The 234,292-nt window shown below is 42.3% G+C and overlaps 2 protein-coding genes, 3 long non-coding RNA genes and 1 pseudogene across 24 annotated transcripts, besides 29 other annotated features; 1 reads left to right on the forward strand and 5 right to left on the reverse strand.

Moving 5' to 3' along the window:
• RPS15P2 (ribosomal protein S15 pseudogene 2) lies at positions 11,395–11,893 on the reverse strand (annotated as a pseudogene).
• Positions 11,420–11,539: an enhancer, noted in NCBI's record as "active region_2747". NCBI's record gives its function as "activates an Ori minimal core promoter by ATAC-STARR-seq in GM12878 lymphoblastoid cells {active_cell/tissue: GM12878}" and the evidence as "EXISTENCE:reporter gene assay evidence [ECO:0000049][PMID:35858748]".
• Positions 11,580–11,679: an enhancer, noted in NCBI's record as "active region_2748". NCBI's record gives its function as "activates an Ori minimal core promoter by ATAC-STARR-seq in GM12878 lymphoblastoid cells {active_cell/tissue: GM12878}" and the evidence as "EXISTENCE:reporter gene assay evidence [ECO:0000049][PMID:35858748]".
• Positions 11,730–11,839: an enhancer, noted in NCBI's record as "active region_2749". NCBI's record gives its function as "activates an Ori minimal core promoter by ATAC-STARR-seq in GM12878 lymphoblastoid cells {active_cell/tissue: GM12878}" and the evidence as "EXISTENCE:reporter gene assay evidence [ECO:0000049][PMID:35858748]".
• Positions 11,860–11,909: an enhancer, noted in NCBI's record as "active region_2750". NCBI's record gives its function as "activates an Ori minimal core promoter by ATAC-STARR-seq in GM12878 lymphoblastoid cells {active_cell/tissue: GM12878}" and the evidence as "EXISTENCE:reporter gene assay evidence [ECO:0000049][PMID:35858748]".
• Positions 27,367–28,191: an enhancer, noted in NCBI's record as "NANOG-H3K27ac-H3K4me1 hESC enhancer chr1:234508390-234509214 (GRCh37/hg19 assembly coordinates)". NCBI's record gives its function as "activates a minimal SCP1, AML or CMV promoter by ChIP-STARR-seq in naive H9 embryonic stem cells {active_cell/tissue: H9 hESC(naive)}" and the evidence as "EXISTENCE:reporter gene assay evidence [ECO:0000049][PMID:30033119]".
• Positions 27,367–28,562: a biological region, named in NCBI's record as "NANOG-H3K27ac-H3K4me1 hESC enhancer GRCh37_chr1:234508390-234509214".
• On the reverse strand, positions 27,530–28,316 carry COA6-AS1 (COA6 antisense RNA 1). 2 transcript variants are annotated; one of them, NR_125961.1, is made up of 2 exons: positions 28,146–28,316; positions 27,530–27,933 (listed from the first exon to the last, which is right to left on the reverse strand). It is a non-coding gene; the product is annotated as a COA6 antisense RNA 1 (long non-coding RNA). The 2 variants fall into 2 exon arrangements; NR_125962.1 differs by lacking the exon at positions 28,146–28,316 and having other exon boundaries at positions 27,530–28,126.
• Positions 28,013–28,562: an enhancer, noted in NCBI's record as "active region_2751". NCBI's record gives its function as "activates an Ori minimal core promoter by ATAC-STARR-seq in GM12878 lymphoblastoid cells {active_cell/tissue: GM12878}" and the evidence as "EXISTENCE:reporter gene assay evidence [ECO:0000049][PMID:35858748]".
• Positions 28,179–39,803, forward strand: COA6 (cytochrome c oxidase assembly factor 6). 3 transcript variants are annotated; one of them, NM_001206641.3, is made up of 3 exons: positions 28,179–28,401; positions 28,953–29,112; positions 38,446–39,803. In NM_001206641.3, exons 1-3 carry the CDS (start codon positions 28,190–28,192, stop codon positions 38,539–38,541), a joined length of 468 nt encoding a protein of 155 aa, NP_001193570.2. In that variant the 5' UTR covers positions 28,179–28,189; the 3' UTR covers positions 38,542–39,803. The 3 variants fall into 3 exon arrangements, with proteins under 3 accessions (NP_001193570.2, NP_001013003.1, NP_001288662.1); NM_001012985.2 differs by lacking the exon at positions 28,179–28,401 and adding an exon at positions 28,406–28,563 and having other exon boundaries at positions 38,446–38,772; NM_001301733.1 differs by lacking the exon at positions 28,179–28,401 and having other exon boundaries at positions 28,424–29,112; positions 38,446–38,772.
• Positions 46,036–133,902, reverse strand: TARBP1 (tRNA guanosine 2 -O-methyltransferase TARBP1). 17 transcript variants are annotated; one of them, XM_005273234.4, is made up of 30 exons: positions 132,896–133,902; positions 127,437–127,534; positions 125,911–125,980; positions 122,225–122,373; positions 120,379–120,431; positions 118,560–118,657; positions 114,984–115,119; positions 113,953–114,049; positions 112,390–112,479; positions 105,151–105,289; positions 103,203–103,299; positions 101,526–101,698; positions 91,998–92,095; positions 88,133–88,294; positions 84,810–85,024; positions 84,139–84,400; positions 83,859–84,047; positions 82,299–82,489; positions 82,040–82,111; positions 80,396–80,516; positions 75,425–75,535; positions 72,807–72,956; positions 65,168–65,254; positions 60,626–60,822; positions 55,904–55,985; positions 53,105–53,276; positions 48,369–48,560; positions 48,085–48,209; positions 47,139–47,275; positions 46,036–46,468 (listed from the first exon to the last, which is right to left on the reverse strand). In XM_005273234.4, exons 1-30 carry the CDS (start codon positions 133,824–133,826, stop codon positions 46,300–46,302), a joined length of 4,863 nt encoding a protein of 1,620 aa, XP_005273291.1. In that variant the 5' UTR covers positions 133,827–133,902; the 3' UTR covers positions 46,036–46,299. The 17 variants fall into 17 exon arrangements, 15 of the variants coding, with proteins under 15 accessions (XP_005273291.1, NP_005637.3, XP_047285016.1 ...); NM_005646.4 differs by having other exon boundaries at positions 103,203–103,302; XM_047429060.1 differs by lacking the exon at positions 82,040–82,111.
• Positions 88,399–88,468: a silencer, noted in NCBI's record as "silent region_1969". NCBI's record gives its function as "represses an Ori minimal core promoter by ATAC-STARR-seq in GM12878 lymphoblastoid cells {active_cell/tissue: GM12878}" and the evidence as "EXISTENCE:reporter gene assay evidence [ECO:0000049][PMID:35858748]".
• Positions 132,999–133,798: a silencer, noted in NCBI's record as "silent region_1970". NCBI's record gives its function as "represses an Ori minimal core promoter by ATAC-STARR-seq in GM12878 lymphoblastoid cells {active_cell/tissue: GM12878}" and the evidence as "EXISTENCE:reporter gene assay evidence [ECO:0000049][PMID:35858748]".
• Positions 133,829–134,018: a silencer, noted in NCBI's record as "silent region_1971". NCBI's record gives its function as "represses an Ori minimal core promoter by ATAC-STARR-seq in GM12878 lymphoblastoid cells {active_cell/tissue: GM12878}" and the evidence as "EXISTENCE:reporter gene assay evidence [ECO:0000049][PMID:35858748]".
• Positions 141,773–141,862: a silencer, noted in NCBI's record as "silent region_1972". NCBI's record gives its function as "represses an Ori minimal core promoter by ATAC-STARR-seq in GM12878 lymphoblastoid cells {active_cell/tissue: GM12878}" and the evidence as "EXISTENCE:reporter gene assay evidence [ECO:0000049][PMID:35858748]".
• Positions 143,286–143,345: an enhancer, noted in NCBI's record as "active region_2752". NCBI's record gives its function as "activates an Ori minimal core promoter by ATAC-STARR-seq in GM12878 lymphoblastoid cells {active_cell/tissue: GM12878}" and the evidence as "EXISTENCE:reporter gene assay evidence [ECO:0000049][PMID:35858748]".
• Positions 149,858–150,067: an enhancer, noted in NCBI's record as "active region_2753". NCBI's record gives its function as "activates an Ori minimal core promoter by ATAC-STARR-seq in GM12878 lymphoblastoid cells {active_cell/tissue: GM12878}" and the evidence as "EXISTENCE:reporter gene assay evidence [ECO:0000049][PMID:35858748]".
• Positions 153,846–154,140: an enhancer, noted in NCBI's record as "tiled region #12347; K562 Activating DNase matched - State 5:Enh". NCBI's record gives its function as "activates a minimal TATA promoter and a strong SV40 promoter by Sharpr-MPRA in K562 cells {active_cell/tissue: K562}" and the evidence as "EXISTENCE:reporter gene assay evidence [ECO:0000049][PMID:27701403]".
• Positions 154,135–154,184: an enhancer, noted in NCBI's record as "active region_2754". NCBI's record gives its function as "activates an Ori minimal core promoter by ATAC-STARR-seq in GM12878 lymphoblastoid cells {active_cell/tissue: GM12878}" and the evidence as "EXISTENCE:reporter gene assay evidence [ECO:0000049][PMID:35858748]".
• Positions 154,225–154,274: an enhancer, noted in NCBI's record as "active region_2755". NCBI's record gives its function as "activates an Ori minimal core promoter by ATAC-STARR-seq in GM12878 lymphoblastoid cells {active_cell/tissue: GM12878}" and the evidence as "EXISTENCE:reporter gene assay evidence [ECO:0000049][PMID:35858748]".
• Positions 154,685–154,774: an enhancer, noted in NCBI's record as "active region_2756". NCBI's record gives its function as "activates an Ori minimal core promoter by ATAC-STARR-seq in GM12878 lymphoblastoid cells {active_cell/tissue: GM12878}" and the evidence as "EXISTENCE:reporter gene assay evidence [ECO:0000049][PMID:35858748]".
• Positions 176,967–177,733: an enhancer, noted in NCBI's record as "H3K27ac-H3K4me1 hESC enhancer chr1:234657990-234658756 (GRCh37/hg19 assembly coordinates)". NCBI's record gives its function as "activates a minimal SCP1, AML or CMV promoter by ChIP-STARR-seq in primed H9 embryonic stem cells {active_cell/tissue: H9 hESC(primed)}" and the evidence as "EXISTENCE:reporter gene assay evidence [ECO:0000049][PMID:30033119]".
• Positions 177,289–177,488: an enhancer, noted in NCBI's record as "active region_2757". NCBI's record gives its function as "activates an Ori minimal core promoter by ATAC-STARR-seq in GM12878 lymphoblastoid cells {active_cell/tissue: GM12878}" and the evidence as "EXISTENCE:reporter gene assay evidence [ECO:0000049][PMID:35858748]".
• Positions 177,849–177,948: an enhancer, noted in NCBI's record as "active region_2758". NCBI's record gives its function as "activates an Ori minimal core promoter by ATAC-STARR-seq in GM12878 lymphoblastoid cells {active_cell/tissue: GM12878}" and the evidence as "EXISTENCE:reporter gene assay evidence [ECO:0000049][PMID:35858748]".
• Positions 177,849–178,200: a biological region, named in NCBI's record as "Sharpr-MPRA regulatory region 10256".
• Positions 177,906–178,200: an enhancer, noted in NCBI's record as "tiled region #10256; HepG2 Activating DNase matched - State 5:Enh, and K562 Activating non-DNase unmatched - State 5:Enh". NCBI's record gives its function as "activates a minimal TATA promoter and a strong SV40 promoter by Sharpr-MPRA in HepG2 and K562 cells {active_cell/tissue: HepG2 | K562}" and the evidence as "EXISTENCE:reporter gene assay evidence [ECO:0000049][PMID:27701403]".
• Positions 178,388–178,437: an enhancer, noted in NCBI's record as "active region_2759". NCBI's record gives its function as "activates an Ori minimal core promoter by ATAC-STARR-seq in GM12878 lymphoblastoid cells {active_cell/tissue: GM12878}" and the evidence as "EXISTENCE:reporter gene assay evidence [ECO:0000049][PMID:35858748]".
• LINC01354 (long intergenic non-protein coding RNA 1354) lies at positions 182,614–186,502 on the reverse strand. Its single transcript, NR_038426.1, has 3 exons — positions 186,251–186,502; positions 185,749–185,904; positions 182,614–185,065 (listed from the first exon to the last, which is right to left on the reverse strand). It is a non-coding gene; the product is annotated as a long intergenic non-protein coding RNA 1354 (long non-coding RNA).
• Positions 190,506–190,800: a silencer, noted in NCBI's record as "tiled region #14716; HepG2 Repressive non-DNase unmatched - State 23:Low". NCBI's record gives its function as "represses a minimal TATA promoter and a strong SV40 promoter by Sharpr-MPRA in HepG2 cells {active_cell/tissue: HepG2}" and the evidence as "EXISTENCE:reporter gene assay evidence [ECO:0000049][PMID:27701403]".
• Positions 194,790–195,293: an enhancer, noted in NCBI's record as "H3K27ac-H3K4me1 hESC enhancer chr1:234675813-234676316 (GRCh37/hg19 assembly coordinates)". NCBI's record gives its function as "activates a minimal SCP1, AML or CMV promoter by ChIP-STARR-seq in primed H9 embryonic stem cells {active_cell/tissue: H9 hESC(primed)}" and the evidence as "EXISTENCE:reporter gene assay evidence [ECO:0000049][PMID:30033119]".
• Positions 196,667–197,167: an enhancer, noted in NCBI's record as "H3K4me1 hESC enhancer chr1:234677690-234678190 (GRCh37/hg19 assembly coordinates)". NCBI's record gives its function as "activates a minimal SCP1, AML or CMV promoter by ChIP-STARR-seq in naive H9 embryonic stem cells {active_cell/tissue: H9 hESC(naive)}" and the evidence as "EXISTENCE:reporter gene assay evidence [ECO:0000049][PMID:30033119]".
• Positions 197,168–197,668: an enhancer, noted in NCBI's record as "H3K4me1 hESC enhancer chr1:234678191-234678691 (GRCh37/hg19 assembly coordinates)". NCBI's record gives its function as "activates a minimal SCP1, AML or CMV promoter by ChIP-STARR-seq in naive H9 embryonic stem cells {active_cell/tissue: H9 hESC(naive)}" and the evidence as "EXISTENCE:reporter gene assay evidence [ECO:0000049][PMID:30033119]".
• Positions 208,037–208,244: a silencer, noted in NCBI's record as "fragment chr1:234689060-234689267 (GRCh37/hg19 assembly coordinates)". NCBI's record gives its function as "represses an EF-1alpha promoter that drives an FKBP-Casp9 reporter gene in an ReSE screen in K562 erythroleukemia cells {active_cell/tissue: K562}" and the evidence as "EXISTENCE:reporter gene assay evidence [ECO:0000049][PMID:32094911]".
• Positions 209,626–209,920: a silencer, noted in NCBI's record as "tiled region #4208; K562 Repressive DNase matched - State 5:Enh". NCBI's record gives its function as "represses a minimal TATA promoter and a strong SV40 promoter by Sharpr-MPRA in K562 cells {active_cell/tissue: K562}" and the evidence as "EXISTENCE:reporter gene assay evidence [ECO:0000049][PMID:27701403]".
• On the reverse strand, positions 219,316–225,064 carry LOC107985465 (uncharacterized). Its single transcript, XR_001737831.2, has 3 exons — positions 224,984–225,064; positions 224,806–224,865; positions 219,316–221,050 (listed from the first exon to the last, which is right to left on the reverse strand). It is a non-coding gene; the product is annotated as an uncharacterized LOC107985465 (long non-coding RNA).
• Between the last annotated feature and the right edge of the window lie 9,228 nt (positions 225,065–234,292).

The following is a 234,292-nucleotide window of genomic DNA, read 5'->3' on the forward strand; positions in this document are numbered from 1 at the left end:
GCACTCCAGCCTAGGTGATAGAGTGAGAGCCTACCACAAAAAAAACAACAATTACAACCAAACCCACCTCCCATTTGGTGGCTTACAAGAAAAGGCAAATGTTTGCTCATTCTCACCAGTCTGCAGGCAATTGCACTTTGGCTGACTTAGGCTGGGCTCAGCTGAGTGGCTCTGCTGCAGATGAGGATCTGTCTGGGCTTGGCACCAGGCTAAGTGTTGGGCTCAGGTCTGTCCATGTATGTTTGTTCACGCAGCAGCTATAGGGGAACTTTAAACAACAGAGGAGAGAAAGTACCCATGGAGAGGATGCCCAGTGAGGAATGAGTCCTCTCAGGATTCCCCCTACCAGGGCAGCATCAGGCTCCAGAACCTGAGAGCATGTGTGGAGAATATGCCACCCTAAAATATGCTGCTCTGGCATATTGACTATTTTGAGTAAAAGGCACTTGAAACACAGTCGGTACAAAAAATTCACTCTGACCTTCCTTCCCGAACTTGAACTCCCGGCCTTACACAGTCCTCCCGCCTTGACCCCCAAAGTGCTGAGATTACAGGCAGGAGCCACCACTCCTGGCCTGATCTTCCTTCTGTTTCTTAAAAACAAGAGATGAAATTACCATGCACAAGATGCCTTCCCCATAGCAGAAGGAAAATATCATTCTTATCATCAAGGGCACAAAGTCAAGGCCAAGGGAATTCTGTACAGACCTTGTTAAAATAACTGTTAACTTCTTTTAGCCTCCCCACAGAATTTAGTTATTTTTCTACAACTTACTACTCTTTGTCCACCTCAGTATGTAAGTGTTCAACTCTAACCGCATCTTTGGGTCTTCATTTCCTTTTAAAGGCTCCCATGTCATGTAAACTTTGTCTCAAATAAATGTGTCTGCTTTTCTCCTGTTGATCTGTCTTGTCAATTTAAATATAAGGCCCAGCTGAAAAACCCTAAGAGGATAAAGGTATAATTTTGCCTCTCCTAAATGGGTGAGGGTGGTGGAGGCAGAAGCCCAGTGAAGGCTAAAAGAGTGTTTTGTCTTCAGAGTTTTAAACACACATATATATAATAACATACACATATATATACACACACACAATATAGATACACAATAGCTTATATATACATATATATGCTTCAAATCAGCACATTTATTACTTAGTCTTTTTTTTTGAGACAGAGTCTCGCTCTGTTGCCCAGGCTGGAGTGCAATGGCACTATCTGGGCTCACTGCCACCTCCACCTCCCGGATTCAAGCAATTCTCCTGCCTCAGCCTCCTGAGTAGCTGGGATCACAGGAGACCACCACCGTGCCTGGCTAATTTTTTGTATTTTTAGTAGAGACGGGGTTTCACCGTGTTGACCAGCCTGGTCTCGAACTCCTGACCTCAGGTGATCCACCCGCCTCGGCCTCCCAAAGTGCTGGGATTACAGGCAAGAGCCACCGTGCCTGGCCTCCTTAGTCTTTAATAAGCCTTGTATTCTATGCAGAGATGAATGCAGGGAACTCCCAGCTATCAAGCAGTCCCTGGCACACCCAGACACCACTGAGTCTTTTCTTTTTAGGTTGTATCAGAATCATTGCCACTGGCTTTCCACATACTTCCTGTCTTTCCAACACCTGTAGAACTGCATAGTGCTACATTTAAACAATATACTAGAGCTAAACAATGAAAGACAATGATAGCACAATGACAGTAAAGGCAAAGGAACAAAACTTGAGTTACTTCCATTCTTCTTTTGTTCTGTGTGACCAGTGGAGGCCTCTGTGTGTAAAATTAAACAGAGAGAAAACTACATGGTGTAATATTTTTCTTTGGTAAGTACAAACTTTGGTTTACACATGAAATAGTTTACTGATTACTGAATATGTAATAGTAAAATTTATTCTTTTGTTAATTGTCAAAATTAAAGAAGGAATCAAGAAAATAAAACAATATCAGAGATATAATTTATTGGATTTTTGATTTTGGATGTGAATTTTAGGTAGGATTAATTAAACACAAAAATATTTGCAAACAGCTAGATTTCAGGCTTAAACAATTTACAGCAAAACATCAAGCTTTAAAGTTGTACCTTAAAAATCTAGGCAAAAAATTTGTGCAGAAGGTTAGCAACTATGCAACATAAAGTGAGAACATTTACATGTACATGGAAAAAATAATTACATTTCAGAGAAGAGTGCGAAGAGAAGTTACGAAAGCAGCCACATTGCCAGAAAAAATCACAAGGGCAATGTCTCAAAACCTTGAGTATTTTCACCAAGAACTGAATATCCATTGTAACGCAATAAATTAAATAATGGTAATGTTCACTATGATTCAGTGATGTTTTCTGATTTTTTTTTTTTTATTGAGATGGAGTCTCACTGTGTAGCCCAGGCTGGAGTGCAATGGCGCAATCTCAGCTCACTGCAACCTCTGCCTCCTGGGTTCAAGTGATTATCCTGCCTCAGCCTCCCGAGTAGCTGGGACTACAGGCGCCCGCCACCACGCCCAGCTAATTTTTTGTATTTTTGGTAGAGATGGGGTTTCACTGTGTTAGCCAGGATGGTCTCAATCTCCTGACGTCGTGACCTGCCCGCCTTGGCCACCCAAAGTGCTGGGATTACAGGTGTGAGCCCCTGGGCCCGGCCCTTCTGATTTTTACAAAAGAAAACCTGTAGAAGTTTTTACAAATATAAGAAATTTATGATGAATTTTCAGATAGAAATAATTTAGTGAAATGATTTTTTGACTATAGAGATGTTTGAAAGTTGCTAGAATTGAGCCAAAAAGAAATGTGGACCATATTGCAGTTTCTGGAATTCATTGTGAAATGGGATTTTTGTGAATATCTGCCAAACTTATACTTACTGAAGTCAAATAAAATAGAGATGAATCTCTAAATTTAAAACATTTTATGTAGGAAGCAATAATTGCAATTTGGGGCAGATAGACCAGGTGGCCTTCAGTATATCTGAAGAACAAAGAGAAGGTTGTACGTTTTATAAAAAGGGGAAATGTTACTTATTGTTTTTCCAGAAAGTTCACTGGTACCAGTAAAGTGTTGGGGAGCTGGCAAGCTCTGATTGGTGAGTGATGGTTGTGGAGAAAACGTGTCTAAGGGTCTTAGCAAGTTATTTCAGCAGCTATTAGATAAAGCCAGTTTCAGGGTACAGCAGGCAGTTTCAGCAGCCAGACTTGCAGAGAATTACATTCTTGGATCAATTTCATGTGCCCTGAGTGCTTTTTCCCTTTAGCCTCGAGACTCTGATTTAGTTGGGTATGACAAGAATGACCCAATTTGTATGATCAACTTTCACATCCTTAAGCCTTCTTCTAAAGATTCATATATCTTTTCTTTTTAAAAGAATTTTTTTAAGTTTATACTAATAAGAAGTATTTTTATTAACTATGATTGAAGATAAAAGGATATATCTAGCTATAATATCTATAGATCATAAATATATATAGAAGAAAAATTTTTATAAGGTCACTGAAGAATTTGCAGAAGTTAAGGCTTGAGAACATAAACATAATTGTTAATTCATTATTTTGATAGCTCAATATGTAGGAATACATTTGTTTGTTTTAAAAAATATATCTACATAATTAAAAGTGCTATCCATTGAGGTTTTTCCCTTTTGTGTATTGTAATTATTTTACTTTCATTTTCTTGATTATATATACAAAATTCAATAAAGAAAATATTCACTGTGTTTTTCTCATCATTATCATTTATCTCTATTATTATTACTGCAAATAATTTTATTATACAGAGGAGGAGGGTTTTAAAAATGATCAACTCTGAGTGTCAAATATGTTAGGTACAGAATGAGGTGAGGCTGAGGGCTTGCAATGCAGCCAGGGAGAGTGGTGAAATTCTGTAAACAGAGTAACTGGAGGCCCCACTCCCCTCGTCAGTACACACAGTGCTGCCCTTGCACAGGCAGACGTTCTCACCTTCGGGTCTTGCATTTGTGTTTCCTGCATCTGGAACACACTTCCACTAAACACTTCCATGACTTGTTCCCTTACTTCCTTTAGGTCTCCCATCAGAGAGATTTCCTACGCCTACAAAAAGACCACCCCCTGTCACTCTCTATCCCTTGACCCTACTTTATTCCTCTTTAATTAGTTCCATGTGATACAGTATACATTAATTTGTTGATTTTGTTTTTGTTTGTCTCTCTCAAATGGAATCCAAGCCCATGAGATCAAAGATGTTGTTTTGCTCACTGCTCTATACCCAGCACCTTGGACATCACCGGACATATAGTAGTCAACTATTTTGGAGTGCATTAATGAATTCACTGGAGAAACAGAACCTGAGAAACTATATACTTGGGGGTATGCTGAAAGACCAGAACAAGGCATGAGTTTACACACGAGGAAATTCAATGAAATTCTCTCTGCTCAATTGTGTTACCTTCTGCGTCATTCTCCAGCCCTGACTCCATAAAGTCAGTGTCAGCCACCTATTCCCTCCTCTCTATTATACCCCGGGCAAGATGTTGAGAGATTCCATTTCAAAGAAACTGAGGGGCTAGGGAAGAGAAGTTTAGGTAGTGATATGTGAGGTCCCCAAAAAAAGCTAGTTTGCTTCTTGATCACTTTGTAATGAAGCCTACCAATGCACTGGCTCCGCTTAAACATCTGCAGAACTAGAAACCAACCACCCAGCACCAGACTCTTCGCAGCCAGCCAAGAATCACCCGATGTTTGAGTAAGACTGCTAGAAGAAAACAGAGATAAGAGTAAACAAACTAAAAATGGAAATAGACAACAGAAAGCAAAAGATAATGACAACAACAAAAACACACAATAATCAGTGTTCCCAGAGGGATAAGAGAAACTACATCCAAAAAAGCAAGATGAGATGTTATATTTAACAAGAAACAATCAGGGAATAAGAGCTTTCAGAGCAGAATAAATACATATCTTTTTAAAAATCAAAGAAGAAAGAAGAAAGAAGGCCGGGTGTGGTGTCTCACACATGTAATCCCAGCACTTTAGGAAGGAAAGGCGGGTGGATTGCTTGAGCTCAGGAGTTTGAGACCAGCCTGGGCAACATAGTGAAAAATATATTATATTATATTTGTGAATATCTGATACTATATTTGTGAATATATGCAAACTTATACTTACTGAAGTCAAATAAAATATAGAGATGAATCTCTAAATTTAAAACATTTTATTTGGGACGGAATAATTGCAATTTGGGGCACATAGACCGGGTGGCCTTAGTATGTCTGAAGAACAAAGAGAAGGTTGTACATTTTATAAAAAGGGAGCTTACCATCATTAGTCACCAGGAAAACATAAAAATTAAAACCATGGTAATATACTATTATCCTCCCAGAATGGCTGAATTAAAAAATACTGAGAATACCAAGTTTTGATAAGGATGTGAACTCTCCAATATCCACAGTATAAAATGATAAAACCATCTCATAAAACTGTTTGGCAGTTTCTAATAAAGTTAGATACACACTTATTTATGACCTGGAAATTCTACTCCTAGGTATATATCTAGAAGAAAATGAATGCATATGTCTACAAAAAGGCCTATAGAAAAATGTTCATAGTAGCTTATTTACAAATGCTAAAGACGGAAAACAGCCCACATATTCATTATCGATAAACAGATACACATACTAAGGTGGATTCATACAATGGGATATTACCAAACAATACAAAAGAATAAACTACTGATACATTTAACAACATAGATGACTTTCATAAGAATCATTATGAGCAAAAGAAGTCAGACGTAAAATAGCACATACTGTATAATTCCATTTACATGACCACTGATCAGGTCAAAGTAAGGTTGTAAGGTTCTTATACTATACATGAATTGATGTAGGATTAATTAAAGATAGAATGTGGTAAATTAAAAAGGTATGCTATAATTTCTAAAGCAACCACTGAAATGAAAAAAAACAAAGAGCCAGTAAATGAGCAATAAATTATAAAAATATTCAATAATCCAAAATAAGGCAAAAAGAGGTAAAAAAGAACAAATGAGACAAACAAAAACCAAATTTTAAGATCATAGATTTAAACCTAACCATACAGATAATCAACATAAAGTATAAGTAGTCAAAGTAAAAGAGGTTTACCTCAAGTAAAAGAGGTTTTCAAATTGGATTAAAGATAAGCCCAACTATACTTATCCTACAAGAAATGCATTTTAAATATAAACACATAAGTCAGTTAAAATAAAACAATATACTATGGTAATATTAATCAAAAGAAAGCTAGAGTGAGCCTTATTAATATCAAAAAAGTTGATTTCGAAGCAAAGAATATTATCACAGATAAAGAAGGTAATTTCATAATTATAAAGTTGTTAATTAATCAAAAGAATGTAACAATCCTAAACACGCTCCTAATGACAGTTTAAAAATACATGACGTAAAAAATAACAGACCTACAAATAAAAATAGACCAATACACAATTATAGTCAGAGATTTCAATACTACTCCATCAATAATTTAGAATAGAAAATCAACAAGGATATAGAAAATTTGGCAACACTATCAGCCAACTTGAATTGCTTGATATTTATAGAACACTTGACCCAACAACAGAAGAATAAACATTGCTTTTGAGTATACATTAAACATTTACCAGACCATATTCTGAGCTATAAAACAGAATGTAAGCATTCTACAATTGAATTTAATTAGAAATCAATAACATAATGATCTCTGGAAAATCCGCAAATATTTGGAACCTAAACAACACACTTTCAAGCAACCCATAAATCAAAGAAGAAATCAAAACAGAAATTAAAAAGCATTTTAACTGAATGAAAATAAAATACAGTATATCAAAATTTGAGAAATACAACCGAAACGTTACTTAGAAAATGTTGGCACTAAAGTACTAGATTAGAAAAAGAAGATAGATCATTGACCACAGCCTCAATTTTTTAAAAACTGGGAAACAAAAAATTAAACCCAAAGTAAGCAGAATAGGGAAATAATAAAGATCAAAGTGGAAATAAATAAAATAGAAAATCAGCTAAACCAAAAACTGGTCAGTGAGCAGGTCAATAAAATTGATAAACCTCTAGCCAGACTAACAAAAAAAAAGAGAGAAATTACAAGTTGCCAATATCAGAAATGAGAGATGTGATATCACTATAGATTCCACAGATATTAAAATGGTGATAAGGGAGTATTATGAACAAATTTATGTCAATAAATTTGACAAGTTAGATGAAATAGACAAATTCCTTGAAAGACACAAACTGCAAAGCTCACCTAGGAGGGAATACATAACCTGAATAGCACTATATCTATTAAAGAAATTAAATTTGTAATTAAAAGATTTCCCACAAAGAAAATTTCAGATTCAGAAGGCTTCACTGATAAATTCTACCAAATATTTAAGAAAGAAATAATACCAACTATACATAAACTGTTTCAGAAAACTGAAAAGGTGGAATAATTCTCAATTCATAAAGAGTCCAGCATTATCCTGATACCACACTAGGCAAAGATATCGCAAGAAAAGAAACTACGAAACAATGTATCTCATGAAAGTGAATGCAAACATACTAAATAATTGTTTAGCAAACTGAATTCAAGAATATCATCTAAAATGGATAATATACCCTGACCAAATGGGGTTTATCTCAGGAATGCAAGGCTGGTGTAACATTTAAAAATCAACCAGGCCAGGCGCGGTGGCTCACTCCTGTGATCCCAGCACTTTGGGAGGCCAAGGTGGGCAGATCACTTGAGGTCAAGAGTTCGAGACCAGCCTAGCCAACATAGTCAAAGACTGTCCCTACCAAAAATTAGCTAGGCAGGGTGGCACACACCTGTAGTCCCAGCTATTCGGGAGGCTGATGCAGGAGAATCACTTGAACCCAGAAGGCAGAGGTTGCAGTGAGCCAAGGTCGCACCACTGCACTTTAGCCTGAGTGACAGAGCAAGACTCTGTCTCAAAAAATAAAAAATAATAAAATAAATCAATGTAACTCACTATATTACCAAACTAAAAAGAAAACCATATGATCAATAGACACACACACAAAATCTTTTGACAAAAGCCCATATCCATGTATGAAATCTCTCAGAAAAGTAGGAATAAAAGGATCAACCTAATAAATGGCATCTACAAAAAGCCTATAATTAATATTACTTAATGGTGAAAGATTGAATGCTTTCCACCAACAATCAGAAACAAGAAAAGGATGACACTCAACACTCCTGTTAGACATTGTACTAGAGGTTTTAGCTGTTGCAATAAGCTAGGAAAAAGAAATAAAAAGTATCCACATTGAAAGGAAAAAGTAAACCTGTCTATATTCTCGGATAACATGATCATCACTGTAGAAAATATGACAGAATCAATGAGAAATGGCAGGTCTGAGATATGCTCTTACCTTTTTCCAAGTAATCCTCCTTGAACTTTTTGCTAACCTCCTAGCCACCCAAAATAAAGGCTACATTTTCCACTCTCCTTGCAGCAAGTTGTGGCTTTGTGACTACTTGTTGAAATGTGAGTAAAAGTACTTTGTGGCAACTTGTAGAGACTTTCTTAAAAAGATAACTGGTATACACCATGAGGTAAACTTGGGGATAAAAGGAGCCTGACTGAATCCCTTCATGGAGTAGAGTTGGCATAGCAACAATGGACAACCTACCTCTGAACTTTTACATAAGGGAGAGATACAAACTTCTATCTTGCTTAACGCATGACGTTCAGTCTTTGTTACTTGCAGCTGAAGAAATTTTAAAAATTTGTTTAAATCTCCTTGAAGACAAAATTAGAAGAGATGGAATACAAGAAAAAAATAGTGGATCAATCCAATAAATCCAACATCCTACTAATAGTTCAAGAAATACAGAACAGAGAAAAGAGAGAGGAAGAAATTTCTCAGAACCAAATGACATGAGACTCTAGATTAAAAATACTCACCAATACTCACACTAGCTAAAGATATGGAAGAGACTCATATTAGGGGATGTCACTGTGAAGTTTCAGAATACCAAAGAAGATCCTGAAAACTTCCAGAAAGATAAGTAGAGAATACTTACAAATTATTAGTCAGAATGGCTTCATATTTCTCAATAGCAGCATCAGAAGCCAGAGGACAAATAATCAAATGCCTTCAAAATTCTGGGGGAAAATTATTTTCAGCTTAGAATTCTAGAGCCAGCTAAACTCTCAATCAAGCACAAGGACAGGATAAAGATGTTTTCAGATATTCAAGGGCTCAAATACCCGCTATGTACCCTTCCAAAAGAAGACTGGAAAATATGTTCTACCAAAACAATGAATTAAAACAAGAAAGAAGATGACATGGGATCCAGGAAAGAGGATATCTGACACAAAGGGAAGTCTCCCAATGAAATTTTTACAAAGAGCAAGCATTACATACTGAAGCAGAAGGAAGAAGTTTCCAGGAAATAAAGACATACAATTGATATTTGACTGAATAGAAACATATTGTTAATATACACATGGGAGAAACAGTGAAATAATTGAAAAGCATTAACAATAGGTAGATAAAAATTCAGGCCCTCAAAAAGGCTAGTATCAATCACAGGAAAAAGGAAGGAGAAAAAAGAAAGAAAACATACAAGTAGTACATTACATGGCTCGGCAGTGCACTGCATTGGTATAACCATAATAATGTAAAGAATAACAATTAATTTAACCAAAAATCATACCAAAATTAAATTAGAGGAATGTAGGAAATGTAGTTAGGAAGAGAATGTAAACCGGAATGGAGGGCAGGTGCACAGAAAAATGGCTTAAAATTTGGACTTCCTAGCCAAATTGCCTTTTTTCACATCCCAGGACACCTACTAGCTGTATGATCTTAGGTAAGTTACTCAACTTCTTTGTACTTCAGTTTCTGCATCTGGAAAATGAAGATGATACTACTTACTTCAAAGAGTTATCATAAAGATAAAATGAGTTTATATCTATATATAATGTACTGATAAAAATACTTGGTATAAAGTAAATAATAAATGTGTATTTATCATATCATTAACATGGTAGGAAGTCAATATATGTTCTCTAAACTTGAAAAGTTAAGAAATATTCTATATAGAAATGTGGAGGTAAGGAAAATGGAAGAGTTGAAAATTGGGTGAAATAGGGGATAGACTATTGGCTTTCATAAAATCCTCGTAGACCTCTTCGATTTAAAATAAACTTTGTGGCCAGGCGTGGTGGCTCATGCCTGTAATCCCGACATTAGGGAGGCTGAGGCAGGCAGATCACTTGAGTCCAGGAGTTCGAGACCAGCCTGGCCAACATGGCAAAACCCCATCTCTATTAAAAATACAAACATTAGCTAGGCGTGGTGGTGCATGCCCATAGTCCCAGCTACTCAGGAGGCTGAGGCATGAGAATTGCTTGAACCCCAGATATGGAGGTTGCAGTGAGCCAAAATTGCACCACTGCACTCTAGCATGGGAGACAGAGCGAGACTCTGTCTCAAAAAATAAATAAAAATAAAATAATAAAGAAATAAAAAATGAAATAAACTTTATACATAGACTACTATGATAAAAATAAAACTTAATTCCAAACAAGGTGGCCTTCTTTCCAAAAGCCCTCTGCCTATTGAAAGATAGCTGAGTGAGACTTAATGAGCTCTTCCTTCATATAATGACATTTGCTATATTTGGCCAACTTTCTGCTCCACCATTAAGCCCGATTATCTTTGCTGACACTTAGAGCACATTTACTTTAGATAGGAAATCGAAGGCCAAACAGAAGAGACAAAGTCCCTACCAAGTAAACATGGCCTCTCCCCAGAGTACCACACAAGATAATATATCACATTTTCTATAATAGACCTTAGGGGTTCAAATCCTGGATCTGCCATTTAGTAGCAATGTAATTTTTGACAAGTAATTCACCTCTCTATGTTTATTTCCTGTGAATTGTACCAAGTCTGCGAGGAAATCTATAGGTCATGCCCTACCTTCTTAAGAATCAGCTCTTAAGGAACAGTCATTAGTGTAATGTTAGGCAACAATTTTAGTGAACAGAAATCCCCAGAGCAACCAGAGAAAGCAGAGCACACTCTGTTCTGAGAACTCTTCAGTAAAATAGAAAGCATGTCCTGAACCAGACCCCAGGCCCTTCATTACACTACCCATCTCTGGTACTTGGAAGATCATGAGATAATAGCCTAGGGGCTATAATAGCCCCTAGCCAGAGGCCCATTTACTAACCCCACTGGTATAAATGGAAAAAGTTTTATAATTTAACTCATTAAACTTAATGCAAAAGTATAACATAATTAGGAAACACACCTTTGATTTCTCTAAAGATGAAAATACATCTGGGGATTGAAAATCTATGAGGTGTGAAGGAAAGGAGACAGAATATTAGCTACCACACTTATTTGCATATCTTTTTTTTTTTTTTTTTGGAACCATGTGCGCCTTTATTAGCTGAGCCACTACTTGAGAGGGATGAAGCAGAAGGAGTGGGTGGCGCCGATGCCGGACCGGCATTGCTTTACGGGCTTGTAGGTGATGGAGAACTCGCCCAGGTAGTGGCCAATCATCTCGGGCTTGACCTCCACCTGGTTGAAGGTCTTGCCGTTGTGGACGCCCACCATGCTGCCCACCACCTCGGGCAGGATGATCACGTCCCTCAGGTGCGTCTTCACCACTTCCGGCTTCTCCATGGGCGGCGCCTCCTTCTTGGCCTTGCGCAGGCGCTTCAGCAGGTAGTGCCGCTTCCGCCGCAGGCCCCGGTTCAGCCGCCGCCGCTGGCGCGCACTGTACAGCTGCATCAGCTGTTCGTAGGACATGTCCAGCAGCTGGTCCAGGTCCACGCCGCGGTAGGTGAACTTGCGGAAGGTCCGCTTCTTCTTCTGCTCTACTTCTGCCATCTTGCCGGATCCTCAGAAAGAGCTATTTGCATATCTAAAGGTTGTTTTCCTGATGAAAGCAATCACCATTGTTAACAGATGTGAGCGTAAATGGCTAACCATCATGATCAAGAAAGTTTCAGCTGATAATAAGCTTCAGTATTACTTAGATAATGCTCTTTTATACTATTAATATTCAAGGTATTTATTTAAAACAGACCAATGGATTTCCATGAAAACCTTCTCTATTGCCTAAGTGACTAAGGTTCATGCTGGCACTACTAGATTATTTTAAAATTTTCAGGAAATTCAGGCCTACTTCGATTTTTAAAATCATGCATCCTGGTTAAGTTAAAACTCTATTTCACTCTTCTCCCAGGTCACATTTAAAACGTTTCATATAACCTCAAAAAACACAAGCAAAAAATGAAGTCTCTAATTGAGCTTGTGAATTCTACAACTCTTCCTACTAACCAAGTGGATATTAAAGGGGGTACAAATACCTGAAGGTTTTATGAAGGATTTATTTGATAAAATTCATAATGTATTTAGTTTTCAATCAAGCTTCAAAACATAGAATGATGATTCAAATGTCTGGGACAGGAAAGTCACTGCAATTTCAAGGAACTCACAGTAAGTGTCAAGAGCCTCATCCCTGAGGCTTGGTGAAAGGTTTAAATAAGATAATGAATGTAAATCATGTGTACTGACTACATAGTAAGTAATCAATAATATCTGCTACTATCATTGAAAACTATGGACTGGATGCCATTATACATGGGAGTTCTGTGGTTAGATAAGCATAGCCCAAAGATTCTTAATAATCACCAACCTGGAGGGAAGTCACTGTTAGGGATATGATGAGGGCTATGAATTTTGTATGCTTTGATAGTCTAGTTAGAAAAGCATAATTGAAGATGTCTATCAAACCTGCAGGGGGTGGCAGTGCTAGAAGAGATAATTCCATAGTTTGAATGACAGACTCAAGATCAAAAGGAGCTCAGACTGAGATGATGGGCTATAATAAACAAGATATTTAAGCATGTTATTCTCCTGCTTAATTACTTTCAGTGGCTTTCTGTTGCTGACCACTGAATGCCCTCATGTCTCAGCATGGCATTGAGTACCCTCTACATTAGAACCTTGTCTGGATTTTTTTGGTATCTCCCACCACTACCCTACAGATGCCCATCTCTTTATCTGAGCTTCTTCTTGTTCCCAGATCTTGCCCCTACCGTACTACCTGTTTCTTCTTGCTATAGACTGAATGTTTGTGTTCCCCAACCCCAAATTCATATGCCCAATGTAATCCCCAATGTGAGGGCATTTGGATTGGAGGTAAAGCCTTTGGGAGATAATTAGTTCATGAGGGTGGAGTCCTCATGTATGGAATTCGTGCCCTTATACAGGAGACCCCAGAGAGCTCCCTTGCCTCTTCCACCTTCTGAGGACACAGGAACCAGGAAGCAGGCTCTCAACAGACACCAAATCTGCCAGCTCCTTGACCTTGGACTTACCAGCCTCCAGAACTCTGAGAAATAATTTTTGATTTTTTATAAGCCACCCAGTTTGTATTAGTCTTTCCTACACTGCTATTAAGAACTACCTAAGACTGGGTAATTTATAAAGAAAGAAAGGTTTAATTGACTCACAGTTCCACAGGCTGTACAGGAGGCATGACTAGGGAGGCCTCAGGAAACTTACAGTCGTGGCAGAAGGCAAAAGGGAAGCAAGCGTGTTTTCAGGTGGTGGCAGGAGAGAGAGAAAGAGTAAAGGGGGAAGTGCTGCACACTTTTAAATAACCAGATCTTGTGAGAACTCTGCCACAAGATAGCACTAGGGAGATGGTGCTAAATCATAAGAAACCATCGATCCAATCATCTCCCACCAGGCCCCACCTCCAACGTTCAGATCACAATTCAACAGGAGATTTGGGTGGAGACACAGAGCCAAATCATATCACAGTTTATGGTATTGTTACTGCAGCCTGAACAGGCTAAGATGGTGCCGGCCTGTCTCCCACCTGTTTCTGAACATCCTATTCATCCTGTTTGGCTCAACTCAAAAGTTACTTCCTTCATGAAGAAGTTCCCAGTCCCCCAAAATCAAATAAGCACCAAGTCTGCCCTCGAGTGCCACCTATCTCACACCACTGCCTCATATTGGATGTCTTGGTGACCTTGGTCAGTCCTCTTATTAACTTCCAAGTCTCTTAAAGGCAGGAACTGTTTCCATTATGCAGACTGCATTCTTAAAAGTATTCATGAAACAAATAAATAAATGATATATGTGAAGTCCTCTGTTCGTGGCCAAACCAAAATCATTTCAGGGGAACAGGATGAATGAAAAATCACATCTTAGGGTTGTAGCTGCTGTAAGTAGAATAAGTGCAAATATCGTGGGCACTAAAAGCTAATAAAAACATAGGGTACACTATCCAGAGGACAGAATAACTCTCTGGTTACCAGATGTGAGGCAATTAACATTCTATGTGGGTTCTGATTATTGAATGCTTAAAGAATTGCTCTAGTGTGGGCTAATGGTGGGAAGGGGCTTCACCTGTAGTGTGTTGAAGTCTCATTTACTATGCCAATAACAGCACATTCCTCACCCTGGAACCTGAGTAATCTCTATACATCCTCAGGCCTAAAGAGACAAAAAAGCTCAAATCTTAGGTCTCTCATGGCTGGAAAGGGGACAAACTGGTCGAAAGTATGGCTTCATCTTATGTTATGGTGGGAAATAATAGAATATTGGCTGCTATGAGGGATAGGCTGGGAGTCAGGTGGGAGGTGAACATTAAGAAGGAGAGGGACTGACCTGAAGCCTACGGAGTGTTGCTATCACTCATCACAGGGTTAATTTTGAGAGGCATCTATGTTTGTGCAGTTGCGTTTTCTGTAAACATTATTGTTTTGCTCCACTATGGTATTTCTTAAAGTGTTTTGGAAAAGTAAGGAAAGAGGCCGGGCACAATGGCTCACGCCTATAATCCCAGCACTTTGGGAGGCTGAGGCAGGTGGATCACTTGAGGTCAGGAGTTCGAGACCACCTGGCCAACATAGTAAAACCTCATCTCTACTAAACATACTAAAATTAGCCAGGTGTGGTGGCACACGCCTGTAGTCCCAGCTACTCAGGAGGCTGAGGCAGGAGAATCCTTTGAACCCGGTGGGTGGAGGTTGCAGTGAGCCGAGATAGCACCATTGCACTCCAGCATGGGTGACAGAGTGAGACTCTATCTCAAAAAAAAAGAAAAGAAAAGGAAAGAGATTAGATTAAGATTAAGTACCTACTTCCTCTCCCACTTCAAGTCCTGGAAATAGAGGATCAGAAATGTTGAGGAATTCTTTAGGATAGAAAGGAGATGGGATTTTACTTATGGGAAGACAGCAAATAAAGACTGCAACTTAACACATACACAGGTGAAAGTGTTAGCAAGAGTAGGAACCATTTGCTCTACATAACTCCAGAAAAAACTCATACTAAAATGAAAACATAAAGCAGGCAGTTCTGAGCAATTCCCATCCTTTCTCTACAAAAAGAGAGACGGTACTAAATAAAACATAATTTAGCAATCACAAGCATGAACAGATAGACCACAAAATTTACCGAGCATTTAAGCAAGATCAACACTATGAATGAAGACATTAAACCAAAAAGTCAGAGGCACTACCATCTAAGGAAAAGGAATAAATTATAAATTAAAAGAACATAAGAGAACTAAAATAAGGTGTAATTAATGTTTTCAAAAGATAGCATAAAACAAGAGCAAGAACAAATTGCTTTATCATATGGGATCTAGCCTTCAGCTCTGAATGGGAGATCCTATTACTGACAAAGTCTGTCTTTCCAAAATGGGGTCTTTCTCTGTTCAGTTCAGAAGCCAATACACAAAAACAAAAGTGAGCATCAAGCAGTTCAGGTTTCGTTCGATGGCCATAGAATTGAGAAGTGGGAGCTTGGCTCACAAATCAATTTCATAGCTCTTGCAAGTGAGTATATCACAAATATAGGGCATCTTTAATGAAGGGGTTAAGCATTAAGAGCAAGAGGAGGAATATTCATGTCTTTTCTGGGAATGGGCAGAGAACCGCTCAAAACCAGAGTGCGCTTTCCTTTTTGTCCTTTCATGGTTTCCTCTGGCTGTTGTCAGGGTGATTGTCAACTGTCATGGCACTGGTGGGAGAGTCGTTTAGCATGGACATTAGACTATAATGAAGTTAGAGGTTCTTCAGAGGTCAAGTGAGCTGCCATCTTGGATCCAGTCTTAGTAAGTTAGATCACAAGGGGGAAATTCAGACCTCAGGCATCCTGTTTCCTAAAGATAAGCAGGGTTAAGACAGGATAGAAATTCACCTAGGTCATGTAGGCATTACAATGTGTAACAATCCTAAATATCAACTCTCATGACTGGCCTAGGACCTTGAAACAACAGGAACTATGTCCAAATACCATGAAACTTTCATGTAGTATCAGTGTTAATGTCAGTATGTAGATTCTTTGGCTTGCAGGGAGGACTTGCGTGGCAGAAGTGCTTTGGTAACAGAAAAGAAAATTTAACTTGTGAGCTCTTTCTTCTCAGGTAGCACGAATGTAACAGACTCCTGTATGACAAAATATATTTTCCCAGGAATGGCAAGCACCCATTTTTGTCCAATTCATGGTTCTGGAGGTACTTACAAATTAGTGTGATGTTCATAATAGTTGCTCTCAGAAATTGCAGAACAGTTTGCAATTTTTTTTTTTTAAAAGGGGTCTCGCTCTCTTGCCCAGGGTGGAGTGCAGTGGCGTGATCTCGGCTCACTGCAACCTCCGCCTCCCAGGTTCAAGAGATTCTCCCACTTCAGCCTCCTGATTTGCTGGGACAACAGACATGCACGACCATGCCCAGCTAATTTTTGTATTCTTTTGGTAGAGACAGGGCTTCACCATGTTGGTCAGGCTGGTCTCGAACTCCTGACCTCAAGTGACCTGCCCGCCTTGACCTCCCAAAGCACTGGGATTAGAGGCATGAGCCACAGTGCCCAACCACATTTTTATTATTAAACAATTCATAATACTCTTAAAGATGTATGCTTAAAGGTCTAGAGTGAGACATGATACCAATTTGTTATACTGACAGCCAAACTTTGTACACTAAACTTGTAAATATTTTTTACAAACACATTTAGTAAGTATGTAATTAAATGTTTAGAAAATTAAATAAAAACTCAACTCATTATAATAATAATGATTTATTGTTTCATAGACCTTGATTATCACTGGTTTTGCCTTATAGATTTTAATAGATAAGTTTGAATACTTGAGCATAACCACATCATGAAAATATGTAAAAATAACTTTTTAAAAATTCTTTACATTTACTTTAATTTACATTTTTTATAAATATATATTTGGTGTAATTTGAACACAATTATATTTACTTCTTAATTCTTTTAGATCTGTATACAAATTATGTGAAACTCCTTCTGTTTTTTATATTTTATTTTTTGCCTAAGTTCTACCTCAGGATCTAGAAACTCTTTCTTTTAACAACGTAGTTAACAATTTTGCTGAAACAAAGGCAAGAAAGATACATTTTACAGAATACATACTTTTGAATAGATTATTTTGTTGCTGAATCAAATATTGCTGATTCATCAACAGGACTGTAATAATAATTAAATTCAGCCATCTTTGACATTTTGGCAACTTTATAAAAACCATACCTTTATACATCTTTTTAAATGTTGCTGTTATGAAGGTACACTTGTCAAGGTACAGGAAAAATCATTTTATTTTCAGCTTGATTCATAACTTTTAAGTACCAAGCATACGAGGCATGGGTTCTCATTTATACTCTTTTCCCACCTACCAGAAACAGGCCTGGTCAGACTGGAATAATTTCGGATGCAACTGTAATCCTTGTAAATGAAAATAGGTTACAATCATCCATTAAGAACAGAGATTCTCAGCTGGGCGAGGTGGCTCACGCCTGTAATCTCAGCACTTTGGGAGGCCAAGGTGGGCGGATCACGAGGTCAGGAGATCGAGACCATTTTGGCCAACATGTTGAAACTCCGTGTCTACTAAAATACAAAATAAAAATTAGCCGGGCATGGTGGCGTGTGCCTGTAGGCCTAGCTACTTGGGAGACTGAGGCTGGGGAATCACCTGAACTCCGGAGGTGGAGGTTGCAGTGAGCCAAGATTGTGCCACTGCACTCCAGCCCGGCAAGAGAGTAAGACTCTGTCTCAAAAAAAAAAACAGAGATTCTCACCGAAGAATTTTCAGTGTCACCGTATGCTCTGTACAAGAGGTGAAACTAAAACTAAAACAAAATGACCCAAAAAAGGATGCAAATACATGATTTTTAAAAGATACGCTAAGGAAATGCTACAAAAATGAAAGGAAATGAGGTAATATTAATATCAGTTAATAAAATTCAAGGCCAGAAATGTTAAATGAGTAAATAAGAAATGTATGTTGATGGTATATGTAATCATATATACCTAACAAGATAGCTGTAAGCTATAACTGTTAGAAATATAAACAGAGACAAATATATAATAATTGTGACATATTTTAATATACTTCTTTCAGTGATTAAGAAAGCATTTAATAACAGCAACAGCAATAAAAATGTGTGGGTTTTGAGTGAATAGCACAATGCAAGCTTAGCTGTATAGATGGATGATGGATGGATGGGTGGATGAATACATACATACGGCTGGGCGCAGTGGCTCACGTCTGCAATCCTAGCACTTTGGGAGGCCGAGGCGGGTGGATCATCTGAAGTCGGGAGTTCGAGACCAGCCTGGCCAATATGGTGAAACCCCATCTCTACTGAAAATACAAAAAATTAGCCGGGTGTAGTGGCGCATGTCTGTAATCCCAGCTACTCGGGAGGCTGAGGCATGAGAATCGCTTGAACCCAGGAGGCAGAGATTGTGGTGAGCCGAGATCGCGCCACTGCACTCCAGCCTAGGCGACAGAGGAAGACTCCGTCTCAAAAAAAAAAAAAGAATATATACATACATACATATAGGTTGATAGCTAACTAGGTAGATATATAGATATACAGATACATATACAGTTGATAAATAGATTTGCTCAGCTATAATATTATAAACTATAAATATTACAAGCTCTCATGGATGAAATTGATATCTTAAATCAACGGGGAAAGAATGGAATATTCAAAACTGGTGTTGGCATATTGGACAATGGACGTGCGAGCAGGTTTTAATTTAAATAGGGAGAATTGCTTAGGACTTGATGAGCCAAGACTTGGAGGCGAAGAAGTGGTTGGAGAAACCACCCCAGGCAGAGGAACCCCAGGGGTCAGCCAATGCAAGGCTCTAAATTAGGAAGTACTCAGTGAGGCTGAGAACAATAAGGCACTAAGTTCTTTTAGGTTCTCAGGCCTTTGCACTTATCTCTGCTTCAAATGCCTCCTTTTCCCTTCCTATCTGGGAAACATTCACTCTTTCTTCAGTGTAGCCTCCAAGTTCACTTGCTCAGTGAAGGCCCCTCTGATTCTCCCAGAAAGGATGTGCTACCCCATCCTCCGTGCTCACAAGCCTCGGCCCACAGCTCAGGATTAGTTTTTATTACAGTGTGGCTTTAGGTTTTCATATCTGACTTCCCCACCAGACTATGAACAAATCAAAGGCAAAGATTGCGTTTCATTGAGCTGTGCTTCCCCGAACATCAGGCATAGTGCATAAGACACACTCACTCCATAAACCTTTGTATGTCAAATGAGAGATATTATGTATTAAGCAGTCCAATTCCTCTTTTCACTGTGCATTCTTCATGCAAATGGCAGCTGTGTCTTAGGTGTTTCCCATATGTAGCGACAAGGTATTATGTACTATAAGGAATAAATGGGAAATTACCAAACCCCTTCTCTAAGCAGAACTGAGGGCAGGGATTTCACATCAAACAGACCATGAAATAAATGGAGAGGGCTAATTTGTATTTATTTATGTATTTATTTATTTTTATTTATTTATTTATTGAGAGAAAGTCTCGCTCTGTCGCCCAGGCTGGAGTGCAGCGGTGCGATCTCAGCTCACTGCAACCTCCGCCTCCCGGGTTCAAACGATTCTCATGCCTCAGCCTCCCAAGTAGCTGAGATTACAGGTGTGCGCCACCACACCCAGTTAATTTTTTGTATTTTTTAGTAGAGACAGGGTTTCACCATGTTGGCCAGGCTTGTCTCGAACTCCTGACCTCAAATGATCTGCCTGCCTCAGCCTCCCAAATTGCTGGGATTACAGGCATGAGCCACCGTGCCTGGCTGCGGAGTGGGCTAATTACAGAACATGTTGTACTGGCTAGGAATACAAAAGCCATCAGGAAAAGGCCAAATGAGTGTGCTCTCCTGTCACTGAAGGCTTCTGAAAGGATATGGGCCAGTGCATCAGATTTTGTTGCTGAGCAGGTTGGAGAAGAGCATCAAAGGTGAGAGCAAAGGTAAGAACCAGCATAGATGTGGGAATGAGTGGGTGGGTGCACCGGCCAAGAAGGGGCCTGACTGAAGGACCAGGGAACAACCAATAGGTTATGGAAGGCTGGAGTCAGATTGCAGAGACTAGAGACTCCTAATATCAGGCTGAGAAATCAAATAGCTGTTCATCATTTGTGCCTGAGGATGGATCAGAGCAACGTGATGAAAGTGGCACTTGTGTAAGACTTGCCCAGCAAAGTAGGGCAAGGATGGATGCAAGGGAAAGAATCTGGAGCCTCAGGCCAAGAAGAATCAGGATCTGTTATACAAGGACCCAGGTATGGGGGCTTGAAAGCAACTTGGGGGCTAGGACTGTGTCTGGACCACCATGTGGCCCCATATTGGTGGTAGGGACTGAGTGTTGAATACGTGAATGTTGTGAATTAATTAAGAAGAAAAGAGTTGAGAGTTGTTTTTAATCAAGGAACAGTAGGCTCTAATGATAGAGAGACCTCCTCACCTCTTTCCCACAAACCCCCATCCTGCACCCTATGTTCCAGGGATAGTAAGCTGTTCACTGTTGTCAAGAGACTGGTTCTGCCCTATCTCTGGACATTCGTATTACTGCTTGCTTTGCCTGGAAGGGAAGGGAAGACATTTCTGACTGAATCAAAAAGTGATTTAGAGGAGTAAATATAAAGAAGTTTTAGGAATACCTTAATCAATTTCTGCTTTTATTTTCATTTTAATGTATTTAAAAGTATAATACAATGAAAATAATCCATGCCTAAATATGTCTAAATAGGTTTTAATGTTTAAGATAAAAATCTTAGGTAGGGCTGGGCTCACATCTGTAATCCCAGCATTTCGGGAAGCTGAGGCAGGTGGATCACTCGAGGTCAGGAATTCGAGACCAGTCTGGCCAACATGGAGAAACCCCACCTCTACTAAAAATACAAAAATTAGCTGGGTGTGGTAGTGGGCACCTGTAATCCCAGCTACCTGGGAGGCTGAGGCATGAGAATAGCTTGAATCCGGGAGGCGGAGGTTGCAGTGAGCTGAGATCATGCCACTGCACTCCAGCCTGGGCAACAAAGCAAGACTCTGTCTCAAAAACAAAAAGAAAAATCCTCGGTAATAAAAAGCATTGTGTTATACTCAATTTGGCAATGTTTTTTCTTTTCTTAGTCGTATATAAAATAATGGTGCAGGCCGGGTGCGGTGGCTCACGCCTGTAATCCCAGCACTTTGGGAGGCCGAGGCGGGCGAATCACAAGGTCAGGAGATCAAGACCATCCTGGCTAACACGGTGAAACCCCGTCTCTACTAAAAATTCAAAAAATTAGCCCGGCGTGGTGATACGCGCCTGTAGTCCCAGCTACTCGGGAGGCTGGGCAGGAGAATGACTTGAACCCGGGAGGAAGAGGTTGCAGTGAGCTGAGATCGGGCCACTGCACTCCAGCCTGGGGGACAGAGTGACACTCTGTCTCAAAAAGAAGAAGAAGGAGAAGGAGAAGGAGAAGAGTGCAACTTATGATGAATGCATCTTAGATGAGATGAAACATTTTTCTGTTTATAAGACTTCTCTTCCTTTAAGTCTAAGATAAAGTGACTTCTATAATACAGTAATATTAATAATTAACATTTTCTTTTTTCTTTTTCCTATAACACTTACCTAACATACTACATATACTTTATTTGTTATGTCTATTGCTTATTGTCTCCCTGCTAAAATGCACATTCCATGAGGGTAGGAATTTTTATCTATATGTTCTCTGATGTCTCCTAAGCCCCTAAAACAGCACATAGTAAGTGCTCTCTCTCTCTCTGTCTCTCTCTCTCTCTCTCTCTATATATATATATGTGTGTATGTTGAATGAATGAAATTTTTTAATGTGCTAGACACTCTTCTAAGTGCTTTGCATGGCTTGTTTCATTTAACTTTCACAAGAAACCTAAGGTCTATATTACCACCCACATTTTCAGTCGAGGGAACCAATGTATACAAAGATTCAGTAACCTGACCAAGGTTGCACAGCTTGACACTGGAGGAAATAGAATTCAAGTGTAGTCTGCCTCTGAACACAATACTCTTCTCCATTCCACTGTGCTGTTTCTAATACCACCTGTGTTCCCCTTTTTGAGGTCTCTTGGCAAACTCCTGTTCTGGACACCCATTGCATTGGATGCCTGCCTCTATCATAGCTCTTATTGCCCTTTATTAGAGGATAATATGGTCCATGTCCTCCACTAGACTGAGCTTCTCAAAGGCTGAGACCTACCTTATTTGTCTTTTTTGAGACGGAGTCTCGCTCTGTTGCCCAGGCTGGACTGCAGTGGCACGATCTCAGCTCACTGCAACCTCCGCCTCCCGGGTTCATGCCATTCTCCTGCCTTAACCTCCTGAGTAGCTGGGACTACAGGCACCCGCCACCACGCCTGGCTAATTTTTTGTATTTTTAGTAGAGACGGGGTTTCACCCTGTTAACCAGGATGGTCTCAATCTCCTGACCTCATGATCCACCCGCCTCGGCCTCCCAAAGTACTGGGATTACAGGCATGGGCCACTGGCCTCTTATTTGTCTTTATCCCCAAGGCCAACCATGGAGGCTGGCACTGCACAGATGCATAATGTCTGTGAAATGGATTGGCTATGTAAATACAGAGCAGGGAGCATAAAAGAGAACTGGAAGGCTTCTAACGGGAAGACAAAGGACTTGTGGAACTGATGAAAAAGAACAGCTTAAGAAGAGCAGCGCTTCTAGAGAGAAAATATCGAGTCCAGTTCTGAACGTCTTGGAATGATGGAAAGATAAACAAGTGAAGATATCCAATAGGGATGTGGAACAAGAAAACTGTCACAAAGGTTCTTTTAAGGACCAAAACATAGTCTTGCAAGTCTTTGTGACAGAAGTGCTAACTGAAACTATCAGAGTGAATTGACTCACCAACTAAAACAATGCAGAGAGAGAGAGAGGAGAGCAAGAGAGAGAGAGAAATGAAGGGACAGCATCTTGGCGTATACCTATAGTTAAGGGGGTTGAGGAAGGCAAGGAGACAGCACAGAGATCTAGAAGAAATTCAGAAGATCGCTGTAGCAACACTGAAGTCAAGGGAATCGTTCTCCGGTCTGTGCCCGTGAGTAGGTGTCTGTGATAACTGCTTTGTAACAGTACAGATTATAAATAAAAGTCTGTGGGCAGCAACAGAAAAACAACACATACATTTTCAGTGCGACTGGGTCTGTCTGGCCCTGCCCACCAGTGGTTTGGGGATCTACTTCGTTCCGACTAGAGAGCACCCACTCAAAATTTCCTCTGGATGGCAACCCAGCACAACACGTCTTCCACCTCTTCACACTGACTCCTCCTCGCCTCCTCTCTCCTCCAAACATAGGCTGGGTGATTACACCCTCTTTGTGTCAAAACAGCACACTTGAAATCATTTTATGGCACCCACATTGTTCCATTTTAATCTTTAAGATTTTGTAAGGTGAAATGGTCTTTGCAATTGTTATCCTGTGTTAATTTTCTTTTTCTTATTGACACCACAAAATTCCTCTCTTCTAGTTTGTTTTTGCTCTGTTAGTAAAACCAGCATTTCCCAACTGGCGAACTAGACTTCTTCAGGGGTAAGGTGGGGAATGTTATTGCAACTCACTACATCTCTCTGGTAATATCTTCCTTGTCTATCCCTTAAGCTTACCACAGACCACTAGGAATTGCTTAGGTGCACGGTGGCATTTAGCACTAGAGACCACTAACTTTTGACCTCGAAGAGCACTTAAGATACTAAATTCATTAAAAATTTAGTAATAACACTACAAATATTCTGTGTGACCACTATTTTTACCTTTCTGTAAATCAAATTTATTAAAGATGACCTTCCTCAGGTCAATTACTCATTTTATTTGTTTAGAAATTGTGAGATATACATTCCTATGGAAAAGTGAATAAAACATATATGTACAGTTTATTTAAAGAATAATTATAAAGCGAACACTCAGGTCCATAAATAAAACATTCTCCGCATCCCAGGAGCCCCACCATGTGCCCCTCCCTGATCATATCTCCTTTCTTACCCTAGAGAGGAACATTTGTGATAATCATTTCTTAGCTTTTCTGTATAGTTTTACTACTTATGACTGTTATTTTAAACAATATAGTAGAGTTCTGCCCGTTTTTGAACTTTATGTAAGTGGAAATATTCTGTATTCATTGGTTGTCTCAGTATGGCAATTCACCATGTTATTGTAAATAATCGTTTGTTTCTCTTTGTTGCTGTATTATATTTCACAGTATGACTATACCATAATTTATCCATTCTATTGTTGATACAAGTTTGAGTTGCATAATGGTTTCAGCTATTAAAAAAATGCATATGTACAGGAAATTCTGTAGAGTTGCTGAGTCACAGTGAATGTGTATCTTCAATCTTACTAGATAATTCAATCTTACTAGATAATGCCACACTGTTTTCCCTGATTGTATCAACTTATGCTACCACAGTGTATGAGGATATTCCTTGCTTCTTCCTTAAAACTTGTTTCTGTCAGACTTTTAAATTATTTTTTGATCTGCTGGGTGTCTAATAGTACTGCATTGTTATTTTCATGTTCCTTTCTATAGTTACTAATGGGAATGTTGGTCCTTTCATGTATTAGTCATTTGCATTTGGTGCTGTGCCTATTTAAGCTTTTTGCCCATTTTCAAAATGGGCAAGTCTATTTCTTATTGATTTGTGTTATTTGTATATTCTGGATACTAATCCTTTTTCACTTGCTTCATGGTATTGTTTGGTAAACAAAAGTCCATTACTTTTATGTAGCCCAATATTTTTATGTATGTAACACATCTTTTTTTTTTTTTTTTTTTTTTTTTTTTTGACGAAGTCTCTCCCTGTTACCCAGGCTGGAGTGCAATGGCATGATCTCAGCTCACTGCAACCTCCGCCTCCTGAGTTCAAGCAATTCTCCTGCATCAGCCTCCTGAGTAGCTGGGATTACAGGCACACACCACCATATCCGGCTAATTTTTTGTATCTTTATTAGAGACGGGGTTTCACCATGTTGGCCAGGCTGGTCTCGAACTCCTTACCTCATGATCCGTCTGCCTCAGCCTCCCAAAGTGCTGGGACTACAGGCGTGAGCCACCGCACCCGGCCACATCATTTGATAATTACTGAGACTTTCCTTTATGGCTAAAAATTCCTCTTAACCTAAGTCATAAAGATTTTTTCTTATATAGGTCCACATAACTCACCTGAAATCCCTGGAGCCAGATGTTTGAAATATAGACTATTTTAAATATTAGAAGGGTAGTATGAAACATACAACATATATTGTATAATATTCTCAACAAGAACTGGGACAGTACCCATAATGAAATACATTAATATTTCTACCGAAAAGCATATGCAGTCACCTAAGTGATAATAACAACTATAAAGAGCCTCATGTTACTTTAAGTCGTATTTTTCACCAAATGAGTTCCAAAGTGTGTGGTGTTTCAGAGGTTTGGGGATTTTATAATTAGTACAAAAGTTATGGTAGCCTTATTCAGTAAGAATGGAATGATTTCAAAGTTTGTAGGAACTTACTGGTGGAGCCACGTACCTGGGATTTGTGTGTATGAAGATTCTTCACTACTCATTCAAATTATGTAATAGTTTCTCTACTTTTGAGTTGTTTTTCTTGAAGTTTGTACAGTCATCTAAATCTTATTTGCACTAAATTGTTTACAAGATTATCTAACTTTTTTGATGTCTATAGTATTTCTAGTTTCCATTCTTGATAAAGATTGTTGACATCCCTCCTTTTATAGCTATTAGATGTTTGCCAATTTTAATTTTTCTTTTCCAAAAAAAATCAACTTTTGGCTTCTTTCAACCTATTCTATGCTGTGGTGTGCTAGTGAGTTAGCTCCAAACATAAAATCCTGGCTTGTTGATTTCCATAGTGTAAACAGTCCCATCATGGTTGACTTCAAGCTACTTATTTGAATTGGCTCCAAACATAAAACAAAATCCTGGCTTGTTTGTTGAGTTCCATAGTGTAAACAGTCCCATCGTGGGTGACTTCAAGCTACTTATTTGATGTTATTGATCATGGAGTTGCCAAGAGGTGTGCACAATTGGCTCTCCTATGCCAGTACAGGCTGGCTCTGGTACACCACTGCTTTTATTTTCCATTTCGTTAATTTCTGCTCTTAACATTATTTCTGTCCTTCTATTTTCTGTCTTATTTTGCTGTCCTTTTTCTAACTTCTTGAAAAGGGATTTTCAGCTCAAGACTTTTCAGACTCTTCTAATACACTTACTTATGGCTATAAATGTCCCTGTAAGTGCTGCTTCAGTTTCATCCCACAGGTGTTGCTATTGTTATTTTATGGTTCAGTTCAAAATATTTTCTCAATACCATTGACTCTGTCTCTGTGTTATTCAGGCTTGTTTTTACAGTTCTTTATTGATTTCTATCTTAAATGCACTGTAGTAAAAAATGACAATTATTTCAATTTTCAAAATTTCTTGAGTTGCTTTATAACTAAGTATGTGGTTGACTGTGGTGATGTGTCTGCTTTCAAAAAACTGTACATTCTGATTTTGGTCGTGTTGTTCTGTACATATTAATTGCGTCATTTTTACATCATGTTATTCACGTTTCCTATATCCTTAACTTTTCTCTTGCTAGTCTTAACGATTAGTGAGAAAGTCCTGTTAAAATTACCCAATATGACCAGGCATTTTTTTTCTTTGTAATTCTGTCACTTCACTTTGTTTCATATGTATTTTTCATTAGGTACTTATAAATTTTAAATTTAAAACACATTTCCTTTTTAGACTCAGAAGTCATCTAAGACTCTTTCCTTTCATTCCTTTTATATCCCATCAGTCATATTTAAAAGATATCTATATGTAAACTGACGTCAATAGACATGATGTAAAAGAAGGGGGTGGCTCTGGTAAAGCTAAAGTAACTCCACTATGAGAGTGCATTAACTATGGGGGAAATACTTTCTATATTGCAGAACACATATTTGGTGGTACGTAGCCTCACATCGCCACCCGGAAAAGTCTGCATATATTGAATTTGGAATGGATCAAACTGCACTGAGTGCAAAATTGTAAATTGCATCTTATATAAATGTTTTAGAACTAGATGATGGAGCAGATGGGATCTATTAAGAGAACGGGGTGCCAGATGACTGACCATAAACATGCTTTTTAATAAAGACTCTGCTGAGAGATTAACTCATATATTTTCTAAAATTTTTATTTCTTGTTCATTTTGTTTCTAAGATATTCACTCACATATTAAAAATAACAACGTCTCAAAACATTTGAAGCAACTCTCTTCATCCCTTTTAAAAATACCTTGCTGTTTCGGGGGTTAAAAAAAGCCACAAGGGAGATTAAAACAATACAAATATTTATTTTCCCAACTCCCCTGCCATGGGTTCTGGGACGTCACCGCCTCTTTCTGGGGCCCGTTTCATCCTTTTCTTTTAATCCAAGAAGCGATGGTGTTGTGCGCCTGTAGTCCCAGCTACCTGGGAGGCAGGCTGAGGTGGGAGGATCTTTTGGGTCCAGGATTTTGAGGCTGCAGTAAGCCGTGTTCTCACCACTGCACTCGAGACTGGGCGGAAGAGCGAGACACTGTATCAAAAACAAAACAAAACAAAACGAGAAGGCATCGCGGCTCTGTAACACTCCGTCCAGCTCTCGCACTCTCAGATGCAAACTTCCACACAAACTCCTCGGCTCGCCTTGTCCCGCGGGACTAGCATATCAAGCCTTCCGGGACACACCGTGCGATGATATATACGTATATACCCCTCTTGCCCTTGAAGGCCGGAAGTCGGTCTTACAGATAAAAGCGAAACAGGAAGTCCCGCCCCTCTATGGAAAGTAAATGGTAGCTCGGAAGGGTCAAAAGAGTCCGCGGTTTCGCCGCGTGAGTTGCTTTTTGCGGCTGGGGAGGTCTACGCTTCTAGAGCTTGAGCCAGCGGGGCGACCCTGCAGTGGCAGGACTCGGCACCGCGCCCTCCACCGCCGGTTGGTGGCCTGCGTGACAGTTTCCTCCCGTCGACATCGAAAGGAAGCCGGACGTGGGCGGGCAGAGAGGTCGGCTTGCTGATGGGTCCGGGTGGGGCGCGCGTGGACTATGGGCCCGGGAGGTCCCTTACTGTCCCCGAGCCGCGGGTTCCTCTTGTGCAAAACGGGGTGGCACTCCAATCGCCTGCTTGGTGATTGTGGCCCCCACACACCTGTTTCTACAGCGCTTAGGTTCGAACAGTAACCCTGTAAACTAGGCACTGCTGTCCCCGCTTTACTGGTGGGAAACGGGCTCGGAGAGAATAAATGAGCTGCCCTAAGCGACTGGGACAGAACCACAGTTCTCAGCCGGGCTTTCTGAGCCCACGCTGCCGCCCCAGCAGGGATCAAATCACACAGTGTGAGATAAGCCTCAAGAGCGGGTGGCCTTATGCTGCCACTGAGAACTGATTGGGTTCAGTTGCCTCATCAAAATCCCTAAGCATGGTTTTGTTTTGTTTTTGTTTTTTTTTTTTTTTTTAGTTTTAAAGGAAGAGGAGATTGACGGTTTTCCTCTTTCCTTATCTTCTCTTCAGATTACAAAGTTCATTGTTAATCTCAAATATTATTTTGGCCAACAGCTTCATCGCAGTAGGAATGGCAGCCCCATCTATGAAGGAAAGACAGGTCTGCTGGGGGGCCCGGGATGAGTACTGGAAGTGTTTAGATGAGAACTTAGAGGATGCTTCTCAATGCAAGAAGTTAAGAAGCTCTTTCGAATCAAGTTGTCCCCAACAGTGGGTAAGTCACACTTTGATGTGTTTCTCTTCCCTGTTAAGATACATCGAGCTTATACTGTGAGTGGTAGGCTGACATGAAGCGCTCTCTGAGGCATGTCAATTAACAGTTTCTTTGAGGCGCAGAGAAAACCTTGCCTGGTAATTCAGCCTTATTTGACGCACTTACATCAGCTAGATCTTTGGAGAATGTCAACTGACACATTAAAGAGCATCGAAAAACACAACAAACATATGAACAGTAACCAAAAAATTCCAGTTCATTTCACTGGTAGACTTTTCCAGGATCTTCTGAAGGGGTAGTATTTAATCTTGGGCAGGAGTTGGCAAAATTATTGACCTAGAGCTACTATCAGAAATAAAGCATTCCCAGTTGCTCACCCAAAAATCCTGTAAGTCATCATATACCCAAAATATAAAGAAAGGAGTTTGGTAAGCAGAAGAAAGAAAAGGTTCATATGGTGGATTCTGTCTCCCTGACAGGCATTCAAGCGCTGTATCCCCTGTCCTTAGTATAAGGGGGGATTGGAAAGAGGACTATTACTGAGGTTAGTAAGTGGCCATGTGTGCTAAGTGCTTGACATTTTCATCTTCACCAGTACCTGTTAAGATAGGTGTTGTTGGCTGGGTGCGGTGGCTCACGCCTGTAATCCCAGCACTTTGGGAGGCTGAGGCGGGCAGATCACGAGGTCAGGAGTTCAAGACCAGCCTGGCCAACATAGTGAAACCCCATCTCTACTAAAAATACAAAAAAAAAAAAAAAAAAATAGCTGGGCATGGTGGCACATGCCTCTAATCCCAGCTACTCAGGAGGCTGAGGCAGGAGAATTGCTTGAACCAGGACCTGGGAGGTGGAGGTTGTAGTGAGCCAAGATCACGCCACTGCATTCCAGCCTGGGCCACAGAGCGAGACGTTGTTATTCTCTATCTCCAGAGGAGGCAGCTGAAGCTCAGAGCATTGAAGTAACTCGCTTGTTATTACTCAGCAAGTGGCAAAACTGTAATTTTAAGGCAGGCCTAACTGGCTGGTGTGGGATTTGAACTTGGATTTGCCTGTGCTTTTTCACTGTCTTATGCTGCTGCAAAATATACCATGTAGTTGGAAAACAGATACTTTTAGAGTTGAAGTGGTTTTAGGGGTTTTGCCCTCTCATACCTCAAACCTTTAAAAGGCTCTGAAGGAGGCTACAAGAAGGCTGTGATGCAGGGAGGGGTCGTATTGGTGGCTGAGCTGGGGATGAACACAGTGAACAGAAATTACTTTATTTTTCTTTCTTTAATTTTTAGAGACAGGTTCTCAATCTGTCACCCTGGCTTGAGTGTAGTGGCGTGATCATAGCTCACTGCAGCCTTGACCTCCTGGCCTCAAGCAATCTTCCCGCCTAAACCTCCTGAGAAGCTGGCACTATGGGCATTTGCCACCATGCCTGGCTAATTTTTAAAATTATTTTGTAAAGACAGGATCTCACTATGTTGCCCAGGCTGGGCTCGAACTCCTGGGCTCAAGTGATCTTCCCACCTCGACCTCCCAAAGCACTGGGATTAACAGGCGTGAGTCACCACGTCTGGCCAGGCATTGCTTTAGATGAACTCTTCATCTGTAAAACCAGCCTGTTACAACCTATCTCGTGGGATTGTTATGACAACAAAATGCATAACTTGACATGTAAACTGAAAACTGATCAATGTGGGACTCTATGATTGAATTAGATAATGACTCCAGAAGAAAATATTATACATCTGTAGTTTTCCCATTAGACAGATGCATTGAGAGGAACTCCAGGTTTAAGGAGTTCCCCTTCGATCCCACTTTTATCCTCTCTCTCCTCCTGCAACCCACTGCTTTTTCTCCAGCCTGATGGCTCCCACTCCCACACTTCCGGGGCAGCTTCCAGTCTGTGTGCCAGAAAGGGTTTTTACAACCAGCCATTTGGTTCTTGATCGTATGTACATCTCTCTCACTCAAGCAGACTGGGTGCCATCCCCTGAGGCCCCAACCTCTCTCCAGGTCACTGCGTCCTAGTCACCGCTAACATGAATTGAGTACATCCTCTACACTCTACACTCTACACACTTGAAATGTGTCATCTATCTTATTTATCCCTCGTGGAACTCTCTTAGCGGTTTTATAGGTAAGGGCACATTGACATGAAGTCACCTGTAGTAACAGAGCCTGGATTTGAACTCAGTAGTCTGATTCCAGACCCCACATACTTCTTCCTATGCCTACCATGCAAGAAAAGGATCCATGAAAATAGCTTGCACAAGTCTCATGTAGTTCTAGAAACTGAGTTATCATTCAGGTCTACTTGAATACAAAAGCCCTGTCTCCTTGGGTCTCTTTACGGTTCTCTCACCCAGTTCCTTCATTCGCGTCTAGCAGCCGCTGCTCTTTGGAATGCCTTGCTGTGAGTCTTAAATGCCCGTGTTCATTAGAGCTCCCTTCTCTGCTACTCACTCGACCAAGGCAATCCTGTTTACAGCCATGGCTTGAAGTCCCAGCTTATGTGTTGATGCCTATCTTAGCCCAGGCTGTCATAACAAAATACCTTAGAGAAATTTATTTCTCATAGTGTTGGAGGCTGGAGGTCCGAGATCAGCATGCCAGCATGGTCAGTTTGTGATGAGGGCCCTCATCCTGGCTTGTAGACAGCTACCTTCTTGCTGTGTTGCCGAGAGAGAGAGAGAGAGAGAGAGAGAGAGAGAGAGAGAGAGATCCAGTCTCTGTCTCCTCTTTTTTTGTTTTTTTTGTTGTTGTTGAGACAGAGTCTCACTCTGTCACCCAGGCTGGAGTGCAGTGGTGTGATCTCAGCTCACTGCAACCTCTGCTGCCCAGGTTCAAGCAGTTCTCCTGCCTCAGCCTCCTGAGTAGCTGGGATTACAAGCGCCCGCCACCACACCCAGTTACTTTTTGTAGTTTTAGTAGAGATGGGGTTTCACCATCTTGGCCAGGCTGGTCTTGAACTCCTGACCTCTTGTTCCACCCGCCTCAGCCTCCCAAAGTGCTGGGATTACAGGCATGAGCCACTGCACCCGGCTCTTCCTCTTCTTATAAGGACATTAATCCCATCAGGTTAGCAGGGCCCACACTCATGACCTGCACCCAGTAGGCCTCTCCTCCCATGCTTCCAGCTTCAGTGAAAGACACCAGCATCAACTTAGGACCCGGGACCTGCGTGTCACCCTCGACTGAATTATTGGAGTGTTCTCAGGAGGGAGACTAGGTAAGTTAGGGCTGTGAGCTCAGCTGCTGTCCAGCTTCACTCTGATCCTTCTGGAAGCTCTGGAGTGTAAATTGCACCATATTTCATGGCTTTTGTGCCTGCCAGTCATTGGCATTGGCTGAGGGGCAGGTCTCTGGAGAAGGGGGCAGCCATCTGCTGTTAGCCACTGCCCAGCACAGCGGGGAGTGCGTGCATGGGTCTGCAGAGGGAATCTGGACAGAGGCCCAATAGTGGCCATTACCTCACCTGTCCAGATGCAGGCAGCATGAAGCTACCACAGCACCCCCACATGGGGTGTGTACCTATAAAACTCACCCGTAGAACCGCAGAGCTGAGTGCAAGCTCTCTGTAACCAGTCTTGCTGCCAGGGGGTGAAGGAGAGGAATGACCGTGTTCATCATCAGTTAAAGCACTTGTGTTGTCTGGGGAAGGAGTATGACAGTTAATGGATCTAGAGCGGAGACTCAGTGTTCCCCTTCTGACAAGAAAAGTACATTCACGTGTTTTGTAAAAAGCGTATTTATTAAAGTTCAAGAACACATAACCTGCCCATTTTAATGGAATGATAGAGAAAAAAAATCACCCAAATATAGATGATGGCCCTACTTCAGCTCCATGGTCATTTTTTTGGTGCATATCCTGTTCATTTAGTCATTCCACAAATATCTATTGAGCACCTCCTATGTGCCATAGGAAAATACAGCAAGGAAAAATAGACAAAGTGCTCAGCCCTCATGTAGCATACATTCTAGTATGGGGAGAGAGACAAGTAGTAGAATTAAAAGGATGTTATATGGTGATAAGTGATAGGATGAAAAATCAAACAAGGGTACAGGTTTAAGTAGGATGGTCAAGAAAGGTTTTATTTATACAGTAACTGTTTTCACAAAGTTATGAAAAAAGTTAGGGAACAGATAGGCAGATACCTGGTGAAGACGATTCCAGGCAGAGAGAATGAAACAGCCAGAAACCTGCACTGATGGGCCAGGCGCAGTTGCTCATGCCTGTAATCCCAGCACTTTGGGAGGCCGAGGTGGGCGGATCACCTGAGGTCAGGATTTGAGACCAGCCTGGCCAACATGGCAAAACCCAGTCTCTACTAAAAATACAAAAATTAGCTGGGTGTGATGGTGGGCACCTGTAATCCCAACTATTTGGGAGGCTGAGGCAGGAGAATTGCTTGAACCCGGGAGGTGGAGTTTCCAGTAAGCTGAGATTATGCCACTGCACTCCAGCCTGGGTGAGTACAAGACTCTGGTTTTTTTTTCTTTTTGAAAAAAACAAAACAAACAAAAAAAGCAACAAAAACCTGCACCGATGTGTTTAAGGGACAGTAAGAAGAAAATAGCATAAGTTAGAGCCAAGAGACGGGAGGCCAGGGAGGTACTTTTTTAATTTTTTTTTTTTTTTTTTTTTCCAGACAGTCTCACTCTGTTGCCCAGGCTGGAGTGCAGTGGTGTGATCTTTGCCATGTTGCCCAGGCTGGTCTTGAACTCCTGGACTCAAGCGATCTGCCCATCTCAGCCTCCCAAAGAGCTGGGATTATAGGTGTGAGCCACTGTGCCCGGCCATGGTTGGTGCTTTTACTCTTAGTAATACAGGAAGCTATTGGAGAGCTTTGGGTTTAGGAGTAAGGAGGGAAGTGAGGCCATGAGAGGGATGACAATCAGTAGAAAGGTGGTGGGACTGGTTGGCTGTTGGCATTAAGTCCAAGAGGGAATGTTCAGAGGTAGGGGTTGGAGAATGGGATTCTCACAATTGGAATTATGGAAGGGTTCTGTTTGTTATGAGGATAAGATATAAGCTTTGATCCTGGGAGTAAGGTAGGTTGGAGGATGAGATCATTGAAGAGGTCAAGGAACAGAGGCCATGGTATTGAAAAGATCAGTATGTGGACATTGAAATTACCCGCGAGTTTTGACCTGAGTACCCACGAGTTGTGACCTGATTATTGTTGGAAAAAATGATGGTGTATTAGTCCGTTTTCATACTGCTATAAAGAACTGCCTGAGACTGGTTAATTTACAAAGGAAAGAGGTTTAATTGACTCACAGTTCAGCATGGCTGGGGAGGCCTCAGGAAACTTACAATCATGGTGGAAGGCAAGGGGGAAGCAAGGCACCTTCTTCACAAGGCGGCAGGAAGGAGAAGTGCCAAACAAAGGGGGAAGAGCCCCTTATAAAACCATCTGATCTTATGAGAACTCACTTACTGTCACAAGAACAGCGTGGGAGAAACTACCCCGGTGATTCAGTTACCTTCACCTGGTCTCTCCCTTGACAAGTGGCGATTATGGGGATTACAATTCAAGATGAGATTTGGGTGGGGACACAAAGCCTAACCATATCAGATGGTGACCTGCAAAGTTGTAGATGACTGTAACAAAGAAGGGAAGCAGGTAGTATAGTAAATTATTCCCATTGACTTCTGCAGCATTTGACAGTGATAGCCCGTTTCCCATTTGCACCCATTTTCTTCTGCACCACTGTTCTTTCTTAGTTCATAACTGAGTTATTTCTCAGCCTGCCCTTCACTATCGGTTCTTTGCTCCCTGTTCACCTGTGCTCTCTTTTCAAGTATTACCTTGTCAAAGTCCTACTCAATTGCCACAGAATAAAAGCTGAAAAGTTTTTCCAGAGATATGTGTGCATAAGGGTGGGGAGGCACACGGGAGGGCAAGTAAATGGAAATCTCTTTTGAGTGCATTCTGAATGAGATGCTTTGTTTTTGTTGCCTTTAATTTTCATTCAGTCTTGTGAGGTACTTTGTATCTGCTTTATACAATAGGAACTAAGGTTCAGAAAGGTAAAATAATTTGTCTTAGACCAGCCAACCAGTAAAGTAGTAGAGAGAGGATTTGAATGTCTATGATTTCAAAATTTGGATCTTTTACTTAGCTGATGTGACAGCCACGAAATAAAGATAAAAAATAGCACCACCAAATTGGGATTTAGATTGAGTAATTCTATCCCAAAACACCAAAAATACATGCTTATTACAAAATAAATATGCCATACAACTAATATGGTAGCTGTTACCAAAACAAATTAGTTCTCTCTCGTACTCACATATCTGTTTTATAGCACTCATCAGTATGATGTGTATAATGGTCCTATTGAAAGTCTTCTGGGATTATAGGCGTGAGCCACCACTCCCAAGGCGGGTGGATCACCTGAGGTCAGGAGGTCGGGACCAGCCTGGCCAACATGGCGAAACCCCATCTCTACTAAAAATACGAAAATTAGCCAGGCGCGGTGGCACGCGCCTGTAGTCCCACCTACTCGGGAGGCTGAGTCAGGAGAATCACTGGAACCTGGTAAGCAGAGGTTGCAGTGAGCCAAGATCACGCCACTGCACTCCAGCTTGGGTGACAGAGTAAGACTGTCTCAAAAATAAAATAAAATAAAAGGCTCCTATTGTTCCTAACTTAGGAGCAGGGATCAGGCCTATCATTCTAGCATCATCTAACAAAGTTCCACAAACAGAGCAACCAGATATCCAAGATCTTTGATCTTAATATCAAATTCATATATTGTCTTTTTTCTATAAAACTTTGAAATGTCTCAGAAATCCCAGTATTTTGGCATTCACACTACTGTCCTGGGTCTTATTCAGTGGTTTAGAGACCACTCGCATATGTGTATACAGTATTTCTCAATGAATCCTTGTTGATTCATTAGCCTTTTAGAGAAAGGACCGTGTGTTGAGGGTTTAGGCTGTTGGTTGAAAGAGAAGGTGATGGCTAGGGAGGAGAGCTTTCCAGGCAGAATGTGGTAATATGCAAAGGCATGGAATCAAGACGCGCAGGAAATGAGCATGGGGTAGCTCTGTAGGACAAACAGTTCAGGGACTGCTGGTGAATTCAGAGAGGATGGACAGGGGCGCAGGGATGAAGCCATCAGTGGCCTCGTTTGTCTTAGAAACCTTAAAGGCAATATGGATACCTTGAAAGATCTTCAAACAAGCAAGTGACCTGATCAAATTTGGGTTTCAGAAAGATTATACTCTGGCAGCCTGGGACAGGTGAATTAAGGATGGTTGAGCCTAGAAATAGAGAAGCCAGTGAAAGAGCTGTTACAGCAACCCAAGTGAGAAATGATGAGGGTTTGTGCTGTGGCAGTGAAGAAGGGAAAAGAGATGTAAGTGTCTAGGTAGATGTGATGCGTTCATTGAAATAGGTATTAGAGGAGAAACATGTTTGGAGAGGAGCAAAGTTCTGGACAAGTTGGGACTGCAACATCAGTAGGACCTCTAAATGGAGTTGTCTTAGGCAGTTGGAGATGTGACAGGACATGCAAACATCTATTAATTTGTCACAAAAATGTTAAGGGCAATGTCCACTTCTTCCTTTGGTATCCTTATATAACATCCATCCTAGCCCAATCAGCCTGAGACCACCAGGGATGAATGTATAGTCTGATTTGTGAATGCTTATAACCAGGAAGACCACACACCAGAGAACTGTGGGCATCTTACCAACAAAGAAAAAGAGAGTTATTAGAAGTTTAGGGGAAGAATGGAGTTTAGGTAAAATTTAAATGAAATGGTGTTTTGACAACCTCAGTACAAAGCATAGGTGTCGTCGTCAGCTCTGGATCGAAAAGTGGACCAGGGTTTTCTTTCTTTGAAGTTAAAAGATTGAGTGTCATGTTCATGTTGAGAAATGTTATTTGACATCCTGGAGCTGGGTTGGAGATCAAGGCTGCTTCTGTGTCAGGGCGCCGTAGATCTTCTAGACAAAAGTGGGATGTTTCCTTCTTACAGATCAGACTTCAAACAGCAAATTTCTGGTAGTTAATGATTTTAGAGAACAAGATTTCCCAATGAATAAGAAAGCAGTAATCACTCAAATAACGGATCTATTAGCACACTCCGTGGCTGTCGTACACCCTCGGGAGACATGTTTCCTTTCAGCTGACTTTGTGTGTGTCTGTTATCCTAGCTTGATTGATACAGCACAGGGCAGATTTTTACATTTGCAGTCCAAGATAATTTTTACTTACGAGCACCACTGAAATATTTAAGAATTAAATCCAAAGAAAGGCTTTTAACAAAAGAACTAGTGTTTTCTGGTCTGACAATGAAGATGAATTTAGAGTTGATAAGAAAAATGGTCCAGGCTCAGTGTGGTGGCTCACGCCTGCCAGCGCTTTGGGAGGCCAAGGCAGGTGGATCACTTGAGGTCAGGAGTTCGAGACCAGCCTGGCCAAGATGGCAAAACCCCATCACTACTAAAAATACAAAAAAAGTAGCCGGGCATGGTAGCAGATGCCTGTAATTGCAGCTACTTGGGAGGCTGAGGCCAGAGAATAGCTTGAACCTGGGAGGCGGACGTTGCAGTGAGCCGAGATTGCTCCACTGCACTCCAGCCTGGGTGACAGAGCGAGACTCTCTGTCAAGAAAGAAAGAGAGAGAGAGAGAGAAGGAAGGGAGGGAGGGAGGGAGGGAGGGAGGGAGGGAAGGGAATGGAAGGAAGGGAAGGGAAGTAAGAAAAATGGTCCAATGTGTTCTCATTTGAAGCCTTCTGACCTACCTGAGAGCTCTGTGGACTCTGAACTCGCCAGCAAGCCTGACCTGTGTGCACATGGGTCCATTTCTTGAGAAGGTTCCTGAGTTATTCAAATTCTCAGTATGGTCTGTAATCCAAAAAGGATTAGGATTCACTGGTCTGTACTCTCCTCAGAGACTTTTTCATCAAATGCCTCAATTCAAAATGGTTCTAGACAATGAGAACACATCACAGGAAAGGGAACATCACACACTGGGGCCTGTTGTGGGGTGGGGGGAGGGGGGGACAGATAGCATTAGGAGGTATACCTAATGTTAAATGGCGAGTTACTGGGTGCAGCACACCAACATGGCACATGTATACATATGTAACTAACCTGCACGTTGTGCACGTGTACCCTAAAACTTAAAGTATAATAAAAAAAAAAAGAAAAACATCATTCATAGTTACAGCTGACACACACACACACACACACACACAAAATGGTTCTAGAATATAAATCACTTAAATTTATGTTGAATAATATGTTACATTTAAATCTGTGCTTTTGCTTATCTAAGCTGCATAACTTGCCCTTATTTCAAATCCTTTTTTTTTCCAACAGATAAAATATTTTGATAAAAGAAGAGACTACTTAAAATTCAAAGAAAAATTTGAAGCAGGACAATTTGAGCCTTCAGAAACAACTGCAAAATCCTAGGCTGTTCATAAAGATTGAAAGTATTCTTTCTGGACATTGAAAAAGCTCCACTGACTATGGAACAGTAATAGTTTGAATCATAGTGAACATCAATACTTGTTCCCTATATACGACACTTGATAATTAAGATGATCAAGAACCAGAAGATCTGTGAAGAAATGAAATAAAATGGTATTTAGTAAGAAATCTCTATTTTAAGAAAAAAAGTAAAACCTGTTATAAACACATGCACTTTTGTTTTGTTTTTGTTTTGTTTTTAATTAGAGGATGGGTAGTAGGCAGATGATAAAATTTATAATATACATAGAAGTGAAATAAATGGGAGTTAGCATTTTAATACAGGCAAGAGCTATTACAACAACCCAAGTGAGAAATGATGAGGGTTTGTGGAAGGTTTATAAGGAAGAAGGGTGAACTTAAAATATACAAGTAAAATAATAAAAGCCATCTATAAAAAAGCCCATAGCTAATATCAACACTTAATGTTGGGACAGGAACTGGATGTCTAGCTAGTCCAGTGAGACAAAAAAGAAAAAGCATACACACTGGGAAGGAAGAAAGAAAACTAGCTCTACTCACATATAATAAATACTATCTTATAGAATGTACCAATGGATGCACAAAAAGAGCTCCTAGAACTATAAGTCAATCATAGAAAGGTTGCAGGAAACAAGGTCAATATACACAAGGAAAATTATATTCCTATATATCAGCAATAAACAACTGGAATTTAAAACTTAAAAATACCATTTGTGAATAGCACCAAAAAAAATTAAAGGAATACTTAGGTATAAATCTAATATATGGAGGCCTCTATGCTGAGAACTAGAAAACACTTGGAAGCAGACTACATCAGATTAAATGGAGAGGTATACAGTTGGCCCTCTGTGGGTTCTGCATCCATGGATTCAACCCCGAAGAGAAAATTTTTGGGAAAAGGAAAAACGAGTAAAAATAATAAAAATTTAAAAATCCAGTATAACACCTATTTACATTGTATTAGGTATTGTAAGTCATTGAGATGATTTAAAGTATAGGCATACCTCAAAGATACTGCAGGTTTGGTTACAGACCACTGCATTAAAGTGAATATCACAATAGAGTGGGTTACACAAATGTTTTGGTTTTCCAGTACACATAGAAGTTATGTTTATACTGTTGTCTAGTAAGTGTGCAATAGCATTATGTCTGCTCAGTATATATGCCTTCATTTTAAAATACTTTTTATTACTAAAAAATGCTAAAGATTCTCTGAGTCTTCAGCGAGTTGTCATCCTTTTGCTGGTAGAGGGTCTTGCCTCGATGTTGATGGCTGCGGACTGATCAAGGTGGGGGGTGGTTGCTGAAGTTTGGGGTGGCTGTGGCAATTTCTTAAGACAATTAAGTTTGCTGTATTGATTGACTCTTCATTTCACAAAAGATTTCTCTGTAGTGTGCAATGCTGTTTGATAGTATTTTACCTATAGTAGAACTGCTTCCAAAATTGGAGTCAATCCTCTTAAACCCTGCTGCTGCTTTATCACCTGAGTTTATGTCATATTCTAAATGCTTTGTTATTCCAACAGTATTCACAGCATCTTCACCAGGAATAGGTTCCATCTCAAGAAATCATTTTCTTTGCTCATCCATAAAAAGCAACTTCTCATCCATTCAAGATCATGAGATTGCAGCAATTGTCACATCAGGCTTTTTTTTTTTTTTGAGACAGGGTCTCACTCTGTCACTCAGGCTGGAGTGCAATGGTGCGATCTTGGCTCACTGCAACCTCTGCTTCCCGGGTTCAAACGATTCTCCCACCACAGCCTCCCGAGTAGCTGGGACTATAGGGGCGTACCACACCTAGCTAATTTTTGTATTTTTTGGTAGAGATGGGGTTTCACCATGTTGGCCAGGCTGGTCTCAAACTCCTCACCTCAAGTGATCTTCCCACCTCGGCCTCCCAATGCTAGGATTACAGGCATGAGCCACCACGCCCGGCCAGGCTTCACTTCTAATTCTAGTTCTCTTGTTATTTCTACCACATCTGCAGTTCCTTCCTCCAACCTGAAGTCACCTGCTGCATTAATAGCCCCTAACAAGTTGCCTGTCCTTTAAAACTTTGAAGCCAGGCATTGACTTCTCTCTAGCTCTGAAAGTCCTAGATGGCATCCTCTGCCAAAAGAAGGCTGTTTCATCAACGTCGAAAATCTGTGTAGTGTGGCCACCTTCATCAGTGATCTTGGCTAGATCTGGATGATTTGCTGCAGCTTCTGCATGAGCACTTGCTTCTTCACCTTGCTCTTTTTTGGAGGTAGTTTCTTTCCTCACGCTTCATTAACCAATGTCTGCTAGCTTCACAGTTTTCTGCTGTAGCTTCCTCACCTCTCAGCCTTTATAAAATTGAAGACAACTAGGGCTTTGCTCTGGATAAGGCTTTGGTTTAAGGGAATATTGTGGCTGGTTTGATCGTCTATCCGGAAAACTCAAACTTTCTCCATATCAGCAATAAGACTTTCACTTTCTTATTGATGTGTTCACTGGAGTCGCACTTTTAATTTCAAGAACTTTTCCTTTGCATTCACAACTTGGCTAAGCATTTGGTGCAAGAGGCCTAGCTTTTGGCCTGTGTCAGCTTTTGACATTGGCTTCCTCACTAAGCTCTTTCATTTCTAGCTTTTGATTTAAAGCGAGAGACGTGCCACTTTTCCTTTCACTTGAACACTTTAGAGGCCATCAATAGTGTTATTAATTGGCCTAATTTCAATATTGTTGTCTCAGGGAATAGGGAGTCCTGAGGAGAAGAGAGAGATGGCAGCCAGTGAGAGGAGCAGTCAGAACACACAATTTTTTTTTTTTTTTTGAGATGAGTCTTGCTCTGTCACCAGGCTGCAGTGCAGTGGCATGATCTTGGCTCACTGCAACCTCTGCCTCCTGGATTCAAGCGATTCTCCTGCCTCAGCTTCCTGAGTAGCTGGGACTACGGTCGCGTGCCACCATGCCCAGTTAATTTTTGTATTTTTAGTAGAGACGGTGTTTCACCATGTTGGCCAGGCTGGTCTCAAACTCCTGACCTCAAGGAATCCGCCCGCCTCAGCCTCCCAAAGTGCTGGGATTACAGGAGTGAGCCACCACACCCAGCCAGAACACACACATTTATCAGTTAAGTTCACCATCTTACATGGGTACAGTTTGTGGCACCCCAAAGCAATTATAAAAGTAACATCAAAGATCACTGATCACAGATCACCATAATAGATGAAGCAATGAAAACATTTGAAATACTGTGAGAATTAGCAAAACTAACAGAGACACATGCTGTCGGGAAAATGGCACAGATAGATATGATTGACACAAGGTTGCCACAAACCTTCAATTTGTAAAAAATGCATTATCTGTGAAGCACAATAAATCAAGTGCAATAAAATGAGGTATGCCTGTATAAGGGAGGATATGTATAGATTATATGCAAATACTATACCATTTTATATAAGAAACTTGAGCATCTGCAGATTTTGGTATCTGCAGAGGGTCTTGGAGCCAATGCATCATGGATACTGAGGGACGACTATACTGTGTTCATGGATTAGAAGACTCGCTATTGTTAAGATATGGTTAAATTCTCTCCAATTTGATCTATAGGTTCAATACAACCCCAATCAAAATCTCAATAAGCTTTTTTGTAGATATTGACAAGCTGATTCTAAAATTTATATGGAAAAGTGAAGGAACTAAAATAGTCAATTCTAAAAGGAAGAACAAAGTTGGAGGATTCACATTACTTGATTTCAAGACATATTTGGAAGGTACAGTAATCAACACAGTATGGTATGGGCAAAACGAAAGATATAGTTTAATGGAACAATAGAGACCCATATAATAGTCAACTGTGTTTGGACAGAAGTACAAAGGCATTTCAACAGAGAAAGGATAATCTTTTCAACAAATAGTGCTAGAAAAATTGGATATCCAAACACACCAAAAAATAAACTTTAACATCCTTACGCTTGGTACAAAAATTAACTCAAAATGGATCATAGAGCTAAATGTAAAATGTAAAACTATAAAACTTGAAGAAAATATGAAGAAGTTCTGCATGATCTTGTGTCTGGAAATGAATTTTCAGATAAAGCATCAAAAGCACAATCCATACAAGTAAAAGCTAAATTGGACTTTATCAAAATTAAAAACTTTTGCTCTGCGAAAGATACTCTTAAAATAATGAAGGTAAATTACAGACTGAGAGACAATGTTTGCAAATCATATATTTTATGAGGAACTTGCATCCAGAATAAATCTTGTAATTCTCAAAATAAGAAAAACAATCCAGTTTAAAAAATAAGATTTTGTACATACTTCTTAGAAGGTATACTCTGAAAAATATATCAAAAGATGCTCCATGTTACGAAACATTAGAGTAATGCAAATTAATACCACAATGACATAATCACTACACACCTATTAGAGTGGCTTGAATTAAAAAGTTGACAACACCAAGTGCTGCCGACGATGCAGAGCAACAGTCATTCACTGCTGCTGGCTATGGAAAAAATAAAGCCCCGTTGGAAAACAGCTTTTTTACAGAGTTAAACATACACTTACCTTATGACCCGGTAATCACACTCCTAGGTATTTCACCGAATGAACTGAAAACAAAACCTGTATATGAATATTTACTCAAAGCAGCTTTATTCATAATCACCAAAACCTTGAAACAACCCAGATGCCTACAACAGAGGAATGGATAAACTGCGATACATCTATGAATGGGATACCACTCAGCACTAAGGAAAAATTAACTTCTGAGTCACACAACATAGATGAGCTTTAAATGCACTTTCCTATGTGAAGAAGCCAGATCCAAAAGGCTACATACTATATGCTGCCATTTATAAGATTCTGGAAAAGGTGAAACTGAAGAATAGAGAACAGATCAGTGGTTACCAATGGTTGGGATAAGGAGAGGGGTTGACTATGAAGGGGTCACCCAAGTAAACTTTGGGTGACAAAACTATGGCACTGTGGTGACAGATTCATGAGTTCACACTTGTCAAAATCCAGACTGTTCACTATAAAAAGTGACCTGAATGCACAAATAAAATCAACCAGGATATAGGGGGGATTACAAGATGGAATGCAGGTCGTGATGAGTCTAGTTGTATTATAAAATATATGACATAACCCTTTTCAAAGAGGTGGGTAAGAAAGGGACTGACCTAGGTAACTGGAAAATGGTGTTTTGACCAGATACTGTAAGGCTACGGACAAAAAGAACTGTACACAGTTGCTAAATTTGCAATTCTGAAACTACGTTTACATTAGGATTGAACAAATAAGTAAATATAGATAATGAGAACCAGGTCTAGGTCAGAAAAAGCAGTTAAAAGCAAGAGGTGAATGTTAGAATGAATCCTGTGGTGCTGGATTGTGTCAGAGATGTCAGTACGAAGTCACGTTTATGTTCACCTATCTAGACTGATAAAGGCAGAAACATCATAGATATGTACATACATGGGTTGGTAGACATACACAGATCCCCTAGTTCCATCCACTGACAGGGCTTGTAATTTGCATAGCATCCAAATACTCCCCCAAATATTAATTACTGTGGTAATTTTAACAGGTGCTCCTGAATTCTTTGATACTCCTCCCTCCCACAGAGTTTACACTCCCTACCCTTTAGTACAGACTGGGCTTAGTCATTCACTTTTTTTTTTTTTTTTTTTGAGACAGTCTCGCTCTGTCACCCAGGCTGGAGTGTGGTGGCACGATCTTGGCTCACTGCAAGCTCCGCCTCCCGGGTTCACACCATTCTCCTGCCTCAGCTTCCTGAGTAGCTGGGACTACAGGCAGCCACCACCATGCCCGGCTAATTTTTTGTATTTTTAGTAGAGACGGGGTTTCACCGTGTTAGCCAGGATGGTCTCGATCTCCTGACCTCGTGATCTGCCCGCCCCGGCCTCCCAAAGTGCTGGGATTACAGGCGTGAGCCACCGCGCCCACCCTAGTCACTCACTTTTAACAGACTAAGAGGACAGGTAGCAACTTCACAGAGAAGAATGTGGCAAGCGCAGCCTTCATCCATTGATGGGGGTAGTCCATCCTGCTGGTGCCATGAGCCGCCTAACACGATGTGATGGGAAGGCACCTGACCACTGGCATGTTCTTCCTTAAAACCCACAAACTCAGTCTAATGAGAAAACACCAGACAAGCCCAAATTATGGGACATTCACAGAATACTTGGCCAGTACTCTTCAAGTGTCCAGGTCATGGAAAGACAAGGAAAGACTGAAGATCTGTCAGAGATATGAGGAGACTAAGGGAACACACAATGTGGTATCCTGGGTTGGCTCCTGGGGCAGAAAACAGAGTGGAAAACAGAGTGGAAAATGGGAGATTTGAATAAAGCCTATAGTCTAGTGAAGAGAGCCATTATCAATGGTTACTTTCTCAGCTTTGATGAAGGTTACCATGGTTATTAAGATCACATTAGAGGCATGTGGGTGAAGGGTGTATGAAAACTTTGTGTACTCTCTTTGCAACCCTTCTACAAAACAGTCATTTCTAAAGAAAACTGCAGAAGAAAATATTTACAGGTAATGGGCTCAAATTTAAATATTATTTAAAAGGACCCAGATATAATTGAAATTCATTGCTGGGTAGTGATAAATAGTTACTCATAAATAATTAAGTAATAAATGCCAGAGGAAAAAAATTGAAAGAACAGAAACAATCAACACTTACAGGTTCCATTCTGTTGCGATAAAGATATACAGGAGTAATTCAACTCCTTTAGGTCCATGTTCATAGTTGTCAGAATATAGACTATTTCTAACCACTATTTGATCTCTGTGTGCAAAGGTGATATGAAAAACTTCATATAAACTTTTTTTTTTTTTTTTTTTTGAGATGGAGTCTCATTCTCTCATTCAGGCTGGAGTGCACTGGCGCAATCTCGGCTCACTGCAGCCTCTGCCTCCCAGGTTCAAGCAATTCTCCTGCCTCAGCCTCCCAGGTTCAAGCAATTCTCCTGCCTCAGCCTCCCAAGTAGCTGGGATTACAGGTGCATGTCACCACACCCAGCTAATTTTTGTATTTTTAGTAGAGACAGGGTTTCACCATGTTGGCCAGGCTGGTCTCAAATTCCTGAGCTCAGGTGATCCACCCGCCTTGGCCTCCCAAAGTGTGGGGGGCGTGAGCCATAGCACCTGGCCATAAACTTACTGTGAATGATTATGGCCTAGTTCATGGCTTTAAAAATAAATTAAAGCCTACTACCTGAGCATTCTGAGCCTCACAGGGATGCTGGCTCTGCATCCTGCCAAATGTGTTCCCGAGGGGAGTACAGAGACGGAAAGCGGCACAGAGGCTGATGACCCCTCTTCATTCGGAACCTTTGCCTCAACCTCCCTGGTCTCCATATGACTCAAGGGTATGAGTGTTCACAGATGATCGCTGCTTTAACTCTGCTTTATCATAGTCCACACTTCTGACAAAAGGCGTTTCTAGGAAATAAATTCTCTCTTAAAAAATCCATTGTTTTATTTCCACAATTGCTTAAAATATTTTATTAAAGGAAGAATACAATTTAACAAAAAGTGTTTATTAAAGGGGAAAATATATAGTAATATGTTTAAGGCACATGGCAAACTTTTGGCATTAAATTGCAAGAAAAAAGAAATACAAATTATCACAATAAATTTCAGAATCTGTTTCTTTAGTCCAAATAGTTTTTTTTAAAAAAGTCTGAACAGCAGCAGCAGTTCACTAAGGAAGGCACATCATGGCTTGGTATCTCCGTGCGAGAGCAGCTGCTGCCTGGTGTACTCCCAGATCAGCAGGGCTCCACTCACATGGACATTCAGGGAGCGGATAATGCCCTGTTGAGGAATTTCCACACAAACGTCCAACTGTTGGATCAGATTTGCTGGAATTCCCTCACGTTCATTTCTGAGGAAGAAAATGGAAGAAAGATTAGTTTTCCTGTAACAAACAATTTTTCTCTTTGATATTCTTTTTATTTTTTGTTTATTCACTTATTTTTCTCTTTGATATTCTGAATGTTACTAAAAGAAACATTAACAAATGAAGTTAAGTCTGTAGTACCGGGAAATAAATAAGAGTGTAAAAAAAAAGACTGATGGGTCAATTCCATGTTCAGCTGGCCATGCCAGAGAGATGAAATAAAAGGAAAGCCCAGGGAGCTTCTTATAAATGTTACAAATCAAAGAAAAGTGCAGGTATGAGCAGGAGTCAGGGTAAACTGTAAAACAGAAAAGTAACATCTTCTAGCCAGGCACGGTGGCTCACGCCTGTAATCCCACCATGGAGGCCAAGGCCAGAGGATCACTTGAGGTCAGGAGTTCGAGACCAGCCTAGCCAACATGGTGAAACCCTGGGTCTCGTGGAGCATGCCTGTAATCCCAGCTACTTGGGAAGCTGATGCCTGAAAATTGCTTGAGCCAATGAGGCAGAGGTTGTAGTGAGCCGAGATTGTGCCACTACACTCCAGCCTGGGCTACAGAGTGAGACTCCGTCTCAAAAACAAAAAAAAACAAGGTAACATCTTCCAGTAGTCTGGGGCTCAGAGAATATACTATGGACACAAGAAGCTTCTTACCCCAACAAGAGCAGAGATTTCTCAGGAAAGCAATATTGGGTTAGGTCTAAACTTTTGGCAGTTTGTTCCACTCCAATGATGGTATAACCTTCTGTTTTCTTCTGCTGCAGATAATCAATTAGCTGAGGTGGTTTTACCTGAATATTAGTTTAAAAAGAACAGAATATTCATTCAGTTATAGCCCTGCTTGGAGTAAATTAGAGTTAAAAAACGTATTAACCTAAACTTAACTCTTTAAAAGAAAAAGGAGAGAATTATACATTATAAAAAAGAACTCTCCCAACATGACATCAATTTCTTTTTTTTTTTTTTTGAGGTGGAGTCTTGCTGTGTCACCCAGGCTGGAGTGCAGTGGCGCGATCTTGGCTCACTGCAAGCTCCGCCTCCCGGGTTCACGCCATTCTCCTGCCTCAGCATCCCAAGTAGCTGGGACTACAGGCGCCCACCACCACGCCCGGCTAATTTTTTTTTATTTTTTATTTTTTAGTAGAGATGGGGTTTCACTGTGTTAGCCAGGATGGTCTCGATCTCCTGAGCTTGTGATCCGCCCGCCTCGGCCTCCCAAAGTGCTGGGATTACAGGCGTGAGCCACCGCGCCCAGCCACCATGATATAAATTTCTAAGAATTATTCCTACATCAAGAGTGGGCTGTAACAGGATATGTTTTACTGAACAGAATTCTACATTATTGATGATTTCTAAAACTGTGACCTATAAAAAAATAAGTAGAAAAACAGAAGTGAGCTGTATGTTATTTTTAAACACTGTTCTTAAATGATTAAAGACTGCACTATTATAAATTATGCAAAAGGACTAATACACAAAGATAGAGCACTATAAAATATTTTTACAAATACAAACTTTTTTTTAAACTTTTATTTTAGGTTCACGGGTACATGTGCGGGCTTGTTTTAAGAACTTTAATAATAAATTACTTTCCACCCACCTCCACTAGAGGAAGCCACTGTTCTGCAGAGACACTGAGGTGCTGAAACTGTTTGTCGCTGATACACTGAAGGCTGCCAACAACGAGCACTGAAGCCCCAAATACCTCACAGGTCCTGCACAGTCCTGCACAGAACACCTGGGATCATTAAGATTGTTCCCAGCACAATGCTAAGCTCATCATGTCGCATACATTCCTTTGAAGCTCCCGTGGCAGTGGATTAATTAAAAAATGTTGAAGACCAAAAGCTTTCAGGCAAAGCTCCCAGAAAACTCCAACTTTACCTCCTAAATTGGTCGGTTTGTCGATGAGCGAGGCCACAACGATGAGTCTACTAATTGACTTTCCAAGTCTGGCAGCACGATCCTGAAACAGGAGCTCCAGGTCTAAGTCGGAAACACGACTGTTCCACGGGATAATCTTCTTCTGAACGTCGGTCCACTCCGCTTGGTTATCTGCTTCGACCAAATTAGTACCTGGGAAGGAAAAAGAAAACAATCCCACATATAAATAAATCTGAATCTCTATATATTTATGTATACATGTATATGTATTTTTAAGAATGTGAAATAATTTAGAATGAGATAATTTAGAATGAGACTTAACAAAGCATTAAGTAAAAAACTTTAGTTGGATTCAGACACAATTCCCATTTGTAGTAGTAACTTTAAGTTTTCAAAATCAGCTTTATTAACCAACATATTATGATACTTCATGGAAACATGAGATACACGTTTTTTCACGTTTTAGCATATCTGAAATTGAGACACATCTTAGAATCCAGAGTATCATAGTTTGGTAACATTTTTTTCCTTGGAAGTACATAAAATAATGATGTATCTTACAAACAGCAGTATATTAGATTGGGATTTTCTATGGAAAGACTATTTCTGAAAACAATATAATAAAATATCTAAAATAATTTTAAAAGTGCTGGAGTAACTTTTCTAAAATGAAGGATGTTGTATAAAGCAGTTATCTCTTGACAAAAGTGATGAGGACACAGAACGTTACTAGCCTATCTGACTGCAGTGTTTTCATCTCTGTAGTACAGGACTGAGACTCTACCTCTCAGGCTCTTCCTCAACTCTGTCCTACTCCAAACTGCTTTCTGAGCAATCAAGTGGCACTTAGTTCACTTAGGATAGGACAGACATGCAAATAACTGTAACACAGTACAACAGTGAAGGTAATGCTTACACAGAAAGGGGTTACTAATGTCTAGGGGAGGGAGAAGCAAAGGGTAAGACCCCGGAAGGCTCGCGGGAAGGAAGGTAAAAGTTTGCAAAGCAGACAGTAGATACAGCATGTGCACATGCATGGGATGTAGAAGCAACATGGTTCAGACAGCAGCAAGTACCTTGGTTTAGTGCACAGCCTGCAATGGAGTGGAGGGAGATGGCTCAAACCAAAGGGCTTTGCATACAATGATAAAGAATTTATTCTGTTGGCCAGGCATGGTGGCTCATGCCTGTAATCCCAGAACTTTGGGAGGCTGAGGGAGGATCACCTGAGGTCAGGAGTTTGAGACCAGCCTGGCCAACATGGTGAAACCCCGACTCTACTAAAAATAACACATTAGCCAGGTGTGGTGGTGGACGCCTATAATCCCAGCACTTTAGGAGGCCAAGGCGGGAGGATCACCTGAGGTCAGGAGTTTGAGGCCGGCCTGGCCAACATAGCGAAACCCCATCTCTACTAAAAATACAAACATTAGCCAGGCATGGTGGTAGACGCCTATAATCCCAGCTACTAGGGAGGCTGAGGCACGAGAATCGCTTGAACCCGTGAGGCAGAGGTTGCAGTGAGCTGAGATCGTGCCACTTCACTCCAGCCTGCAGCCTGAGAGACAGAGCGAGACTCCGTCTCAAAGAAAAAAAAAAATTATTCCACAGTTAAAAACCATTAAAAAATTTTAAGAAGGAGAGTAACAGTACTGCTGTGTGTTTTAGAAAAATCTCTTTTAATAGCTATGTGGAGGCTAGAAAACCATTAAGGGGCTTTTGTAGTAGTCCAGGTAAAAACAATGCCAGTCTAAATGAAGACAAGGCAAGAGGGGCTAAAGAAGAGGAGGAGGAGGCAGCTTTGGGAAGTGAAATCGCCAAGACTGGGTAACGGATGTGGCAAGAGCAAAAACAGGACAAGAACGACTTCCACGATGATTGACCAATACCATTAATAGGGCATACAGAGCAGGCACTTTTGGGCAGAAAGGCAAACTGAATTTGGATATGGTGATATTTCAAGAGCTTAAGGAATATCCCGGTGCTAATGTCCAGTCTGTTCAGGACAGAGGCTGGGCAGCAGATAAGGATTTGAAAGTTATAGTTACACAGGCGGTGGTTTCAAGTTGGGGACATTAATAAATGTGTTCTGGGAGAGGATGAAGAGTGAGAAGAAGACTGGGCCCGTGAAAACCTTCAGTGGCAGGAGGAGAGGTTGGTCAGAAGGTACAAAGTTAGTCAGTCAGGAATAAGCTCTTGTGTTCTAGTACACAGTAAGATGACTATAGGTAACAATAATGTATGTATACTTCCAAATAGCTAGAAGAGAGGATTTTCCATGTTCTCATCACAAACGTGAGAGGTGACAGATATGCTAATTATCCTGATTTGACCATTACACAATGTATATATGCATGAAAACGCCACACTGTACCCCATAAATATGTACAATTATTATTTGTCAATTAAAAATGAAGTAAAACTTCTTTAAAAAAGAAAAAAAATTAGGGGGATACTAACATTTAAGCCTCAGCATGGAAAGTCTATTACAACATGCCCCTCTTTACCAAAAACAGGCAGAACAGACAGACCTCGTTAGCCATTCTGCCATTCCAGTAACACTGTATTTCCCTGCTCCGCTTTACGCAGAACTCGACAGCTGCCTACAATGCCATCTCTCTTCCCTCTCCTCCCAGGCTCTACCCAACCGCACTGGGAAGTGCCTCCTGTCACTGTCCTTTGCTCTAGAATCTTCACAGTTGCTCTTCCTTTTCCAGTAAAGCTCTCGCCGGGACAGACCTTGCCTTGCCTTGCCCATACTTCCTTGGGGTCTCTGCTCAATGTCAACTCCTTAGAAAGGTCTTTCTCACCCTCCGTCCCTCTCTTCACCCTGCTTTGTTTTTTCACGGTACTTCTACTACCAGACACTGTGTTAGGTACGTGCTCCCTGTTGTCTCCTCTGTAAGAATGTGGGCTCTATGAGGCAGGGACTCGGTCTCATGTCTAACACGCAGGAGACAATCAATCAATCTTTGTTGAATGAATAAATTTAGGATAGTATGTCTTAAAACACATTAGTGAACCATCCAGAGGCCTGACAAAAATTGCATTTTCCCAGAACTCTCCTCCAGAGATACTGAATTTAAACTAAGGGTGGTTCCAGACCCATAATTGGCCTTTAAAAAAAAAGAAAAAAAAAATCTAAGGGTGGGACATGGAATCTGAATTTTCAACAAGTCACATGTGAGTCCTGAAGACATGGAAAGTTTGGAGAAGCACCGATGTCAGGGGCATGTGGGGGACTCAGAATGAGAAGGGTCAGAGTAAGGAGGAAAGGCAGGATGGCCGGAGACTGGCAAACATGTGGCACAGAATGGGCAGGTGCAATCTGAGGGCAGCGTCCATTTTCCACTCGGACTGTGTAAAAGAAACCGAAAGAAAATTTCTAATTTCCTGAAAGAAGTTTCAAAGGTGGTAATCGGCTGGGGAGAGTCAGAATGAGGCTAAAATGTGAGTGACAGACTGATAGGAAGATAGCCTACAGTCATTAAGACGGTCATTTTTAAATTGAGTTAGGGAACCTGATTCTTGGGTTTTTAGGACAGCTTGACTGTGAAGGGGAAGAGGAGGAGGAGGGGGAGGAGGGGGGAAGGGGGAGGGGATGGGAAAGTGGAGAGGGAGGGAAGGGAGAAGGGAGTAGGGGAGGCAGAGGAGGGGGAAGGGGAGAAAGGGGAGTGGGAGGAGAGGGAGGAGGGGGAGGGGGAGGATGGGGAGGAGGGGTGAGGGGGAGGAGGCGGAGGGGGAGGACGGGGATGGGGAGGAGGGGGAAGAGGGGGGAGGAGGGGGAAGAGGGGGGAGGAGGGGGAAGATGGGGGAGGGGAAGGAGGGAGGATGGGGAAGAGGGGGAGGGGGGAAGGGGGAGGGGGAAGGGGGATGGGGAAGGATGGGGATGGGGAGGAGGGGAAAGAGGGAGGGGGGAAGGGGGATGGGGATGGGGAGGAGGAGGAAGAGGGGAGGAGGTGGGGGAAGAGGGGAGGAGGTGGGGGAAGAGGGGAGGGGGAGGGGGAAGAGGGGAGGAGGGGGGAAGAGGGGAGGAGGTGAGGGAAGAGGGGGAGGGGGAGAGGGGGAAGAGGGGGAAGAGAGGGAGGAGGGAGAAGAGGGGGGAGGGGGAAGAGGGGGAGGAGGGGGAGGAGGCGGGGGAGGAGGGGGAGGAGGCGGGGGAAGAGGGGGAGGGAGGGGGAGGGGAGGAGGGAGGGGAGGGGGAGGAGGGGGAGGAGAGGAATGTGGGTCCCAGAGGAAGCTGGTGGAAAGGAGTCATTGTACAGGGAAGGATGAGACAGAGGAGAAGGGATAACATGAAGCGGCGTCCAACCAACCAAGAGGGGACTAGAATCAAGAGCTCTGCTTTATTCCTATGAAGGACAAAAAAAGAGATTTCATCATTTGGTCCTTTTGGAAATGTTTATTTTTACAGAAATATATAGTAGAAAAGCAATGAGTGTTAACGAACAATACTACTTAAAAGGGAGGCCACTGGCCATCAGCTTTATATAAAGCAGATCAGGCTTCCTTTGGCTTTTTTTTTTTTTTTAAATAGCTTTAAAGCTAAGTTTCACTAAAAGTGTTAGTCAAAGTTATACCACACTTTTTCACTGTCTTTTCCCTAAGTGGAAAGGCAGAGGTCACCATGTCAATGAAAGTGATATTATTATTAACTACCTGTCCTTAGTAACTTAAATCAAAAAAATCTAACCAGATCAACAAGGGGAAAAAATAAAATGAAAATTATTTTTTACCTATGTCTTGCTGAGACCAGTCACCTGGTTTTAGTTTACTAAGTTGAGTTTGAGAAAGGTACCACTGAAATCCCGCAGCTAAAGGAACATCAGTGAATCTGGTAAATTTATCAATGGTGATCCATTCATCTTCAATAAGGCCTGAAAGGCGTGGAAGGATGTAAAATATGGTCTGAAAAGAGAATTATAAAATCTAAATTTCTTCCCTTAAGAATAACAAAGAAATATATAACATTTAAAATACAACTTAATTATTAATGATATATTCTCCAAACTATTACATCTGATCAAACTATATACTTTCATTTATATCTTATAGCAACTGTCTATATATATTTCTCATCTTCTCAGAAATTAGGGGATTAATTTAGGAAACCCCTGAGAGGAGGCAGAACTTGTACTCTGGTACTTCTAACTGTGTGTAATAAACCAGTATGTGCCTAATAAAAACAGTGTTTCAGAAGTAATCAGTTCTAATGATGGACAGTATTTGGATAAGTGCAATTTACTGACAACTAAATACCTCCAAAGGCAATCAAGTTCAAGCTCTTTTCATGACAAGTCTTTTACTCTCGTACCCATTAGATAAATTTAGAATCTGAATTCTGGTTTGACTAATATAATTAGTTATGTGACGTTAGGCAAGTGATTCAGCCTTTCTTGGCTTCAACTTCCTCATTTGTAAGACGAGGATAAAATCAGATTACAACAACATATTAAAGTGTTCGTGAACACGGCATAGTCTGACACCACTGTAAACAGTCATCGCATAAGCAATCCTCCTTTGCTTTTCTTACCTACTAAAAGAACTGCACCATAAAAATGACCAACAGTGAAACAAGTACATAGGAAGCAGAGGTCCAAGTAACAGGCAACTTAAAAACGAAACAATACTCTTAGCAGCAATGCACATGTCTTCATGAAAGGTTTTAGAATGAATATGGTTTTCTTCACACTAGCTATATCTGTGCAAACTTAAACTGGCACAATGATCACGACTACATGTTGATTAAGGGGGAACCAAGTAGGGGGCACCAAGTACAGCTCCAAATACATGAAGACTAAACTAGTTCAACCATTGTGGAAGTCAGTGTGGCGATTCCTCAGGGATCTAGAACTAGAAATACCATTTGACCCAGCCATCCCATTACTGGGTATATACACAAGGACTATAAATCATGCTGCTATAAAGACACATGCACACGTATGTTTATTGCGGCACTATTCACAATAGCAAAGACTTGGAACCAACCCAAATGTCCAACAATGATAGACTGGATTAAGAAAATGTGGCACATATACACCATGGAATACTATGAGGCCATAAAAAATGATGAGTTCATGTCCTTTGTAGGGACATGGATGAAATTGGAAATCATCATTCTCAGTAAACTATCGCAAGAACGAAAAACCAAACACCGCATATTCTCACTCATAGGTGGAAACTGAACAATGAGAACACACGGACACAGGAAGGGGAACATTACACTCTGGGGACTGTTGTGGGGTGGGGGGAGGGGGGGAGGGATAGCTTTAGGAGATATACCTAATGCTAGATGACGAGTTGGTGGGTGCAGCACACGACCATGGCACATTTATACATATGTAACTAACCTGCACATTGTGCACATGTAACCTAAAACTTAAAGTATAATAATAATAAAATAAAAACAAAAAAAAAACAAATACATGAAGAGATACAGTTCCTATGAACAATTAAGCCCCATTATTTTATTTACACATACACCTTTAATTCATTTCATGACTGGAGAATAAATCATAAAACATATGAGAGTGAGGTGGTCAAAGGTAAGGATGAGGGAGGGCAGGAGGGAGGCAAAGGACTTACTCCTGTTGGAAGACTGAATAGAAAAAGGTTGACTTAACACTAGAGTGACTAGAGGAGTCCTGCAGAAAGATGCCGGACAAAGCATTCTGGGCGCTAAAGAACACAGAGCAGAGCATATTAAAATCTTTGAAAAATCCTAAATGATATTTGCAGTGAAGCAGCAGAAAATACACATTAGTGTTCTAGGATGCATATCTTGCAATATATAGATCTATACTTTTTTACAGATCAGTTTATCAATAATCTTAGTAATCCACCAAAAAAATTGCTTATGCACAGCAGCTTAAGTTACCAATAACTTATAAGTTCTTCAGAGGAAAAGCCCTAGGTCAGTGATTTAAATTCAAGGGCAGCACATTATAATTACAGTTGAAAAAGGGAGAAGGTATCATAATTTATGCAATGTCTAATGATTTACATATTGAATTAATTTACATGTTAATCATAATAAGCATGTTTATGGTTCTTAAAATTATATAAGCACATTTTGTTACAGTCAGTGAGGTGATGTATCATCTCCTATACAATTCTCATTACCCAGAACCTAAAAATTGCCATTAACAAAAAAGTATATCTTTTTGTTCTTTCATTAACAATGGGCTTCAGTACAATGAAATCTCACCTGCACAAATGTTCTCACTCATTTCCTTTTAATGTCAGAACAGATTTCTGTTTAGAGTTAAATATTCCCTTCCATTGTTTACAAGCCAGACACTGCCTGAGAAATAGAAAGTGAAAATGACTAGCCAATTTTCACTGCTTAAGAGTGAAATGAAAGCAAGTCATCTGCATAAAGTGACAAAGTTAAACTTAGAACTTTAAAATGTTAAGGTGATGTTTGTAAGCAAGAAAAAAACTTTACCCTAATCACAACCCTTCAACAAAAGCAGAAAGGAAGCATCAGGATTAAAGATACAATAGAGAATTTACAAATGATATTCTCTACTCACCTCTAGACAATAATCCTTGAGTGGGTGAAATGTTGCAAAAAAGAAATGCTCCTGAATGCGTTGCCAATTCTTCTTGGCATTCCTAAGGATTAAAAATATGGTATGAGCCACAGACAAATGAAACAACTCTGGTGAGGGGAGAATCAATTCAGTATCTTAAAGGGTGGCTGCAGAGTTGAGAAGGAACAGAAAATTTTATGAACTTTATCCTAAGATTTATACACACCTCTCCAAGATCAATACATACTTTAAAAACTGACACTTAATAAATTTCACATTTTGAAATGGAACCTTAAACCTATGTCTGGCAGAAAACTCTTTTTTCCAGGAGAGAAAACCATTACATAAAAGTCACCTTTTCTACTCCAAAGACTCATACCATGCAGCCAAGTTGTACCTACTTTCACAAACCAAACAAATTTACTATGAGCAGCGTTTAAATTTTTAAAACATCTGTTGTCAAGTTTATGTTTTAAAAGGCAAAAAAGGTAGGGATAAAAGTTATACAATATGGCAGGCAGGTTTCAGATAAAATTCATGATCATCAACCCATAAACTAAGCAGCAATTTCAAGACATTTTTCTGGCAAGATCACGCTCCTGCCCTGACCAGTGTGTCTTCTTCACTCCCTGGAGTTCCTATGCCCTCCCCAACCCTCTCACTATCAGCAGACAGCCATGCCTCACACATCACAGGAGACAGGAGTGAGAGATCTTTCTTCTTCCTGCCACCTCCTTACCCACCTGTCCTCTTTTCTCCTTCACTGTCAAGAGTCTCTCTTCAAAGGGCAATACCCTGCCCCGCAACAGATCCCATTCCCCTGGGTTTTGCCCTATCTCCCCCAACTTCCGCATCTCCCCTCTTCTCTATTCTAGCCTTTCCTTCAGCCTTTTCAAAAGGGCTTTTGTATCTAGTCTTAAAAAACAAAACAAAACCTTATTAAAGTGTCCATCAGTAATGGACTCAAGCGATATCCTAAGGCAAATGGAATATTAGGTAGCTGTTAAAAGAAAAGCAAGTTTACTGGAGTTTCACCTTTGGTGGGAGAAGGAAGGAGACTGTCTCGTTTTCATTCGATGCCTTTCTGCACTGTTCAACTTCCTGACTATGAGTATCACTTAAAAACAACTAATGTTACCAAAAATGAAACAGAAGCCCTCTTTTGACAGCACCCCCACCACTAGCTGTTGAACTTTCTAATATACTATTTTTTGAGAGAATTTTCTAAATAAGTTGACTCTGTCTCACCTTCATCACCCATTTTTTGAAAAGTTAAAGACATGAAATATTTTAAATATTCCGAATATTCAGGTAAAGAAAATTATAGACACCAGTAAACCTACCACTCTGATGTAATATATGTTAATGTATCATCCTATCCACATTTGGACTTTGTTTGTTTGTTTTTTTTTTGAGACAGGGTCTCACTCGGTTGCCAGGCTGGAGTGCAGTGGTGCAATCTCCGCTCACTGCAGCCTCAACTTCTTGGGCTCAGGTGATTCTCTCACCTCAGCCTCCCGAGGTGCTGGGACTACAGGTGCATGCCACCATACCCCGCTAACTTTTTTTTATTATTATTATTTTTATAGAGAACGGGGTTTTGCCATGTTGCCCAGGCTGATCTTGAACTCCTGGGCTCAAGCAATCCACTCACCTCGGCCTCGCAAAGTGCTGGGATTACAGGCGAGAGCCACTGCAGCTGGCCCCCTCTTGTACCTATTTTAATTTGGTTTCAATCCCCTAATTATGCTATCGAATGGCTCTTGATAAATCCAGTCAGTACTTTAGGCCCTTGTTTACCTTACCTCAAAGCCTGTCCATTTCTCTGTCCCTCTACTAATCTCATACTAATCTAAATCACAATTTTCCTCCCACTCTCTCTTGCTCACCTCCGATCTGCTCTTCACACTTTAATGCAAAAGAAAACTGGATGACGTCATTCTCAAGTTTAACTTTTTGCTGGCTTCCCCATTCACTCAACATCAACCCAAGCCTGGCCCTGGCTCCCTCCATCTTGGGACTGCTCTGTTGCTTCCCTCAGCCAGACCAAGCTTGCTTTAGTTAAAGCTCTGGGCAAATCAAGTGGGGCTGGCCGTTCCCAAACACAGTGTCTTCTGCACAGAAATCTCTTTCCTTCAGTCTTCATTGACCTAGCTCCTATTCATGCTTTAGATTTTAATGTAAACATCATGTTACTTAGAAAGGCTTTCCCTAAACCACCCAGACTGAACAGTCTGTATTTCCTCATCACCACATTTACTTTTCTGTGATTTATTTTAAAACTTTCCTCATCACATTTACTTTTCTGTGATTTATTTTAAAACTTTAAAAAATTGCTCTGATTACTTGATGTCTATTCCCATTTGACTGTGAGTCACATGAAGAAAGAGGCTCATCTACCTGGCTAAGCCCCAGCACCTGGCCTTGTGCCTGTCACAAGCCGATCCCAAGGAGGTATGCAATCACAGAACAGAGGTGGCTTAATGCCCAGGGTGCCTTATTTATTTGTTTATTTATTTTTGAGACAGAGTCTTGCTCTGTTGCCGAGGCTGGAGTGCAGTGGCGCAATCTTGGCTCACTGCAACCTCCACCTCCCGGGTTCAAGAGATTCTCCTGCCTCAGCCTCCCGAGTAGCTGAGATTACAGGCGCCTGCCACCACACCCAGCTAATTTTTGTATTTTTAGTAGAGACAGACAGGGTTTCACCATGTTGGTCAGGCTGGTCTCGAACTCCTGACCTCAGGCGATCCACCTACCTTGGCCTCCCAAAGTGCTGGGATTATAGGCATGAGCCACTGCACCCAGCCGGATGCCTTATTTTGATTGGCTATTTATCTCCTACCTGGTACTGAGATTTTTAAAGTTATTTTTTAAAAGTGCGTTTTATTGCTTAATAAAAAATATGACTGGAGCCAATTGCTTTTAGAAATCAAAACACAGCTACCAACAAATTTAGAATAGGATCAACAACCAGGATCGAAATGTCTCAATACCAAATAATCACTCACCATCGAATCACAGAGACAGCTACAAGCTGACAAATGCCTATCTGCGTGTTAAATTATGGCAATTCCCTCAAACTCCCTTCCATTAAGGAAGGGCTGAAAGTCTATGGGGTAACTATACCCTCTGTCCCCTGGTTACCTATCTCTAACCATCAAACACAAACAGCACGTAAGTTCATTAAATTACATAATAAAATATGATTAGCAGCAACTTTGGTAGCTTGAGTTTGGATTACTGCATGATAATGCAAATGCGATCCTGAGAAATATTAATGTTCAAATCTACACATGTAAACTCAGCCATGTATTCACCAAATAATAGGAAATACACCATACACCAAGGAGAAATAAGACATTTAAGGTCCCTTGAAAAGATCAAGATTTTTAGTTTTCAGAGGACAGTTGGAATTGTAGGGGTCCCTGGCAATGCTACAGTGAATGACTAATTTTGATGACCAGCCTTTGCTGGGCCAGGCACAGGAAGGTCATTCTCCAGTATACAGAACTGTGCACGATGTACCAGGAATCCATTCCCGCCTCTGCTCTCTGTCCCTCCTCTGGAACCCATCTCCCCACAGCTAACTCTCTTTTTCTCCTGCTACTCCCCTGTTTTATTTCATGCTATTTACTTTTTTCTCCATTTTAGTATTTATTTGTATTTATCAAATATCTTTCTCCCAAGCCCCTAAAACCTCCCTTACCCACTTAATGCCCAAATGCCTCTTTTCAACAAATGCATCAAAAGTGAAGGGAGGTAGAAAGGTACATTGCGGGCCAGGGAGGTACCCTCGCCCCAGCCCCATATGAAGCTACACAATGACTCAGTCTTATTTGTACCATGTACAAATAACTTAATGGTCACGACCAAGACTTCTACATGTTACTGGTTTTCCAAATGCTATTTCATTTGCCTATTATGCTGCTTCCAACACTTAACCATTTGTGTATATAAATTAGTGGGTGCTTTTTCAGCTTTTAAGATGAAAAATCTTTTATGTTGGTTGATATTGCCTGTGTCTCTAAAATTTAAAAAAAAAATCCAGAATTCCTGGATGGCAATAATCTATGATAATAATAAAAAGGCAAAACAGCACCACCTCAGAGATAAGGAAACAAGCGCAGAGACCTGGAGATGCTTATGACACTGCAGCCTGCTTCTGCACCGTGACAGGTGCGGGGAAAGAGAGGCAGACATGGGAACCACCGTGGGGGCTTCACAGACACTGGGTCCTGCACCGCTCCCTCACCCCATCCACGTCACTTGCTTGATACTGAGCTTCCATGTATGATTTTGTCTGCGGAATAGGAGAGTTCTCTTAGAAAAGAAAAAAGCCTTTAGCTATAACTAGTATAGCTGAGAGATTAAAAGTATGTCTTTAAAGTCAGGTCGTGCCACTTCTAAGCAGTTCTCAAACAACAAAGGATGACATTTAGCTATACTGAAGAGAAACAGGTACAAGTATGTAGAAGATTATTTGTACAATAAAGGATTGAGGATAAAAGGGCAATAAGAGGTCAAGGTGGAGCTGACAATGAACTGTAATTAACTACACCCCAAAGTGAGCTGCTTAGGCCTGGCCCAGTCCAAGCCCTCGATGCTCCAGGACGGCAGCATGAGGATGTGGAAGGAGAAGCTGACACAGTATGGGCACTGCCCCCTCCCTGTGGGCCCTGCTGGAGGAGAGTGAGGGCGATGAGGTTGACGAGGGCTCCTTACCCTGCTCCGTGCATGCTTTCCACTTGATGGAGGCTGGATTCAATCACAGGAGTCAGGGCATCAAATTCTTCAACACTTAACACTTTACACACAGTCCAGAGTTTCTTAAGAGCAACTAAAGCATACAGTCGAACACTAAAATTGTGATTGAAACACCACTGCAGCACAACTATAAGGGCTTGCTTCAGAATTAGTTTCTGAAAAGAAAGGCAAAAAATTCCTCAAAACACAGACATGGACCATTTTACTCTCACTTGTATGACACAAAAAAAGTACACGAATGATACAACTGCTCCTAGTAAAACTTCTTCCACTGGCTTTGCTACCAGGGCCTCTCATTCTTCCCTCCTGGTCAAATGCGGTGCACAGGCATTTGCAATTTACTCAAGGAAAAACACATTCTCCCAGCTCTAGTTTTCATTAATGCTGCAGTACATTTCCCCCCGCCCCCCATACTCTAGTACCTGAGTTAACTTGAAAAAAGTATGTTTTATGCTAACCATTATACAACCAAAATGTTTTTCAAATGGAGCCTCCATCTCCTATTATCTTAATTTGTGCTGAGAAAGTCAGAAATAGTCTTCAAGAGTCCCACTTCTGATGGCTTGAAAATGCTCCTAGAGCAAGATACCACACAAAGTGCTGTCCTCCTCCTCACTACTGATTTCTGAGCTACTCTGTCTTCCCTAATGGTGATCCTGGACCCACACAGTACTGAGTAGTGGCAGGAAAATTAAGAAATGAGGGGGAAAATAATAAAACTGTTTAAATTTCCTTGTAGTCTTTTCCTGTGAACTTTAGTCTTCACAGCCTGGAGATGTCAAGCAATCCCTTGCTTTCTAAAATCACATGGTTCAACAGACACTGAAGGTCAAAGGAAGTGACATATACTAATGAAGGAACCAGACGGACCCAAACTTTTAATGAAATATCAGAAGCTATTTTGATGCTCCTACCAAATGCACTTCTCCCCTAAGGCTCACATGGAAATGCTTACCGGCTGCGCCTGGCAGCCCAGTTTCTACTGACCAATTCAAAACAACCATATTCACACAATAGTTTACCAAAGGCATCAGCATGGCTGATAACACACTTGTTACTCTAAGTTTCTCTGAGAAGGATAAAAACAGAGATAAACAATCCTCTTTCTCTCATTCCTTTACTCAACATGTCATCAACATTTATCAAAGGTCAGTGACTGTACTGCCAACATTACAAGGTGTGATGTTATGATATACACTGGTTTTTGTCCACAATTCCTGTCTTATAACTCCCATAGCCCTTGTTACAGTCTTTTGTTATAACGATCCCATATGGAAGGAAGTCACTTGTGCAGCCCACACTGAAGGAGTGAGAAGTCACGCTCCCCCTCCCTCAGGGCAGAGCTTCTATAAAAATTACTTGTAATTTTTTTTACAAGAGATTTGTCTTGTCCATCCTTTTTTTTTTTTTTGAGATGGAGTCTCACTCTGTCGCCTAGGCTGGAGTGCAGTCCTGCAATCTTGGCTCATTGCAATTTCTGCCTCCCGGGTTCAAGTGATTCTCCTGCCTCACCTCCTGAGTAGCTGGGATTATAGGCATGTACCACCATGCCTGGCTAATTTTTGTATTTTTAGTAGAGACGGGGTTTCACCATGTTGGCCAGGCTGGTCTCGAACTCCTGACCTCAAGTGATCCACCCGCCTTGGCCTCCCAAAGTGCAGGATTACAGGCATGAGCCACAGTGCCTGGACTCATTTATTGATTCAATCATTTATTTATATCGGTGTGGGCTCGAGGATATTTATTTTATTCTTTGGGTTGTGATCCAACACTGCTTTATTTTGTTGCTCACACTGTTTCAGCTTCAGCCACTGGGAACATCTTCCCTCTGCATGCCCATCTCACATCACTGTATGTATAAAGTTCTGCCTTGCTCTCTGACTCTACAAGATGCTCCAGGCTCATCTTGTATACTTTCTGCCCTAGTTTTAGAATCAGCTATTTCTCCAGCGATCCCTGGTTCGTTTTATTGGAGAATGGTGTTAGCAACCAAGATCTTGGAGCTAGGTATACATTACTCGTAAATGAAAAAAACCCACTATAATTCTCAATAGGGAAAACAGTGCTTCCTATGGAGCCCACACTCAAAAATGTTGGCACTGCCAGTGATCGCTCGGCTGGGGCTTTCAGGACGTAAATGATGCTTTCATACATATCAGTGTAAAAAGCTCTGCTCGTGAATTCTCATGTCCGCTCATTTTACACAATGAGCAAGCTGACAGGACAATACACAACTATGAGCATAATTAAGAAAGGTTTTTTTTTTTTTTCCTTTTATAGGAACACTTCGTGCTCTGATTCTGAAACCGCCTTTGCAAAATTGTAACTGAGGTGGGGAAAGAGATCTGACCTAACCAACTCCATCTTGCTTCTAACCTCCAAGCTGTCCTTGTTCATTCCTGGGTGTAGGCTCAACTAACTTTGGGAGAAACTTAGTTTAGTTTATAGTTTAAAACAAAGATGATAACAGCCCTTTCCCAAGACAAACCCCCTTCTTGTCTGGGGACTAGATTTCCTTTGTAGGACTAACAAATTAGCCTCAAGATTAGAAATTATGGTTCAGGAGTCATGTAGCTGGAAGCTACAAGATTCTGACCCTCCCTAAACTGCTCCTATGTCGGTGCTCGAGATATTTTGCAGACCTGCACTCGACGGATCAGCTGGCACCACCCAGATCGATTAACTGGCTCATCTGATCTCGTGGCCCCCACCCTGGAACTGACTTAGCACAAAAGGACACCTCAATTCCTTATGATTTCATCTCCGACCCAACCAATCAACACCCTTGACTCACTGGCCTTCCCCCTCCCACCAAATTATCCTTAAAAACTCTGATCCCCGAATGCTCAGGGAGATCGATTTGAGTACTAATAAGACTCCAGTCTCCTGCACAAGCAGCTCTGTGTACTCTTCCTCTATTGCAATTCCTGTCTTGATAAATCGGCTCTGTGTAGGCGGCGGAAGAGGTGAACCTGTTGGGCGGTTACCACCTCTGTCGTGTGTGACAGTTGTTTTGAATCTCTAATTGCTCAGTACAGATCCCACATGCAGGTTAAGTAAGATGCTTTGAAGAAAATGGAAAGTCTTAAGTGATTGCTTCCAAGAAATCAAACCTACATTTATCTAGGTAACAACGGACTTTACGTATCACAAATGAAGAGACTGACAAAGTAAATCAACTTGGCCTTTTCTTAGGTATGTCAAGTCAGTTTTTTTTTTCCTAAGGTGTTGAAATGGAAATTCTTCCATTTCACTAATTAGCATTCCTTTTTGGATGTTTCGAAAATAAAAAATAAATCTAAAATATGTAATAAACGGCAAGTACAAAAAGGGCTTGACAGAAAAATAACATGTTACTTTTACCAGATCTAACATGAACATCTTCTAAGGTAAATTCGTTTTCAGAATTTGTCTAAACTATTCTTAGGCTATTCATCTACCCCGCAACAGGACAATGTCTGCTCTGTTTTAGCTTTCTCAATAGATTGTAAGCAAATCTCTTTGCGGCACATATTTAAAACAGAAAGACAACATTTGATCTTATCTGATGCCAGAGCCTTCTTGATCTTACGGAAGATGTGAACGAGTTTTCCTGGAACTGTAACACACTGCCATCTGGCTGATACACACTGGAAGACACCATCAATTTAAAAGTGTTATCATGATTTTAGAGGAAAATGTGGTGTGGAGAAAGGCCTGTCTTTGAATGGATGAAATAGGTTAATAAAAAACATCACTGTTTAAAAACTAGAACACTGAAAAATTCTAGGAAAGCTTATTTTCCCTTATATTTTTATGGTACTTTCAACACTTAATAACACTATTTCAATTAAGTTTTCTCCTAGAGTTTATAGTATATCAGTACATTCTTTTCTGTGGATGCAATAATATAGAATCTTATTCCAAATCTTACTGGCAGGTTCTCTTAAATTCTTCAACGGCTGCCATAGTGATTAACCAAAATTAGTTATGATTTCTGCCTATCTGTGTGAGAACTTACAGGGGAAATTGTTCTAAACCTGAGGAACATGAAGTAACTGTACTGCACACTCCAAATGATGACAGTCATTTTATATCACCTTCAATTACCCAACAGCTTTTAATAGTCTGGCCATAAGTTTCTTTGCACGAGCATTTGTTAAATAACTACCATTCAGTCAAAGAAGGTAAGGGAAGTCCTGTTTAAAGAATCCTAAGTAATCCTAATCCTAAGAATTATAAATAATTATTAATTTTATACAAGTATCAACAAAAACTTACCCAGTAGTTTGTCTATAAATTTGGTATGTACTCAAGCACACCTCAGTGTGTATGCATGTAAATGGGTAATTCCCATTTACTGGGTATTTGTGTCTAATACATGTGCACATTAGCAGGGCAGTGGAAAGGAAAGGGAAAAATTGCAAACATTCACAGGAATGCTCTACATATAAAAAATTGGTACAAATACATACAATTCTTTTTTTACAGTCAAGTTTAAATTCTTACAAACAAACTTACCTTTTCTGGAATATTTTGAGTAATAATGTCTAAATGTGATAAAACTGCTAAAAACGTACAAATGCTTGTTTTAAGATTTTCTTCACCCTGAAAAAATAATCAGATAAACAAATATTGATTCAAAGCTTACTGTGAAACATGCACGTGAAAGCGCCGTGCTGGACTCTATGAGGGCCCAGGACAGGAGGCAGCCTCTTCCCTGGAACAGCCCGGGGTCTGGGTGGGAAGGGGGCTGCGGCAACAGGCACAGGACTGAAAGCAAAGGAAATATTTCCTAGAGCCAAATGCCAGTGCACACAAAAATCAGCAGGTCACATAAAGTACTGAATAACTCAACTCTAAGTACAGCGGGGCACAGTGGCTCACGCCTATAATCCCAACACTTTGGGAGGCTGAGGCGGGTGGATCATTTCAGGCCAGGGGTTTGAGATCAGCTTGGCCAACATGGTGAAACCATGTCTACCAAAAAATACAAAAATTCGCTGGGCATGGTAGCGCACACCTGTAGTCCCAGCTACTGGGGAGGCTGAGGTAGAAGAATTGCCTGAACCCAGGGCAGAGTTTGCAGTTAGCTGAGATCGTGCCACTGCACTCCAGCATGGGCAACAGAGCAAGACCCTGTCTCAAAAAAAAACATAAAATAAAGTACAGTGTGCCCTCTGTATGCACGAGTTCTGCATCTATGAGTTCAACCAACCGTGGATGAAAAATATTTAACAAAAAATTTTTAAAACATAATGCAATTAAAAAGTAATACAAAGTTTAAAACTGTATAACAGCGATTTACATAGCATGTACATTGTACTAGACATTATAAGTAATCTAAGATTATTAAAGTATATGGGAGGATACACATCAGTTATGTGCAACTACTATGCCATTCTAAACAAAAGACTTGAGCATCCTCAGGTTTTGGCATCCGTAGGGGGCCTGGAATCAATCCCCCATGGATACCAAGGGTTGATTATCTGTGGCAGAGCCAAGGGCATGCTCACTTCAGGAGAGGTGAGGCCTTCAGGATGGGAAGGACTGGCCTGGAGAAGGAGCAGGAAGGTTAGAGAACAGATAAGTGAACAAGAACAAAGACACAGAGGCAAACTTAAGGGAAAGGCAGCAAGAGGAGACAAAGCCAGTTTGGCAGAGAGTGATGGAGATAAGGCTCAAAAGTTAAATGGAATCATACTGTAGAGGCTTTAAAAAGCTATAGCGAAAAACCTATAGAAGACTTAATCAGCTATCTTAGGGAAAATTTTTTAAGAAGACTGTTCAACTGGAATCTGGAAACCTCTGATTCCAGTTGAAAAAGACTGTTCAACTGGAATCTGAAACTATTATTATTTCATAATCATAGTGGTTTTGGAATAATACATTATTTTAGTGATAATAAACTGATAAATGCCAGACAGATTGGAAAGAAAAGAGCATATAAGCAGGAAGACCAGTTTGGAAACCAATCCAAGAGGCAAATCATTTATTATTATTTAATTCCTTTATTTAATTAACAGTTACTGAATGTCTTCTACATGACAGTTACTATAGAAACAAGTTCCTGTAACTTAAAAATCTACTGGAGAAGATAAAAATCAAATCAGATTAAAATCCTAACTGTAAGCAGTACTATTTATGTGCTATGAAAACCTAAAATAAGGGGATCTAAATACTTGGGGAGGTAACTTCCTTTAAGAATGACAATATGGGCCTGGGCGCTGTGGCCCATGCCTGTAATCCCAGCACTTTGGGAGGCCGAGGCAGGTGGATCACAATGTCAGGAGTTCGATATCAGCCTGGCCAATATGGTAAAACCATGTCTCTACTAAAAATACAAAAATTAGCTGGGCATGGTGGTGGGCACCTGTAATTCCAGTTACCTGGGAGGCTGAGGCAGGAGAATCACTTGAACCCAGGAGATGGAGGTTGCAGTGAGCCGAGATCACACCACTGCACTCCAGCCTGGGGGACAGAGACAGACGCCGTCTCAAAAAAAAAAAAAAAGACAATATGGGCCAGGTGCAGTGGCTCATGACCAGCCCAGGCAACATAACAAGACCTCACCTCTATAAAAATTTAAAAATAAATTGGCCAGGTGTGGTGGCAGGTGCTTGTAGTCCCAGCTACTTAGAGGGCTGAGGCAGGAGGATCATTTGAGCCCAGTTGTTCAAAGCTGCAGTGATCTATAATTGCCGGGTGACAGAGCAAGACTCTGTCTCAAAAATAAATAAAGAAGACACATGAACTGAGATGTGAAGGGAGAGAGAGTTATCTAGATAAAGAGAAGAAAGAAGACCATTTTGTGTAAAGGGCACAACATGTGCAATAGCCTGAAACCAAAAGGACTGGTGATAAGCAGGAAAGACTGAAAAGGTCAGTGTGGTACTCAGTTATCTCGGGTGACCCCCGGTCAACCAACCCTCCCTACATATGCCCGATGCAGGCCCCTTCCACCCCAGCAGGGATGGTCATGTGATTTGCTTTGGCTGGTGAACATTAGCAAGCCTGATGCATCCAGAGGTTGGATGAGCACTTGCATGTCAGGACATGACCCGCCTGCGCCCCCTCGACCCCCGACCCGCCGGAAAGCTCATTCTTGGAGAACTGAATATAAAGAGGTCCAGCTACCCTGCTGGAGACACAGAGTGGGAGCGATGCCTAGCCACCAGAGCTGCTCCTGCCATTGCAGCTGAGGTGACAAATATGTGAGCGAAGGAGCCATTTGGAAGTCCCAGCCCCAGCAGACACCACAAGGAGCAAAACTGCCCAGCCAGGCCCAGACAACACACACATCACGAAAAAAAAGCAGTGGCTCACGCCTGTAATCCCAGCACTTTGGGAGGCCAAGGCGACATGGTGAAACCCCATCTGTACTAAAAATACAAAAATTATTTAGCTGGGTGTGGTGGCATGCACCTGTAATCCCAGCTACTCGGGAGGCTGAAGCAGGAGAATCGCTTGAACCCGGGAGGCAGAGGTTGCAGTGAGCCGAGATTGTGCCATTGCACTCTAGCTTGGGCGACAAGAACGAAACTCCATTGCAAAAACAAAACAAAACACATTGTTTACACCGCTAAGCTTTGGAGAGTTCTAGCAACGGAAAACAGACAATCAGTGTGCCTAGGTAGTGAATTGAGAATAGACCACACAGAGAGACTAGAGAGGAAAGAGGCCTAAGATCACGCAAGCCTTACGGGATACTCCGAGGAGCATAGTCTTCATCCTGAGACGACGTAAGACACTGTGTTCAGCAGGTGGGGTCACCTGTTGAAATTCTCACCATGGAAACCCTGCCTGGGCTTCAGGGTGGAAAGCAGATGGAAACAGAGCCAAGAGTGGATGTAGGCAGCCCAGTGAGGGAACCACTGCAAGGATGACAGTAGCGTCGACTGAGATACAATGGCAGGGACAGAAGAGAGAGAACTCAGAAATATTCAGGCAGAAAGATCAGGACCTGGTCACGAATCAGACACAGAGCATGGAAAGTGTCAAGGTTTCTGGTTTGTGCAACTGTATAGATGGTGGTGGTATTCACTAGAGTAGGAAGCAGATCAAGTTTGAGGGGAAAAATAAGGCACTCAGTGTTACACATCTACGTTTTAGGTTATTTAGTCTAAGGGAAAATCATCTACAAGGAAAACGTCTACAGCAAGGGTCAGAAAACTTGTTCTGTAAAGGGCCAAGCAATACACAAAAACATGGCTTTGTGGGCCACGCAGTCTCTGCTGCAACTGTTCAACTCTGCCACGTTAGCACAAACACAGCCACAGACAATATGAAAATGCATGGACATGGCTGTGTTCCAATATAACTCTGCCAGCCCAAATTTGGCTGTAGCTTGCCAACTCCTGATCTAGAGTCAGGGGAAGATGTGTGGCATACAAATACTAATGAGTAAGTCATTCACATTAGGTAATATGTGAATCCACAACACAGATAAGACTGACTATAAAAATAAGAAATTAATAATAATAAAAAAAGCCTAGCTCTAGAGAAGCACCACCATTTAAGAGGTAGGCAGGGAAAGAAAAGCCTGGAAAGGACACAGAAAAGAGGGCAGGAGGAACCAGAGAAGTGTGTGTCACTAGAAGCAAGAATAAGAAAATGGTCAGCAGCATGCATGTGGCTGACAGAAGAAGACAAAGGCTGACCACTGACTCGTCAGTCAGTCACTCTTGACTCCTGCAACAGTGTCTTCTGAGAAGTAACTGAACTGGAAGCTGGTCTACCATGGATTCAAGAGTGGGTTGGGAAGGATGTGAAAAAATAAGGCTGGGCGCGGTGGCTCATGCCTGTAATCCCAGCACTTAGGGAGGCCGAAGCGGGCAGATCACCTGAGGTCAGGAGTTCAAGACCAGCCTGGCCAACATGGTAAAACCCATCTCTACTAAAAATACAAAAATTAGCCGGGCATGGTGGTGCACACCTGTAGTCCCAGCTACTCAGGAGGCTGAGGCAGGAGAATTGCTTAAAGCTGGGAGGCGGAGGTTGCAGTGAGCCAATATCGCACCACTGCACTCCAGTCTGGGCGACAGAGCGAGACTCTGTCTCAAAAAAATTAATAAAATTAGTAAATTAAAAAAAAACTAAACCTCTGGAACACAGGCACCTCTTTCAGGAAGTCTGATGATGAAATAGTAGAGAGCCAGGGTGATTATAGGAGAGGGACGAGAAAACATCCAGTGTAAATATCCACAGAAAATGGATGCAACTCGAGCCTGTTGAAAAGCCAATGGGACCATTTGGCTAAGGAGAGACTGAGGATAGAAGACAGGCTGATAGCAACAAATGCCTGAGAAGACAGGAGGGAAGAGGGCCAAAGACTCAGTGGAAGAATTACTCTGGCACTGGAGAAGATTCTACTCCTTTATGGTAAAAGGAAGAAATCTCAGATGGATACTGACATAGGCAGATTTGTCTGATTGCTCTAGAGAAGATTTAGGTATTCCTAGGTGGCAACTGTTATTTTCTCTAAAAAAATAAAGGTTAAGGTAATTTGCTTTGAATAAAGGAGGAAAAGGGTGTAGTGGACAACTGCCCCTTTCTTTGATATCTATCCTGAATCCCCTTCCAAGTTTAGGGAATTCTTCCATCTTATGAGTGTTGGGGGACACTGAAAAATGCCAGGTATTCATCTTCCCAGCCTCCTTGCCACTAACAAGAAGGCACCTGACCCGGTTCCAAAGACTCCATTTCTGATTCCTAAATTGAGAACTTACAACTTAGAGAAGCAGAGCTCACAGAAAACCCTCCTCCACTGCAGGCAGCAGAGACAGTAGGTATACAGCTGGCTATAGCAAAGCCCTGCTGAAGGCACCGTGTGTCCAGTGGGGTAATGTCCCCAGTGAACTAGCTCTCTCTGGCCTGCCTGTGGTTGCATTTCTGGAAGCCACTGAGCCTCCCCTGTTCCTGCCAATTTTCCAGTTCTGATTCTGTAGCTTTCCCGGTGTTCTGTAAGCTACCTACTACTCCCCTCTTCCCCACTACCTTTTTTGAATCCCATTTTGATTCCATCAGCAAAAGCTTCCTTTGCCTACATCAAAAACTCTGTCTGATGTCCACAGGTAAAATCAGATTCGAAGAGAATATACAAGGTCTAATGACGAGTGAGAGGCTGAGCTAAGCAAATAAAAGTAACAACTGGCACTACTGTGGATGGGAGCACCAGGAAGTTTTGGGGGTACACCAGAACCAACCTGCCCTTTGTGAGAATTCCTGGGGCAGTGCTAACCCATTTGAGAGGTGACATAAACAAACTACATTAATAAAGCTATGGATCTAAAAGGCAACTCAAGGAAAAATAACAGAATCTGTTTCTTCATTATAGGAACACGAAGATGAAAAAGAAGAGCCAGAGGAGCCTGGAAAGAGATGAAAATTTTTGAGACGGAGTCTCACTTTGATGCCATCTGGAGTGCAGTGGCGTGATCCTGGCTCATTGCAACCTCCACCTCCCTGGGTTCAAGCTATTCTCCTGCCTCAGCCTCCCAAGTAGCTGGGACCACAGGTGTGCACCACCCCACCTGGCTAATTTCTGTATTTTTAGTAGAGACGGGGTTTCACCATGTTGGCCAGGCTGGTCTCAAACTCCTGACCTCAAGTAATTCTCCCGCCTCAGCCTCTAAAACTGTTGGGATTATAGGCATGAGCCGCCACTCCTGGCCAAAGCATTGTCATTTCTTAGTGGTGTGACGACTCACTTAATCGTTGTTTTCTTCATAAGGGTAAAAACTCCAACCTGTCTTTGAGGATTATGGTGAGGCTGCTGTTTCTGCTGCTTATGGTGACACCCAGGTTTTAAGCTAGGAGACTGGGAGAATGAAAGACATCAGAAAGGGGAGCCAATTTCAGGGCCAGATGCTGTTACCAGTTTAGTTTAACACAGGGTGAAGTTTGAAGTGATTATGGAAAGGCCCTGCAGGTGGCTGGAGAAGCAGGGACCGGCCGAGATGGGCTTTACTATGCTAAGGAAGTGCAGAAAGAGAAGCAGACAGGCTAACCAGCGACTCTTCAGATAAAACCAAGCATAAGGGTTGGGAGAGGGAAGCAAGTATGTGAAGGAAATAGAGAAGTTATCAGCACAATAGGAAGGGAATTATGAAGTTGACTGCAGTGTGAGGATCAGCTGTGGAGAAAGCCACTACCAATGCGAAGGCGTGAAATTAAAGTGGGGAGCATGGAGGAAAAGAGAAAGGCTGTCTGCAGCTCAGATAAAATCCTTGATGTATCACTGTTGAAAATGGAGTGGACCTCAGTGATTTGAGGAAGGCAAAGATCACACATTGAAGTTTAACAGTAAAGAAAGGAAGACACTGGATGATAGCTGGGTGGAGGAAAAGTCAACAGAACAAGCGTGAAGAATTCAGTGAGGTCCCAAAGGAGACACAAACAGGTCACAGGGGATAGATGTGAAAAAAAAGAATAAGGATATCTTTCCTGAAATAGGAAGAAATGGAGAAAGAGATATTTTGAGGAATGCACCTCCATTTTCACACAAAGAAGAAGACAAGATCATCTATTATGAAAGGGAAAGGTGCATTTGGAAACCAAAAGAAAGCATTCAAGATATAGAACTGATTCTTGGAAACAATTTGCTCTTTGTCAGGAAGCCAGCAATGATAAACTCTATCACTAATTTTAGTATCAATTCCTTAAAAATGATTTTCAATATATGAGAAAAGTTGGAAAGCGATTAGGGGAGTGTGTGAGGGTACAGATGAAACAAGAAAGGAAATGAACTGATATTACTTCTATTCTTTCTACGTTATGTTTGAAATCTCCCAAAACCTTTTTTTCAATTTTAAGGAACGCAATTAATTCCTCATCGTTCATATTTCTAAGATCAAACAAAGACATTGCTTGGTAAATAAGAATACGGAATGCACCTATTTCCCTTACTTCTTAATGACAAATGCCTTTTCCATCTTTATTTTGTTGAATAGAACAGCTCTCAAAAACTATGAAATATTCAAAATGAATGCCAGGGATTTCTGTCTTCTGAATTAATTCAGATCTTGCAAAACATAACTTATGATGTCAATACAATAGGGCAACTGAGAGTCAAAAACAACTATTTAAGTGAAACAAATCTCCCAGCATTGTCAAAATCATGTCTTAGTTTAAAAATATATAAAAAATATTCTTTACTTACATAAGAAAAACAATCCCAGAACTTTGGAAGAAATTGAGGGAATTTATGAAGAATCAATATAATAATCCATTCTATAAAATATTTTATGGATGCTTGATTGTTGGTGAAACCAGCCTGGAAAATCCTGTCAATAATTCCATTCAAGAAATTCTGAGAAAAAAAGTTCACAATTAACCAGTTACAGTTATTCATTTTAATTTAAAAATAGTCTCCATTTAAAATAAAATAGCTTAAAGTTTTTATCATAAGTAATTTATTGGATCTACAACTCTCCGAGCAAAGACTCTAAAAACTACTGATTAAAATATAATGATGAAGTACCTTCATTCAGTACTTTATAATTTACCTGGACATCAGTTCTATCTATAAGGAAGGTTATCCATCACCTGTATTTTTACAGGGAAAGGAAAAGACTCAGAAAAGCTGAATAACCCTCCCAAAGTCACATACCTAGTAAGTGGAAGAATTCAGGTTCAAATCAAGATCTGCCAAGATGCCAGGGCTTAAACCTTGTAACAAGGGATGGTACAGAGACTGAAGTCAGCAGGTGGGAAACAGCATCCCAGAGGGGCAGGTCTTGGGCCACTGAGCCCTCTGTTCAGGCTCGTCGTCCTCCTGCCCTCATGGTCTGTGTTGCCCCACAACTACCGCACTGTTCTCTGGCTAAGACCTTGAGCTCCAAAATCATCTTTCCCTCTTCCAACCTCTCCTCTTCAAAACTGTATTTCTATCGGGGGACGGAACCTATCTAAGCAGCAGGTGAAAAACAATATCTACTTATATAAGCATATAAAAGTAATATGTATTGGCCGGGCACAGTGGCTCATGCCTGTAATCCCAGCACTTTGGGAGGCCGAGGCGGGCGGATCACAAGGTCAGAAGATCGAGACCATCCTGGCTAACACGGTGAAACCCCGTCTCTACTAAAAATACAAAAAATTAGCCGGGTGAGGTGGTGGGCGCCTGTAGTCCCAGCTACGCGGGAGGCTGAGGCAGGAGAATGGCGTGAACCCTGGGGGGCGGAGCCTGCAGTGAGCCGAGATCGTGCCACTGCACTCCAGCCTGGGTGAAAGAGCAAGACTCCGTCTCAAAAAAAATAAAAATAAAAATAAAATAAAATAAAATAAAAGTAATATGTATTATGTACGTCTTTATTTTAAAGAAGAAAAATCTATCTTACACGAATTTCTACTTAGTAGAAAAAGAGCAGAAGGGCTCATTTTAAGCCCTGAGATAGTGTCATAAAGTGGAGCATACATTTTGTAGTTAGGCTTGATTTTGAATTCCACCTCTATCATTCACCACTAGCTGTGTAACCTCTCGGGAAGGACACCTAACCTCTCTCAACTGCAGTGCTCTTAGAGGCAAAATGAGAATATGTATGGCCTACCTTGGAAGACTATCATGAAGGTTAAACAAAACCATAAGATATAACAGTTTACAACTCTGAGCTCCATAACAGACTGCTAGCTTTCCTTTTTCTTGCAGGTGTGCCCGCTCGGACATTTCCCCACCCTCTCCAACATTACCCTTCTCTCTAGGAGACCCTCTCCATTCTAAGAAAAAAATGCTCTCGGTAATCTAGTTGAGCATTTCTAAAATGTTTCCTTTTTTAATGCATCCTTATGTTTAATGACATACTTTAAATCAAATAATACTAAAAGACCTATGATGAAAAATAGCAACCTCCCCCACCCCCCACATCCATCAAAACTACTCCCCAGAAGCAATTCTTTTAGCTATTTCCTCTTAAATTATTCCAAATTGTTTTATTTGAATATACTTATATACTTACACTGTTACTATTTCTCTCTCACAGATATAAGACTTCATAAGATTGTAAAGAAAGAGGCTAGTATATATATTTGTAATTCTCTCACACATTTAAAAGAAGGTAGGGAGGACAGTAGGAAATTTTCATGTCTGAAAGATGTTTTTTGCATTGAAAAATGTTTTTAAAAATTGCATGAGTTATATACCATCACTTTCTCATAATGATGATCTATTTTCTCAACAGGAATATTAGGCAAAGATGGTTAGAAAAATCAGATCGTCCATTCAACTGTTTCTTGCCTCCTCAGGGAAGAAAAGGTAACTTTGGATAAAGATACTTTGTTGTAAGATACCTGGCCTTTCCTTAGCTGGTTTGTATGGTCACACTATTCATGAAGTTAAGGGCAAGGAAATCCACCATGTGAAACAATATTCCCATCCCAAATGATACAATTTGCCTGGTTTCTACAGTACAGATAATCCAAAACAGTGTAACACTCCAAAATAACGTAGCTACAGAAAATTAGGAGTTAAGTATTTGCATTTTCTAATCAAATGGCAAATCAGACTTTAAACAGTTAAAATGTCACATTAAAACACCGAAGGGAAAAAAATATTAAATGGGGCCATGTAAACCCACTTCTAACTTATTTCTACAATACCTAATTGCCTTGGTATTCTCTCTGTTAATAAAAACTTTTGAATAACTTCAATTTTAAGAACTGCAGAATAAATTTTAAACATTATCTTTTTCAATTTTAAAATAGTATATGATAGTTTCTGCAAAATAGTTCAGTCATGAAATCATATGCTTCAAAGGTACAAATATAATAAAAATATGATACCTGGTCAAGTCTAGGGAAAAGTACCAGCAGAGTCTGCCACACTCGGTTTTTCACTCTGTGCTGTAGAGAATTCACATAGTAGCGTTTTTTGGACTTGGACACTAATTCATCCTGGAAAGGAGAAGGGAGGGAGTCAACATTAAATTATCTATTGAATTTGTGATTAATGAAAAAATCAATGACAACTTGAAATGTAAGTGGCTTAAATTAGGCACAGGGGCTTTTTCTTCCCCCAAAAAGCAGTTAGGAGGATGAGAAAAAGAATGGCACCTTAAAATATTTCAAACATTGACATTTTGGGCTGAGTGATTAAGAAAAATAAAAAAATTTTTAAATAAAACACTTCAAACACTGAACTTAGTTGCTTTTAACTTACATGTTTTTTGTTTGTTTGTTTTCTTTTTTGAGATGGAGTCTTACTCTGTTGCCCAGGCTGGAGTGCAATGGCGTGATCTCAGCTCACTGCAACCTCCGCCTCCCGGGTTCTAGCAATTCTCCTGCCTCAGCCTCCCGAGTAGCTGGGACTACAGGCGCCCGCCACCACACCCAGCTAACTTCTGTATTTTTAGTAGAGATGGGGTTTCACCATGTTGGCCAGGCTGGCCTCGAGCTCCTGACCTCAGGTGATCCACCCGCCTCAGCCTCCCAAAGTGCTAGGATTACAGGCATGAGCCATGGCGCCTGGCTAAGTGTTTTTAAAATTAGAAGAGGGCCAAAAAACTGGGAGCTATGGGTTCCAGGGGCGAAAAGAGATTGAGATACTGGACATATATTGCCACATACTACCATGTACCTCACAGGCACTTCTCACCTTGTGCCCCCGTGTCATATTCACATTTGGAATACTGGTATCTACAATCTGATGCAAACACCACTAAGAAGCCACCCCAGTACATGGACAGTGCAAGGCATCTCTACGCATGACGTGTCTCTCGACACAAGAAAATGGCAGCACTGAGCCTTTCCTAGTAACAGATAGCTCTCTCTGGCTTTTCATGGCTTGTGCCGCCTAAATTCAGCCAGCTGCAAGGTTTGCTTTTATCACCATAACTATTAGTGCTTTGGCCATAAAGCAAGATGGCACTGAAGAGTATGTCAACATTCTCAAATGTCTTAAAGGTGAAAAGTCATTCACCACCTCCAAAACCATTTTCACATAGTGTAGATGATCCTCATCTACTTCATAACTTCTCTGACCTTTCTTCTTCCATAATCTCGTTCTCTGCATTTTAGTGTATATAAAGTTTCATGACAATAGCTAAATTAATATAGATTTTAATGACTCCAGTGATGTTTAAAATCTCATAATCTCTATATAATTTCTGTTAAGAATTTTCTTCTGATATAGGTGTGTTTAGGTTTCACATACTGCTCAACCTCAATGCAATTAAAAATGGAATCAGTAGGGTGGATCATTCACGCATTCAGAAGAAGCATCTTCATGTCAAGAAAGCTGCCCTTAGGACCTCACCAAGTCACCACCCTCAACTGGAAGTTGAGAATTCTAAAATTCCCTTTCAGCTCAAAATCTTCTTCTGTCTTTCTACTTGTTCCACTCAGTGTGCTCCTTTACTCAGAATATCTTTTCTCTACTAGTCTGTTTAACTCATGGCCAGGTACTACTGAAGAAAATAAAAATCACCAGCCACAACTGACTTCATTAAAAATATGTATTCCACACAATGGAGTACTATTTGGCCATAAAAAAGAATGAGATCCTGTCATCTGCAACAACATGGATGGAACTGGAGGTCATTATGTTCAGTGAAATAAGCCAGGCACAAAAAGACAAACTTCTCATGTTTTCACTTATTTGTGGGAGCTAAAAAATAAAACAATTGAACTCATGGAGATAGAAAATAGAATGATGGTTGCCACAGAGGCTGGGAGGGGTAGTGGTGGTAGGGGGAGGGTGTGGGGATGGCTAATGAGTATAAAAATATACTTAGAATGAATAAGATCTAGTATTTCATAGTATAACAAGGTGGCTACAGTCTACAGTAAGTTATTGTACATTTTAAAATAACTAACAGTATAACTGGATTGTTTGTAACATAAAGCATAAATGCTTGAGGTGACAGATATCTCATTTACCTGATGTAATTATTACACATTGTATGCCTATATCAAAATATCTCATACACCCCATAAATATATACACCTACTATAGACCCACAAAAATTAAACATTTAAAAATATGTATTCCAGCTGTATCTGGGCCTTCATTATTGCTAGACCAATAGTTCTTAAACTGTATCAGCTCCAGAATCACAAGGGCTCATTAAAACAGAGTGCTGGGCACCACCCCCAGAGCTTCTGATTCTGTAGACTGGGGGCAGGGCCTAGGAATATGCATTTCTAACAAGTTCCCAGGGATGCTGACGCTGCTGATCCAGAGACCACACTTTAAGAATTACTGCTCTAGACAAGCATTTTGCTTTTTCTAGTCCGTTTTCCAAAGCAGCTGCACTGTTCTGTATTCCCATTAGTGATGCAGGAGGGCTCCAATTTTGCTACAACCTCACCAATGCTCATTATTTTTAGTTTGTTTTCTTGATAGCCATCCCAGTGGGTACAACTGGCTAGTATTTTGCCTATGTGATTATTGCTGGCCTCTCCCTGTCACTTTTCCCTCTCTACTGCACCACTTCCTTCAACATACAAACATGCTCCAATTATCTCCCATCTTTAAAAAGCCCCTTCTTTAACTCCAGGTTCCCCTCCAGGAACGACCCCTGTTATTCCCCCTTTTCTAGGGCAAACTCCTAAGAGACTCTATACTCACTGTCTCCACTCGCTAAACTCCCATTTTCTTCTGAACTGTTTCTACTTAGATTCTCATCCCACCATGAAACGCCTTTGTCGAGGTGACCAAGACAGCTGAATCCAACAGCCGGCCTGCAACCTCCTCGTCCTCCACGCAGCACTACCTTTCCTCGCTTGGTCTCCAGACAGCATCCTCTCCAGGTGTCCTCCTTAATTCATCCAGAGCTCAGCCCAAATGTCACCTGATTAGACCCTCCTGACCCCTCTCTCTTTTTTCTGAATTTTTTTTTTTTTTTTTTTTAGAGACGTAGTCTCACTCACTGTGTTGCCCAGGCTGGTTTCTAACTACTGACCTCAAGCAATCCTCCTGCCTTGGCCTCCCAAAGTGCTAGGATTACAGGCGTGAGCCACCATGTCTAGCCCTGACCCCTTATCTAAATAGCTAAATATATATTATAACATGTATTTTTGTTCTGATAGAATACCCATACCCAGCTCCTATCACTTTAAACTCTACTCATCTTTTAGAAAACCAATAACATACTATTTCCTCTGGGACATCTTCCTTGACTCCAACACTACAGAGAGGGAATTGTTGCATAAAAAATATTTCCAAGGTTTTATATAATAAAGCTGACCTGCTACCTTCAGAAAATAAAAGTATGATGAATACTCCTGTTTTAACAGAGGGACTTCCATGAGTTCTGTAGTCATTCATACATCCACACCAAGGTCAGAAAGCAGACCAGGCACTCCGCTGACCTCGGCTTTAAATGACAGGTAACTGTATCTGTCATTTAAACATTACATGGGGAACAGAGCACCATGCTCAACTCTACCCCTTCCTATCTAACTTGTCTCCAGATTTATTAAACCTGTTCTTCAGACACTAGAGTGTTCATTTAGAAATGATTTAGCAGGCTCAAAAACAACCTAACTGGATTGTTTTTATCTGAATAAATAACGAATTTTCATCAGTCTTAGACAAACATCACACACCCAGATCTAGAAATAACAATATATTACAATGGAAGCAAATCCTGGGGTAATCTTTCACGGGCTCTCAAATCACAGCAATCAATTCCTAACATTTGATGCCATTTTCTCAGTTTTTACTTTTTCATTCCATTTCTTACAGAAAGCAATATATGAATATAGTACTCTAAACATAACTGGGGCCAAGCACAGTAGCTCACACCTCTAATCCCAGCACTTTGGGAGGCCAAGGCAAGAGGATCACTTGAGGCCAGGAGTTCGAGACCATTCTGACCAACATGGTGAAACCCTGTCTCTGCTAAAAATACAAAAATTAGGCCAGGCACAGTGGCTCATGCCTGTAATCCCAGCACTCTGGGAGGCCAAGGAGGGTGGATTACCTGAGGTCGGGAGTTCGAGACCAGCCTGACCAACATGGAGAAACCCCGTCTCTACTAAAAATACAAAATTAGCCGGGCATGGTGGCGCATGTCTGTAGTCCCAGCTACTCGGGAGGCTGAGGCAGGAGAATCACTTGAATCCAGGAGGCAGAGGTTGCAATGAGCCAAGATCGCACCTTCGCACTCCAGCCTGGACAACAAGAGCGAAACTCCGTCTCAAAAAAAAAAAAAATTCGCTGGGCATAGTGGTGGATGCCTGTAATCCCAGCTACTCGGGTGGCTGAGGCAGGAGAATCACTTAAACCTGGGAGGCGGAGGTTGCAGTGAGCCGAGATCCCAGATCATGCCATCGCACTCCAGCCTGGGCGACAGAGCAAGACTCTGTCTCAGAAGAAGAAAAAACAAACAAACAAAAAACACAACCGGGTTTGACTGGCACTGGAAAATACAGAGTGAAGTACAGATGGTACACGAAAAACATTACCATTATTGTTCTCTAAAACCAAACTTGAGTTGGACAATTACTAACCAAGATTTTTTTTCTTTTTTTTCTTTTTGTAGAGACAAGGTCTCACTATGTTGCCCCAGCTGGTCGCAAACTCCTGGCCTCAAGCAATTCTGCTGCCTCAGCCTCCCAAAGTGCTAGGATTACAGGCGTGAGCCACAGTGTGACCAGCCCTAATCAAGACTGAATTAAAAATACAGAACATAAACTTTGTGTTTTCTCCTGACAAAAGATATTTAGAAGTACATATTCTAGCAACATAAAGAGCAAATGTTGACCTCTGACTGTTAAAAACAAAGATAATTTAAAGTAAAATACACTTACTTTATCTAATAGCTTGATTGCAAGATCCTCAATAAACAACTTGTGGGACATATTGGAGCCATCTAATAAACACAGGAATTTGACAGCACAAATTCTCACATAATGGTCTTCTCTCTTAGTACTAAAAAAATTAAATGATAAATTATGTTAATACATTTTGAAAACAGAAAATTAACATCAAATATTAGTTTCAAATATCATTACACGATCAAAACCTCTCAAAGTTTTCTAAAATTAAGTAGGTCCATACTTAATGACAATACTTTTTAATTTAGAATAGATAACAGAAGATAACAAATGAATATATTACAAGGAGGGTCTATACAGAAAGTATGAATGAGCACAAATTCATCCAGATTTCTGGAGAATCAATGCACACGCTGCTGAACCTAGTTCAATAATACCTTATTTGTGGACAAAACAGATCACAGCTCATGAGCCTATCCCTGAAAGAGGACCACAGATACCTCCATTCACTCAGGGGCATGATACACATCAAACACGTCAATGGCCTGTCTCTACCATGCACTATCGGTGCACATTCTCCAACTGAGGGGCAAACTCAGGAAGCACTGTGTGCTCTCAACACCCGGCATTTTTAGTAGCCAAATGTGGAAAGATAAATTAAGTGAAATCGTCACATTCCGTTATAATTGTTCACATTTCATTATAATTGTTATAATGTGAATAAATATTTTAATTTAACAACAAAGTAACTGCCTAGTAGAAATCAAAATCAAATTATTTGGCAACCACCAACTAGAAAAATTGACTTTTATTGCCACACTAAGCCAGCCAAGAAAAAATAACTAAAAACAATGAAAAAAATGTATATCTTTCATGAGAAGTGACAGATGATTTACAACACAGTTAGGACTTTCAGAATAATAAATACTTTATGATAACTAAATATTATAATCATTTGATGTCCTAAACTCTAAAATTAGAGTGAATGATACAATGCTATTTTAATCATCTCTATAAACACACGTACACATTTTTGAAAGCCATGTGAAAAAATAAAACTTGAAAAAAAGCTATTTGACAAGCTCCAAAAAAATTAATTCAGTGGTTAGATAAAAATAGTTTTATCGCAGAAATCAAAACTTAGGGCCTATCCCCACACTCATCAAGTTGTACACATTAACTATGTACAGCTTTTTACATGTCAATCATTACTTCAATAAAGAGTTTTAAAAAAACCAAAAACTTCAGAGTCTGTTCCAAGAGTAATTCTATTTTTGTGTGTAACATACCAACTTGTTAAATGGTGAATTTTAATTTCATATTAAACTTTACTGCCAAAAAAAGGACTGGAGAATAAAGTGTCTGTGCTGATAATCATCCCATCCCCGCAAAAGAAAGACAGGGGCTTTAAGCTCTCCATAGTCATTTCCTTGTTTACGCTGGAGTCGGCACTAAAAACTTTTAAAATTTTATCAAATTCTAGTGAATACTGAAAGATGTAAAGACAATGTATTAGCAAGGGACTATAATTTCTAACATACTTTTAAAGGCTCATCCCATCTTATTAATATATTAGATGTCACTTATTAAATTTAGCAAATACAGAATGTTTGTCATATGATGTTAAATTTTTAGTATCTCATTTATGTGAAGACAGAGAAAATCTACCATACTTACTTTTCCATAACAATATTTGCCGCACAGTCATGTCCAAGGTTTTCTATGAAGGTCTGTACATCCTGAACAAGTCTTTCCATAAAAAACATTTGATAAAGAACAACAGGTTTTAAATAGAAAAAAAATTAAATCCCCAAGGTTAAAGTTAACTAATAATTTATATTCTTTTAATTGAAAGCCTCAAAACAAAGACATAATTCTATACCCAAGTAGGCACTTAATACAAGTTATGACCAGTTGAAATAATAGCATCTTTTACCTTTGATCACGCCTAAACACAGTTCCAAATATACAAGCCTCAAGGATAAGTTCGCTATAATTTTTAGCACTTGATAAAGATCCTTGGGACACATTTGAAGCAGACACTATCCAAGACTGACAGCAGTAACTTATCAGTGTATTGAAGACTCCAGTCTTTATAGCAGACATTTCAATTATCTTGTACATAATCTGGAATAAAATACAACCGTCATTTTATCCTTGATTTAGTTTTTAAAAAATCAGTGCTGCTAAAAACTGTTACTTAGTTTCAACATAATCATGAACAGTCTAAAAACTGTTAAATTCATTACTGTTAGAATAACTTTGCGAGATGATCAATAATCAGAGAATGCTATTTCATCTCTTGATAATAAAAATAAATAAAATTTTACTGATAGTGATATTCATCCAGGACTCTTCAAGAGAAACAACTGCCAAAGCAGTAGAATCAAAGGGGAAAAACACCTCACCCCACACACATTCAGCTTCCTTTGTTTGCATTTTGCCAGTGGCCTTCCTTTGGCTGAGGCAGCAAAGACCAGCGTCTCTAACTATGTACTGTGGGGCAGAAAAGGACCAAGAAAGGCAGCACAGGGCTGCAGAGAAATAACGGAATCTGACTCTCCCTGTTCCCCTGGGGATCAGGAGGTACACTGGAACTCCACCTTGGTATGTTCCTATCTCAGTAGCTGCAAATGAAAATACCTCCAGAAACCAGCAAGACCTTTTGATAAGGGTTACAGTCAGAAAAATATTTCTCTACACACACAAAAAAAAACCTCAGCCAAAGTGCAATGACAAATGGCGCCTGACATTTGCCTTCAAGTATCCGGGTGAAATGAGACTGATTGTGGAAAGAGCATGCCAACTCCTACTCAACCGAGCGATCAATTACATTGTCATGGAAGAATGACCAGTGTTGCTAGATTACCTCATTTCCAAGAAATCCAGTTTTTCATACAGATTTCCCAACTTTTTTTTTTTTTGAGATGGAGTCTTGCTCTGTTGCCCAGGCTGGAGTGCAGTGGCGTGATGTCAGCTCACTGCAACCACCGCCTCCTGGGTTCAAGCAATTCTCCTGCCTCAGCCTCCTGAGTAGCTGGGATTACAGGCGTGCGCCACCACACCTGGCTAATTTTTGTATTTTTAGTAAAGACGGGGTTTTGCCACGTTGGCCAGGCTTGTCTCGAGCTCCTGACCTCACGTGATCCGCCCGCCTCAGCCTCTCAAAGTGGTGGGATCACAGGCATGAGCCACCCCGCCTGGCCAGATTTCCCAACAATTAAAAGTTGCCAGGTAATCAAAATTTTAAACACTGTATGAACCAAACAAACCGTTTCTGAGGCAGATGTGGCTCCAGGCTACCGTTTTGTACCTTCTCTTCTACATCTGTCAGATTTTCTCATTCTTACTCTTGATATTTAAGAAGGTTCAAAAATATTTTTGACTGAAGGAATAAAGAGCCAAAAATCTAATTGTGAATACAACTCTCATGTTCCTCATGTGCTGAAGCTCACACACATGAAAAGAAAAGCAAAAAGAAAAGAAAGTTAGTTACCTCTTTTATTTTGAAATATGCCTGGCCCTTGATTTTGGCAGCAATGGTAAGAACTTTGTTATCAAAAACAAACTGAACAAAAGCTTTTAAATTAGCCCAGAATATCAGCTGAGTGTTGCTTAAAGAAGATATAATTTTCCACGCCATGTCAAAAGACTCTATGCAGAGTGATTCAGAGGAAGTCAGAAGCTGGTAGGAAAAAAAAAAATACATACTTATTTCAAAAACTTGATCGCCACTCCTATAGTTACTGTTCAATTCATGTTTCACTCTATCTTACCTTGGGAACCAACACTTTCAAGCAATGGAACACTGGTAAAACTTGATCAGAAGAAAGAACTGTGAGGGCTTCTAGTGCAGACTGCAAAGTCCTTATTGGCATCTGAACGGCAGGTAGAAACGGTTCCAGAATTTCACTCCCTGTGGTTGGTATAAGGGTGTGATATTTTTTCAACAGGAAAGAGAGGCACACCCATTGATCATGAATATATTGTGCAACTATTTTTCCCCATCCTTGGGAAGATGACGATTCTTCCAAAACACTGAAATAAAAAATAAAGTTACTAGGCCATACTTCCCCAATTTGCCTCCACGTCTTTTGCACGTAGCACACTATCCTTTCTAAAGGTGGGGGGGGGGGGGCAGTGTACAGATATAAATGGTCATTATCAAACAGCCTATCTACCAAAAACTAAGGAAACCACATAAACCTTAATTTTCTAACTTCTCTGAAAGTAGGTACTTTTGCTCATCTGAAATGATTCAGTGAAAACTAGATGCAGAAAAGTCAGCAAGTCTCCAGTAACAGAGATGAATAATGTTATACCACACTTTCATCCTGAATGGAGCTTCAGCCCCAAAATTCTATAACTTTATAAGCAATGTTGGGCAATCATGAACTCACGGTGACAACAACAGAAATGGATTTTTAAGCCTTAACCTTCCCTGTACCTGCTGCACTCCAAGGGGTGAGCATAACTGCTCTGCTCCTCTGCGTGGGGCTTCTGCAGCGTCTGATTGAGCTGAAGAGAGGAAAGGAAGCTTTCCAGGGGCCCAGCATGGAGAGAGTCCAGCTGCAGCTCAGGCTTCTGGTCTATGGCCTCACACACCATGGCCAAGGCAGCCATGCTCACTACTCTCTGAATCTGACTTCCAACTGTTGGCTCCTGAAAAGGAAATGTGACAATGTTTTATTTAATATGCACAAGTCTTAATCAGTAATGACCTCAGTTGCCAGTCTATGGAAAGCTCAAGCTCTCCTTTTCCCTCTTCCTGCCTGCTCCTGAATATCAGGAGAAATAAAAGGAAATCCAGTACACATCATTCACTTCCACTACTTCTCTACAGATTGGCAGTGAACAATTTTAAAGTAGCAATAAGAACTCAGCAATTTAGATTAAGACAACAATGGGATCTTTTCATCTGGTAAACAGGTACCTGGAACTAGTACATGACAGATTCGCTACGTACAGAACCCAAAGCTGTGTGTAAGTCCTTCTTGACCTTTCTCCTACTCGCATACACATCTGCATGCAGCATTCCTATGGGTGAGCCTTATTTTAACTGTCTGCTGAAACATGTTAAAAAAAAAAATAAAAGGCTCCAGGTTACAAATAATTCCTTCTATCAGCTGCACGCTACTTTTGGAGAAGTCACGTAGTCCAGCAGTTAAGAGCTGGACTCAGGAACCACAAAGCCCAGGTCTGAATCCTAGCTCTGTGCTACTACCAGTATGAGTGTAGACATACTACACCTTAGTTTTCTCATCTGTAAAATGGGGACAGTAACAGAATCTACTTCACGGGGTTATTGTGAAGATTAAGCAAATGGGTTACTGCATGTAAAACACTTGGAACTCTACACGTAGGAAAGGAGGGTAGCCAAGACAACCTGGTCTATACTTAAAGAGAAAATCGACAATCTCTCACCAAGCTAGGAGTGCAGGCAAGAAGTCAGACACAGAAAACAACAGCACTGAGAGATTACAGCAGTTCCCTCAAATACTGCCAACCAGTAATGTCTGTATCAGAAAGGAAATTTCTACTTATTCCATACCCCTCTTTCACTCTCCAAAAATAAATCAACCATCTCTACAGAAAAATTTTACATATCAACACTGCCAACATATGAAATAGAATTTAGTGTTACCTTTGAGCCAACTATCGTCCCTGCTAACCTTAATGTAATTCAGTGAATTACTAAAGGAAGCCGATTTTTAAGAATAAGAGTTACTGTGGCATGGTTCATGGTTTGGTTGTATATTTAGAACTCACAATGTTCTTTCATAACACTAACAGACTAATAGGTACTAGACAGGATGCTGAAATATTAATCATCGTCTTTATCATTTCCTCCTAGAATTAAATTATTAAAGCAATCGAGTATCTTCTTTGTTTTTCTTAGTAGCCTGGATTAGTTACACTGATTGAGTTCAACTTATTAAACACTTACCACATGTTAAGTGAAAATGGCTAACTTTTATTGAGGACTGTCTATCTGCCAGGTACAGTTCTAAAGACTTAACATGAATGAGCTTTCTTTAATTCCCACATCAACTCTATAATCCCCATTTTGCAGGTGCAGTAAATGAGACACAGAGGGGTTAAATAATGTAGGTCACACAGCAAAAATAAAGCCAGAATTCAAACCCAGCAACTCTAACTCCAAAGCCTGTGCTCTTCATTACTAAGCCTTATTGTGCCATGTTTAAGAAATGCCTTGGCCAGGCGTGGTGGCTCACGCCTGTAATCCCAGCACTTTGGGAGGCCGAGGTGGGTGGATCACCTAGGTCAGGAGTTCGAAACCAGCCTGGCCAACATGGTGAAACTCCATCTCTACTAAACACACAAAAATTAGCCAGGCATGGTGGCGGGCACCTACAATCCCAGCTACTCAGGAGGCTGAGGCAGGAGAATCGCTTGAACCTGGGGGGCCAAGGTTGCAGTGAGCCAACTGCACAACTGCATTCCAGACTTGGCAAAAGAGCGAAACTCCGTCTCCAAAAAAAAAAAAAAAAAGCCTTGAGGCCAGGCACGGTGGCTCACACCTACAATCCCAGAACTTCAGGAGGCTGAGGCAGGCAAATTGCTTGAAGTCAAGAGTTCGAGACCACCCTGGCCAACATGGCAAAACCCCAACTCTACTAAAAATACAAAAATTAGCCGGGCATGGTGGCACACGCCTGTAGTCCCAGCTACTCGGGAGGTTGAGATAGGAGAACTGCTTGAACCCAGGAGGCTGAGACTGCAGTGAGCCAAGATCACGCCACTGCACTCGGTCTGGGTGACAGAGCGAGACTCTGTTCAAAAATATATATATATAGGAAAAGATATATATGCATACATTACTCCAAAAACAAGAAAGATGGAAATACACACTACAAGTGAGGCATAAAGAGCAACAGGAAGATGAAAGAGAGTGAGATACTAATCGAAGAAGACCTCTAAGAGAAAAGAGATTCCAGTTGGTCCATAAAAGGGGAGACCAGATGCTGCCAAGTGTATGCTGGAGGAGAGGGCACTCATTCTCCACGGAGGGACCAGACTGAATGACAGCCTCCATGAGGAAGATAGGACACATGCTTGTGATTTGTAAAACTCTAAGTAGCCTAGAGTGGCTGCAACGTCACGGCACTGTGGGAAGGAGGGGGAAAGGCATTAGACAGTGGACAGCTAGGCTGAAAAATGAGGTAGGAAGCCAAGCATGGAGGGCAATGATGTCAGACTATAAAATGTCCTTTACTGGACACGTTTGGGCAAAAGACCTAGTACAGGTGAAATGTCTATATCTAAATGATTTTAAGATGATGCCTCTTATATGTTTAATATTATATTAAGAGTATCACCTGTAATCCCAGCACTTTGGGAGGCCAAGGCAGGCGGATCACGAGGTCAGGAGTTCGAGACTAGCCTGGTTAACATGGTAAAACCCGTCTCCACTAAAAAATAGAAAAATTAGCCAGCCATGGTGGCACACACCTGTAATCCCAGCTACTCAGGAGGCTGAGGCAGGAGAATCACTTGAACCCAGGAGGTGGAGGTTGCAGTGAGCCAAGATGGTACCACTGCACCCCAGCCTGGGTGACAGAGCCAGACTCCATCTCCAAAAAACAAAAAGTATCAATCTTAACTACATCTTATCACTAGAGGGTATATTTTAAAACTGAATTTTAGTTAACGCTTTGTATGGTATCAAAATAGTGTATAAGAACTGAATATGTATTCCCTGTATGCCTTATTCAAGATAACTACAAACCTTGAATCAAAGAGGCTTACCTGTCCACTGTCCATCTCTTGAAGATGCTGAATGGATGCATTTTTCAAAAGAGAAATAACTCTCCAGATAGGGTTACCCCTTTTCCACCCAACCTTCAAATGCAGATTTATAAGCTCAGTTAACACCATCAGGTATAAATGGCAACGATCCAGATCTGAAACCTAAGACAAGGATTAAAACACTTAAGGGTACAAGCAAGGTCCATGATTTTCACAAAACTACAAGCCTTCAGGCAGGAGAAGTTTACTTAAAGGACCACAACAAGACACTGATGAGAAAATAAGTTCTTTTCTCCAAGCAGCCTTCCATAACCTCCCACGCAGAGCTAAGGACTTCCTTCTCTGTGCTTACACAGTGACTGTGCATTCAGCACAATTATGGTGCATTTCACAGTTGAGTCATCTGTCTCCCTACCTATGAGGGAGACCTTAGATGGCAGAAATTACCATCTACCAATTCTTATGTCCCTAGGGCTAGTACATCATAAATAATAATGATAATGGTTATAGCAATGACTACTTCCACTGTTTACAAAAATCACTTCTCACAAAAAAGATCACTGTCCCACTTTCATAAGACAACTAAGTTTCAGAGAGGTTAAACAACTTAAATGCACATTTTTTGACTCATAAACCCAGAAAAAAATGGGTTCAGCTCTACCATGCACCAGCCCTGTGACATAGGACAAGTTATTTAACTCTTCACTACTAAGCCTTATTGTGTTAAGATCTCATAATTCAGGTGGGGAGATGGATGACTCAATTGTGAAATGTGCCATAATTGTGCTGAATGCAGTCACTGCCTAACCTTGTCCTTGTCCATAATATAGAGATAGTAATATTTATCCATCACAGGGTTTCTGAAGGAATCAATGGGAGAAATTATTACTATATTAATATATCATTACTATACCAGAAGAGGCCTCCTATGGCACATAGAAAGCACACAGGAAGTAATTTAATCAGTTTTTACTGAGCAACCACTGGACGCCAAGCACTTTGCCAGGTGCTGGGATACAGTGCAGACAGAAGGTAACGATTACAAGACTGAACAAAAGGGCAAGAGTGAGGGATGAAGGTGCCAGGAAGGATTCCTAAGTTTTTGGCTTAAGAAACTGGCAGGATGGTGGGACATTCACTGCGACAGTAACCTGGAGAACCTCCTGTAGGAATTATAATGAGGGAGTCAGTTTTGAACAGTGTGAGAAATTCGACTGACACCATCATAGAGCAAGCAACTATGGGCGTTAAGCTCAGAAGGGTGGTCTGAGGTGGAGACAGAGATTTGAGGGTCCCTGGCAGAACTGAAGCTGGGGATGTAGATGAGATCATCAAGTGACAGGGGAGAGAATGAGAAAAGAAGGGGTCAGGGACAAGCTTTAAAGAGCTCTGGCTTCAAAGGTTAGGGAGCAGAGAATGGACATTCAAAGAAGAAATGGAAATAATGGCCAGAAAGATGCAGGGGCTGGGGCAGGAGAAGCATGAGAGAATGACATCATAGAAGTTAAGCAGTGTTTCAAGGGGGAGGTGGTCACCAGTGTTCGCTGGAACTAAAGAATAAAGAAAAATACAGTTTGGAAAGTATCCATTAAGTTTATGAAAAAGAGTCGCTGACATCTTTAGTGAGAGTCATTTCTGTGTTGTAACAAAGATAAAAGTCAAATTAGAATTAAATTGAGTCTGCTTAAAGAGAAGGACATAGGGCGCTAGAAGGGAACATGAAATTGAGAGACGGTTCTTTCAAAATGAGGGACCCTTGGCTGGGTGCAGTGGCTCACGCCTGTAATCCCAGCACTTTGGGAGGTCAAGGCAGGCAGATCACCTGAGGTCAGGGGTTCAAAACCAGCCTGACCAACATAGTGAAACTCCGTCTCTACTAAAAATACAAAAATACAAAAATCTACTAAAAATACAAAAATACAAAAATATTACAGGCGCGGTGGCGCACGCCTGTAATACCAGCTACTCGAGGCTGAGGCAGAAGATTGCTTGAACCCGGGAGGTGGAGGTTGCAGTGGGCCGACATCATGCCACTGCACCACAGCCTGGGTGACAAAGCTGCTTATTTATTTATTAAATAAATAAATAAAATGAAGGATGCTTAAACCTGTTAAAATGCTCATGAAAAGAATTCAGGAGAAAAGTAGTAGTTGAAAACACAAGAAAGAAGACAATCAATAGTGTAAAGTGCTTAAGAAAATAGAGACGGATGAAATCCCAATTTCCTTACTCTCTTGTAACAAAGGGAAGACAGGGAGGATGAATTCAGGTGTGGTTGAGCATATAGCGTAAGTCCATACATCTGGCAACTGGAAATTGAGAGCATTCCAGCCTGACAGCCACTATTTCCTCTGTGAACTAAGACAGGCAGCGGCGTAGCAGCAGACCCAGCCAGCATCGCAAAGACCGAAGATCATATCTCTTTCCAACTCAGTGGCCTCACATTGGTAGGCTGAAATCGGCCGTGGAAATTGGTAAATACTACAGAGGCAGGCTCTTTTTTCCCCTAGAGAGTCAGTCATTAAACACTGACCAGCACACTGCTGACAGGGGAAAGTGTGGGAAGAGAATTTTATTAAACTCTAAGCTACTAAACAAACGTAACTTAAGTGAGAATTCTAATTAATTTATTAAAGAATGGCTTTTTCAAAACAACTTAAAACTATCATATATGGAATTACTTTTTAAAATCTTTGCATCTAAAAGATAAAGTAACATCAAGCTCTCCCTCTGTTTTTAGCTTCAAAATCCAAACAAACAAAAACATGTTATATAATGGGTCATCATATAAGCATAAGGGAGGGTCATTAAACTTCTTTTGTATATGTTTGGAAATTTTCCATACAAACAGGTAAAAATAATACTGAGGATAAAAAGTGGTATTGGAGCAAAACTTAAATTTTAAAGTTACTTAGATATTTAAATGACTTCTTGGTTAAATACATACACTGATTCTGTACCCACAAAAATTAAAAATAAATAAATGCCTTCCTAAAAATGTAGGTGTACTAGAATTCATATTAATGATTGCTTGATAAAAATTAAGGAAGATATAGATAAATATTCCCCACTCCAAAGAGATTTTCATAATAGCTTCCTTGCCTTTCTATAATAAAATCTCAAGTCTTTCAGTTGAATACTTGTATTTTTATATTTTCATACCTGTGTAAGCTGTCAAACAAATGTATTAATATTTAATTGGGTATTTAAATAAAAGTTCTTAAAGTAAGAATGCTTTCTTATTTTATTGGCAATGTAAGCATTCAAATCATTTCAACATTTGTCCCTAGAGATTTTAAACAAACAAACAAAAAATTAAGACATTCATATAAGAACTGGTATTTTCAAGGTATTCTTTAAGGGGAAAAGCTTGTTTAGATGTCCCAAAAGAACAAATTATGTACAGTCTAGAGACAGAGAAGACAGCTACAGTCACAGAGCATCCTCTACACCTAAAACCTAATTGCATTTAAGAATCACTGATGGAGCTTTAACACACACGCACCCCCACTCAGGGTCCGGTCTCAAAGCTGCCACATCAGAATCTTGGGATTGGGCTCCAAAATGCATTGAATGTGTGTAGTACTTCAAATATGTTACATCATTTGAAACTCTCCAAATCCTTGGATGTAAATGGGGTGAGGCTCAGAAGATCTATGTAACTTGCCCAAGGTCACAGCTAACAATACAGATGGAATTGGAACTAGGAGACCCCAAAGTCTAAGGTTTTTTTTGCTGCTTCCTAAGACCGCTTCTTGAGAAAATTAATTTTTCTTTTCAATTTAATACAGTGTCAGTAATCACTCAAATATTGGTGAAAAGAATGAAAGAAATGAAAAAGAAAGTTATTCCACTGAATACTTACACTATTTAGCTCATTCATAGTAAGTCTTCTGAGAATAAATTCAGAAATGCTCTCTGTAGTAGACATGAAAAAGTTCTGAAGAACAGTAGACACCTCATCTGTATGGGGGCAAAAAGCATGCAACTAAAATGACAGCAGTTCTTTGGTACAAAACACACCAGATATTCTAGTAAATGTACAACTGGGCTAAGCACGTGAATCACTTGCCAAAAATAAATTGCAATAATATAATAATCATTCACCCCATGGGGAAAGCTATACTTAATCTTAAGTCACTTAGGAGTTCCAGTTGTGGGTAGGATGGATCAGGGACACTCTTCCCTCCACCACTGAACAGAGCTATAAAACCTAGACAGAATGCATGACGCAGCTATTTGAAAACTCTACAAGGAAAAAATAGCAGGTGGATTCAGAGAGAAGTAACACTGAACAGTGGTGAGTTTACTAATGTTTCTCCCTCTGGTCCTCCTCCCAATTGTAACCAGATGCAGAAGCAGTCAACAAGGTGGGCAGCAGAATGGGCGCCAGCTTTCTGGTCAGGCAACGAAACAGGAGAACTCCAGGAGAGCAGACAGTGAGTACTGGATTGCAGACAGGGAGGGATGCAGGAAAGTGGCCTCGGAAAGCTGTTTATGAACTCCTGGGCTCACCTCCAAGCTGCACATGCACGGATCTGATGCTAATCAGCACACCACAGACTTTCAGGACTGAATGAACAGAGTTGCCCACTGGCCAGTTCCCAGAGTGGCCAACAGATGGAATGCATGTGGCATGGGTCCAAAGAGCATGGCAAAGGAGGTGAAGACAAAACTGACAGCAGAAGCAGCACCCACAGAAGCTAAGTCAGAATGTGAGGCCTCAACCTAACCAGGTTGACTGTGTACTGGACAACAGTATCAACATTCTCCACAGGATTTAAATAAGATTCAGAGTTTCATATTATAATATTCAAAACAGCTAGGATATAATCCAAAATTACTAAACATATGAAGAACCAGGAAAACCCCAGCTGATATGGAAAAAAAAATCTAGAGATAACACCAATAAGATGACTTGGGTGTTAGAACCGTTTGACAAAAATCATTAAAGCAGCTCTAATAAAAATGCTTTAGCAAGCAATCAATGACAATCTTGAAGGAAATGGAAACTAGAAATCCTCAGCAAAGAAACAGAAGATATATAGAAAAACCAAATAGAAATTTTATAATTGAAAAGTACAATAACTGAAATAAATTCACTGAATGGGATGAATAACAAAGGAGGTGCGAGAGGAGTCAGAACTTGAAAACAGATCAACAAAAATATGACATCTGAACAACGGAGAGAAAACTGGTTGAAAAAATAAGAAGCAGAACTAGACATCTGTGGGATAATAACAACGATCTTATTTTTTCAAGCCATCACAGCCCCAGAAGGAAAAGAGAAAGACAGTGGGGCTGAAGAAGTATCTGAATAAAGACACGGCTGAAAACTTTCCAAATCTGATAAAGGGTATAAACCTACAGATTCAAGAAGTTTCAGGGAAATCTAAAAGGATACATCCAAAGAAATTTATGCCCAGACAAAGGGCAACCAAACTGCTAAAAACAAGCTTGATGAAAAAACAATCTTGAAAACAGAGAAAAATGACATTGCCAAAGAAAAACCTGACTACTATGGAGTTCTCACGAGAAACCAGAGGCAAATGGAACAGCATTTTTAAACTGATGAAAGATAAGATCTATCAAGCCAGGATTTTATATCCAGAAAAAATATCCTTCAGAAATGAAGGTGAAATAAAGATATTCTCAGATGAGGGAAACTAAGAGAACTCACTGCAACAAATGTGTTCCAAAAGAAATGCTAAAAGAAGTTTTTTTGAACAAAAAGGACATGATGCCATAGGGAAATTTGGAATATCAGGAACAAAGGAAGAGCAAAAGAGACCTGTAAACATCTAAGTAAATATAACAGGCCCTTTTCTCTTGAGTTCTTTAAAATTTGTTTGTTGGTTAAAAGCAAAAATTATAACATTGTCTTGTAGGCTTTTCAACAAATGTAAATATAAGACAACTACCATAGACAGGGGAAAGGGGGAAGGGCCCTATCAGAAGGGAAGTTTCTATATTCACTTCAAGTGGTAAATATTAATTCCAAAGAGACTGTACAAAGTATATGTACTGCAATCCTAAGGCAACCACACACACACAAAAAAAGGCTGAATTTAAATGGAATACTAAATAATGTTCAAACTGCCCAAAAGAGAGTAAAGAGAGAAATGAAAAACAAAGGCCCAGTGTGGTGGCTCATGCCTGTAATCTTAGCACTTTGGGAGGCCAAGGTGGTTGAATCACCTGAGGTCAAGAGTTCGAGACTAACATGGCCAACATGGTGAAACCTCATTTCTACTAAAAATACAAAAATTAGCCAGGCATGATGGTGGGCACCTGTAATCCCAGCTACTCGGTAAACTGAGGCAGGAGAATCGCTTGAACCCGGGAGGCAGAGGTTGCAGTGAGCCAAGATCACACCATTGCACTCCAGCCTGGGCAACAGAGATTTCAAAGTTCCTCTCTCAGTAATAGATACAAGGAATAAATAGAAAATCAGCAAGGATATGGAACTAAAAAACACCATGAAAACTCTTGGATATAACTGACATTTATTGAACACGTCAGCCACTAGTAAAATAATATTCTTTTCCAGAGTACATGAAACATTCACCAAGATAGGCCATATCCCACATAAACTTAAAACAATTTTAAAAACTGAAATCATATGATATATGCTCTGCGACCACAATGTAATTAAATTAGAAAGCAGTAACTAGGAAAGTCTCCAAAGATGTTCTAAATAATTCATGGGTCAAAGAGAAAGCTTCAAGGAAAGTTAGAAAATATTTTGAGATGAAAATGCAACATGCCAAAATTTGTGGGATATAGTTAAAGCAACACTTGGAGGAAAATTAATAGCACTGTCATTTCAGAAAACAAGAAACGTCTAAAATCAACAATCTATGTTTCTGCCTTAACACTAAAAGGAAAAAAAGGCAAAATAAACCAAACCCAAGCAGAAAGAACCAAACAACAGAAATCAATGAAATTGACCAAAAAAAAAAATCTATAAAAAAAAAATCAATGAAACCAAAAGCTGGTTCTTTGAAAAGGTCAATAAAATGATAAACCACTAGCAAGCCAGAGACAGAGACAGAGAGAGAGTGCACATGAGTAAGCACGCACACACACACACACAAATTATCACTATTAGGAATAAAAAGACAGAGCTTACACTACAGACCCGACAGGCATTAAAAGGGTAAGGGAATACTACAGACAATTCTACTGCCCCTATTCACAGATGACATGATTATCTACAAAGAAAATCCCAAGGAACCTTCAAACAAACCAACTCCTAGAATTACGTCCTTCAGCAAGGTTACAGGATACAAGGTCAGCATACCAAAATCAATCATATTTCTATATACTAGTAACACACAGTTAAAAATTGAAATTTTAAAACTATCATTTACAACAGCTTCCCCTCAAAAGAAATAGTTATAAATCTTACAAAACCTGTGTAAGATCTATACGCTGAAAACTGTAAAACTGATGAAAAAAATCACAGACAACCTAAGTAAATGCAGAGACAGGCCAGGCGTGGTGGCTCATACCTGTAATCCCAGCACTCTGGGAGGCTTAGGTGGGCAGATCGCCTGAGGTCAGGAGTTTGAGACCAGCCTGGACAACACGGCAAAACCCCATCTCTACTAAAAATACAAAGATTAACCAGGCATGGTGGTGAGCACCTGCAGTCCCAGCTACTTGGGGGGCTGAGGCAGCAGGATTGCTTGAACATGGGAGGTAGAGGCTGCAGTGAGCTGAGATTGCACCACTGTACTCCAGCCTGGGTGACAAAGTAAGATCCTGTCTCTAAATAAATAAATGTAAGGAAATACCATATTCATGCATTAAAAGTTTCAGCATAAGAAAGCAATTCTCCACAAACTGATCTATGCATTTAATGCAATTCCAGTCAAGATCCCAGCAGGACTTTTTTTTTGTAGGTACATATAAGTTGATGATATAATTTATATGGAAAGGTAAAGGAACTAGAATAGCTAAAAATATTTTTGGACAAAAACCACACTACCTATTTTAAGACTTATTATAAAACTACAGTAACCAAAACCTTGTGGTATTGGCAAAGGAATAAACACTTAGATCAAAAGAACAGAATAGAGTCCAGAATTACATCAACACAAATACAGCCAAATTAATTATTTGTCAACAATTTTTTGGGATAGAATTCACAGAGCATTCAATTCCCCCATTAAAGGTATCTAATTCAATAGTTTCTCGTACAGTCACAGATATGTGCAACTATCACCACAATCAATATTAGAACATTTCATCACCTCAAAGAGAAACCTCATACCCTTTAAATCATCGGGCCCTTAACCCCTATTTTCTCCCTGCCCTAAGCAACCCCAATCTATTTTCTGTCTCTAGAGATTTGCCTATTCCGGACATTTCATTTAAATGAGATCATATAATATGTGGTCTTTAGTGATCACCTTTCCCTTAAGATAATGTTTTCAAGGTTTATCCACGTTGTAACATGTATTACTACTTCATTCCTTTTTATGGCTGAGTATGTATAAACCACATATTATCCATTCATCTACCCATCTACTTTGGATTGTTTCCATCACAGCCAATTAATTTTTGACAAAAGTACAAAACAATTCAACAGAGAAAGGATACTCAGTCTCTCCAACAAATGGTGCTGGTGCAACTACACCAGCAAAGGCAAAAAAAACTAACCTTGACCTAAACCTTACACCTTAGAAATTAACCCTAAAAATATCATAAGTCTAAAAGTAAAATAATAAACGAAGGAGAAAAATCCTGTACGACCTGGGGCTAAGGCAGAGTTCTCAGTCGTAATACCTACTGCACGATCCATAAAACAAAACAAAAATAAACTGGATTTCATCAGAATAAAAACTTTGGCTCTGCAAAAGACACTGTTGAGAAAATGAAAAGATAAGCTGCAGACAAAAAGAAAATATGTGCAAACCACATATCTGACAAAGGACTAACTTGGCAGAAGATTTAATAGACACTTCATAAAATGCTGTATCTATCACTCTGAGAAGTGTTCATTAAGAGATTACATACATTAAAAATTAATTTTAAATTTTCATGTTACCCAGGGGCTATATTATATAGCCTCTGGAGTATCTCATGAGTCACTTGCCAGGTCAAGAAGCCACCAGCAAATGATTGGAAAGTAAAAGCCTTTATTAAAAAATTAAAAACTATAACCAATGAATATGGGAAAAACAGAATACTCTTGTCTTGCATATTCCATACTACTCTTTCTGCCTTTTCTTTCTCCTATATATATAGTCAACTCCTTAAATATCAAACTTACATTAATAGCATAAAATAGATTTACTTTCCTCATATATAATCAAACCCATTCAATTAAAATAAATTTGAGATTTCAAGGGAAAGCTTAGGCCTTGGAGAAGAGAGAACAAAAAGACTTGAAGAAAAGTAGCTGCCTTCAAGGTATCCAATATTATCATCCCTACCCCAGTGGCTCCTCTTAATTACCGCAATACAGAACAGCCTCTATCTCACCCTCAAGGCACATTCCCTGGTCACTGCCACATCTCTGAATTTAACACCCTGTCACAATATACAAACTGTGGGCAAAAGTTCAAGCCAGAATAAAAATTATGGTTTGGGGCTGGGCACAATGGCTCATGCCTGTAATCCTAGCACTTTGGGAGGTCGAGGCAGGCGGATCAGCTAAGGTTGGGAGTTTGAGACCAGCCTGACCAACATGCAGAAACCCTGTTTCTAATAAAAATACAAAATTAGCCAGGCATGGTGGTGCATGCCTGTAATCTCAGCTACTCGGGAGGCTGAGGCAGGACAATCACTTGAACCCGGGAGGCAAAGGTTGCGGTGAGCCAAGATCGCACCATTGCACTCCAGCCTGGGAAACAAGAGCGAAACTCCGTCTCAAAAAAAAAAAAAAAAAATTATGGTTTGGTTTCCTAGTCTATGCCTCATATAATGTATAGTAGTAAACTGAATCCCAACAGAAGTGGTACCAGAATTAGTCAAAAAGCAATCACAGTCAAAATCATGATGAAGTAGCACTTTATACCCATTAGGATGGCTATTATTTTTAAAAGCCCATTAACGAGTGTTGGAGAGGATGTGGAAAAACTGGAACCCTTGTGCACTACTGGTGAAAATGTAAAAAGGTACAGCCACTGTGGAAAAGTGTATGGCAGTTCCTCAAAAAATTAAACAGAATTACCATATGATGCAGAAATTCCACTTCCAAGAGAATTGAAAGCAGGGACTCAGACATTTGTACACCCATGTTCACAGCAGCATTATTCACAAAAGAGAAGGTGAAAAAAATCCAATTGTTCATCAACAGATGAATGGATAACCAATTATAATCTAGCCAAACAACAGAATATTATTTGGCCTTTAAAAGGAATCAAAGCATGATACATGCTACAACATGGATGGACCCAGAAGACATGGTGTTCAGTGAAATAAAAATAAGTCAGACACAAAAGGACAAATGCTGTATGATTCCACTTCTAGGAGGTACCCAGAGGAGTCAAACTCATAGAGACAGAAAGTAGAATGGTGATTGCCAGGGCCTGGGGAAAGAGGAAAATGGGGAATTAGTGTTTCACAGGTACAGAGTTCCAGTTCAGGAAGAGGAAAATTGGAGATGGATGATGGTGATGGCTGCACAACAGTGTGAACGTACTTTCTATGTCACAGAACTGTACACTTAAATATAGTGAAAATGTAAATTTTACTTTATGTATAAAACTATCTATGCATAAAACTAACTATGTATAAAAACCTACGTCAGGAAGAAAAGTTCCAATAGACAAGAGATTACTCCCACAAAAAAAGCGAGACTCAGCAAAGACCAGACCCACCAAAGTGACAAATTCAGCCAGTAGTGAGGACAGAAGCAGTATACTGAAGGCTCATATAACCCAGTGTAATGAAAGGGAAGCTATATTGTAACTAAAAGTATGTTTCCTCAAATTTAAAAGTAAACATTATACAGTTATTGCAGATTAAACATATAATCATGGAAACATCATTTTAGAAAAACTGTATCTGCAGAATGACAATCCCTGAATCTCATCTGATTAGGCACAGTAAAGTGGTATTGCACATCACAGGCTGGAGGAAAACACAGCCGTCTGGACTACCATCACTGTGAATTCACGATCGCAACCTCAAGGGCGTGCTCAGCAAGCCCAGCAATCCTACAGCACTGCCTCAGAGCACTCACAAAGCCTCTTTCCCAGACAGATGCTTATACCCTGTCCTCACACTGCCAACACTTCCATCCCCACCCTCACTCTATCTCCTCTTTCCTTAAAAAAAAAACAGAATAAATTAGAAAAGAACTTCTACGACCTCCTATATCCACCCACCTACCTGCACCTACCTCTCTCTATCAGTGCTCCTTCTAGAACCTTCTAGAACCACTTGTGCCCTGGATTCCATACACTCTCACCTATGCTTGGATGCCAGTCAGCAAACACCACCCCTTTATGTCTTCAAACCTTCCCTCAATGAAATCATTTCCATCAGCACATAAACATGGTTATATTCACCTCTTAAGGAAACAAAAACAACTTCTCGTTCCTCACCACCAACGGCCCCATTTCTCTGCTGCTCTACATAAAAAACTTGCTATTTTACTCACTATTTTCATTTCTCTCCGAGTGGCCCCCACTACTGCCCCAAATTGCTTCCGTTGAGGTCGCCGCTGATTTCCATGTTGCTAAATTGGATGGTCAATTCCCAGTCCTTCTGTTAGGGCATCAACAGCCTCTGGTGTGGGATCCCACCCTCCTCCCGGAAACACGTTCTTCGCTGGCTTCCTGGTTTTCCTCTTCTCTGGCTATAAATTCCCCTAGGTACCCTCTGCTGTTCCTCTTCACCTCACTAACCTCTGGACATTGAAGTCCCCAAGGTACTTGGACCCCTTCTCTGTCTACACTTGCTCCCCTAACATTCTCATTCAGACTCATGACTTTAAATACCACCTGTATGTTAATGGCTCCCAAATTTCTATCTCTAACTCATACTTGATAAGAGGGCAGATCTTAGGTTAAGTCTTCTTATTACAAATAGTAATAATAATAGGAGAGGGAGGAAACTTTGGGAGGTGAAGGATACGTCTATGGCCTTGATGGTGGTGATGGTTTCAGGGGTGTATACCTATCCCCAAACTCATCAAGTTGCATACATTAAATATGTAAAGCCTTTTAACATGTCAATTATACCTCAATAAAGTAGTTAAAAAAATATCTTCTTGAGGAATATCTATATATGCGCTAAAAATCCTTTTCTAAAATTCATGGACGTAATAAAATTCAAAATAGGAAGACAAAGAGTTAACAGGAGGGCACTAAACAGGTAAATTCGTTCTTAGGTTGCATGTGAGCACACAGGTGTTTAATTACTTTGCATCCTTTTATATATAGGATATATATAACTTTTATATAACTTACATATCACACATTCTTTTGTTTGTATCCAAAATTATGGCAATTTTTCAAGAGCACATGTGACCCAGTTCTACACTGAAAGCACTGAGCATAGGAGTAAATAGTCAGGACAGCGCCAATGAATTCAAATGTATGCCCTTAAGGAGTTGAAAGTCTTATAAAAAGTTACTGTATTTTCATAGCATTTGGTTCTGCTACTATCATTATAAAAAAATATTTTTTATATTTCATAAGCATATATGAAAATATAATCGTATCAATTTTATTCTCAGGTTCAACCTAATACTAATGCTCCTCTAGAATTTTTAAACAGGAAATTTCTAAAACTGCAAATGAGACTGGTCAGGAAGGACTGGGAGGTTCACCTGTCACTACTCTCATCTCTGATGTCTACGGGTTTTCAACTGCTGTTTTACATACCTTAGTTTAAGGAGAGAAGAAAGAGCTCAATGCTTCTACTATTATCACTAACTTTCTCTGTGAAGTATTTTCTACTTAAAAGGTACTCGGAGATGAACATATTTAAAAACAAGTAATTATAAAATTACTGCCATTCTCATGCTTTAGCAGAGTGGCAAACAGAAATGGATCCTGCTTAAACATATACAAGACAGTGATCATTTTAAATGGTCTAGAAATCAATAAGCATGCATAAATATTTTTAAAAAGCAAATGAAATTACATTATAGTAACCAACACACGGAAACCACTAGAATGTCAACTCACGAGAACAGATGGTTGCTCCTTCACCACTGTATCCCCAGCACCACTGGGAGATACTCAATAAATATTTTTCTTAAATTATATAATTTCTTAATATATAATTATATAATTTCTTAAATATATATAATTTCTAAATTATATAAAAAGTTTTCTCTTTGTTTTAAAAAGACGGAAGTTTCCTCTCTAGAACTCTAAATACCAATGCTATATCAAGCAAGATACCAAGAGAAACAACTTATCCTCACCATCTTGGGCACTGGAACCTTTCAACCTGCATGTGTTCAACAGCTTCAACAGCAGCTGGAGGCATCTGTCAGTCTTCAGCAAGGGCATGTAGGCATTGGTACTAAACTTCATAAGCACATCCAGAAGAGGGTCTAAGAATATCCGCAATACATTCTCTGTTCTCTGCTTTCCGCTAGACATTAAAAGACATGCCAAAATCAACCATTTCAAAAGCATAAGCAAATTGCTTCCCACCTATAATTGGGTGAAAACTGGTTAGCTAATGGATCCAATTAGACAAAGTTACTCTCATGAAAGACCCAGACAACCAGCAGCTATGAGGACTCATCTTCTGGTCCGTGCTTTCCCGTGAGGGTGGCGACTCACTAAAGAAGGCACAGGGAAGAACCACTGTCTTCAATGCCAGGCACCAGCAGGAAGGAAATCCTATACCCAATTAATGTGTAAATTAAATTAATGACACCCTGCTTCCATAATACAAAAATATAAAACCAAAACAAACATAAGCTAGTCAAGGAACTAGAACATGTTTTTAAAAATCCAAAAAAAAAAAAAAAAAACCTAAGGATTTATTAAAAACTGTTAACCAACTTTTTTTTTTTTTTTTTTGAGATGGGGTCTCACTCTGTCGCCCAGGCTGGAGTGCTGTGGTGTGATCATAGCTCACTGTGGGCTCAACCTCCCAGGCTCAAGCGATCTTCCCACATCAGCCTCCTAAGTAGCTGGGACCACAGGTGTGAGCCACCATGTGCAGGTAATTTTTTAATTTTTGTAGAGACAGGGTCTCGCTTATTTTCCCAGACTGGATAACCAACTTCGGTACAAAATCTTTGTCTAGAAAAGAGATTTGATGTAAATCAAATTAACTGTATGTCACGCAAATATCCTACCTGATCTACCTAATGATGCTGCTTATTGCAAAACAATAATCAAGTGAAAACTGACCTGCTTCCATTCTCACAAAATATAAATGAGTGTTTTATCTTTATTACCGTTTTTTTAATTATGTATTTTACAAAGGAGTCAAATCCAGTAAATCTCTTTACCTAAACTTATACTGGAATCTTGCAATCTATTTCTAATATTCTGATATAAAACCAGTGACTATTGTATATGGTTTTTTAATCTTCTCTAATTTAACATTAAATGTTTTTCAGATGAAGTCTCACTTTGTGGTCCAGGCTGGAGTGCAATGGTGCAATCGTGGCTCACTGCAACCTCCGCCACCCAGTTCAAGTGATCTTCCCGCCTTAGCCTCTCTAGTAGTTGAGACTACAGACGTGCACCACCACGCCCGGCTGATTTTTGTATTTTTAGTAGAGACAGGGTTTCACCATGTTGGCCAGTCTGGCCTCAAACTCCTGACCTCAGGTGATCTGCCTGCCTTGGCCTCCCAAAGTGCTGGGATTACAGGCATGAGCTACTGTGCCTGGCCATCTAATTAACATTAAATTGTTAAGTTTAACATTTAATTTACCAATTTAAAAGCACTAATATGCCCCTATTCCTATTTGTTATTAACTTTAAACATTTCTTCAGTATACTGTTAATGTTCTAGTACCTTCCTTGACACCTTGTGGTCAACTAAGTTCAATCATTCAAAAATCTGAATACACATCATAATTCTCATCAGGATTTTTCAAATAGGCTTTCTTTTCAATTACAGAAACAATTACCTATACTGAGTCTTCATTCCTTCCACATCCACAGCCAGCAAGACCATCAGAGAAACAAGCTTGGCTTCAAACCAATCAGGCATAAAGCAGTTTTCTCCTGCTTAAATAACAACAGTTAAGGTTTGCAAAGCATTAACAAAATCCTTCAAGGATGATGCTTCAAAAAAACCCACTAAATGATTATGCCTTATTAATATTAAATTATGAGAGAAATACAACCGAGATGAACTACAGCAGAACACCCTAGAGCATGGCTCATTATTATACATATCTATTTCAACAGGAACAAAAAAGAAATTTGTGTGCCTGCTACATGCCATGCAATTACCTGGGTGCTGCAGACCCAGTGTTTCCTGTGCTCATGGAATTTAGAGTACAGGAGAAAAGCATTATCAAAGAATACATAGAAAAATGCAATTATAGTGAGGGCTACGAATGAGAAGTACATGGTGCTAGTGGAGTCTACACTAGGAAGACATGCCCTCATCCAGAGAGTAAGAGGAAGTTTCCCTGAAGAAATGACAATTGGGCTGAGTGTGACGACTCAAGAGGAAAGATGAAGGGACACGAGAACTTTCTAGACAGAAGGAAGAGCACATCAAAGGTCTTCTAGCAGAAGAAGGCATACCATATTCCAGAAAATAGGAGGATGCTCATGTGTGCACTAAGTGACAGGGAGCAGCAAAAACTGAAGTGGCATAAACAGGCAGGGGAGAGACCAGGAAACCTTGCAGGCCATGCAGAGGACCTTTGTCTCTGCCCTAAAGGCAATAGGAAGCCACTGAAGGTTAAAGGGAATATATACAAAGAAGTGGAGGAAAAATGTCTAAAATCAAAATTTATATTTTGAAAAGATTTATCTAGGTACCATGTGGAAAAGATATTGTAGATGAAGCAAGAGTAGATGCAAGGTAACTCCGTAAGAGGCAATTCTAGTATTTCAGCTGAGATGAGTGTTCCCTAAAATGTGACCAGAAATGAGATTAAATGAATGAAGCCACAAAGGCCATGGTCTCTCAGACCTCTATCTGACCTCCCAGTTTATGTCTACTTTAATAGAGACTAACATATTTACTTCAAATAATCTTCCAATGTAACAGCATAAGACATTTACTAGACACAGACAGACCAAAAAAGACTAAAAATACAAAAGAGAAATGTTCCAAGAAGAATAAACTCATGCATTTTGGAAGGATAATTATCTGATCATTTAAGACCTATTCCATGGTCAGATTAAAGAAATCAGGAGATGAAAATGACTTTGTGTGAGACAAAGCTAGGAAATTTAAGACATGTTAAATTCGAAGATGCAATTTTCCTAAATTATCACCAATGACTTTAATGAAAAGGAAGCATTAGGAATGTAAAAAGAATCCTAATTAATGAATCTGTTAAGAGTGCTTCTCTAATGTTGTCTTATATATTTCCTCAAAGAAAGGATCTTTGTAAAATTGATGTTGCAAAGTATCTGCTGAAAAAGAAACTAACAAAACTATCCTTTTAAACACAGCCTTTGTTTAAAATTGTTTTTCATAATCAGTTCATACTAAACGTGCTTTAAAAATGAAAAAGATAAACACGTATTTCCAATGCATATATTTCCACTACAGAGGCTCCAAAACCATATCTGCAGTATCTAGTTCACAAGGACCCAGTAATTGCAGAATAAATAAATGACTTTGCATCCACTTCTTAACTCTGGCAACTTATTAGTTTCCTTAAACATAAAATAATTTAGAATCTCAAGTCTCAGAACAGATAAAGTATTAATACAAGTTAGGAGACAGTATCTTTACTTTTTTTTCACATTATTTTACTGAAATACAAGTTTGGCATCAATAAATCATCATATATTTCGTAAAGCCTAACTCTCAGTCTGAAAAACTAGTTAAAAGTTCTTTGAAAATATTTTGGTTATATCAATCCATAAAAATGATTGCAGACTTACTTTCCCAAGCAGATGACTTAACATACTCTTGAACAATGCTCTTTACATAAGCATTTAAAGATGTCTTGTGAAGTCCAATGGAGCTACACGTAGGGGATGGCTTAAAATAGCTTTCATTAACACGTAGCCAGTCACACAGCTGGAAAAGAAAACAGTTATTACTTTATTTTAAAAACCTAACCAAACAAAGGATTTCTAATCTCCTTAAGCCACGTTTCTTTCTTTCACGATAAACCAAATTTAAATAATCGAATACAAAGTAATAAACCATTTACTATCATACTTGAGTTCCACAGACAGTAAAAACAAAAAAACTATGTGTATATATATTTATGTATGCGTATATGTATGTGTGATATATATATGTGAGATATATATATATATACACATATGTGTGTGTGTGTGTTTTCTAATCTCCTTCAAAGAATGTATAAACTTCATTAACAGGCAAGAATTTCTAATGTACCTTATATAAAATGTACACTTTAATGAGGTAAAGATCTCTATAAAAAATAACGCATTACATAAAACAACTTACAACCTTCAACTAAAACTTCTTCCAGCTTCACATGCTAAAACAAGAAGTTTTATCTTTGAGAGAATGTAGAATTTGAAATTTAAGTTATAATCAAAGTTCCTACCCTCCTCACAAGTTTATTTTCTATCATACGTGCATATTAAAATACTGCATATTAATTTAAAAGAGAAACACTGTCCGAGGCCTTCTCCATTACATCTCTTAGAAGGTTTGCAAATAAAAGTCACATAATTTCACAACTCATCTTTGGTCACGTATAATGGTGAAACTTTTGTTTTAAAATCTAAATATGTTCTCAATTTCCTTTTTATAATATCTGTCTTAATAAGCAAATTCAATAACTGAGTTTAAATATGAAGAAAATAATTATGAAATGAGTCTTTCTAAAAAGTAAGCATTTTTGAAAAATTATTTTTTGTGTCCATTAGGGTTACCCAAAGTTTACTATAAGGAGGCAAAGGAAGAATACATCACCTGACCAAAGATAAAACTGATGAATGGGCCGGGCGCGGTGGCTCACGCCTGTAATCCCAGCACTTTGGGAGGCCGAGGCGGGCGGATCACGAGGTCAGGAGATCGAGACCATCCCGGCTAAAAACGGTGAAACCCCGTCTCTACTAAAAATACAAAAAAATTAGCCGGGCGTAGTGGCGGGCGCCTGTAGTCCCAGCTACTTGGGAGGCTGAGGCAGGAGAATGGCGTGAACCCGGGAGGCGGAGCTTGCAGTGAGCCGAGATCCCGCCACTGCACTCCAGCCTGGGCGACAGAGCGAGACTCCGTCTCAAAAAAAAAAAAAAAAAATGATGAATGACTGGATCATCGAAGTGGTCAGGACTAAAAGACACCACACAGGTACAATGAGTGAGCAAGTCAATGACGCTAAAGGAGGTTGTTCTGTGTAGGTCTTTATCAAGTCGGATAATCTTAAGATATTATTGTCTAACAGTGAGGTCAGCCGGTATTTATCTTTTAACAGTATACACTTTTCTTTGCATTCCTCTAAAACTGGCCAGACTGCGTTGCCTAATTATTGCTACAAAATACGTGAGGCTTTTCGAATCTTGTATTTCCACAGGCATGATTCTGCTGTATCAAAATTATTTTTGACAACTAAACTCTAATTCATATTTGATTTTTTTCTTTCCCTCTATCAAATCTGTCACAAAATTCAGAATATTTTCCCTTCAAAGACTTTTCATGTCAGACTTATGGTTTAAAATGACATCTAAATGGCAGTCTCTGGGTAGGCAGGTTCCCTTGATTCCCCATTACAATACAAGTCTCAAAAATCTATTTGGACACATAAAGAGAATGAGAGGACAAGCCACAGACTGGGAGAAAATATTTGCAAAACACATATCTGATAAAGGACTGGTATCCAAAGTATTCAAAGGACTTTTAAAACCTCACCGTAAGAAAACACATAACCTAATTCAAAAATGTGCAAAAGAACTGGATACCTCACCAAAGAAGACATACAGATGGTAAATAGCATATACAAAATGCTCAGTATCATCTATTTTCAGGGAATTTGGAATTACAACAATAAGACACCACTATATAGCTACTGGAGTGGCTAAAATCCAGAACGCTGACAAACCAAATGCTGAAGAGAATGTGGGGCAGTAAGAACTCTCATTCTTTGCTGGTAGGAATGCAAAATAGTATGGTTCGAAAGACAGCTTGGCAATTTCTCTAAAACTAAACATAATCTTACCACTCAATCTGGCAACTGTGCTCCTTGGTATTTACCCAAATGAGTTGAAAAGTTATGTCCACACAAAAACCTGCATAAAGATGTTTACAGTAGTCTTACAACTGCCAAAACCTGGAAGCAACCAAGATGTCCTTCAGTAGGTGAATGGATAAATAAACTGTGGTACATCCAGACAATGAAGTCTTAGTAAGCACTAAAAAAAAAAAAATGAGCTATCAAGCCATGAAAACACAGGAAGGAACCTTAAGTGCATATTACTAAGTGGAAGAGCCAATCTGAAAAGGCTGGGTCCTGTATGATTCCAACTATGTGGCATTATGGAAAAGACAAAACTATAGAGAGTAAAAAGATCAGCTGCCAAGGTCTGGGGGAAAGGAGGGATGAACAGGCAGAGCACAGAGAATTTTTGGGGGCAGTGAGACTATTCTGTACGACACGTCTGTCAAAGCCCATGGAATGTACAATGTGAAGAGTGAACCCTAATGTCAACTATGACCTTTAGTTCATAATAGTAATCAATATGGGGGTCATCAATTGTAACAAATGAACCACACTAATACAAAATGTTAACAACAGGGGAAACTGTGTGTAGGGACAGGAAGAGTGGTGTGGGAGTATGTGGAAACTCTCTGTACTTTTTTTGTGTGTTTTTTTTTTTTTTTACATTATTACTTTATTTTTAAAATATACTGAGACAGGGTCTCGCTATGTTACCGAGGCTGGTCTTGAACTCCTGAGCTCAAGTGATCTGCCCGCCTCTGCCTCCCAAAGTACTGGGATTACAGGCATGAGCCACCATGCCTGGCTGGAACTCTCTGCACTTTGTTTAATTTTTCTGGAAACCAAATACTGTTTCAAAAAATAAAATCTATTAATTAAAAAACTATTTAGGGTGAGCTACATGAAAATGCCATTTCTATAGGTTTAAAATTACTGAATATCAATGATTTTACATGACTTAACATAACTAGATAATTAGATAATAATGAGAACACTACATAACAAAAGTTATAGGATACAGTCAAATTTACACTAAAATATATATATACATACATGTAAGTGCTTTCAAACAAAAAAAGAATTGAAATCTGGATTCAGCTATAAACCACCAACTTTATAAGCCTCCTGAGGGTAGTCAACATGTTTCTCTCACTGACCACTGTATTACCAACACTCAGCACAGTGCCTGGCCTGTGGGAGATGTGCAATACATAGTTCTCAACAAATGACTCCAGGACATTAGGAGACAGGCAAAACAAACGAAAGGAGAGTCAGAGATGAAAACAGACACTGATGCATTACAGAACCGAAAAATTAAGGGGAACAGATGAAGAAATCTAAGAGCTGGCTCCTTAAAAACAAATAATACAACAGGCAAATGTCTCACTCCTTAAACCAGGGCGAAAAGACATTAGTAATATTAGATATTTACATTAAATATGGGCTAACCGTAGCCTAAAGCTTTTTTACATGAATTTTCTCTTTTAAACCTCACAACTCATACAACAAAATAAATTCCAGCTGGAATAGAGTCCACAATTTTAAAGCTATGCCTACTAGCTGCAGTGAATAGGCCTTATTTGAATACCTGAACAAACAAAATTGGACATCTGACCAAACAGAAAGAAAATAAATTTTAAAAACATTTCTTAGTTTTTTTAGGTGTGATAAAGGCTTATTTTTTAAGCCCTTTAAACTCCTTATCTTTTAGCAGTACATATTCAAAAATTTTTAGATGAAAAATAAGATTTGATAGGATTTGATTCAAAATAATTGGGACAGGAAGGGAGAGTAGGAGGTCCAGGTCAAAGAAGACCGGCCATGAGCAGCAATGGTAGATGATGGGTGATGGGTACATGAGAGTTCATTATACTCTTCTAAGAATTTTTAAAATTTTCATAAGTAAAAAGCTACCAGGAAAAAACTAAACAAAATCAAAAATCAAAATGAAACTGAAAAGATGCCTGAACTTACAAATTATAAGAGAATGATTAATTAAAATTATACTGAAATGCCCTTTCCCATCCTTCAGACTGGTAAAAAATCCTGCTTCACAACAGGCACTATCATACCCTGTGAAACTCCTGCAACCCTATGGTAGGCCCAAAGATACCGAGGTCCTAATCCCGGAACCTGTGAATGTTACCTTATGCAGCAAAAGGAGCTTTGCAGATTTAAGTATTCTCAGATGGGGACATTATGCTGGATTATTTGAGGGGGCCCAATGTAATCCTAAGTGTCCTCATAAAAGGAAGGCAGAGGCAGATTTGGCCACAGAAACAGAAGAGAAGAATGTGATATGAAGACGAAGCAGAGATCTCGAAATGCCAGGCTGCTGGTTTTGAAGATGGAGAAAGGACCATGAGCCGAGAAATGCAAGCAATACAGCTCCAGAAGATGAGGAAGTGGACTCGCCCCTACAAGGAAGCACAAGCCAGCCAGAATCTTAATTGCAGACGAGTGAAACGGATTCCAGACTTCTGGCCTCCAGAACTGTAAGGGAATAAATGTATGTTATTTTAAGCCACCAATCTGGTGGTAATTTATTACAGCAACCATAGGAAACTATGGAGGGAAACTGGGCAATCCCCAGAAAGATTACACAGGCACCCAACCTCTGACCAGCAATCCCAATTCTAGGACTCCATTCTGCAGATGTACCTGCAGACTATTCATTTATTGTGGCATTGTCTGTAAAAGCCACAAGACTGGACAACTCAACAGTTCGGCAATGGGGGAAATTGAATAAACAATGGTACAACCACCAGATGGAATACTATGCAAGCTTTACTTTACAAAATACTATGCAAGCTTTACTTTACAAAAAAAGACTAAGAAGGGTCTTTGCCTACTGAGATAAAGAAATCACTATGAATATACATTTTAATGAAAACTTGCAAGGTAGTAAGCAGAGTCTATATCAAAAACACCTTTGTTTGGGGATGGGGTGGAGTACGATAAGGATCAAGGCAAGATAGAAGAGCAAAACAGAAATAAGACACTTCTGACCAATAGTTTTAATCTTCAAATCACGTAAATTCATTACCCATTCAGCAAGCAAAGCTAAATTTTTTAAAAAGGAACTAAAAAAAAATTATTTGCAGTAGGTATAACAACTTGTCAATACCCTCAATATAAAAAGAGCACTTACAAATCAAGTAAAAAAGAAAAAAAAACCACTAAAATCCCAAAACAAAATGGGGAAAGGACAATAATAGACAATTCACAAAAGAAATACTACAAAGACATGAAAAAATGTTTTAAAAAACAGTGATCAGAGTAATGCAAATAAAGTCACCAAATGCTATGTTTTATCTACCAAAGTGGCAAAGAATTTAACATGCTGATACATTTGGTATTGTATCACTGTAGATAAAGTGGATGTCCACTGTCATACTTTGAAACCTCTCTCAATCTGTATCAGGAACCTTAAAATTATTGAAATACAGCAAATTCAATTTTATGAATTTATCCTAAAAAACAGGTATAAATAAAAACATATAGAAATAAGTTCCTCCCAATGTTATTTACTTTTTGAGACAGGGTCTCACTCTGTCGTGCACGCTGGAGTGCAGTGGCACGATCTCAGCTCACTGCAACCTCCGCCTCCCGGATTCAAGCAATTCTCCTGTCTCAGCCTCCCAAGTAGCTGAGACTACAGGCACACACCACCATGCCCCGATAATTTTTGTACTTTTAGTAGAGACGGGGTTTCGCCATGCTGGCCAGGCTGGTCTCGAACTCCTGGCCTCAAGTGATCTGCCCGCCTCAGCCTCCCAAAGTGCCACTGTGCCCAGCCCAGTGTTATTTATAAAAGCAAAAACTTTGAAACAAAGTCCAAGAAAAGGAACTAATACAATAAATTTTAAATGATACAATCAACTGCATTTTTACTACATCTTGAAAAATTACTTAGCAACATGCTAAAATGCTCATATATATGTGAATACAAAAAAATAAAATTTAAAACAGTTTAATCTATATTTAGAGAGATCATATGTATTATTTTAAATACACATATACTTATCTATAATGAGAAGGCAAGTAAGAGAATACGTATATTCATAGGGAAAAAGAACTAAAAACTAAACCAAAAAATATGAATTTAGTTTGACGGTAGGCATTACAGATTATTTTTATTTTCTTTATATGGTTCTATATTTTTCAAATTCCACAAAATTAGATGCATTGTGATCAAGAAAATAAAACAAAATTCTATTTTTTAAAGGCCACAATTTGCCCCTTCTTCATTTCTCAAAAACTATATAACCCAGAGGGGACAAAGATCAGAACTCAGCCACATAAATAACAAATAAGCACTGAAGTCAGTTGTATAAACTAAACCCCGTGGTTTACAAAAAGAGGGAGGAGGCTGGCCCTGAAGAGTCCTGAGGAAAAGGGTGGCACAGTAAGAGGTCTGGAGGCCAGGGACGTGACATCAACAAGACATCATCACAAGGGAAGAAGCTTCACATGAGGAGGGTCTGAGCTAGAGCCACAGAGCGGCATGGAGAAGAGGAAAGATGTTTATGAGACAGGAGGGTTTCATGATGAATTGGATGCAGAAAGTCAGGACAAACTCAGAATTACCAAAACATAAGGACTGGACAACTGGGTGGAGGAAGGGGCCATTCAATGACAGAAAAAAGAGAAAGAGGAGTTTGTGTCACTTACTGTGTTTGAGTCTAACATCGCCATTATTCCTAATGCATCTCATCCAGAGTTGAGATCTGCCCACTAGCAATATCTTTTCTTCTAAATAGGTCTATCTGTACTGCAAACATTTTCCTCTCTCCCACCTCTCCATAAGCATCTTAGCAGAATTAGTTAAGTCCACTCAAAGCAAATATACAATATTTCAAAGTCTCTGCTGACAGATAACAAAGCAATCATTATATTTTATATAAATGGCTACTAAGAAATTCATTAAGAAAACCATTTTTTATAGTTTTCAAAGACTTTATTAAATTATCTTTAATCTCACCTCTGTCCACAATGAAGTTCCTCGTCCTAAGGATTCCTCTTGTCTCAGAGACATGAGAAAAGTTGAGACATCAGAAAGTGACACTTTCTCCTGGGCAGGGCAGGAAAGGTTTTAAAAATTACTCGTATTAAAATGTTTAATTGAATAAACTAAAACCACTGTGAAGGCAATCAATTCTACTACTTAAAGTAGGTTATCATTAGCTAAATCAAAAGAAAGCAAATATCATTAGCTAAATCAAAAGAAAGCAAATAAAAAGAAAATATTATTCAACTTTTAACATAAAGATACCATGTTAACTTAAAATTGAGGTTACTATCTTAAAGACAGTCACAATCTTAAAAAAAAAAAAAACACCATTCTATAAGAAGAAATTACTTTCAATCAAAATGTGAGGACAGGCGCGGTGGCTCACGCCTGTAATCCCAGCACATTGGGAGCCCGAGGTGGGTGGATCACCTGAGGTCAGGAGTTCGAGACCAGCCTGGCTAATATGGCAAAACCCCATCTCTACTAAAAATACAAAAATTAGCCAGTTGTGGTGGCAGATGCCTGTAATCCCAGCTACTTGGGAGGCTGAGGCAGGAGAATCACTTGAACCTGGGAGGTGGAGGTTGCAGTGAGCCAAGATCGTGCCATTGCACTCTAGTCTGGGAGACAAGAGCAAAACTCTGTCTCAAAAAAAAAAAGTGATTATTTTCAATGCCATAAAAATGAGCCCCTGACTCAGAAAACCACCTAGGTCTTTCATTCCCTTAAGGTTGTACATCTTGAAATAAGATACCTTGGCTCTATCTAGGCCAGGCATTGGCAAAAACTATTCACAGCCTGTTTTGTAAATAGTTTTTTTGGAATATAGCCAACGCCTGTTTATTTAGTTCAGAAGTTGCAACACAGATCATAAAGCCAGCGGCAAAGCTTTAAAAAAGTTTGCTACCTGGCACTGCACAGAAAGAGTTTGCTGACCCCTGTAGTAAGCAATATTTACTGAGGCTTTGTAAAAAGCACAGGATACACACCATATATATTCCTTGAATGTCGATACAGGGGAAGATGAGGGGAAATGTAGAGAGGGAACAAGGCATACGCTCCAAGAGTCCTCTCCCAGTGGGCCACCCAGGACACACTTAGCTCCCCCAGCAACAAGCTGTGACAACACAGTGAAAGTCTGTCTACCAGGGAAGCTCAATGGAGACTCAGTGCCTCGGGCTTTTCCTGGGACGTGGTCATGCAGGCACCTTTTGCCTCATACATACTGAAATTCCAGACTCTCAGAAAGAAAGCAGGTTTTCAGCATAAACCACATTGAACAAACACTTTAGATACAATAAGCCACTCTTAGCAGTTAGGATAGTGTAAATCCTCCCAAAATCCAAGGTCCCAGTGCCAGCCAAGGACTATTTAGAGAGATCATATGTATTATTTTATTACAAGCACATTTATTATTTTATTACAAGCAGGCCTTTCTAATGGCAGTATCACAGGTCTGCTATGTTAACTCATTTCTGTACACCCACTCACTAAGAAAGACTTGTAAATGGAAGTAACAAAAGAAAAACTTACCACATCTAGCAAATTCATAGCTGTTTGAAGAAGGTAGCATTGGGCTGCCCCTCTCAGGAGAATCTGATGTGTGATCATAGTGCAATGAATAACATCCCTGACATCGAAACACAAAAAATGCAGTTCCGTATTCCCAAAGACAATTCTGATAATTTGTGATTATCAACAAGTTGATTTATAACAACTACACTTCCTAATGCAGAAAGTCTGCAGAATTTCAAAGCTGTTATTTCCCATTATGGCCTCTATTAAGAGCTCAATTTTACTATGAAACAAGTCTCTTTTAAAAATAAGACTATAGGCCGGGCGCAGTGGCTCACACCTCTAATCCCACAACTTTGAGAGATTGAGGCGGGTAGGTCACCTGAGGTCAGGAGTTTGAGACCAGCCTGGCCAACATGGTGCAATCCCGTCTCTACTAAAAATACAAAAATCAGTCGAGAGTAATGGCGCACACCTTTAATCCCAGCTACTTAGGAGGCTAAGACACGAGAATCGCTTGAATCCAGAAGGCAGAGGTTGCAGTGAGCCGAGATCGCACCACTGCACTCCAGCCTGGGTGACAGAGCGAGACTCCAGCTCAAAAAAAAAAAACTATAAATGAAGATGCTTTTAAAGAAGTTTATATTTACTGAAATACTTTTTCTTTTTTTCATCTCCTCAAAATTCCTTTTTACCAAATATTTTTTAAATACTTTCTGTTAAATATTATTGTTTGATATTTTATCTTTAGCTTTCTACTTACGAATGTAATTTTAAAAAAAACTTACTGGCCTTATTTAAAGAGGTCAAAATTCAACAGCACATACTTCAGTACACATTTAAACTAGTAATTTGTAAAACAAAATAAGTTCAACTATACGAATAATACATTTTTTAATTTTTTTCTTATGTAAAATTAAGAGCCCAAACATCCCAATCCCAATATTAACTATATCCATTTACTGTAGATTAAAGCAGAGGAGAAAATATATATATTGATGGAAAGTCATGGCAAATAACCATACAAGTACATATACAGAGTAAATTACCTGAGAGCAAGAAGCCCATCTATACCCAGGGCCTTATGTCTTGGGACATTTGCCAAAGCCTTAGATAGAAACAAAATGGGAACAGCACACCAATGCCTACTTGTCATCTTCCGAATAAACTTCAATAGGAAGCTACCTGAAAGAAAAAGTTTTAAATTATCATTGTTGCCAATTAGCACATGAAAAGAAGCTCAATACCATTAGGTATTAGGGAAATACAAGTCAAAACCATAGTAAGGCTCCACTTCCCACACACTATGATGGCTATAATCTAAAGGACAGACAATACTCAGAGTTGGGGAGGATGTGGAGAACCCAGAACCCTCACACAATGCTGGTGGGAATGTAAAACGGTGCAGCCGCTGTGGAAAAAAATATGGCAGTTCCTCCAAAACTTAGACGGACCACATGATCCGGTAATTCTACTTCCAGGTATATATCCAAGAGAATCAAAGATGTGTTCATACAGAAACTTGTACATGAACATTCATAACAGCATTACTCAAATAGTCAAAAGTGAAAACAATCCAAATGCCTACCAATGAATGAATGAACAAAATGTGAAATATCTATACAGTGAAATACTATTCAGCCACAAAAAGGAATGAAATGCTGATACGTGCCATAACAAGGATAAACCTTGAAAATACTATGCTAGTGAAAGAAGCCAGACACAAAAAGCCACGTATTGTATGATTCCACTGACATGAAATGTTGAGAATATGCAAATCTATAGAGACAAAGAGGATCAGTGGCTGCCAGGAGCTATGGGTAGAAGAGAATGAGAAGCGACTATTAACACACCTGAGGTTTCTTTTTGAGGGTGATCAAAATATTCAGGAATTAGACAGTGGTAACAGCTGTACAACTTTGTGAATACACTAAACACCACTAAACCAAATGGTTTAAAAGGGTGAATTCTATCTCAATAAAGCTGTTGTAAAAAAAAGTTAATTTAATTCCTAGTTTAGTAAGATAAGTATTCTACTGTACTATAGGGATTCTGATACCCATGAAGCTGTATTTTTTTAAAAGGTAATTTTTTGTTTGTTTGTTTGTTTTGAGACAGAGTCTCACTCTGTTGCCCAGGCTGAAGTGCAGTGGCTTGATCTTGGCTTACTACTACAACCTCCACCTCCTGGGTTCAAGTGATTCTCCTGCCTCAGCCTCCTGAGTAGCTGGGATTACAGGCATGTGCCACCACACCCGGCTAATTTTTGTATTTTTAGTAGAGACGGGGTTTGGCCATGTTGGCTGGCTGGTCTCAAACTCCCAACCTCAGGTGATCTGCCCACCTCAGCCTCCCAAAGTGCTGAGACTACAGGCGTCAGCCACCACACCCGGCCAGTAAAAGATAAAATTGTTTATGATTAGAAGCCATTCTTCTATTTGAGATGTGAAGGAAAAACAGGATAGGAAGTATTGATGGTTAGTGGCCTCTAGTATATGCAAACAGTAACATCTTTCTCATAGGCTGTTTCTTGACTACCTTGGATTTAATTACGATTATTTATATTTCTATTTTGAGATACAAAGGGATAGTGCTTCATTCTGTCCTCTCTGCTAATCTGTGATTTCTTAAGGACCCTCATCTCATGTAGTTAGTGAAAATGTCTGTTTTCTCACATAGTTGTAGAATGACTTTCAAGAAATCCTCAGAAGCTACTAAAAGGATATTACGCGGACTTTGTGTCTTTTGAAATACCTAGCACAAAAGACATTCAGAACACCCAGAAGATATTCACTGGAAACTGGTGACTGAAAAATGACTAAATAACTGTGAATGAATGTTTTAATTGCTCTTTTTGAACTCCTGGCCTCAATTTTTCTTTCTTCCATTTGCACTAACTAAATTCAGTAAATCCCATCTTTTGCCTAACGCTTCACTCATGACACTAGGAAGATGGCAATGGCCAAGTTTCTATTTCACATCGATTCAACATATTTACCAAGCATCTGTGATATGCCTGGTCCTGGATCACAAACACCTGGCTCTCAAATTCTAGGAAGCCCTGACCGACATCACTTCACTCACGTGTGCTACTGACATGTAAGGCAGCAATGCGGCTGACAAATTCATCCCCATATGGCTGCAGCCCAGATGCTTAATTAAACTCCTGAAATCTACCAAACTAAAGAATGACTCTAGGCTGTGTGTGGTGGCTCACGCCTGTAATCCCAGCATTTTGGGAGGCCGAGGTGGGCAGATCACGAGGTCAAAACATCGAGACCATACTGGCCAACACGGTGAAACCCTGTCTCTACTAAGAATACAAAAATTAGCTGGGCGTGGTGGCGCATGCCTGTAGTCCCAGCTACTCGGGAGGCTGAGGCAGGAGAATCACTTGAACCCGGGAGGCGGAGGTTGCAGTGAGCTGAGATCGCACCACTGCACTCCAGCCTAATGACAGAGCAAGACTTCATCTCAAAAAAAAAAAAAAAAAAAGAATGACTCTAACAGTTATCTTCCCCATCTTCCCCATTAACACATTTTTTTAAAGAAAAAGTAATCAAAACAATCAATTTTCTATAAATTTAAAGTCATGATATACAGACCATATTTTCCCTTTTTTCTGACGTTTGAATAGACATTACCATTGGCCATCTTGTCATCCTATTTGCCAGATTAAATACAAAAGAAAAAAATACGTATTTCATACCTAGGCTCACTTTACAAATCACAAAGGTGGGAGTAACACAAGGACTCACAAAGCAGAGTAGGTCCTGCTGCTGCTCAGCAAACAAAAATCACAGTGCTTTTGTGCTGTGCTTTCCAACCTACCTCATTAGAATGAACACTACATCTCCAACCTGAAGATGGGGGATGGTTCTAGGACAAGGTCTTACATAAAACAAGTGTTTTTTTGTTTTTTTTGTTTTTTTGAGACAGTCTTGCTCTGTCACCCAGGCTAGAGTATAGTGGCACAATCTTGGCTCACTGCAACCACTGCCTCTTGGGTTCAAGTGATTCTCCTGCCTCAGCCTCCCAAGTAGCTGGGACTACAGGTACACACCATCATGCCCGGATAATTTTTGTATTTTTAGTGGAGACAGAGTTTCGCTGTGTTGGCCAGGTTGGTCTCGAACTCCTGACCTCAGGTGATCTGTCTGCCTCGGCCTCCCAAAGTGCTGGGATTCCAGGCGGGAGCCATTGCACCTGGCTTATTTTTTCTTTCTTATCTTTCTAAGTTAATATCTATAAAGGGACAACTTGCCACAATGAGTATTCTGTTTACAACTTTTTCCTAAAACCAAGTTCCGTATTTCTCAAATATATTTTACCAATTCTTGAAACTGAATAGTAGACAATTAGAAACGATGGCTAAACTGCAGCACACCTTCTAAAATTACCTCCATGCTACTCATGCCAATACTGGTAGTATGTCATACACAATGACTAAAGTGTGTACTCAAAAAAGATACTGTATAATTCTGAGAAAATATGCATATCCTGGAAAAGGAAACCATTTTGAAAATATTTATTATAATAGTTGATGGTGCTTATAACCAATTTGCTAAAAAAAAAAGAAACTGTAAGCTAAAGCATTTTTAAAAAAACCCTTTACTGACACATACTCTTTATTTCTTCTGGAAGAAGAGAAATATAAGTGACTAAAAACTTCTGTAATTTCAGTCCCAATGGAGAACAGCTTCCTATTGGCTGGCCTGGGGACCTACAAACAGAGAGTGGGGAAAACAAATATTTAACATTTATTTACAAGTGATTACACTAAAACTAGCCTAAATGGACCATGGCCCAAAAGTCTTTCAACAATAAAACAATCAGACAGTTTTATTTTTCTGAACCTGCATTTCATTTTTCAGTAAAATTCTGAGAATTTTTCTGATTACAGAAACATCAGGAACTTGTAGGAAAATGGACATGAGTTAATAACCTACTTTACTAAGGATTTCCTTTTTGTGACTTTCCCTTCCACATATATGAATCTTGCTAAACAGTATCATAAAAAATAAGAGGCTGAAATGATAATTTTAAATTATATTTTATTGTTCCCAACATGTAATCCAATGACTTTAAATTTTTAGGTCTAAAACAAAAGAAGTAACATTCATAGCAAAGACATATATTAGTAATAAATTACTTTTGCAAGAGTATTTAATTGTTAACATCTACTAAAGTCACATTTTTTCTGCTATATGCTTCTTCCAGGAACATTATCTGCTAATTGAACACATTAGAGTGCTAGAAAACTGAAGGCATTTCATAATAAATGTGTTTGTCAACTCTTAGAAAACACCAAGATCTTTTCATTGGTTTTACTGCTCTCCAGCTGTCTAATTGCTTCAGAAAACTATTCAGTAGTAATGAGTTATTTGAAAACTAAAAATAATTGGCAAATCAAGTGTTGCTATGCTCTTTCAATATTATTAAACAGGACTAAATATTAATATAACGTGGCAGAGACTAATTAAAAATGTTTCAAGAAATTGGCTGGTGGGGGGAGGTAGTTCTGTTTAGAGGGCATACTGAACAGCAAGACACAACTATAAATTTAGTTAATATTAGAAAGATAACACAATTTCAAGAGCAAGGGAAATTTTTGAAGACAGAATTCAAGAGTCATAAATGATGCTCAAAAAAATGAGGCTAAGGTACAATCCTGACAAACTTCTCACTGTCAACCTTTTCAAAACTTTAACTGTGGCCTATAAGTAGAGACAGGATGAATAACAGCAGCCACTGTCAGATACGGAAAGGAAAAGGTTAGAATGAACCTTGCAGTACTGAACTAAAACTGGACGTCCTGGTGTGAATTCACGGTTCTTAATATGGATGGATGGATGAACGGATGGATGGATGGATGGATGGATGGATGGATGGCGGACAGACAGGCACTCAAACAGATATAAATGAGTAAGTCTGGTCAGTAGACAAAGCTAAGAAAGATGCGCACACAGGGAGAGGCAACGATCAAGCAAATGCAGTAAAACCTTAACATTCAGGGAATATGGGTGAAAGGGAAATGAGAATTCTTTGGATTATTCTCAAGACTTTTCTGTAAGTGTAAAACTAAGTTAAAAGAAAAAGGAAAATAAGTTTAAAGTGTTGGTTAGTCAAAATCATTACAACTTCCAAGAGAGCAGGAAGCAGCAGTAGGGAGAAGAAAGTGTGCTGTAGAAGACATAGTTTCCAACAGCCCAAGAATAGAGCAGCTCAAGGCAGAAAAAGGAAACAAGAAAAAACAAAGGAGAAACACTTGATGCAAATCAGAATGCAAGAAGAATAACAGATAGAAAAAGGACCACATGATAAGAAAAACTCAACTGTCTATTCAGCAACATACTGTATGTGCCAAATGCATGAAACAATCTGGTCATGTCTCTTAACATGAAATGTATGTATCAAATACTTCATAACATAATGTCTCTTTACCTGCTATACAGAGAGCTCTCTGAAAGCGCATCCATTAATGGTCCAATAATAAACTAAAAAAAAAAAAAAAAAAAGACACGTAATTGAAACTTAGTTGTAAATACAATTTTGAAGTCAGTTTCCCTGATTGAACATCCTACACAGGCTTACAGAAGACCTGCTATAAGCAAAGCTGATCTCTTACGCTGCAGGCTAAATTTAGTGCTGGTCCTGGAGGGGAAGCTTAATTCTACCAGAAAAACAAAGTAAGTACAGAATTTTCCCACCTGATTAAAATTTATGCCATACTAAAAAGAGAGTTCATGTGTTGGGTCAAGAAAGAAGGAAGGAAGCCAAAGAAGAAACATATGCTAGAAAATAAAGGTAATGACAGGAAAACCAAAAAGATACTCAAGAGAAAATTTAAGCCCCTATGCCTAGAGGATAAAGAGGAAAAAAATTATACTCAAAAATTACTATTAGATACTGGTCAGAAAAGCAAGCTTACATGAAGTGCAGAAATAATAGAATGTAGAAACATGATGCATATCAATATACCACAGCATATATTAAAATAATTAGAAAAAACTGACTTAGGCTGGTGCAGTGGCTCCCACCTATAATCCCAGCACTTTGGGAGGCTGAGGTGGGCAGATCCCTTGAGGCCAGGATTTTGAGACCAGCCTGGCCAACATGGCAAAACCCTGTCTCTACTAAAATTACAAAACTGAGCCAGGCATGGTGGCGTGCACCTGTAGTCCCAGCTACTTGGGAGGCTGAGGCATAAGAATCCCTTAAATCTGGGAGGCAGAGGTTGCAGTGAGCTGAGATCACGATACTGCACTCCAGCCTCGGCAACAGAGTGAGACTCTGTCTCAAAAACAAAAAAATTATATCACTATCTGAGAAATATATTCAATCATTCTTTTAAAAAAGAAGAAGAAGAAGCCAGGCACAGTGGTTCACACCTGTAATCCCAGCACTTTGGGAGGCCAAGGCAGGTGGATCACTTGAGGCCAGGAGTTCGAGACCAGCCCAGCCAAGATGGTGGAACCCCATCTCCACTAAAAATACAAAAATTAGCCAGGTGTGGTGGCACCCACCTGTAATCCCAGCTACTCAGGAGGCTGAGGCAGGGGGATCACTTGAACCTGGGAAGCGGAGGTTGCACTGAGCCGAGATCATGCCACTGCACTCCAGCCTGGGTGACAGGCATGAGACACCATCTCGAAAAAAAAACAGCTATTGAAAGAAAAAGAAGAAAAAAATTGACTTAGGTCACCTCTAAATGAGAGGTAGATTACTCTACCTAAGGAAGTCATCATGGGACTCACATGACACCATAATATAAAACTTAAAATCACAGCTATAACTCCCACTGTCTCTGCCTCACGTAGTTCCTGACAAATGGAAGTACAGATTCTAATAAATATTGCTTAGAAGGCAATCCCTATTTCATATAGTAGACAACAGCAATTCATTGAGTCAGAATTGAGGCAGTAGCATCACTAAACAAATAACAGTCATCAGTGGCTCAGAACGGTGACAACAGCATCACCTGATAGCTTCTATACCAGTTTTCATATAGTGAAAACTTGACTTATGCTTACGATTCTTGACTTAACGCTGTTCTGAATATCGATAATATACAACTACTTTTTCACAATGGTAATAATACAGGCAGTTCTACCGTTGGGCTTGTTGAGAAACAACATAAGCTTTTTCCAAATAGGAAAGCTGGGTTTAGAGAAATATGATTTGTTGGATGCAAATCTCCAAAATGTTACTTGCTGATACAGAATCCTAGTGTATTTTTACCTCTCGCCTTTCAACAATGGGAGCAAGGAAGGGGACAGGGTGTCATTACCTCAGAAAATTCTGGTGAAAATGGAAGAATCTTTGTTTCATACAGCTCCAAAAAATGGATAACACCTTCTTTGGACAGGATTTTGTTTTCACTTTCAAACATTCTTTTATAAATACACATATGCCAGGATGGGTGAAAGAGCCAACATCCTGTGGAAACAAACATCAAATGTTGACATCTGATTCTGTCTTCATTTCACCATCAAGACTACATACTCATAAATAATGTACAAACACACACAATAACTTCATTATAACACTACAAGAAGTTTTTGTTACTGTTTTTTGAGAGACAGGTTCTCACTGTGTCACCCAGACTGCAGTGCAATTGCAAAATTCTAGCTCACTGCAGCCTCAAACTCCAGGGCTCAAGCGATCCTCCTGCCTCAGCTTCCTGAGTAGTTTCCTAGCAGGACTACAGGTATGCAAACCACGCCTAGACAATTTTTAAAATATTTTTTAGAAACATGGTCTCAGAATGTTGCCTAGGTTGGTCTCAAACTCCTGAGTTCAAGTGATCCTCCATCCTCGGCCTGCCAAAGCACTGGGATTACAGGTATGAGCCACCGCACCCAGACTGTTTTTAGTCACATCTGAGTATGTCAACCAAAAAAATTTTGGTATTCAGTATTCCGTATTCAGGCAGCTTAATTTTGAAAGACTGTAAATGGGCCAGGCATGGTGGCTCATGCCTGTAATCCAAGCACTTTGGGAGGCCGAGGCAGATGGATCACATGAGGCCAGGAGTTTGAGACCAGCCTGGCCAACATGGCAAAACTCCATCTCTACTAAAAAACACAGAAATCAGCCAGGCATGGTGGTGTATGCCTGTAATCCCAGCTACTGGTGGGGGAGGGACTGAGACACGAGAATCGCTTGAACCCTTGAACTTGGGAGGCGGAGGTTAGAGTGAGCCCAGGCCCCGCCACTGCACTCCAGCTTGGGCAACAGAGTGAGACTCTGTCTTGAAAAAATAAGAAAGACTGTAAACGAATGCTGTAACTGCTACAGTGTACAAAAATTAAATATTACCCCATGCATGCAGGTTGGAACTTCAGATTTGGAATAGTTTCAACCAATTCTTCTCTTATCCCACTTCAATCCATTTTTCACACAGAAATATGAAATTGTCACGCCTCTGCTTAAAATCCTTCAACATCTCCTCATTGTTCTTAGAATAAAGTCCAAACAAGGCATGAACTGACCTTGACTGCCACTCCAACCTCATCCCCCACTCCACACACCAACTCTGCTGCAGCCCTGCTGGTCCTTCTGTTCTGCCTCCTACAGCTGCTCCCATCTCAGGGCTTGTGTCCCAGGTGGTGCCTTCTCAGCCTGGACTCTTAGCTTAGATGTCATCATAAGACAGGCCTTCCCTGACTACCCCACTCACCCTTGAGTCCATTTCATCAGCCCCTTGTCTGTTCCCCTCATATATCTTACAATCAAAACTATTTTTTCATGGAAAACACAAAAGTCAGGTGAAAAATACCACATCTCTCTCACCATTTTACCCCCAATAATTACTAGGTTGGTGCGAAAGTCGTTGCGGTTTTTGCCTTTTTTTTTTTTTTTTTAAAAAAAAAAAAAAGGCAAAAACCGCAACGACTTTCGCACCAACCTAATAGCATGTACTGGACACTAAGTAAATATTTATTCAGTAAATATATAAATGAGTGAGCAAATCAAAACCATGGAATAAATAAATATCTTAGAGATATTTTTCTAACTCTTTTGAAATATCTTTTACTTCTATTAGAGAAAAATACTCAGCATTTTTAACTCATGACATTCTATAAATAAATTAATCCATTATTTGTAATTTACACCAAGATGCTTGTTCAACTCTTTGGCAATGGTAATTTTTCAAAATCAGTCACTGCTATTTGATTTGGTTTCTCAAGAGCTGTGGGCAAAATGTGGTAATAAGAGCATCATTTTAATGGTAAATGAATAAGTGAAGTCACAACAAGATTCAATTAAATTCTAGCCCCAGGTGCAACTACAGATGCTTATGGTCTGTGAAAAATCCCAGTGTATCAGAAAACAACTACAGCAATCAGCTGAATAAAGCTCAATTCCTAAGGGGTCAAACTATTAAACTGTAATTATCTAGAGTAGGCACTAAAAACCATTTACCTAGGTTAATTCTCATGTGTAAACACAATAATGTGGCATTTTATCATTCATATGAACACAGGCCAAAACACTATTGGGCTGCATTTAGCTATTTCATTAAACTTAATTTTATAAAATACATTTAGGAAGCTCCAGCTTCATTGTGTATCTCCTAAAAAGCTCTCATAATATAGTGATCAAGGGCTTATAAACACATTTGAAATTATATCCCGGAATTTTCTCTTCCTAAGAAGTACAAGATACAGAACAATAACTGAAAACTTAAGAAACACTGGAAAAGATATACTAAGAGAATAAGAATGGAAACCAGTTAAAAAGATATATTCATACCAAAGAGTGATTATTGGCCAGGCACGGTGGCTCACACCTGTAATCCCAGCACTTTGGGAGGCTGAGGCAGGTGGATCACCTGAGGTTAGGAGTTTGAGACCAGCCTGGCCAACGTGGCAAAACCCCGTCTCTACTAAAAATACAAAAATTAGCCAGGTGTGGTGGCGCATGCCTGTAATCTCAGCTGCTTGGGAGGCCGAGGCAAAAAAATTGCCTGAACCCGGGAAGCAGAGGTTGCAGTGAGCCGAGATCATCCCACTGCACTCCAGCCTGGGCAACAGATTGCAAGACTCCACATCTCAAAAACAAAAAAAAAGAGCAATTATTAAAACCACAGACTATGTCATCATTGAAACCCTATCGACGAGTCCTTATCTTTTAAAGAAATGTGCTGAAATATTCACAGATAAAATGATAGGATATCTAGGGATGTGCTTCAAAACCATTTAGCAAGAAGGGAACAGGGAAGGCTACATAGGATACACTAAGCAAGGCTGGCCGTGAGACGATCGTTATTAAAGAGGGTGGTAGGTGCGTCACACACACTCTTCTCATTCTATAAATGTTTGAAATTCTCCATCATCAACGGTTTAAAAAATTAACCTTATCTCTTAATTGTAGAAAATTCTGTGGCTATTTTAAATTGTGTTCTTTTTTTTTTTTTTGAGACGGAGTCTTGCTCTGTCACCAGCCTGGAGTGCAGCAGTGTGATCTTGGCTCACTGCAACCTCCGCCTCCTGGATTCGAGTGATTCTCTTGCCTCAGCCTCTCGAGTAGCTGGGACTACAGGCACACACCACCATGCCTGGCTAATTTTTGTATTTTTAGTAGAGACGGAGTTTCACTATGTTGGCCAGGCTGGTCTTGAACTCCTGACCTCAGGTGATCCGCCCACCTCTGCCTCCCAAAGTGCTGGGATTACAGGCATAAGCCACCACGCCTGGCCCAAAATTGTGCTCTTAAAGACGATTTAAGGATATGAGTAGATGCATATAGTTATTATGCTAAGTGAGATAAACATGAACAACATGATCCAGAAGGTGTGTATCTGGAATGGTAACAACTGTTATCTCTTGGTGGCAGCATTACAAGATGATTATATTTTCTTCTGTACACTTTTATAGTTTTTCAAAATTCTCTACAATGAACAGGAATTAGTTACAAAATCAGGGGAAAACCATAAATGTTATTAAAAAATAAAATAAAAGTAATCGTTACCATTTTCCTCTGACACCGCATATTCAAACAGATTGTTTAGCTTTGGTAAAACTGGCTTTATAACATGTATCTAAAAATAAGAGCAAAAAAATCATATGAAATGAAAATGCATCTTGAAAAATGTCAGGCAATTTTCATCTCTTTATTTCACAGTAGCTCTTCTGTTTCTACAAAACATATGTAGAAAGAGCCTGATTTATCCAGTTTTTCAAACAATAGTATGATTCAGGTATGTAAGACTGAGTATGGCAAAGCTAATGAATATAACCACATTACAGCTACATTAAAGTCTACCATTTATACAGTGATTATCATAAATCATGTCATAGAATCCTCAACTGTCCTGGCAGGCAGGTAGGACTGCCAATACTAAGATATTACAAAGAGAAAAAAGACACTGAAATGTTTTCTCTAGTCACTCAAGTTGTTCATGGCTGCACACGCTTAGAACGGCCAGTTCGGAGTTCCATGTTCTTAATACCACATAGCCAAAGTTGCTGACACGTTTGCTTGAGATTAATTTACATATCCTTCAAAATATGGATAAATTTGGGTTTCTAAATAAATAATGGGGGTTTTATGGATCTACTGATTAAAGAAAACCATAAAAGTTAATTTGAATTTAGAAATGCTTTTTCTTTACTCCTCATCCTTGCATCTATATATATTTAGCACATATAAGTAATTATTTAAGTCCACAAACAAGGTTTGGTGCACATTTGGATTGACACCTCACAATGACTCCACAGATGGCTGGCACCTCTGTGGTCCCCAACTTGCAGAATGGAAACCATGGTTCTCAAAGTGTAGTTCCCAGAACAGCAGCATACATATCACCTGGGAACTTGTAAAAAACTCAAAAGTCCTGGACGGGTGCGGTGGCTCACGCCTGTAATCCCAGCACTTTGGGAGGCCAAGGCGGGTGGATTACTTGAGGTCAGGAGTGCAAGACCAGCCTGGCCAACATGGTGGAACCCCATCTCTACTAAAAATACAAAAATTAGCCAGTGTCGTGGCTGTAGTCCCAGCTACTTGGGAGGCTGAGGCAGGAGAATCACTTGAACCCAGGAGGCGGATGTTGCAGTGAGCTGAGATCGTGCCACTGAACCCCAGCCTGGGCGAGAGAGCAAGACTCTGTCTCCAAAAAAAAAAAAAAAAAAAAAAAAAAAACTCAAAAGTCCCAGGCCCCACCCCGACCTACTGAACCAGAAAGTCTGAGGACAGGGCATGGCAATTTATACTTTATAATAAGCCATTTGGGTGATACTGATACTGATAAACGTTAAAGTTTTAGAATGGCAAGGGAAGATCAAATTTTTGAATAATTTGTCAACTGAAAGTATTCTTTAACTTCCTGAAACAACTTACACTCTAAGTTGCATTTATGCCAGACAACAAAGTATACTTGGATTCTATCATCACCAGCTATATCTGAGTTAGTCTCTTTGTATCGCTTTTAATGAATGTTTTTAAAAAAGAAAAATTGTTATCTACTGTAGGATTTGCTAAAATAGAAAAACACTTACCTGATTTCCTTCTAAAGTCTCCATAATTAAAATATAATTTTCCCAAAACTTTAGAAGCTCATCTTTTTTCCTCTCAGACCACCAAAACAGACTTGGGCCTGATATGGTTTAAAAAAGAAAATTAGTTCTTCCTTTTGCAAATTTCATAAGTTTCTCAATGACAGCAGTTCTTAAAATAATGCCACTATTACCAAATGGATTCTCTAATAATGGAGGTGCCCCTGTATCAGAGCCTGGATAGGGGGCTTGGGAATCTCAGAGGGAGATTTTTTTTTGCACTAAGATTACTGTTTTGGAGTTCTGGGTAAAAATGGCAGATTTGCACATATAAACTCTACTTTCTCTCCCTAAGAATCTCACTATAACAGTAAAGGATTTTTCAAGGGCAAAACCCCAAAAGAATGGAGAACACTGGGGGCAGACAACAGCAATAAAATACAGAATCTGAAAATCAGATGAAAACCAAGTTGACTCAAGTCATGAGAATTTTAAGTTGACAAAGGGAAAGCCAGGAAACAATTTGATTTATGCTGCAAAATCCCCCGGAACCAAAGGAAGTGGCTGCAAAAGTTACTCTGGTAAGTGGAGTGAAAAGTGAGGCTAAACCAAAGAGGATGTGTTCAGTGTTTAAGAAACAGTCACATCCCCAGGCCACTTTCCTATGTCCTGAACAGGAAAAGACTAGAACTGCTTTTCTGGAGAAGGTAAAATAGTGCGTCTCTGAATTGGGAGGCACAGGACACAGCAGACATTAGTCCTACTGACAAAGGGGATTCAGCGAACATGTGTGCACCCTGGGTGCTGCGACTCCTCTCTACCTGCCCCCTCAGGTCCTAGAATGCTGGCCAGGCCCTCACTATGCATCAGACAACTGGAAGATGTTCTCTGCAGAATCTGGCCAGCCCAGGAGGAAAGATCTGAAAATATATCAGAGATTCCTTAATGAAATGGCTTGGCCAAATCACCTTATGGTGAAGTTCAGTCAACAGCACCACTCATGGGCTTAGAGCTTTAAACCCAATTTTGATTTCTTATCCTTAAACATAAATAGGGATCTAAGAATCATCAGACAGTTGGGGAAACCTCTACACTAAAGATCAAGACCAAAACAAATGGAGTGGGAGGAGGAAATTGGAGAAAACAAAATTACACAGGTAGAAGAAAACTTTTAAAAGAGTTTTCAGCAATATCTTAAGAAGATAGTAGTATTATAAGAACAGGATATTATTAAAAAGGGGACATTCTGACCAGGCTTGGTGGCTCATGCCTGTAATCCCAACACTTTGGGAGGCTGAGGCAGGAGGATTGCTTGAGGCCAGGAGCTTGAGACCAGCCTGGTACAACATAGCAAGACCCTGTCTCTACAAGGAAATTTAAAAAATTATCAGGGCATGGTGGTGCACACCTATCGTCCCAGCTTCTCTGGAGGCTGAGATGAGAGGATCACTTGAGCCCAGTATTTTGAAGTTATAGTGAGCTATAATCACGCCACTGCACCCTAGCCTGGGCAAGAGCGAGGATTTGTCTCTAAAACACACACACACACACACACACACACACACACACACACACACAAAGGGGACATTTAAAAAAAAAAACTCAATCCAAAATCATAGAAAATCCTTAGGAGAGAAAAGATGCTTTCAAGAAAGTCCAGGAAGTTCAATATCTAAAAAAAGAACAGAAAACAGAAAGGGACGAAATAATCCACAGAATATTCTAGAAAATTTCCCAGAACTGAAGAACATGATTTCCAGATTGCACAGGAGGTCCAGCAAGTGCCCAGCACAAGGATGAAAATAGACTCCTATCAAAACTGTGAAATTTCAGAATGCTAGAGCCACTGATCCTACACACTTCCATAGAGAGAAACAGTTCCTGTATAAATAAACAGGATTCAGAATGGTTTCAGATTTCTCAACAGCAATACTGGAAGCTCTAGCTTCTGGGACAATAGATAGATACCTTTAAAATTTTGAATGGAAATATCTTCCAGGCTCGAATTCTACCCTCAGTCAAACCATCAATGAAATATGAGGACAAAATAAAGGCATTTAGATATGTATCGTTTCAGTTGCTCATTAGGACATAGAAAACCATAGGAGATCGTTATTGTCATACAAAGAGGAAAGGCTGAAAAATCTACAAAATCCTAAACTGTTGTGCGGTGGGTGGGGGGAGCATCAGAACTGAGGTCACAATGCAACCTGAATTCTAAAAGGAAGGAAGGCGCTCCAAGAATGGAAAGGCCACTTATCTGTTCTACTTCTGGCACAGGAGCAAGACATGGTCACCCAAAAAGCAGTTTTAAAAATGGCATTTTGACAAGTTTTTAAAGACCAAGGTGGGCTAGCCTCACAGCTTGCTGAGGGAGTCCACATCCATTCACCAGCTCTTTTCTTCAAGCCTGCCCCGGTGCTCTCGAGAGAGACTGTGGCCAGGGCAGGAGATCTTCAGAGGCGCAGGCACCCAGGGCAGCAGGACTAACTAGAGAGGCCCAGCCATGCCCTGCAGGAGTACAAGATGGTGATCAACTGCCAAAACGTGCCTGTCCCCCTGGACCCTTCTCCGACAGGAAGCCAAAGCTGTCTGCCCCTCCCACACTCTCACCCTTGTCCCTGCCTTGATACAAGCAAAAGTTGCCTGCCTCTAGGGCAGGGATAGAACCTGCTCCCTTCACTCGGCACTGACACTAGGCGAATGCATCTTATTCTGTGGAAGGGGAAGCAAACCCCCTACTGCCAGATATCCTGCACTGATACAAAGCTGGTCTGCAGGTGCTGGAGGAGGGCAGGACGCTACACCCAAGACCTACCACAGACACTCACGCAGAATGCAGCTGCCACAGGTTAGGGCCAGGAACCTAAACGCACCCCTAAGTTGGAGGCAACGATTATTGCCACTGGAGAGGGAGCACAGACAGCGAAAGAGCAGGAATGCTGACGCTCAGACACATGGGGCCTAAATACAAGGCTGCAGTGGAAGAAATGAAAAGCCCCTGCCTCATCTCTTGCACCAGGGAACAAGCATCAGCAGTCTACCCCTGAGGGAGGGACGAAGCCTTGGCTGAAGACCTCCATCGGTGGCACAGGCCTCCCAGGCTGGAGAAAAACCTTTCGAGACTCCAGGCTTCAGCTAAGCAAGTAGCCACAAAATCTGGGAAAAGTTTGTAAAGTGCACTGAAAACAAATACAGCAACCAACGCCAAACCCAGCTCAACTACAAACTAGACTAACTCAATGCCACAAAGTAACGGTGCCTATCCCAGGCAGAAATATTTACTTCCATCTCTACTGTTATTATAGTAAGACATAAAAAAAAGCGACTCCATAGCCAAACACTACAACAGAAAACAAAGCCAAACTTAGATGGTCCAGGTATCGAACTTGCAGATAACTATAATTGATATGCTAAAGGATCTTGTGGAAAAGGTAAACAATATGCATAAACAGATGAGCAGATGGGGATTTTCAGGAGAGAAACTCCAAAAGCGTCAAATGGAAATGAGAGAAAAACATGATGGCAGACATAAAGGAGCATTTGATGGAATTATCAGACAAACAAGACCTTAAAAAAATCCTATTTCAGGAAACTGCTAGAGAATGCACTGCACTGACACAAGTGAGTAAAGCAAAAAAGAGGAAGATATGAACTACAGGAAATGAGACTCAACAGAACACCCAGGTGAAGGGAATCCCGGGGTAAGCGTGAGGTCTGTGCACCAGGCACAGGGAGAAACCTGCGACATCTGGGCATGTAAGGGGACTCTGGGAGAAACTTCTTCAGGAAAACCTCTGATGATCTGATTTTGTAGAGGAAAGATTTAGTCAACTGGTTAAGAATTTAAGGAGGAATTCGTGGTAAGTATAGAAAGAACCGAACACATTTTAAAACGTCAAAATCATATGAAAAACTTGCAGGAAGAGAAAAATGATCAGTTTCCTACATAGATCACCTGCAAGCAGCATTTACAGTCATAATTTTATAAATGCTGAACACACATTTAACCAAAATTTTAACTGTGACAATATATTTTATGATATAACTAAGATATACTATGTCAAGACATAGGGGTAAATCCCCTAATATTCCGTTAAGAGGCCACAGGATTTGCTTTCTGTAACAGAGGAAATGGGAGTTGCAGGAAGCATGGAAGCACCATTGCTTATCCCTAAAACTGCAAAATAACTGGCCGAGCGCGGTGGCTCACGCCTGTAATCCCAGCGCTTTGGGAGGCCAAGGCGGGCAGATCACCTGAGGTGAGGAGTTTGAGGCCAGCCTGACCAACACGGTGAAACCCCGTCTCTATTAAAAATACAAAATTAGTGGGGCATGGTGGCGCATGCCTGTAATCCCAGCTACTCTGGAGGCTGAGGCAGGAGAACCGCTTGAACCCGGGAAGTGCAGGTTGCGGTGAGCGGAGATTGTGCCATTGCATTCCAGCCTGGGCAACAAGACCGAAACTCCATAAAACAAACAAACAAACAAACAAAACTGCAAAATAACAGACTCATGTAAATAAATGAATGTTTTAATTTTTGATGATTTAAAAAATGTTTTCCAGTGAAAACTCTCAGGGATGATCACACCTATCTGTGGACTGTTCAAATATTTACTCTCTAATGTTTTAAAATTACTTGAAAATATAACCTCATAACTTCAGCCAAACAAAAATCCTTTACCTGTAATAAATGGTCAGCTACCGTTGAAAAAGTAGAAATATTCTATTGAGACAATTTTGAGTCAATCTACTTTGTACTTGACAGTTTAAACCCAAATTTAACATGAGTGAAGTCAAACCAATCAACAGTAACGTAACAACTTGAAGGGAGGCCTTGCTGTTTCATTACTCTTGCACATAGTAGGGAGCAAAGCTCAAACAGTTAAAAAATAAAATCTGATTCATTCTATTAAATCAATGGCAAAAATACACTCAAAAGGTCGACTTAAGAAACATGTTTAACAAATATTAGTAAATCCTGTTCCTAATTACCAGGGGAAATTTCAGAAGAGTGTGATGGCCTCTATGACGCTTAATTCTAACACTCAACACTCAATTCACTAATTCACTGGTCAGTACAGATAAATAACAAATAATTTTTCTTTCAACTTGATAGATATCAACCGTTTCTATTGGGTTGAATCTACCATGATATAGTGCAGATTTGGGTCTGTAAAATCTTGCACGGGCTCCATTATCTTCCTAAACTATTCCAGGGGTGCTGTATTCCACCGGCTCTGGGTTAGAACGTTCCCAACCGCAGTGATTTGTGACTTCAAAGAACACCCTCGAGAAGGGGTTCCAAAGGTTTTCAGGCTTTAGGGGAGCAACGCGGAATAACCAAATTCTGCATGGATCGGAGTGACGACCCCGATAAGCTAGTTTTTAGAAGCAGGAAGACTCCCCTCTGGGGCAGCCAAGTAGGTAGCACTAGGCTGGGGGGCAAAGAGGCAGGTACCGTTTCCTTCCTGGGGCCCGCAGGTGCAGTCGGCCCCCAGCTCCGCCGACACCTCCACCGCCCTCTGCAGCAGGTAGCGCGCTCGCTTGCGCGTCAGGGCGTCCGCCTGGCCCAGCCCCGCCTGCACCGTCCTCCAGAAGCGCCAGCAGCGCCGGGCGTCCGGGCCCGCCTCGCGCGCGCCGCGGGCGCGGTCGCCGCCGGGCTCGGGCAACAGCTTCTCGGCCAGGGCGCTCAGGACCAGCAGCTTCTCCTCTACGCGGCCGGACCCCAGGGACGCCCCAGGCGCGGCCAGCCCGCCCCACACGGCCCGCAGCGCCGCCCCGCCACATTGGACCAGCACTGGCAGCAGTCGCCCGGCCACCAGCGCCGCCGCGTCCTCGGCAGGCCCGGCCTCATCCCCGTCCCCGCCCCCGCCCAGCGCCAGGGCGACGGCGGTCCCCGCCACGCGCTCCAGTAGCGGCCCGTCCTCGCGGGGCCGCAAACATGGCCCGACGGCTGCTAGCACTTCCACGGCAGCCTCGGCGCCAGGCGCGCGCCACCCGGCGAGCAGATCGCGCAGCGCCTCCTCAGCCAGCGCGGCCGCCAGCTGCGGACGCCCGGCCAGGCGGACGCACGAGCGCAGGGCCGCGCCCGCCGCCCTCAGCACGCGCCGGCGGTGGCGAGGCTGCAGACTGGGGTCCGGGCCGCCCGCGGGGCGTCCGCGCAGGCTCCGCAGCAGTGGCACGAGGTACCCTGCAGCCACCTCGCGCGCCGCCTCCGGGAGCGCGCCTGCGCCCCCGCTGCCGCGCGCCTCCTCGTCCTCGAGCCGCTGCAGAAGGAAGCGCAGCGTCTCCACGCGCTCCGCGGATGCCTCCCCTTGGCACAGCGCCCCAAGCAGGGCCCGGGGGTCCCGGCTCTGCGAGAGCAGCGCTTCCGCGAGCACCCACTCCATTTGCCGAGCGCCCGCGCCACCGGCCCGGGCTCCCAAAGGAAGGCGCCGGCGTGTGCGATGCGTGCGCACAGGACCGGCCGGCCCCTACGTGCGCGTGCGCCGACGGAGCCGGGCGCGCGGCCGCAGAGAGGGGGATCCCAGCCCGGCTTGGTGCAGCTCAGCTTCCCTTGGGTTCCTGCCACCAACCCTGCCTAGATAGAACCCACCTGGTCTCTTATTTTTAGGAGAAACGAGGCCTTCGTTAAAAGTTAATGTAGTATCTACACCAGCTTCATCGATTCCTGATTGGAGGTTGGTCTGCCCAGGACCCTAAATCAGGCGTGCCTGTGAGCATAAACCAGTTCACAGAAGGTGCACAGCAGAATCACTTTAGATTATTTTCCAAACGTTGCATGATGGGCACCATCCACAAAGAGACTGACACAGTAGGTCTGAAATTGGTTCTGGACATCTGCATTAAAAATAAGTCATGAAAACACAAGAATGATTTAGACGTAAGGCCAGGAGTGAGAAGTGTTACCGGTGGAGGGTGTCCAGGTCCAAGAATTGGACAAAGCGCACAAACAAAGCAAAGACAGAATGAAGCCACAAAAGCAGAGATTTATTGCAAAAGTACACTCCACAGGGTGGGGGCAGACCCAAGCAAGCCGCTCAAGGGGGGCTGGTTACAGAATTTTCTGGGGTTTAAATACCTATAGAGGTTTCAATTGGTTACTTGGTGTACACACTATGTAACTGAAGAGGATAAAATGAAGTTACAAAGTTATTTACTTGGTGTACTCCCTATGTAAATGAAGAGGATATTTCCTGTCATAGCTGAAGTGTTTCTATCTGATTTGGTTCTAGGGAGTTTTTGGATTCCCTGCCTCCAGGCCCTATTCTCCTGCCTTAGAGGTACCTATAGCAATGTGCTAGGATTCAGCTAAAACCAAGATGCCCACGCCAGCCCTCACAGCCAAGTGCCCAAGATGACTCCAGGATGCAGAGCCTCCTGCACAATGCATGTGCTCCCATGTGCAAACTCAAAAATAGTCCCTGTGTCTGTCTTTTCTGTATTTCTGACAGCATCCATTGCTAAATAGAGAAACAGAAAACCTCACCTCGGCATGCATGGTGTGGATTTGGTTCCTGGCTCAATTTGAGACAAACTAGATCAGTGACATAGGGTTTTCTTCGCTACTAAACACAAAGATCTGCCTCTTAGTCAATAGAGAAAACAGGGTCCCAACTTCAAAGAGCTTGACATATAATAACATAATGGATAAGACAAAAATTAGTTATTTAAATTTACAGTTATTTTTATATAAAGTTATCTGACTTTAAGGTTATCTGACATTACACAGGCAAGACTTTTTTCATATTTCAGTCATTCCGTTTTTCATTGACAAAATGCATAAATGTTTCTATTTTAAGCCCTTTTAACATGTCAGTAAATATCAATTACCTTCAACATAAAATGTGCAGAAAACTATTGTTTCTGTCAACATATATCTAACAAATATAAATGGGTAAATGTCTTGAGCACTTAACAAACGAAGATACACAAATGATAAGCACTTGGAAAAGTGTTCAACATCATTAGTCATCAGAGAAATGCAAATTAAACCCACAATGAGGTACCACTTCATACTGATGAGAATGGCTAACATGTAAAAGCTCGAAAACACTAAACGGCAAAGACCAAGGGTGTGGAGCAACTGGAATTCTCATACATTACTGGTGGGCATGAAAACGGTACAGTCACTTTAGAAACTGTTTCTCGTAAAGTTATAATATAGCTGCTTTATGATTCAGCGATTTCACCCCCAGGTAATTACCTAAAATAAATGAAAACATGTTTCAAAAAAAAAAGCTTGCAGAAGAATGTTTTTGACAACATTATTCGTTATAGCCAAAAGCTTATAACAACCTAGTAGGTGTTAGGTAACAACCTACATGTGCATCAAATTGAAGAATGAATAAAAAATTGTGATCTATCTATATAATAATGCTCCCAGCAATAAGACAATGAATTGCTAATCCGCTTTACATGGATAAGTCTCAGAAACAATATGTTAAACAAAGGAAGCCAGTCACAACGTTTACATCCTCGTGATTTCATTTATATGAAATCCAAGAAGAGACAAAAGTAATCTGAAGGATAGAAATGAGAACAGTAGTTGCATATAGGGAGTAGAGATTTGACTAGAATTGGGCACAAGGGAACTTTCTGGGGTGATGAAAATATTTTATGTTGATCAGGGTGTTGTTACACATTTGTCAAGACTCCTTGAACTGAACCCTTAAGATCTATGCATTTCGCTCTGCAGAAAGTTTACCTCAATCAGCCGGGCGCAGTGGCTCACACCTGTAATCCCAGCACTTTGGGAGGCCGAGGCCGGTGGATCATGAGGTCAGGAGATTGAGACCATCCTGGCCAACATGGTGAAACCCCATCTCTACTGAAATACAAAAAAATTAGCTGGGCATGGTGGTGCACGCCTGTAATCCCAGCTACTCGGGAGGCTGAGGCAGGAGAATTGCTTGAACCCAGGAGGCAGAGGTTGCAGTGAGCCAAGATCACACCACTGCACTCCAGCCTGGAGACAGAGTGAGACTTGGTCTCAAAAAAAAAAAAAAGAAAGTTTACCTCAATCTTGAAAAATGACTTATACCAAAAAACAAAACAAAACAAAACAAAACAAAAAAACAAGTTGGCCTATGTGTTTTATTCTCTGTTGCCTTCAGAGTAAAGCCTAACTGCAGAGCACAGCATTGAAGGCTTATTGGGATTGGGGAAAAGCCAGCTGGCCTCACAGCCTGACTCCCCCTTCTCTGCCCCAGGTCAGGCATGTGGAACTCTCCTTCTTACCCACAACATGTTTGCACTGTCTTCTCTCCCGGAATATTTCCCGCAACACCACTTTTCTGATTCACCAATGTGGGCAGCGATTCCTAATTGCCAGAGCTGCCCTTTTTCGTTCTTACCTGAATGGACTCTGTGGAGTATTTCCTATTTCTTGAAACACTATCTCACTCTGGTTTTCATCGATGACTTTGTCCTGTTCTTTCTTTTCTCTGCTTCCTCAGCTGTTTCTTCTCCCTTTCTTTCAGCATCTTATTTTTCCTCCTGACCTGTCCATAGTGATATTTCCAGGGTTTTATCTTCAGGTCTCTCTTCTCCTCACTCTGTAAATTTTCTCTGAATAACTTCATTAACACTATAGATCTGATTACCATTTACATGCTAATGATGAAAAAGTCTGTATCTCCAGCCTAGGTCTCTCTCCTGAGACTTATCCTTAGGAGATAGCTCGAAACCTATTTCTCCAACTGCCTACCACACGTCTTCATTTGAATATTATTCAGGACATCATTCTCAGTCTCCACTTTTACAAATCTAACTTCATTCCCTTCATCCCTTCACCCAGCATCATTACTCCCCACCGATGTTCTTCTTCCCAGGAATTCCCTGTTTAGGGAAATGGCCATCATTCCCAAGTTGCCCAAGTCAAAAACCTGGGAACCAATACACTTCCTACTTGATTCTCACATGCAATCACTCCTCAAAGTTTCCATGCAACTTTCTAAATCTCTCGGTGATCCCTCCTCTCTGTGCCCCACTAATACCTTACTTAGTTTTAGACCCTCCTCATTTCTTGCCAAGATAATAGCAATCACCACCTACCCCACTCCCAGCTATATCACATTTAAGTAACGCTTATCGAGTGAATAGCCATCTCCTACTCCTTTATGAAGACCCAAATTTCAAGGCATCTCTCTAAGAAGCCATTCCTAGTGCCCCTGGTCGTGTAATACATACTCCGTATTGGTACTAGGATGATCTTCCTAAAATTACATCATTGGCTACCCAGAGCCCTCAGAATCATGGTTGAGTTTCTTAGCATATCATCCAAGATGCCTCAAGATGGAATGCCTGCCTAATTCTCCATCTTCACACTCCTGACAAGCCCCATTTACACCTTAATTTTGAAGTCCCTAAAACATGTGTGCTCTCACTTTTCTTTGTGTTTTTTCAAAAAAAGCCCTTCTCTCTTTTGGAAAGCACTTACCCCTTCTCCACCTGACTTTTTTTTTCTTTCAAGACAAAGTTCAAATGTTATCTCTCCAGAAAGTCATTTCTTAATACCTTTCTCCTGCTGCTAACACCCCAGTTAAATTAGGTGACCCTCTTTCAAATTCCCCAAACATCCTGGCATGTCACCAACACAGCAATGGTCACACTGTGTTGCAATTGCAGGTTATTTCTCTGCCCCCTACTCCTCCTCTCTAAGCAATTTGAGGGCTAGGCATGGGGTATGAGGTTTTGTCTGCTATTATACTCATGCCAGTACCTCATCTCAGACATAGCACACTTCAGTAAAGCTTTTTTTTTTTTGTAGATGGAGTCTCGCCCTGTCACCCAGGCTAGAGTGCAATGGCGCAATCTCAGCTCACTGCAACCTCTGCCTCCAGGGTTCAAGTGATTCTCCTGCCTCAGCCCCCAGTGCAGCTGGGATTACAGGCACCCACCACCACGCCCAGCTAATTTTTGTATTTTTAGTAGAGACGGAGTTTCTCCAGGTTTGCCAGGCTGGTCTCAAACTCCTGACCTCAGGAGATCCACCTGCCTCGCCCTCCCAAAGTGCTGGGATTACAGGCGTGAGCCACTGTGCCCAGCCCAGTAACACTGAGTGAATAGCCATCTCCTCCTCTATGAAGACCCAAATTTTAAGGCATCTCTCTAAGCAGCCATTCGTAATGCCCCTGGTCATAACTTACTTCTATTTCTGTATTCTCCAAACTTTTTTTTTTTTTTTTTGAGACGAAGTCTCACTCTGTTGCCCAAGCTACAGGACAGTGGCACGATCTCGGCTCACTGCAACCTCTGCCTCCCAGATTCAAGCAATTCTCCTGCCTCAGCCTCCTGAGTAGCTGGGATTACAGGTGTGCACAACCACACCCAGCTAATTTTTGTATTTTTAGTAGAGATGGGGTTTCACCATGTTGGCCAGGCTGGTCTTGAACTCCTGACTTCAAGTGATCCACCCACCTCAGCCTCCCAAAGTGTTATAGGTGTAAGCCACTGCGCCCAGCCTTCCTCAAACTTTTAATTGTAGTAATAATAATGGCTAATCGTTACCACACTTATTAAAGACCAGACATGGTAATATCTATCTGTATATATATTATTGCACTTCACCCTCAAAACAACTCATAAACGAAGTGTTTTTACTTTTCTTATTTTACAGATGAGGAAACTGAAAATAGGAGAGGTTGAGTTACTTGCCCTGATATTACAGGATGAAAAAAGCAGCAGAGCTGTCTGACTCAAAGGCTGTGGTATTTTCTGCAATACCTCCAAAACATCCAGAAAGAAAAATATACAATTGCCACGTCCAGTGTACTGCCTGTAGAAATTCTAGATCATAGATGTCTAGCACATAGTAGGTACTCAGTAAATTATGGTTGTATGAATGGATGGAGGTGTAGTTTCTGCAACTACTTATGTGCCCCTTAAGAACTGGGATTTTGGCTGGGCGCGGTGGCTCATGCTTGTAATCCCAGCACTTTGGGAAGCTGAGGTGGGTGGATCATTTGAGGTCAAGAGTTCGAGACCAGCCTGCCCAACATGGTGAAACCCCATCTCTACTAAAAGTACAAAAACTTAGCCAGGCATGGTGGCATGCGCCTGTAGTCCCAGCTACTCTGGAGGCTGAGGCAGGAGAATCCCTTGGACCTGGAGGCGGAGGTTGCAGTGAGCTGAGATTACCCCACTGCACTCCAGCCTGGGCGACAGAGTGAGACTCCATCTCAAAAAAAAAAAAAAAAAAAAAATACCCCCCCCCCGCAAAAAAATTGGGATTTGGTTTTAATTCATTTGTATACTAAATATCAACATTATTACCAGAAGCATGTTAGTTACTCAATAAGTACTTAACCTGGATGAATAAAAATTCAGCATTTTATAGTGATAGAATTCTAAGTTAATCAGCTGGAAAATTTCTAGTGACATAATTACCCTTGAAACATGAACATTTGCAAGCTGAAATCGTTGTGGCCTGGTTCAACATGAAACAATACGCAGCTTTGATACACAGAGGCGATCCAGCGTGTGAACAGCCAGCTACCCCTCCGCATCCTCATGGAGATGAATAGTTGCATTGGAAGCCATATGTGAATAGGATTTAGAATAGTTTTCTTTCCTCATTCCTTGCAATTTTCCTGCTTCATCCATAGATGAATTAGGGTCGTGACTGTTATTTTAACATCAAAAGCAGGTGTACTATGGATGAGTGTCTGAGTTTTCCTCCCTTTAAAGTAGTAGAGTTTAGTTACTTCAGTCTAGCTCACGTATCCCTTACACCAGGGGTCCCTAACCCCTGGGCCATGAACCGCTACCCCTCCGTGACCTGTTAGGAACCAGGCTGCACAGGAGAAGGTGAGCTGCAGGCGAGTGGGCATTATCACCTGAGCTCCGCCTCCTATCAAATCAGCAGCGGCCTTAGATTGTCTTACCACCTGAGCTCCGCCTCCTATCAAATCAGCAGCCACCCCCACCTTCCCGGCTCCATGGAAAAATTGTCTTCCACGAAACCTGGTCCCTGGTGCCAAAAAGGTTGAGGACTGCTGCCGTACACCCAAAGTCAGCCGCATCCTCTGTTTCCTCGGGCAACAAATATGTACAGTTTTTAAAAAGAGGCCTGTGCTCTGGGCACGGTGGCTCATGCCTGTAATCCCAGCACTTTGTGAGGCCGAGGCATGCGGATCACCTGAGGTCAGGAGTTCGAGATCAGCCTGACCAATATAATGAAACCCCGTCTCTACTAAAAATACAAAAATTAGCCGTTCATGGTGGCATGCACCTGTAATCCCAGCTACTCGGGAGGCTGAGACAGGAGACTCGCTTGAACCCAGGAGGCGGAGGTTGCAGGGAGCCAAGATCGCGCCATTGCACTTCAGCCTGGGCAACAAGAGCAAAACTCCGTCTCAAAAATAAAAATCAAATCAAATCAAATCAAATAAAAAAGAAGCCTGTGCTTTTGTCATCCTGGATGGGAACGTCCAGCAGGGGCCTCCGAGAAGTCATTTTCTGCCCTGAGATCCCTCCTCCACCTCTGCATCCCACAGCTCTGACTACACTGGTTCCAACAAACTTAGAATGTAGAGGTGTTATTGACTACACCTTATATTTTAAAACTCACCATAAGGTGTCTAAAAATGGCTTTTTATTTCCTTCTGATCTGAAATGGTGCACCTATAGATGTGATTGCTCTGCTGCATCTCTGACTTTAATTCTGACTCTTCTCACTTTCCCAACTTGAAATGGACACTGCTTCCTTCTTAGTAAGGGTAATGGAGAAAGGAGCAAGAGTAAAAGGGAAATAGAAAGCATAAGTCAGGGAAGCTGATCCAGATAAATGTTCTTTCAAATGTCTCCTTCCTTCACGAGTGTTTGCATGGGGCCAGCCATGGTGGCTCTTGCCTGTAATCCCAGCACTGTGAGGCAGAAGCAGGAAGATCCCTTGAGGCCAGGAATTTGAGGCCAGCCTGGGCAACATAGGGAGACCCTGTCTCTACCCCAAAAAAAGAAAGCTGGGTGTGGTGGTATGTGCCCGTAGTCCCAGCTACTTGGGAGCCTGAGGCAAAAGGATCACTTGAGCCCAGGAGATTGAGGCTGCAGTGAGCTGTGATTACACCACTGCATTCCAGCCTGGGTAACAGAGTGAGACCCTGTCTCTACAAAAAAGAAAAAGAGCATTTGCATGGACTCACTGTTTGGGATTTTCAAGGCACACACTGCAGGTGCTTAACAGTCTTTTGTAATACCATGAGGGAAGCACTGGGCAAGGGCGCCATGGCACTGTGAGGGCTATAGGACTACGTAATGAATGATAACAATGTTGACCTGAGAGAGGTACACAGAGCTCCAACCCCACTGAAAAGATGCTTCTTAAATGCACAAATCTTGCATGCGTTCATGGTCCAGAATGCACAGGCAGTTGCATAACCAAAAACTAGCATCTGTTCAGAAGCTGACATTTCTCTGGACATTAGATGGTGCTGTTGTCAGCGCAGTGTGCTTTTTCCATCCTTTCAACTAAATGTTCATAGTTGCAAAGTGGAAAACAAGTATAAAAAGAAAGGAAATAGCAATTACATAGCAAGACTTCAGCTATAGCTTTCAGCTGTTTACGTCTAAGGCTCTAAGAAAGGGAAGGAGATTCTTGATAGGCTCTGTCTGAAATTTTTGCCTTCTGATGTTCCCCCGAAAGCCCTCAGAGAACCTCCGTGGAAAAATGCAGCTGCAGAATCATTAACACGTTTATGTTAAGTGCGATATCTAGAAAACTCAAATTCCCAGTGAGGATCTGTGGCAGACACCATTCATTATTAACCCCACAACCATCCTCCCTTCTCCCTCGCTGTCAAACCCTCATTTTTCTCAGGATGGCAACATACTGGCCCTTGGCCAATGGCTTATGTTTAGGCAGCAAACAGGACAAGCCTGTTCCCTGCTTCTCCAACCATCATTACAAGTCGGGCAATGGGTGCTCTCTGTGTCCTAGTCTTGGACAATGAGACATAAGCAGCAGTCTGCTAGGGATGTGTCTGGGAAAGCTTTTGCTTCTGATAAAAGGAAAGAAACCATTGTTGCCACAGTTCTCCTCTGTTCCTTCCTGCCTGATCACAGAGTGCTCTCTGGACCTATAGCTGCCAACTTGAACCCATGAGAGAACAAGCACGAGATGACAAACACCACAAGAAAAGTCGCAGGGGAGAAAACGCAGAGGGAACCTGGGTTCCTTGAAGCCATTCAACCAATGCTAGCAAATATCTATTTCTTGATAGTCTATAATATGAGAAAAATAAGTCCCTGTTTGTTCAAGCTTCCCTTGTTGAGTTTTCTATATTTCTCTCTGGTACAGGACTCCCACCCAGTTGCTTATCATTTAGTCCTGCTAGCTCCATTAGTTTTGACCACCTCCCGCTTTCCAGGGTTAGGGGCCTCTTCCTAACGGATTGCCACCATCATTTCTGCCTTGAAACTGACATTCACTGTTGCCCAGACTTGATCGTTTAGACCTATAAAGAAACAGAAACCAACAAGTAGAATCACCAGAAATCTTTAATCACTGGGAGACACATGTTCATACTGAATGCCTGGGCCTCACCCCAGACCAATTCATCTAGAAACTCTGAGTACAGGGCACAATCATCTATACATTTTTTTAAGGTTCCACAAGTGGATTGAGAACTGCTGGTCTTACTCATACGTTCCCCACTCACATGGCAGATATGCATAATAAATTGCCAAGGAAAGGAGGGAAAATAGTTAAGTATTGGGATAAGCCATCCTTTCAACATTCAGCAAATCATTCCATTATATATAGATACTGTCTCACCTTGGCTTGGTCGGCCTTGCTCTTTGGCTGATGGACATAAAGAGAAGCACGGACTACTTAGAGGTTCACTGGACTAACCAAAGGGAGGAAAGGGTGGCCCGCCCAATCTCATGGTGTCTCCAAGACCATGTTCATATCATACTGACTGCTTCTGTGTGTGTCGCCTGAGACTCCAGTAAAACTGCTATGAACAATTGGAGTCACCAAATTTCCCATCAGTTTGTCTTTTAAACACAATCTAAAAGCATTTTAAAAAGAAAAAAAAAGTTCTTATTTCTGCTACTAGCTACTTTCATTTCCTTTTTTTTTTTTTGCTTTTCTGCAAACAAACCAAAAAAAAGCCTATGCTTAAGTGGGCTGCACCGTGTCAGTATCTGTAAGGTAATCCATGGAGGCTCCTTCTGGTCCTGGGTCTGGCTTCTTTAGTCTTCAGTCAAATCCATAAGGGTTTGGCAGGCAGAGAATGCAGGATTAAGCCTGCCCATCCAGCCTGCTTCTGAGGCAAAATCAGAATTCTCAGGCTCTCTGCCACTGTCAGAATCGCTCACTCTTCTGCTTCTGACAGAGGAAAGAGATGGCAATAGATTCAGTCACACAAGGATTCCTGTTAAATGATGAATTGTGATGCCATAGAAGGCCGCACATCACTGCGGGGAGAAGTCAAAGCCCAGGGAGTTCTCGCCAGTGTGAGCACGCCAGAGGGGCCTTTAATAGCTGCATTTGCAATAAAGAAGGAGGTGAAATCCATTACCGGCTGTCTTTATTTTGCTAGCCCACTGATAAGCGATTGAAGTCTAGAGAAAGCGCTTCCAAGCACGTTTTACCTGCTCCATTTAGCCAGAGACTTGGACATATCAGGCCAATCAAATCATCACCAATAGCAGGAGCTACGGAGGTACTAATAGCTTTTCCTGGAATACTGGGAATTCCCTTTCCCTACTTTGTAAGTAGGTATCCTTAGAGAGGGTCTGGCAGAGAGTTTTAAATTTTTGTACCAGGACTCAGAGCCAGAGGGCACTGACTGCCTATTAAGTAGACGTTACTGATTCCTCAGGAGGGTGTGACAGGCTCTTAAGGTGAGCTACTGAAACAGTTTTCAAGGTTTCCCACTTGAGGTAGTGTATGGGTTTTTTTTTTTTCTACTTAGGGCAAAAATGGCTTACACCTCACAAAACAGATGCCATTGGCATCAGTCCCCTCTGCAAGGCAGTTTGCAGGCTTTGTCCTAGTTCTCCTGCAGTGTGGCATCTATGTTTTCTTCCCACTTAAACATGTTGTCTGCTGGGTTCTTTCTTGGTAAATGAGGATGTTTTAGGATGACAGTAACACTATACTGGTGAACTCTTAAGTAAGACAGATTGCCCCCCATAGTGTGGGTGGGCCTCATGCAATCAGTTGAAAATGTGAATAGAACAGAAAGATCAGCCTCCCAAGCAAAGGGGAATTCCACCAACGGACAGCCTTCAAACTTCATCTGCACCATCAGCTCTCCTGGGTCTCCAGGCTGCCAGCCAATAGTGCACATTGGGACTTGCCAGCCTCTATAATCGCATGAGCCAATTCCTTGTAATAAATCTCTTTCTATATACGCATACATCTTATTGGTTCTGTTTCTCTGAAGAATTCTACTACACAAGAGTTCCCAAACTCTTACGTTCTTCTGAAGGCATTGTTTATCGAATGTCATAAAGTAAAAAGGAAAAGACATCTTTGCTGAAAGTGTTGAGATGTTCAGTTTAAAGATTGATGTGTTTTTATTTTTTCATTTTTATATATTATTGTTACTATTATTATTATTATTTTGAGACGGAGTTTTGCTCTTGTTGCCCAGGCTGGAGTGCAATGACACAATCTTGGCTCACCGCAACCTCTGCCTCCCGGATTCAAGCGATTCTCCTACCTCAGCCTCCTAAGTAGCTGGGATTATAGGCATGCGCCACCACACCCAGCTAATTTTTTTTTTTTTTTTTTGTATTTTTAGTAGAGATGGGGTTTCTCCATGTTGGTCAGCCTGGTCTCGAACTCCCAACCTCAGGTGACCCACCTGCCTCAGCCTCCCAAAGTGCTGGGATTACAGGCATAAGCCACCTCGCCTGGCTAGATTGGTGTGTTTTTAAGCTGGTTTTGAGATGGAGTCTCGCTCTGTTGACCAGGCTGGAGTGCAGTGACGCGATCTCGGCTCACCGCAACCTCTGGCTCCCGGGTTCAAGCGGGTAATCTCATATCTTACTAATGATGAGTGGTTTTATTTTTTAAGTTCAGTGTTGCTCCCATCAGCTAATAAATACTTCAATGTTTCTGAGTCTGTAGGAAATAGGTGCTATTTAACTATTTAACTTTTCTCGATCTAGCAGTCAATTAGTCAAGATGGATTTCCGCCTCTGTCTGCTATATACTCCCTGTGCATTTCACAAAAGCCCTGTGACAGGGCAGGTTTATCTTCCTCCCCCTTTCCCTGTGCCAGCACCTACCCAGGCTAAGGAAAATGAAGGGAGCTTGTCATGTGAGCCAGGCATGGGAAGGAGACAGCCAGGTGCGTAGCATAAGGCCGTAAAGGAGATATACCAGCAGGAGGTAGGTTTTTTCAGTGTGAAAGGATGAATTGTTTTTTAGATACTTTACCCAGAGACCAAACCTTGGAAGAAACCTCTTCCTGTTTGCCTCCTCCATCCTCAAAATTGAAGACCTCCTCCCCACTCCTTTACACACACACACACACACACACACACACACACAGAGAGAGAGAGAGAGAGAGAGAGATACACACAGAGCACCCCACCCCTTATCTGGCAGCAGATAAGAACACAAAAAGCCTGAGCATCTTATCAGCAGGAGACCTGAAACTAGACCAAGAAGACTTTGGGGGTAGGTGGAGTGAGGGAGGGGGGCTGTGTAAGCAAAAGTGTTAAAGCACAAAGAAACAGTGAGAGAATGATAATAGTAAGTTATTGCAAAATGTACTGCCCCATCATCCCCACCCAATTCCTTTTGCTAGGAGGAGCAAAATGCTGGGTTTGGCTGTAAAGGAAGTAAAAGAAATAGTCCTTGATCTTATTTGCATTCAGTTTGAAAATCTAGGTATCAGTACACTAGCACCAAATCTAGTATTCTTTGGGCAATTTCTTTTCGTAGCTAGAGATGACACTACGAAAAATATTAATGTCTATATGAATGAGCAGGGCTGTGCAGTTTAGCACTCGACCACAGTTCTCTATAAATACTGATGCCCACCAGTTGGGAACTATAGTGGTGGGTTTGTTTGTTTGTTTGTTTGTTTTGTGATGGAGTTTTGCTCTTATTGCCCAAGCTGGAGTGCAATGGTACAATCTCGGCTCACCGCAACCTCTGCCTCCCGGGTTCAAGCGATTCTCCTGCCTCAGTCTCCTGAGTAGCTGGGATTACAGGCATGCACCACCATGCCCGGCTAATTTTGTATTTTTAATAGAGACAGGGTTTCTCCATGTTGGTCAGGCTGGTCTCGAACTCCTGACCTCAGGTGATCTACCCGCCTTGGCTTCCCAAAGTGCTGAGATTACAGGCATGAGCCACCACGCCCGGCCAGTGGTGGTTTTTGAAGAGCTTGTTGCTGCTAATAACTTTGCCCCCTTTTTTTGTGCCAGGGGCCATCCAATGGCTACACTCAAATGAATTTACGTTGCCTAGGTTCTTAGCAGTTTTCATGCCCCTGAAGATGTAAAAAAGTGTCAAGATCGGTAAGAACAACGTGAGATCCAGCAGATATTGGCATGCCTGTGATGCTCCAGGCACTGTACTGGGGCAGTTACTATCCCTGGCCTCTCCAGGGAGCTTACAGTCTAGTTTATTTTTGTCTGTTTGGCTGCTAGAAGACAATGTCATAGACTGGGTCACTTATAAACAACAGAAATTTATTTTCCACCGTTCTGGAGGATGGGAAATCCTAGATCAGCGCAGTGACACATTTGGTGTCTGGTGAGGCCCCTCTCTTAGGTTGTAGAGGGCTGACTTTTCAGTGTATTCTCACACAACAGAAGGGGCAAGGCAGCTTTCTGGGTTTTTTTTTTATAAGGGCACTAATCCCATTTATGAGGGCTCTGCCCTCATGACCTGATTACCTCCCAAAGGCCCCACTTTCTAATACCATCACCTTGAGGGTTAAGATTTTGACATGTGAATGTGAGGGGACACAACATTCAGTCTGTAGAATAGTCCAAATAGTTTTATGGAAAATTAATAATTTTATTTTTATTTATTTATTTGAGACACAGGGAGACTCTGTCACCCAGGCTGGAGGGCAGTGGAGCAATCTTGGCTCACTGCAACCTCCACCTCTGGAGTTCAAGCAATTCTCCTGCCTCAGCCTCCCAAATAACTGGGATTACATGCACCTGTCACTATAGCTGGTTAATTTTTGCATTTTTAGTAGAGACAGGGTTTCGCCATATTGGCCAGGCTGGTCTCGAACTCCTGACTTCAGGTGATCTGCCCACCTCAGCCTCCCAAAGTCCTGGGATTACAGGCATGAGCCACTGTGCCTGGCCAAATTAATGATTTTATAACAACCACTATGCAAAAGAAGCAAAGAACATGCTGAGAGCCTATGATGAGATGCTTCACCCCAGTCTGTGCAGTAGGACTGGCTTTTCTGATCAATGGTGTTGTCAGAGGTGTTTGAAACAGAGCAACTTTATGTCGAGTAGGGGCTCGGTAAAATGAGGCTGAGACCTACTGGGCTGCGTTCCCAGATGGTTAAGGCATTCTAAGTCACAGGGTGAGACAGGACGTCAGCACAAGATACAGGTGATAAAGACCTTGCTGATAAAACAGGTTACAGTAAATAAGCTGGCCAAAACCAAGAGGGCGACGAGAGTGACCTCTGGTCGTCCTCACTAATACACTCCCACCAGTGCCATGACAGTTTACAAATGCCATGGCAATGTCAGGAAGTTACCCTATATCGTCTAAAAAGGGGATCCATGAATAATCCACCCCTTGTTTAGCATATCATCAAGAAATAACCATAAAAATGGGCAGCCAGGAACCCTCAGGTCTGCTCTGTCTACGGAGTAGCAATTCTTTATTCCTTCACTTTTCTAATAAACGTGCTTTCACTTTATGGACGTGCCTTGAATTCTTTCTTGTGCGAAACCCAAGAACCCTCTCTTGGATCGGGACCCGTTTCCTGTAATAGTGTGTCAGCTGATATCTACAGAAAGAGGGAGTCAACTAGACTAGAATTGAGTAAAAAGCCTCCTCCACCCCCAGGGGAAACTATGTGGAAACCCCAAGGCAGTTGGGAGCAGGGAAGAAGGAGAGTGGGGAAGGCCAAACGAATGGAGTTGACAGAGGAGGCAGGACAGGTGGGCACCCCAGGCCAGGTAGGACAATCAGCCATGAATATCAGACTCATTCTAGGTGGGAAGCGACTGTAGGGTTGTTTGAGGAGAAGAGGGAATGGTGACTGCTTTGATTTGCATGTTCAAAAGTATAACCATTAGGTTGAAAGAGCAGGATCCCAAATGTGTAGGAGAAATCACTCACCAACTCCTTGATTCAACATTCCAGGGTTATTCCTTCTTTTCTTCTTAGAAAAAATTAGTAGAATACACGTAACTTAAAATTTACCATCTTAACCATGTTTAAGGGAACAGGTCAGTGGCATTAAGTACATTCATATTGTTGTGCGACCATCTTGCAAAATTGAAACTCTCTGCCTATTAAAAACTAACTTCTGATTCCCCACTTCCCCAACCCCTGGTGACCACTTTCTCTCTCCTCTATGAATATGACTCCCCTAGGTACCTCATATTAGTAGAATCACACAGTATTTGCCCTTTCGTGACTGGCTTATTTCACTTAATATAATGTCCTCAAGGTTCATCCATTTTGTAGCATGCATCCGAACTTCCTTTCTTCCTAAGGCTGAATGATATTTCATTGTATGTGTGCCATGTTTTGTGTATCCATTCATCCATCAGTGAACTCTCGAATTGCTTCCACCTTTTGACTATTATGAATAATGCTGCTATGGACATGGGTGTACAGACAGACAAGGCCCTGCCTGCAATTATTTTGTAAATATACCCTCAAAGGCTTTTTCTTGAATCCTGATTCTGGGAATTACACTATACTAAACACTATGGGGGTTTAGAAACCTAACTATGACAGTCTCTGACACCCCAAAGAGACAGGAAAATGCCCCCACCCCTCTCTCTGCAGCTTTCAGTGGAGTAAATAAATAAGTGGTGACTGATGTGATTAAAAAGACAGAACTAGTTAACAGGACTGGGTAAGATGCTTAGGTCAAGTCAATAAAAGATGAAGAACCACTGGAGGGTTTTTGTTTGCTTGCTTGCTTGGTAAATTGGTTGGTTAGTTGGTTGTCTGATTTGTTAAAAAATTAAATTAAGTTAAACATAGAAGCACCTGAACTGAATTAGGCTACAGAAAAATCCCACCAGAGTCCATATGTAGGATGAATTGGAGAAGGAGGGGAAACTGGAGACAGAGGGCCTAGAGAGGAGGCTGTGGTAATAGCCCAGACAAGAAAAAATCAGGGTCTTAAATGACACCGTATCAGTGGCCATGGAAAGAAAGGACTCTTTCTTTGAGGTTAGTGCCCATTTGCGATTGGTTGACCCTGATTTCAGCAAGATCTGGTCTCTGAGCCCACAATGTGCCTCTACCTTCTGGACTGTCAGCCTCTGTCAGAGGTAGAACATTTCTTCCCCTAGGGGATCCTTCCATGAAGAAACATCTCCATCTGCTTCATCTCCTGCTTCCTTGTGACCAAATGAAATCCACCCAGGAGAGCTCTGCATCACACACCAACGGTCTCAGGGCTGTTTCCAGCAGCAGCTTTGAAGGACAGCTTCTCCGAGCAGGAACTCCCACTGGGCAACTCAAGAAGCCTCTAGGCGACTCAGTCCCTTTAGCTATTTTTAGTGTGCCTTTTACATTCAGAAACTGGAAACCTTCTGTACAAACTCATTTTTTTTCTGCTTCCCTCAGGCAGAAAGTTTCAATCTTAAACCTTCATGCTAAATGACACAATGTTTGAGAATTTAGCTTACTTTCTTTCCTCATTGTTACCGCACTATTCATACCTCTAAGTATGCAAAGAGCTCTGAATCTTACAGTTCCGGCTCAAGCAGCAGTCAAATTGCAATGAATGAGGTCTCTAACTGTATTAAGACCATGATGTCAAGCTGGGGGTGGGGTGGGGAGGGTGTGCAAAACTATACAGTCATTGAGGGACACAAACTTCAACCTCCACCTCCACCCCAAACACACTACAAAAAGTAATGCCTTAAGCTTGAACATGAGCACCGTGTAAGAGGTCCTCACGTCCAGAGTTTGTCCTAAAAGATCTTTCTTTCCTTTCCTTTCCTTTCCTTTCTTTTCCTTTCCTTTCCTTTCTTTTCCTTTCCTTTTCTCTTTCTTTCTTTCTCTTTCTTTCTTTTTTCTTTTTCTTTCTTTCTTTCTTTCCTCTCTCTTTTCTTTTCTTGTTTTTTTTTTGTTTTTGTTTTTTTTTTTTTTTTTTGAGATGGAGTCACACTCTGTCACCCAGGCTGGAGTGCAGTGGCATGATCTCAGCTCACTGCAACCTCCTGCTCCCGGGTTCCAGCGATTCCTCTGCCTCAGCCTCCTGAGTAGCTGGGACTACAGGCACCCGCTACCACACCTGGCTAATTTTTGTATTTTTTAAGTAGAGGCAGGGTTTCACCATATTGGCCAGGTTGGTCTTGAACTCCTGGCCTCAGGCGATCCGCCAGCCTAGGCCTCCCAAAGTGCTGGGATTACAGGTGTGAACCACCACACCTGGCCATAAAATTTTATTTTTTAAAGAGCATTCTTTAGGAATAGGATATAACTAGCTTAAAAAAAAATCTACTTTAACATCTTATTTGCTTGGTACTATTAAGAATTCTAGAAGAAATTGAGCCATGTGACAGTAGAAACATTAATGTTTCATGTTCCATTTACTTTTTTTTTTTTTTTTTTTTTTGAGACATGCTGGAGTGCAGTCGCATGATCACAGCTCACTGCAGCCTCGATCTCCTGGGCTCAAGCCATCCACCCACCTCAGCCTCCCTAGTAGCTGGGACTACAAGCATATGCCACCATACCCAGCTGATTTTTTTCTTTTTTTTCATAGACCTGAGGTTTCTCCATGTTGCCTAGGCTGGTCTCAAACTCCTGGACTCAAGCAATTGGCCAGCCTCAGCCTCCCAATCATTTACTTTTTCTTACTTGCAGTACCCACTGCAGAAAGTCAGACTACTAACAAACGTCTATAATTGGCTAATCTCTGAAGTACTGGAAAAACATCCAGAAGAATAGGACATGAAGCTGACAACACGCTTCATGAGGAATATGACATAAACTTATCCCCCCTTGCCCAGTTTTTTACTTTGAAAATTGTCAAACATATGGAAAAGTTCAATGAATAGTACACCATTCAAGGGCACCATACTTCACCTAGATTCACTAGTTGTTTATAGTTTACCAATTTTCCTTCTCTTCCTCCATCTTTCCTCCTATATATGTGATGTATGTGTGAGTATTTACAGACACACACACATTTATATTCATATACGCCAAACCATTTGAAAACAAATTGTAAGCATGATGCCACTTCACCTTGTCACACGAACAGCCTGGCTGCTCACACAAAGCCTGTTCGTGGACTCTCTTCACGTGGACGCGCGTGACACACCTTAAGTGCTTTAATATGTACTCCTAAGAGCAAAAACATTGTCTTTTATAATCCCAGTGCCATTATTACACTCAAGAAACCTAACATTGATATTTTAAGGGACACTTTTTCAAAAAAAAGGTAAAATTATGACTCGTACAGATACTAAAAAAAAAAGTTAAAGATTTATTCAATTCATTAATAATGAGGAAACTGCAAGACGCTACTGCCAGTTCAAAAGATAATCCAAAGAAGACACACATTTATTGATAAGGATACTGAAAGGAATAAGCAAACTGAGGCAAAACTGGCTGCTTCTTGTCTGTGGTCAAGGATTGTTTTGCATTGTTATCCATGATCTACAATTTATTGAGTTGTAAAATAACTCAAAGGCCGTGAAAGGTGCAGAGCCCCTATAGGATCAAAATTAGATAACCCTGAAGGGTGGGTGGGTGGGTTCTAGACCTTTTCCTATAAAGGGCTAGATTGTAAATGTTTTTGGTTTTGCAAGCCATATGGTTTTTGTACAGATACTCAACTGTCAGTGAACATGCAAGTAATCTTAGACAATATGTGAAGGGTGAATGCTGCTGTGTGCCAATAAACTTTATTTACAAACACAGGTGGCCAGCTGGATCTGGCTCACTGGTTGTAGTTTGCCAACCCTGCTCTAAACAATGCATAATTTTCCATTGAAGCATACATTTTACCCTACAGATGCAACAATAAGATGTTGTTACGGGCTGAATTGTGGCTCCCCAAAATTCCTTTGTTAAAGTCCTAACCCCTAGTACCTCTGAATGTAACTGTAGTTGGACATAGGGACATTAAAAGGGTGATTAAGGTAAAATGAGGTCATGTTGGTGGGTCCTAACCCAATATGACCGATGTCCTTATAAGAAGAGAAAATTAGGACTGGGCACAGTGGCTCATTCCTGTAATCTCAGCACTTTGGGAGGCTGAGGCAGAAGGATCACTTGAGCTCAGGAGTTTGAGACCAGCCTGGGCAACATAGTGAGACCCCCATCTCAAAAAAAAAAAAAAAAAAAAGAAGAAGGAGAAGAAGAAGAAACAATGAAGAAAAGAGAAGGCAACTAGGACACAGATAGGCACAGAGGGAAGACCATGTGGTAACACAGAGAGAAGACGACCATCTATAAGCCAAGGAGAGGGGCCTCAGAAGAAACCAACCCTGCCAACACATTGGCCTTGGATCTTCAGCATCCACAACCGTGAGGCAATATAATAGCCCTAGCAAACGAATGCAGATGTCTTCCAGTTTTAAAAAGACAGCTACATAATCTTGGGTCAAGTGAACAGGATGCTATTTTTCCTTAAAATTGTTTTATTAGATGCAATATTTGCAAGATACATTTCAAAGGTGGAGATAGGAGGAAGGTTTTGATGTCAAACAAGTTTAGAAACTATAGCAAACTGTAGTTCCTTCTTAGAAATCCACTACATTCTCAGTATGTGTCATGCTCCTGAGATATCCTGCAATCAGGTCTGTTTAACCTTTGCGTAACCCTGACTTTCCCAAACTTTGAATGCCTTTTCAAAAAGAGATACAATTCTGATTAATAACACCATCATTCTTGGAACACACTTTGGAAACACTAGTATGAACAAAATATGAGGCAAATATTCTAAGGATATAAAGATGCCTGTGGACTGAGCCTTGAGAACTGTGGGATTCACAAGGCTGGAAGGGAATACACGCGTTCCAGGTAGGGGCGAAGGGAAGACTCCTGTGGCCCGTCATGTGGCGTCATGATGTGGAAAGCAAGGCACAGAGGGGCCACACTGCCCAGAGCCGAGTGCTTATGTTGCTGTGTGATAGGAAGGCTGGTCCTGAAGGAAGGATCAGTGCCCCCTTGTCAAAGAGAACCTGAGGCTTTCAGTATCCAGTTGTAGAATAAGGAGTGGAATTCGGAACATCTGGCCCTCGGTGTCTTCCTTTGGGGGCCCTGGTGATCACTTCCAGCAGAACTTTATCGCCCGCAATGGGTTCCTTCTATGAGGTCTGTCAATGGGGTAAAAGCCCGGATGGTGCGCCCAATGTCAGCCCGAAGCCACCAGATGGCGCGCGGAACCCGCAATGCACGTGCGCCAGCCTCGCGTTTGTCCCCGCACTGGCCCCAGGCCTTGGGAAATGTGTCTTTCCCCAGCCTTTTTACACTTTAGGAAGCTCTTCTTTAGAGAAGCATGTGAAACACCCCCCTGCACAACTGTGCTCCTCCTGCCCTTCCCCTCCTGGGGACACATCAGCAGCCCTTCCCTGGTTTGAAGAGTTTCCAAGCCGAGGAGTCTCTTGCATGTTTGTTCTACTGGAACTCGAAGCAGGAAGCACTGAGCTTCCATTTTGTAACCCACGATCCTGGTGAAGACAATCGTTAGGGAAAAAACATCTTAAGGATTGTGTGTTAGGGCAACCTCATTTCTGGCGTGAAAACAAGCCCCGCAAACACCCTGTTGTTACTCTGGTGTTCTGACTGCAAACACGGGGGGATGTAAGATTTTTACCTAATCCCAAACCTCGGCCCTGAAGAGTTAATGATGTTACTCATGCCACTGGGGCACAAAAGAAAGACTTGCATGTTCGGGTGGTTATGGCTTGCCCAGAGCGGTGGAATGAGCCATAAGGCTGAAGGCCAAGGGACTCGGGCCACCCATGCAGTGAAATAATCCCCCAGAAATGCGGTGCCGGGAGTGGAAATGAAAGTAAAGAGAACAGTCATTCCAGGGCATTGGCTAAACCTGACTAAACCTGACTGATCATCAAGCCTAAAGTTCTCTCGACTCCCAAAACTGCAAATCTCAGATTTTGGGAGGTACTGCGTAGAAACCAGGAAATGACAGAAATCAAGCAGTTGGAACACTGTTCTTGTCCAACTCTGGGTCTTAAGCTCTGTTCTCATTTTCAGTTCCAAAAGCAATGAATAATTAATAAGGTAGTTTTTGAATGGAAAGCACATTTCAATGGATGAGTGATGATTTCCGAAGGGCCTCTGACAGTTTCTGTTTATTTCCTTCCTTCTTTCTCTTTTTGAAATAAAACCGTGGAAGTGAAGACTGAAGCAATATTCAAATATACAACAGCCTGCATGTTTGACCCATCAGAAACTTGCACCAATAATGAAAAGCAGGATCTAATATCTACCTTGGCACCTGCTGTATGCCTCACACTCTGTTCCGTGTTTTTATGGAAGTGATGTCTCATTTAATCCTCACAGTCATGGCTTGGTAGTTGGCACTGGCCCAGGTTTTTAGATGAGGACTCTAGGCTCCTATGAGGTTAAGCAGCTCACCCAAAGTCACACAACTAGTAAACTTGAGAACTAGGAATTGGAACTAGGTATATCTGATTTCAAAGCCTCAGTTCCTCTTCCTTTGCCCATGCATTTCACAGACTCATGGGACCTCATGGAGTTAGAAGGGATCTGGGAGGGCATTTAGACGAATGCTCTAAATAATGCATGAATCTCTTTTCCAGCATTCTCTGTAAGTTGAAAGCTAAACAAGTGTGAATGTGCCTGAAATCAAAAGCTGAAGCTGAAAAAGAAGTCAGAGAAAGACTTCAGAATTCAGATAGAGGGCCTAAAATACATGTAATAGATTTTGTTCCTATTTTCTCTAAAAGTGGGACAGATGTATATATTTAAGTCTGTGAGAAGGCCAACAATGCACCTAAGGAATGAGTCCAGACTGTTGTTCTCTTAGCCCAGCTCAAACGGGAATAGTTGAAGAAAAATGACTAGGAAAAGAAGGCACGTGCTGGTATGGATGGGATGTCTCTGATATCCTGAAGATATGTGCACTGTAATTCAAAGAGATTCAGAGAAATGCCACTGTTTCAGCATACACATCCTCAGGTCCTGGAATGATAAGGCAAAAAGCTCTGCTCTCCCCCAATACTAGGGAAAGGTAACTAAGTGAGAGCAGGTGACCAGCCTCGGGCCACATAGCAAGGAGGTGGCAGAGCTAGAAATAGAACCAAGTGCTGAGTGTCTTGGTTGTGCCGTGGTGCTGCTCACCCTTGCTACCTCACACATCTTCCGTCATGACTGGCTCTGTGTGAATTTGGAAACTCAAAACCAGGTTTCAGTTTTCATTACATACTGGAAACTTGGCCTTGGATCACAAGAAGTTCACTATGGGGGCCGGGCATGGTGACTCACGCCTGTAATCACAGCACTTTGGGAGACCAAGGTGGGCGGATCATGAGGTCAAGAGATGGAAACCATCCTGGCCAACATGGTGAAACCCCGTCTCTACTAAAACTACAAAAATTAGCTGGGCGAGGTGGCACGCGCCTGTAGTCCCAGCTACTTGGGAGGCTGAGGCAACAGAATCGCTTGAACCCAGGAGGCAGAGGTTGCAGTGAGCCGAGATTGCGCCACTGTATTCCAGGCTGGCGACAGAGCCAAACAAAACAAAACCAAACAAAAAAAAATTCACTATGGTTTGTGAACCTTTCAAGCAAATGGAGCCAGGTTTCTGTCATGCGTCGACCCCCACCAATGCCAGGAGGGATGGATGGATTTGAGTGGGAATCAGGCACAATTCCATCAACGTGGTATTGACATGTCCCGGAGTGCATGCTGGCCTGGAAGGACACCTGGAAACGGGGGCCCTCTACAAATCCCAGGTGCCGTGGAGTCTTTCAGAGCCAGTCAGGGAATAACTTGGGGAGAGAGAGAGAGAAAAGGAGGGAATGATTTAGGAGGTGTGCATATTCATTTGCAAATGAAGTTATGGAAGTTGCTAGTGAGATTTTTATTGGTAATTAAGTGATAATGCCTGTGTAAAGCTGCTAGAGTTGGAATTCCTGTAAAATACTGAAGGGACTGAGGCCCTTTTGAGAAATGTCTTATTGTTTAGCATTTTCAGAAACAATTTAGGTTTCTGTAGTATCTTATATCCTGTAACTAGTAACTCCTCAAAGCATTCTTGCGAGGCAGGTCGCTGGGCTAACCTATTTGTGCACCTCCAAAGATTGTTCATTTACATGTAGAGGGTATGTTAGATGACACCTCTCTCTCTCTCTGTGACACACACACACACACACACACACACACACACACACGCTAGGATAGAGGATCAAATGTCCTTCACATGGCATGGCCAGGTAGAGAGTGTTTTGTTTTGTTTTAAATCATTAAGATCCTGTATATGATTAGCTTGAGATAATCCAGTTTAATTAGTGGAATTAGAGGAATTAGGAAGGATCCAGGTATGGTGACTACTGAAAGACCTTGAAAGAATTTATGTTTGGGGCCGGGTGCGGTGGCTCATGCCTGTAATCCCAGCACTTTGGGAGGCCAAGGCACGTGGATCACTTGAGGTCAGGAGTTCGAGACCAGCCTGGGCAACGTGGTGAAACCCCATCTCTACAAAAAATACAAAAAAAAAAAAAAATTAGCCAGGTGTCGTGGCACACGCCTGTAATCCCAGCTAGTCAGGAGGCTGAGGCAGTAGACTCACTTGAACCCAGGAAGCATAGGTTGCAGTGAGTCAAGATCGTACCACTACGCTCCAGCCTGGGTGACAGAATGAGACTCCATCTCAAAAAAAAAAAAAAAAAGAAAGAAAGAAAGAAAAAAAGAATTAGCATTTGAACTGCTATGACTGCTATGTAAAAAAGTAATCACTTTCTTCCCTTGCTGGCTGGCAGAGGTGGCCCCAACATCCACAAGGCTGGGAGAAAGTATCAAAGGAGAAAATCAAGAACCTGGCCCCAGTTCAAACTGGATAGTAAGCCCTTGATTAATTAATAACTGCCTCTTCTGTAAATATTATTTGATATTGAGAGAGAGACTCACTTATCTACAAATGTGCCTTGTCTGTAGTGAGAGGTCAGCCAGGACAGGTAGGTCAGAGGGTGAAGTCCAAACTAAGCAATTCCAATGTATCAATTTTTTCAAGAGCATACTTTATTGTTGTTAACATATAAAAAGAAAATATGTTAAATTAATACATATCTAATCAAAAGTCTAAAAGAGTAGTGTGCTCACATACCAACCATGCTGGAACTCAGCTCTTATTAGCTACCTGTTCATGTGGGAGGTGGGTACATGTGAACATGCCTGATATAATGTCAGGGTGTGGGCACGCCTCCAAAAGTTAGAGGGTCTGGGCTCCAGGAAGTGGGTAATGCAGCCCTGGGCACTGGGGGAGGAGAGTGAAAAAATGAGCCATTAGGGTCAGAAAGGAAAAGGGAGAGAAAATTTGGGAACAGGAAAGGCGTTTCATTTTAAGCACCTGGTGCTTAATCCAGGATTTTGTAACACATCCTCACTTTTTCTGGAGGTTCCTAGATTATATCCCCTAAAAATACCATAAGTTTCCTAAGCCCAGATGATGTAATAATCCATGTTTCATGGACTTCCCTCTGCCATTGGCTGGTTGTTCTGTTGTTTTCTGGAGAATAAAGTGACTATGGAGATCTTGAAGGTGATGGACACTTAACCAAGGCCTGTTAATGAAAATATGAAGGGTATTTTGGAGATGACTATTTGCTAGGAGTTTCCAGAGATGAACTGAATTGTCGCATTATCTGTACTATTATTAGTCACAGACTTTATCCATTTTTTCCTTCCCTTGTTTAGCTAATTCTAGTACTTCCTGAGGGATGTTAGTTTTAAATTTACTACTGATGGCCAAGACTAAGTTTCAGGCCAAAAATCTTAGTTCTTGCAAGACTATAAAGCCAAGTCATCTTTTGGAATTATCCAAAGACGTATAACAGAGGACAGGAGAAAACAAATGTCACCCACTCATTTAAACACACAAATACACATTTATAATGGCCACCACACACTGAAAATTTACTAGATGAGTGACACTCCACTGTGCCCATTTAATAATGGGATCAATGAACAACTGAATAAACCGATTGCTGTATTTTGATTGCTAGCTCCTCTTTTTTCCTCACTCCTTGTTCCCATTGTCCTTTTAGCTTCTTTATGCTCTGTTTTAGCAAGCTCATCAAAGATTTAAACATCTGCTTTTTGTCAAAACATCTCAAATTTATATTATTTTCTGTGACCTTTCTCCTGTGCCTATAAGATATCTTTACCTATCTGATATGGGTTGGCTGTGTCCCCATGCAAATCTCATCTTAAATTGTAGCTCCCATAATTCCCATGTGTCGTGGGAAGGACCCAGTGGGAGGTAATTGAATCATGGGGGTAGGTCTTTCCGTGCTATTCTTGTGACAGTGAATAAGTCTCATGAGATCTGATGGTTTTATAAATGGGAGTTCCCCTACACAAGCTCTCTCTTGCCTGCTGCCATGTAAGATGTGACTGCTCCTCCTTTGCTTTCTGCCATGGTTGTGAGGCCTCCTCAGCTGGGTGGAACTGAGTCCATTACCCCTTTTTCCTTTATAAATTACCCAGTCTCGGATATGTCTTTTATTAGCAGCATGAGAACAGACTAATACACTGTGAACCCCGAAAATTTGAGGTAGGTCTCGGTTAATTTGGAAAGTTTATTTTGCCAAGGTGAGGACATGCCCGTGACACGGCCTCAGGAAGTCCTGATGACATGTGCCCAAGGTGATCAGGGCACAGCTTGGTTTTATACATTTAGGGAGACATGAGACATCAATCAATATATGTAAGAAGTACATTGGTTTAGTCTGGAAAGGTGGGACAACTTGAAGCAAAGGCAGGAAGACTCAAAGTGGGAGGGAGCTGCCAGGTCACAGACAGGTGATCCATTCTTTTGAGTTTCTGATTAGCCTTTCCAAAGGAGGGAAATCAGATATGCATCTATCTCAGTGAGCAGAGGAGTGACTGTGAATAGAATGGGAGGCAGGTTCGTCCTAAGCAGTTCTGGGCTTGAGTTTTCCTTAGTGATTTTGGGGGTCCAAGATGTCTTCCTTTCACCACACTATCCCAGCCATAACATGAGAGAGAACAGAGCAGAGAGAGAGAGAGAGCTAGTGTGAGCTCTGGCTAACCACTTACTGGCTCAGCCACCTGGGTAATTCGCTGCATCTTTTGGCCTCAGTTCTTTTTTCAGTTAGATTTCATTCTCTGGAACCACATGATGGGTTGCATTGTGTTTCCCAAGAAGAAATGCTGAAGTCCTAACCTCAGTACCTGTCAACATGACCTTATTTGGACATAGGGTCTTTGCAGATGTAGCCAAGTTAAGATGAGGTATGCTGGAGTAGAGAGGGCCCTTAATTCAATATGACTGGTGCACTTACTAAAGGAGGAGAGATGCCGAGACACAGACACAGGAGGGGGCAGGCCATGGGAAGACAGAGATTGAAGTGCTGCAGCTACAAGTCAAGGAGCACCTAGGGTTATCAGCATCACCAGAAGCTAAAAGAGGCAAGAAAGGACTCTCCCCTGCAGGTTTCAGAGGGAGTGGGTCCTGCTGACACCTCGATCTCAGATTTCTAGTCTCCAGAACTGTGAGACAATAAACTTGTGTTGTTTCAAGCCACCCAGTTTGTAGTGCTTTGTTCCTGGCACTCCTAGGAAATGAAGACAGTGCTATGGGGGAGGAGTTGAAGACCCTGGGCTTTGAAATCAGATGTGGATTTGAATGAAGTTTCAATCACATACCAGTTGATGATGATTTGGGCACATTTCTCACTAAGTCTCATTTCTTTCTTGAAACCTAAGTGGCCCATAAAAGGGAAATGATGAAACTAATCTTGTTAGAAGGGCTATTGCAAAATGAAATGAGACAAGGTGTGTATATTAGTTAGGAATGTTTTTATTGAAAGGAGAAATTCAACATGACTCAGTAAAAATGGGTCTTTGGTGTAAGAATTGTGGGATGTCTCAATCCAACTTGGCCCTAGATTCTAACATTGGCAGCTCTTCATTTTTCTTTCCTGCCCCCCTCTGAATATCTGAACACAAGCTTCTTCTTCCATTCCCCTCTCTCTCCCTTCCATTAAACCAGGTGCCTCTACTTTTCCATTCTTCCAAACTTTGCCTCCTACAGCTTTAGCCGCCTGGAAGAAACTAATTTGAACCTCCCTCTTCAATATATACTGCTTGGGTGATGGGTGCACCAAAATCTCACAAATCACCACTAAAGAACTTACTCATGGCCGGGCACAGTGGCTCACGCCTGTAATCCCAGCATTCTGGTAGGCTGAGGCGGGCGGATCACGAGGTCAGGAGATTAAGACCATCCTGGCCAACATGGTGAAACCCCGTCTCTACTAAAATACAAAAAACTAGCCGGGTGTGGTGGTGCACACCTGTAGTCCCAGCTACTCAGGAGGCTGAGGCGGGGGAATTGCTTGAACCTGGGAGGAGGAGGTTGCAGTGAGCTGAGATCGCGCAACTGCACTCCAGCTTGGCAACAGAGTGAGACTCCGTCTCAGAAAACAAATAAATGAACAAACAACAACAACAACAACAAAAAACCGCCTGTTCCCCAAAAACCTATGGAAATAAAACAATTCTTTTAAAATAATAATTTGAACCTCCCTCACCTTGCAAATCCAAAAGTCCAATGGGAGTGGGAGAGATGTAATGGTCCACTTGAAGTCAGATGTCCCACCCTCACCCCAACCAGCTATGCCCAGAGAAGAGGTTTGTATATTCCCAAACGCATTGCGAAAATTACAGGAGACAATATATAAAAATTACTTTGGAGAACTGTGACAAGTGTAGTGTCGTTATTTCCTATTTGATTTGTTATTATTATTTTTTGATAGAGTTTTGCTGTTTCGCCCAGGCTGGAGTGCAATGGTGCCATCTCAGCTCACTGCAACCTCTGCCTCCCAGGTTCAAGCGATTCTCCCACCTCGGCCTCCCGAGTAGCTGGGATTACAGGCTATTTTCTATTTTAATTCATCGCTCCATAATGGGGACTTTCCATCTTTCTGCCTCCTCTACTCCCTCAGCCCTGCCCTGCTGCCCTTCTTTCCACTCCACCCAAATCCTTCCTGGGCTTCAAGTCCTTACTCAAATCTTTCCAATCCACAGCCATAGAAGTCTTCTCTATTTGCAAATTCCTATTACCCTTAGAGTTGATTTCTCTCACAGTTAAGTCCTTAATTGTCTTCTAATTGGTCCTTGGCCTAGATCCTAAGTCACCAGAGGGCAGGAAGCATGTCTTCTTGTGCTCCTAGAGCCTTGTGCTGCTTCACATATTTCCAGGCACTAGGAGGTGCCCCTCTGCAGTGCTGGTCCTGTCCCACCCCCCCCCCGCCCCACCCCAAGGGTTCCTTGGAAGTTGTTGCCTGCAGGCTTCCTCCCCACTGACCTGGAACTCCAGAGAGGCCCCAAGATAAACACAACGAAAGCCCTCAAATCTGCAAAATCTGCAAAAGATTTAGATTAGGGGTGTCCAATCTTTTGGCTTTTCTGGGCCACTCTGGAAGAAGAACTGTCTTGGGTCACATATAAAATACACTAACACTAACGACAGCTGATGAGCTAAAAAAAAATTGCAAAAAAATCTCATCGTGTTTTAAGAAAGTTTCTGAATTTGTGTTGGGCCGCGGGTTGAACAAACTTGATTTAGACCGTGTTACTGCTACTCAAGGTCTGCAGGGCTGTTTCCCTCACATTGCGCATGATGTAACCAGTTCACCTAATTGCAACCGATTTCAACTTCATGCTATTGGATTTGTTTCCCTAAGGTATCAGATTCCAGAAAGGTCCTACTCTTCCCCAAATCAGCTGGGGAGGTGCGCGCAGCCTATTTTCTACCTGCTTTCTGGTTTAGTCTTGCTCAGAAGCCTGGGCAGGCCAAGTGGGTGCTCCCCTGGGCTGATCCTGACATTGGGCCACAATGGGAGATGTGGTGGAGGAGCGTTATTACTAGGAAGCAAATTAGAACCTTTATCATAAGGAGGCAAAGTCTTGCCTGGGAAGAAAAGAGCACATGCTAAGTTAAGGTAAAGAGACCAGGACAAAGAAAAAAAAAAAAAGCTAAACATAAATTGCAAGATGTTCAGGCATGGTGAAACTAAAATAGCTCTTTCTAGATTGTTCCATCAAAAAAATTCAAAATACGATACGTTCATTGAAGCTGAACTTTTGTTCTCTCCCTCCCACCCTTCTTCATTCCTTTCCTTCTTCCTTCCCTCTCTTCCTCTTTCTTTCTGCCCTTGTTTGCCACTTGACTAAGCAAGAACACAGCCACATATTCCAGCTTTCGGCTTATGGAGAGTGCTGGAAAACTGAATCACTCATTATTTAGAAGATTCACCTCAATGACCTCCCAATCCCTCCCAACTCGGAGGTTCTGTGGGTCTATAGAATGCCCTGGTGAAAGAGAAAGAACACAGGCTTTGAAGTCAGACCAGGTATGTCCCATTTCAGACCAGGTATGTCTGACTTCAAAGCTTGTGTTCTTTCCTTTCACCAAGGCATTCCATAGACACACAGAACCTCCGAGTTGGGAGGGATTGGGAAGTCATTGAGATGAAGCTTTTTGTTTGTTTGTTTTTGAGATGGAGTCTTGCTCTGTCACCAGGCTGGAGTGCAGTGGCGTAATCTCGGCTCACTGCAACCTCCGCCTCCCGGGTTCAAGCAATTCTCCTGCCTCAGCCTCCCGAGTACTGGGACTACAGGCATGCGCCACCACGCCCACCCAATTTTTGTATTTTTAGTAGACACGGGGTTTCACCATATTGGCCAGGATGGTCTCGATCTCTTGACCTTGTGATCCGCCTGTCTCAGCCTCCCAAAGTGCTGGGATTACAGGCATGTGCCACCGCGCCTGGCCGAAATGAAGCGTCTTAATAATGAGTGAATCCTAGTTCTCATATTTACTAGCCGTGTGACTTTGGGCAAAGTACTTAACCTCTCTGAGCCTAGATTCCTCATCTGAAAGCCTGGCCAGTGCCAACTACCAAGTTGTTGACATGAAGATTAAATGAGAAACTACTTATAACACATGGAGCTAGAATGGAGATGGAAGACTAGGTCCCAAAATCTGCTGCTGGGAAAGCAGAGGAGAGAAGATCAGGCTGCAGAGTGGGAGGTTTATGGGACTGGGTGGGTGAACAGAGGATTTGGCATTGTTGCTTAGAAAAGCTACTTGGGGCCGGGCGCGGTGGCTCACGCCTGTAATCCCAGCACTTTGGGAGGCTGAGGCAGGCAGATCACCTGAGGTGGGGAGTTCGAGACCAGCCTGACCAACATGATGAAACCCCGTCTCTACTAAAAATACAAAATTAGCCGGGCATGGAGGCACATGCCTGGAATCCCAGCTACTTGGGAGGCTGAGGCAGGAGAATTGCTTGAACCCGGGAGGCGGAGGTTGCGGTGAGCCGAGATTGTGCCATTGCACCCCAGCCTGGGCAACAAGAGCGAAACTTTGTCTCAAAAAAACAAAAACAAACAAACAAAAAAAGCTACTTGGGCCAGCTTATTTCCCAGAGCCTGGCCTTGCCCTGTTCTCCCTGCCTTCTTGTGTAGCTGGATTCTTGTGAATAACCCGGGTCTGCCCCCGGGGACTTCCACCACGTGTGCTATACCTCTGAGGCTGCACACTCTCCCACCCAGTGATTTCCCATGGGTTTTCTGCCCCTAACTATCCTGGATCTACCCCAGCCCTATTTAGACCATCTACCTGCTGGCCTTTTTTATTCACTTATTCATTCATTTCACAAAATACTTTTCGGTCCATCTGCCCCACAAGACTTTCAGCTTCTTGCCAGCTCCCCAACAGCCCCACCCTCAGGCTTATCCCTCCCTCCCTGGAGGCTGGCTGCATCAGAGGTTACCTTCACCCGCTGCCAGGAGCAAATGCTGACACTCAGTCGATATTTGTTGACTAAATAAACACATAGAAAAAGACTTTTTAAAAAATTACCACCCCTTCTAGATCCCCAGCCCCCGTTCAGGCTGATGCAATCCAAATTTCTCTGCACCATGATGAGTTCAGTGCTGGCAGCTTGGTGATGGCGCATAAGTAACTAGGTTTCCCAGCTCTCAGGCAGCCATTCCCAGCACCTCTGTGAGTTTCTGATTTTCAACTATCCCTGGGGCTTACAAATGCTAATAGTGGCTCTCTTCACATTACTGTAATAATACTTAGCACTCATGTCCTGACATAAAATCAGTTCAAGTGCTCCCACACCCCCTGGTGAGGTAGGACCCTTATAGCATGCTGCTGTAAAATGAGCAGCTGAAGGTGCTGGGGTGCAGCTAGGGCCACACTTGGCTTTGATCTGAAATACCAATTTCTTTTTTTAATTGCTTTTCTTCCTTGATACATGCATACAAAGTGTAATGATGAAATCTGGGTAATTGGAATATCCGTCACCTCAAACATTTATCATTTCTTTGTGTTGAGAACGTTCCAAATCTTCTCCCTTCTAGCTATTTCGAAATATACAATAAATAATTGTTTAGTCACTCTATGGTGGTATTTTTATTTTATTTATCTATTTTTAATTTTATTTATTTATTTATTTATTTATTTATTTTGAGACAGAGTCTCACTCTGTCACCCAGGCTGGAGTGCAGTGGCGCGATCTCAGCTCACTGCAACCTCCGCCCCCTGGGTTCAAGTGATTCTCCTACCTCAGCCTCCCGAGTAGCAGGGAGTACAGGCACGCACCACTGTGCCCGGCTAATTTTTGTATTTTTAGCACAGACGGGGTTCCTGCATCTTGGCCAGGCTGGTCTTGAACTCCTGACCTCATGATCCACCCACCTCAGCCTCCCAAAGTGCTGGGATTACAGGCGTGAGCCACCGCGCCTGGCCTCTCTCTACGGTGCTATTGAACACTAGATCTTATTCCTTCTATCTAACAGAATGTTTGTACCAATTAACCAACTCTTCTTTTTACATTTTATTGAATTAATTAATTAATTTATTTATTTATTTATTTTGAGATGGAGCCTCACTGTGTCACCCAGGCTGGAGTGCAGCGGTGCGATCTCTGCTCACTGCAACTTCCACCTCCCAGGTTCAAGCAATTCTCCTGCCTCAGCCTCCCAAGTAGCTGGGACTACAAGTGCACACCACCATGCCTGTCTAATTTTTGTATTTTTGGTAGAGACGGGGTTTCACCATGTTGGTCAGGCTGGTCTCGAACTCCTGACCTCAAGTGATCCACATGCCTTGGCCTCCCAAAGTGCTGGGATTACAGATGCGAGCCACCACGCCCAGCCTTTTTTCATTTTAAAATATACAATTGGCTGGACATGGTGGCGCATGCTTGTAATCCCAGCACTTTGGGAGGCCGAGGTGGGTGGATCACCTGAGATCAGGAGTTCAAGACCAGCCTGGCCAACATGATGAAACTCCATCTCTACTAAAAATACAAAAAATTAGCCGGGAGTGGTGGCAGACACCTGTAATCCCAGCTACTCAAGAGGCTGAGGCAGGAGAATTGCTTGAATCCGGGAAGCGGAGGTTTCAGTGTGCTGAGATCACACCAGTGCACTCTAGCCTGGGCAACAAGAATGAAACTCCTGTCTTGGGGGAAAAATGTACAATTAAATTATTATTGACTATAGTCACTCTGTTCATGCTATCAAATAGTAGGTTGTAGGTATTATTCTTTCTTTTTGTACCCATTAACCCTCCTCACCTCCCTCCAGTCCCCAACCAACCCTTCTTGTTTTTTGTTTGTTTGTTTGTTTGAGACTGAATCTCGCTCTATCGCCCAAGCTGGAGTGCAGTGGTGCTATCTCAGCTCACTGCGACCTCCGCCTCCTGGGTTAAAGTGATTCTCTTGCCTCAGCCTCCTGAGAAGCTGCGATTACAGGTGCCCACCACCATGCCTGGTTAATTTTTGTATTTTTAGTAGAGACAGTGTTTCACCACATTGGCCAGGCTGGTCTTGAACTCCTGACCTCAAGGGATCCACCTGCCTCTGACTCCCAAAGTGCTGGGATTCCAGGCGTGAGCCACCGCGCCCGGCCCAACCAACCCTTCTTAATACCGCCCTCCCCACTATGGTTCCCAGCCTCAGATAACCACCATTCTACTCTCTACCTCCAAGAGATCAAATTTTTTTGCTCACATATGTGAGCGAGAGCATGTATTATTTGTCTTTCTGAGCCTGGTTTATTTTTCTTAATGTCCTCCAGTTGCATCCACGTTACTGCAAATAACAGGATTTCATTCCTTTTTATGTCTAAATAATATTCCATGGTGTATGTATACTACATTTCCTTTATTCATCCTTTGAGGGACACTTAAGTTGATTCTATATTTTGGTTATTGTGCATAGTACTTCAATAAATATGGAAATGCAGATATCTCTTCGATATATTGATTTCCTTTCTTTTAAATATATTCCCAGCAACACGATTGCTGGATCATATGGTAGTTCTATTTTTAGGTTTTTGAGGAACCTCCAAACTGTTTTCTATTGTGGCTGTACTAATTTACATTCCCACCAATAGCATACGAGGGTTCCCCTTTCTCCTTATCTTTGCCAGCGTTTGTTAGTTTTCTCTTTTTGATAATAGCCATTCTCACTGAAGCTGAGATGGTGCCTTGTGAAAGGCCAATTTCAAATTACTATATTCTCAGATGTATCTTCATCTGACTCCCCAGCGGCCCCCTGCCCTGCAGGTATTTGCTGTCTCCTGAATATTCAAATGGACAGTCCCTCCCTCAGACTCCACCCAACGGGAGGCCTGGGCTGACTGTCCGGAGGGTGGTGCTTCCCCTTCCTTCCCAGGGCCAAAAACCAAACAAAACCCTGGTAGACATGTGATAGAATAATCATAAATACATAAAATTAGCCATGTAAATTGTGAAACATTAAGTTTCAGTTCCACAGACTGTGAAAATAGCAAAGTTTCCAACAAGGTCGAAAAAGTTAATAAGCACTGGGAGAGATGAACAGAATACCCCCGTGTCCCAGGTGAGAAGAAACCCTGGGCAGGGATGGATCTGACTCATCTGGAGCAGCCCAGAGCCCCCGCAAAGCCGGCCACCCCAACACCTAGCATTGCCTGGAAGAAAATGAGAAACTCCACGTGCCCCAAAGCACCCCCCGGGGTGCTCCCCTCCCTACCAAGTGGTTAAAGACAAAAAAAAAATCACTAAAATGTACATGTATCATTAAATGCACATAAAATGCACCTATATAAGAAGAGGAGGCTGGGTGCAGTGGCCCACACCTGTTATCTCAGCATTTTGGGAGGCTGAGGCAGGCGGATCACCTGAGGTCAGGAGTTTGAGACCAGCCTGGCCAACATGGTAAAGCTCCGTCTCTACTAAAAATCCAAAAAAAACTTAGCTGGGCGTGGTGGCGTGTGCCTGTTATCCCAGCTACTCGGGAGGCTGAGGCAGGAGAATCACTTGAACCTGGGAAGCAGAGATTGCAATGAGCCGAGGTCGTGCCACTGCACTCCAGCCTGGGTGACAGAGCAAGACTCCATCTCCAAAAAAAAAAAAAAGGAGGACTCTATGAGCCTCAAGAAATGCAACTAGGGGCCGGGCGCGGTGGCTCACGCCTGTAATCCCAGCATTTTGGGAGGCCGAGGCGGGTGGATCACGAGGTCAGGAGATTGAGACCATCCTGGCTAACACGGTGAAACCCCGTCTCTACTAAAAATACGAAAAAAAAAAAAAATTAGCTGGGCGTGGTGGCAGGCGCCTGTAGTCCCAGCTACTCGGGAGGCTGAGGCAGGAGAATGGCGTGAATGGGGAGGCGGAGCTTGCAGTGAGCCGAGATCGCGCCACTGCACTCCAGCCTGTGTGACAGAGTGAGACTCCGTATCAAAAAAAAAAAAAAAAAAAAAAAGAAATGCAACTAGTCCTTCTTTCAGCTGCACAAATGGTTCCTTGCTCTCATTCCATGTTTCTCAAACTGGAATACATGTTCAAAGAGGCAGATCCTGAAAGGGACGGGGGCAGAGGAGGGGCGATGGGGATCTAAAAGTACTCCCAGCCAGGGGCAAACTTAGCACATTTCCTGGAGCTTTAGAGTTACTTGTTGTTTAGCTTCTCCACTTTTTTAAAAAAACAACATTTTTATATGAAAACAAATTGGACTAGTATGGAATGAAATGCAAACTTTCCATGAACTTTTAAAATCTAACATCAGTTTTCAAAGAAATCTCTCACCTCTGGCCAGAGAGGTGTATTTATGTCTTCTGGTCTCAGGGTTCCTAGGTGGAAGTTGGAAGATCACTGAATTTGTTTTCATCTCAGAAGATGCAGAGTCTCATCTTGCTGGAATGAGGTTCCCTAGGTGCTGGGGGGTGGGTCAGGGGGTACAGATCAGGGTCAAGCTGAGGATGGCCCAGTGGCAACCCAGAGCTCCCCACTGAGAAGGTGGGCCTCCTCCATGTGGCCTGTGGGTCTTAGCTCTTGGGCTACGGGGAGCAGACCCATGAAAGGCTGGGAGGTGAGCTCCTAGGTAGAGGTGGAGGAGAGATGGAGACAGGAGAGAGGGAGGGTAGCACTGGAGGGGACAGTATAGACAGGGAGCCCTCAGTGACCTCAACAAGAAATCTGTGAACAGTTCTGTTCAAACCCAACCAAGGGATGCTTCAGAATCACAGAGTGTAGGCACCGAAGGGAACTAGAAATATTCTAGTGCAAACCCCTCATTTTACAGTTGGGAAAACTGAGGTTCAAAGCATTCGGCTGACTTGCAGGAGGTCACAAACCTGATTAGTGCCAGAGTTTTATTTTTAATATTAACAAGATTAACAGGATTCTTTGTTGTTGTTGTTGTTGTTGTTGTTTGAGACAGAGTCTTGCTCTGTTGCCCAGGCTTGAGTGCAGTGGCACCATCTCGGCTCACTGCAACCTCCGCCTCCTGGGTTCAAGTGATTCCCCTGCCTCAGCCTCCAGAGCAGCTGGGACTACAGGAGTACGCCACCACACCCAGCCAATTTTTGCATTTTTAGTAGAGACGGGGTTTCACCATGTTGGCAAGACTGGTCTCGAACTCCTGACCTCAGGTGATCCACCTGCCTTGGCCGCCCAAAGTGCTGGGATTACAGGCGTGAGCCACCGGAACCCGGCCAAGATTATCAGGATTCTAAAATCAACTTGCAATGTATACCAGTCTGACAGTTGAGTCAGAAAACATTATCCTGCTGAAATAAAACACATATGAAAAGATAATTGCAGAAAGGAACAAAAGTAGTTTAAAAGCAAAATTATTAAAACCACAGTAAGAAAAAAGAAGGGTTGCTAATCAGATCAGCATTTTCGCCCAACGAGCAACCGAGTTTGTTGTCCCCAGATTAGTTTGTAGGGTTCAAAGCTATTGGATGTAGTGTGAGCTCTAAGAGTTTTTTCACCAAGCAGGATTGAGGACTCCCGGCATTGTCTCTGAAAACATTTTCACGCCATTTTATGTAAAAACAAAACAAAAATACCTTATGCCACTTGACTTTGCAGTGCCTGACTTATTTACCTAGAAGCTAGAAACTTCACCTCATTACAAAGATGCGAGTCAGAGCTACAAAATGCAAAACCAGTGTGAGGAACAAGGGATCCTGGAGAGGCAGCTTTAGCAGTTGGGCAGGGCCTCTTGCAGGAGGTCACCCTGAAGATTTTCCATGGTGTTTTTATGGTAAGGAGGACTGGGAATTGTTGCTCCATAAATATATGTGCTGTGTTCTAACAAAAACCAGCTTTGCAGTGGTTCTAAGGCTGCCTCTGTCTCTGTCAAAAATCCTCAAATGGCAAAAACTAGGTGCTCAGTTTGACTGAACCATGAGAAAAATAAAAGTTCCCATTCAGAAACTGCCTGCTAATTATTCCGGGGACATTCTTCCTGTCAATCTTTTATTAATTATCCAGGGGAAGTGATTCTGTAAAGCAACACACAGTGAAATGATTCATCTGACATAACTTCCTTCATTTTGCATCCAATTGAAACAGTTCCAGAAGCCTCAACTAGCAATAAAGTTGGGAGAAAACTAAACTGAATGCCCTCCAAAAACACAGCCATGTTCTCAGCTGCATTCCACAGCAGAAGCATGGGCTTAGGCAAAAACAATAGGTAAGGACGACATACCTTCCATTTCCCCAGGTGTTTATAATGAATAATGGATTCAACGAAAAAATTCCAATAAATGACTGAATACATTTCCATAACTAATGACTCAAGTGATGAGTAAGAACACTGCAGAGTCTCAAGTATATATTTAAAACACTATAAATTCTAAAAGTTTAAATTATACATTTAAAAATATTATATAGAAAACTTTAAAAATAAAATTTACTGTAATGTTATCACACAATTATACAATTATTATCAATTCATGTTATGTTACTATAATCTATACTTACACTTATGTTATCTTACTATTTCTTTTTCTTTTCTTTTTTTTTCTTTTTTCTTTTTTTTTTTTTTTTTTTTGAGCTGCTGTCTTGCTCTGTCTCCTAGGCTAGAGTTCAGTGGTGCAATCTCTTCTCACTGCAACCTCTACCTCCTGGGTTCCAGCAACTCTCCTGCCTCAGCTTCCCGAGTAGCTGGGATTACAAGTGCCCACCACCACGACGAACTAATTTTTGTATTTTTAGTAGAACTGAGGTTTCAACATGTTGGCCAGGCTGGTCTCAAACTCCTGACCTTAAGTGATCTGCTGGCCTTGACCTCCCAAAGTGCTGGGATTACAGGCATGAGCCACTGCGCCCAGCTTTCTTTTTATCTTTAAAAAATTGTTTATTTTTATTAAAAATGTATATATGTAAAGTATACAATGTGATGTTTTTGTTTCTGTTTTTGAGACCGAGTCTTGCTCTGTCGCCCAGGCTGGAGTGCAGTGGCGCAATCTCAGCCCACTGCAGCCTCTACCTCCTGGGTTCAAGCGATTCTCCTGCCTCAGCCTCCTGAGTAGCTGGGATTACAGGCGCACACCACCATGCCCAGCTAATTTTTGTATTTTTAGTAGAGGCGGGGTCTCACCATGTTTGGTCAGGCTGGTCTCGAACTCCTGATGTGATCCACCCACCTCGGCCTCCCAAAGTGCTGGGATTACAGGTGTGAGCCACCGCGCCTGGCAGCAATGTGATGTTTTAATACACGTATACATTGAGGACTGTTTACTACAGCCAGCCTAATACTTTTCTCCTTGTCTGTCTCACTTTCTTTCCTTAAAGGTACATATACACTTATATGCACTTATATGCACCTATATGCACCTATACACTTCTCTTTTTCTGATTTACGTCAGATGAATGACTGTGTAGCAGAGATCAAGGGTAACAAAAGTATTCCTTTAAATGCACAGACTGAATTCAAGGAAAAGACGTGCTTAGGAAGCTGTGCCTACACACGACAAAACTGAAAATATACTACCCCTTAACCACAGACAGTTGCTGAGTGCACTGAGTTTCAGAAGCCTTTAAAAAAGATTTCATCAGTCAGTCAAAGGCATGGATTTTAAATGCAATTACTGTGCATAATTAGCCGTTTCATCTTCAGTGTCAGTGAATTTGGAATTTAATCTCTGATTGCACAAAATAGAATACTAAGTAGCTTACTCAATAGAAGGGCTGGTTTCGTTGTTTGTTGGTGGCCAGATAATGTGGCCAAATCCCTTACAGCAGCCATCGGACAAAGGTTGAAGAGAAACGAATGGAGACAAGGCACTGACTCTTATTAGATGTGTAGGTGTCTTTAAAGACACAGTTCACAAGTCATCTCCTGGAAAATTCTGTCCTCCCCTAGCCCATGCCGGTGGAGCTGGTTACCCCCACCTCACATATGTCATTTAACACGTGCTGCACCACAGCAATCCAACTGTCTCCATGTCTACTTTCCTTACAAGATTATGAGTTCCTTGAGGGCAGGGACTTTTATACTTCGTGTTTTTACACAGAGCATATTGCCTGGCCCACCACAGCATTCAATAGATAAATGAATGAGTCAATGAATGAGCCACCAATTGAAATCAACTAGAGGCCAGATTTACAAAAATAAGTAGTTTATAAATAGTTGTTCTCTACATCCCTAAAGAAAAAAATGAACTATCTGGGCTGGGTGCAGTGGCTCACGACTGTAATCCCAGCACTTTGGGAGGCCGAGGCAGGCAGATCATGAGGTCAGGAGATCGAGACTATCCTGGCCAACATGGTGAAACCCTGTCTCTACCAAAAATACAAAAATTAGCTGGGCATGGTGGCGCGTGCCTGTAATCCCAGCTACTCCAGAGGCTGAGGCAGGAGAATTGCTTGAACCAGGAAGTGGGAGGTTGCAGTGGGCCGAGATTGCGCCACTGCACTCCAGCCTGGTGACAGAGACTCCGTCTCAAAAAAAAAAGAAAAACGAAAAAAAAGAAAGAAAAAATGAACTATCTAAATTATGTTAGCTTCTCAGTCCTCTTCTAAGGACTCAATTCTCAGCCGCAGTCCCCACCTTCAAGTCACCAATAAGTGATTTGAAAACAACACTTTAAAATGTATGAATAAAAATAGGCCATCAAGTTCAAGTGATGCTTCATGGATTGACCTTAATTCTGTTTCGGTCTATGACCTATCTGTGAAATTTATTTTTAGCTATTCCTGGAATATAAATTTCCTAAAGGCAAGAACTGTGTCTGTGCCATTCACTGCCATATCCTCAGCTCCCTGAACAATACCTAAACTACAGAAGTTGCTCAATAAATACATCTGGAGTGAATTCACGTGTGTGGCAGCCAGTGGGATAGAAGTTTGCTATTAAAAAATTATGAGCTACTTTCTTGTCTCCTGGGAAAATGTTTGATAAATCAACCATGAAAAGAACATACATATCAGAGGCATAAAAAGATTGATGGTTTTATTGTAATGATTTTTATACTCCAAAGAATAAAAGAAACCCCAAAAACCTGTATGGAACTCACTGCAGGAAAATTTTCCCTCAAAATATGTCCCAAGTATTCCCAAATAAAGTCTTTCTCTTGGCACCAGAGGAAACGCAGAGATGAGCATTGTGGCAGATCCCTAGCTCGCTCTGGGAGTCAGCTGGCCAAATCTAAAATTGGTTTGTTGAGTCAGAGGCAGGAGAGGAAAGTTGCCCCCGATAGTAGAGAAATTGGGTTAGCAGCAGAAATGGCACCTCCCAGCCCCCTCCCAGCTGAACTAAATGTATACTACCGCACGCAGAATGGACGTGTGTCACGCAGTTGTGATACGTGATTGTACATCCCTGCAGCCACCGCGGGAGTGAGGAGAATGGAAAAAGACAAAGACCCCACTGTGGTTTCTAAAAACTAGGATTTCCATAGGTGACATGAGAGATTCGTAATTCCCACATGAAGCTATTTGCCAAATGACTGATTCCAAAGCCTGAGAGAGAAAGGTTGGGTTCCCAAATCAGCACACTGTTTTCGTGATGGCAACAGAAACACTGGGAAACATGAAGGAGGATGTTCCAGTTTTTCTTGTGTCCAGGCCCTCAGCCCCAGACCCTTGAGGGAAGCAAAAGCTCTGGTTAGTGAACTGGTGTATGGGATCCTCAGTGAGGGCCAGGGAGGCTGTGCGACCACCCCAGTGAAGAATCCCGGGGAGCTAGAACAAGCGTAATGTTACAGTAGGTAGCTAGTCAAGTGTGACAAGGCAGGCGAGGGCCCCACAGACATACACCAGGAGTGTGGCGCGACCATCAGGTGATGGGCAGGTGGCTGTTAACCATTTCTCTAAAGTAATAATGAGTCACAGCTGGTGCCAGGGAAAGGCTGTCTCCTAATAGATAGCAAACGCCTGAAACTGATCACCAGCTTCACAGTAAGATCCCGGAAGTATGCCCTCGCATAAAACCTAAAGTCAAGAGGCAAGCTGAGCACTTGGTTTCTCAACTCACCCGCTTGGTCTTCTTCCAATTTGTGCTTTTTGGTTTTTTTTGAGATAGAGTCTCACTCTGTCGCCAAGGATGGAGTGCAGTGGTGTCATCTCGGCTCCCTGCAACCTCCGCCTCCCAGGTTCAAGCGATTCTCCTGCCTCAGCCTCCCAAGCACCACCGGCGCCCCCCGCCACACTTGGCTAATTTTTGTATTTTTAGTAGAGACGGGGTTTCTCCATGTTGACCAGGCTGGTGTCAAACTCCTGACCCCAGGTGATCCGCCCGCCTAGCCTCCCAAAGTGCCAGGATTACAGGCGTGAGCCACCCCGCCCAGCCCCTTTTTTTCTTTCCTTTCTTTCCTTTCCTTACTCTTCTAAAGCTTTTTAATAAACTTTCCCTCCTGCTCTGAAACTTGCCTCGGCCTCTCCTTCTACTTCATGTTCCTCAGTCGAATTCTTTCTTCTGAGAAAGCAAGTACTGAAGTTGCTGGAAACCCGTAGGGATCCGCCACAGGTACCTTGCAATAACTCGGGTACCTGCCACCAGTAACAGCAGCACAGACCTAGCACTTGCCAGCGCATATACCTCATGCCCATTATCACTCACCCTGTGTGTGCTTTTCTGTAGGTAGGTGTGTGAGTGTACTTGTGCATGCATGCACGTGTGTGCATGTGTCTATGTACGTGTATGGGTGTGCCTGTATGTGTGTGCGCGCACGTTTTTAAGCACGTGTCTATGCATGTGTATGAGTGTGCTTGTACGTGTGTGTGCACACATGCATATATGTGAGCACCTGTGTGTATAAGCGTGTGTATGTTTGGCAGTGTGACATGCGGTGAGGGAGGACGATTTCGAGGGAGGAGAGTTGAGGCCTAATTCCCAACGGTTATTTGCTCTTCAGTCTGAGACAAGTCCCTGAGCCTGAGGATTTGTTTTTCATCTATAAAAATGTGATGGTAAGAAACACTACATTGGCTACCCTGCAGAGATTATTAAAGCCCTGCCTAAATGGCAATGTACCGTGAATACGCTAACCATTATTAACTTTGTGCTTCTTTTTTCTCTTTTGCCACAGCTACCTCTGATCGTTAGACTGCGTGTTAGAACCAAATGCCCAGAGCTAGGGTTGTAAGCCACTAAAAATAGACTTGTGGGCTCCCTGGCAAGGGTGGGCTGGCTGTAACCCTCACATGGGATTGAGGTTGCTATGCAGCTTTGTCAGGGGCTAGGTAGTTTGTGTTGTTTCCACCAAGCTGTCCGCCCTGTCTGCGGCTTCTCTTGTTGTTCACCAAGCTGATATATTGATTGCTCATGGCTTCCCACCTTATCACTGAAAAGATGTGTGTTTGTAAACTGCATTAGGAACTCTCTCCAAAAGCTGTTCTGTAAGTGATAACCATTGCAGTGACTAAGGTGTACTAATCACTTTTGTGCCAGGCACTTTGCCAAGCACACTACAGAATTTATCTCATTTAATCCTTATGACATTCCTTAAAATAAATAATATTATCTCCATTTTATAGATGAGGAAACCGAAGCTTAGAGAGGATAAATGCTTGCCCAACAACACATAGCAATCAAGCAAAACTCAAGGGGTCTAACCCAGAGTTTTTGCTCTGAACCATAGTTGCCCAGCTCAGCCAGTCATTCAGTATCTCTGCCCACAGGGGACCCATGGAGTTTGGGAGAAGAGAAAAGTGAGGAGACCATATTCAGGATGTGTAGGCTGTATGTTAGGGTCAAAGGCTCCTTCCCACCTCCTTGCATGTGCCTATACTATTTTTCCCTCCTGGCTCCCACGGAAAAGAGAGTAACTCTAGTTAAATGCTGTCCCCAGGACAGTCCAGGTTCTCTTTTGGCCTGCCCCTTGCTGCTTCTCCATTCCTGCCATGGGATGCATGCCACCTTAGGAACAGCATGCCTCAGCTAGGTGGAGTCTAAGTGGAGTAGAGAGAAAAGAGCTCTCTTGTGGGCACTCAGCTAGGGGGAAAAAATTGAGCTGTGCTCAGGCGACTCCCCTAGAAGTGCACCCCATGATTACTGCTCATCCCCATGCTGCACACGGCTTGCTGGTCCTAGAGCTTTTTGCTCCACTGGACAGGGCAACGGGGCCCACAGTCTGCCCAGCCGTGCCCTGCCCCTGGACACTCATGGGCTGCTGTACTGAACAGGGCAAAGGCAAGTGCAGGGACATGGGTTCTGGCCCCAGGTCTGATGCCAACTTGGCCACACCCGCAAAGTCATTGGACTTCTCTGGACTTCAGATTTTTCTTTTTCTTTTTCTTTTCTTTTTTTCTTTTTCTTTCTTTTTTTTTTTTTTTTTTTGAGGCAGAGTCTCACTCTGTCACCTAGGCTGGAGTGCAATGGCACTGTGTTGGCTCACTGTAACCTCTGTCTCCTGGGTTCAAGCAGTTCTCCTGCCTCAGCCTCCCGAGTAGCTGGGATTACAGGCATGTACCACCACGCCTGGCTAATTTTTATATTTTTAGTAGAGATGGGGTTTCACCATGTTGGCCAGGCTGGTCTCGAACTCCTGACCTTAGGTGATCTGCCCACCTCGGCCTCCCAAAGTGCTGGGATTACAGGCGTTTGCCATCGGCCTGGTCCAGATTTTTATTTTTCAAATGAAATGAGAAGCTTGGGTTTCACTCTAAACGTTCTTTTCAACTCTGAAACCCAGCAATTCTGAATCTCTCTACTTCTGGGCAACTCTGTTTCCATTCTTCCGGGGTTCATGGGAGAGAACCTTCTTCAGAGAGGCTGATGCAAGAGCTCCAGGGGAGGGGCACTGAGGGCACATGAATTGTGGAACAGAAACAGCGATGGTTACAGCAGCTGGCAGAGTGAGGAAGCAGCGGTCTCGGGAGTCCCAGCCCGAAGGCAGATTTCCTGGCCACAAAAGCACCAACGGACAAGACTCCACCAACGGTGCCCCTTGGATGGTGGAGTCCAGCTGCCAAGCTCACTCAGGGGACAGTGGCTCTTTTCTCAGTCACTCATCATGGCACTAGGGATTAAGTGCATTTAATAACACCCCCACTCTGCATTTAATAACCCTCCAAAACCCAAATGACTCTCCTGCACATTGAAGCTGCTTAAACCATTGACTGTGATCAACTGCTATAGCAACTGCCTAACAGTCTGGAGGGGTGTGCACAGGGAAAACACCTCAACTACCACACATTACGTGTTCTTGCTGAGAGAGAGAAGGAAGGGACGTGAGTTCAAGGCTCCCTTTGCTCCTCGCAGATGGTACTTTTCAATGTAAAATATGCCAAGACGAATGTGGAGCTCAAGCTACTGGGACAGCGAATAAAGATGCCGGGAAAAGGAGGAAAGAGATTTCACATGGGCAACGGTTGACAAGTCTTTCTTGTTTGTGGCTTGCAGTGAGCAGTGGACAGGCATTCTCAGATCAGGTCAGAGAGCAAGTCATCAATGGGGGCAAATTCCAGTCGGGTCTTTCAACTGACCGTTTTGTTCAATGAATGTCACACTGTAACAGGATAATTGGAGGGTTTGGGTAAGCTGGTGAGGGAATAAGGGCTTTTCCTAAGAATGATAAAAGCAGAGAGGCAGCTCTCAGCTCTAAGCTGGCTGCCCTGTTTCTGCAAAAATAGGTCCTTTAACATGGAGAAGCAGAAATCTAAACCTTCTTAAATCCCCTCGAATGTTTTGAATAGAACAAACACCTATTTAATGAAAGAAATACATTTTCAAAGATCATAGCAACAGGACACACGAGCTGCTTGGTCACCTAAGTGTTTTTGGAAAAGGAAAAGAGCTATTCAGCATTAAAGATTCAGGAATGTCTGTTGACATATTAAGGAAACAACCTCAGGGGACAGCTGACAAGGCTCCAAGAAGCATCACCAAGGGAACAGTGACGCAAACGCATTCCGTTTTTACAGGCTGGCAGGCTGCCAGGTTCCCTCGCCTGACGGCTGATGTAATGCTAATCCCTATCTGGGTGAGCGTTGCTTAGATATCAACTCAAGCAGCTCAGTCAGTTGCAATCAATAGCAGGATCCTTTTATAGAAGATAGTAAAGGGAAAAAATACATGTGTGTGTGTGTGTGTGTGTATATATATATATATATATATATATATATATATATATATATAGAGAGAGAGAGAGAGAGAGAGAGAGAGAGAGAGAGAGAGAGAGAAAACCCCAGATTCTGGTGTTCTGCAAACCTATACATCGTACAAAAAAAAAAAAACATTATGCACTCAGGTGTCTCCATATGGAGTATAGCCAGTTGTCTAGGAAAGATATTGCTATTTCATAAGACCAGTTCTTTTTTTAAAGCATAACTAAAGAATATGCCTAATTCCCAGCTGAGCTAAATAATGATGGAAGAAAACAGAAGACATTAGGTGGGAATGTGAAAATAATGATCTTTTTCATTATTGAATAAATGGGCTGATTCCTTTTAAACCTATGCATAAAATATTACTTTTTAAAAACTTCTTTCTTCAAGACCACTGCTTTTCAGTTATTTTAGAATAAATAATAAGAATAGTAATTATGCACATTTTAATCAGTCGTGGATTGAAGGCTTATGTTAAGTGTCTCCTGTAATGTGTTGGCGGGGCCACTTTTCATTTTTTCTCTCAGGCATAGCAATTTTAACTGTCCAAGAGCAATAAAGAACTCATTCTAAAAACTCAATTCAATTATGTATATTCTTACTTATTTACAAGATTATACCTAGATGGAAGGAATCTATGTTGTCCTACACAAAAGACCAATAGCAAATACATCCTTGGTTCCAAAGCCTTCAGAGTAGAAAATATTCAAACATTCCCCTTGCAACCCACCAAAAAGGTGGTGTGGGGGTGGAATGAGCACCAACAAAGATAACCAAGCTATTTTTAATAATAATAAAATGAGCATAACTATGATAACATAGGGCAATAGACTTGTCAATCAAGCCCACAAGGATGGTAGTTACAGGGTAGAAATGACACATTATTAATATTTTATATGTTTATTGCACCTTTCTTTTAAGGTAGGTTTTATTTTGCTTTCAGCCTATAAGAAGTTTACAGATAAGCTTTATAAACCTTGTAAATTACATGAAAAGCTGATGGGTATGTACATATTTTTCTGGGAGAAGGGCTCATAGATATCATTAGATTCTCAAAGGGATCCAGGGGCCCCCACCCCAAGGTTAAAACTGGTGAATTCTAAGGAGTTAAAAATCCTTTAGAAATTTGATTTCAATTATCCCCCACCTCCCAGTAAGATAATTTATTTACAGGTAGAGAAAGTGGGAAACTGAGAGGCCAAGTTGCTCGCCCAAGTTCAAGGAAGCAGGCCGTCTATGATTATCTAGGCTGCTAGATGAGAAGGCCTCCTTGCTTAAGTTTCTATGGCATGCCCATTAGTCAGGAGCATCCCATTGGAGCAGAGCTCATAAGGGAAGGGCCAGGGAAAGCTTAGGATGCCTGCTGATTAGTTCAATTTCAACTCAAGGGACACACCTCCATTTCTAGCATCCTTCATACCCACCCAGCCTCTCTTACCCTCCCCACATTCCTACTGCCCAAAGTCTCCCTCTGATCAGGCCAAGGCTAAACAGAACACTCAACTGTAGTATTTTGAAATTGTAATAGTCTCCCATGAAAATGTAACTTTAGTATCACCTTTCTTTGATAAGGCAATGTTTGCTTCAGCATCTTGAAACACTTCCTGTCGGGCAGAAAGGATACAGAACAGGAAACAAGGGCGCAAGAAAATGAAGGAACTTCCCATTCTGTAGAAATTAAGATGCAAATTCAGTTCTCCAGACTCATAGCCCTGTCCATTCTATGTTACCTTTCAGTAGCTTGGCCTGGTGAATAGAGTCGTGTATTCTTTGAGTCCAGCTCCTCCTGCCTGGGGCAGAAGCTAGGAATGGATGGCACAGGGAAGTTAATTTCAGTTTTAAGTAAGGAGCTGAGAAATAGCCGGGCTTGAAGGCATGAAGATGAGAATTTCTTCCCTTTTTTGAAGCAATAATGTTTAATGCCATTTGTATGGTTATAAAATAATATTCGTTCATAGTAGAAAATTCAGGGGGAAAAACTAAAAAGAAGAGGAAGCAAAAAATACCTGAAATCCCATCTCTCCTAGATCTCACACTAAGTAAACAAATAAGTTGGTTATTAGGACTGGACCTGCCTCTTTTTGTGTCCCCGAAGAAGTCACAAGTGCTTGGTTTCTTTGTGAGGAAGATACAAATAATTGTTTTTTTTTGAGACGGAGTCTCACTGTCTCCCAGGCTGGAGTGCAGTAGTGCGATCTCGGCTCACTGCAACATTGCCTCCCGGGTTCAAGCGATTCTCTTGTCTCAGCCTCCCAAGTAGCTGGGAGTACAGGCACATACCACGATGCCCATCTAATTTTTGCATTTTTAGTAGAGATGGGGTTTCACCCTTTTGGCCAGGCTGGTCTGGAACTCCTCACCTCAAGTGATCTGCCCACCTCAGCCTCCCAAAGTGCTGGGATTACAGGCGTGAGCCACCATGCCCAGCCATGATTAAATTTTTCTTGTCTGCTTTACAGGGTTGTTCTATGACTCAAATAATATTAAGGTTTTGGAAATGATTTGTAAATCACACAGATCTCTATTGCAGAATTAAAGGATTCACACCATTATCCTTAAAGGTTACTTGCCCCTATCATATCCATAGCTACTAAAACTATCACCTTAAAAACACGATTTCCCAAGCTCACTCCCTGCTTCAGAAGTGACCATGGATCTCAATGGCACAAGATTTAAATCAGAGCATCCCTGGTCTGACTTCTAGGAGCTTTCTCAATGCCGAACTTGATCTTGTCTTTGTTGCTGCAAACCATGCTTCTCATTGACCTTTGATGCAAACTCTACCCCAACAAAGTAAATCTTCACATCATTGGCACATATACTGTAGGTTTTATATTCTGGAACTTCCTATATGCTTTCCCTCATATACGACATTCCAGCCCACCTAAAAATGCAGATCACTTCTAATGCTTCATTTAATATCATTTCCATCAAACAGCTGCATGCTGGGAAAAATTCAGAGCTAGTTTTATACATGATAATTACATGACATGTCACTTAAATTTACACCCATCTTCTGATTTTTCTTTTGCAAACTTTTGTCTTCATTCGCTAACTCTTTTTCTAAAATGGTTAAAAATAGATTTTGGAAAACATTGGACATGAATGTCATTTGTTGTGTATGAATTTGCTAAGAAATAGGGTGTACCACAGCTGTTATTTTTTCCACATAGCCTACTCAATCTGTCACGCATTTACTGTGTTTTATAAATATGTGACATATTTGGAAATATATTGTTCACATATCTTGCATGTTTTCTATTCAAGGCATGCTAAAAATATAGTATCAGTTTGTCAACACGGCTTTTAAAAACAAGAGCCCCTCATTTAAAAATTCCAAGACAGTCCATAGTTCAGACCAAGCAGTTCTTACGCTTTCTGTTTCTTACCTTGCCATGTTTATATGAGTCCCTGTCTCATATAAGTTGTATGTTAAGCATCTCAAATGCAAAAATATCAGATGTGTGACTCAAAAGCAAGGTGGTTTTCTCAAACTGCTTCATGTTCTAGAATGCATGTTTAACTTGATGCAAGAATACAAGAGAAAGAATGCAGTTTCTCTCTCTCTTAAGTGAATGTTCTTTCTGAAGAGTCAGCAACATCACCGTGGGATAGCGGTGTTGGGATGTCTCCATTAACCTAAAGCTTTGAGGTGTGCAAATCATAAACCGAGCTGGCTTCCGTATCATTTTAAACCCTTGTTATCTTTTCACGACAACAGCCCCAGTGTGACATTTAAATAATGTTGTTTCCTGGAGAATTTAGAACCCAAGCATAGCCTTGTCGATAATGGCAGCTTGGAGGGAACTGAGGAGAGGGTAGGACATGGGGAGGGTAGAATTTCCCTAACTGTTTTTTTAAAAAAACAAAAACAAACTTAATTGCTGTTTCTAAGTTAAAAAAAAAAAAAAGGCAATGATTAAACAAGGAAAATGAGTGGTGAGTCAATATTCTCCAATTCTTTATTTGTTAAATTATTTTCATTTTTATAAAGTACATCTGTCAGTTTCTTTTAAGTAAGGGCAAAATTATCCTAAGAAATCCGTAGTGTAGATCTCACATTTTTAACAGAAATAACCATTGCAATGACAGCCACTGTTATTACACTGTTATTATTTATTTCATGTGTATTTCCTGCATTAATCTGATCTTAACACATTATCGGTAGAGTCTCTCCTTGCAGGAGGGAAGCCTGCTCAGTGGGAGATGGATCTACAAAGCTCTCTCCCAGCCTGGACTGGAGCTGCGTGGCTGCCTTCCTTCTGTGCGGCTGCACGCCCCGGCTAACTGAGAGGGAATTCTCACGTGACCGAAGATGGCCCCAGACTTCCCACTATCTCACTTCCTTTGTGTTCCTTGCAGAGACACACAGGGGACTGTGGAAGTCAGCTGTGGAGGACGCTTGAGAGATTTTTGACCCAGAACTCAACTTTGGGGTAAAACTGAGAAGAACGTTGGAGGGGTCTCTTTCCCCTCGAATGTGTGCATAGAAAATGCAATTTTCCATTGTGCTGGAGAGACTTGGACTGTCTCTCAAGAAGGTCTTACAGTGATCATTAGAACAAAAAGGCATCTCTTGGCTATGTGATCACGCATTTACCTCATGAGATAGCAGCATATTATTAACCACCATCTCCTTAGCAATCCGGGCCAGGACAATAAGACTTTTGTACCCACAGTTTGTCCTCTCCAAGCCCTCTCAGCCCATCATCTCATTCTGCCTGCTCAGCAGCCCTGTAAGGGAGGACAGGAACTACTTCTCCCACTTTCTAGATAGGAAAAGGTCACCCAGCTTGTATAGGAGGAAGTGGAAGTTGAACTTAGATGTCCCAGCTCATTTTTTCTTTCTTTTAGCCTGTGTGCTCTCGTGATTGATACCTACCCACGCTTCTCTCTACCTCAACCCATTAAGACATATTGAGGGGTAAAAAGTGACCTTTTTCAGAGTGTGCTCTGCAAGAAACTTTGTGTCTTAACAATATTAATTCGTTTCCAATCACTAAATTCTCCGTACCAATCAGTTATTTTTCTGCTGTGTGCCTATTTCTCTGCTAAGCATAATGACTGAACAAAAAATATGTATGACAACATGTCTATCCACAAGTAGCTTATTCTGGTTGCCAGAATTCTAAGATGACCCCTGATGTCCCATGCCCTTGTGTAATCCCCTCCCCTTGAGTGGTAGCAGGACCTTAATTTGCTTCTAGCCAATAGTATATGGCAAAAGTGATGGGATATTGCCCCCGTGATGATGTCACATTATCAGGCAAAGGTGAGGGGATTTTTGCAGATGTAATTAGGATCTCTAATGAGTTGACTGTAAGTTAGTCAAAAGAGAGATTATCCTGGGTGGGTCTGCCCTAATCAGATGAGCCATTTAAAAGAAGATCGAGAGGTCAGACACTAAAAGCAGCAGATTCACTCTCTCCCTTGCTGGCCTTGAAAAAGCAAGCTGCCATGAGATCCGTAGCTTGAAAGAAATGAATTCTGCCCTGTGACCTGGAGTGAGGACCCTGAGCCTCAGATGAGACCCCAGCCCCAGCTGAAACGCTGATGGAGTCTTGTAAGAGACCCTGAGCAGACGACCCAGTCACTCGTCCCCACACTCGTGGCCCATGGAAGCTGTGAGTAAATGTGTGGTATTTTAAACTGCTAAATGTATGACAATTTGTTACACAGCAATGACGATCTAGGAGGGGGGGGCTATTAGCAAGTGTTCATAAAATCTAAGATTTGTAAAAAAAAAAAAAAAAAGAGGTTTTTTTTTTTAGCTTCTTGGAATATTACATAAATAAGATGCAGAGGTGATATGTAACACTAATAACTACACTGGTTAGTAGGTAGCAGGAAAACCAGTCTTGCCATTTGGAAACAATAGTGAGAGCTGTATTTTCTTCCTCTTTCTCTCCCTGCCTCACACATACAGTTGCCCAAACCATTGCTAATAGGCAGGTCCTATTGCTAACATCAGCAATCATATTTAGACACATCAGATAGCTATTCCAAGGAGGCATTTTTAATTTCTCTCCCAGCTAAAGCTGTCACCTTGGACAGGAAGCGGTGGGTTCTGTGCAAAACCACAGGAAAAACTTTCCCTAGAACACTGGATTTCAAGAGATGCCTATGCCCTTTCTAAGCTTGTAGACACTTTAAAGCAGTGCTGAAAACTGTGCCTGGCACTTAATGGGGACACAGTAAGCGCTCAGCAAATATGGAATATGCACAAGTAGCATCAGCTTTTGAAAATGCTCTTTGCTTTATAATGTCAGAAGAAGTCCAGGTGCAGTGGCTTGTACCCACAATCTCAGCAATTTGGGAGACCGAACTATTGGGATTGCTTGAGGCCAGGAGTTCAAGATCAGCTTGGGCAACATAGCAAGACCTTGTCCCTAAAAAAACCAAAAAAACAACAAAAAAAATTAGTCAGGTGTGGTGGCATGTACCTGTAGTCCCAGCTACTTGGGAGGCTGAAGCAAGAAGATTGTTTGAGCCCAGGAGTTGGAGGCTGCAGTGAGCTATGTTTGCACCACCACACTCCACTCTGGAGTGACACCCTGTCTCTAAAAAATAAACAATAAACAATTAATTAATTTTAAAATTAAAAAAATAAAATATCAGATGAAATGGTCAGTGTATTAAACACTTATCAATGGATTCGACCCTAAAGCTTAACTTTTAGTGATTCTTTCTAATATTAGCTTTATTAACCAAAGTGTGGGATTTTCCGGTTGCTCTTTTGACGGCTAGCTGATAGGATGAGGTAGGGGCAGGGACAGGAGAGAGTTGGGTGGGGGCAATGAAAGCCCTGGCCTGGCGGACATAGTTTCAGTCTGCTCTGCAGAAGTTAAAGTACGCCTGGGAAGACAAGGCAGATAACGTAGCACGCAACTGAGCTCATGAGTGGAGGAGAGAAAAGAGAAAATGTGTCTCTGTGGGTAACCCCTGGGGGAGCCCATTTTGCAGTAAATGCAGAAACAGTATTATTAAGTCAGGATGAGCGTAAGAAGGACTGCCAGAAATAGACCCCGCCCCCACCCCCCGCACCGCCCCAGGTCACTGCACCTGCCCAAACCTTGATTCTCTCCCTTGAAAAACAGGGACGATGATAGCACCTCCCTCAGCGGGCTGCTGTGGTGAGGATTCAGCAAGATAATCCACGAGGCTTCCAGGAGATGAAGGATGCTCAGTAAATATTTGTGATGATTATTCACAGAGATGAACCTAAAAGCTAAATGCCACGAGTGACTGGCTGGATGTTACAATGTCTGGGGAATGCTTCGCAGCCTGACCCTTATTCCAGAAAGTTCTGTGAGTATCCTCATGACCTCACTGAACGTCAGCGCCGACTGCTCTTACTTAACAGGGGAGAGCCACAGACTCTGCAGTGCGTGGCAGGCAGGGCCTGTCACTGTCTACTGTTGTCGCTGTGGCTGTAGCAGTGGAGGTGGCCGGGCCTTCTTTCCCACCTCCCCTTCTTCCCCATGGTCAGCCCCGCTCCCAGGCTCCGTCTGTGCCCCTGCAGCTCCCCAGCGGTGGCCTTTTTGTTCAGTGCTTCCTCGGCGGCTGGGACTCACCCTGATTTAAAAGCTCCAGACGTGTTCTCGGCAGCCCGGGAGCACAGGAGTCAAAGCAAGACCAGGAGCGGGTTGCTGAGAGGACGCCACGCTGACTGGGGATCGAGAGGGTGGCTTCCTTCAAACAGAGAAAGGAAAAAGCCCCTTGAACCAATCTGAATGTAAAATCCAAAAGCTATGGCCACCGCGAGGAAAACAACAGTCATGATGCGGGCCAGGAGGCCGTCGCCGTGGGAATGCAGTCGGCCCTGCGCATGTGGTGTCTGAGCAGGGCCCGAGACCTTCCAGGGAGGGGAGAAATACTTTTTGGCTGACTCTCCTGACTCTGTGTTTCCTACAATTCTACAACAAAGATCCAGGAACATGAGAAAAGGAAAATGAGAAAATGAGTCCTGTGATCCAAATTTAAGCCAAGAACAGGACAGGCAATGTGAGCCAAATAGAAATGAGGCCAAGAGTGCTTTCTTGGGGCCCCAGCTTTTTTTTTTCTTTTTTCGAATGCCCAAACCTGTTTAACTGCTTAGTGTGAACTCTAGTTCTGGGATACAGTTCACTATGGGAAAGGAAATTTAATTAGCACTGGCGACCTCACCTTCATTCTTAGGTCAATACAGTAAACTGGCATATGAATAGTGATTTCTACCAATTGATTCCTGAAGGAAAAGAGAGAGAAAAGGAGAGAGGAAGACACACACACCTACACACACACACACACACACACACACACACACACACAGAGACAGAGACAGAGAGAGACAATGAGGCACAGAGAAACAGGCAGAGACAGAGAGACAGAGAGACAGAGAGAGGGGAAGAGAGACAGAGAAACAGAGACAGAAAGAAAGAGACAGACAGAGAAAGAGAGACAGAGAGGCAGAGAGAGACAGAGAAGCAGAGACAGAAAGTCAGACAGAGAAAGAAAGAGAGGAGCAAGTGACATACTTTAAAAATTATTCTTGAGAGAGGTCAACCTGCATCAGCTGCAGAAATCAACAATCACTTGGCAGTGTCAGCTGTAATACATTCCCACATTGCATTCTGCACGGGCATTGACTATCTTGACCCACACTCTCTATATCATGTTCACAGTAACGTAAGTGGTCAGATTTCTACAATTAGGCCTTGCAAGATAATAATGACAAGCCGTATTCGTATATTGCTTTACTGTTTGCAAAGCAGTTGCATAATTATCATTACGTTTGGTTCCTCATGACTGTGCTGTGAGGAAGGCGTTCCTGTTCCCATTTTAGAAGTGAGGACACAAAGTTACAAGTGTCCAAGCCAGAACCTGATGCCAAATCCCATGACATTTCTGCCGTACTGGGCTCTGCCATGCCCTGGGAGGATGGCCACCTGCAAACACAACCTTTCTCCTAACAGAGAGAGAAACTGAGACGCAAGCTCGAGTAGCAACTTGATGGAATGGCACAGTGGGGACCACTAGCTCTTAGAATACGTCAATTTTGATTGGCTGAAATTGACAGGAGTATCTAAGACAAAAGATACTCCAGAAAATAAAGGGATCGGGGAGGGATGATGGAGAAGTGACCTTACGGTTATCATGAAAAGGGCTGTGTGTCAAGACAGCATTACACCTAGTGGGAATTGGAAGGATTTAGCTGTACTTTATGTCTCAGAATGTGCTAATGTGATTACCTCATATTAGCTATTATGTGTGCCCTATGAATAATGTCATCCCAGTGCTTCTGGAGAATAGGAGTGGAGCTGCAGGCCCTTCAAAACAATCCTAGGCAGAGTCTGAGTAATCCTGCACATCTGAATCACCAGCAAAAGACAAGTTTCAATTTGGATTCAGAAAATACATGATGCAAACCTTTCTCAGCCCTGGAAGGGAGGGAAGGCATGGGAAGAAGCAGGATTGGACTGGAAGGACTGGCTGTCTTTCCTGCGTGCTCTCCCTTTGACCTGCTTGGCACACCCTGCTTCCAAAATGGCCCATGTGGTTGACAGTCTGCAGGGATGTGAATAGAAACCCAAGACGTCGGGCTCGGTGCATCTCGAAGCAGGGCCGCAGTCTTAAGCACAAGACAGGCACATTCCGCTCACAGCATTTCTTTCTAGTCTGAGCAAAATCTTCCCACAAGGCCAAAATCCCAACGGCTGGACATGAACAGGGCGTATATGTTTTTCCCCTTCCAAGCTCTTTTGTTGCATTTTATTGTTTTTCCTACCTAGATATTAGGCTGTCTCCTTGATGCGAAACATCCTTCCTTTCTAGAATTTCCAGGAAGCACAATTGCCTCCCACATTTAGATTTAATGTAATTCAAACCAAAGTTTGAGGCTATTTCTCCTAATTCAGGAAAAGCTGTGAGCTTGGCAACCCAAATGGAAAAAGACAGAAAAAAAAAAGGATGGTAGTGGATTTGGGGGTGTTTTTCTCATTTTTGGTTGTGTGTGTGGCGTTTCATAAAGCGTATAGGAGAATTAAGCTCAAAAAGCAACTGCTTGGAGAGATAGAAACTCTTGTAATTCATGTTGTGCATAATGGATTTGGCAGGCCCAAGCACAGAAATTTCCAGAAGTGTTTGCGTGGCAGCAGTTCTTAGCCAATTCACATTTTTTAGCAGTTCTGGCCAGCTGCCCAGCCTGCAGAAAAAGTCTTGTATCTCCACAAGTTTGGCTGGCCTCACTGACGAGTTTCCAAACTGCATGGCAACATTGGATGAGCTGCTTTTCAAGTGCCAAAAAAACTCCTGCTACTTATATTGTTACTAAATACCAGATGTGCTTAATCAAGAGCGCGTGGGGCCAAACCTAGGGTAATCAAATAACCTATCATTAACATTTTCTAAAAACAAAAAATGCAATTGGAACACCAGATTACTGTTTTTCTTTGTTTGCTTTTACGCCCTATTACTGGAACCCCTAGGGTGATATGAACAGGACACGGGTGGGGAGGCCGGCTCTGAAGACGCTGTTTACAATCACAACCCTGCACATCTGAAATATGTGTGAGAAAGTCAAGGCCTGCACAGATTTCCTCTGGGCTCCTCACAAGGACCCTGGCCCCTGGCGACTCCCGCCCTTCAGGGGAGGGGCCCTGCAGGCAGAGGCTCACACCGCACTGAAAAACACTGGAAGTTTGAGGTGCACTGGAGTTTGACCTTGAAAGAGGGAAATGCAGAAAGAGACAGCAGGGCAGCTTTGGGGACTTGGCAAATTAGCAAATGTGCAAGAGTTGGAAGCTGCTGCTGCTGCTGCTGCTCGAAAAATACACAGAGATTCTGAAAGGCTGTAAGAGACAAGAGGATGCTGTGTGGCTTTGTTGGCGGCCCCAACTGGGCTCCGACTGGTAGATCTTGAAGTATTTCTTAATACAAAAATCTCCAATTCTATTTGGGTCCCTCTCATTGCTGTAATATAGATATTTTGTAAGTTTTCCGGGAATCCGATGGGAAAATAAATGTGGCTGGCAGATTCTCCCCCTTGCTCCATTCAAGGTCATTCCTGCTGTCTGGGCCTCCAGGGACCTGCTTCTCCAAACCTCTGTGCCTCCCACCTCTCTAATCCCCTCTCCCCCAGACTCACAGTTCTAAAGAGATGAAAAGGACATCTTTCTTACCCCAGGGTTGCTGGGTGACCCTGATAGATAATGTGTGTTGGGGTGATTCGAGAGCGAGAGGGAATATTGCAAAATGAAATTCTATAGAAGGAGATGGAACCTGCAATAAGAAATTTCAGAGTTAATGACTCTTCTGAAACTGTTTGTTATCTGCTTTAAGACAACCGTGTAAATAAAGGAATAAGAGACTCAACACTTCGAGAGTTGTTTTAAGAAACCTATTGCTAAAAATGTGTTATAATCCCACTGTACCTCGGATGCCATTGTGCCAAGCCAGACTCAGAGAGAGAAGATTTAGTGTTTCTCTGTTGCGTGGAGCCACTGGGGGGCTAAACTATGAGCTTGCTCTAATTAGCAAGGACATGCCTTGAAAATGTGTGATTTCAGCAGATGTGAATAGTAAAGTAATGCGGGGCTGGTATCTACCACATCTTTTGAACTTATCTTCCTAACTATAGTCATGGGTTTTACACATCGGATGCATTCCTGAAAAATCGGGTGTGAATCCGTATACAAAGTGGGATTATGTTTGAAATGTTCTGGGGATGCTCTGGACTTAGAGGAAACATGTATCAGTGAAAAAGTCACAGGGAAAGTCATACCCATCCCCGATTCCTCTTTGTTGGGTTTGGACGGGCCCTCAAGCCCTGGCGGAGGTTAGCATAAGCTGCCCCTCACTTTCACTGCTGGGCCATTGAAAGGAAAGGGCTGGTCCCCGAGAAGGGTCAAGGCAGGGCTATTTTGTTCTCCAGCAGCAAAGCAAAGAATGCTGGAGGAAACCACCCAAGCGACAAGCTCTGCAGAGGGCAACTGGAGGCTGAGTCTAAAAACAAAAGTGGAGGAGCCCATCTCCTTGGAGCTGTTTATATTACATAACTCAAATAAACACAGCAGTTCAGGAACAGTTCCCTTGGCGAGGGCCAGGACCATGAGAGGCCGACAAAGGGCGTCTCCTTCAGCCACCCTGGTCAGAAATGGCTTCTTTAAAACAACAATAATAACAATACACAGGGACTTGCCAGTCCAATTCAGCAGGGTGTCTTGAATACATCAGAGAGGAGTCGCTCTAATTAGGCCTTGTAAGGTCCCTTTATTTTCTCTAGCTAAGGAAATAAATCCTAATCAGAGAGCCCAGAAAGAAGCAAAACTGACACAGGAATGGCTATTCTCATGTGCAGAGTAGGGAAAGGAAGCCCTTCCAGTGGGTTTTCTCAGCACTCGAGAGCCGCTGTGAAGCTGGGCCAGTGCGACGACTGCTTCTTGGGCAATCGAGTAGTGGCTGGCTTTCTGTGACTTCAGCTCCTCTTCAGTTCAGAGCGATGCAGGGGCCGCCAGCCTTCTGGGAAGCATTGGGCAGTTTACATGGAGTCTGTGTGAAGAATAATAATTTAAAACAAACAAACAAACAAACAAACAAAAATGGTTACTAACTCAGTAAATGACCTCAGGCCTGCAGGCCCAAAGTCTGAACAAAATCAATCTTGAATTGAGAGCAAGGCAAGAACCTACTGAAACCTTTTTCATCAGTGCCCCTAAGTCTCCAGGGACAGCAACCCCTATCATATACCAGGGGCCGAGAATAGAAATAAAAATTGTGAACACAATCCTGAGCATGGGCTGATGGTACTAGCTGCCAACAACTGCCCCATTAGTAGGCTATGGGTACGTGCTAGGGAACATTTTCTCTACGAGGCTTGCATTTAAAAATATATCTTTCTTCAAAGCTGGCCCGGGGAGTGGATGGCGAGGAAGAAGCCTTCTTTCTCCGTGCTTATTGGGCGCTAATTCATCCTGTGATTTGCTGCGGATAGCTTACTTCTCTGAGCCTGCGTTTGCTGTGTGAGAATGACTGAGATCCTGTCTTTCAGCCAGTTAATGTTTTAGACAATTCCTGGATGAAAGCCACGCTCCAGAATTCGTCCCCCGCAGTGTGTTTCCTGGGTGCCCATGGGGCCAAGGAGGACAGAGGACGGTAGCTAAGGGTAACCCTCACTACTAAAGGCTCTCACCTCTTCTTCCTCCTTGGATGTGTCCCTGAAGACATTTGTCTCTTGGTTTCTTTATTCTCAAAAGGAGGACAATTCCTACCCGCTCCCTAAGAATGTTTAGGAGTAATAGCTAACAGAAGTTATTTAAAAGTACCTGGCAAATAACATTCAGGACCAGGTGCTGAATGATCCCCTTCCTCACACCACCCTACCTAATGCATTACCTATGTGCTCCCCTTTCAAATGCATTGCTGACAGACTGCCCTATGGGGTGTAAGGCTATTCTGTACAGAAGAGGTCTCTCGGGCTCCTCCAGAGAAGTTTGCTTTGCAGGAACCGCTGAAATCCTTACATGTCCAAACGCATGTTCTGGGTAGAAAAAAACAGGTGATGAGCTGTAAGGTAGAAGGCTGCCAGGATCCACCCATGGGCACCCAGGGTTTGGCACCCCTCTTTCCAGGGGGAAGCAAAAGTGAACCAATCAACACGACGAGGTCAAGTTCAAGTCTGCCTCAGTAAAACCCTGGGGACTTTCTTCTTGAAAAACAACTGGGACAGTGTGACAGCTGTTTAAGGATGCCAAAGAAAAGGGTCCCCGGGGAAACCTCCCCAAGGGCTACTCTGCTTGCAGGAGTCTGTGATAAGTGACAAAAAAAAGACAGACAGTGAGAATAGGGCAAGCCAGGCCCAGGTGAATGCTCTGATTAGCTAGTGATCGGAGTGCCACAAAGATGTAAGATCTAGCAGTGACGACAATCATGATAATAACTACATTGATTATTATGGTTGTCATTGAGGCCTGTTAAACAATAGACTGCCTTTTAGCTGTGGCCCCTCTAAGAACATTTTACCCAGAAAAGTGTACCACATTGCAATCCTCACAGCCCCTTCCGTGGCTTCATTTGGTATGCTTACAAATGAAACACAAATCAGGTTTTATGGTTGCTAGATACATATTTGCAACAACTTTAAAATCTGGTTCATGATGCAAGTTGTTCCTCACAGCAAATGCGTGGTGGGACGTCAGAACGACGACAAAGGTGGGAACAAAATCTCTGCCCAGAGATGTGACGTGTTGGAGGCGAAAACAGATTGCATTTGCATGGCAGCCACTGCCACTGAAACAGGCTGGAGAAATTCCTTTTATGGCAGGCACTGGACTTAGAACCCAAAGACCTGGATTTCATTATTGGCTCAGCCACCTCCCGGCAGTGTTAACTGGGGCAGGTTAGTTAACCTTTCAGAGACTCGATGGTCTCACCTGTAAACTGGAGCTCAGGATACCTAGCTGTCAGGGTGGTTAGGATGGTCAAAGGGCACCCCCAGGAGCATGATAAACATGAGCTGAAACAGCGAAGTCGGAATCTGTATACAGACATGACCTGTCGCCTCTCGGAGCATTAACCCTCCCAGTGAACTGGCAGGAGAGGTCTCCTGTCTTACTTCTCGGAGCAGAGGCACAGAGCTGGGAAGTCGGCCTGCCCACCTCCCCTGAGAGCTGGCAAGAGAGCCAGGAATGGGATGCACGCACATGCCGTTTGATCCAGAGCTCTTGCTACCAGGCGCATGGCCTCTTTAACAGCTCACCGGTTGTTGGATTTGCTTCCATTTTCTCCTGGGCCTAAATCGTTCCCCAGCTTCCAAGGGGCACTCCCTCTTTCACACTTGAGGGTACCACCCAGGGAACTGAAGGCTCGGAAAGAGTAGCAACAGGGAGTAACATGGGCACCAGGGAGAAGGAGGCTTGTTATATTCTTTCTAGATGAATCTCCAGGCTGCGGCAGTCCCGGGCGAGTCCCAGGCCTGCCGCAAAACCTGTCCGCCGTGGGACTGCCTCAACATGCTGTTTGGGAAGTCAAGATGTTCAGTGTAAACTTTGTTCTCCCTTCCCTTTCTTCGGGGATTCACAGAGGCAGCTCTTCCAGGGCCTTCCTCTCCAAGTCTTTCTGGTGCTGAAATCTGAGGTCACACACCCTGGAACACGACTTCTCTGTCAGAACAAGCCCGTGAAGCGGCTGTCCTATCCGAGAGGGCTGTGCAGCGGGTGGTGTTGGCCCTTGAGTTTGCCATGGTTTGGGTTTCTCAGTGGCACTATTTTTGGCAGATTTTTTTTTCCCTCGCTCTTTATCACAAGCCCGTCGGGGAAATGACAGCGGAATTGCAAGCTTGAATGGACTTGTTTGACAGGCCAACTTTCATCCTGAGCACTGCTGCTGACTTTTAAAAAGGAACTCTGAGAGGAGGATAGTAATTTCACACTAATTCCTTGCTGTAATTTGCTTTTGAGTATAAAATGTCGTGTTTCAATCACCCTAGCTGCGTGGTGTAAGGGAGAAGATGGGACACACGTGTGGTTAATGTGTTTGTAATAGACACACACAAAGACACCACTTTGCTCTGAAGCAACAACACAGGAAACACTCATCCACACTTCAAGGGAATCTCCACCAGGTACAAACAAGTGCATTCAAAGGAATTCATAATACATTGCCAGCTTTGGCAGAAACAGAGAGCTCCTTTAAACAGAAAATCTCACGCTTGACATCTCCATCATCCAAGCGTTTATGAGAATATCTTTATCCCCCAGGCTGCATTATGGAGAGGAATTGGGGTGGTTTTAGGCAAACCCCAAAAGTAGGAGGGTCTGAAACCCTGGATGGACTTAATGCATTGGGGGAACAGATCAGGTTCAGCTGAGGAAAGTGAAATTCATCTGGGAGAAGGGTAAGTTAATAGGTACTGGCCAAAAGGGAAATAGCCTCCACGCTGAAGAGAGCTGATGAGGCTGTGCTTGGAAAATCCCCTAAGAAAAAAACTACAGGGTCTCACAGAGAAGCCAGTGGTGAGGGCTTTGCCCAGTTTAGAAGCAGGAAGCAACAACTTTTTCTGATTTATTAATCTGCACATGGAAGCACCCTAATCCCATCCCTTCACCAACTCTCACCGCACTTAACTATCCTGGCCACACTGCCTGACATTTCATTTTTCTCCCGGGATGGCCGCTAATATTTCACATACTTAGTCTTGCTCTCACCTAGATTATAAATTCCTCGAGGTCAGGAGTCAAAATCCAGCCCCAGGCTCCTTCCCAGGACTCCGTAACTCCCTGGAGGATTGCAGAGCCCTTCACACATTGTTCGCAAGGCTTCTGAAACAATGGCAAGATTGCACAAGGGCCAGGAAGGGTATTTTTAGAACAGATCCAAGCTCTTTGGTGGGCCCTCAGGCTGTTTACCACCTAACCTGACCGCCTTTGGTGTCCTTCTGGCCCTGGCTCCATATGCCGTGTGCTCCAGCTGAGCAAAACTAAATGCTCTCATGCCTCCGTGTCTTTGCACGTGCTGTTCCCTCTGCCAGCTGCCCTTGCCCCTTCTTGCATCTGTGGACTGTCTTTCAGCTCTAGGCCGCCTTCTCTCTCCCCACGGAACTGCCAGCATCCCTTAGGCAGAGCTGATGGTGCCTCACTCTGTGGGTCCAGGGTGCTTTCTGGAGGCCTTAATGGGGAGGCAGGGCCAGCTGCCAGTCATCAGGTTGGTACAGCCATCGGGTTGGTACTGCCTGGTTGGCAGGCCTGTCTTTTCAGTTAGCCTGAGACTGCCTTGAGGCCAGGGCTACCTTCCTCCCTGTCTCTAAGTTCTTGGCCCCCAGCACAGTGCCTGGCACTCAGCAAATGTTTCTTGAATGAATGTGCTTCCCATGTTGGGCAGATCATGACGAAGGCAATAGCAGGGCCCAGTGTGTAATGCGAGGACAGCAAAAAGGGACCCTGCTTTGAGACCAGAGATGCTTCACAGGGAAGCCACATCTGGAGCCCTTCCTGATAAGCTGGGTCAACTGGGACCGCTCCTAGACAGGGTGTTTGAGGAGGTGGTGCTTGCTTTAGGCAGCCCCAGCCTCATTCTGAGAGCTTGTTCCACTTTGAGGATTTCTCTGTTTTCCATTTCCAAATCTTTATGCTATCCCTCAGTTACACTTGCTCAAAGGGTGATTGCTAGCAGTCTCCGAAGATAGGCTAAGAGGTGTGGGTAAGCGGCAGTGTGCTGGGGTTGGGGATGGGGGGACAGGGCATTGCCCGGGCTGTGTGGGAGGCAGGAGCGAGATGATGAAGATTCTGGACTCCAAGCTGGCCCCAGATGCCAGCCCACCTTGTGTGATACACTGAGAGTGCCTCAGTTTCCCTGCCTGTTAAACAGTAATGGCTCCTTCATTGAGTTGTTCTGAAAAATCAAGTTAGTACAAAGGAAGCACAGAAAGTGTGCCTGACACAGGCAATCTCTCACTGCATGCCAGCTCCTGGCATTTGGAATCTGAAGATGGAATCCAGTCTGACTTCCTTCACTCGCAAGTTGTCCAAGTCACCTCACCTCCCCATTCATGTTCTCATGTCTCTGAGATGAGGATAATAAGGCTGACCTTGCCGGGTGTTGGGAGAATCAGATAATCAGAGAGTGGAGTGAGTGCATTTTGCAAGCTACAAGGTGCCTTCCCAAGGGAAGCGTGAAGTCACCTGGGTGAAGGTATTGGGAAGTGAGGCCCTGTCACAGATCCTGCCCCACAAGAGCTACCCCTGTAAGGAATCAATGACTCGGTATTAACCATGCTTTTAATTTCTGTAAAGTGATGCATTGACATCCACCTAAGGCCCTATTTGCCAACCTAAGCCAATTGTGACTCACCCGTTGCAATGGTTAACTTTATGTGTCAAGTTGGCTGGGCTGTGCTGCCTGGATGTGTGGTCCAACATTATTCAGAATGTTTCTGTGGGAGTGTTTTTGAAAGAGATTAACATTTAAATCAGCAGGCTTTGAGCAAAGCAGGTGGCCCTCCATGTTGCAGGTGGGCCTCATCCAATCAACTGAAGGCTCCAGTAGAGCCAAGCCTGACCCTAGGAAGAGAATTCTGCCAGTGGACGGTCTTCTAACTTGAACTGCAACATCATCTCCCTGGGTCTCCAGCCTGCTGGAGATTTTGGACTTTTCAGCCTCCATAATAATGTGAGCCAATTCCTTAAAATGTCTCTCTCTCTCCCTCTCTTCACCCATCCCTCCGCTCCGCATGCTTCTATTGATTCTGTTTCTCTGGAGAACCCTGGCTAATATACCCGTAGACATCTGGAGTCCTCAGATAACTTTAAACTCTACACTCTGACAGTCACAGTAAAGGTGAATTTCGCAGGGGTGCCACTTGCAAACACAGCTAGCCGGTCCCGAGCCCGCACACCCTGCCTTGCTTTTCCTTCCCATGGAAACCACCCTAACAGCTCCTGCCACTGTCCCACTCTCCCTCTGGCTCCTGACCCACCCCGAGGGTGGCCCTGTGGTCCTGCACGCTGTGCCACTGTGGCCCTGCACGCTGTGCCACTGTGGCTCTGCATGCTGTGCTGTGTTCTCCCAGGCAACTGTGAGAATACTAAATCTTTCAACTTTCTCCATCTCTCTCCCGACCTCGCCTGGGCTTCCTGCACCTCCTCCAAGGTAATGTGATGAGACAGACTGTGATTGCAGCCCAGTGCCAGCGAAACTGTGGGCCAGCCCTGGCCCAGAGCTGGGCAAGTGAGTTATTTGTCCCTGTCACGTGGTGCTCTGCCAGCTGCGACGGTGCTATTCTATGTGAGATCTGGGGCTGATAGAAATGATGGCAAACTTCTTGAGCAGCTTAGGCTAAAAGAATTGGTCTTTGCATAAAACAGAAATTGTCATCATCATTATAAACACTATCCTGGCCCTCCAGAGAGCCCAGATGAGCTGTGTTCTTGGTGAGGACAAATGTCCTTCCAGAAGAGGGGTATTTATTGGCTCTTCAGGTCCCAGAGAAGTCCCAATCCCCCATGCAGGAAGGATTCCAGAAGCATCCATGTCTGAGGATAGGACCCTATCTCAGAGCAGAGCTCGCTCGCTGCACCTAGGGGAAGAGGAGGACAGTTGCTTTCCAGAAAAAAGTTAATTTACCCTGAGTGATTCATAAAGTTGCAGAATCACAGAATTACAGAACCTTAGAATTTCAGAGGCTGAAAGGGATCTAACAGGGCATCCGGGTCCAATACCCCTCATTTTAAGCAAGAAAAAAAAAATAATTCCAATTAAAATACAGCCCTCCACTCGTCTGCAGTTTCTATATAGAGCCCCAGATGAATGCTAATTAGAAGACTGGTTGGAAGAACAGCTTTTTCCTACAACCGGTGTTCATTTTGTGGGATTTCTCACTGTTGATTAATTAATGTAAGCATCCGTCCATTCACCTGTTTGTCTGTTCACCTGTCTATTCATTGCTGCATCCATTCCTCACCCCAGTAAAAAATTGAGGCAGTTACATCAAGAATACAGACATGGTTTGCTCTCCCTCCCTCCTCCTTCCTTTTTGTTTTTCTCTCCCATCCAGGATGAAGACGAGCTAGCTCTGCGCATGTGTGCGTGTGGGAGAAAGGCCAGTTGCAGTCAGTGTCACGGTGCTGTTTTTGAAACTCTGCAGGTCCCTCATAGGCCGGCTGATATCACCCATGCCAGGATTGCTTGGCCTTGACAGAGCCTGTGTTAGAAGGGACTATCATGAAGGTATCCAAGATACTAAAGGGCTGAAACAAGCCCCTCTCTTGTCTTCACAGTATCTTCCAGTGGCAGACAGGAGGCCACTGGATGAAGCTGAGGACAAATAAATGTCAATAAACCACCACTGGGAGCTGCTGCTCCCCCATTTCCCGTGGCCTGCAGGGGGTCACTGAGTTAAATGTTACAGCTGATTGTGAAAGGGACCTGGTGAATCCATGATCAATAATGACATTGGTTTTTACACGAGCTAAGATAAGGGTAATTAAATCTTGTGCTTCAGGCCATATAAACTGATCTCCACAGGAGGGCAAGAATTAATTTAATTCCACACACACAACCCCTTCCAACCCCTCTGACAGCTTTAGTATAATGGACTCAGTGCAGGATGGGGAAGATAGAGCACCAGGTATTAACCACCACACCTATCGGGAGCTTGAACTTGATGGGCCTCGTGGCTGATCCAGGGCAGCAAATCCAGAGCTGCTTACAGCTTCTCTCTGTGCTGGGTTTATTACATACAATCTGTACAGGGGCTGTTTCCACACTTAATGGCAGTCCTGAATCACTATCTATTTCCCATCCTTGCCTGCAAAACAGCAACCCAGAGCTAGTGCTATGCCGTCAATACCGGGCCCCATAAAGCCACTGCTGTATAGATTTGCCTTTTTGTGCATGTGCGTCTGATTCACGAGCACTTTGGCAGCCTTCCAGGCTTGAGGAGAGGAAAAAAACATCCTGAGCATCCCAACAGCCTCATTTTGATCTGTGATACTGAGCAACTCATTTCCACTTCACAGGCTCTGCTGAGCTGTGCCACAGAAAGACAAATCCCAGATGTGGCAGGGGTGGGAGGCGGTGGAGGGAGAGGGGCTGGCTGGAAGGAAGGAGGGTGCAGGAGAGGGAGGGAGGGAGGGAGGGCCAAGGGAAGGGAGGGAAGATGAAAGCAGAAAAGGGCCACATTTATTAAGCTGTTTTTCTTTTGGTGAAAAGAAGCATTTATCAGTGATTTCATATATCATGTGAGAGGTGGCTTCCTGCCAATTTCCAAGAATCCAAACAACCCGCTGACATCATATGCTAAATATAGCTCAGGCTTTGCTTTAGGTGAACAAATAATGCCGCTGGACAGGAATAGGTTCTCTTCAGTTACATGGTTATTATGATCGGCTGTCAGGCTTGTGTAATCAAAAGAATCATGTCCAGTTCCAAGGAGGAATGGTGCAAAGAACTCATCAAACAATTTCGGGAGATGACTGATGAACCCCCATTCCTCCTGCCTTCCCAGGTGGCCGGCTGAGCCTGGCTGCTGGAGGAAAGGTGGGCAACTCTGTTGTTGCAGGTCTTCAAAGCCCTGGTGTGTGTGTGTGTGTGTGTGTGTGTGTGTGTGTGTGTGTGTGTGTGCGTGCGCTGTATTTCCACCTCTGCCCTGCCCATCAGAAAAGGTGGCTGATCTCTCCAAGGGAAATGCGTAGAAGGAAGACAGACCTTCAAACTCACAGATATGGTGCAGGAGCTATTCATGAGGCTGGGGCAGGAGCGAGCGGGGTGGGGTTGGTGGCACAGATAGTTCAGGCAGTCTGTTTATTCTGCAAGCATTCAGGTAAGGGTGCTTGTCTGAAGGCAATCGGAGAGCCATCTTCCACGGCTCTTGGGCTCTGGTACTTTTGATTCTACCTCCCATAGCTTTTGTGTTGTGCGTGTCCTGTCCGGGACTGGTGCCTGTCATTCTGTCTGAAGCCACCTGAAAGATTAAGATTCGTAATGAGACCTCTCCCTCCTCTGCCAGCACTCTCCTTCTCCCTGCCCACTCCCCCAGGCTCACACTGGGGAGACAGGGAGCTTGGGATGGGTTTGTAAGTATTTGGAGGAAGGGGCAGCAGTAAGGAGAAGAGAAGGACGAGAAAATTAGTGAGGGAGATAAGGAGCCGGTGCATCAAAATAGCTGCTGGAAGGTGTTGTATCCCTTCGAACATCTGCATGATTTCCCTTCTCAGTCAGGGATACAATAGAGGTTGTTACTATGGAAACTGGTGTAAAAGCAGCACAGAGAAAGGAGAGGGCTGGATATAAAGAGGAAAGAGTAAAAGGCATATACCACTTTTAAATCATCAAAGAGGAATACTATAGCACTTCCCACCTCCAAGAGGAGGAAATAAGTCACTGAGCCCAGGGAGGGTTGAATACTATGATCATGGGAGGGGTCAGAGACTATCGGACACCACCATCCTTTCCCCTGGAAGCCTGTGTGTTGAATCTGTCCACTGCTGTAAGATCGTTAGCCAGAAAAGAACGTCCAGGCAGTTGAGGGTGGTCAGCTTCATGGTAGATGGCATGCTTGGCTCTGCTCGGCCACGGCCTTTGGGAATGGCCTTGGAGGGAGCAGGCCATTTTTCTGTGTCACGGTTTCATCACCTGCCTTCCTCAGAGGAATGACGAAGCACCTTGCTCAAGAAAGAAATGCTAGTGCCATTCAAGGCAAAGAAAGGACAGAGCTTCATGTGCTCTGTGTGCAGAGGGAAAAAATGTGAGCAATTCCAGCTGGTGTCCTCAGCATCATACCCAAGAGGGGCCACGGACCAGGCAGAGGCCAAAGTCTGTGCGTACCTAGCCAGTTTCACTTTGTTTCAGTGTGGGTATTAGTGGGATGAAATCATTTGCTCAGGCTGAGGAGAGTTTTGACAAGTCATTGGTGTTTCATGCAGACTCATACACGCAATCCTGTAGACCAGTCTGTCCGATAGAAATATGACGCGAGCCACGATGCAATTTATTTATTTATTATTATTTCTATAGAGACAGGGTTTCACTTTGTCACCTAGGCTGGAGTGCAGTGAGGCAATCATAGCTCACTGAAGCCTTGAACTCCTGGGCTTTAGCGATCCTCCCACCTCAGCCTCCCATGTAGCTGGGACTACAGGTGTGAGACATCACACCCAGCTAATTTTTAAATTTTTTGTAGAGATGGCTGGTCTCAAAATCCTGGCCTCAAGCGATCTTTCCACCTCGGCCTCCCAAAGCACTGGGATTACAGGCGTGAACCACCTCACCTGACCCACTATGGAATTTACAATATCCTAGTAGTCACATCCAAAAAGTAAAGAAACAGGTTAAATAAACTTTAATATAATTTCTCTGTCATGTTATTTAACCCTGGTATATCCAAAATATGATCATTTCAACAAAATTAATTCAGAGATTATTGATGAGATATTTTATACCCTTTCATACTGAATCTTTGAAATCTGGATTTATTATTATGTGTGTTATGTGTATGAGAGAGAGAGAGGGAAAGAGAGAGAGAGAGAGATAGAAAGAAAGAGGGAGGGAAGGAAGGAGGGAGGAAGGGAGGGCCAAGGAAAGGGAGGGAAAATGGAAAGAAGGAAGGAAGGAAGGAAACAGGTCTCTGGCTCAGGCACTAACTCTAACTACGTGCCTTGCATCACTGTGGGAGCGATAATAACACACACTCACTCTTTGAACAGATGGTCAGCCTCGAGTACCTCCCTTTACCATTGAACAGTGACCCCTCATCCTCCAACCACAATCCATGGCCGCTGGAATCAGACAAACCCAGCTGAAACCACAGCTCTCTTTCTGAGTGCCTCTCTCTGAGGGAGTTTCTTAACCTTTCTGAGTTTTCCTCAGCTGTGAGATGGGAATCCTATTTTACAATTGAAGGTAGGTCCCTCAATTGTTTTGGGGATGGAATAAGAGAATGCCTAAGACCAGGTCTAGCACTGATAAGGGAAGCTCCTTCCTGTCCCTTATCCCAGCTCTAGTTTGCCAGTCTTCCGCTGAGCACCTAATCTTCTCCAGGCCTCTGTGAGTGAACAAACTAGAATTGTACATTTTTCATGTACTCAGAAAGCCGCTTGAGTAGAAAGGAGACTTCAAGGACTAAGATTGAGTTTGTTTCACTAATTCACTCCAGGCTGATCACTGGATGTTTCCCCAATTCAGAGAGATACTAATATGCAGCCATTCAGAAAGAGTCCTTTTGATGACCATGGGTTACATGGTAAGATGTTTAGAGAAGAAAATTAAAATATGTCCTTCCTTATAAATAAGATCTAGCATTTGGTAGCACAGTAGGGTGACTGTAGTTAACAATAATTTATTGTATATTTTAAAGTGGAATTGAAATGTTCCTAGCACGAAGAAATGATAGGTGACGGATACCCCAATTACCCTGATGTGATTATTACACATCGTATGCCTATATGAAAACATTGTATGTACCCCGTAAATATAGACAACTATTATGTACCCATAATAATTAAAAATTTAAAAATAGGTCCTTTCTGTCCTAGAGTGGCATTGTCCCATATAGTAGCCACTAAACTCATGGGGCTATTTAAATTTGCATTAATTAAAATTTGAACATTTACTTTCTCAGAAACACTAGCCACATTTCAGGTGCTCAATGAACACATAAGGCTAGTGGCTACTGATTGGACATTTCAGATATAGAACATTTCTGCATACTAGAAAGTTCTGTCACCACCGCTCTAGATTTTTAGTCATTTATTCAATATGCAGCCAAAATAAAACTCAGAGACAGCAGGACAGCATGCGTAAGCAGGCCTAAAGTCAAACTGGGTGGGTTTCATCCTTTCTCCACTTTGGCCATATGTCAACTTAAGTTAGTTTCTTTTTTTCTTTTGAGATGGAGTCTCACTCTGTCATCCAGGCTGGAGTACAGTGATGCTATCTTGGCTCACCACAACCTCTACCTCCCGGGTTTAAGCGATTCTCCTGCCTCAGCCTCCAGAGCAGTGGGATTACAGGCACCTGCCACCACACCCGGCTAATTTTTGTATTTTTAGTAGAGACGGGATTTTGCCGTGTTGGCCAGGCTGGCCTCGAACTCCTGACCTCAGGTGATCCTCCCACCTCAGCCTCCCAAAGTGCTGGGATTACAGGTGTGTGAGCCACCACGCCCAGCCTTAAGTTTTTTAACCTCTCTGTGCCTCAGCTTCTCAGTTTCATCATCTGCAAAGTGGGAATGATAGTAATATAACTTAATTCAGCAGATTATTATCAGAATCAAGTAAAGGAATGCAAGTAAAGTGCTTATAACACAGCCTGGCAGGTCGTAAGTGCTTAGTAAATATTAGATATGACTATTCATTATGCCCCATTAACTCTTTTCAAAAACAAGAGAGGGTTAGGATTATACTGAAAGGTGAAGGTGCCCTCCATTAACCCAAAAGACTTCCTGGAAGAGGTAATCCCTTAAGCTGTGATTCAAAGGACGGAAAGGCATTCTCCATTATTCAATGCATTTGATAGGCATTTATTGGTCATTTGTTATATATAAAGCACTGTTGTGGCTGTTGGAGATGCAAAAATGATGACAGAGGGTCCATTCTATCTTGAAGTCCCGTCTAGAGAAGGAGAAAGCCTACACAGTTGATCCTTGAACAACACAAGTTTGAACTGCACGGTCCACTTATGCATGGATTTTCTTTTGCCTCTGCCACCCCTGAGATGGCAAGACCAATCCCTCCTCTTCCTCCTCCTCCTCAGCCTACTTGACATGAAGACATCAAGAATGAAGACCTTTAAGATGATCCGCTTCCATGTCATGATGAGCAAATATATTTTCTCTTCTTTATGATTTTCTTTTCTCTAACTCACTTTCTCGTGAGAATAGTGTCTAATACCTAGAACATACAAAATGTATGTTAATCAACTGATTATGTTATCAGCAAGGCTTCTGGTCAACATAGACTATCAGTAGTTAAGTTCTGAGAGAGGCAAAAGTTATATGTGGATTTTCCGCTGTTAAGGGGTTGGCGCCCCAACCCCCATGTTGTTCAAGGGTCACCTGCTCTTCCAGGAGTAAGAGCAGTGATGGATTTATGCACAGAGTGGCAGGAGACCCTGGAGAAGAAGCCCTAGCTCAGCGGGGAGACCAAGGAGGACAATGTGGAAGGGGCAGTCCTGAGTAGACCCTTAAATCCCTGGGAAATGGCAGGCTGTGTGCAGGCGTGATCAGACCTTCAACAGCACCTAAAGTTACAAGGCCCAGTCTCAGAATCCCCTGGGGATATTCAATCAGCATCTTGATGATTGACAAGATGAGCTTCAGCCTGTGCCTTTAACACTGCAGGGGCTGAGCCCCTCTAGCAGCATCTCCAACACCACCAGTGGACCAGCAGCCCTGGGGCCTGCCTGGCTTCTGCAGCTCAAGGCGCAATGGGAAACCACAGATGTCACAAAAATTGGCTCCCTTCCGCCGGGCGCGATGCCTCACACCTGTAATCCCAGCACTTTGGGAGGTCTAGGAGGGCCGATCACCGGAGGTCAGGAGTTTGAGACCAGCCTGGCCAACATGGTGAAGCCCCGTCTCTACTAAAAATACAAAAATTAGCTGGGCATGGTGGTGTGCACCTGTAATCCCAGCTACGCGGGAGGCTGAAGCAGGAGAATTGCTTGAACCCAGGAGGTGGAGGTTGCAGTGAGCCGAGATTGCGCCACTGTACTCCAGCCTGGGGCGACAGAGTAAAACTGTCTCAAAAAAAAAAAAAAAAGCTCCCTTCTAAGACAAGTGAAAGCATGTAGCATCAGGGAGATGTGCCCCATTATTATTCTGGTCATTGTTGGTTCTTACAAAGTTGAAATTTTAGCATCTCTCACGATGGCTCTTCTAAAAAGACCCCATGTGTTCTTGGGAAGAAAGGGCAGGCTGAGGCTGCCTTGAGAATCTGGCTGGGTCTGTTGGTCTAGCATTGAGAGGCTGACACGCCAGCCTACTGCCCCCAAGGGCCGGTTTCATATGCAAGTCAGGCACCGCCAGCCAAGTGGGAAAGGCAGCCCCAGAAGAACATGTTTCTGGTGACTGGGAAGCTTTGAGCAGACCTACAGCCCTGGCATAACGATGAGCCTCCTGCACAGGCAGCGGCGGCCGACAGCCAGGCAGGAGGAGGGCGGAGGAGCGGCGCACAGCCTCCACCAGAGCATCTGGGGGCTCAAGCCGCCAGAGAGCCCTGGAGACTAGGTAATGGAATTCCTAAACGGATGAAGCACTGAGCTCCAGACCCCTGTCCATGCCCAAGGACGGAAACATTGTATTTCTCCTTGGGACTTCAGGCTTTCCCCCTGCCTTTTCCTGTTCTTTCCAGCCGTTGCCTGGGCAGGAAGAGGCCTTTCCGAACAGACTTCTTTGTCTTCCACTTGGTCTGCCCCTCCAGGTCTCATCCGGGACTGTTCTGTGCCTCACAGATCAGAAACACTGTAGGGGTGACCAGCCCTCCAGCACTGTCTGGAACCATCCTTGGTTTTAGCTCTGAAGGTTCCTGTATCCTGAGAGAGGCCCTCAGGCCTGGGCCAACCTGCACCTTGCCCAGCTGCCCCCTTAGCCCTCAGAGCCAGGTTGAGGTACTGCCCAAGCAGCAGTCATGTCAGGATTCTCCTTCCACTTCCAACAAAGAGCTCTTTATGTCTTAGCCAGCAAAGGACAAGGCTAGCATGGGCATTTACCCCACTGCCTCAGCTGCCTCACCAGGAATGCAGGAGATGCAGATGCACGGATGAGAAAGCTTTGCCTGTCCCAATGCACAGCGATGCCTGACGCTGCCTCAGAGTACCTGTGCTCTGCCCATCCAGCTTCTGGTCATCCGAGGCCCAGGTCCCAAAGGGGCGTGGGAGGAGATGGTGGGAGAGACAGCTAGGCCCCATGCTGGACACCTGAGAGGGAGACCCTGGCTTTGTGTTGAGGTAAGTTCGAGAGATCTGAGACTACCCTTGACTGTGGATCGGCAGTAGTAGGAATCTAACTCGCTCTCTGTCGTTGTTTTTTTTCTTTACACCGAGTCGTGCTCTGTCGCCCAGGCTGGAGTACAGTGGTGCAATCTCAGCTCACTGCAACCTCCGTCTCTCATGTTCAAGCAATTCTCATGCCTCAGCCTCCCGAGTAGCTGGGATTACAGGCGCCCACCACCATGCCCGGCTAAGTTTTGTATTTTTTAGTAGAAATGGGGTTTCACCATGTTGGCCAGGCTGGTCTCGAACTCCTGACCTCAAGTGATCCACCTGCCTCGGCCTCCCAAAGTGCTGGGAAAACAGGCGTGAGCCACCGCACCTGGCCTCTGTCATCTTTTTTTAGAGACAAGTTCTCGCTCTGTCACCCAGGCTGGAGCACAGTGGTGTGATCACAGATCACTGCAGCCTTGAATTCCTGGGCTCAAGTGATCCTCCCACCTCAGCCTCCCTGAGCAGCTGGGACTACAGACACACGCCACCACAGCAGGCTAATTTTTAAATTTTTTATAGCGAGAGGGTCTTGCTGTGTTGCCCAGGCAGGTCTTGAACTCTTGGCCTCAAGCAATCCTCCTGCCTCAACCTCCCAACGTGCTGGGATTAACAGGCAGGAGCCACTATACCCGGCCAACTCTCTTTGATCTTAAACCAAAGAAATGAGATTTCTCCGAAGCCAGAGTTATAAGTGATGGGGGTCAATTGTGAGGAACTGAATGGATTTAACTGTGAATGGTGTAGAACTTATTCTACAGCACACTAAGGTCAAATCAGATCTGTATTCTCCTACGCAAACAGTAGGAAATGTGGGAGATTATGTGATACTGAAAAAAAAAATGGAAAAGGAAAGCAATTCATTTTCTTCACTGTTACAAAACATCACTTTTGTGTGTATAAACCTGGAATCAATTATTCAACTTCCCTTATGGATAAAGCATAACTTGTAATAAACAGCAAAGAGGGTTGTTCATTTCACTTAATGATAAATAAAATGATGTTTGACCAATTTGATGAAGACAGTAAGTCAAACTTAAATGGTCGGGCATTTTATGTTGCTGAAACTACTAATCTTATTAAGAAGCTTTTCACATTTAAAATATGCAAAATGCAAGCAAAATTTAGTAGAGAAAGTAAAGTTAAATATTTAATGACATAATTAAGTCTTATTAATGGTATGTTCTTTATTTTGCAGATTAAATATTCACAACGATTATCATCTCTTTCATCTTTATTACTTAAGCAATGTGTTTTTCATAATTATTTGTTAGGTATTTTCATTAACATTTGATGAATATTAATAGTTAAAATAAAAAACAGTTTTTATTTCTGTTGTAATGACTTTATGGTGATCATAATATGTAAGTAAGTGTTTATAATGTGCGCTACTGGTTAATATTTAGATCACTGATTTTTTTCCACAGAATAGAAACGTGGATATTTATGGGTGATAAATGGCAATCATCACATTCTTCCATTACTCTTTATTTATTTATTTAATCTACTATTCTTAATGTAGCTTCATTGTGGGAGACATATGAATTGCAAGCTTACAATGAAGGCTAATAAGTAGAATTTTAGGTTGAGTCCCACTCTTGCATTAATAATGGTTTGCCTCTCTTTTTAGATGTACTGATTCATTTCCCATTTTTACCTCATTCCCCTCACGGATTTGGTCCAGCAGAGTTAGATGGCGCTGGTACCTTTTCCCTCCATGACCTTTAAAGCTTAGACTGATGGCCTCACAGATATTTTTCTTCGGGGACAAAGGATGAGGATTTTCCATCCCGAACAACATGAAGCAAATGCGCATGGATCTCCTGATTTTTCATTCAGACAGTGATTACAGAGTAAACAGCACTGGGTCAGATCAGCGTGCACGGTCAATGTGGCCTGCATATGGTGACTATCCCTCCCTGCACCGTGTGGCAGCCACATTGTCCTGACCCACTGGGAAGCTTGTCACTTCCAGAGCGGCCCAGGAGATGCATGTCGACCATCCCCACTTCAGGCTCCCACGTGGCAGGCTGCAGACCCCTGGCCAGGCTTTTTTTCTGAAACCTTTAGTGGATTTTCCTTGAGGATGACCGACAGAATGATGGTGATGTATTCTAGTCTCATGGTCAGGCCTGCAATCACATTTCGAAGCAGCCTCCAGATCCCTGCTCAGCATTCTGTGACTGACGCGGGTGGAGGCATTACAGTCCAGACAGAGTCAGTGCTAATCAGAACAGGATGCCCTTTAGCTTCCTCGGGAAAGCTTTATCTCTTTAGCAGGAGCTATCTGCATTTTTAAAGCCACAGCCTGTTGGAAAGAGCTCCGAACCACAAAAATGTACAGCAGGGGTAAGCAGAGTTCCTAGCCATTAACCACCTCCAGGCAGTTAATCATTTCAGTTTAGAAGAACCCACGTTCGCTTCAAGAGCAAGTATATTCTGTTGGAAACCTACTATGTTGGGCTCTTTCGAAAGCTAGTTCTGATTCTCACAATGCCCTGCTGAGCGGACGGGAGTCCCCCGTTGTATGGACAAGCAGATGAAGCTCAATGAATTAGTTGACTGCTCTAAGGTCTCATGGTTGATCTTGGGCACAGCTGGGGTTCGAAGCCCGTTCTTTCTGGCTCAGAGTCCTGTGCTCTTCTCAGCAGGATGTGACGCTACCTCCCCCACTGCCATTTTTCTGTGTGATTATATGGGACCCAAGCTCCAGGTAAATCTGATTGTTAAGAAAAAGCCCCAATATACACAGAGGCACAAGAAAAAGGAATAGATCTCACCCTGTTGGTGAAGCCAATGCGTGAACCTAATGTGCAGAAAGACACCACTGACGTCTTCCCGGGCCCCTGCCTCGCATCCTTGCCTTGCTGACTATTTGGCCCTGGCCTAGAAAATACAGTGCTCATTCTCAGACGTGTATGTGCAAGTGTTTGTCTCTCCAGCCAAGCTGTCCTCAGGTCCTTAGCCGTCTGCGTGTTCCCCAGCTCTCTACAAACAGCTATCCTGGAATAGCTAAAACTGAGATTTTAATAATGTGTGCTTAAAGCATTTATGCTAAAAAAAACTTGCCAGTTCTGGCCATTTCCAGTAACAATATGTGCTCTCATCACTGCTAAGAGTCTGGCAATGAGCAGATGATGCTACTGAAAGCAAGTGAAGACAGTGAGACAGGGCTCAATCCATGCCATGCCTCTGAGAGCCTAGGAGTCATGGCACAGCGCCAAGAATACCCCTTCAACATGACAAGCAGGACTCAGTTTCCCCCTTTTGAGCATATCAAGGAAAAACATATGTAAGGGCCTGCGCAGTGACTCACGACTGCAATCCCAGCACTTTGGGAGGCCGAGGCGGAAGGATTGCTTGAGGCCAGGGTTTGAGACCAGCCTGGGCAGTACAGCTGGACCCTGTCTGTACAAAAAATTTAAAAAAATAAATAAAAACACATGTGGACTCAACAAGGACAAATATGGACTCCTTGCACCCTGGGGTGAGCCGGGAGGGGCGATGCAGTCCGCACCAGCCAGGACCGCACACGTGGTGACATCAGGCCTGCCTTCCCTCTCATCTGTAATGTCTCTCCTTGTCCAGCCTGCAATGTGACCATTGTTTATTACCTATTGAGCCCCAGCACCATATTTGGCTCTGCAGGCAAGATTGATAGATTCTTGCTGTCACCAGCCGCACTCTGATGGCAGCTTTCCAGGCCTCCTCCTCACCCCTCCCCCAGCCCCACTCCACCTTCCAACAACCCCAGAGGCTCAGAACAGGCCTCCCCACCAGCAAGGCTGGCACAGACCCTTTTGAAGAAGCCGTTTCCAGGAGAGGAAGGAGCTGAGGATGGATGCCCAGCCGGCCTCCATGCTCAGGAACTGCCCACCCCAGTGAATCGTCTCTGCCCTGGAAGCTGCTGACAGCAGTAGGGGCCTTTCTGGAACCATCTCCCTCCCAACCTGCCTTGACTCTATGCATCTTCAGAGGAGAGAGGATTTGAGTCTCATAGGCCTGAGATACACAACATTCGGTGGGAGGGGAAAGCCTGGATGTAAGGGTCAATTATACCGCCTTATGGGGAAAAAAGTATCCAACTCGGAGTCTGGAATGGGAATGACACACAGCTGGAGACCATTTTCATCAGGTGACCTAAGGCACGCTGCTCCAGCTTCATGGTGACGTGATTCTGTGTTGGTGCTATGGAACCACTGTGGCTTCAAATAAGGAAGGACACTTTGGAAAGCTGAAAGGCAGTGAGGTTGAGGGACTGTGTCCCAGTCATGAGACTGAGGTGATGGGTCCTTGTTATGTCACCCACAATCGATGTCACCTTAGGTGTTGTGCCCTGAAACTCACTAACACCCGTCACCATGTTTACCATGACCAACCCAGGAAATACCTGTTTCATTAACTCAACTGAAGAGGAAGACATTTCGAGAACCAAACCTGGAGACTAAGAGCCTGAAATTGCTGATTAATGGGTCAAATCAGCACCTATGGTGTGCCAGGCACTGTGGCATTGTGGCACTGTGCCAACCCCTGATGTGTTTTGTTTTTTTTTTTGTTTTTTTTTGTTTTGAGACAGTTTCACTCTTATTGCTCAGGCTGGAGTGCAATGGTGCGATCTCGGCTCACTGCAACCTCCGCCTCTTGGGTTCAAGTGATTCTCCTGCCTCAGCCTCTCAAGTAGCTGGGATTATAGGCGCCCGCCACCACACCCAGCTAATTTTTGTATTTTTAGTAGAGATGAGGTTACACCACATTGGTCAGGCTGGTCTCAAACTCCTGACCTCAGGTGATCCACACACCTCAGCCTTCCAAAGTGCTGGGATTACAGGTGTGAGCCACGGCACCCGGCCTGATGTTCTTGAAACAGCAACTCCAGTCCCACTCTGGACCTGTGAAGCTCACAGTTCAGTAGAGGGGTGTGGTGGTTTTTCCAGCAACAACCAATCAGTTAGATTCTCCAACACCATCTGGGTGTCCTACAAGTCAATTCATTTCTGACACTAACTACCCGGATTGAGCCCAGACCCCACAGATTAAGGGCTCAGCCCAACTAAACAGCTCCCATTTCAGATGCCAGCCACAAACAGGGTCCCATGTGCTATGGTGTGAATGTCTGTGTTCTTCTGAAATCCATGTTGATACCTATTCCCCACTGCAATAGTGTTAAGAGGTGGGGTCTTTGTGTGGGGATTGGGTCATGAGGGTGGAGTCCTTATGAATAGGACTCTTAGGAAAGAAGCTAGAAGCAGCTCATTCACCCCTTCAGCCATGAGAGGACACATAGAAGTTGCCGTTGTATGAGGAAAAGACCCTCACCAGACATTGAATCTGCTGGCACCTTCATCTTGGACTTGCCAGCCTCAGAAGAATGAGCAATATATTTCTGTTGTTTATAAATTACCCAGTCTGAGGTTTTGTATAGCAACCCACACAGACAAAAACAGCAAGCTACTTACACTTCTGCCTAGCCAACCTCACATTCGAGCCCCCATCAGGTTCAGTAATTCACTACAAACACAAACCTCAGGAAAATGCTATACTTACATTACAGTTTATTATAAAGGATACAAACGAGCAGCCAGATGAAGAGGTACAGAGGACGAGGTCTGGAAGGTTCTGAGCACATGAGCCTCTGTCCCCATGGAGGCGGGGCACACCACCCTCCCCGCAGGCAGATATCTTCAGCAACCTGGAAGCTCCTCAAACTCCATGGTTTAGAGTTGTTTTGGGCTTTTTGTTTGTCTGTGTGTTTGTTTTTGAGACAAAGTCTTGCTCTGTTGCCCGGACTGGAGTGTAGTGGCATGATCACGGCTCACTGCAGCCTTGATCTTCTAGGCTCTGGTGATCCTCTTGCCTCAGCCTCCTGAGTAGTTGGGACTACAAACACATGACACCACATCTGGCTAATTTTTAAAAATTATTTGTAGAGACACAGTCTCTCTACGTTGTCCAGGCTGGTCTCAAACTTCTGGGGTCAAGTGATCCTCCTGCTTTGGCCTCCCAAAGTGCTGGGATTACAGGTGTGAGCCAGGTGCCCGGCTCCTTTAGAGTTTTTCATGGCAGTTTCATTAGGTAGTCATCATTGATTCAATCACTGGCCGTTGGTGGTTGAACGCAACTCCCAGCCCCCCTCCTCTCTCTGGAGGTAGGGTGGATGATGCTTGGGTAACACCTATGAGCATCTCATCAGCCTAAACCCAGGTGTACCAAAAAGGCTTATTATCAATAACAAAAGGCATTCCCATCATTCAGGACATTCCAAGGGTTTTAGGAGTTCTGTGTCAGGAACCAGGGCAAAGACCAAATCATATATATATAGATATATAGATATATACACATACTGGTGTATATATATAGAGATATATACACACACACACATATATATACATAGATATATATATACACACACGTATATATACCTGTATATATATCTATATATACATATACATATATGTATATGTGTGTATATATACATATATATGTATATACCTATATATAGTATATATATACACGCATATATATGTATATGTATATATATCTTTTATATATATATAGGTATATATATATATACCTGTGTGTATATATAATATATATATATATCTGTCTCTTTCTCTGTGTGTGTGTGTGTGTGTGTGTGTGTGTAATACCATAGGTGGCAGAAATGCTACAGAGACCTGAGGCAGGGCTACAGGGTGGCAGAGGACTGATTGCTTCTTCCGCTAACTGGGCAGGCTGCACAAGGGAAGGGGCCTGTAGTGAGACCCACTAAGGGAACAGTACCTGCCAAGGTTCCCTATGGCTGCGGCATCGGGTGCAGTCTACACCTTCCCATCGGTCTGACCTTGGACTGGTTACCCCCACCTCCAAGCCTCAGTCACACCATTTATCAATGGCGCTAACAACTGCAACACTTCAGGGTTGTTATGGCGTTTAATGAAACCCTATAAGCCTCCAGACCGTGCCTTGCACACCACGCCTTGCGCATATCAAACACTCCATGAATTGAAGCTATGATTATTGGGTGATGATGGTCATGATTAAGGAAAACTTCAGGGGGATAGTGAGAGACTGTGCGTGGCTGAAGCACTAGATATGTAAGTGGCTTGATTATCTCCTGATCTGTGAGACATCTGCTTACTCAGGCAACCGTACACAGACCACCAGACAACTGGCTCCCAGACGATTGCTTAATGGTCCATGGGGCAACCTATCCTCCTTCATGCTGAGGGAACCGCAGGGCTCTCCTCCCTGTACCGGCTTCCTAGAGGCCCAGATGTTTTGCCTAGTTTGGCTGGCATGGGGTCCTAATCTGATCGTGCCGTTAATTAGAAAGAGCCTATCTTTGAAACAACAGCCATAAAATAAACCAAAAATATTTTTGAAACAGAGTGAAAGCACTTTGGATCTAATCAAAACAGGAGGGAGAAGACCAAGTTTTTGTGAAGCTGTCCTCTAGTTTCTGGTGCTTACACCTCCAAATAGGGACAAGAGAGGCTGCTGTTCAGCTGGGTGCGGTGGCTCATGCCTGTAATCCCAGCACTTTGGGAGGCTGAGGTGGGTGGATCACCTGAGGTCAGGAGTTTGAGACCAGCCTGGCCAACATAGTGAAACCCCATCTCTACTAAAAATACAAAACCTTAGCTGGGCATGGTGGTGCATGCCTGTAATCCCAGCTACTTGGGAGGCTGAGGCAGGACAATCGCTTAAACCCAGGAGGCGGAGGCTGTAATGAGCCGAAATCGCACCATTGCACGTCAGCCTGGGCAACAAAAGTGAAACTCCATCTCAAAAAAAAAAAAGAGAGGCTGCTGCTCAAGGGGACCCTTGATGCCTTGCAGGAGGGCAGTGGGGAGACCCAAGGGCCCCTGTTGGTCTGCTCATGGAGAGGTTCATTGATCCAGGAGGGCTGTGGGCTGGTCTTGGGGGTGTGGCCAGCTGGGACCTCAGGGCTGAGCCAAGGGTGAGCCCAACAGAGAGGACACTCTTGCAGCGGAATGAGTGTTTGATCACTGAGCTGCACCTGCCAGCGCTGGCACTCCACCAGGGAAGACAGGAATGAATGGTGGCCAAACATTTCAGGCCAGTTGCTCTCCCTCTGCACACCCACCACCCCCAGGTAGACTCTTCCCCTTGAGATCAGGAAGCCCTAAGTCCAGTGCAAGGAAATGCCCAGCACCCTGTGTTGGGGCCTTGTGCAGGAGGCAGCCAGCACAGCATTGTGGGTGCTGCTTTGCCTCCCAGGCTTGGAGGGGGCAGGGACTGGGCTGGCTCTGGGCTTGGGGCACAACTCCCTGGATTCTATGATCAACACTCCCAGCCCTGGGGCCAGGACCAGGGCAAACATGGCCACAGCTGAGCTCACTGCTGCCTCTCACTGTCTCTGGGCCTGACACGAGCCAGAGCCAGGCCCCCGGGTTTTTAGTTCATTTCCTGATGCCATCTCTTCGTTGAAGAAGAAGAGGGAGACAGCTGAGGAAATGCTGCCAGTGTGGGGCCTTGTGGCACCGTTTGCAGTCTCCTTGGCCTGCAGCCTGCCTGGAGACTCACACGAGGGCTCTCAGCCTCGGGGAAAATGAGATGCCCTGTCACACACACAGCTATGGAGAGAGTGTCCTCTCTCTCCTCCCTTCTGGAGCTCCCAGGAAGCCAAGGCACAAGCTGAGTCTCACTTCGGGGTGCAGGATAATGGAAGCCAAGGACCCAGCACAGACCAGCTGGCGGCCCCATCCAGGAAGTGCCAACCCCACGGGTCACTCTTGGGGACCCTTGGTGGCCCAGCCATTGCAGCCATGCAGAGATGCATTAACTCCCCATAAGGACTCAGGATTGTCATCAAGAAGTACAGGTGGGATTCTGAAGGCAGACCTCAAGCTGGAAGAGGCTAGCTGCATCCCACAGGTAGGCGTGGACATCAAGCAAGCACCTGCCTGCCTGTCTAGCATGGCGCTAGACATGAAGGAAGCAAAAGAATGGAGCACAGACCCTGATGAGGAGCCTGCGTGCTATGCACACTCATTCTCAAATCTCAGCTTGCAAAGAGCTCTATGGATGACCTTTTAAAGGGCAGAGGCCTAGGCCCTGTCCCCTGAGATTCAGATTTGTTCTCATTTATTTATGTATATTTTAGAGACAGGGTCTTGTTCTGTCACTCAGGCTGGAGTGCAGTGGTGTGATCTCAGCTCACTGTAACCTCGACCTCCTGGGTTCGAGCCATCCTTTTCCTCAGCCTCCCGGGTTCGAGCCATCCTTTTCCTCAGCCTCCCGAGTAGCTGGGACGACAGGCATGCACAGCCATGCCTGGCTAATTTTTTAGTGTTTTGTAGAGATGGGGTTTCGCTATGTTTCCCAGGCTAGTCTTGAACTCCTGACCTCAAATGATTCTCCCTGTTCGGCTTCCCAAACTGCTAGGATTACAGGTATAAGCCATCACACCCAGTCAGATTCATTTTTAACAACCATCCCAGGTGCTTATGTGGTAGATGGTTGGTGGATCAACCTTTGGGAATTGCTGGTCTAGAGGGAGTACTGAGCAGAAATCCCCACCCCAGCTCCAGGCCTGAGGTCATGGAAAGGGAAGCTTGGGGAGACTTCTGGGCACCAATCCCTGAGCCAAGTGATTCTTACAGCTGACGGAGAAAGAGGAGAGTAGTTGAGACTGCGCAGGACATTCTAGGCAAAGCACTGGAGGGGCAGGGGAGCACAGGTGAAGACACCTGAAGGCCATGTGTGTATGGCCTGAGAACCCACACAGGCCCTGTGCTTGGGGTTTAACGCATTGTGGTTGCCATTTTGAAATTCTTGGTAATTTTAGCTTTGAATCTGTGTTTTGAACAAGAGGCACTGCAATTTCACTGTGCACTGGGCCCTGCCACTTATGGTCCCAGCCCCACTGGGGTACAGGGAGCTATGGGAAGTTCAGGCGTTGCTGAGGTTGGAGGTGGGCAGTAGGAGTGGTAGAGGGGCTAGAGAGATATGGGAAGGCTACATCCCTGAGGTCTCCAAATGTCATGTCCAGGAGCTCAGGTTTTATCCAAGTAAGGAAAGGATTCAAGCAGGAATGAAGTAGTTAGGTCTGCATTCCACGAGGTCTACTCTAGGAAAAGGGCAAAGGTCGCCCTGCATGCAGATACAGGGGGCCAAGCTAGGCTGTCATGAGGACCAGGCTAGGAGACCAGTAGGCAACTGGAGAAGGGAATGGTCTAGAGAAAACTGAGCGATGATTTGGAATCGGAGATGGGGTTGAAGGAGAGGGGGAAGGCCAGGGTGACTCCCAGATTTCTGGCCTGAACAGCTGAGTTCCCTGTGGTACCACCAGCTGAAATACTTTGTTAGTTTTATTGCTTTTCATTAAAAAAAAAAAATCTGTGGTGGTGTTTATTCTAAGAACACATTATCATTGCTCACATCTGTCAGTAAGAGTCTTTTTCGAATATAAAAGTAACTTCTGAGGCCAGGCACAGTAGCTCACAGCTGTACTCCCAGCACTTTGGGAGGCCGAGGGAGGCTGATGGCTTGAGGTCTAGAGTTCAAGACCAGCCTGGTCAACATGGTGAAACCTCGTCTCTGCTAAAAATACAAAAAAAATTAGCCAGGCGTGGTGGCGTGCACCTGTAATCCCACTTGAATCCAGAAGGAAGAGGCTGCGGTGAGCCAAGATCGCACCACTGTATTCCAGTTTGGGCGACAGAGTGAGACTCCGTCTCAAAAAAAAAAGAAAATAGTATAAAGATTCCTCAAAAACTAAAAGTAACTCTTGTCCTTTAATAAAAGAAAAAAGATGGGGGCAAACATTATCTGGTCCCAAATTTATTTGCCCATTGTATGTCCAGGATAAGATCCAGTTTGTTGGCGAGAGGGTGGGGTATGCATTGAAGGGGGTCATAGAGAGGCATCTGTAGAGTAGTTACCACACAGGGAGTTTCAGCACTAGACCTATCACTTTGTTTACTCTTTATCCCTATCCTGAATATCAGTGTTTTTTTTTTCTTTTGCTAGAAACCCAGAATTGACCTTGGAATTCTCATTCATGTTAGTAAACACATTCTGGTTGTTTGACCAGACACAAAAATCAGTTCTTTCGATGTGACCTTGAGACACCCTTGCTCCAAAAACAGCCACCGTAGGTCTCAGCCCAAATGGGCAAGCATCCAGTGGATCCCAGGCTTAGGGGAAAGCAGGAGCCTAGAGTTAATGCATTTACCGAAACCCCTTTGATCTAGAATCCATCTGACAATCCCACGAGGCCAGACAGGCCTGGAAGGTTTTCAGGCCTTCCTCCGGTTCGGCTGGCTGTGCTTGAGCGCTGTGTTCCCTCAGGCATCTTGGGGCTTGAGCTTTGAACAACTCGGTATTGCAAATTAAAATGACCCTAAGTAGGAATGAAAGATTTTAAAAAGAAATTCGGTTTTGTTCAAAATAGGCAGTGTGCAACTGAGAAACAGGGGCTTTCTTTGAGCCAGTTAAACTGAGTGCAAGATAAACTAAATTCAGCTAAGATAAAAGCCCGAATAAAGTGGCTTTCACAGAAGACATTCAGAAAATATTGCTCTTTATAAATAATAATTATTCAACAGACATTTTACTAGCACTTTTCTGTTGTATAAAAGTTATACATGCAGAGTGTAGACACTTTGAAAACACAAAGTATAAGATGCAAACATGAAATCACCTATGAACCATGACATGCAGGTAGCATTGTCAACATTTTGAGCTGTTTCCTCTCAGCTTTGTTTCAATGCCTACATTTACAAAGTTGTTTTTTTTTTTTTTGAGATGGAGTTTCGCTCTTGTTGCCCAGGCTGGAGTGCAATGACACAATCTTGGCTCACTGCAACCTCCGCCTCTGGGGTTCAAGCAATTCTCCTGCCTCAGCTTCCCAAGCAGCTGGGATTACAGGTGCACGCCACCACACTCAGCTAATTTTTGTGATTTTAGTAGAGACGGTGTTTCACCATGTTAGCCAGGCTGGTCTTGAACTCCTGACCTTGTGATCTGCCCGCCCCGGCCTCCCAAAGTGCTGGGATTACAGGCATGAGCCACCACGCCCAGCCTACAAAGTTTTGTCTAAGTAGTTCCAAAGCATTTTAAAGGTAGAGATAATGGATTAAACTATAATGCTCATTTGAAAAGGAGATTTGCCTAACAGCATATTTTAAGATCTTTTTTTCTAATTAGAGAAATAAAGAAAACTTGTAAAACACAGAAAAGCATAAAAGAAGACAGCAAAAGTCACTTGGATTTCAACCAAAGAGCATTATGATGAATGTTTCAGTGTGTGCCTTCCAGTGTTTTTTTTCTATGTATGTATGTACATTTCTTATTTATTAAAAATACCAGTGTATCCTTTTGGCTGTTTGCTGTTTACAAAACACACATTTGCCCTAAAAATAAATATTCTTCTACAACATGATTTTTACTGACTACATAAATGATATTCCTTTATATAATGATGTATAATAATTTACCTAACCAATCTTCTATTGTAGGATTTGTAGGTTGTTGTAATTGTTCATATTATAAACAATGTCATGATTAACATACTTATGAATAATACCTGATTAGTTTCTTATAACAAATTTCTAAAGTAAAATTGTATTAAAGGAGATATATACACATACATGCATATATAATTTTTTGATAGATAAAACTAAATTGCCTCCAGAAAATTTATACTAATTTATACTTTCATTAGTTCAAGTTTTTGAAAACATGATTTAGAGGCAAATACAATTATCTCTGTTTTATCATTTGGGACAATTAAGGCAGAAACCAGTATCGTGGTGAGGGTTACACAGCAAGTCAATAGGAAAGATTACTTTGATAGAGATAAGAGATATCTTCTTACATGTACTTTACATATATTCTCATTTACAACAAACCTAAAAAGGAGTTATTTTTTAATCCCCATTTCCAGATAAGGAAAGGGGGCTCGAAAATCTCGAAGCCCTGACATTTCTATTCATTCATTATCCAGGCTGTCTCTATGACCACAGACAGCCTGACAATCCAGCTGCAATGTAGTCATAGAATCCTAGTGTGTAACTCATAGAATCCTAGTGTGTAACCCAGTACTACCAACACCAGATAAATCAATCCTTGCAGAAACAAATATTTAATTTTTAAATAAGCCAACAATCTGAACATTCACTGTTTTGATAAATGCAACCTAAAAGATCTCGTCCCCTGGATTTATTTTTCAGGTAAAAATAGCTCCATGGTTATGCCTTCTTAGGGGCTTGGTGGGAGGGAAGGGATGGGGTTGAAGAAGAGAAAAACAACTTCCTTGGAGGATTAGGCAAGGTGTAAGAGCATGTCTTCCAGGTCTAGATTGGCAGACCTCACGCTTTGACTCAGAAGTAGAGAATCTGCTTTGGTTTCCTGACTGGGTTGCCTTGTTTTTCAGCCACAGGGCAAGAAACATGCCACAGCAATGAAATAAAGGTGACATGTCATAATGAGGGAAAGGGAGTTATTCCACAGGCTGAGTCACCGCTCTCCTGCAGGTACAGAATGATACAGCCTACAGAAATTCAGAGCAGACTGTCAGACTGTGGGATTGAGTAACAAAGAGAAACAGGTCTACAGATGACCTAGCATACGCTTATTATTTTGAAATTTCTGAATTGTAAAAAATGAGAATGGTGAAGTCTTAGGTAGATCTAAGTTCATTCTTGCAACAAAAATCAGTTCCAAGTTTGCCTGGAAGTGAGGCATCTAATTCATAAAATAGTGGCTATAGTGACAGTTATATATTTGAGGGAAACTTATCTATAACTTCCAACTAACATACATCTTGGTGGAGTCTGAGTTCTACATTTTTCTGCTTTCTTCCTCATCAATTGTCATGGTTGACATTTGTTCTTTGAAAAGACTGAGTGCCAACCATGAGCTGGACAGCCCACTAGGCAAGTGCAATGACAAAAGAAACAAGCGTTAATCCTGTCTAGCCAGAGCACTAAGGAACCTGCTTATTCTGCGAATGCCTCAGCAAGGTCCTAAAGGAGAGCTTCCACTGCCTCCTAGGTGGGTGCCCCTGCTGGCAAGTTAATCATTCTAGGCCTCAGTTTCCTATTCTATAAAATGGGTGATAATAGTAACTATAAAGTAAGAAATAAAGAAGAGGTCACTGGACACTTGGCCTCTGGCAAGGATCTAGAAATGTCAGCAGCATAATCCTGCTTAACTCACCTCCACTACTGTTTTACCTGCTGCTCTCCAATGCTCACCTGCTCTAATTCACACTGTAGTAGGAAGTACTTTAGGTCAGGCATCAGGGGGCATTGCTTTAGTTCAGACTCCAGCATTTACTATGTACCTGTTGTATGATCTTAATACTAACAGCAATATAGTGATAGAAGCAGCTAATAGCCAACCGTTATAATCATTACTTTGTGCTTGGCATTTTATATAAATTTAATCCTCATGGTAATTTACTGACATAGGGAACATTGGTCTCTCTTTTTATAGGTGAAATAAGTGAGGCTTAAAGAGATCTTGTAATTTGGTCCCACAGCTTAAGTGTGAGGCTGGAATTCACCCAGGAAAGCTGTTTCCAGGTTCTGTGGTCCTAACAATTACTCTGCCTTAATTTTCCCCTGCTGATATTTCTGCCCATAAGCCTCTTATTATTTGATTAATGGTAGTAAAGAATATTTTTAAAAACTATTGCTCTTCAGCATCCTTTTTGAGGGAGAACTTTCCTTCCCCTATTCCATGGGTTTGTTTTGGGGCTGTGGCTTACAGGAACCCTCTCCAGAATCATCCGATGTCCCAATCATACGTGGAGAATGGCCAGAATCCTTCCCTTTGTACTGATGTACACACAACACGAGAAGGAATTTTTCTACTGGAGTTGCTTAGCTGGAGAGGCCAGGAGCCATATTTCTGTTGTGTGGGCAAAGCCTTTCTGCAGTAGAGGAGAATGAGCTCTATAAATAAAGAGAAACATAAAATCATAAAATACAGATAGAGATGAGATATGGTCACTTAGAATTCCTAGTTCTAGTCCAGAGGCCCTGGTTCTATTAGTTACTGCTTCAATTCTGACCAACCCAGTATTTCCAACTATATAAGCCATTAGAGTCTTGTGCTTGCATAAGTGAGTTTATTTTATTTTATTTTATTTTATTTTATTTTATTTTATTTTATTTTATTTTATTTTATTTATCTTGATGGAGTCTCGCTCTGCTGCCCAGGCTGGAGTGCAGTGGTACGAGCTTGGCTCACTGCAAACTCCGCCCCAGGGTTCAAGCAATTCTTGTCCCTCAGCCCCCTGAATAGTTGAGACTACAGGTGTGCACCACCACATCCAGCTAATTTTTGTATTTTTAGTAGAGATGGGGTTTTGCCATGTTAGCCAGGCTGGTCTCGAACTCCTGACCTCAAGTGATCTACCCACCTCTGCCTCCCAAAGTGCTGGGAATACAGGCGTGAGCCACCACGCCAAGCCTAAATTGTGTTTTTCTTAATTGCAATCAAAGAAGCCTAATCAATAGAACAGAGAAGGGGCCTGGGAGTTAGCTATAGACAACAGGTGTACAAATGTGAAGTTACCTATTAGTGAATTAAAGGAGTATTAACGGAGACAATACTTTGAAAAATCAAGTTAATAAGAAATCATGTACCATGGTTTGAATATGTCCCCCAAAGTTTATGTGTTGGAAACTGAGTCCCCAGAGCAATAGTGTTGAGAGATTAGACCTTAAGGAGGTGATCAGGTTGTGAGGGCTTTGCCTTCATGAATGAATTAATGCTGTTATTGCTGGAGTGGGTTCACTTTGGAGGGACCGGGTTCCTGATAAAAGGATGAGTTCAGATTCCTTTCCTTCTTTCTCTCTCTCTCATGCACACGCTCTGCCTTTTTGCCTTCAACCAGGGGATGACACAGCAAGAAGGACCCCACCAGATGCAGCCCTTCAGTCTTGGACTTCCCAACCCCCAGAACCATGAGTCAAATCATCTAGTCTCAGTTATTCTGTTATAGCAGCACAAAATGAACTTAGACATCATATTAGACCCAGACGACACTTTAAAAAAAATTTGGTATGGCCGGGCATGTTGGCTCATGCCTGTAATCCCAGCACTTTGGGAGGCAGAGGCAGGTAGATCACCTGAGGTCAGGAGTTCCAGACCAGGCTGACCAACATGGAAAAATCCTGTCTCTACTAAAAATACAAAAAATTAGCCAGGCATGGTGGCACATGCCTGTAATCCCAGCTACTCGGGAGGCTGAGGCAGGAGAATCGCTTGAACCCAGGAGGCGGAGGTTGCGGTGAACCGAGATCATGCCATTGCACTCCAGCCTGGGCAACAAGAGTGAAACTCCATCTCAAAAAAAAAAAAAAAAAAAAATTGGTCCAAAATCTTCATTTCATAGATGTGAAAATTGATTTGCAAATATACAGGGTAACTGGCTTGATGTTAGGCAACTAGCTAGGAATAAGCCTGGGATCTAGCTGAATTCAGGTAGCCTCAAATCTTTTCCAATGCTTTTTTCACCACCAACTCCATCTACCCAGATAGGGAAGTAGATGGTCAGATAATACAGAGATAAATGAATGTATAGAAAAATGAATAGATAAATGGACAGATAAATGGATAGATGAATGAGAGGTTGATTGACTGGTAGATAGAGACAGGTTTAATAAAGCAGGAGATTTAATTGTACAATAAAAGCCATCAGCAAATTGAGATTATGCTAGGAAACAGAATAGTTGAGAAAACCCTGAACTAAAAGAAAAATCTAGGTTCTTATTCTGACTCTATGCTAATTCGCTGCGTTACCTTGGACAAGTCCCTGAGCCTCAATTAGACATATAAACGGGGATCATATATGAGAGTAACTTTGTTAACTATGATAATTTCATGAATATGAGATGATCACATCTATTTATGAAACTATACTGCATTTGTGTACTCATATTTAGAGGGCAAGTTCCATGAGGGCAGAAATTACACTTATCCATTGTTATTTACCAGTACCAGATGCTCAATAGGCATTTTTAAGGCAAATGAACAAATTGATAGCATGGTTATTACTTAACTGCTCCTCTTCACCACTATGACCCAGCTTGGCTCATGGACTCATGCAATCAATATGGAAGCTGAGTTAAAATAAAAACGACACATGCCAAGAGGGTCAGAGGAGTAAGAAAATGACATCATTACCCCCTTGGCCTGAAGGGTTTCATCCTAATCAACTCTGAGGACTGACCTAGTCTTCTTAACCTCCTATAATCTCTAACCCAATTCTGTTTGTTTTTTTCTTTCTCCCAACACATTCATATTTCCTATCATTTAGGAAATGTCCTTTATGTTAAAAATACATATACATATGGAGGAAAAGATATTAGATCCCTACTTCATACTCCCTAGACATCAATACTAATTAGATTTCAGACTTAAATCTCAGAAGGAAACCTCTCAAACTTTTTGACCACGGAACAGAAGAAAGACTTTTTTTTTTTTTTGAGATGGAGTCCTGCTCTGTCACCAGGCTGGAGTGCAGTGGCACGATCTTGGCTCACTGCAACCTCTGTCTTCTAGGTTCAAGCGATTCTCTTGCCTCAGCCTCCCAAGTAGCTGGGACTACAGGTGCATGCCACCACGCCCAGCTAAAATTTTTGTATTTTTAGTAGAGATGGGGTTTCACCACATTGGCCAGGATAGTCTCGATCTTTTGACCTTGTGATCTGCCCACCTCGACCTCCCAAAGTGTTGGGATTACAGGCGTGAGCCACTGCGCCGGGCCAACAGACAATTTTTTTTAACTAGACCAGAAAAAAAAGTATGACTCATAAAAGAAAGATTGATAAATTAAAATCCATTAAAGGTTAACATTTATGCTCATAAGATGACTCCACTCTCCAATTCCAATTTAATTAGGAAGTTAAACCTGTGTGTGAGTGTGTGTCACACTTGGGTATCACCACCCCACAGGTGAGATGTCTGCCATAACCCAAATGGCAATAATTCAGGATGACAGACACCTGGCAGGAGCTTCATGTTCCCAAGAGGGCTTTATCTAGATAATCTGGGGACTGGGGGATGGAGTGTGGGTGAACCTGTGGACCTCTTTTGCTACCTATGGAAATAGAATTTAATTCACATAACCAAACAGGTGTGTCATGAATACCTTGACAGAATGGATGATATCTTATATTTCCCTCGATCTTAAAGGCCTCAAACTGGGTCTGGCATGAAACAGGCCTTTTATCCATGAAGGGACAAAACATAGTATAATCCTCACTCAGACAGGAAAGCTACTATGGAGAACGTCTTCACCCCAGTTTTCCCATAGCCTTCTTGTTCATTACTGTGGCTTTCCACTCCAGCCTCTGTTGGTTACGAGCCTCACATCCAGAAAAGCAAAAGCAATCGGCAGAACAATCCTAATAATAACAACATTGGTCTTGTGTCTTACAGTTTGCAAATGATTTCCAAATATAATTTCTCATCGGAATCTCACAACCACCAAATACGACCAGGCATTATTCATCTGATTTTACAGATGAGGAAATCAAGGGTCAGAGAAGTGATGTGACTTGCCCAAGGCCCACAGATGGTAGGTGGCAAAGCCAGGACTTGGAATCCAAGATAAAGAAAACTCAGTGGGAAGGAGAAGTTTGTGATTAAATCCAATTAAAGGAATAGAGTAAAATAAAGAACACAGTAAATTTCTCACCAGGAATGTGTTCCGTTTTCCTCTTGGCTTTTGAAAATGAGGCTGCTTCTGCTATATTATCTGGTGGAAAACACATCATCAAAGTCAATGGGACATCAGCCCTTCTCTTGGGTATTTGTTGAGGCTCCTCTGCACGAACACACACCTTTTGCTTCTGTGTTTGCCCCAATTTTCCTACCTTTCCGACCTCTTGGATTAGGACTCTGGCTTCCAGTATTTGCCTAAGGCCCTTCTCCGAGTTAGGCAACCTATTTCATTATAATTTTGAACAATAGAGATAATGATACTAGCAGCCACCCTCAATGGGGCCCTACTTATTATGGGCTAGCAGTAAGCACTTTGCATGCATTATCTCATTTAGTCTCACAACAATTCTATGAGGTAAGAACTATTTTTGTCCATGTTTCACAAAGGAAGAAACTGAGGGACAAAGAGATGAAGTAATTTGCCCAAGGTCACATTGCTAGTAAGTGGCAGACCGAAGACCAAGCTGCCTGGCTGCAGGCCCTCACCCCTGCCACCACCCTCAGCTACCTTTCCCTAGGCTGTCCAGCTCAGATTCCCTGGCCTTGTCACCCCACGACCCCCAACTGCTGGCTTTGCACAGTCCTTCAGCTTTCAGAAGTGCAGCGCTCTAGGTAATAACATTCCCTCTGCTGGCCTCTTTCCCAAGATTCTCAAAAGAGACAAAGCCCATCCCCAGAAAGTAGATGACGTACTTGGATGCCACAGTGCCCTCAGATCTCTCCAAAGAACTGGGGCCCTCATTCTCTCCGCTGCAAAGGAGAGTTGGCTGCTGAGTGTTCACAGCTGAGACCCTCTCTAGGACTTGCCCTTGGCTAATGGGAGCCACCTGGCTGGGGTTATTCCCCCTTCCTGGGAGGACCCCACCTTCAGTAATTGGTCAATGCAGGATACAAAGGCCCTGCCTTCTAGCCCTAATTGGGGCCAACTGGGAAGGGCCATGCTCAATCCAGAGCTCCCCAGGGATTGGGCGAGGCCTCTGTTGCACCTGTTTCATGGTTCAACCTCTCTTTTTCCCCAATTCTGCATCCTTCACCCCTGGCAGATGTTGACCCCAAAGCACTCTCCAGTAAACATCTTGGCTTGCACACTGCAGCCTCAGACTCCGATTTCCAGGGATTCAGCAAAACACAGAAGTGTGTCCAGTATCTCTGAGCATGGCCTCCTCCTCCTGACTGGCAGAGTGAGGCCTCATGTAGGATGTGGTATTAAACCTTTCCCAGGATTTGGTTTTCCTGCCCACCTGGTTTTTGACACTGCCATATGTGTATTCTTTTTTTTTTCCTTTTCAGTCCACTAGAATGTTCTGGAGTTCATTACCATGTTATGGGATTCACCTATACCTTCAGCCAACAACAGGGCTGTATTTCTAGTCCAAGCCTTCACTTGACCATCCTACTACCCCAGCAATGCCTATGAGTGACCTAACCTGGGACCCAAGACCTGCTGACCACGTTATTTACATGGGCCAGGCATAATGGGCAAAAGACATGCTTGAAATGTACGCATGCGAAACACACAAGCAGACACAGGCAGGAATAGGAGCATCATTCGGTCTTGACAGGGTATATCTCTACAAGTAAACCCAGGAGGCCTTGGCTCACTGTCCTGTTTTTTTCCTCTCAGCTCAGACCCTCATTTCTTCCATGCAAAGATGCTGTAATAACTTCTGACAGGCCTCTTTATCTCCTACCTCTTTGACTTTAATCTGTCATACACATTGCTGCCAGATTTATCTTCCTAAATGAAGCTCTTATCATATCCTCTCCCTGCTTAAAAACTGCATGCTCCCCACTGCCTACCAAATGAAATGCACATGTCTCAGCCTCGCCTCCCAAGCCCTATCCAATGTGGCTGAGATCAAAGTGGGCTGCTTCTTGGCCCTCTGTGTTTTCTGGCCTCTGGGACCATGCTCATTCACTTCTCTTCAAACACTTTTGCCAGGAAATGTTGCTTGATCCGTACAAATAGCTGTAAACAGTGTTTGGACTGTATTTGTTTAATAACTTCACCTTAGTCTCCCTTAAATGACAATTATCTGTGAGCTTGGTTTGCCTTCCCTCCTAGATTATGAGCAGCTGGGTAGAAGTCACACCCCTGACCCCAGCACCGCAACAGCATCAAATACGTAGTGGGCTCTCCAGAAAGACTTGTGGAAGTGATTTATCATCTCCCAGTTAGACCACAGATTTATTCTCTTTCCCTTCTCCCTGCCTTCCCACCAATCTTTATATTCCTGAAATAAATATATATTGATGTTATAGAAAGTAGTTATTTAATCATAATATATATAAAGCAACAGACAGTATATTGAGACCCAACCCTAAAACGTGCTTTGGAGAGGGAGAATTTATAACCTAAGGTAGACTGCAAATGAAGTCACTGCCTTAACCCATTAAGAAGGAAAATTATGATTTTGAAATAATGACATTTAAACAATGGACTAAATCCAGGGTAGAGAGAGGACTTTTAAAAATACAGTGTAAGCTGGCCGGGCGCGGCGGCTCACGCCTGTAATCCCAGCACTTTGGGAGGCTGTGGCGGGCAGATCACGAGGTCAGCAGTTGAAGACCAGCCCGGCCAACATGGCCAACCCCCGTCTCTACTAAAAATACAGGCCAGGTGTGGTGGTGCATGCCTGTAGTCCCAGCTACTCGGGAGGCTGAGGCAGGAGAATCACTTGAACCCGGAAGGTGGAGGTTGCAGTGAGCTGGGCTCATGCCTCTGCACTCCAGCCTGAGCAACACCTGAGCAACAGAGTGAGACTCTGTCTAAAAAAAAAACAACAAACAAACAAACAAACAAAAAACTGGTGTAGTCTATCTAGAAATCAAAGATCAGCAATATAAAAAACTTCTAGAGAAAAAGGTGGTGAGTTTACTGGAAGAATTCAGGGTTAGTGCATTACCTGATACTCTTTCATAGACAACTGGACAAATGGCCACTACTGGCTGGTGGGCTCACCTCTGCGGATTCTGACATCTCTGCCAGGCAGCTCAGGTTGCCGCCCTGCCTCTGCCCCAGGGCCCAGAGTCCCAGACCTGCAGACAATGATATCATTATACCACCGCCTAGGCTGCAGAAACAACTGCCTCCTATTCAACCACACTTTCCCCTTATTTTCTTGGAGTCTTGTCCCTGACAAACGGCTGGAGGCTTCTGGTAGGAAGCAAAACTCAGCAGCTTCAGAGATCATGAAAAAAGCATCGTGATTCAAAGAGATTCTTAATGAACGCAGCGGGGACTCTGAGTTGCATTTCAACCTATTTCTCCTCCTCTGGGCTTTTGCCCCTCTGTTCTGTATCATGAGACTTCTCTCCAGATATGCAGCCCTGTTTTAGGATGGGCTGTCAAATTTGGAATTGGCCCTGGTGATGAGAAAGGAGGGATCCCTCTCCTTCTATTTTCTGTAACAAATGGATGTCAAAACTGACATAGGCTCAATGTTTAAAAGTCAAGTCATTTAAGATGGGTAAAGTACTGAGAAACACTCAGAATAGATTCAAAGTCAACAAGAGAAAAAAATCTGGATAATGATATTTGTAAGAAGGATTTGTGAACTGCAGAAAAAATAATCCCAATAAATATTTGTCCATAGTAACACTTGTTTATTTTCTGTAGTGTTGCCTTCAGGGCAAGGGAGGCCATGAGCCAGTTCTCACACTTTAAATAGCCCCTAGACATCACACAGGCATACACACATACACTTACTAAAGTGCACACAGACACCCCATCACTTGAGCCCCAGCGTTCAGTGCAGCCACAGCAAGCTGCAATCTCAACATCCACTCTTTTGGGCAATGCTGCTCAGGCCCCAGGGACGTTTCCTCACACTGCCTGTCCTTGCATCTTGCCTTTGCAATAAAAGGCAACTGTATCCAAGTACTGAGGTGTCTGTGCAACCTGCTGTTGACTTCAGAAATGCACACCACTTCAGAGTGTGGAGAGGATGTGAGCATCAGAAGTGCTGATAAGAGAAGACAAACTCACTACCTTGTGAGATTCTTCCTATCATACAGCAAGGATGTGACAGATTCTTGCATAATAAAGAACTATTTCCCAACAGAGCCAAGAGTTCATTTTCTCACTTCTCTTCCCATTCCAATTCAGGATTCCAGAGGTACTAAAATATTGCACACAGTAGATGCAACAGTTCACACACACTGTGGCTAACATTTTGTAATAGTACATAACTCCTATTTCTCTTACCTTTATATATAAATATAGTTGTAGATGTAATATGTGTGAAGTACAAAACCAGTTCTTTACATTAGCAACTAAATGGTCTTTGCTAGAATTACAAATCGTTTTCTTTTCATAAAAATATGCAATAAAATGTAATTAAATCATTTAAAGATTAAAAACTCTTCAGATCTGTTTAAATAATTTTATTTTAATTTTTGATACTTATTAATTTGCATTTTGGTTATAATGGATAATTTTGAATATTTGAGAGGAAAAAGAACATTTTGAAACATCCAAAATAATTAAATCTTTAGTTTTTTATATTAACATTGATTTACATATTGATGAAAATGCACTCAAATTGTGTATATTTTAATATAATTACATTTATTTTCAATCTGTTAAATTATTGCTATCAATGGAACACAGATTGTGTGAAAATTTTGATTATAAGAATATAATCCATGATTTTTCTGAAAGGAAGGCAAGAAAATAAATTGTATTAATAAATATATGAGATTTAATGAATTTATATGTGTTTATTCTTATTACTCATCCAGACATTGCTAGCTGAATAACATCCCAGACAGGCTCACAAATGATCAGACTCTTTTCTCCTTGAGATTTTGCTAATTCTTGTCATATTTTACATCCATTATATCACAGCTTTACACATATTTTGTACCTTTTGTGATAAAAGAATATTTGTCAAGATGGAAGGATGGAACATACTTAGCAGTTTATTTTCTTTGTTTATTTTTTAATATCTACACACATAGCATCTGTGCCCCAGGCCCCCACATATAAAGGCGGGAGCAGCTTCCCTGACCACTGTGAATGGTGGCACCATGGTGTTTTCCTCCTTTTTGTTTTTTTAGTTTTTGAGATGGAATCTTGCTTCATCACCCAGGCTGGAGTGCAGTGGCATGACCTTGGCTCCCTGCAATCTCTGCCTCCCAGGTTCAAGCAATTCTCCTGCCTCAGCCTCCCAAGTAGCTGGGATTACAGGCACCTGCCACCATGCCTGGCTATATTTTTTTGTATTTTTAGTAAAGATGGGTTTTCACCATGTTGGCCAGGCTGGTCTTGAACTCCTGACCTCAAGTGATCCAGCTGCCTTGGCCTCCCAAAGTGCTGGGATTACAGGTGTGAGCCACTGCACCTGGCCACACCATGATCCATGGTGTTTTCTTTTCTTTTTTTTTTTTTTTTTTGAGATGGAGTCTCGCTCTGTCACCAGGCTGGAGTGCAGTGGTATGATCTTGGCTCACCGCAGCCTCTGCCTCCCAGGTTCAAGCAATTCTTCTGCCTCAGGCTCCTGAGTAGCTGGGATTACAGGCACATGCCACCACGCCCAGCTAATTTTTGTATTTTTCGTAGAGACGGGGTTTCACCATGTTGGCCAGGATGGTCTCAATCTCTTGACTTCATGATCCACCGGCCTCGGCCTCCCAAAGTGCTGGGATTACAGGCATGAGCCACCACGCCTGCCCACCATGGTGTTTTCTAACTTTTTTTTTTTTTTTCTGAGACGGAGTTGCTTAGCCGCCCAGGCTAGAGTGCAGTGGTGGGATCTCGGCTCACGGCAACCACCATCTCCCAGGTTCAAGCGATTCTCCCATCTCAGCCTCCCAAGTAGCTATGATTACAGGCACCTGCCATCATGCCAGGCTAATTTTTGTATTTCAGTAAAGACAGAGTTTCGCCATGTTGGCCAGGCTGGTCTTGAACTCCTGACCTCAGGTGATCCGCCCGCCTTGGCCTCCCAAAGTGCTGGGATTACAGGCATGAGCCACCGTGCCCGGCTGTGTTTTCTAACTTTTATTGAGAGCTCACACTGGGACAGGCATTGTCCCAAGTGCTTTTGTGTATTTCATTCACCCTTGCTACACCCTTCGAGGTAGGTACTGCTACCCAGTTTCCATAAGGAGGCTGGCACACAGGGAGAAGTCATGGGTCAACTGGTTGCCAAGTGTGGTGGGTGGTCACTCCCCTGGCCTCTTGAACCTCAAATCCCTCTGCAGCCTGGGCCCTGGCCACTTCATCCTCTCTCCTTAGCAGAGGCTGAGGAGCCTCAACTTTGTCTATTCCCTGTTTGTTTCATAGAGACCATTTTGTTGAATGCTTTTATTATGTTGCCTGTTACACATCTGTTTTAAAAATCTGGATCAATATATCTGTTTTGGATTTCAAGCTGGTTAGGATAATCTAAATCTCTATATGCATGTATAAACAGGCACCTCCAAAATTACATTTTTTGCACAATTATATTTGTAAAACCTTCAAAACAACTTAAAGACCTAATACACAACTGCATTAGTGACTCAGTTAATAAACTTTGAGACAGCCATTGAATGGACAATCACGAAGGAAGTGAAAATGATGGTTATGAAGGTATCGTAAATACTTATGACAGATGGGAAATACTTCTGACAGATACAATGTTAAATTTTAAAAGTACCATATAAAATTACACATATCACATGTCATGATTATGTAAAAATTAGTATACACATGAAAAAACACACAGAAAAAAAGACGAAGAAAATATAGCTAAATGTTCTTAGAAGCTGTGTTTAACATAGTAAATATTAATGTATTGGAATGACTTTTTTCCCTTTTTGTTTTAGTTTTTTTTCTATTTTTAAAATGGTTTCGGATTAGATTAATTTCTTTTTATTTCTTTTTTTTTCTTTTTTTAGAAACAGGGTCAGGGTCTCACTCTGTTGTCCAGGCTGGAGTGCAGTGGTGCAATCACAGCTCACTGTAACCCTGAACAAGCTCAAGCAATCCTCCCGCCTCAGCCTCCTGAATAGCTAGGACTATGCATGCACCACTATGCCCAGCCAGGTTCATTTTATAATAAAAATATACGATTTATTTAGAATGCATTTTTTTCTGAAAACAATAATGATGAATTTTAGCACAAGTTCACATAATTTGCGAACAGGCATACCACCTAATTGTTTATATAACACACCTATTCCCCCACTACCTTCCTGGGTCTGTGCAGTCTTTAAGAGGAAAGCAGCCAGGTGCGGTGGTTCATGCCTGTAATCCCAGCACTTTGGGAGGCCGAGGTGGGCAGATCACGAGGTGAGGAGCTCGAGACCAGTCTGACCAACATGGTGAAACCCCGTCTCTACTAAAAATACAAAAATTAGCCAGGCGTGGTGGCACACGCCTTTAATCCCAGCCACTTAGGAGGCTGAGGCAGGAGAATCGCTTGAACCCAGGAGGTTGCAGTGAGTGAAGATCATGCCACTGCACTCCAGGCTGGGCGACAGAGCGAGATTCCATCTCAAAAAAAAAAAAAGAAAAAAAAAAGAAAAGCTACCATGGCAGAGGAGAGTCTCCATTGCTGGCTGTTGGCAAGATGCATTTTGTAGATCAAGCATTTTAGCCTTGTCTTATACATTAGGAGGAGCAGAGATGTAAATATCTGAGAGTCTTTAGGCTTTCATACAAATTCTGCAAACGGAAAAGTCTTACCACTTCCTAAAGAAAGTGTTGTTCCTCAAATGTTCCCTGGACCTGGAGCCACTTGGTCAGTGAGCTCGAGATAAAAGCAGCCTATGATTTGAATGTGTCCTTTCTTCAGTGACCAGTGCCTGTGAGTACGCCACAGCTCCCCCATCTTTGAGAGAACGCTGGCATCCTCACAGGGACATGCCAATTCGGAAGCAAGCCTTGAGGGCCACAGACACATCTACAAATATGCTGGGAAGACATTATCTTTTAAGAAGCTTCCACTAGCCTTACTGCACCTCTGCCTCACCTGTGCCTGTCTTGGTTTTTAATAGGTGGTAAATGTCAAGAACAGAAAAGATTTACTCAATGGAAAACTTATACCTTCTCTCTCTCTTTTCACCTCTCTTTCTTTTCTTCCTTTCTCCCTTCCTTCCAAACACCCCCACCCCAACACACACACACACACACACGGTACAGTGCCAGGTACAGTGCCAAGCACTGAGCAAATAGGGTCAAATCAGATCTGACACAGGCTTCCCAGGAGCTAGAGATCTATACCTTCCCACTGAAAGGGTAGTGCTCAGACCAGCAGCACCAGCGTGGCCCAGAAGCTTGTTGAAAACACAGACTCTCAGGCCCCACCCTGGACCTGCTGACTTGGAATCTGGATTTCCACAGGCTCCTAAAAGTTTGAGATGCACTGGCCTATAGGACTCTACAAGGGCAAGCCTAATTTCTTCTGAGTGCAGTTATGATAAGACCTTGGGCTGGCATTATTATTTGGCTTGCATGAACAATTTTAGCTTATATTTTACAAATATCACCTGGAATTGTAGGTGACTCTTACAGGAATCACAGGCTAGGTCACAAGGACAGTGATTGCCTGTGGGTTTGGAAAGTCCTCCATCCGGACCCCTCATCTGTGGGTATCTGTGGAGCGGGACAACAGGGACAGGGACGGAGATCAGGGGAAAGAGGAAAGGGATATTAGCTTCTGTGGAGGAACAGACAGAAAAGAGGAGGAGTGTGGGATGAATGCATCCATATGATAGTGATGTACCTGGACCTGAGAAAACAACGGTGGCAGAAATGCCCTCCTGGTGGCTGCGTCTGAGGAATACACCTTCCTCTCTGGCTCAAAAACCCAATGGCTCCCTGTGCTGTGCCTCCTGAACCCGTATAATGTGCCGCTCAGCACAAAGAGTCCTTCCAGGGCCCAGGAGCACGTGGGCAGGGGGACTGTGAGGGGGCAGGGACACGAGTGACTTCCACCTCTCTCTCCCAATGCTGCAGAACGAAGCGTTCTTGGGAGTTGCATACAACTTTTTTCTTTTTAGAAGAAATAAGTCTTATTTTTGCTAGGGTAAGCCTTCTTCTACCTAGATCAATTAAATTGGAAACAATGCACATTTCAGAAAGGATGCTTCAGGAATAAAAAAGATTTTAGAGTTAGGCTAGACACCTCCTGGGGGTTGTCCCAGACCTTACTGGCATCAAGTAGTGGAAAGGTGTTTCCAAATCAGGAGTTAGAGGCTAAGACCTACAGCCTCCCCCGAGTCTCCAGAATCTCCAGACACAGCCTTAAGCAGATCTCGTCATCACACAGGTCCTGTAGAGAGTACCTGTGATCTTTCCTTCCTTTCAGCCATCTGACTTTCTGCTGCATTGGGCAGAAACCAACTCTTGACGCTAGACGTTATCAGGAGGGAGAGGCATAGATGAAGATTTATATGTCTTCCTTCCATAGTAATTCACATGTACCAACAACATAAAGGCTTTTTTTTTTGCATGTGCAGATACAGTTCCA

Source organism: Homo sapiens, chromosome 1 (assembly GCF_000001405.40).
Source record: "Homo sapiens chromosome 1, GRCh38.p14 Primary Assembly".
NCBI lineage: Eukaryota > Metazoa > Chordata > Mammalia > Primates > Hominidae > Homo > Homo sapiens.

What these genes read in the sequence shown, in the direction of transcription:
- COA6 (NM_001206641.3), top strand. Translation starts at nt 28,190, where the DNA reads ATGGTAGCTCGGAAGGGTCAAAAGAGTCCGCGGTTTCGCCGCGTGAGT. An exon ending in GGACGTGGGCGGGCAGAGAG is followed by an intron (nt 28,402 to 28,952) that starts GTCGGCTTGCTG and finishes TTTGGCCAACAG; the next exon opens with CTTCATCGCAGTAGGAATGG. An exon ending in CAAGTTGTCCCCAACAGTGG is followed by an intron (nt 29,113 to 38,445) that starts GTAAGTCACACT and finishes TTTTTCCAACAG; the next exon opens with ATAAAATATTTTGATAAAAG.
- TARBP1 (NM_005646.4), bottom strand. Translation starts at nt 133,826, where the DNA reads ATGGAGTGGGTGCTCGCGGAAGCGCTGCTCTCGCAGAGCCGGGACCCC. An exon ending in TCTGGGATTGTTTTTCTTAT is followed by an intron (nt 65,255 to 72,806) that starts GTAAGTAAAGAA and finishes TTATTTTTTCAG; the next exon opens with GGTGAAGAAAATCTTAAAAC. An exon ending in CTCAAAATATTCCAGAAAAG is followed by an intron (nt 60,823 to 65,167) that starts GTAAGTTTGTTT and finishes CTTTCTTTTCAG; the next exon opens with AAACTAATTCTGAAGCAAGC.